Source organism: Elaeis guineensis, chromosome 8 (assembly GCF_000442705.2).
Source record: "Elaeis guineensis isolate ETL-2024a chromosome 8, EG11, whole genome shotgun sequence".
NCBI classification, from domain to species: domain Eukaryota; kingdom Viridiplantae; phylum Streptophyta; class Magnoliopsida; order Arecales; family Arecaceae; genus Elaeis; species Elaeis guineensis.
The window spans coordinates 10914765-11180328 of record NC_026000.2 but is presented as its reverse complement, the minus strand read 5'-3'; the positions used below and the strand labels follow the sequence as shown (position 1 = coordinate 11180328).

Genomic DNA, 265564 nt, shown 5'->3' with positions numbered 1-265564 from the left:
TTGGTTCGCTGCCAAGAAATGCTATCAAATGTCAATACTATGTTATATAAGACAGATTATTTGATTTAAGTGGAATATATTGTATATATATATATATAATATATATATAGAGAGAGAAGAGGAGAGAGAGAGAGAGAAGCTAGCTATTCTTATGTCACAGCTAACACCATATTTGATTAATCTAGGATGCTGTCTGAGATAGTTTAAATTCTTCCTTGGCTGATTTATTTGGTTTAGTTGTTTAATGATTGATATTTTTCATCGATCCTTCTCTCAATGGAAGTTTTGACCATCCTTAGGAAGTAGAGAGGAAATTGAGCTATAAAGATAGCAGGAAAAAAAAAGAAAGAATAATTTAAAATGAATCAAGGATTGTGATAGTATTTTTCAATTTTTTCACCATTCTCTTGCTATCATGGAGTGTTTACTGGTGGTCTCTAGTGCTTTGAAAGTGACCTTTGAAGAGCCTTCCTAGCATTAGATGTTTTGGATAAAGTGACATTAGTGTTGAAATGAAGATTAACAAAATGGAAATTAGGTGGAACACAGTAGGCTTTATGTACATTGTGATATGGTCTGCTACCTTCTTATGTAAAGTGTGTGTGTAGATATCCTAGCATTTTTTTTGTGTTGTATTGGTTCCAGTGATGATAGTTGATAAGATTACCTGCTCCGCAATTTTCATATAAGCTTGTATTATTAAATGGAATTGTGGGTTCAAGAATTTTTCTGTCTGCAAAGAGTTGCCTGGTGTCGATAATGCTAATCGACGTTTAGGTGATGACAGCAAGGTGTGACCAGTAATGTGATATGACCCTTTTTTGTTCATACTTGCAGTCAGTGAGCATAAATGAGTTCCTGAAGCCTGTGGAGGGCGAGAGGTATGCGGGGTCTCCATCTGCTCTCGTGGACGTGGTGGTGGTAGAGGCCGTGGTCGTGGAGAACGTGGTGGATTTAAAGGTGGTTTTGGAGGTCGTGGACGTGTCACTCCTGCACCTTCCATTGAAGATCCTGGCCAGTTTCCAATTTGGGGGCTGTTGCTAAGGCGTGATTTTGTTAGTGGTTAGATTTTTTTATTTCATCTTCCTTTTCCTACTCTTTTTTGGGTTATGGATCTACTCAATATACTTTATATCAATCTTATAGAGGTGTCATGGGCTTCAGGTAATGCTGACATTATCGTCTCTATCTCGGGGAACACCTTCATATATGGCGATATTATTTTATTTTTTGACATTCAACCTAGCAAATATCGTTGTTATATTGGTGTTTGTGGCATGCGAATTATCGTTGGATGCACTCTGAATTGAATTTGGATTTGTTGGCCCTGGTATTCTTTTTCAGATTGATGTTGTGTGCCTGAAGCCATTTGGAGCTACAAAGCATTTTCTAGGAACACAAATTGTGTTGTTGGTTTTTTTTTGTATCCTGTTTTTAGTTTGAATTCTCAATTTCTTAGCATTTTCTAGAAACCGGGCTGGGCGTGACAACCTGTGCTGTTGATTTGCTGTATCGCGTTTTGGTTTATAATTCTCAATTGATTTTGATAATAAACTGGTGTTACTGGAAAGATTGAGATTGTGTTTGCTGGAACACTTTGTTTGAAACCAGATATTCTCTACTCATGGATTCCTCGTTCACCTCCCCGTCTCATGACATATCGGATCATCAGGCTTGGTTTCATCCATTTTTAACCCCTCAGACGTAACCAACCGTCCACAATTATATTTTTGCAACACTGAAAAAGCTTTTATATAAACTGATTAATAATCTAGTTGCGTGCTATGTTTTGTACGTGCCAAAACACGCGAAAGTTGTTACGTGTCTTTTGTGTCAGAAAGCATATTGCTAGCATTGCATCTGAACAAACGCCAAAAACTAGCCCGTGTCTTTACTGGGTCTGGCTTTATTGGTGGTAGCCCTTTTTGCTAGGTCTGGGTTCAGCTATTGGGTGGTGCACTTCCAAAAGCCTGGAGTTGTTCAGAAGGTCTCTCCCCCTTTTCTATGAGAAAAGCTTTGTTTCTATTCTGCATGATCCTAAGGGAGGCCCATTGATTCTGAAACTTCTGAATCTGTGTCTTTGCCTACTCGCTCTTATTTGCAAGCTATGCATGTAACTTCAACAAGCACGGTCTTAACCTAGATTTGATCCCCATTACAGAGGCTCACGGTACTCGTATTCGAGAGTGCGAACTACTACAATGATTTTATCGATGACAATGCCGACAAACTATGTCGGCAGTTGCCATTTTTTTTTTTTTTTTTTTTTGGTAAAACAAAAAGGGGTTGGAGTGGGGCGTCCCGGTGTGGTTATCTTTGTTGGGCGTGACCATAGAATTTTCGATTCAGAGAGTAATTTGGGGAAGGACCCGCAGTTGCCACCTTTTTAGCGACTGAGTCTCTGATAAGAAAGAAGAACTCGTATGCCGCTTACCATCAAAGTATGGAAAAAATCACCCTAGGAGGAAGCGGGGGAAAGAGCCAGGACTCTCTGCCCATAGCAGCTCCAATTCCCGTTTCATCTCCCCGAAATCCTAATGATTCTCCTTTTTTTTTTGGTTATCGCTAATCTCTGTTCACCTCCCAAACAGGGCCACCTCGTCTCAATTACTTCTCTCAGCTCCAGAATGTTAAAACTGGTCCTTTTGTTGGTTGCAAAAAGGAATGACTCTCCAAGTCTCCATCTGTCTTGTGTTGAGATGGTTGACGCCTGAGCAGTTGACAACCAACAAAACAGTTGTCCAAGGATCTGAGTTTATATGGAGACATAGAGATGGCTGTTTCTGGAATTGTGTTTGTGTCATGGGATGTTATCCATGCCAAACACAGATGACCTGCAAGGCTCATGCCAAGCTAATGATCCGCGAGGCTCTTCTATGGAGATGGAGGGGTACAAAAACACCACTTGCCCTCTTTACACTTCGACATATTAAAAGGTGTCTTCAGATAACCATGCAACTTACATTAGGAAGGCCTGGGATTAGATGATGTTAGAGCACTACTACCCAAGTCGTACCAACCCATCGCCCCTCACCAATCGTGAGGTATTGTCCGCTCTGGAACGGGGCCCAGGCCTTTGACCCGGTTAACACCCCGCCCCTCACGGTTTTGCCCCGCAAAAGGCGCCTCACGTGGGAGAGGGAGGCTGGCAATACTTAAGCAGTAGCCTCTTTTGTAAACTTCCGGTATGGGACTTTCGGGCTCGAAGCCCCCGATGCCCGCCCACAACAGAAGCCCCCCTGCAAAGGAGGCTACTGCGCGGACGGGGGACGGGTTCCCACAGACGGCGCCACTGTTAGAGCACTACTACCCAAGTCGTACCAACCCATCGCCCCTCACCAATCGTGAGGTATTGTCCGCTCTGGAACGGGGCCCAGGCCTTTGACCCGGTTAACACCCCGCCCCTCACGGTTTGCCCCGCAAAAGGCGCCTCACGTGGGAGAGGGAGGCTGGCAATACTTAAGCAGTAGCCTCTTTTGTAAACTTCCGGTATGGGACTTTCGGGCTCGAAGCCCCCGATGCCGACTTGACCGTCGGAGGGTCCCCGCCGGAGCCGCCTCCGGTCAGTGCGGACTTCCTTTTGCAGGTGCACGCTTCCCGGCGATCGGGCGACGAGGCGATTGGCCGCAACAGATTGGCGCGCCAGGTAGGGGACAGCATGACAAAGACAAGAGCTCAACGATCGAGAATCACTGGGTCGGCAAGGCGTTCTTCCCGCCGGGAAGAAGCCTCCCCGCCCCACCGGCGGCGGAGCCTAGCTCTCCGCACCCCGCAGTAACCACGGAGGCCCAGATTGCGGCCATCGTAGCGGCAGATGACCGTGCTGACCGACGCAGTCAAAAAGCCTCCAGCAACAACCGGCGGCCCGACCTATGCCTTCCAGGAGTAGCCGCCGACGGTCGCGCCGACCCCTGCCGCCTCCAGGCGAGCACTTCCAACAGCGCTCCCATGGGGAGGAGGAGGGTCGACCTCGGCGCGACGACCGACGGTCCCAGCGGCCCTCTCCTTCCCCGTTGGAACGGGCGAGGAAGGAAAAGCGGCCGCGCACGCCGTCGGCCTCTCCTTCAGAGTCTTCCGGAGGCTCCACACCTGGGGTCTCCCAGCATCGACGAGCGGACGACTACGAGCGACGGTTCGAGGAGATCGACCGCCGACTCGCCCAATTGCAGATGGACGGCCAGAAGTCTTCGAATGACGTCGACTTCCAGACCACCCAACCTCTCTCCCGACTGGTCCTCGACGAGCCGATTCCCAGTCGGTTCAAGATGCCGCACGTGGAGCCCTACGACGGCTCCACCGACCCAGTCGACCACCTCGAGAGCTATAAAGCTCTCATGACAATTCAAGGGGCAACCGACGCTCTTTTTTGCATCGGTTTCCCCGCCACACTTCGCAAGCTGCCAGGGCTTGGTACTCCGGTCTTCGATCGGGCAGTATCCATTCCTTCGCGCAGCTCGAGCACTCGTTCGTGGCCCATTTCAGCACCAGCCGAAAGCCGCCGCGAACGTCGGATAGCCTTTTCTCCCTCAAGCAGGGGGAAAACGAGACGCTCCGACACTTCGTGGCGCGATTCAACGCTGCCACGCTCGAGGTCCGGGACCTCAACGAAGACATGGCGGTTTCAGCCATGAAGAGGGGCCTGAGGTCGTCCCGATTTACCTATTCTCTGGACAAGACCCTCCCCGAACATACGCCGAGCTATTGGAGCGCGCATACAAGTATATGCGCGCGGACGAAGGAGCGTCCGACCGACGCTTGGTCGAGCCCAGGGGTCCGAAGGAGAAACGAAGAAAAGGTCGGGAGCCCGCCGAACCAAGCCGGCCCCCGGCCGGTAGTCGGCTTTCTCCACCCCGACAGATCCAAAAATCACCCCGCCGACAGACTCCAAGGTCGGTGCGTCCCAGGTATGACTCCTACACTCCTCTCTCCGCTCCCCGTGCGCAGATCTTGATGGAGATCGAGGGGAAGGAATACCTGCGACGGCCTCCGCCTCTGAAGGCAAAGGGCCTCGACCATCGGAAGTACTGCCGGTTCCATCGGAGCCACGGCCACGACACCGAGCGATGCATCCAGTTGAAGGACGAGATCGAAAATCTCATCCGCCGAGGGTATCTCGGCAAGTTTCGAAAGGGTCCGCCGACCCGACCGACTGCCGATCGATGCCCCCAGCCGACTGAAGAGGCACCGACTAACCAGCCGACGGCCGGAGTCATCAACATGATTTCCAAGCGGCTGGGATCGGGGACGTCTACAGGGGGGGAGCCGACAAAAAGCCACGACCGAACGACGTAATCACCTTCGCGGAAGACGACGTTCGGGGCATCCAGACTCCCCACGACGATGCTGTTGTTGTGTCGGCGACAATAGCCAATTACGATGTAAAACGAATTTTTGTTGATAATGGAAGTTCGACAAATGTTTTGTTTTACTCGACCTTCTCCCGAATGCGACTGCCGACGGATCGACTTAGTGGGGTCTCCACGCCCTTGATCGGCTTTGCCGGAGACACCGTCACGACAGAAGGAGAAATCACCCTACCCGTGACGGTCGGTACCGAACCACGGCAAAGCACGGTCTCCCTCATCTTCGCGGTCGTCCAAGTCCCTTCGGCCTACAATGCCATACTCGGGCGACCCGGACTGAACGCCCTCAGGGCGATCGTCTCGACGTACCATCTCCTTGTTCGATTCCCGACCAGAAACGGAGTCGGGGAGATGCGCGGAGATCAACAGCTCGCCCGACGATGCTTTCAAATCTCCGCCCAAAGCAACGAGACAAAGGATCCCTGACAATCGACAAACTGGATCAGCGGGAGGAGGAAGAGCGGGGTTCGCCGGCCGAGCAGCTCGAGGCGATCCCGATAGGAGAAAATCCCGACAGAAAAGTTTGGGTCGGGTCTCAATTGCCCGACGCCGAACGCCACCGACTGGCGGAGCTCCTGACGGCCAACGCCGACATATTCGCATGGTCGGCAGCTGATATGTCGGGCATCCCTCCGGAAACAATGACTCACCGACTCAACATCGATCCGACGATGAAACCGGTGAGGCAGAAGAAAAGGTCCTTCGCCCCAGAAAGGCAGAAGGCCATCGACGAGGAAGTGGACAAGCTGCTCGAAGCGGGCTTCATTCGGGAATCCACGTATCCCGATTGGCTCGCCAATGTCGTCATGGTCAAGAAAGCCAACGGGAAGTGGAGGATCTGTATCGACTACACCGACCTCAACCGAGCATGCCCGAAGGATAGCTTTCCACTCCCAAAGATCGACCAGCTGGTGGATGCGACGTCCGGATTTCGACTGCTCAGCTTCATGGACGCCTTCGCCGGGTACAATCAGATCCGGATGGCGCCTGAAGACGAGGAGCACACCGCGTTCGTGACCCCCAAGGGCCTCTACTGCTACAGGGTGATGCCCTTCGGATTGAAGAACGCCGGTGCCACCTACCAGCGACTCGTCAATAAGGTCTTCAAAGACCAGATCGGCCGCAACATGGAAGTGTATGTGGACGACATGCTGGTGAAGAGCACGCAGATCCCGGACCATGTTCAGGATCTCGACGAGACCTTCCGCACCCTTCGACGACACCGAATGAAGCTCAACCGACCAAATGTGCCTTCGGGGTGACCTCGGGGAAGTTCCTCGGATTCCTCGTTTCTCAGAGAGGGATCGAGGCCAACCCTGAGAAGATAAAGGCGATCCTCGACATGCGTCATCCGAACACCAAGAAGGAGGTCCAGCAGCTGAACGGGAGAATCGTCGCTCTTAGCCGATTCATTTCCCGATCAGCTGAAAGGTGCCTCCCGTTCTTCAAGACCTGCGCCGGGCGAACGGTTTTCTTGGTCGGATGAGTGCGAACAGGCCTTTGAAGACCTGAAGAGTACTTGGCTTCCCCGCCGCTGCTCGTAAAGCCGCAGATCGGGGAGACCTTGTACTCTACTTGGCACATCTTCTGAGGCGATCAGTTCGGTGCTCGTTCGGGAAAACGAATGCCGAACCCATCAGCCCATCTACTACATCAGCAAAGTGCTCCACGGCGCCGAAGCCAGATACTCGGAGACGGAAAAGATGGTCTTCGCCCTGACCGTCTCCGCGCAACGGCTCCACCCATACTTCCAGGCCCACGCCATCGTGGTACTCACCAACCAACCCCTGAGGGCCGTACTGCGCCGACCCGACACATCCGAACGACTCGCTAAGTGGGCAATGAAGCTCAGCGAGTTCGACATTCAGTACCGACCGAGGCCTGCCTTGAAGGCTCAGGTCTTGGCCGACTTCATCGCCGAATGCCCGACGACCGACAAAAGGTCGGGAGCGGAAGGCCCGGGACGAGATTCGGTCTCTGAGCGGGACCCGATCTCCACCTGGGTACTTCACATCGACGGAGCCTCCAACGCTCAGGGAAGCGGGGCCGGGCTCCTGCTCACGAACTCGGACGGGGTAGTCACCGAATACGCCCTCCGGTTCGACTTCAAGGCCTCCAACAATCAAGCCGAATACGAGGCACTCCTCGCGGGCTTGAGGATGGCGAAGGAATTGGGCGTCGACAGCCTCCGGGCATTCTCCGACTCTCAGCTGATCGTGGGGCAGGTCAAGGGCGACTTCGAGGCGCGAGATCCGACCATGATCCAGTATCTTCAGAAGGTAAAGGATCTCGTGGCCCGCCTCGGGTATTTCGAGATCTCCCACATCCCCAGGACGGAGAACGCTCGTGCCGATGCTCTCTCCAGATTGGCAACGTCGGCCTATGATTCTTTAGGTCGGACGTTTGTCGAAAACCTCCAACAGCCGAGCATTGATCGGGTCGAAGAAGTGCAGCAGCTAACGTCCGAACCAAGTTGGATGGACCCGATCGTCCGGTACTTGTCCGACGGGATCAGTCCCAAAGATCCCGCGGAGGCCAAGCGACTCCGATGGTCGGCGTCACAATATGTGATCATGGACGGCCGACTCTACAAGAGGTCGTTCTCCCTCCCTCTGCTCAAGTGTTTGGGACCGACCGACGCCGACTACGCTCTCCGAGAGGTTCACGAAGGAATTTGTGGGAATCACTTGGGGGGCAAGTCCTTAGCCTTCAAGGTCTTGCGACGGGGCTACTACTGGCCGACCATGCGAAAGGATGCGGCGGAGTTGGTCCGAAGGTGCGAGCCATGCCAGAAGTATGCCAATATTCAGCGCCAACCGGCCAGCCAAATCGCTCCCCTTGTCGCTCCGTGGCCCTTCGCTCAGTGGGGAGTCGATATTCTCGGCCCCTTCCCACCGGCGTCGGGCCAAAGGAAGTTCATCGTTGTCGCCATCGACTACTTCACGAAGTGGGTCGAGGCTGAGCCCTTGGCGCAGATCACCGAGCGGAAGATGGAGGACTTCGTCCAAAAGTCCATCATCTTCAGGTTCGGATTGCCGCACACCATCATCACCGACAACGGGCGGCAATTCGACAACCAAGACTTCAAGGACTTCTGCGCCAGGTTCCACATCCGTCATCGACTAACTTCAGTCGGGCACCCACAGTCCAATGGCGAGGTCGAGGTGACGAACCGAACCTTGCTCCATGGACTCAAGACCCGACTGAACGAAGCCAAAGGTCTCTGGGTCGACGAGCTGGGCTCCGTTCTATGGGCTTACCGAACGACCCCCCGTATCCCGACCGGGGAGTCGCCGTTCAGTTTGGCCTACGGGACAGAAGCTATGATCCCGCTCGAGATTGGCCTGCCATCTTCAAGGGTCGAGCAGTACCGCGAGCCGGACAACTCCGAAAGCCGGAGGGCCGACCTAGACCTCCTCCCCGAACTGCGAGATGAGGCTCAAATCCGAATGGCCTCATACCGACAGAGGGTCGCCCGGTACTACAACGCCAAGGTCAGACCAAAGCTCTTTAAACCTGGCGACCTAGTCTTGAGGAAGGCGGAGGTGTCGAAGCCCTTGGACCAAGGGAAGATGGCTCCCAACTGGGAAGGACCCTACAAGGTTGCTGACACCTTCGGGCCGAGAGCCTATCGGCTGGAAACCCTTGAGGGAAAAACCATTCCCCGGACTTGGAACGCCGACAACTTGAAGCTGTATTACCAGTGAATTCTGTGATTCAATCATCGGAATACAAGTTCAGTTTGAAAAATCGGAGTTCTAACTCTTCGACTACTGATCGGCGCTCAGCCCCGACGCATCGACGCGGACCTAGAACCGGCGACACATCGGCCCCTTACTCGGACCGATGCATCTACGATGACGGGAGTTTGTACTCCTTCTACGGTCGAATTTTCGGGCAGAATCCATCGGCCGACTGATCGATCGGGCCCCGACCGAAGAAAGGCTAAAAGCCCACGCGGCTGTTGCCGCGACATTCCGACCAGGCTACGGCCGGTCGAGGGATATTCGGCTTACCACCGTCTATCACATGACACGACCTGCGGCCGGCTGAACGACACTCGGTCCGCCACCGTCTGTCGAAGGACATGAGAACCCGACGCAAGTGCTTGGGGATCCGACTTACTATCGCTCCCCCGACACTGCGCCGGTCGATGTTCGAGTGAACGCATCTACGGAAGTCCGACTACCGAACCTTACCAGGTTCGATCGGATCCCGACTTAACAGATGCGCCCGAATAGCGACTACAATTATTGAAAACCGACCTAAAGTCGGGACACAAGCTACTTCGGAGCTGTGCAAGCCGGTTGAGTCCTACCGACTTACCCGAGTTGGCGACTTCTTTAAGTTGGCGACTAGGGTTCGACATTACAGCGATAAGAAACATTACAAACAAGAAGCAAAAGAGAATACAATTTCATTCATTGATTAAAAGAAATTACAAAGTCGGGCCGAAGCCGATTACATGTGTTCTCAAAAAGAAACAAAAGGAAGACAGTCGGCTGGACCGATCATTCGTCCTGGATAATCTCTTCGACCGACGGAGGATCGGGAAGAATCGGCGTCTCGACCATAAGCGGCGCTGGGTCGGTGGCGGAAGGATGTCCTTCAGTCGGCAAGGGACCTCCGGTCGGCTCCTGCTCCGGGACGGCTTCCTCCGTTGGGATGATGTCTCCCGACTGATGGTCGGCCTCCTCTTCGGTTCCGTCCTCTTCGGCGAGTAGCGGCGCGACTCGGCTGACGTCCACCTCCGGGTACAAGGCATGGACGGCATCCCGACCATCTTCGAACCCGACCCGGTAGGAGGCGAAGCCCGATTCGAGCATCTCCTCCTTGAACCGGTCGGAGGCCCGGAAGTCCTCAACCGCACGATCGGCCGACTCCCTCGCCGACCGTGCCTCGTCCTCAACGTGGGCCAGCTCCTCCTTCGCCAACTCCGCCTCGGCCCTGGCAATTTCGGCATCGATTTGGGCGATGGACAAATCCTCTTCGGTTTCCGCGAGCTTCCCCAGGCTGACCCGAAGTTGCTCGCGTTCCCCTTGGAGTTCGGAGGTGGCACTGTCCCGTTCGCGTCGAAGACGACGCACGACCCGGCCTTTGTGCTTGGCCTCCTTCTTGGCCGACTTCAGTTCGGCCATAAGCCGGGAGACCTCGTCCGTCAACTTGGCCTCCCGGTCGACCGACTCCTGTAGCTGGTCGACTAGCATCGTTCTTTCGGCCTCGGCCGCCGCCGACCTTTCCTTGAAGGCTGCCCGAACGTCGCCGAACCTTCGGTATCCGGCCTCCAACTCGGACATGGTGAAGATCAGCTGCCGACGGAAAAAAGCTTTGTCAGAATTATGTGGCAAGCAAAAATTTTTAAGGGAAAAGGGGACGCGAAGCTTACCTCCACCATCGACGGGTAGAACCGCGACAGCATCTCGGTCACCTGCCGAGATCGCAACTTCTGAACGTCGGTAGGGAGGAGGATCCCCTGGCACAACCTCCTCGCAAGGTTGTGATCGGCCAAGGCCGATGCACCTTCGGGGTAGTATGCGCTTTGGGGCATTGATCTCTCCTCCTCCGAGGGCTCCATCGGGGCTTTCCCCCGATCAGCTGCCCCGACCGACGGGCCTGGCAGCGATGGGATGCTGGAGTTCGACCCGGCGCCCCCCGTTGCGCCAGCGGACGCCTCCGGACGATGTTCGGCTTCCCGAACAACATCCGGCTCCACCCGCGGCGGCGAAACCGCCGACACCCCTTCGGCCACTTCCTCGGTCGGCCTCTCCTCGACTCGGACGGTCGGAGCCGCAAGGGCTATGATTGGCTCCGACCCCTCGGTCGCCGACGCTTCCACGGTTGGCGGGACTGGGGCTGGTCTCTTGGAAGAACGCGAAGGACCTGCCCCCGACGCTGGCCTCTTCCTCGCGGCGGCAAACTGACGAATTTCGGCGTCGGTCGGCCTCATCCTCGGCGGTGTCCCTGCAAAACCGACCACTGTTAAAAACCGGACCGGAACTACCCTAAAGCCGAACAAAAAGAAAAATCTGGGGAATCGGACGATACCTATTCGGGGGACCAGACTCAGGCCGGCATCATAGAGAGCTTGCTCGGTAACAAGCTCCCTCTGCTTCGGGACCAACATGTCTTTGAGTCGGTGGAAGTCCTCCCGGTCGTCCACGTCGACCCGACTGTTGTCGTTGGCCTCAGTTCGGGGTACACCCCAGCGAGAAGGAAAGCCCCAAGAGGAGGAAGAGGAAACAAAGAAAAACTGGTTCTTCCATCCATGAATGGACGATGGAAGACCGGTTATGAAGGCAAGACCCTTCCGGGGGTTGAAGAGCCACCACCCTCGGGCCTTAGGGTGGGGTCGGAGCACGAAGAAGGCCCGGAAGAGGGAAACGCGGGGGTTGGTCGGCAAGAGCTGACACAACAGCGCAAAAGAAATGATTAGCCGGACAGAGTTCGGCGCCAGTTGCGCCGGACAGAGTCCGTAGTAATCAAGCAGATTCCGGACGAACTCCGGAATCGGAAGTCGAAGACCCGCACGAAGGTCCTCAACGTACAGCCCCAGGTCGCCGGGCGGAGGGTTGTTGACCCGACCGCCGGCCCCTGGAGCATAGAGCCGAAACTGCTCCGGGATGCGATAGTGCTCCCGAAGCTGATCGACGTTCGGCCCCGAAAGCGAGGAGGCCTCATCTTCCGGAGCCGATCGGGTGTCGTCGGTCGGGTTCCCCGACCGAGCTCCCTGAGTCGGTTTCCTGGTCATTGTGCAGGAACCGAAAGAAAGGAAAGGAGGGAAGAAAGCAAGAAGGGGAAGGAGGACCACGAACCCGATGGACCCTCCGGAAGTAGAGAAGAGCTCTGCCCGCGACGACCGAAAAATCGCCCGGACAGAGTTTCCCCAGCAAATGGCAAATGTGGGTCAGGGTCCGGGAGGTCCTATATATATAGGGCCGACCGACGGCCGAGATGCTCCCGCGCCGACCAAGGTCCCCCAGATGCGCGACGCGTGGCGCCCGCCGGTTGGCTAAGGATTCGGCGCGCTTCGCCCCGGGACGCCCGCACCGCCTGCATTAAATGCCGGAGCGGGCGCCGGCCAACCACCTTGACACGCGGCGCGCGGGGGTTGGCTCCGCCGTCGGCCGCCCGCGCCGGTCCGCGTTCCCGATGGGACGCCTCATCCACGATCGGCGCCGAATATCCGATCGACTGATGCGGTATCGTCCGGCACCCGATCTTCTGGCACCGACGTGACGGCTGACAACGACAAGACGTGGCGTCTGACACCTGACGCCGGCGCGACTTCCGGCATCGACTAGACGTTCGGATCACTGGGATTCGTGAGATGTCTGACAACGGATCAGCCGGCGGTACGGTCGGATCTGCACATGCGACAAATCCACTCCCAGTCGTCCGGCCTTGCTACCCGAACGAAGGCATCGACCAGCTCTCCACCCGACTTGGGAGTGGAGGGGGGCAACTGTTGGGGGATACCCACCGACCGACCGACCGTCTGTCGGAGGGCCCGACCGTCTGGCAGCCCGACCGACCAACTATCGGAGGGCCCGACCTGGCAGCCCGGCCAACTAACCGACGACCCGACGGACGACTCTGCCTGGCCGATCATAAGTCGGGCGACAGGCCGACGGACGCCATCAGCGGCTAACTGCGGCCATTCCACGGTCCATTCCCGACCGACTAAACCCAGAGGTCCGTTAGCCGACCCACATGAAGCTCGCCGACCGACGGAGGAGTCCGACGCCACTCTGCTGGCCACCGACCCTGGGTCGGCCGACTCCACCAACCGCCGTACGGCCGCCAGACGTTGTCAGCTCTGACACGGACATGCGGCACGGTCACCTAGGGGCGTTGTCCCGCCGAGAACCGGGTCAACCCTGGTGATTAGACGGCTACACGGCGACGTGACATTTTCACGGCGGCTCTGACAGCCTACAGTGAGTTGACAGTTCCTCACTTGTCCGCGTCATTAATGATGGCGCCATACCGTGCTCCACTATATATACCGGGGAAGGCAACAGTGCAAGGGGTCGATCCGCCCGTCTCTCCCACATACGCAGGCTCGCTCCTCTCTCTCTCTCTCCCACTCTCTTTCTCAGAGCTCTCTGTCTGCATTTCACTGTTGCCCAGTCACCTCTCTGACTTGACCGTCGGAGGGTCCCCGTCGGAGCCGCCTCCGGTCAGTGCGGACTTCCTTTTGCAGGTGCACGCTTCCCGGCGATCGGGCGACGAGGCGATTGGCCGCAACAAGTTTCTATTTCTTGCAAGTGCCATTTTGTTTGCTTACGATAGGTGCACTCATAATTGATATTTCTTCTTTGGGCTGATTCCATTTTTCTTCATCAAATGAGATCATGAGGGTTATGTTTGAAAATCCAGTTCGGATGACCTACAATGATGCTTCATGGCGTTTGCTTTGCCAACAGTAGCGAATTATTCACAGCCCAAGCAGTAGACAAGATACGCTGTGCTTTGATCTGGTAGTCTATCCACTACCACCTCACTCTGAGCCCCTTCCCTCTGTTCTTTGATACTCATGCTCTCCTAATGGTAGGACACTCTCTGGTAGACATGCTCTCCTAGTGGAGTACTGCAATTGTCGGTCCATCTTTTGTGCCAAATACCACTCAATTTCCGCTGGGAGGAGTGGCCCTCTGCCTTCTACCACAAATGATGGAATGCTTTGCCCACTTTACTTGGGGAACACCCTGGCCTTCAGAAAATGGGGTCAGAAGACTCAGAACTAACTTCAGAAGCAAGGTCACACTTGAAGTAACTTTGGAAGGTCCAGTTTTAAACCATCCCAATCCTAGTAATCAACGGTAGGTTATTGAATAGCGAACAGATAGTAGAACCCAACCCACCTTAAGTACATGTTCTTCCTTATTTTGTCATCACCTAATAAGTTTCAGAATTTATCGATGGCAGTAGGTGAATAACTGGATTCCCACCTAGCTATTTCAGAAGCCTGAAAGGATTAACTCCTGCATGATGTTGCTACCAAACCCCACGCAGCTGTTGTTGACAATTGCAATGGTTATAGTAACCACTATTTAGGTAGATTTGGCTGGACTAAGATTGTTTGAATTAAGATACACGTCGGCCCTGATCACTGGACACAGAACAAAAACAGGTTGTTTAAAAGTTGTATAAAGATTTGAATTCGAAATATTATTTTATTGAATAGAACAAGTATTAAATAACAAGAATTATAACAAAATATTGATTAGATAAGCAGCTTAATTTTATTTTATTTCTTGTTATTAATGCATATATAATATAATGAATCTTTTTTGAAAGTTATTATTTGAAGCCTTATGGCCTTGCAGGTTGCTAGCCATCAGTCAATCACCGGCATGTGAAAGCGCACAGGATGCCTCGCACACCACACCAGGATTCTGTCTGGGAAATTCATTGAAATTGGGTTGAGTTTTCTATCGGAACGAGGCCGGTTAATCTGCACAACCTTTTTTTTTTTCTTTTTTTCGAAGGCTCGTTCTAGTCCTGATCTAAACCTCATCTATAGGTCTATCGAACTACAGGATTTTAAAAAAAAAACTGTGCTGATTTTTTTTTTTTCCTCTTATAGAATTTGGATGGAAGAGGAATTGGATTAAATAAATTTAATCTAATCTTACTGGATTTTCCAAATAGACCCTAAGACTTGCAAATAACCTACAGCTATCAATACATGCAGTCATACAAATAGGATCCGAGTTTGTATAATATAAGAGATTATTGGTTGGATCAAGTCTACCAGCTCAGCGATAGATCAATTCAACCACAAAAGGATAAGGAATACTGAAAGAAAACAATAAATGCTGCGGTTATATGCTTCTTCTTCGTAGTTGGACCGGTCTACTGTTGAGTTGGTGGATCTGATCCAACCAATAATCTCACCTCAGACTGTATCAACTTGACGCCATCAAGCGTCCGATCGCCCTGGTCCAACCAATCTCTCGATGGGTGGAAGAATCTACGTGCTGGAAAGTGGAAATGAAAGGACCGGGCGAGTGAGAGAAAAGGCCAGGCACCCCGCACCAAAATGTGGATGCTACTGACAAAAGTAAAGTTGTTGGTAGGGACGGTAATAGATTCGCATTCTTGCGGTCGCTGTAGCTGTTGGATACTTGAGTGGAATGGTCGCTTGAAGCCATCTTTAGGAAAAGACTGGCACCTGAATTATTCATTGTTAATGTTTCGTGATTGGAGGTTAATAACTTTGCTATGAGCAGTTAGTCAAGCTCAAGCAGGTATCAAATTCAGAAAGTTTACAGGAAGCTTTTACAGACGGCAGCGTCACTCAGTCAAATTAGAACGTGTTTTACAAGCAAGATCGTACATCCACCTCGGGTTAACATCATGGTACTGCTGTAATTGGAGTCACAGTTAATCCATTACCTTTCACATTTATTTCAGCCTCTAGTGGCAAAATTAGTGACACCAACCAAGACTTGCAACAGGTATGTTATATGATCTCTCATGTCCACTTTCAAACATATGAAAGATATACAATATATAATTGAGGGCACATTTGGTTTTCAATTGAAATTAGGATCGGAATAGATTGGAATGAAAATTAAAATAAATATATCCTCTAATATATATATTTGGTTTATGATAGGAATAGAAGTAGCTTGGAATATTGAGATGGAGTGGGGATTGGATTTTAGAGAATTGGAGCAATTCCTATTTTATCCTGAAATTGGAATAGAAATGAAGAATGAGAATCATACATCTTCATTTTAGAGCCCAACCCATCCCAACTAAATATGCTATGCATTGGATGATAAATTTGCACCTTGAACAAGTGCAATTAATATCATAGATACTCATGACATTGGTGTAGAGTGGGCCTTGGGCCTCCAGAATGAACATATAAACTGTTTGGATGATGACCTGCATGAAGCCATAGATCTATGCTCTAAATTATGCGAACAAGTAACCATACCTCTTGTCCCTTGTGGACTTAGACACTAAGTTAGAAATTGTCTTCTTGACAACCACCATGAACTTAATTATTTTCGTACATCAACCATACATATGTTGTTAATTAATAATCAAGTGGCTTAATTGTGATTAAGATATAAATACGAGCAAGCTATGTATGTGAGGGTTCGTACAAATATGTATTTAATTTAATATTGATTATTTATAAAAATTTTTTTGATATTTTTATAAGATCAAAGAATTCAATAATATCTTTTGACTAATCTTTTGAATTTGATCCTAAATTATTATAATGGTATCAAAGCTGATCCAGTTTATAGTCCATGTTAACTAAGAGATATTATAGTATGGATTTATTGGGATTGATCATGAGCTGATTGTAGTGATTCTTAACTTGATGGTAAGGATGTTCAGATTTAAATGAAAATATGTGAGAATCGATGCGGGCAACGTCAATAAATTTAAATTAATCTAAATAATATCTTTTAATCAGTTTTTTTTTTTTTTTGGATGAGATCCCATGCTGCTAGAATCTATATCGTGAACAATTTCAGATAACCTTTGACTAATTTTCAAGATAGATGTGATTTACAGAGATTGTTCTCGCATCAAGTGTCAGCTTATCTACTTGCTGCATCCTTTCCGGTTGCACATAGGCACGGACACACTGGTCTCCTTGCAACCAGGTGGGATAACAAACTTCCAGAAGTCTGACCTAACCCACTCCTGTCCTCTTTGCAGTACTACAGCGTTCATTATCTAGAAGCAAAGAAAAAATGCATTCGCTTTTTTCCCTGCCCCATATAACCAGAGATACCTTTCTTCCTCCTGCACCTCTCTCTCTCTCTCTCTCTCGCTCTCATGGGCATAACACCTCCTTGTTCCATGGCTTATATCGCAGACGAAAACAATGAATCCAGCCAGGTCCTCTCTAATTCCGTATTCTTCTCCTCCCAACCAAGCCTCCCCTCCCTTAATTTCCGCGACCACCTCCCACCCCCATCCCTCCATCAATGCATCACCACCTTAAAAGGCCACTCCTCCTACATCTCATCTCTCACCGTCCACGACAAGTCCCTCTACAGCGGCTCCTCCGACCAAGACATCAGACTATGGACCTCCATCCCCTCAGACCCACCGTCCCACCAAAGTATTCCTCCAAGTTTCATCGTCGCCGCCACCAAAAGCCCAGTAAAATCCTTAGCGATCTCAGGTGACAATCTATTTAGCTCCCACCAAGACCATAAGATCCGTGTATGGCAAATTAACCACCACCAAGAGCACCCCCGTTACAAGCTCCGTGCCGTACTGCCGACTCCCAAGGACCGCTTCCTAAGCCTCCTCTTGCCCAGGAACTACGTTCAAGTCCGCCGCCACAAGAAATGCACCTGGGTGCACCACGTCGACGCCATCTCCGGCCTGGCTCTCTCCCACGACGGCGCCCTCCTCTACTCCGTCTCGTGGGACCGCACCCTTAAAGTCTGGCGCACCTCCGATTTTAAGTGCATGGAGTCCCTCGCCGCTGCCCACCACGACGCCATCAATGCGATAACCGTGTCGTGGGACGGCTACATCTACACCGGCTCGGCCGATACTACGATCAAGGCGTGGAGGCGGCACGCCGAGGAGAAGAAGCATTCACTAGTAGCAACATTGAAGCGGCACAAATCGGCGGTGAACGCGCTGGCTTTGAGCGCCGATGGGTCGGTTCTGTACTCAGGGGCGTGCGATCGGTCGGTCGTGGTTTGGGAAGGCGGTGGTGGGCTCATGGCGGCGACCGGTGCACTCAGAGGCCACACGAGGGCGATCTTGAGCTTGGCCGCGACGGCGGAGTTGGTGTGCAGCGGCTCCGCCGATGGAACGGTGAGGGTGTGGAGGAGAGGGGAGGATAAGCGGTACTCATGTTTGTCTGTGTTGGAAGGGCATGGAAGACCCGTCAAGAGCTTGGCAATGGTGGGGGTTGAGAGCCATATTGAAAGCAACAGTTCATATCTGGTTTTTAGTGGGGGCATGGACTGCGATATAAAGGTGTGGAAACTTTTGGTCCCTCCTTTGGAGGGAATTATGTGACAACTTTTTTTGCTTCGGACGGTAGTCCTGCAGCAAGAAGCTGCTGTTCAATTTGAGTTGTTAATTAGGGTGAGGGGTCTTGTCTTGAGCCAGAGCGGGCTTTGGACAATCAGTTAGGACTCAGGGTCCTCCATGATGGATTATTTGCACCGCAGAATGCTGTATAATATTCGATGGCTGCCATGAAAAAATGAATGACCATAAAATATATTATGTATGCCATACAAGATAGCCTTGTTTGATGGCCATCCATTGCCGATGACAATTATCAAATATTATATAGCACTCTACAGTACAAATCATGCACTATAGAGAATCCATGCTCATTAGTCGGAGAGGGCCCAGCAAGTACCTTATTTTGTATATTTAATGGGTTGAAAAGTAGGCCTACCAACCTACCATATTCCTTTTATATTTAGTCCTATCTAGAGCAACTCGATCCCACCCTTACCAATTTGTACACCCCTTTCCAATAAAGTGAAGCCAAAATGGGAACACTATCTATTTTACTTTCGAAAGATTTTTTTTTTAAAAAAAAACAAATCTATCAAGTGAACTCCCTAGTTTTTAATCTCCACAGTGAATGGCAGGAAAAAGAGTGTTGAGGTTGATAACCTGCTACCCAGATCCAAAGTTTACGTATGGAAAATAAATCCAATAAGATATGACATTAGTTTCGAGTTCAGATTTTTATATTGAACCTAAGATTTCTTGGGTCATGTTTGGATTTAGATAGACCCATACTCAAAAACCTGACATCCAACTTACATGCAAATATTTGTATATGCATACCTGCACTCAAAGACATATCAATGCATATTTATTTATATGTCTTTATATACATCTACTATTTTTTATGATCATAAAAAAAAATAAAATAAAGTTGAGAATAGTCAAACTGTAACCCATTTTGTTTTATTAAATCATTTTCCATGTAATTCGTTGTTGTCTCTATATCATACATTTGTTGTGGCTCCATTTGTATACTTAGCTTGATTATCATGATAGGATTTTTTGCATGCTCCATATCTTTGGATTTTTTGCATGCTTCATATCTTTTGATGGTATAAAGTGGCAGAGCCAATGGCTTGATGAGGCGCTCACAAAAATATATACCCGTCGAATCTTCAGTTATATCTGCTACCTGTGCCCCCCGCATCCCATCACCCTGATGCACTGCTTTTTGAGTCCCTTGCTCCTTCCCATCGACACTTACCTGACTTTCCACTTTCTAGAGTAAGAAAAATATTGTTTATTCCGATGCCTCTGCTGGTTAATTGCGATGTGTCTGGTGAATATACGCAAGACAAATGGAATAAATAAGATGACGGTGATCACCTTACTATCTAGGATACAATACATCCAATGGTTGTAAATGTTGGAACTAGATTCGGCCAAATCGGGTTTTTCTACTGCCCTAGAGTAGTCTCTTCTTCTTCTTCTTCTTCTTCTACTTCTTCTTCTTCTTTTCTACTACCCTAGAGTACATTCGACCCATTTAACCTATTTATTAAATAGATCAAATTAGGTTAAACGGGTTAAACAGGTTAAACAGATCAAGTTAAATGGGTCAGAAACATGTTAAACAGATTTTGAATAGATTAAATGGGTCTTAAATGGATTAAACAAGTTAAATAGATTGGGTTAAATGGGTCAAAAATAGATTAAACAAGTTAAATAGATTATCTGATTCAACCCGACTTGAATATTAAACGGGTTAAATGGATCATATATCTAAAATTCAAATTCAATCCAATTATTAAACAGGTTAAATAGGTTGATCCATTTATGACCCAAATCCGTTTAGTCTAAATTCAAATATGTTTATGATGGATTGAACACGGATCAGATTGACGGATCGGATCATATTTTGCGAGCCTTATCATAAACCCTTCTCCTTATTAAACTAGATATTCACTCATAAGATTGATCCAATTGCTTAGGTTTTTAGCACTTTAGTAGTTTCATGACAGATCTAAATCAAACCCTGGATTTAGGAGAGTCTTCAATGATAGGTCAACCTCTATGGCTCAATTTGACCTAGTTTGATCCATAATATGGATTAAGTTCCAGGACTTGGTGCTTGAACTATCCAATCTTTTTTGTCCAAGTTTTTATGGCTCTTTATTATGCATTTTCAAGATAGATTCAACAACTAGAACTAAAAAAACCGATCACCCATGAGATTTTATCCAATATCATGACTCAATTTGAACTAAATTGTATCAACCTAGCTAGAATATATATATATAACTAAAAAAACCGATCAGCCATGAGATTTTATCCAGTATCATGACTCAATTTGAACTAAATTTTATCAACCTAGCTAGAATATATATATATATATATATATATATATATATATATATATATATATATATATATATATATATATATATATATATATATATATATATATATATATATATATATATATCCCTAGTTCCTGTTTAGTTGCTTGTAATTGGGTATTCAAACTTAGTTTGGTAGAAGATGAGTTCACTTCATGCTTTTCTTTCTATAACAATGTTTACTTGAGGCTTTGGTTCGTCTGACTTGAGCTGAATTTACATATGAACCAATTTAAAGATAAATGGCCTACAAGCCGAAACCACTTCCGCAAAGTGGGCTCTCGCCCAACCTACTTACATCAAACAAAACATGTGCTATGTTAATGTTTTGACCATAACTGATGTAGCTTGGATTTGTCGGCCTGTGTTTGTTGTCAACTAGATCAACTAAACAGTGCTATCGATCAGACCAGCCAACCAAAGTGGCTAATTGAACAATAATGACGGAATTAGCCAACTGATAATTGCGAGTTACATATCCCTAGTTTAAAGCATATTAGAGATGGTTAAAGTCCATTAAGGAAGGTGATTATAGCCCACACACTTATAAGGTATATTGTGGGGTGATTATAGCTCGTCCTGTATGTTTGGCTAGTTATTGTATGTCCGATAATTATAACATGCCCTCTCTTTTTGAACAACGCTCTATACATAAACTCCTATATATATAAGACCCAAGGGATCTTCAAGTACATTGATTCTATGCTCGTTCCCCTTTCTGCTATACTTTACATTGCTCAAATTCTTAGATCTATGCTATTCCACCAAAATTTGATTTGACTTAAACAGTGGAGGGTCCTCCATCGGATCAGATCTGATAATTTTTGTTGTTTCTCTGTTTTAAGGCCGGGCCTCCCGATCTATATGGGCAGTCTGAGCAAACCGTCCAAGCAAATCTATCACTATTTACCAGTTCATCTACTTCTGCTAGCCTAGATTTTGGCAGCAATAATATCTGATTCATTTCAACTCGGTTGATCCATCTTGACTCAAACCGAGATAGCCTAGGCCTACTTGGGTTTCCGGGTCACATCAATTTTTGCCAGCCCAACATGCAGATATAGCCATAGATGACGGTAGCAGGCCGTAGTGCAAAATAAGGGCTCAGGAAAACATTTGCTTAGTTTTTGACCCAAATCCCAGCCGGGCACTGGCTCGCATATAACAATCGGGTTTCTTGGAGACCGGCAGAGTCCAGCCTTCGGGTTACAGAGGCCAATCCGAGTCGGATTTTCAAGTGAAGGAGGTGGCCATTGCCAGTCGGATTAGAAAGTCCTGATACTATAAACGAGGGCGGCGGGAACCTTATCCTTCCCATGGATGCCAAGTAAAAAGCTCCCGTCTGCTTCCTTCGTTCTCCTCCTATTTGTTCTTCTTAGATGTATCTCTCCCTCTCTCACCCTTTCCCCTTTCTCTCCCCCAAAACCCCATCGGACTCCCCATCGCTGCCATTTCTCCCACGCTCTTCTCCCAAACCATCCCTACGCTTCCAAAACCCTAATCCCCCCACATTCCATCTCCGAACCGCCTCCGCTTCCGCGCCTGCCAACGAAACCCTTGCCAAATCCGCCATCCAGAGGATCTCCGAGAAGCTCCGGAGCCTCGGCTACCTCGCTGACGACCCCACCAAGTCCGCCGACCGCCCCCCGACCGGCCCTGGCTCTGCCGGCGAGATCTTCATCCCCACCCCTCAGGAGCTCCCTAAGCGCCGCGTCGGCCACACCATCGATTCGAGCTGGAGCACCCCCGAGCACCCGGTCCCCGAACCCGGATCCGGGGCCACCATCACGAGGTTCCATTATCTGTGGAGCAGAGAGAAGGAGCAGGAGAAGGAGAAAAAGGCTTCAAAGGAAGTGGTGCCGATGGTCGCGGAGCTGATGATTCCGGCAGAGGAGCTGAAGAGGCTAAGGAGTGAGGGGATACGGCTGCAGAAGAGGCTGAAGGTGGGCAAGGCGGGTATAACGGAGGGGATTGTGAATGGGATCCATGAGCGATGGCGGAGGTCGGAGCTCGTGAAGATTAAGTGCGAGGACTTGTGCCGGATGAATATGAAGAGGACCCATGAAATATTGGAGGTAACTTTCGGTACAAATTTGTCATTTTTTAGGCTTTTGTAATAGATATGTAGAAAAAATAAAAAAAAAATTGATAACTCCACATATTAATGGATTTATGGAAATTTGATGAAAAAAACCTTGGAATTCATCTTGTTCAGTTATGAAAATTCTCTGACATTGAAACTATCGAAAGGCATTGAACCACAAATTATGTTGTAGATCTTAACTTGCTACCTCCTAGGAACTACTGATCGAACCCAAACTATCAGTTTAGTCGTACTTAATTTCATTGCAAGCTTTCAAATTGTTTTGACACTTGACTTCTGAAGTAACGCCAGCAAAGGTTTATCTATATTTCATGTAAATGGGTTACTAAGACAATCTTTGAATTTCCTTTCCAATTTGTTTTTTGGCACTAGGGTTCGTGTAATGTATGATGGGGCTGTTGGTTGTCTTTATGCTGCACAACATATACTGCATTGTTGCTAAGTTTGTAGATTCATGCAATACTGTCTCTGAGTGGCAGTTATATGTCTATATCGGTTTATAAAGTTTGCCATTCTGTTCCAAATTGATAATTACAATGTGCACATTCTCTAATTTGCTCTTACTCCCAGAGAAAAACTGGAGGTTTAGTTGTTTGGAGATCTGGGAGTATCATTATTTTATATAGAGGGACCAACTACAAATATCCTTACTTCCACTGTGGAGATGAAATGAAAACGAATGCTGACGGAGAATCTCTGGAGTCTAGCATGGAGGACGGAGCATTGGATAAACAAGGGGTGAATTCCGTGCCCTCAAGTATTGTCAATTCATCGGCTGGATCTTTTGCTACTTCAGCTCGATCCTCTTTAGTTATTGGTATTGGATCTCTGAATAAGGTGCGACTCCAGCAACCTGGGGAAGCTCAACTTGAAGAAGAAGCCAATCGATTGTTAGATGGATTGGGCCCACGATTTACGGATTGGTGGGGATATGACCCTTTGCCTGTTGATGCTGATTTATTACCAGCCATTATTCCTGGATTCCGCAAACCTTTTCGTCTTCTTCCATTTGGCATAAAACCCAAGCTAACAGACAGGGAAATGACTACATTACGGAGGCTAAGTAGGCACCTACCATGTCATTTTGCATTAGGTGAAATTCAAGTGCCCCTCTTCTTTGGTTATTCACTGTATGCTTTGCTAGCTTTTTTTATGTTACATTCACATATTTGTGATTTGCAGGGAGAAATCGGAACCATCAAGGTTTGGCTGTTTCCATGATCAAGCTATGGGAAAAATGTGAGGTAGTTAAGATTGCAATTAAGAGAGGTGTGCAGAACACAAACAGTGAGTTAATGGCCGAGGAGTTAAAGGTAGGTATATTCTGCCACCTAATAATCTGCATTGAAATATAGTTGAACTGCCTATGCTTTTTATCCATCTATACGATCAATAATTTCTTCTTCCTAAGAATACTAATGTGTAGGCAATGATTATTTGAGGCCCAAATAGGATTGTTTGGTGAAACAGAATTCATGCAATAGATGTCATATAAATAGCTGGGACATGTCAATTGTAAAGGGAAATTAATTGGTATAAATATGTATATGCATATGTATTGTGCATACTTATTGCTTGTGTACATAATTTATTCATGGACCTCTCTTTTTGAAACTCTTGCAGCAATTGACCGGAGGAACTCTTCTATCAAGGGATAAAGAATACATCATCTTTTATAGAGGGAAAGATTTTCTGCCTCCTGCTGTCTCTCTTGCAATAGAAGAGCGGAGGAATGGTGGAATTGGTATACAAAAGCAGATGACTGATGGAAGTGGCCGGGTTGCCACTATAGATGCTCCTGAACCAGAGTTTGTTAGAGCTGCTTCTGTAGACGAATCCCATGGAAAAGCTGAAGAAAAAAGAGCCCTTTCCGCTGAAAGGAGGTTAAAGACATCTCTTGAAAGAGTAGAGACAAAGTTATTCCAGGTGAAATAGGATAATCAGTAATTGAATTCAGTGAACTTCTGAGTTTACAGTAAGCCTAACGGGCTGAAATCTTATCTGGCATAGCCCTTTATATTATTCCATTTCAGGTCATGGAAAAGAAGGAAAAGGCAGAAAAGCTTTTGAAAGAGTTGGAAAAACCAGTTGAGCCTCTGAAAGTAGAATCAGATAAGGAGGGAATATCAGAAGAAGAGAGGCACATGCTGCGGAAAGTAGGTCTAAGGATGAAACCATTTTTACTGCTAGGTGAGTTATCCAATTAAGTTTTTTGAATGTGTTTTGTAACCTAAGATTCTCGTAGCCATGGCTGATTGATGAAATTATATATGGCCAAAATGATTCCTTAAAGGAATTTGATGCTATCTCATACTTTAATTTAGATTAAATGAGAGAATCAACTTAAGAAGTCCTTTATAGTGGTCTTTTAGTGGGACATGAACTTGATATATGCATAATATTAGGCTACTCTGCTGGGCACAGTCATCACTTCTACTCTCCTTTTTTTTTGATTAATGTGTGGGATGTGTTCTCTGTTTGGCCAGCTCATATCAATGTCATCCTTTTTTTTATAAACTGATCTTGGTTATTGACTTAATCAGATGGGGAATGTTGACTTGATCCATGCCATTTCTGAATGGTTATGCATTGTTGGATGATGAACATGATGTCTTTACCTTTTAAAGTTATCTAAGCATCTTTCTGTAAATGTTCAGGCAGGAGAGGAGTTTTTGCTGGAACAGTTGAAAATATGCACCTTCACTGGAAGTATAGGGAACTTGTTAAGATAACATCCAAAGACCGTTGCATCGAAAATGTTGAATGTGCAGCTCGGATCTTGGAGGCTGAAAGTGGTGGTATCCTTGTAGCTGTGGAGAGAGTGAGCAAAGGTCATGCGATTATCGTATATCGAGGAAAGAACTACAGGAGGCCTTCAAACTTGAGGCCTCAGACATTGTTGAGTAAAAGGGAAGCAATGAAGTGTTCCTTGGAGGCTCAGCGCAGTGAGGTGAACCTATTTTTCTTTGCGAGTTATTAATTTTTTGTGGCTTTTTCTTGAATGATCTCTCAATTTTTTTTCTTTTGTTATCTAGTCATTGAAGCTTCATGTCCTGAACCTTTCCAGAAATATAGATCAGTTAAAGCATCAGATGGTGAGCTTTCCAGCCGTAGAATTTTTTTATTCCTAACTTTTGCAGTCTTATTTTAGTTGGAATATATATGTAACTCCTGTTTTTCTCATTAGTCTCAAGTTAAGGCTGGCTCATTGGAAGATTCAGTGCAATTGACTGAGCATGAAAGAATAAGTTCTGCTGCTGAAACAAATGATCAGAGTGGGTCCACATTAGAGGATAGAAATGGTTTTGTTGATTTTACTTGTCAGCGAGAGAGCGCCGAGGTATGCTTGCACATGAAGCTAAACAGCAAATAACACCTTTATGCATTAAATGGTGCTTATGATATTTAATATCCCAAGGCATGAGGTTTGATTATAAGTTGATGGTAAGGATAGATAATGTATGATGAATATTTATAACCAGAGTTTTAGTTGATCTCAACCATTTAGATTGCCATCATTGATTACAAAACCTAATCTCCAAGTTTTCAAACAAAGTTGATGATAAGGTAGCCTATAAAATAAATGTCTTATTGAATTTTCTTTTGTAAATTAGCATCAGTTGGTAGGCAAGTTGATGTTAGTGGTGTTATCCATAAGCTCTTGTTTAACCATGTTGATTGTGCCTATTAGTTCGTACTAGTCCGGTTTATATTATATGCCATATGGACTTTTTTGTTATGGTTATTAAGACTTTTTTTTTTAATAGAAAAGCATGTGGAGCTCATTTATGATATCAACAATGTCTATCTAAGAAAAATCCTAAATCATCTGTATTGCTGTACAGTATGCTATGTGATGTTCTGTTTATCTGTATTGTTATTGCAGATTATTATAGTGCTGCCTTTAGACAGTTAGGAAAAGGCCTCGGGGATATAATTATCATAGCCCATCATAACCATACTCAATAGGCCATAAATTTATGGTTGGAATCTTACACCAAAATTATTTACTATAGCCCCAGAACTGCAGCTATTAATTATTAATATTCAAATATGACCTAAATAGATATGAGATCAGTATCTGCTTTAGCAGATATCTCCTGCCTTTGTTCCATTATACACATGCACATTCAAGCTACTTGGGGCTCACCTACCATTTCATATCCGCTAAATATCTCTATATACAAAGAAAACTCTCAAGTTAGGACACGCTGAATGGGGACATCCAACAAATGAAATCGCCATATATATTTATGGAATGGGTCCCATACCATTTATGAGCTACATCTTTTGTCAGCCCATCTCTCTTCTTTCTTTTCTTGAAATCTGCATGCATGACACGTGCAAAAAAATACTAGTTTATCAATGGTGCTTATCCTCTTTTCTACATTTCTTATGGTACTGGGTGTTTGGTATGGTAGTCATGTATATTGACTATATTCTCCTTCTTTCAATCTACTATGGTCAAGGAAGTTCATGAAATCCATTCGGAGTCCATGCATTCAGAGGACCATGGTCATAACTCGAGGGAAAATGGAGAAATTGTCAATGCACCATCTAATATGGTTGGATCTGCATTACCTTTGAATTCTCTAGAGGTACATTCTTTTGCATTGGCCCCTTAAATATGCCATTCCATTCTTCTCATGATAGGGTTTATTGGAACAGCATAAGTTGATGATATCCAAGCATGAACACGGGAATTCTGAGACTGAAGTTGTGCGGTCTTTATCTGATACAAGGAATAACACAAATACACCCAATGATGAATCAGGATGCACTTCTGATGGCCCTGCTTTTCATCCAGGAATTTTTCCGGTATACATCATGATCGTCCCTCCCACTTGTTGCTAACACAAAGACAAGCCTGCCGCCCTTCCCCTTTTTCTCCCTTTGTTGCTTTATTAATTACCGTTTCTCTTGTGGTGGTTTTTGAACCTCTGATTTGCAGCAAGAAGCTCAGGCCTCATGTTCTACTACCAATAATATTTTTCATGATTCTAGCAAAGGTTTTGATTCATTATTGGTGGCAACACGGAGGGAACCTGACTCAATGGTCCATGGAGATGAATTGGAACAGGAATCTAGTGTTGAAATGCCTTTCAAAGCTTCTCCTCTTTCAAATCGAGAAAGGCTTATTTTACGGAAACAAGCCCTCAAGATGAGAAAACGTCCAGTACTGGCTGTTGGTAATTTTTAAAATCATTCATCATCCATTTTCTGATGTTAAGAAGGCGATGACTCAATCACCCTCCATAGTTTGCTTGAGGAATCTGTTCTCCGAACAAGGAAATTGTTGTTAATTACATTTGCATTTCATCTATATTTTCGACACACTTGAATAATTTGATTTTAGTATTACATGTGTCCATTGAGTATAACTAAAGATGCCATTTTCATCTTGCATAAGTCTCAAAATCAGTGAATATATCATGCATTTAGATATGGTATTGATATAAGTGGGGCTAGGTAGTTGCTAGATTTTCATGTACATTGGTCAAAGAATCATACTTCTAAGAAACCAAGCTTTCAGAACCCTGCGCATTATTCTTTGGATAATGGGTCTAGCATACTGGAAGCAGATACTTTAATGAATGCCTGTTCTCTCCAGGGAGGAACAATGTCATTTCGGGTGTTGCAAAAACAATCAAAACACACTTCAAGAAGCATCCTCTTGCCATAGTAAATATAAAGCACAGGGCCAAAGGGACTCCGGTACAGGAGCTCATATTTGAACTAGAGGTATGTGCATCCTCTTTAAACTTTGGCTAAACACGTCACTTGCCATCAAAACTCATTTATTAATCTCTCTACATCTAATTTCTTTTATGAACTCAGCAAGCAACTGGGGCAGTGCTGGTGTCACGAGAACCAAACAAGGTGATTTTGTACAGGGGTTGGGGAGAGAGAGAGACTCCTGGAGGGGTGAAGGAAGTAAAACCATTTAAAGGGGGCAGCAAGTGTGCAGTTTCTTCTCAGCTCATGGCAGCCATCAGACTTGAATGTGGTTTACAAAGCAATGACTTGAAATAGGTTATCTCTAGCGGTATGCTTCATCGTTACTCTCCTTTTCCAGCACAACTTCATTGGTGATGTAATTTGCCTACTTCTGAATGGATTCACTTGCCCCAGGCTCTGTTGCAGGATTTTTTAAGATATCTGCATATAGTTGTGGGTAGCCCTGTTGTCAGATATATCCTTTTGTTTTCTTCATCTGTAAATTAGTCTATATAAATTGTTTTTTGTCATACCAAAGTTTGGTCAAGTATCCATATTGTTTGTTATGGAATTTTGATTAAGGTTTCTACAATATTCACTATGGAATTAATGTTCAAAAAGACTCAAACTGAGTGGCACGAGTTTGTTTCAAATGGCTATGCATGGTGAAGACGTGTTGAGAGTAAGTTTCGACACTGTCGCCAGCCACGAGACTGGAAGGTTGTCTTACGGGTCTTTTCACAGCTTCATTCTTGTCTCAATTGACCAAGCATAACACAAATTATTAGCATTCGCTCTCAACATTCAATCTCCGAAAATAATGTAACGCAAACAAATGTTGGACCTGCTGGTATTACTTCTTGTTAAGGAGCTAACCAGTTTATATTTTGCAAGCCTAAATGGTTTAGCCTGTTTTGGTTCTCTAGATGAAGACGACCCATTGTTTCCAGGCCACTTGGAAGGTCTTCGTTACAACAACTTGCAAGCAAAAACCGCATAAGAAAGTAAGCAGTCGGGGGGACTGGATTGGGAGGCGAACCTGAGATTTGTTGATATATTTTACAAAAAAAAATAAATAATGCCATGAGAGGAAATTATATGATCTATGATATTTCGAGTAGATCATTATGTCCAAGTATGGTCAAATATGTTTCCACTAAACCTGGACTTGAACTTCAAATTTTGGCACCCATACCCGGTCCACAATCCGATGGCTGTAAAAAAAAGGCTTGAACTTGTATGGATCAGGTTTCAGGTTTGACTGGCAACGTTGGACCGGCCCAGGCCTGTACCCCTTGTGCCACATCTCATGGCTGAAGAGGGGTCAATCCAATAATTCTTATAGGGTCCATTTGGTTGGGGTTATTCTAGTATAGAAAATGAATTTCATATCATGTGATATATGAAAATTGGAAGAGAGAGTTGGTAAAAAAATTAATGGGTCTCATGTTTATTTTTTGAAAGGAAGGTGAAGTGAATATTATGGGAAGTTGATATTTAGTAAATTTCAAAATATTGATAATCTATATTTTTAAAAATACTCTTAATAAAGCTGCATCTATAATCATCGAATTTATTTTGATATCTTCTCGAATTTATTTAATAAAGAGTTTTTGTAAAAAAATTAAGATGTAGATGACATTATAAAAATGGCTATGTCATTAAAATCATTACATTTGGTTGGAGATGACAATGCTATCTTCGTATTAAAAAATTATTTTATGTTGAAGGACATATCTATAAATTTCATCATATTTTTATATAGAATTACCTCCAACCAAATGTAGTATTTTTTTTTCAGATTACAAGCCTGTAATTTGACACATCCCAACCAACCGAACCTTTCGAGTTACTTGAAACCTGATAGAATATCTTTTTTTTTTTTGGCCTACAATTGGGTATGGGTGTGAAGTTTTGAATTAGGTTTTCATCTAGTTTCAGGTTCTACACATGCAATTAGATTTGGTTGTGGATGGAGCCTGATTTGACCTAAGCCCAATTTGTTGCCGCATGAAAAAGCACACTTGAATTTCATTTTCTTTCTTTATTTTTTTTTTAATTGAAGTGAACATGGATAATCCGATTTTTAGCTTGTGATGGATTAGTAGACTGAGAAATCAAGATGGCTAACTTTAGGAGTATCGATTCTTCACGGTACATAGGCTGCACTGTAAAGTGCTATGCAGCCTTTGATGGCCAAGTTGGATAACCACCAAGCAAAGTGGTCCACTGTCATATACTTTGTCATATATGTGTTGTTTGATGGCCATATCTATCTCTCAATGATAGATACAGTTCGTATACTGCAAAGGATGCTAATTGGACTTTCAAGCCCTATGAAGCTTTTTTTTTTTTTTTTTGATGCAAAGCTCACGCTATGAACTTGAATGAAATGAAAGCTACATTGGTGAACCAAAAGAAATTTAATGGCATCAAACCACGAGGGAATCACGTATAAAACTGTAGGGACCCGTGCTTTTGCACGATGATTCCTGCATATAATGTACATACATTTAAGTTCTATCTTATTTGGTGGTTAGTGAAAGCTACATCGGTGAAAAAATTTAACAGCCTCTGACAAGAGAGAATCAACTCCAATACTGCATGGAACCCTCTGCATGGAACCCTGGATAATCATTGAAATAACATGGATCCGTCAACAAAGGCTAGTAAGACAACCTCCCAATCTCAGTGGCTGGAGAATTGTTTTACTTAGTATTTATCACCAATTTATTTTCATTTCTCTTATTTATTCTTTCTTTACCTTCCTACCTGTTGAATATTGGGTGCTGACACCGCACATCTAAATTAATATACATCTATTAAAATAGTTTTTGATCAATAATCGAAATGGTTGGATATCACTTTGTTATTCAGTTTCATCTAATATCTACATGAATTTAAATACCTGTAATCTTTAACTACATCATTGTTATTTCTTTGTATCTATTTCCCTCTACATAACTAAATAGTCTCACATACTCAAATTTAACTCATTATTTCTAGCTCATATTATCATGTTTATGCTGTGATTGGGACTTTGCAATAAGACACGACGGCAATATCCTTGTTTATACTGTGATTGGGTTGGGCCTTGATCAGGCTCGAACTGTTTAAGTTAAGGTTGGGCTTAAATGTAGGCTTCGAACAAATTTCAGGCTTGGTTCGGGCCGGCGCCTGGCTCAGCCTAGGCCTAGCCTGTGACCGTCAATAGGGCGACATAAACTTTTTTTGTCAATTGTTCTTTAGGATTCTAAGTAACATGATCTATTTGGGTATCCGCAAGCTGTATACTTCCAAAAAAGTTAGGTATTTCAGAGTTGTCACATCTGCTGATTCTGATGAATTCCGTCTCGTGCTGAAACAGTTAAAATTCTGGCCATATTCTTCTGCGCACCACAAAACCTGGTGGTCCTTAGAACGTGGGGCTGAGATGAGTGCAGTTTTGCGTTCCTTTTGATTAGAATCTTCATATAATTTTCCATGCCCCCATCATGAATGGTTTATCATCTACATCACCTTTTTCAGGTTATATGAGCCTCGTGCTTGCAGCATGGATTCCCAGGTTCAGCCTTGTTAGAACCCAGTAGTACTTCGCGAAAGCTTGGCATCTCCGTGGTTGATTTCTTCTGGCCCCCATTGTGCCATGTGGTGATGGACTTGCACAATGCGCGCATGCTGGAAAGTCACGGGCAAAACAAAAAAGAAAAATCTTACGGTATGTCCCCCCAAAATTAACCCAAAGAGACCGTATGTACCTGGATGTTCTATCTGATTCACGGGTGATTTTTTGTTTTTCTAATTAATGCTCTGAGTTCCAAGTCGCATTCCGCAGTACTCTCATTATTAAAAAAAAAAAAAAAAAGAAAAAAAAAAGGAGGTATTTTAAAGCCTTTGTGGATACAATATAGAGTACATATATCCCATCAAATCTTGGAGAAAGGATATATCCCATCAAATCAGTGCAAAGCTTTGGAAAAGAGTGATTGCTTTTTAGGATCAAATGGCCAGTATTCTCAGACAACAGCGGAAGCAAGGCGTGCTCTTTCCTACAGTGCTCGGCATGCGGTTGCTGGGCCTGGGGGCAATACACGGCGCACCGATAAAAGACTGGGGGAAGGCTGTGTTTGATTGCCGGCTCCTATTCATGCTGACGCCGATGCTACGTTTCGTTTCCATCTCATTTCATTTTCCATCGGTTGTTGTTTGGGCCAACACGATGGGGACCGGCCGAATAGCGCTCGTCCTCACGGGAACAAAGGGGAATTGAAAGGCCGAAAAAGGATCCAAAGGAGGACAGAGTATATTTCTTTTCTCTGCTCGCTTTCCACCGCGAATTATGAGCGGTCGGCGTCTGGCTTGGGCTCCACCTGCTCCCCTTCCCCTTAATTCCGTAGCCTCAAAATTTCGCCTTTTCACAGGAGCTGAGTCAGGAGAAATTAAGTAAATTCTGAATAAAGACAAATGGTAAAGATGGCAGAAGAATTGAGTCAAATAAAGATGTTATTAGGTTCGGACAGAGCCACAGCTAGGCCTGAATTCGTGTAGCTTTAGATTAGGTCGGCAGATCAAATGAAACTACGTGCACTTGGAGAGAGAACCGGAAAGATCATCATTGGTGTCTATGAGTTCCAGTATAATTATAGTATTGGGTGTAGAACATTAAACCATGTCAGTTCTAGTGCAATTTGACTATCCATCCATATCGTTTTAATCTATTTAGTGTGGAATGAGGGTGAAAAAAAGCTTTGTAGCTTTTCTGTAATTTCAAATTATTTTTTATTATTGTGTTATTCAAGCATAGAGAAAAATTATTTGGCTAAATAAGGCTAAGTATGTAGACTTTATCCAGATTTATTTATGACGTTAAAATAACTGAAATATGGTAAATGTATTGAGAGTGGTTTATTCCAGGTGATTCCATTTAGGGCATGTTTAGCTATAAGAAATTGAATTGTATAATGGAAATGGAAATAAATGACATCTATTTCGGTTGTTTGGTTATAATAGTTTCCTTTCTATTTTTGTTTTACGGGGACTGAAAGTTTTAGTCCCCTAAAAATCCAAACATTCGTATTTTTTTATATTAAAATTTATTTTATTTTATTTTTAATTTTGATTCCAACGACAAACCAAATACCTGACTACTCTATTCACATTCCAATCTATTTTGATTTAGATTCTGAACCCAACTACAAACTTAATGCACCATTAATCTTGATGAACTTATTCCACTACCAGATAAGATCTTAAAGTTATATATGCCTTGGGCATAAACAGGAAAGAAGGCCTGGAATGTCTTAAATAGCTATAACATGAGTTTCTCTATTCTATGCTAAAACCTTCTCAATCTTTCGTACTTGTCCTACAGTTTTGTGATGCCAATTCAAAATTTGCTCTCCTTGATCTCCACATTACTGTTTCAGTGGAGATGCAAAATCAAATTTTTATTTTGTTTATTTATTTCGTTTCTCTCTCTTTTCTCCACTTTCTCCAATAGTTGCACATATATATTGTACATGGGCTCAATGGTACCATCCAACGTGGGTCCTCTCCCAAGGGTAGACTACTACCCGTGCTCGGACAAGAGCCCACGTCTCTGTACGATGATGGTTGTAGTTGGTGTTGAAAAATATACGAAAAGGGGAGGCTTTGTCTTTCCCCGCACCTTCACCTCTACTTTACGCAGCTACTTTTTACTTGCTCATGTGAAGGAATTGGCATTGGATGTGGACGAGGGTAAAGGAGAAGAAAAAGCTGGCCGGTGTGTGGAAGTCTGTTTCTCTCACTCAGGTAGTCAACTATTACTCATCTGGAATGATCCTGAGGCATGGGTAGTCCATTTGATGCCAAAAATAATTTGATGCATATCCTTAGTGTCCATATATGATTCTTGTACGTGGTGCCAAGATTCTCAGCAAAACCTAAACAATGCAACATTCATATAACTAGTCAAAGATACGTACGTTGCATGAAATCGGATGCCCGAAAATAATTTTTTTAGATGTTATTATTTTATTTTTCAGATATTATTATATTCTTATTATTATTCAAATTATTATTAATAATAAATTAATATTTTAAAAATAATAATATTATAATAATTTTTAAAAATAATATTTTATTAATTAATTTTTAAAATTAATTTTTAAAAAATAATATGTTATTATACAAATAGTATTTTTAAATTAATAACAAAAATATTATTTTTTAAAATAATATTTTTATTATTATTTTAAAATTAATATTTTTATTTTTAAAAATATTATTAATAATAAAATAATAATATTTTTTTCTTTTTTTCTTTCTCTCCCTAAATATGTTTTTTTTTCTTTTTCCTTCCTTTTGCCGCCCCTGCCCTCATAGCATGAGATCCAGGTCACGACCATTCGCCCCGCCCCCACTGTGGCTCTGCCCCACCGCCGTTCACACTGGATGCACGAAAATAATTTTTCTGATGTTGCTGTATTTTTTTTATTATTCAAATTATTATTAATAATAAATAAATATTTTAAAAATAATATATTTATTATTATTTTAAAATAATATTTTGTTATTAATTTTTTAAAATAATTTTTTTAAAAATAATATGTTATTATTATTAATAGTATTTTTTAAATAGTATTTTTAAAAAATAATATTTTTATTATTATTTTAAAATTAATATTTTTTTCTGCTTCAAATTATTATTAATAATAAAATAATAATATTTTTTATTTTTTTCTCTCTCAAATATTTTTTTAAAATTAATATATTAAAAATAATATTTTAATTTATTATTAGTAATAAAATAATAACATTTTTTTTCTTTTTTCTTCTCCTTCTCCAAATATTTGTTTTTCTTTCTTTTTTTTCTTCTTTCCCCTTTCCTTCCTCTCGTCGTCTCCCCTCCCACCTCCCGCCCCCGCCGCATTCCCCAACTCTGGTGCCACCAACCCCCTCCCCTCCCCTCTGCGGCCCTGCATTGTCACTATCCCCTTCTGTTCCTTCCCTCGACCTCGACGAACCTGAGCCCCCACGGTTCCGCACGAGCACCGACGACCGCCCCTCGCCTCTCCCGGCTCTGGCGCCACCAACCTAGCCCCGCCCCACTGCCGTCCACGTCGCACCCACCGTTCGTGCCGCAGTCGGCTCCGCACGACCACCAAACCCCCTCTCCTCTCCTCCTCTAGCTCCGATGCTACCAACTCCCTTCTCTCCCCTCCCCTCCGTGGCTTCGTCCTACTGCCGTCCCCTCCTCTTCGCTCCCTCGGCTCCGTGAGCCCAAGCCCCTGCGCTCCATGCAAGCACCGACGACTGTCCCTCTCCTTCCTCAACTCCGGCACCACTAACTCCCCTCCTCTCCCCCAGCTCTGGCACTACCAATCCCCTCGCCTCCCCTCCTCGGCCCTGACCGCAGGCGGTCGCTGGTGCTTGCACGGCCATCGATTTGGAGTGGCCGAATAGGGAAGCTTGGATAGTGACTGGGGTTCGCCGGTGCTCGTGTGGAGCCGCGGGGACTCAAGTCGCGACGTTTCGTAGGGAGCTTCATTAAATCGATGGAGGTTTTTAATGCTTTTCTGTCTAGGTGGTACAACTAAACTCATTTGAGGAGCTGAGTTGGCAACACCCCAATATTCTTCCATAGAGCATTGTTATATATATATATATATATATATATATATATATATATATATATATATATATATATATATATATATATATATATATATATATATATATATATATATAGATGATTGCATGAGGATTGTACTTTTTATATAAAAGTAGGATTTATTTTTCTTTGCATGTATTAATAATTGGATCATACAATGATCAATTTGAAATATGTGTGGAGTATGATCCAATGATTGACGTCATGAAAGGAGATCATTCATTCTTTTGTGCGAAAGATACACAATCCGAACCTGTTTAATTTGACAAAGAAAGAGATTGATAATTATGAGCTAATGACCTGAGATCAAAACTATAAGCATTTCCCAGTAAAGCCATAATAAAGATGTTTGTGAATGGAAAGAAATCCAAAGATCAAAAAGGATCACTCTATAATGATTTTTATTTTCGATTTAGAGACTGTTTGAATAATTCCTTTATTAGATCCCTGGAGCTGGAAACAGGGTTTCCAGCAGTAAGAAATACTAGGCTCAACCTGCTTTATCTGTCTCTCTCCTAACCTATTCTCATAGGAAGGGGGAAAAAAATGAAAAGAAAAGAAAAGTTTCTAGGTTTTTTTTCCCCCTCTGGTGGTGTTTGGTCTTTTTCTTGATCGTCTTGTCTCCCCAATCCATCGCCCTACAATTTCGAACCTCTTCTTCTACCGACCCCTCTCCCGCTTTCTCTCATCAATGGGTCCATCTACTTGAGGTTTGCTACGATCATAATCGAGGTAATTAGAATTTTTTTTTTTTGATACCTGTGCTTATCAAGATATGTTTGATAGAGAAAATGAGAATGAATAATTGATGAAATACTAAACACATTTTTGGATACAGGTAACAACATTTTTATCTACTCATGTTGTTCGTGTTTCTTCCCTAAGATAGCTATTCGTGTGGTATATATGAAAAGGCCAGGATTTATCTTTTCGATATCACCTTTTTCTTCTATAGACCATAATAATAGATTTTGAAAATAAGAATTTTGGGTATGTTTCCTTGATTCAATTGTAGATTCCTCCTAGGACTGAGCTCATGCAGGGTTGATAGGATTTGATCGGAGTAGTGCACACTTGTTAGGAGTTTGATAAGCTAATATCTTGCAGATTTGGCTAACTTTATTACTTTCCATTTTCCAACTCCCTTTCAGCTTGTTGCGGTTTGTTTCTGATTGACATCGGAAGACAAAGAGGCGCAGCGCTGGAGCAACCTACAAAAAATTTTGGATCGAAAGATTGTGCTCCGACGAGGACTCTCCGACGCTCAAGTCAGAATGCGCAAATAGAAAAACAGAGTTTTTAGCTCTCTGAGATAGATTACTTATTTGGATCCTCGAGGTTTGAGTATTTATAGAGGAGATGGTCGTATAATCATTCTTGAAAGATAGGCTGGCCGAATCTGATGCAATTATTTGGTTGTGATTCTCAAAATCAAGTGATTGCGCCTGCAAGATTCTCAGGACTAGACGGTTACACCCAGATAGGATTGACAGCTGTGGTTAGTTGGTGCCTGCCTTTTGAACCAGAGCCTGATCAATCTGCTTTCGAGGAGAGATCAGAGAGTGTGGTATGTCGATTAGGGCTCGGAGCTAGTTGTCGGTCAACTAGGAGTTGGGACTGATAGTTTTCCGACCAAAGCTTGGTTAGATGGATTGATCGGAAGACTAACTGACTCGCAGTTGTTATGCTTACCAGAGATTGTTTCGATATGCAAGCCGAGTAGGGATCGGATGCGACTGAAGATCGACCAGCAAGTTCTCCGACCAAAGGTCGGACCAAACTTTTTTCGTCAAGGATTCAAACAAAGAACCATCCGACTAGGGGTCGGATCAAAGACTGACCGACTAGGGGTCAGACCAGGCACACGCCGACTAGAGGTCGGACGAGTCATTATCAATCATATGGATGCACTGCTTAAGGTGTACACTCCGACTAGCTCTTTTAGATCAAAAGTTCGATCAAGAACATACCAACGAGGGGTCGGACAGAATAGCCTCCGACCGAGGGTCGGGACAGACATTTGTCGATCAGGGGTTGGGCAAACCACAATAATTAGACTGCTTGAGAGATGTTGATATGGACCCAATAGATCATAAGGGGCTTGAATCTTCATACATCATCGGTCCATTCCAAATTACTCCTAACACATATCCCCTACTCCCAAGTCCGACCTTTGGTCGGACTATGGGAGTATTTATTTTGGTATTCTGAATGATCAGAGATGTAAAGAGCTCTTTTTAAATCAAATATTTACATATAATTTTTTAGATAAAAAAATTATCGAACTAATGATGAAATTTTTGAAATCAGCGCAGATGCCACTTTTCTTAGCTGAGATGCATTAAATGTGGAGACTGTCGGCCAGTTTTGAGCTAATAAAAGCTTGATGCATGGTCCATTTTAGAAATTCATTCTAACTTGATGTCCTTTGAGAGACGTGTGTCCTTCTATTTAAAGGGATGACTTCTTTTATTTTTTTTCCCTTACCCTACTGACTCCTGCAAAAGTCTTTCTCCCTTTGCCACTTTTCTTACTTCAAAGCTCCCACAGTTAGTTTTTCTTCTTTCTCAACCATGTGAAGGACTTGTTTCCCATCATCTCTCTCCTCTATTGCGTGAAGGGCTCTCGAAAGATAGTCATTTCCTCTTGATCCTTTACTCGAAGGTAAGTCCCTCTTAACTTCTTCTAGGTTTTTCTTCTTTTCGTTTCTTCTTAAGTTTCTGTCTCCATGATGGGTTCCAAAAGCTCTGTGAGTGAGAGACCCATGCGAGAGAAAGTGAAGGATTCAAAAAATCCTAAGTTCAAAATCAGCCTTTTGGTCGGACCTGGTGGGATCCAATTCCAATTGACCTTAAGTGATTTGGAGTTGCTTCGAACCCAATATTCTATTCCAGACGAATTCTATCTTAAACTTTTTGATTTCGTTGCTCGAGTTCACAGTCCACCTTCGGGCCGATTAGCGGTGTATGAGAAAAATCTTCAGGCAGGTCTTAGATTTTTTTTTTCTTCATCTTTGAGCTTTTTAGGCTTTATGGGATTGCTTTCTGTGTTGTATCCCCAAATTTTTTTAGATATATCATAGAATTTTTTGTTCTTTATTCTCAGATGGAAGTCCAACCTTCGATTCTTCTTTTTCAAGCTCTCTTTATATTGAAGAAATATCCATACGCCGACTGACTGTATGTTTTCTCTCAGAGGGGTGTTACTTTTTTGATCTCTGGCGCTCTCTCATCCATTCATGGATGGAAGAGCCATTTTTTTTTTATTTCTTGTACTTTGATAGATGATTGGGAGCTTTCGGACTGGGGTTGGATCGAAGCTTTATCCTTGAAGTCTGTAGAGTTGAGTGCCAAGGAACAAAAAGAACTTAGGGATCTCTTGGATCACAACACTCCTCATCTGGATGAGCTTTTGTCCGATGAATCTTTTTTCTCGACAGAGCTTTCCTCTAGCGAATCTAGGAGTGAGTGGGATCGTTTATGCTTTATATATATATATATATATATATATATATATATATATATATATATATATATATATATATATATATATATATATATATATATATAGCTTTCTAACCCGATATTTATTGAACAACTGTAGAAATGTAATCTTTGGCAAAGGATATTGCAAAATTGAAGGCCTCTCTTCCACAGAAGAGAAAGACTTGGGCCGTCAAAATCGAGAGAAAGAAAAAATTGAAATTTGTCGAGCTCGGCCAAAAGCCTGTCACCACCGACCAAGCACTTTCTTCCAAGATCAGAGTAGTTTTGACAACACCTGCATCTACTCCGACCCTAACCGTCGACTCTCGAGAAGGGATCGTCGAGCGACCTCAGCCTTTCAAGTCTTCTGCTCGGACAAAATCTTTTAAGAAGATCGACGATGATGAGGCCCTTCTCGATGATATTTCGGAGGGTCAATTTTTTCAAGATTGGAAGGCAGTCTGAAAAACTGTCAAAAATTTTATTATTCTGGTAGAATTAGAGCAGATAGACAAGATGAGCGTTTCCAGTCTGAGAAAACTATCCTTGATCGTTGGCCACCAGGTATAGTATTTATCCTGTCATCCCTCTTTTCTTTTTTAATCATCATATTTTTTCTAACTTAGTCGATTTGAATTGCAGCTGCTCCATGTTCTTGTCAACCTGTCGGACTGCTCGGTCAGGGAGGCATAGACGCGAGAGGTTGAGAAGAAAGTCGAGATGGATGCTCAGATAGTTCGGATGAAAATTAAGAAACTAGAGGCTGAGATCAAGCATCTGTAGGGGGCCCTCGAGCAGGTGGAGTTCGATCTCGCCATCACCCTGAAGAGGGAGAAAGAGGTGGAGAGAAGGACTGAGGAGCACATTCAAGATGCGAAGCGCTCCTCCGTCGAGAAATTCAAGGCATCACTTGCCTTTGCTGAGGAGATGGCTTGAGCAGTTGAGATATTTAAGATGTTTGAAGAATACCACGACAGCTATGTGGCCTTCAGCAAGAAGATTTTTTATCAGACTCACAAAGAAGACTGGATCGATTGCTGAAAGTTGATAGAGGATGAGCATCCGGAGCTTGATCTCGCTTTCTTGGACTATGAAGATGAAGATGGCGAGGAAGTTCACACTGCCTCTGAGCTTTCCATTTTTGAGAAGGAGAACTTGCCGAGCCGCCCTCCTTTTCAACTAATGATGCAGGTATCTCTGATCTTTTTTCAAATATAACTCTCCAAGAGAAGGTCAGAGATTAAATACTTGTATTTTTTGTCCCCCTTTTGTTTCTTTATTTTATCTATCTCTGTAAGAAACTTTCATTTAATGAAATAAAATTACGAGCTTTTTGAATTTATTATTTTTAATTATTTGCATAGTTGATGAATGATGTTTGTAACATTGGTCCGATAGCTGCTGCTTTTTTACTAGCCACTCCTCTTCCTCCAGCGATGGCGGTCAAGATTAAAGCTCACATTAAGAGCCTGAGAAGAAACTTAAATTTTTTGAAGAAAAAGCTATCGATTGGGGAAAGAGACTGTGAAAGGCTTAAAAGAACTTGGTGAGGCCGAGAAAGAAGCCAGTAGACTTCAACAAAAAGTTCGGTGAGGAGTTGTAGCATGTAGCGCTGAGAAGGCATAATTAACTGAAGAGATGCAGAGGATATTCGATGCAGCAAAAAAAAAGTTTTGAGGCGTGACGATGAAATTGACCGTATATCATCGTCAGCTTGACTCTGCTCATGGAGAAATCCATAACTTGGAGTCTCTGATTAAGTGTAGGGAGTTTGGATGGATGAGGTCCGAGTGGATATTGCAAATTCAAGATGAAGTCCGCAATACCAGAGAAGAAATTTTAAAGTTGCAAAAGACATTGGATAGCAAGAAGATCGTCGCCGTTCCCAAGGATATACAATAGGGAGGCATCCAAGCAACTGCTCCCATCACCGACGTTGCTCAAATGTCTTTTTCGATCACCCATGGCGAAAGATCTCGGTCGGGAGAACGGGAGCCAAAAGGTTGATCTTCGATGGGAGGAGAAAGAGTTTCTTCTTCCCAATCTTATGAGCAGCTAATGAATAGTTTTTAGTAACGATCCACATGATTTTTGCTGGCGGACGTCATTCCAGCTACAGCTTTTGTCAGAATACAATTCAAATTTTGTACCCATAACTTGATCTGTTCAAGTTGCCCAATCCCAAGATGGACATGGATGATGTTTTGATGCAGCTATGTGAGAAGCGAGGGAATACTTATATATTTTTCAAATTCATAATTTTTATAGAGCGCAGCGCGTCGAAGATTTTGATCATGGGATAATTTTCAAGGTCGACGAAGTGCAACCAATCGACGATGCCCCACTAGTCGAGTAGTCAACTTTTTTCTTTTCTTCGTTTTGTCTTTTCTTCATTTTGTAATGTCAGACAAAAAGCTGACTAGACTCTTATAAATACATTTTGTTGGAACAAAGTAATAACTTTTTCAACCATGCATTCATTTTTTTTTCTTTCATGTTGTTATTTTCTGAATCACACTGACTCTACATGGTCATCGTAAAAGTTTTAACTTAACAAAATTTTAATTTTCGTAATGCTACTCCTTTACTTCTGAGTCTGAAAATCAGGTTGAGGGAGTAGCTATATGACGCAAGTCCTCAAGTTATGCATTGGTACCTTTCTTTTGCCTTTAATGCTAGAATAGGGATAGTTATAGCCGATCTCAGACTTTTAGAATTTTTAGGTTGATTAAAGATCGAGTTTAAATATAAGTCGATCAAAAACTTTTAGCATCTCAAGGTCGATCAAAGATCGAGTTTCAATATAAGCCAATCAAAGATTTTTAGCATCTCAAGATCGATCAAAGATTGAGTTTAAATATAAACCGATCAAAGACCTTTAGTATCTCAAGACCAATCAAAGCTGAGTTTAAATATAAGCCGATCAAAAACTTTTTACATCTCAAGATCGATCAAAGATCAAATTTCAATATAAACTGATTAAAGACTTTTAACATCTCAAGACTGATCAAAGGTCTAGTTTAAAAATAAGTACATCAAAGGTCTTTAACATCTCAAGGCTGATCAAAGATCGAGTTTCAATATAAACCGATCAAAGACTTTTAACATCTCAAGATCGATCAAAGGTCGAGTTTAAATATAAGCCAATCAAAAAATTTTAACATCTCAAGGTCGATCAAATATCGAGTTTAAATATAAGCCCTTCATTGGTATTACTCTCACTTATATGTGGAAGTACCGATTTTGATAAATTGGAGCGTTCATTCATGCATATACTTCAGTAAAATTACAATATCACTAGCAATACATATGGAGATTAGTTGAGTTTCATGTTCTTTGGAGTGGAGTTCCAACAAGCTACCTCAGTTTATAAGTTCTAGGGCATACCATCTCATCCACTTGGTAAGGACCTTTTCAATTAGGTGATAGCTTTTTTCGCTCCATAGGCTATGAGACATCGATGCGCCATAGCATCAGATCGCCGACTCAAAATTTCTTAGACTTGACTTAAAAATTATAGTATTTGGCCACCCTTTATCGGTAGGAGGCCATTCGCACGACAGCTCGTTCCCTACTCTCCTCAACTAGATCAAAGTTAGTTCGCAACCATTCCAAGTTGGTGTCCTCGTTGTACTCCTTGATCCTGAGAAGAGAAAGTCCGATCTCAATCGGTATAACTACTTCAGTTCCAAATGCAAGGTTAAATGGAGTTTCTTCGATCGAAATTCTCTGAGTTGTTTGGTATGCCCACAACACATGATACAGTTCGTCCATCCGAAACCCTCCAGTCTGATTAAGTCTAGCTTTCAGGCCTTGCAAGAGAGTCCTGTTCGTCACTTCAGCCTCTCTATTTGCTTGTGGGTGTCCAACTGAAGTGCAGCGTTGTTTAATTCTAAGATCTTCACAGAATTTTCGGAGTCGCAAGCCACTAAATTGCCTGCAGTTGTCAGTTACCAGCATTCTCAGGAGACCATAATGGCAAATAATGAATTTTTAGATGAAGTTTTTAACCTTAGTCTCTATTATATGGGCTAGGGGCTCGACCTCCATCCACTTTATGAAGTAATCAATGACCATCAAGAAGAATTTGTGTTGTCCTGAGGCTTGAGAAAAGGGATCCAAAATGTCCATTCTCCACTGAGCGAAAGGTGATAGAGCGGCGATAGGATCAAGGGGCATCGCTGGTTGATGCTGAACATTGAAAATCCTCTGACAGCGATCGCATCTTCTGACAAAATTGGAAGCATCCTTTTGCATTGAAGGCTAATAATAGCCTTGTCGAAGGATTTTGTAAGAAAGAGTCTTTGCGCTCAAATGATTTCCATAAATCATTTCATGGACCTCTCTTAGTGTATAGCCTGCTTCGGATGGTCACAGACACCTTTGAAGTAGAAGAGAGAATGATCGCTTATATAGCTTATCGTCATGAAGCACATAGCAGGCAGCCTACTTACGAATTTTTTAAGCTTTCTGGCTGTCAGATAGTAATTCATCTGACCTGAGGTACTTTAGCAAGGGGTCGATCCAGCAAGGTTCTTCATCAATCTGCTGGACAGCAAGAGATTCTTCTAGGTTTGAGGTTTCCAATATCTTGATGTAAGTTTCTTTTTGAATTTAGATGGTAGAGAGACTGCTAGCTTTGATAGTGCATCCGTCTGTATATTTTGTGTCCGAGGTACCTATTGGATATTAAAACTTAGAAAAGATGTGGTCAGTTTTTTTATCTTTTTGAGGTACCTCTTTATGTTTTTCTTTCGAGCTTCGTATTCATCCTTGACTTATCCCATTATCAGTTAAGAGTCACTGAAGACCTTCAAGTGTTTGGCTCTCATATTCTTTGCAAGTTTGAGCCTGAAAATTAAAGCCTCATACTTTGCTTCGTTGTTGGTGGCTGAAAATTTAAACCATAGAGCATACTCCACCACATTACCTTTCGATCCGGTTAAGATGATCCCAGCTCCTGATCTCGATGAATTGGAAGATCCATTCATATGAAGAATCCACTGATCTTCAGGATTATGGTTCATTTTTATTTATTCCTCTAGCACTATTGAGCTATCCTCTGAAGCCTCCGAGCCCTCCTCATCAGGGATGGTGCACTTAAAGATGAAGTCCACCAAGACCTGAGATTTAATTGAAGATCATGGATGGAACTTAATGTCGAACTCGAAAAGCTGTAAGGCCCATTTTGCAACCCATCCCGACGTGTTCGGACGATGGAGGACTGCTTTGATCGATTGAGCCGTGAGTAATACTATTGTATAAGCTTGAAAATAGGAACAAAATTTTTTTACCATGACGATCAGAGCGAATATTAATTTTTTCAACTTTATGTACTTAGTCTCTACATCTTGAAGGATCTTACTTGAGTAATACACTGATTTTTGGATTCATCCTTCTTCCTGGATAAGAACCGAACTAATTACTGCTGGAGATACGACAAGGTAGAGTAGCAATTCTTCTCCAGATTGGGGCTTTGTAAGTAAGGGTGTTGAGCTAAGGTACTGCTTCAACTCCTCAAATACTTTCGGACACTCAATTATCCATTGAAAGTCCCTCGGTTGCTTGAGGGTTTAGAAGAAAAACAAACATCTCTCAACTGATCTGAAGACGAAATGATTGAGTAAGGTGATCCTTTCGGTGAGGCACTGGACTTTCTTTACATTTCTTGATGGGGATATCTCTAGAATCACCTTAATCTTCTCTGGATTCACCTCAATTCCTCGTTGGAAGATCATAAATTCGAAAAACTTTCTAAAGCTAACTCTGAAGACACATTTTGTGGGATTCAACAGTATCTGAAATTAGTGCAGGATGCTGAAAGTTTCTTGGAGATCGGTTATGTGATCTGGGGTGGCTCAACTTGTTACCAAGATATCATCAACATAGATTTCTATGTTGCGATCAATTTGATCTTTGAATATCTTATTCACTAGTCCCTGGTATGTTGCCCAGCATTCTTTAGCCCAAAGGGCATCACTCTATAATAGTAGATCCCAGAGTCAGTAATAAAGGCTATTTTCTCCTCATCCTCAAGTGCCATTCGAATTTGGTTATAACCGAGGAAGGCATCCATGAAGGTGAGTAGCTCATGCCCAGAAGTGGGATCCACTAATTGATCTATTTGAGAGAGTGGATAGCTGTCTTTGAGACAAACTTTATTCAGATCAGTGAAGTCAATACATATACATCATTTTTCGTTCGTCTTCTTGACTAGCGCCACATTGATGAGCCAGTCAGGGTATATTGCTTCTCGGATGAAGCTGGCCTGGACCAGCTAGTCCACTTCCTCAACAATTACTTTTTGATGCTCTGGGGCAAAACTTCTCTTCTTCTGCTTTATAGGACGGAAGGTCGGATCTACTTCCAAGTGACGGGTCATCATCTTTGGATCTATGTTAGGTATATCTGTCGCCATCCAAGCGAACAGGTCTGTATTTTTCTACAAAAGAGCAGTTAGTCGAGCTTTAGTTATCTGATCTATAGATGATCTGATTTTCATAATTTGATGAAATTTTTTTTTTCTCAGAGGGATCTTTATTAGATCCTCGGACGGTCGAGCATGCTTCTCAGCTAGATAATTGTGGGCGTCTAAATCTATTGGGAGTTCAGGTTGGGGCACCACCGATTATTCCTTTGCCTGCAGCTTAGCAGCGAAACACTATCAGGCCATGGCTTGATTGCCTCAAACTTGCTCCACTCCAACTTTCGTCGGAAACTTCATCATCAAGTGGTAGCTCGACACTATTGCCTTCAGCACCTCTAGACTTGGTCGGTCAAGTATTGCATTGTAGGCTAACGGTAGGTTAAGCACAAGAAAATCAACGTGGATGGTCACCTGTTTGGGTTTGGTTCCCACCGTAAGGGATAATTTGATGGTTTCCTCCAAAATTATCGAACTCTCGAAGAAACCTTGAATCAGAGTACTGAATTTATTTAACTGTTCTGGAATAAACTCTATTGCATTGAAAGCAGCAAAGTATAAAATATCGACAAAACTTTCATTATTAATAAAAATACGGTGTACATTATAGTCAGCGATATTAACAGTAATAACCACCACATCATTGTACGGGATTTGTACACCTTCAGCATCTTGTTCGGTGAAGATTATTGGCTTCTCGAGCCGAGATCTCTTTGCTGCATGCGGCTTGATTTAGACAATCCCCCAGTTATCATTTGAATTTCACCCTACAGGGGTCAATCTTCTGCTATCCCTACCCCTCCGCCTGTGGTTGCGCTGGTGTCAGTTTAGGTTGAGGCTGAGAGGGCTGGCACTATCGCTACCGAAGCGTAGGACGTCTCGACTGCTGCTGTCCAGCCCTTGGAGGATATCGACGTGGAGGACCTTATCATCGGATGAACCGATCCATCCTCCCTTCTCGGATCAAACGCTCAATTTTCTCTTTGAGGTGGTAACAATCTTTGATATCATAATCGTGGTCACGATGATAGAGGCAATACTTGTCTGGATCACGGTGTTTGGGCTTGTCCGCATCTTTGGAGGCGGAGGCAGATCGGTTCGCACTTGCATCAAAATCTCTCTTCTAAAAATATTCAAAAGAGTGAGATCGTCGAATCGCTTCGAAGGTGAATGATTCCTCTTCGATGAAATATTCCTTCTCTTCATTGGGGATCTTGATCGACAGTGATTTTCATCATTTCGTTTGGGTGAACGAGCTCCTCTCTGCTCTTGATTCTCCACAGTTGGGGTTATTCAGATGGTTTCTTCCATCAGAGAATCTTTTAATCGGACATATTTCTCTGTCCGAGCCAGCATTTTCGAAAAATTTTGGAGAAAAATCTTCAACAATGATTTTTTAAAGTCGTCCATTAACAATCACCATTTAGGATGGACATTACAATCGAGTGATCTAGATCGCGGACTTCCAATATATTTCTGTTGAACCGAGCTACGTAAGATCGAATGGACTCACCCTCTTTCTATTTGATGGTCTGAAGGTAGTTCGAGTGTTTCTGTTATCATCGGCTGGTGATAAAATGGATAGCAAATGCTTAGCTCAGCTGTCAGAAAGAGTGAATAGAAGCTGGCTTCAGACTAGAATACCAATGTCGGGCTATCTCCTTCAAAATAGAGGGGAAAGCTCGGCACAAGATAGCGTCGGAGGCTTCCTGAAGGAGCATGACTGTTCGAAAGCTGTTGACATGATCGGCGAGGTTTGTAGTCCCGTCATAGCTCTCCAGCTGAGGAACCTTGAAGTTTGGTGGGATAGGTTCCTAAAAAATACTTGCCACAAAAGGTGGTTTGGAATCGAACCCATCGGATGGTGTTGACGAGTTGTTGCAAATCTATTGGATCTTTCGATCCATTTCTCGAAGTCTTCGCTCGACTTTCACATCTTGGTTGGTATGCGTTTCAGAGTGCGGAGGATATCGTCGGTCGGAGATTGAATCATGCTCCAATTGAGGACTCGGAGACCGCCATCTCCTTGGTTCTTGGTCTGATCCGCCGTCAGTTGCTGGGTCGGAAGGATTTGGGTTTGATTCACTGTTATGGTGCCAGTGGAGGTTGAATTACTGTCTAAACGACAGCCATGAGTTGTTGCACCTACTGAAAAAGTAGGTTGAATTGCTCCACAGTCACCGCCGTGGGTTGCTGTACCGGTGCAGAAACTTCCACCATTGCTGGAGGTGCAAGAGCAGAGTGGTTTACTTCATTCTGCACCTGTTGGGAGGTGGAGGCGTTGGTTCGTCATGAGGAAGTCCTGCATGAAGCCATCATTAAGATTTATAACTTATCTGCTTTTTTTATAGGACCTGAGATTCGGCCCTTCCTCTATCTGTTGCAGCTTATTTCTGATTGACGTCGGAAGATGCAAAAAAATTCGAGCCGGAGGATTGTGTTGCGACGAGGACCCTCCGATGCTCAAGTCAGAATGCATAAATAGAGAAGCAAAGTTTTTAGCTCTCTGAGATGGATTACTTATCTGGGTCTTCAGAGCTTGAGTATTTATAGAGGAGACAATTGTGTAACCATTCTTAGAAGACAAGCTGGCTGAATTTGGTGTGGTTATTTGGTTGTGATTCTCAGAATCAAGTGGTTGCACCTGCAAGATTTTCAGGATCAGACGGTTGCATCCAGATAGGATTGACAGCTATGATCAATTGGTGCCTGTCTTTTGAACTTGAATCTGATCAATCTACTTCCGAGAAGAGATCAAAGAGTGTGGTGTGTCGACTAGAGCTTGGAGCCAGTTGCCGGTCGACTAGGAGTTTGGACTAATAGTTTTCCGACCATGACTCGATTAGATGGATTGATTAGAAGACTAGCCGACTTGCAGTTGTTATGCTGACCAGAGATTATTCCAATATGCAAGCCGAGTAGGGATTGGATGCGACTGAAGATCGACCAACAAGTTCTCCGACCAAGAATCGGATCAAACCTTTTTCACTTAGGATTCGGATAAAGAACCATCCGACTTGGGGTCGAATCAGGCACACACCGACTAGGGGTCAGACGAGTCATAATCAATCATGCGACTGTATTGCTTAAGATGTGCACTCCGACTAGCTTTTTTAGATCAGAAGTCGGATCAAAAACATGCTGACGAGGGGTCGGACAGAATAGCCTCCGATCAAGAGTAGAGACAGACATTTGTCGATCAGGGGTCGGACAGACATTTATCGATAATTACAATAATTAGACCGCTTGAGAGGCGACAGATATTTGCTGACTAGGAGTCGGGCAAACCACAACAATTAGGCCGCTTGAGAGGCGCTGATATAAATCTGATGAATCATAATGGGCTTGAATCTTCATACATCATCGGTCCATTCCAAATTACTTCTAATATAGCTCTTTAAGATGCCCCCACCCCAAATTAGACTAACTCGAAATGAAGTCCTATGGAGATACTATTGGACGAGCCAAGATTTTGATTAAGGAATAATTGATGCAATAAGCAATCACCTAAATGTTTTCATAATGTTGAATACAGTATTGCAACTCGACTAATGACATGACTTACCAACCGTGGGTTCCAGTTTTGGCAATTTGGTACCTTTGCACCGAAAATAAAATTCATGGCTAATGAACATTGGCACAAATTAGGACCATCAAATTCAGAAGTGATTAGATTTTTCCCCTCTCACATGATGAACAAGGGTCGGCAACATTTTCCGCAGTTGTCCAATGTATATAGTGGGCATATGGGAGTGTTTATAAAGTTAACTAGTTACATTTCCGGCCTTTTCTAATCTACATATGATGCACATGATCAAAAAAAAAAAATAAATAAAAAATGCACGGCGAGCTATCATGCTTTGTATGATCAATCTTATGTTTTTTACAACATATGTATGCTTTAATGTTTGGTTTTATGAATCTGGGTTCAAATCCCAGCCCGTCTTCTGCTTAGATTCCTTATCCCATAGAAGAGAGACATATCCAGGCCAATGACACTGGCTTATTTTTGTTGATTAGAGGTGCATACAAGCAATTTTTATGATAATATAATCATTATCATAAATGCAGACTACAATCCATCTGCAAACAATTTCTATACTTCTGGCTCGTCATAAATTTTGATAGGCAAGCAAAAGGTGTGGACAAGACAACGTTCCCTTTTTATTTGAATTTGGCCTGGAAGTGGCCTGAACTACACAATTAATCAATGTAAATTTGTCAGAAAGCTTATCACAAGAATTTTGCAATTAAGGTTGGAAGAGATTTCTTCTCCAACCACCAGTCTTCCAACACCTGTGCGCCAAAGCAAATAGACCTCGATTAGTACCGATGGGTCAGGCGCGTGTCTGACTTCAGAAACTCTAAGCTAAAGTGGCTGAGGTCCGAGAGTGCCAGGTTATAACAAACCCATTATCTATCCCCACAAATCTGCACCTAAACAGCAGGCAAGCAGAGCTAATCTAATCTAATAAACATGCACTGTATTGAAAAAAAGCTAGCTGGGCAATAAGCTTCTCAGGTCTACTTCTGGTTACTATCATTTGTCAACCTTGAGCCGGAGATCAAAATGATCACAGTTTGTTGGATCTCTCTCTAGTATAATATTGAAGAAGGCTTTAAGAACCGTGACAGCCTAAACCAAGTATTGGCACGCACCCCTCAAGTCTAAAGTAATAGCAACATACTCTCGCTTTCCCTTTCCCTTTCTCAGCCTGTTTAGCTTAGCCACCATAATAGCAACTCACCTGCCTGTGTCTTTTTAGACCACCAACCTACTCACTTTAGTCTACGCACAGGGGGGTAACTTTGCCTGCCCCCTTTTTTTTTTTAACCGATCCCGAGACAGAAGTAGCATACCTAGGCTTAGGGATTGGCCAAAGCCTAGGGGGGAATAATATCACCACATATCTCATAGGCTTCTATCATCAAAAAAATCTTTCATAGGCTTCAGCAACATGAAAAAAAAAAAAGAAAGAAGAAAGAAAGAAAAAGGATAAGAGAAAGGAGAGAGAGCGGAGAGTCATGGTTTCATGATAATACTCCGCGTGATAAGTAGCAGCAGTACTGCCAACACCGCCTTGGGGTCTCCCTTTCCCCCTCAACCTCCCCTTCCTCCGAAGGCCCAACAAGCAACATCAATCATGGCCCTCCTACCACCATCATTACCCATCTCTTCTGTACCCTTGGGTCACATCATTTCCTTCCCATCAACTCATTGGAAGCAGTGGGAAGGAAGGGAAAAGTTGAAGGAAGAAAAGGAGAACAGGGAGGAGAAGAAGAAGATGGTGGCCTTGTGGGGAGCTCATGAGTAGCCGTTGCTCACGCAGCAACAGTCTGCTGCAAGTCAAGGGAGGCATCACTTTCTCCTCTTCTTGGCTTCCTTTGGGGAATCAAGCGTCTTGGTCCGATACCTTGCTACATAAATGGATAAACAAACAACTATAGTAGTGTGTTCCTTTCGATATGGTTTGTGTCTCGTTTCCCTTTCCTTTTTGATCTTTTTCTCCATGTTTTTTTATGTATTGAAAGAACAGTCATGGTGCCGATGCTTTTTGCCAATTTAATGTTGGATATTATGTAATTTGGTGATCCAAGAAATGTCTGGGATCGCTTTATTTCTATTTTTAGTTCTTTGGCTTGCATGATTTTCTTGCCTTACTTTTTTTTTTTTTTTTTTTGGAGCGTGTGTGTGTGTGAGGGGGGGAGAGAGAGAGAGCTCTTTTGGTGTTGCACCCTTTGGGAGGAGATCTTATAACATCTTCGATTCTTTCATCTGCCCTAGAACTGTTGAGACAAAATTACATGTTTAATGATTAAGGAACTGCTTTCTCTTCGAAGCATGATTAAGAAATTGCTGATAAGATATCCTATTTTGATATATATGTTCAGATTTCTGGGATATTGAGTGCGAAAAGTTTGTATAATGAACCTACTACTATAACGATGAATGGGTCATGGATTATTGAGCAGCTCTCTTCTCTTTCTTTTTCTCCTCTTCTACATTCTGATTCAAATACAAAATATCAGGAGGGAGATCATGAAATACTTCTTTTCAGCTGCAGGTCCCTTTGATAAACCCTCCGATATAGTTTTAATTGATCTTTATATGAGAAGGTAGATACTATTTAGAATTATCATCATTCAATCAGTTAGTGAATCCGAAGCCATAAGGTCAATCTTTGATCATCTGTATTGCTTTACAAAAACTCGATATAAAGTACATGCACAGAAAATTAAGAAAATTTATGCAAGCATATGTTTTACATTGCATTTGAAGGCATGATGAGCACTAATTGATTTTGTTTGTTTGATCTTTCAGGCACGTCTATATATATGCATATATACTGTGCACTCTTATTCTTGTCTGTACCTATGCTTACTAGTGTAGAGATGCAAAATTCATGGATCCATCCATGTATGTTGTCAGAGCTTCCTGGTACAAGAGAATATTTTTATACTTGTATCTTGGAGAAATGGGATGTGCCTTGTTTTTAATGTGCTGAGATGGACATTAAGGTGTATATATGTTGGCACCTTTACTTTTTCCTCATTAAGGTTAAACCCAATGAACCAACTGGAGGTAATATGTATCATATCATGATGCTTATGAGGTCTCTAACAGCTTAAGTTTGCATTTTGTCTTTATGTAGTGCGACTTCTGTTCAGCTAAAAAGAAGTCTCTCAAGGTTCTACCCCACCTTGTGAAATCTTCCCAATAAATCTAGTTTGCATTATGAGTGGTGCTTGAACAATTAATTGGATAACTAGTTGTTTTTAGGGTGCCATTACCATCGATCGGGCACACAAATGTACAATAATTTGTGGTTAGACAAATCATTAATTCCAACCCCACCTTCCCACCCCCACAGCCAGTACCTCCCAAAGGGTGTTCATCAGTACACACTGTTCTTTCTTGCAACTTGTAATGACCTATTTTATGTCATGCAAGTATTAACCTACAACATGCACGCTCATCCAAGTTTGTTTAATTTCTTTGCATGGACAAAATGATGTCACATCGATCGACAAAATTCTATCAGCCCTTGTAACATGAACATGATGATGTGGCATGCGTGTCATTTCACACCTACCAGTAGTCCATGGCCCAAGTGTATTATTGATGATTGAGAATCGCCAATTTGCAGCATGTTGTTCTTTTACTATGGAGAATTTCTCTATGTTGCCAATGTTTTGGATGAAGGCAAGGTACATATTTCATTTTCTTCTATTGTCACTATGTATGTATGGTTTGTTATTGAACATTAGAACATTTGATAGTGAATTCTAAATGGATGCATGTCACTGTCACTGTGGATTTATTTTCAATTCTTAAGCAACAGATATAGATATAAAATATCAGTATCAATGGTGGATGCTGCTCTATCTACTCCCCCAACATTGGCTTCTCCTCCAACTCTATTTATCTTCCCCAACTATTAACCAACTAATTGCTGCAAGATTTTAACATGCCTTGGAACTCTACATGTGCATTTTTGGGTTTCAAACTACCAGTGCTGCTTCTCTTTGTTATTTTTTTCTCTTATACTCATGAAAGCTTAATGCGAATCCTCTACAATCTCATTAGCAGGTGATTCCTACAATTGCGTTATGTTGTGGGTTTCTATTGGCACTGCAAATTTTGGGTTTCCAGGCCAATTCACTTGGGGTGGTTGACAAAGAGGAAAGGAAATCCACCCATCTTTTCTTAGCCTCTCATTCTGTCATACACCCAAGTTATTGGAATTCTCAACTTGGGTTGTAGAGCATCCGTTGCCACTAACATTTAATAGGCTTTAAACAATTATGCCATCTTCGGTTCTTTAACCATTTTAAGGTATGATTACTGTCCACATCTTGTTTTATGTTTCTTTAAAGAAATATTAAGACATACTTAACAGCAAAATCTTTTCATCATCTCAAAATGTCATGAAAATTATTTATGACGACTGCCCATTTTTATACGAAAAGACTTCAGTTATATTGTAACATCTTTATTTAATGTTAACATTTCGAAATCAGTGATGCAAATATGTAAAATAGACATCTTATCGAAGATAAATTTTGGTATTATTTTACCAAGCATTTGGATCAAACTTGTTATAATTGCTTGTGAATCCTCTCTCATCTTTCCAAATGAGTTCAGTCATCTCCTTGATGACAAGTTAGGCGCCAGACTGATGAACAGCGACCGATGATAGCTTTTTCCAATGGAGTAAATGACTGGTCGTCAACGAGGCCGTATGGTTCATCATTGAAGTCCAAAAAGAATAAAAAAAAAAACACAGCAGCAGCTGCAGAACTCGAAGATGTCAAATCAATCAAAGAATGAGGACGGGGAAAATCTAAACTTTTTGACAGCAGGAGTAGAGCCTTCGAGATGAAGTACTGTTGGTACGAAAAACCAAATGACTTGGTTAAATTAATCAACAAAATTTCCTAAACTTTTGTGAAACTGGATCCAGTGAGGAGGAGGAGGAGGAGAAGAAGAATATACACTCAAGACGGTCCAAGGAAATTAAATATACTCGATCAAACAACGGAAAGGAATGAGAAAAACCCATAGTTTTGAGCCACCACGTTAAGAAAAAGTAATACGAGTGGGAGGGATCACCTCCACTCCTAGGCCACCTGAGTGTGTCTATATATTCTCGAGCCGCCTGAAGCCTTTCTCAGGGGACTGCTTCACGTTTCCCTCCACGGCGTAGGGCTCATAGTTTCTCGGTGGATCCACCTTGCCGTCCTCAGGCTTGAGGGATTCGGTGTTTTGTGAAGTGGGGGACGAGAGGAGGAAGGAGGGGAAGGGAGGAGGGTTGGGGCCGGCAGAGGGATCTCATGTGCTGAAAATATAATTGAAGGACCTAACTGTAAAGTATGTTAAAGGCATGGACTGTGGTGTAAGTTTTTCCTAGGTTCCGATGGGTGTTCGCGAGACGGGAAATTTAATGTAGGACCACTTGCTTTCTACTTTTTAGATTCAGGTCCCTAACTAATCCCCTTTATTGTATGCGGTCCCGTCACACGGTGTCAGGACTAGTTCAAGTCTTGCGCCGTTATCTTTCATATGCGTAGCTATTTTTGATGGATTTTTAAGCTCTCGATTCTTTTTTAAATTTATGATACGGGATTCAAATCCATATTACGGATAACAGCTTTCACATAACTTTATCAATTAAGTCACTCCGTGCCCACCTTCTCCTCCGCACAAAGAATTAATAACGTTACAATCCCTTTATAACCGCTCTCCAAAATTATTATTATTATTATTGATCATAATAATAGAAGTCATGGATGTTATTTGCCGGAACTACATTGAATGAAATAAATTAATAACTTTTATAACAATAATTATTTATCATTTGAATGAGAAGTAATGGTCAACGATGGTAAAATAATGATACTACTTGCGCACGATGATGCCTTTTTCTCTCTTTTAAAGACAAAGGATTGGACCTAGTAGTTTACTCCAATTCCTTTATGCATGTCAATATTTATTAAAATATTTTTCTAGTTGCTGCAAAAATTTGACTTCTAAAAGAGATGATCTTATTTAGATGACTAATAAAAACATCAAATAATGGATGTAGTCTTTTATTGTATGGTAACTTTTTTCTTTTGATGTAATATTGTATTGTATGATAACTTTACAATAGAATAATGGCCGTCCAATTATTATAACTTAAATTCTTGTTGTTATTACACATAAAATAACAAGCTCCATTCCAAGCTGTTATAGTGACTATTATATTATAATAACCATTATTTTAAACCATATTCAGAAAGGGAAAAAGAATAAAAGTTTATAACCATCTAACCTAAAGCTCAATGGGCATAAAATATGTTTTGTGACATGATTTGTAACTACCTCCTTAAAGTATTGCAACAATAAATATCTTTCACTTCAAAGGCATGAATTTATGGTGCTATCTCCTGATTCAAAATTCTCAGACTCACAAATACCTTATTTTACAAGATCACCAAAAATAGAAAAGAAAAACTCATTTTAGACCACTTACGTTATAAGACTTCTTAAAATAAGATCTAACTAAATAGAATTGATAAAAATATTTAAATATTTATATTTAAATTTTTTAAATAAAAATAAATCTAAAACATTGAAAAATTTATCTTATAAAATAATTTATCTAATTTTGATCAATATGCCTCGTAACTAAAAGATACCATTTTAATTTGCAAATCTGATATCTAATTTATATCCAACTTATGACCATCCATGAGCCATTAATAAATAAGTTCGGTATGAGTCGAAGGTGAGATGGATCTGCTTTGAGATTTTTTTTTGAATCAATCTGTCTCAATTCCTACTAATTATCTAATATATATATATATATAGTATCAAAGAGATATTTGGTTAGGGAGAATAGGGGTCTTATTCCAATCATTTGGTTAGGAAGAATTTCATTCTGATTTCAATTTTAAAGTGAAATGAAAATGACTTAATTTATATAGAATTTATTTTTATTTTTTTTTAAATTTAAATTTTAATTTTAATTTCGATTGCGATCAGGAATCAAATCTTTTAAAAAATTTGATCGATTTTAATTTTAATTTATTTTTATTTTTATTTTCATTTCAATTTCAAATACAAATCAAATACTTCTTAATTTTACCCGTATTTTTATTACCGGATCCACCTTATTTATAACCCAAAGAATTTTGCTTCTTTCTTTCAAAAAGAGAGAAGCTGATATCGTCTCTTTTCAAGATTTGGCCGCGATGAGTACCCAAACCGCCCTCCACGGCATCCCTCTCCCAATCTTTAACCTCGCCTCGTCGCCCTCACGTTCTCACCGCCTTGTAGTCCGAGCTAAAGGTCGCGTTTCTTTATCTCGTCTTCTTGTTTAATTTCACCGCCCATTTACCTTTTTTCTTCCTGCCCCAAAACCTTGAGATCGGCAAGGGTTTAACTAGAAAAGCTTTTGAAATCGTCAAGAATTCGGATTGCATTTCACTTGCATTGCAAGGGTTGGAATGTGAGGATGAATATTTTGGAATTTTTAAGGATTTGTGTGCGTTCTTGAAGGGTTTTGTTTCCCGGAGAGGAATATTTTGGAATCGTTGAAAGGAGAATATGAAGAGATATCGATGCTCATGTATAGAGGATTGTGAAGATAAATTTGTGTTTTATTTCCTGTTTTGGGTGTATCGTCAATGTGATTGTGAGGTATATAAACAAGGGAATATCGTTTGGAAAATTAGCATTTTTTTTTCATAGGTTGTGTTGCCAATTGCGATCTATTGTGGTGGATAAAATGAGGACGGATTCATGTGGCAGCAAGTGTGTGGTTTTTACTGAATTTGTCGGGGTGATGCTATAATAGGATATCTTTAAGTCACGTACTCAATCATGTACGCTGTGAATTTTTTTGGGGCATTCTCATTTTTGTCTGATTTGAGGATAGTGATTATGTTACCAGGTTTTATCATAAATCATAAGTTTAGAGCTCAATAGAAGAACAGCAGGAATCAAGAACATCTCTTGTGTATTTATGAGGTTTTGCCTCATCAATACTTATGCAACATGGTTGCGTATGGTCATTCACAAAATAGTAATCTGTAACAGGAGACGCATTAGTTGTTGTTGGTTGCAAGAGAACACAATGGAACTAATATGGTTGTAAGTGGTAGCAAATGTATTTACCATATTTATGGAGAGAGAGAGAGATAGAGGGTCACGGGTTGCCCGCCTTAGAGCATTGGAGAAATGAGATGCTGCAGCTAGTGGGAGGAGGTGGGATGAAATGTAAAGATCCAGATTGTACATTCGTTTGTCTTTGCTTTTTTCTTTTTTCATTTCTTCCTTAAATTAAAGCTGGCTGTGGTATCAAACAGGGTGACCAAAAGAGCAATACACTAGCCACCTAAGATGGAGCTCCAATAAAGGCACCCAAGGCAGTAGAAGATTGGGAATTATGGCTTTGGCTTGATATCATTCAACCAGACTGTAAGTGGGGTGTTTGTTCTCAGGCATTTCTAGATGGGCTGGCGGGGAGCTCAGTGGGTGATCCCATGAGTTGAAGGGTAGTGGGGCATGAGTGTGACTTGGTAGGGAAGGCAAAAATATGGATCTAGTGGGGAGGCAGGGGGGATGTGCCTCTTCTCAGGCCCCACTTCACTTGGCACCTGTATTAGAAGGGTATGTCGCACGGTGTTATGGTCCATCTTATCATTATCTTTACTAATGCAGCTATGAGTCCCTTAATGAAAAAGAATCCAATTCTATACTACAAAGAACTTGCAGTGCTAATTACTAAATTCTTGTGCCTAGAAAAAAAATGTGGTTGATTACCTAAAAGTTATAATTGAGGTTTTTTAATGACCTAGATCCCTGCATTTGTTTCCTATTTTGGTTTTTTAATAACCTAGATCCCTGCATTTGTTTCCTATTTTGGTACTTCTTAAAACATGCTTATTGATGTTTATAAATGTACCCTAAGGACAGTTCATGTCTTTTATTGAGTTGATTGGATATATGCTTTAATGTATGATAGATGTGCAATGCTAGAACAAAAGATACTTCTTTATTCAGGTTCAGCTTATTTATGATATATTTGCATATCAAAAGAGTTCAGACTTATTACCAGTGTTTATAACTTGAAGATTTGGTCTAAGCATGATAAAACACATAGTCAGACAAATGAAGAACATGATATCATTGATATTATTTTCATGTGCAATACATGAGACAAAGTTGGAAAATAATACTAATGAAATTTGTATTAACCTTTCCAATGATTCTCTTTCATGCTGAATATTTGGTATATAAAAAGATGCTACAGAGTTTTGACACTGTGATATATGCAGTTGAGCCTTCTGAGAAGTCTGTTGAAATAATGAGGAAGTTCTCAGAGAAGTATGCTCGGCAATCTGGAACATATTTCTGTGTTGATAAGGGAGTGACCTCTGTTGTCATCAAGGTACATTTAAACACTGGGTGGGGTATATTTTTTAGTAACTTTTAGGCCTCACATGAATGTAGTACTAAATCCTTTTTTTTGCCATATATATGAGCCATATAGTTAATGTTTGTCTAGATGTCTGATCTATAAATATAGATTGGGGATACTGTAGAATGTACAGCCTTGGTATAGTATGTTTGCTATAACATGTTAACTGACATCTAGTTTGTTGTGGAGAAATCCATTTGTTTTTAGATATTGAAAATCCATTGTTAATTCTAGTTGAACTAGGGAACATTCTTAAACTTGCGTAATTTGTGTTTTCTGTGTAAGTAAGTTTTGTTTTTGGCACATGATATACAATGTAGGCAATACAAGGGTCTGCTATAAAACAACTGCTAGCAAGAAAGTGCATCTTCAATCACTTTTGTCTCCTGGAGGCTTTCATCCAATTGAACTTTCCATGATTTGAAATTCATTTTGGATTTTTCTGATTCTGATTATAATGAAGATACACTTGCTTTTTGTCGGAAACTTAAGCCCTCAAAAAGGGGCAAGCTATATAAAGTGTTAGTTGCTTCTGCCATATTTTTCAGAAAGTCGCATTACAAGAAAGGGGGGCTTTAAGGTGAGACTTATTGGTCCACCATTGCCCATGATTAAGGGGAAAGGTAACACAGCACAGAGAGACATAGAAGGTCTTTAAGATCTTGAGGAGTACAAAAACACTGGGATAGAAGAAGAGAGGAGAAGTAATAGAAGGGATTTTAGGGAAGTATAGAATCCACTATGATGAATCAATAATCCATAATACTCAAATTATGAAAGTTGCATTTACAGCTCTTTTCAAGCTATGTAAGTAGACTCTTAGTAAATCTAACTTTAGATGTCTTTCAGTCAGACCCAAATTCTAAATAAAGGACTCCTAATTTGACTAAAATTCCAAAAATCTGAATAAATTGTCATTCAATTACAGCTATAGCTTTCTGCTACTTTTTGATGATGAAACATTAGAATTTGGCTGAGAGCCATGAAATATCAGTTGTAGTATTTAAAGAGGCCTTTCTAAGTCCTATATACGTGGAACTTGTGCCTTCCAGAAGCTTGCTACTTCCATATAGACAGTGGCAAGCTTTGTCTGCCTGATATCTATATTCATCCTGCATCATGATGTTATTAACTATATCTGCATTGGTGTTGGAAAATGACCACCTGTCAATATGAATTTAGTGGTGCATGTGTTGAACCACTATAGTATTTGACTGTTAATGAGTATTATTATTATTGGTGGTTTGTAGTAATTTATAGGCCATTGTTCAAGAACAGTTTTGTTTAGCCATTGCAAAAAAATCTTTTGCATTTTTTTACATGCAGCTAGAGCCTACTACCAACGCTGCCCAAATTCCTGGCTCCTTTTCTCTGAACTCCATAATTGCCTTCACAACATGTCCCTAACTCAATCCAGCCCTTTAGCCCATTCCCTTCTTAAAAATAGAAAAGAACTTCTTCACCTCATTCCCTTTTCCTGCTGTTGTTTGCCTTCTGTCCTTGATCACCTCCCAGCCCCTCAGGCCCTTTAGCCTCAAATCCGCCTCCACCAACCTCTTCTCCCCCTTTCTGAAGTGTAGTTTCCTCCAATATCATGTACCAATTTCAGGACTGTTAGTCAAGTTTTAATAATAAAATTTGTCAAAGAGGAGATTTTAACACCTTTTAGTAGAGGCAGTAAAGTCTACTATATATTTTCAAAGAAAGCTGTGTATAGGACCTGAGGTATTACTATTATTCTTGGAATATTTTTGTAAATTTTTTCTTGATAGGCAACTTCAGATACTTATGATACAGTCATCAGATCACCGCCATGTCCCACCCCCCAAGAGCCACACGCACACACATCTCACACAAAAGGACGAAGGGAAAAAGCAAAAAAAAAAAAAAAAGAGAGAAAAGAAAAGAACTATCATGGTTCTCCTGGTACGGCCCCTAACAGAGCCATCAACACTAACCTTTCCTCCTTCAACCTCTTATTGTGTGGCAAATATTTGACTAAATCTCATGTTTTTTCCTTTCTCTCTCTATCTTTCTTCTTTCCTTTTTTTTTTTTTCTTTTTTTGAGGGTGAGGTTGAAATTTGCAGCATAGAATACTTTCAAATTCTTTATGTTGCAGCATTTTGTCAACTGCAAAATCTCCTGTCACACCTTTTGCATAATGCATTGAACTGCAGGATGCGCATGGCAAATTTGGTTAATGCAATCGGTCAAGATGTGAAAGTTTTGCTATATGATGTTTATAGTTGTTTTGAGAAAGCATTTTGTTGGTCTAAGAAATACTGTCTCAAACAGGGGCTTGCTGATCATAAAGATTCTCTTGGAGCACCACTCTGTCCTTGTAGGTAACTATTTTATTCATCTCTGAAGCTCTTGTTTTACTTGTTTTATTTACTTCTTGCTATTTGAGTTAATTGGTTAATTATATCCCCGAGATTCGTTTCCTTGTGACTTATATATCAGGCATTATGATGACAAAGCTGCTGAAGTAGGACAGGGATTTTGGAACTGTCCATGTGTACCTATGCGAGAGAGGTGTGGTCTCTTCTTTAAACAGAGTCTGATTCCCTGTATGCCAATTTCTCTAGAATTCTATATGTCCTGAAAATTCTGTGTGTGTGTGTTGTGGGGGGGGGGGGGGTCGGTGGTTGTGTGTGTTGTGCATGCGCATATGCTTATGTGTGCGGTTGACATTTTTGAGAAAGACTGAAGAACATTAAAATACTATGATGCAGTTGGGGATATTTTAAGAGAGGATTTTCAATAATGCAAGTTACAATTTAAGTGTTCCATCTTCTAAGTCCACTGCAGAAGAAATTAATGCACCAACTTGCATGCTTAATTTTTTCTGTATGTTGTTTTGTAGTTTCCTGGGCTTCTCATTATATTTACTGTTTTTATTGGCTTTGCAGGGGTTATATTTGTTTTGCCCATTTACATTGAATTTTGTAACATAAGAAATTTATTAGCTATCATGATTCAGCCACCCCAGGTGGTTGCCTGAAGTACCAGAGAATTTGATCATTCCCTTCATGTAGTTATCTTCTTTCTAACCTACTTCAGCCTCTTCTTTTCATCCTGGCTCTTCCTTTTACTCTCATCTCTTCTTCCACGTAGTCTTTGACATGTGTCCTGTTTGCTTTTCATTTGGTTTGGTAGTATTTTTAAAGGGATATTTTTATCATTGATGAAGACTGATTATATGTCCGATTTAACCAAAAATCAGATCGACTTCTTTTTGAATTTATGAGATCTTAGACCCAAATTTTAGGACTTTGAGGAGGCCTAGGAAATCCCCTCTACAGATGCCACCATCAAGCATGGATTTGCAGATATTATTACTTATGCTGTTGTTCAGGAGTGGAGTAGGACCTTACAGGATTTTGCCCATGGCTAAATTAGAGATTTTGAGTTGGAGAGGAGTTGGACGTGCTCTTAGTTCTGCTGGCAACTTGCCAAATTAATTAGCATCAAAAAGAACAAGGGAGAAATCGCTTATTGATTTGGTGTAAGACATTGTCTTCTGCTATTATTATGACATTGTTTTTTGTCTTTTGGCCTGATTTAACATAATTTTCTTATCAAATTAGTAAAAATACTGAATACACAAATTCTGTATGTACAGACTGGCAAGTGGCAATTTTTGTTGGGTATATTCTGTATATTTCCTTGCAATTCTCACAGCTATGAATAGCTTAACCTCTAATATGGTTATTTTATGCTAGGACACTGTTTGAAGGTGAAGTACCGTCCAAAAAAAAAAAAAAACTGCACTGCTTTTATGTCATTATGTTACCATATCTCGTGCGAAGAATTACTTATGTAGGCTAATGTTTATTGGTAGGTATTAATTTTAATTAGCTTGGATTCTGAAATAATACTGCATCTATTTAAAAGATTTGCGATATGGTCTTATTACCAAATTGATTCTTTTTTTTAATATATAGAAGGGAAAGAAAGTTAAATATCAATTTGAACTTGGTGTGCATTGTATAATTTACTTATTTTTTGATGATATGCAGCAATCTTTTGGGTTTTCTATTGATATCTGCAATTTTTTTCTTTTTCTTTTTTTGCAGGAAGGAGTGCCATTGTATGCTTTTTCTCAACCCTGATAATGATTTTGCTGGGACAGAACAGGCATGTGATTTGCAATTGCTATTCTTTTATTTTCTAAATAATTTTTTTAGAGTAATTCTTTAGTGATACAAAGGGCATTAACCACGAAAAGGCCATAGTGTAATTCACGTGCTTAACATATACCATAGGTGACACCTTCAATAAGCATTGTGTATGGTAGGCCATGCATCTACTCCGGAAACTTGCCTCTGCTTTTGCTTTTATTTCTAGCTAAACTAATAATGTAGTCATTTCCAACTCATCAGATATTTTACTTATTTAATTTTTACTCATGATCTCTTTTTAATAGATACAGTATTTTGAAGATTTATATAGGATGATAATATTATGCAAATGGTTCTCTTTAGGTACCTGCTTCCTGTCTTTGTATAGGAGTGTTATCTTTGAGACTCGGAATACTATGCAAACTTTCTAGGCCATCTTTATTCATATGAATAAAAACATGGGCTGCAAGTAGACCCCATGAACAAAAGTTATATGTTTTTATTGTGCTGAATCAGCAGAATAACCAATAAGGATAGAGTTACAACTAAGTGTGTTAGAATAAATTTACAAGTAGAAGTTATAAAAGGTAGAATAGGTAGTATATATGATGATTTGGTCATGTGTATTATGGACCAGCTTGATCTAGTGAGGAGCGCATCTTCAATACAAGTTGCAGGGTTAGAAAAGAGGGAAGACCCAGAATATCTGAATGAAAATATTGTAAATGGCAAAACTTTCTATTTCAAAGGGCTTGGCGTTGAATATGAAATGAGAAACCCACACAGTCTACCTAGATTGATGAATGAGGCTTGTTCAGTATGTTATTATTTATATGATGTATAAAAAAAATATAGCATGGTGGTTTCCTGGCTCTATGGCTTTCTAGTGTAGTTGTTTCTTACTCTATCCTTCATAATTTTACGTCTATCTCAACATTTTTATTTCTGCATGATTATCTTATTTGCCTTGACATTTTCCTACTTGCCAACTGGTTGAGTTGTGAAGGTCATGTTGATAGGACAGACCGGTTTGATTCTGCCCTCATGTCCATTCAGTCAGAATTCATCCCAGCCCTGTTCTTCAAAGAAAGTTGCCAAGACATTTGTCAGTCACTAATTATAAGAGAAGCACCTTTTTACATTGCGCACCCTTCTCATACAGATGAAGTGGAGAAAAGAATCTGTGATGTTTTTGTGACCATGCAGATTCCTTGGCAGTGAAGATCCAATTTTGGATGATCAAACACACATGTAGTCGGAGAACTGAGTTTAGTCAGATATGGGGGCAAATGCCTACACATGAATCTATTTCAGATTTTTATGCAAGAAAACTGCAATGGATCAATATCTCAATTTGAGGGTGACTGCATAAGCCCTAGACATGTGGAAAAGAGAATGCAAGAGTTTATAACTTTTGGGCCTTAACCATAATTTTATGACCACCAGAGTAATTTTGGTCCTTCAGGACTCTTTCTTTATCCATTTTAAATGATGTAGGCCATCACTTTAAACATTGAAAAAAAAATAATTATAGTGTGCCTAGAACAACAAGGGCAAGTGGTTTATGTGAGTCAGAATGTTAGTTAAAAAGATTGTGCATACAATAATATACAAAGATCAAATGGCTTGTCTCAGATGTCCTCTGAAAATGGAATTATAGTCATTGTGCAATAATTCTGCCTGAAACAAGTAGTGAAAAGTTTTTTTTTTTTTAACTTTATATATTTTCAATTACTAATCTGTAAAGTGCGGATGTTTTTTAGTGGGATTCTCCTTTTTGTCGGACAGTCGGTTTCTCTTCCTTGATTCTCTATCAGGTTTAATGGAACTGGTAGTGCTGCCATAAATTATTTTTCAAAAAAAAAATCATCAAAAATGCCTTATCCAAGATCTTTGTGGGGTTGAAGCAAAACAATTTTTCTTAAGCTTTTAGCCTTGGGGACTAATATATCATCATGCTTCTGATTTCTCATTGAATGCAAGAATTTGTTAGAAAATTAGGATGTATTCCTATTTCCATGCAGACTCTTTGCTCTTTTCAAAATTAGCTTAGGTAGTCTTCATCTGAAATATTTGTTCATTGTTTTTGAAATTGTATAACCAAGATGACAAATACTAATATAAAATTAGTTATTTTTCTTTGTCAACATTTATGCTAAGCAAGGATTTAAGTCTCGACGGGACAGGGGCCATCTCGGCTGTCCCATCCTGTTCCTTTGGCATTTCGACACCAAGGGCGGGTGCGAGATCCTGAAACACACTTCCGACCTTGGTCCCGGCTGTCTCGGTCACGTCCTTTTTTTTTTTTTTTTGGGTGATGATGCTTCGAACGGGGAGAAGAATGAAGGAGAAGTCGAGAGGGGTACCAACCTCTTTTTTTTCTGCTGGCGAGTCGGCGTCGGCATCATTGCTGGAGGGAGCACTGTCTTCTCCTTCTACTCTGTTTTTTCGAGAGGAGAGCACGTCGGGAGGCCAGGAGAGGAGAGCACGTCGGGAGAGAGCCAATTGAGAGGCTGGAGAGGGAGGAGGGAAGAGAGAGGACCGGAGGCAGCGGCGGAAGGGAAGGAATTAGGGCTCAGAGACATGGAGCCTTCAGGCTCTCATGCGGCCGCTCCAGATGCAGCCACTCAGGGCAAATCCCGAAGGATATGCACGATGGATGGTGTACAATCCGGAATCGGTGAAATACAAAGGGTAGCGTGGCGTGTTATCCACCGTAGGATTTGCATGGGACATGGTGGAGAGTGTGCAATCTGGAATCGGTGAAATACAAGGGGTAGCATGGCGCCGTGGAATTTGTGCGGTCCAATTGCACCTGTGCATGCAATATGGAGGTGGGATATCATGCGAAGCACAGCCTCGTCCTTATCTTAAAAAGAAAAAAAAATCTACGCCCGTGACTTCATTTTGCGCCAGGACAGCCATCAGGATGCCCGATCGAGACGGCCATCAGGATGCCCGACGGGGCGGGATGCAGGGCATCCTGTTCCGGGCAAAAACTGAGACGCCCCCATTCCACGAGATTTGAAACCTTGATGCTCAGCATAAAGTTCATCCTTTTTGAGAGGTTCCCATTTTGGGAAAAGTGATTAGCTTCCCAAAGGCAAGTCTTTACATAGTTAGTTGTCTAACCAAGAACTAGTTCAAATTGTGGTGATTCCGGATATGCTTGGATGAATCTATAAAGGTTTAAAAAGGAATTGTAGGATGATATTGTCAAGAAAGAGTGAGACTAGAGAATCCATCCTCCATTACTTCACTAAACTTGTATCAATCGTTAACAAGCTCTTTTGAGGTAAAGATTAGTCAATCTAGAAAACAAAATGGAAGGTCCAAGGGAAGGCAGTCGGTCATCAAAATGTAGTTAAATTGATCCATCCATTTATAGCAGTCAGACACAAATCCTGGCTTTCTCTACTGTTTGGAACTTAGATGCATTTGGATTACTTCCTTTTTTGATTGGGTATGGCTTCGACCGTTCCTGGAGCTAGGCAATTAGTTAACCGTAGACATATTTTAGTTAATGGTTGTATAGTGGATATTATCAGGTTATCGTTGCTCTCGCATAATTGTTTTCAACATTTTTTTGGCTTTGTTTTCATAGATCTGATCCAAGATTTTAGGTCGTCCAGGTGCACTGCTATGAAGCTGGTCCTTTTAATAAAATAAAATCTACATTTGCTTTTCTGTCTAAATGCATCCAAAGCTACTTGCTTTCTAGATGATCCCTCTAGAAGAGTGGGAATCTACTAAATCTGTCTAGTGACTTCATTCCCTATTTCTACTCGCCGAATCCTGAGGCAATGAAATAGTTTATGCCAAGCTAGAAGAATATGTTGATAGCTCTAGTAAATCACAGGTTATCCTTTTCTAGCTATTTGGCTTCATTCTCTCCCTGTGTGAAAGTTTTCCCCTTTCTTCTATATATATATATATATATATATATATATATATTTTTTTTTTTTTTTTTTTTTTTTTTTTTTTTTTTCCATTTCAATGGTGACCAAAAAGAATTTGATGCATTGGTGTAGACTTTCATTGGAGAGACCATTTTTCTTTCATTCAAACTACTATCCAAGTACAGTGGTGGTGTGTGTGTGTGTGTGTGTATTATCTGTCTGTGCGCGTGCATACCTGTGTGTGTGCATGCAGGTTTGTGTGTGCGTGTGTCAATCTTTTTTGCTCATCCTGTTTTTTGCTTCTCTTGTAGACCATCAGCTTGGAAGAGATCAAAGAAGCAACATCAAAAATTTAACCAGTACTGTTTTCTTCCCTGTACTTTTATCTGTTGAGCGGGCAACCTACATGTATGCCTTTGCTGTAGCCAAATAATAATCATGGACAGACATTCTCATTTCTCTGTCTCAAGTGCATAGCAGTATGTAAATTATCTCAAGGTTATGGTGGTGCAGCACTGATTCATTTGCACATGGGGAAAGCAAGTACAAAATTTCCCCCGTTCACAATTTAAATTCATGCTGATGTGATGACGTACAGGGTGAACAATGCAGCATCCACGTTCTGCATCTCCTAGAATGACAGTCCATTTGCCACATCAGCTATGGTACTTGTGGCAGTGTCCAGTATAAACACAATTGTCTACCAATTTTTTGTGTTCAACGCTGGAAATATTTCAGACAATATAATGAAATTTACTTGCAGAACTCTTCGGGTGTAAATAGTTTTGAATTGTTCAGGGCTAAGAAGCAACATTCTATTTGCATGACTTCTTCACCATTTGTAAATTAATCATGTCTGACAGGTGACACTGCTAGACTGACTCATTCTTCACTTGTTTGAGTGCTCATCTGAAAAATTTTGATATAACATGGAAAACTATAATTTGCACTATTGATGACATATTCTTTGTTAGAGTAGGATAGAGAATCAGAATCCCTATTAAACAGAGACTTGTGATGTGAAACGAAGGGCCATCAAAAAGGGCTCCTAAATTCCTCTCTCTGCTTCTGCTACGAAATGTATTGAGTCTATGAATCTTCCTATTATAGGGGGAGGGAGGGCACAAAATTGCCTACCTTTTTTAGGGTAACAGGACTCTTGCCTCTTGATTACCTGTAAATCATGCTTTAGCTTTGACTATGAGCTATGGTAAATTACCGGCCATCACTTGGTACATTTAATTGTGCAAGGTAATATATTGTAACTTGTCAAGTTTTGGCATTGTTGCTTGATCATGGGATGATGCTATGATGCCAAGTGCTTTCCCTCCAGATGGGAGAATTAAAGAAGATTGTAGTCCAATCAGGAGAAGGAATTTCTACATTGGATGTACTCTCCTTGGATGTACTCTCCAAGCAATCAAAAATCATATATATATAAATGATGTTGGGTTTCGGGGGTATGTTTTCTTTTTAAACTTCCACAGACCTGTACATAGCTAGGCTCCAATTAAGTTTAAATGATTCAGTAGTTAAATTCTCCCGGTGGAGTTGTATCATATGTATCTTGTAGCCAAAAGGGAATGGCTTATTTTAATTAGTGCAATCACCAGTTTTGTCAGAAAAATCAACTAGGTCGCCATAAATGTATCCTACTTCCATTGTTGCTTTCGGTGCAATCTTGAATCAGGGAGTTTGCTACTCTGGATGAGCTCAAATTGTAAGGGAGACGTCCTTGAAAGCACCAGAAAAAAGCATGGTCCAAAAATAGTTGTGGCCTCTGGATATTAAAAAGCAGAATTGAGGATTGACCTTGCCATATCCTACTCCAACAGCTCAATTTAATCCAACTTAAAACTGCTCTAGTTGCTTTATCAGTGCCGCCAAGGCGCCAATGAATCAATTGGTTGTTACAAAATGGCTGCAGGTCTATCATATTCACATGCTACCTGCAACCTAGCTCCAGTGAAAATTAATAATGATGTATAATAATATATATCAACATATTATTATGTATTAAAATATTATAATAAAATATAATATTAATATAATATATTATATTATATTTATAGTATTATAATATGATATGATATGATATAATAAATATAATTATCAGATTTATTCGTGAGTATTTTGATCACCATAAAAATTTTATTACAGCTTCTGCTAGAAACAAAATTAAAATATTTTTTTATCATATATTAGTGTACCGTCCTACATTGTTATTGGAGGGTGGGAACACATGTTCTGGCTTTCCAAAAACGGCCTAATTGACACGATGATTGGGAAGTCCTCGCACATCTTGATGGATGTCTTTTTTGTAAAGTCGAGCATAACGCATGTAACATATAAACGGATGAGAAAAAAAGGATCCACCGTTTGCACGGTCCACAACGACTGATCGGAAATTTATATCACATTCAGGAGACGTACCGCTCGCCTTGTTACTGGCAAGCCGGTCCCGGATCCAAGCACCTTTTAGGAGCGAAATAAAAGAACAGGGGTAAGCAAAACCGATTTGAGGAAAACAAGTCTTTTTGAACGGGTCCCTGGATCTTCCTCGTTCGGAGAAGAACCACCACCTTGCTTTCCCTCCTCTACTTGGGGAGACGATCCTTTACGCCCTCGCCCTCTACCGGCTCTACCGCGCGATGAGGTGAATCCCCTGTTCCTATCCCTAATTCCTTCTGTTCTTCTTCGCATCCTCTCGCTAGGGTTTTGCGCTTGAACTTATGGGAAACCCTTGATCTGTTCTTTCTTTTCTTTTTTTAGGGTTTGCGAGCCCCTTCTTGAAGCCGTTTGATTCAACTGAGGGCAGGAGGAAGGGAAAGAGGCAAACAAAGAAAAGAAAATGTCTGCTCGGTCCCAGGTCACCATTACTCTGGGCCGAAGCGGTCAGGTGATCAACCTCTCTTTCTCTTTCTCCATCTCCATGTAGTTTGAGTTTCTTTGACGTCCAAATGTTCGTGGGGGCATTCTGATTTTTCTTTTGTCTTGTCTCGCATCATTTGTAGTTGACTAGTATTACCAGGTATTTGAACATAAGGAAGAATTTAATCTCCAGCGAGTGGGTTGTAATCTGAAGTTTCTGGAAGGTAAATTTGGTTGTTGTGATACAGTTGTTTCGAGGTTGAGTATTAATAGGAATGACTTGCAAGTAGAATCCATGTTCTGAAGATCATGGAGAAACTCTCCGATTAAACTAGAAGGCTGAGGCTTTCACTCAAAGGGAAGGTGGGAGGGTGGGTGAGGTGTTCTAAAAGTCATGGTTTTTGTAGACTCTAAGCAAGGCTTCATTGTAGATAAGCTTCACATGGGCTGTGCAGTCATTGTCTCTATTGCTCAATAGAAGTCCAATGTCTAGCAACAAATGTATGCTTCAACTAAAGCAAGATATCATGGCTTTTGAAATGCCCAAAAGAATTTCATGGCTGATACCAAACAGTATTTCTCTCAATTTTTGTATATGAGGAGTAAATATGAGTTCATTTTTCCAATATGCTTACTCCATGCCTCATCGGAGCCGAAGGAATTTAGTGAGACATCTCGATGGACTTTTTTGATGGCTTTCCTACATTTGTGATAAGATTTAGTGCTCATTGTGTCTAATTAATTTTTCACAGTTCGAACATTTAAGCCTTGCATTCAGCCTTAAAGAGAACTTCGAATACTCTACAGTTAAAATTGTCAAATTAAGCATGCCAATGTGCAAATTTATGCCTGTGATTGCTTAAAGGTTCTATTTTGACTTAATTGGTTTCACCACTTGCCCATCACAAAATCTCCAGGTGAGGAAGTCCTAGTAAGTACCACAATCCAGAATCTCTAATGCATTTACCATGGTTGGCAACACGAATACTATATATCATGGCTTCATGGATTGCTCAGTATTATAAATTTCTACTTGGAGTCCATACAAGTTTCTCCACATGAGTCTGTTTGAGGGCATAACCTGTCAATATGTGGGCATCCTTGTAAGTTCAGGTCACTTCTTGTTGCTCAAATACAATATTTGTCTTCCCAAGCTCAGCGGAAGCTTTGTGCCGGAAAATGGTTATTAAGGAAATTTTAATGTTGGCGGTCAGATTGCACCTGCATAGACAACCGTCAGAGGTGATTTGAGGATCTCTTTAGGTATCAACTTATTATAAGCTTCTCTTTGTTTGCTGGAAAAATTGGAAGTATCTGCTGGTCTAAGTTGAACTTAAGTCGAAGTCTACAAAATCAGATTGTTAAAGGGTTACAATGAGAGCTGTTAAGCAGGTGCTTGTTTGGTAGAACTTTATGCCTTGATGGAAGTTATGGTCTCTTGAATCATCAACTTCTCCATGGATGTTTTCTGTTGGCTTTCTTAAGTAGAACATATAACATGCTACTTAGAGTTTCCAGGATCATTATCATCATTACTGTTCATGCTTAATCAAATGTCTGAGCTGGTGCATGAATTGGCTCAATTAAAAAAACTACTCAAAGTCATATTTTCAAGTGTCAGAATGAAAATTGTTAAACAGGTGGCTGCTTGAGCAGATGCTTTTGTCATCGATTGATGTTACACGGTACGCTTTGTAGAAGTTCTAGTTATCACCAAACTTGAGGAGAGGTTATAGATAAGTAGGCTAGTTATTACCAAATTTTCTTTTGAATTTGAGAAAAGGAGTTGGATTCTATAAATACTTTCAGCATAGAGGTAGTGGAATTTAAGTGGTTCTAATTTTCCTGCTCCTTTTGTGTCTGTGTTTTTTTTTTTTTTAAAAAAAAGAAAAATTGGGTGGTGTTGATGGTTAGACACTTCTAAACCATGTGTTGAAAGGAGTAACTTCATCTTATGATCGATTTTTTTCTATTCTGTAACTATTCAGTGCATGATAAAAAAAAAATCATAATTTGGCATTTCTAGTGTGGTTGTCATTTTTAATCTTATGGATTATGATTGATGGTGTGGTTTCGCAATTTCATGGTTCATCATCTAAAATGCAGATTAAAAAAAAGAAGGTTCAATCCTCTTGATAGGACTATTGGTTCAGTTTATATAGGAACCATCTGCGTGTGTGTGTGAGAGAGTGAGAGAGAGAGAGAGAGAGAGAGAGAGCAATATAATCTGTGCATGATAAGATTTAGGTTTTTGCCAGTCCATATGCAGACACAACATGATGCAACATGCATGACATGTAGGACATTTTATAGATACAGTTCGCTTTGTGGTTCACTGAATTCATGATCATGGTTCCCTCGGTTCAAGTTTTGTGTTTCCTCTATCTCACTTTTGCTGACAAAGGAAAGGGACAAACACATAAAGGGAACGCAGGAAAGAAAGAGCAGATAGAGAAAGAGATTAGAATTGGGGCATGGCATATCTCTTTTCTACGTGCAAGTCTTCCTCCTTTAGTTGTGGTAATTGATCAGCTGTTCCTCCAAGTCTCTGTCCCTTCTTCTTGGAGGCAGAGGGGTGGGAAATCATCTGATGACTTCTCCATTGCAGGATTTTAGTTATGACAGTGACCTAGGGTTTTGACAGGCATGTCTATCATGAAACCAGTGGGAGGTGCTAGTCTGACTGAGGTTGATGCTCTTTAGGGATCAGGGATGGACGAGAGGTTTTAGAGTCGTCTTGATCAGATGGGGGAAAGCAAGGTTCTGGGGTTGGATGAGTCCTATATGCAGTCAAGAACTCAAGTGACTTTCATGAACAAAGTGCCAGTGCTACTTTCACGAGTATATAATAAATTGATGACCAAGACAATCCTGGAAGGAAAGTAAGGCCCATTATTGACAGTGGCATTGTATTTATGTACATGTGCTTATGTGTATGTGTCTGTAAATAGTACTATTGTTGTGTCTCCATGATATGAGGTTTTTGACGTTGCTGCACCTCATTCTTCAGGATACCTGGATGCTAGATGCCCCTGTTCCGTCTAAGTAAACTAGTGGTGAGAAGTGATAGGTGATGGGAAGGGCTGACTGAAAATCAAGTATGAGGCTATATTCATGGGTATTGGATTGAAGGCTCAAAAAGAAGCATATATAGAGATCTTTTTTGAGTATAGAGACCTTGTTAAGAAATATGAATTGATAATTGATAACAGAAGGTAATTTGAACAATTTTCTTCTTTTTCCTCAAGTTGATGGTGGAATGCTATCTTGGAAGCCTGTATGACGTGAGGTTAGAGGTTGTTAACATTTCCTATACATGCACATGGGTTTCTAATGAGATAGTGGACTTCCCATTCAACAAGATGCACAGAAAATGCTTTGCATGTTGGCAGTGCTTTATGATAATTGTGTCCTTTTTGATATATTGAATTCTTCTCTAAGATCCTTGACAATATGATTGACGGCTTGCAAAATGTACACCCACATATATACCATGAGTTTTGTTGGTTTTATGGCTATAATAATTTTAAATTTATGTAATTGTTAGTGTTTAATAAAATTAATCGGTTGCCTATTATAGAACTGCACAATGCATAGACATGTATTTAGTCAGCTATGCCATATCTTATGTTGCTCCATGCTCTTGTACCTATTTAACATGAATCCGTTACTATCATGCTGTATAAAAAGGAAGTTGTATAAGATCATTTAAACCAGCTGAGATTGTTCCATGCAAAACTGTATTTTAAACTGCCTTCTTGTTGTAGGTTGTCAAGAGAGAAAGGCCTACATCTGATGTTAGTCATCCTGATGACATGCCATCCTCAGGTGGTAAGCGGCCCATACGGGAGAGGTTGGGAAGCAACATGGACAATTCAGATTTGTATGGCGGTCGGTACAAGAATAAACGGTATGCCCTTCCTTATAGTTATTTGAGCTGCTTCAAAATTCAATCCTGGCAACAATTAGCTATTTAACCGGTATGTTAAGTATGCAGTTTCGTTAATTTAGAAACAAATGTATTTGTTTTTTAGAGAAAATACTTGATATTTTACTCGTATCACCCTTTTTCAAAAGAAAAAAGTAGAAATAACAACATTCAATCATGTATTGTAATTTATAACTGTCAAATGTTTAGCTGCTAATATCGGAATTCTTATTAAGTTGTTACTTCATGTTTTTAAGTGCCTCATTGTTAAGATTTGATTGCACCCTCTAGAGTATCAAGTGCAAAAATATGAGGACTTATTATTTATCAGGAAGATTTTATATTTTTATTTATAATATGAGTAGGAGTTGTGAAATCAGATATGATGTGTCCAAACATGTGGCAGACATATTAAAGGGGAATCCACCCAAAGAGATCCATAGTGACTCATTTTTTTTTATATTGAAGGACATTGATCTTGCCCTTTTATCTCCATTTGAATCATCAGTAGGGTTGATTGGATTACAATTCACAACCGAAGGATGACCTTCCATTTGCAGATTGGTGGTTAACAAGGCTGGAAGTGTAGGAATATGTTAAATAGACATGAGCCTTGGTATGCATGTGTCTGGATCCACTGGTCGTGATGAAGACAAACATGATGGCCTTTTTTGTCTCTGGTTGTTGTGATCAGTGGTGACAGTGGGTTGCTTCAGGTCAGGTCAAACTGAGGTTGATTTAAAAAAACCTTAACAAATACCCAAGCTATTTATAATTAAGTTGAGAAGAGTAAACCCATGCCTAACCTTCCTACCCAGTTATGTCTTCACTTATTAGTTATGTATACCATACAAAATGAAGGAGATAGGACCAAGAAGAGAATATCTAGAATACGGTATTAAAAAATAAAGTGAGAAAGGAATATAGAACATGAGGAATGTATCCTTCTTTATGCTATTGATGTGGCGGTCCTGAAGAAGTACCCAAAGCTGCCTTTGTTTGACTCGTAGGTTTGCTGGTTGTTACTATACAGTATGTATATGGTAGAAAAGGATAATTTCTTGGTTTGTATGTATTGATCTTCTTCATGTTTCTGAAGAATAGGTCCTAAAGTATTTTGGGTGAATGACTTTGGTATTGTCCAATAAATGGGATTATCACAGCACTTTTGGACAACCTCTAGCCAAGAATGGAAATATCTCATGCATTGTGTTTTTTAGAGAAGTCAGTTGATATTTACCAAAATTAGGTAAACTTTATTGTAATCATTTGTTGGATAATTGGGATTTAGTTATATATCGTACATTTTGATTTCCTTTGGGTTTGTTCAGATATTTCTCCATCCCTTTCTAATATTTAAGTGTCATTGTAAAAGAAATTACAAGAAAATATCTTTTGTGCTATATACATGTGTTTGTCTATTTATATACATGTATGCTTGATAGATTGTTCATATGCCTTCAGAACATATAAATTTTGGTTTTTCGGACATTTTTGAAGCTATAAGATTGTGATCAACAGTGTGGATCTTCAATTTAAATGGTCCATTATTGATTTTTGAATCTTGATATTATTCATCAGAATTTGAACCAAGGATTTAAATACATTGGTGGGTGTGGTACCGCCACTACATATTTATTCGACAGAAAATGTTACAGGCATGGGTGCGGGACACCTGTCCCCTGTTGAACCGGTCTACCCCGACTATGCTAGTACCATACCATGCTGGGACAAAAGCAGTATGGGTCTTGGTACCAGAATTTCAATTCTTGATTTGAACATTCAATGTGTAGTCCACACACACATCCATATGAATACATATATACATACATACATTACTTATAATGTCTGTACATACATTTTTGTGCATGCATGCGTGTGCTCGTGCGTGCATTCCAATCTTGGGCTTTTTTAAGTAAATGAGGAGAAAAGGACAGCTTTGCTATCATTCTGAACATTATATAATTGCATATGTACGTGCCATGGTTCTTAGAACCATCCCGAACCGAATGGTTCGGGGCGTGCTGAACCGGACCGGCGGAGAATCGGGACGGTTCCGGTGGAGAAAACGGCACACATTAATGCCCGGGAAGAAAGAGAGAGAAACAGAGGTAGAGAGAGAGAGGAGGAGAGGGAGAGGCCGCCAGAAGCCAGCGGTGGCCCTCTGCGGCCGCCGAAGGGTGGCGGAAGCCACCGTGGCTTGGTTCGCCCGATGGGGCTGCCTCAACGAGTGAGAAAGAGCGAGAGAGGGGGGAGACCATCGGAGATGGGAGGATGGGACGACAGAGAGGCTGTCGGAGATCTCTGGGTGGTCGTCATGGCCATCAGACGACGGAAGCGGTGCGGACGGAGTTGCGGAAGTGGCAGGCGTCGGCCCTTTTTTAAAGGGGAAGAAGAGCAGGGAAGCCGGCACTTTATTTGCCAGCTTCACTTTTTAGGATTTTTTTTTAAAAAATAAAAAATAGTGAAGTCGGCAATTGATTTGCCTGCTTCACTATTTTAAATTTTTAAAAAAAAGACTAGAAACAGTGAAGCCGGCAATGAGTTTGCCGGCTTTACTGTTATCGGGCTTTTTTAAAAAAGCCTGTGAAACAAGGATGATCGTCTCTGTTTCACATCGCGAAGCCACAGGCGGCATTTACGCCGCCTGATGGCCATGGAGGCCAGCCACAAGTCCTCCGGCAAACCTCCCCTCTCTCCTTCTCTTCCTCTCTTTTTCTCTTCCTCGGAACGTCCCTCCTTTTGTCGGTTTGCCCCGGTCCGATCTGGTATGGAACCGGACTGGACCGTGCTGCCGGCCGACTAGAACGACCACCGTTACCGTAATTGAGAACCTTGGTACATACGCATCTATATTTTGTGGATCTAATTCTTCAGAAATATATATATTACATATATGCCTGCATGTATATCTATTTATCTATATATGTATGGTGCTCAAAAAGAGGTTTGTCTAGGCATTTTAAGGTCTGTCTACTATGGGGTGGTTGTTAAGGGACTGCAAGGCTTAAACTACAATGCTAGTAGGAAATGCATCTATAACATAAATGTACGTATGTAATCTGCATGCTTACATCCATGAACAGAATTTCTCTGTGCTCCAAACTCTGTTTTGTTCCTCTCCTGACGGTCAGCTCCTTGCAAGTTTATTGGTTACTTCTTTTCTTGTTTAGTTTTTTTTTTTTTAAATTGCTACAAATTCGAAACTTCAACTCTTTATCCGTTTGCATTGTTGGTTTTTTTTGGTTTATGGTACTGAAAATTGATAAACGCTTTGCTTTTGTAAGAGGTTACAGAATGAATGACCAACTATCTGGCTCATCCATACTTGTGCTTTGATCACATACTTGTTTACTGTGTATCATGTGTCCCTGATATTTGGCTTTAGTGATATGACCTACACCACATGCATTCGGATATTAAGTAATCCAATCTTGAACTAGAGCTTTTGGCAATGATTTTGCAAAAACCTGCATCCTATTCATCTATCAGTTTCCTGATACATAATTTGCTTTTTTTTTCTTTCGTTAGATGGCTTGGTGGTTAAGCGATACTAATCATGTTTAATTGTATTTTATTTTATTTTTTATGATAATGAGAAGTCTTATTTATTGCAGCCAACGAACAGATAATCATAGTCTGAGCTTGGGTAATGGTGATCTGAATGATGGCAAGCAAATTAGATTCAGTATCCATTTCAATCATTTTGTCAAACAGATTTTTATCTGACTTGTTTTCTTTTTCTTATGTTGGTACCTTAATCATATAAAGATCATCGGGTTGGCCAAGATGATCTGCGATTCAAACTTCTGAATAAAAGTTTATTGCACAGCAGAGATGTTGACCTTCGTGAAAAGCTTTCACGGAACACCCAGAATTCATTGAGATATGATGCATATCAACGTGTACCAGATTCAAGGGCGTCTGACCCAGCAAGACGAATTCCTCCTACAAGAAGTGCTGATGATTTGCTCCATTTGGATTCAGTGAGAAATTCCTATTCTTTGGAAGGGCTAAGACATAGATCTCCAGATAGACTTATAGGTGCTTCTAGGGGCATGTCCACTCCCAGGAATTATGATAAATTACGTCCTGTTCCACCAGTAAGATCTGTTGATGCTTCAAGACCTTCAAGTTTCATGACAAAAAATGTAATTGATGCTCCAAGACCCATGCCTTATACGAGCAAAGCTACAGTTCCGGTAGATGCTGCAAAACCTGTTGTTCGAGCTCCTCCACCAGGGGCCATCGTACAGAGAAGCCCTTCTGTAGTATGTCTTTTAAATTCTTATAAGTTCTTTCTTTCTTCTGCACTAGAATTGCTAAACAAGCTTAAATATTAATTCAAGATTGTAAAATGAGATAGAACACTCAGCTGATATTTTGATATCATACTGACTGATGTATTTGGGGATACTCAGCTGAGATGATAAGGGCTGAGTCCCCAAGATTTTGGATGTATCATATTAGTATTGATAAGAGTCTGATATTATTAAAATATTGGCTGAGATGAAACTTGCTCTGGACTGCTCCAATTAAGTTTACTTCCCTTGATAAAATAAATTAGAAATTGATAGACATGGGTAACTTTATCTATAACAACTGGGAGTTTATTAGTAATCCGTATTCTAGAATATCATACATAAAGTCTCTCTCTCTCTCTCTCTTTATATATATATATATATATATATATATATATAATGAGAGAGAGAGAGAGAGCATTGGCATGTTTTCCACCAATGGGATTTGGGCCACCAGTTTGCACTGCTTTCAGTGCATAAGTTGGGAAGTGGTCCCAGGTTTGAACCTGGAACATAGCACTTGCACCGCATGTCTTCAGAAAACACATATTTTCCAATATCTAAACAGAGTCTGATTTTCCAGGACTTTGACTTGCAAAAGTTGAAGAAGAAAGTAGTCTGCTTTCCTTCCAACTTCATACAGATGAAATTATGAATCTTCAATTGGATAATTTAAAATTTCTGAGCACTTTTCTATGCATGCATGCTAACTAACTATAGTTTTTCCCCATTGGTGCGAACATGTATAGAAAACATGTTAATGGACTGTTTGTGTGCCTCTAATAGTTATTAATGAAATGGATGTCTTTAAATAGTGGATATACTTGCTTTTCTCCTATAAGAATTATGTGTAATAGTTTTAGTTGTTTATAAGCTGCATGTCCTAAATTTGTCTGTAATATTACTGCTTTTTGCCTTTTGTAGCCTGAAGAACCTCTTACTGTTTCAAGCTTGTTGCATTCATTGGGTCTGGAGAAATATGCTATCCTCTTTCAGGTGGAGGAGGTAATTCTTTTTTACCGTTGAACCTTTTGTCAACGTTCATCACCCCATAAAATTTCTGGAAAAAATCGTAGTTAACAGCAGTCTTTAAGTTGGTCAATAATGAACTTGTACTATATCTCCAAGTTATTTAACTGGTGGTTTTAGTTAAATTCACTTGCACTCCTGACCTTTAGCACATCTTATGATCAGAGTCTTATCATAGTTTGTTCTGCTATTGCATTTCTTCTTGCATGGTGTTAGTGTCTTGATTTGTGTAGCTGTGCTTGAAATCAGATAGTTCGTATGAAGTCTGAGGCATTTTTCTACTTTGTTTCTTACCGTGCAAGTGACTTAGTTTATAATATTAAAAACTAGTGGCAGCAAAACATTATGTAGTGGAAGCCACTAGAATTGAAGAATAATAAAGAACATCTGTGCATTCATGTTTCATAGATAGTTTACTTCTTTTTTATATTTTCCTTTCCATATTTTCTATAGGTCTCTTTATATAACTACGAGGCAAACTAAGAATATTATAATTGACACGATCTGATTCATGAACAATTATGATGCTCCCATTTGTGTCCCAATGTTTGTTGCAAAGTCGAATACAAAATAATGTGGCTATTCATGATGTTTGGTTTGGATAATCATATCTATGTCCATTATGCATAATAAGTAGTTGATATGGCTATGGATAAGAACTGGAGGCAGACACAACCACCAAGATTGAAAGCCAGAAGGAAAGATAGATCCACAACCAAACCAAAGTGAACAAGCACAATGCCCTACGGTAGTGCTGGTACCTGACCCAGTCTCTGATTCTTAGCCAGGACCAGTAGCAAGGGACAGAGGAAGTACATGTGAAAGTGCCAATTCAAATTGACATTCCAGAGTAAGGAGCAAGCAATGAAGCAGGAGAGAGACCCATGGTCGTCTTGATGGATTCATCTAGGTGATAGAACAGCACTTCGTATATGGATGGGAGAGGCCTAAAAAGGTGGATATTATTGATGAGCTCCTAAAATTTAGTGTGGTTTGTCTTAAGCTTCTAGGCTACATAATCGATTTTGATTTTTGTTCCTTGGTCTGCTATAATTATTACCATATTTTACTAAACTCGAATATAGGATCTGCAAAAACTGAATCTTGTATGGATGGATAAAACCTTAATACAGAATTGGGGATCCTATGGTGATCTGAAATTGATTTATGTGATGTAAATTTTGGGGGGAGCGCCCCAATGATGAATTGTATTTTATTTAGGTTCTTGGCTTAGAAACTATGACTCACCAAAAAAAAAAAAAAGTAATTTGCCTGGATGAAGCCTTGTCTTCTCTCTCTAAAATCCTTCCAGTCTATGGTATTTTGAAGTTTGTTACCAAATGGCATTAGCTTAAACAAACCAATGAAAGTTAAGTGTTGACCCTTCCCACCAACTAGGTTTTCCAATCTATAGCGTTCCAACTAGGAATTTGGCGGTACAGCAAGTGTTGACATCAAGTTGAAAGCTGGTTGTGGAACATTTTGGAACTTTGGCGGATCATTTTTCTAAAAAAGCTGACTTCATGCAGGTGGTATATGGGCATGTTGGTTAAGGTTGCATGGTTTTACATGGGACACATGCAGAACAAGTAGGGTCCACCTAAGGTTCGCGAATTCTATATCGAAACTCATGCCGGCTGGCCGGCAGTACGGATCTGTACCGCACTGGACTGGCGCAAACCGACACAGAGCAAAGAAAGCGAATCGGGAGGAGGAAAAGAGAGAGAGGGACATAGAGAGAGGGGGGAAGAAAGAAAAGGAGGGAAGGCAAGCTGTCAGAGAGGCCGTCGGAGGGCCTCCGGTTGGCCGTCGTGACCGTCGGACAGTATACTCGACACCTGTGGTACCACGGGTGTGATTGCCCCTGTTTCATGATTTTTTTTAAAAAATCCGGATTACGGTGAAGCCAGTCAATCTTAAAAAGTGAAGCCGGCAATGGGTTTGTCGGTTTCACTATTCATCGGTGTTTTAAAAAAAATACAATGAAGGAATAGAGGCGGTTGCCCCTATTCTATGGCTGCAGCTCTGTCCGTGTGTTTTTCGCTGTCCGGTGGCCACAACGACCACTTGGTGCCCTCCGACAGCCTCTCCACTAGCTGCAGGACCGTTTCTCTCTCTCTCTCTCTCTCTCTCGCGTTTAATAGCCCTATTGGGCGACACCAAGCTGCAGAGGTCTCTGCGGCCCTCCGACGGCCGTAGCGGGCCACCGCCGACCTCCGGCGGTGTCATGATCTCTCTCCTTCCTCTATTTCTCTCTCTTTCTCTCTTCCTCTTCCGGTGTATCATTTTTCTCGGCTAAACCGTCCTAGTTTGCCACCGGTCTGGCTCAGTGCGAGGTGCATCGGCCGGTTCGGGCCGGTATGGAATTCCATGGGCCCACCATAATCAAGCAAAATTGTACTAAAATTTGAATGTTTTCATCCTCTTTCCTTGTAAGTCCTTGGGTAATGTTCTTTCCTTATGCAGTTCCACAATTATTATTAGCCGTAAACTCAGAAAGGGTTTACTGTAATCAGATATTTCAGTGTCACCGGCCAAAAAGACCAGTGATCATTTCCTGGTTAATGGTTATCTGGATGAATGATTGAACTGAGATATGAGGTAAACCTTCTTTACTGGACATTGTTATAATCCTTTCTTCTAAGTCAAAATATCTCGTAGTTTCTTGGGCTGCCATAAACCTTAAATGGATCTGAACGTGACCTGATCTTTTGCTGGGCGCTGGGAAGATCTGCACGGAGACTGTTGCTCAGGTTCAAATCTTTGTAGGTTATTGATTGTGGGGTAGCCCATAGTATAACCATAATGGAGATGACCTTTATTGTATTTGTGCTTGGATTGCTCAGCTACCTTCATTTGAGATTTAATTTGTTTCATCTAAAGGGACTTGTCAAGGTTCGGAACTTACTTTTTGTCTATAATCGGTTGCTGATCCAGTAGAACCTGATTCATAAATGGATACTGTATGTGCTAAAATCCTAGAATAAGCTAGTAACTGAATTAGATCTATTGTGCCAAGGTAGGATCAGGCCACAACTATTTTGAAGCTTCTCTAATGAGGAAAAAGCAACCTGTTCCATGAAGCGTATTTTATTCAACTGGTGACTGAAACATGGCTGGCTATGATAATTTATGGTTCTCTCTGCTTTCAGTCAGTTCTATGAGTTTCCTTTCTTTAGCCAAGCTCATGTTCTAGTCCTTCTTTCTGCACTATTGCCACTTAATTCCTTTTATATATGCCTACATTTAAATTCAAGCGGTGCTGTGGATTGTTTTGGAACTTTCTGGTGCATGAATGAGACCTGACAAATGTTTTGTCATGCTCTTTATCCCTTGATTCAGATTATTCCTTGTTAAACCAAAAAACTACAAGGAGTTATGTTACTCTCTGATTTCTTCGAGCAACTTATGCCAGACTTGGTATGGTCATGTTAAACCTAAGGCGAACATGCCTTGGATTCTGTTATATGCACACTCTTAATATCACCATCTTAGAATTTTCAATTGTCTCACAATCATGCAGCTGTAACAACTAATATTCACATTTCTATATAATCCACCCTGCATTAACACAGGCATTTGGTTCGCGACTGAACTTGGAATCGGAAAGGATTGGAATGGGAATTGGAATGGCCTTATCCCCCAGTGCATTTGATTCGTGATCAAAATCAGAATTAGAATGGGATTTCAATACTAAAGGAGAATAGGGATTGAATTTTGGGGGATTGAGTCATATTCCCATCTATCCCTGGAATCCGAATGGGAATGGGGTTTTTCTCAACCAAATGGTTGGAATGAGAGTCACACATTCTCATTCTAGAGTCAACTTTCTCCAACCAAACATGATGTAGTGTATTCTCTTACTGTTTTATTTTTATTCAGAGACTAAGCTGAGGTAATAGCATTAGGGCATACAGCAACCATCAGTCTTGATTGAAGCCTCTTCTTGCATGGTATTCACACTAATATTTGGGTTACGAAAATTTAGTTCAACCTATTTCTTAGGCTTTAACAAGTTTCTCTGTAACCATAGATTGCAAGTAGAGCTGGGAAATAACATTGACTGAAGTTTGTTGTAATAATTACCTAAGATGTGGTTATCTATTTACAGGTGGACATGACTGCACTGAGGCAGATGGGAGATAGTGACCTTAAAGAACTGGGAATACCAATGGTAATTCTGTTTCCTGCAATTTGTTGCTATAAATTTTATCTTTGATATGCATATTAATGACAGTTTCATCTTTTAGATTTTAATCTTGAAAATAAATACATAGAAACCCAAACCCACAGTGATAAGGCTTGTTGTTTAGAGTATGAAATATTCAAGTGGTCACAGAAGCTGGTAGTGCAACGGTATCTCTGTCCAAATCGAAGCCAAAGGCTCTCAAAAAAATTATGATTTAGTCTTACATTGGTTAAGATGTGTGGCGTGTAGGACCACAATATGAACTTGTGGTAGTTGTTGATAGAGAACCTGGTCGATGACGTATAAACAGGTATTGATGCTGAAAAAACAGATTATGCCTTGCATTAACTATGAATGGCTAGAGTTCCACAATCAAATTTACAAGAAAAAGCTATTCAGTTTCATATCTCAGAATTGTATGTGTGCAGACCATTTTAGTGCTGCCTGCTCAAATGTGAGGAATGCGACTTTCAGTAAATATCATATGAAAATGCTGCTAAGAAGAAACTCCATGCTTTTTACATGGTCTGTTTGCATCAATACGTTGGAGTGTATCCTTTTAGTTGCATCATCTTGAGTGCATGTCCTGTCAAAGCTACCAATCCATAATTTGTTTCCCTCATTTCTTTATTAAGGAAGTGCTTTATTTTCTATGATAAAGTAAAAAAAACTGACTAGTTGAACTTATCTTTTGCAACGTGATTCTTACGAGGTGCAATTCCACTTACAGGGACCTAGGAAGAAGATCCTCCTTGCTGTTTTAGCTCATTCAAAACAACGGCATCGATAAAAGGGATGGATTTTGGATTTTTACTTACTGCAAAATTTTAATGATTTGTAAGCATATTAAACTGTGGGATCTTGTATATCTTGAAAAACAATGCTTATTCTTAAGCTTACCCTTTTGAATCCAAGGTTGACACTTATTTAGTTTACATTTTTGTTTCAATGAAATTAAGAGCCATGTTACAGGAAACTCATCACATTCATCCTTGTAGAACAAATTATGAAGGACTTCTGCAGTAGAGAAAGAAACTAGAAAATTTGTCGACAGCCGTTGCTGGATGGAGGAGGCCGGCTGCTACGTTTTCTGCCTCTGCAATCTGGGATTGTCCTTGTTGCTGGCATCGCACAGCCTCCTGACGTCATGCCACTCCAGTACGGCTTCATCTCGTTGTCTGCCTCCTTCTCTACGGACATGGAGCGAACTTGGCACACCACCACCGTTCTGCTGTTGTACTCCCCTTTTGGGTAGCTGTGTGCCTTGTATGTTCGATGTTCCAAGCAAAACACCTGTAGGGAAAATAAATATAGATCAAGAAAAACGACATTGTTAAACCATCTGTGGCATAACAGTCTCTTCTGGTTTTGCTTGGCTCTCTCATTCTTTCCTGATGTTACCTTATTTCCAAGAAATGTAGCAGTCCCGACCATTCCTCCGCTCCTTTCTCCGAGTCTCTTTATCATCGTAATGCAAGAGAGTTTGGGAAAATGCTATAGGAGTGGTTGTGGGTTGTACGGATGCCTATTCCCTAGAATCTGTCAGAGTCCAGAGCCGCCTGAGCTGGACGGTCTGGTTCCGCCATCACAGTACGGTTGTATGACTGCATGGTCTTGATTGCCGTCAAGTTTAGTTTTTTTGTTTTTTGGTAAGAGTCAAGTTTAGTCGTTTCGTATGACTGCATGGTCTTGATTGCCGTCAAGTTTAGTTTTTTTGTTTTTTGGTAAGAGTCAAGTTTAGTCGTTGAACTCGAAAAAATCCAACGGGGAAACGTGTTCGTATAATTTTTTAAAAAAAATTACCTCCTCAAAGCACTTGGTAACTGTTCCTACATTCCCCTCTCTCTTCTTCCTTTTTGCCTATCTATCTGTCTAGGCACGTGATTATTATTATTATTATTTTATTTTTTATTATTTTGTTATTGTTCGAATGGGCAGGAAGAACAGGAACAGGGTTGGTTGCCAAAGAAACGGCACCACGCTAGGCTACCAACCGGTGACGTAACGGAACCGAAGACCTGCCGCCCGTGTTTCTTTTTTTTCCATATAAATATTTTCTAGGTTATTATGGTCTCCTGGGACCGAGCATATTTCTAGTTAGGATTTGTTTACGGTGCTTCAAAAATATTTTAATTATTTTAATTATTTTTTATTATTAAATTAAATATAAATTATATAGATTTTAATCAGATGAACGATCATATATACGGTTGATACGATAAATATTTTAAAATTTAAAATTATTTCAGTATTATTATTATTATTTTTTTGACTGCTATCCTGAAAGTCAGAAGAAATGGGAGAGGTGGTGGCGGAGATGGAGGATCTAGCAAGTGGAGGTATATCGGTACCGCTGTAAGTGATGGAGCATTGATGGATGAAGAACTCACTGGGGGTGGTGGGGGCATCGTAGGTGAGGGAGGGGGGCGCAGTAGTGGAGCTGCATGGGTGGGGGAGCACCAATCGGATGGAAATGGGGGGGCGTGGCACGAACAGGGAGGCGTGGTCGCGGCACGAGCACACAGGGGTCGGGGGGTGGGGCACGAGCGCCAGTGGGGTGGGAGAGAGGGGAGGGAAGACTGCACAGGGGGTGGGGAGGGTGTGTGCCGTGGGGTGGGTGTGGCGGAAAAGAAAAAAGAAGACCACTTTAGGGGGGGGCGCTGCGGTGGAGAAGAAGAAAAAAGATCGTTGGAGGAGGGAGGTGGCTGCGGTGGAGAAGAAGAAGGAACAATAGGTGCAAGGAGAAGGGCCACGAGCAGCGTTGCAGGAGGGGGGTTGGCGACATGAGCACTGATGGTGGGGGGGCGGGCATGAGCACCAGTTTGGGGGGAAGACCATCGAAGAGGGAACGGGGTGGAAGTGGCTCGATCGTAGGAAGGGGGGCGGCATGAGCACATAGGGGGTACGAGCACCGATTGGGAGGAAGATTGTCGGGGAGGGGACGGAGGAAGTGGCATAGTCGCAGGAAAGGGGGACGGCATGAGCACGCACGGTGGCAGGCACAAGCATCGGTGAGGAAGAAAATCGTTGGGGAGAGAGGGAGTGGTGTAGTCGTAAGAAGGGGAGCGGTGCGAGTATGCGGGGAGTGGCTGGCCGGCACGAATGTCGGTGGGAGGAGACCACCAAGGAGGGGAGGGGGGCAAGCGGTGCAGGAGGTGAGGTGGGTGGAAGAGAAAAAAAAAAATTTAAAATATTTTTTATAATAAAATATTATTAAAAAAAGTACATAGTAATTGCCTTTTAGTTATTATTGCTATCTCATTAGCGTCGGTAGTTTTATACGTGGGGCCCGATCAAATTCTTCTAGATAAGGTGTTTTTTAGTCTAGCAGATCAGCAGGAGTGGTAAATCAAATGCCAACCCACTGATGGAAAACAAACGGCATGATAGAGCTTTGAAATAATCATTTTCAGCATAACAACATTTAAACCAGAATAAACACTATAGTTGATGTAACACATCAATTTAGAGAATATGAGTATATCGTCCAACATGCAAATGCCAAGTTGATCCAGCAACTTGCTTTTCTTAGTTGACAGTAAACTAAACATGTAGGAGTAGGAGTCATCCGTGGAAATATAATTTATCGCATCTAAATTATATATATATATATATATTAGAAGTTTTCACTTTTTTTTTTTTTTTGAGAAAATCTGTCCAATATTATTGACAATTAGTTATACATTGTTTCCCCCTGAGCCAAACTGCTAATAGGTATTTGGGTTAAATGCATTTCTTCAAGTTTGGTTTTGACCAATTAGAGCGCCAACCTGGTTATCTGGCATCCTCATAATCCTTTTTTTTTTTTTTTTGAGAAAAGACATCCTTATAATCCAACTTTAAAGAATTGCTAAACTGTACTGTGACTTCCTTGTAAAATTATAAACTATACATAGAGAACCGTATTAAAAAAACCCAGTGTCCTCGTAACAAGCGTAGAGAACCAGTTACAAAAACAATCAGAGAAAACAGAAATAAAAATATACAACTCTAACTTGTAAGCCATGATAATAACAGCAACCCATGTCTCGACTCAATAAGAATAAAAATAAGATACCATCAGAACTCGGCCGAGTTGGCACCCGATCCGTTCCCAAAATCCTTATACCGCCTTCGAAACGACACCAGCCCGTCCGACACGACGCTGCCGTCCTCGTCCGCCGCTGCCACCACGGCCTCCTCCTCCTCTTCCTCCTCTCCCCTCATCGCCCTCAGCGTCCGCCTCGCCATCCTCCTCCTGACCTCGCCGGCGCTCCCGGCCTCCGCCACCCTCATCAGCACCTTCTCCGCCCCCGCCGCCCGCGCTAGCCCCCGGAACCTCAGGCTCCCACGGCTCATCCCATACAGCGCCGCCACGCAGTACTCCTCCTCCGCGGCCGCTGCCTCCCCCCTCATCAGCCCCACCACCCCCGCCACCGCCCCGGCGTCCATCAGCGCCCCCCGCCCCTCCGCGCTCCCGGCCAGATTGCACACCACCATCAGCGCCAGCCTCCCCAAAGGCAGCCCCTTAACCTCCACTGGAACCCCCTCCTCCTCAGCCGCCACCGCTAGCAGCGCGGGAACGGCCCCCGGGGTCCTGGCGATCTTGGATCGGTTCGTTCCAGCTAAAGAGAGGTGGTAGAGCGCCATCCCGGCGTCCCGGCGGGCTCGGTGGCTCTCGGAGGAGCGGGAAAAGAGGTGGACCAGCGGGGGGATGGCACCGAGCACCCCGATTGCCACCCGGTTCGCGTCTTCCAAGGCCAGGCTAAAGATGGCCCCCGCCGCGTGGTCCCGCGCCTCCGGATGGCCGCCCTTGAGGGCGTCCACCAGCGGCGGCACCAACCCGGACCGAACGATCCGGACCTTGTTGGTCGCCTCCAGGGTCAAATTCACCAGCGCCGCGGCGGCGTTGACCTGGACGCCGGGGCACCAGGACATCAGCATCCGCCGGAGCGCCGCCAGAAGCCTCGGAGTACACAGCGCGATCCGCCGCTCCCTGCTCTCCCTGCTGGCCCGGCGAAGCGCGGCCAGCGCCGACTCCTGTTCGGAATCCTCGGAATCCATCAGCTTGACCAAAATCTCCTCTTCCAAACAATCAATCTCAGCACCAGCAGTAGATTTGGCAACATTAAACTCCTCCGAACCCAGCACCATGATGTCGGAAGAGGAATACGACGAACAGGAACGACAAGAAGACGAAGAAGTAGGCGGGGAGAACGAAGAAGAATTCTTCTGGGAGGAGCGCACGGACTGAGGTGGAGTATCCGGAGTCAACATCTCCTTCGATCCCCTTTCCAAGATTGGAGCCTTCTCACCATTCGAGACAGCCTCACCCACCGGTGGAGGCGGCGCCTCCGGCATGAGGCGGCGGACGAGGGCACGAGCGGCGTCGGGGGAGACGGGGAGGGGTGGGGGGAGCCCGGCGCGATCGCACCAGTGAATGATGGCGGAGCGGAGGGCGACGTTGGGGATGAGGAGGAAAGGGGCGTCTGGGGAGAGGTCGACGGCGGCTGCGAGGAAGTGAGGGATGAAGGCGAGGTCACGGCAAGCCTGGATGCAGCTCCGCTCGAAGGTCTGGCCCGAGGGGACGATGACGGGGTCCGCCATGATCGAGCGCGAGATGGGGCAGACGAACTCCATAGGCGTCTCCGTCGTCATGGACGACGACAACGAGGACGCTGGCGACCGGCGGAACGATAGTTTCCACCGAGGTTTCTTGCTTCCCATGCTCCCTCTCACACTCTTCAAACGACGCGCATTTATTCTCCGTTCCGCTCTCTCTTTTTGACATCAATTATGAGCCACATGAACCTGGGCCTTGGGAGAGATAAAGAGGAGAAGAGTGATAGAAATGAAGGAGGGTTCCGGAGGCACAAGGAGGTCTCTTCGGAACTTTTCCCCCTACGAGGATGATTAGGATATTGCAACAAACGAGATCACGATCGAAACAAACCTGGCCAGTAGTCCTTGCATCTCATCAACTACTTGTTCCCTTCTCTCTCTCTTCGATTTTATCATCTTTTGATATAAATTGATTCATTATTTAATCAGGGTAATTTCATATAATCATGGTGGTTGTTGATTAGAATAAGGGGTTCGGATGGTATCTTTCATGCAAAAGAATGGTTGATTTTCTTTGCAATGTTGTCCGGTGGATTATCATCTGCACAGGTCTCAAAGCACTATTCATCCATCTGCATTAGATGTCGAAGTAATAATTGCATGATCCAACGGCGGTTTCACACGAAGGAAGGTGATTCTTTCTTTCCCGCAAAAGATACGATTGCTGTTCTATAATACTAGCGCTGGGATTGAGACATTTGTTTTGAATGTTCAAAGGATCGAGTACGCTCGTGCCCAGCTAGTCAACAGCTCATGTTATGGGAAGACTTGGAAGCACTAAGAACAAAATGGTTGACTTGAGATGACCTGCCAATTTGGAAGTGGGTGTAATTTTGGCCCCTGCCTATATACTAGATTTTAAGATTTATAGTTCAATCATTTGTGCTTGCAAGAGTGCTCATATTGGAAACCGAGTTTCCCCTTTAAACTATGAGATGTGAAAAAACCATTAGAGATTTGTTTGCAAGTGTGCTCATACCGGATACCAGCCTTTCTTACTTATCTATAACCCTTGTTATTGTAGTACGTTGTTATTTAGGAACTCAAGATGACTTCTCAAATAAATGCCAAAGAGTTAAGGAGGTCGAAAAACTAAACAAGATCAGCAGAAGCACGAAAAATGATTTACACCTTATTTTTCATTCTTGGTAGATAATAGTTTTGCAAGGCTTTTTTAAAATAAATAAATAAATAAATAATCCTAGTGTGATAATTTTGCTTTAAAAATATGACATGATATGATTCCAACTATCTTTTGCACATAGGGAAAGAGTGATCTATTTTATAATCATGGCAAAACCTAAAGCAGCCATGTCACTGTTGAAAATTGCATAACTTAACAATTCAGCAAGTCTTGTTTTATTTAAACCTACATTGCTCACTGCAAGCAATTGAGTTTCATAGACTTAAGAGTTTTTTTTTTATAGATTAGTTCCTGAAATTTTTCATATTTGTATATTAATCCGTCTGTTTTCGTATTTATGTGAAAATCCTTGTAAAGTTCTCCAATTGTATGGTTTGGTCTTTCGTCTATTTTTCGTTAATCAAATCCTAGTTAAGTCTAACTAGAATTGTGGAAGGATAGATATTTCCTAGTTGGGACTTGGTTGCTAGGGGGACCAATGGTAGATGGGCATGAACTAAGGGATTGATTTGGTGTGAGAACTAAGGCTAGAAATATCTCGCATATATGAAATTAACTCCATCAAGAGAATAGGGGCAAAATATTGTGTTATTATCTAGTTGACTTGAGGAAGGCATAAGCAATATTTACAAGATTTCATGATTAAAATACAAATACAAAAAGATAAGGATTAATAAGAAAATATAGAAAATCTAGGGACTAATTTGTAAAGAACCCTAGACTAACACAAGAATTGAGTTTGAGAATATTGTTGTTCATTCTACAACCATTATGTCGGCTGCTCACTATTACTTTTGAATAATGCTCATAATAATTCATATTTCATGATGGTCATCTACCCTAATCGTTAAAGTGGGACATTAAGGCCACATGTTATCATTCATTCGAATTTTGGAGTCATATTTTTGCTTCTTACTATTAATCATCTAGATATTGAATATTTTGGAAAAAAATGTGTCTTTTTTCTTTTTTTTGGTGGAGGTGGGGTGGGGTGGGGTGGGGGGGTGGATGGGGGAGGGGGTGTTCTTAAATAGTGATATGTGCTATAAGTTCATTTCTTCAAAAATGGTTGCTCCTTGTCATAGGATTTCCAAGAATTGTTTGACTAGCAAGCAACACCACAAAAATAATGATGATGGTTGTTCATTAATGTGCAGATACAAACATCCAGAGTGCATTTTGAGCACTCAAAGAATCCATTGGTCCTAAGCAATTTAAATTGCTGGCATCTCTGCTAGTAGATGGCATAAGTTAGCTTTACATTAATGTGTTTGACAAATTAAATGATGGTATTACTTTACTATTTTTCCCCCCTTTTTGGATGGTGGGACAAGAAAGGAGAAAGGATGAAAAGAATAGGTAACCTACAATCATGCATGAAATAAGAAATGCTAAATAGCTACCAAATGGTGGAGACTCATGTCACATCCAATTTTGTGGACAACAATGTGGATGGTCGGTAAGATTATTTTAAGCTTGAATTTTTCAATGACATTCCATATTACTTATCCATGAAAGGATGTATTTAATAGTGTCTTAAATTGTTTATAATGAGTCAAAACAACTTGTCCAAAGCAGAGGTCGAATGGGTAGATGAGGAGTTTAAAAAGCACCAAGTGAATACATAGAAGGGATTGAGAATGATTTACATCCACTTTTTATTTTTTGAAAAACAGTGGATATTTATCATCAAAATTAATGCTTCTTAAGTTTCAATGTATTGACATAAACATGATCATTTCACCTTTACATAAGGACATGATCTTTGTGATTCCTAATATCCATCTTAAAGTAATTGCCAAGCAACCACATGCATGCATCATTGCTGACAATAGCATCTCAACATGTCATCAATTAATTGAATAACTGCAAGCAATTAAGCTATCTAGGCTACAAAATAATTATTGTAGCTCACAGCTTTTCTCTCTTTGTTTTGTGAGGAAGGGGGTGATGCGACCAATATGAGGGAGTCTGATTTTAATTTTTGCAGCTTGACGATAGAAGTTTCCTACCTTGTGATAATTATTAATTCTAAATGCTTAAATTTCATACACATGAAATAAAACTTCATCCATCACTATACTTTGCTGGAACAGATAGATCTTTTCACCATTGTCTTCATTGCCCCACGCTTTTGCCTTGATACCTACACTTGTACCTTGATCCAAAAGCACAATAATGAGAAAGCCCCAATAAATCATCATTAAGAACTCATGCGATGATTTCTCTTTTTCAATTTTCTAATCATCATTTCCACTTGTTGGTTAGATATGCAATTAGTTCATATGTTCAACCATGGCATTTGCCCGTCAAGAATTATTTGACCAATGGAAACACATGATGTCCAACCATTATGTTCTCCTTCTCATAAATGAATTCTTTGATACTAAAAAAGAAAGGCCTGTATATGCTCTTCACTTCTCCTTAGGTTATCAATGGTCTAGATTCATCTGCTCCTTTTTTTTTTAATTAATAGCTCCAAAATAATCAAATTCCATGATGGCATTCTAATTCCAACTATGGAAAGAGTCTCCCTGTCAGTGTCATCTTAAGTATTTGGTATGCAATGCCCCTACCAATGTCCCTGTCAGTTTGATTGAAGGGTGCTGGAGTTTGAAATCAGAATAGGAATAGATGATTTCGATTCTAATTTTTTAGTTGGAAGGAATCACATTCTAATTCTGATTCTGAGATGGAATAGAAATAACTTAATCTATCTAAAACTCCATCCTTACTCTTTCACAAGAATTCAAAGTTTTATTCTAATTCTGATTCTGATTCAACGAAATGGTTCAAGAGATTTAACCATTCCGATTCTGATTTCAATCCATTTTCAATTCTAATTTTGATCGCTAACCAAACACCTCCTTAGATGCTTTCACCATCCCAATTATTTGCTCTTACTGTTCTTTGCAGGGCTGCAGATAAATAATTTACGAAGAAACTCCCTTTTCCTCGTTACCTACCAACTTTCTACAATGACGAGTTGTTCCGCATTCTCCATCATTCAAAAGTAGTCATTCTTCCTATAACCAACTATTGTTGACCAGATCCAGTCAGCCTGGCATATCTTTCTTGCCCCCTATGCCGCCTCTGAACAATGGGAAACGGGTTTGTTTCTTTCCTCCAATGATCTCAGCTTGCTATCACAGTTTAGCCTTGAACGCTGCTCCGTGTGCTGAAGGATGTCAGCGTTTGCAAATTGCAACAACTTGTCAGGTGAATGGACTGCTATGAAGCAGACCCTCAACTATGTGCCGGATTTCAAAACATTAGGTCAATTCATCTTTTTCTTTATCCCATGACAAACAGAAAGTAGTTAAAATGCGTGAGCTTTATAGAGATCGTGCATCCAGGCTAGTTGACCAAGTCTTGTTCAAGCTCTACCTACCAACGTACTAATATATTATATAAGCTCTCCTTTTAGTTATCAAAACTAATTATTTGTCGGGTTTAATAATATACCTTAAATTCTCTCCAATCAAACTCAGTTTTTGAATTCAAATTATTTTTGTAATCTTCTCCTTATTTTTCTCTTAGTTTTTCTCTACTTAAATTCAAATTCAAATTTTAAATTTGAAATGTTGACGTGATCTTATTAAGGAAGATGATCTATCCAAATCAAAGATGATATAGATGAAGGTGATAAAATTACTGTATTGATAATCCTACATGATGACAGTGATCTCAAATCATCCTCCACTGTTCAAATTATCATCCAATTCAATGATGTAATACTCATTCTTGAGGTCGGAAATTCAAGATCACCTTTTTAAAGATAAAAATATCCTTTAGTTTAACAAAAAAATCTCGATATATCAATGTACCATTAATATATTATATTAATATTATATATCTAATATTATATTATATGATATTATATATTATATTTATGATATATATTATATTATATTTACATAATAAAAATATTTAATATATTACTTCTATTTATCTAATTTTTCTAATCAAAATAAACATTCATATTAATAAATAATATTTTATAAGTGTAAATAAAAATATAAATTTTACAATAATAATAAATATATTTTTATGAAATATATTAATAAATATATTTAATATTTTATTATAATATATTTTATATGATTAATAAATATATTTGTATGGAATATATCATAAGTAATTTTAGTATTATATGATCAGTGATCTTATATTTCTATAGAATGCCAAATAAGCTATTCATAGATATCTAGAGATATTTAATCACTGGATCATGATCTACCAAATACAGATCTTCGATCACTGAGGATCAAATCATCACGGTATTTGGATCATCAATGATTTTAGATCACCATGATCATCCCACTTCGGTCATCAAATACCCTTTATTTTTTATCTACAATCACCCTTTTATATATATATATATATATACTTAAAAGAAATTTCAACCTGAATCTTAGCCATCACAGTGTCTCTTTCAAAATTATTGTAGCCATTTGTTAATGAGGTGTTGTGGATGGTCTCGAAAGGCACGGGCGCGAGGAATTGAGCTGTGTGAAAGGGTCAGGCCTCCATCTTAGGCTGTCAATGCCAAGTGCTTTCTCCTTTGCTTTTGGGTCCCAAAGGGGTTGGGAAGCCAGCCAGCCACTAGCAAAAGATGCATGTTTTCTGTAGTAAAAGTTAGCTCCTCATTCCTATGAGGATGATCCCCTTTTCTTTTGTCTCTGATTGAGTGGCTTTTCCACTTTAGCTCTCGACTTTGTAATGCTCGCTTTCCTTGTATATATCTTCTTTCTTTTCTCGGATTCTAATAATGATGCCTGCTGATAAATCTTTTAAAGTGTGACCTTCTATGTTTATAATAGTAGGATAATTAAATCTTTTCTGGTAGAAATATAGTGGAATATATTTAAAGTCAGGTGGAGAATATATGAGCTACATGCTTTTTGTGATAAGATCGGTAGAAAGGGACAGATTGAATCGCCATAGTCAGAGAAGGATTTGTGGTGGCTGTTATCGGGAGAGAGGTCTTTAGGTTGCATGGCGCCAGCTGGTGATGGAGAGAGAGAGAGAGAGGTATATTATGTTCTCATGACTTGTCCCTTCCGCTTTGCTTGGCATTATCCTTGTGGATGGGCTGGAAATGTCCAAAAAGGCTATCAGAATAAAAATATCTATTATGATGAGAAAGTCTATTTGACATTATTTATTTTAATTATTATTTATAAATAAAAATTTAGTTGTATTTTAAAGACTGACATAATTTGCATAAAGAAATTGTATTTCGATAAAAAGATTAAGATATAATTGGGAAGATTAATTCAAACTAAATATATTGATATGAAAGGCATTGAGGGATCTTGAGCTCTAATCAAATCTCTCAAACAAGTCGGTCATGAAGAGCTAAAATTGAGCTTGAAATTAATCTTGAAGTTTGCTCGATCCCGAAATGAGCCAGGCTAGAGATAGAGCTTGCTTTCTAGGTATTGCTTGTTTGTATCCCTATTTCTTATGCTTGTTTGATGAAGGTGGTGGCTTATGGAGATGACATGTTTGAGAATTCACACAAGTGAAGCATGATTACAAGGATTGCTTACATGGTAATTAGTCTGATCTAGTTGTTGGAGAGCAGAAATCTTTATGATAGATTTGCTTTCCAGATTGGAAATAACACATCACATACATGAACAGGAGCCTATTAAATCATTTCCATCTCCAAACTTGTAATAAAAGTGGACTTCTATGGTTTATAGGACACTTTTCCAATGCATTTCAGAAAAACAAGGGACCTATTCCCATAAGCACTAAGCAGTTTCTTTTAAGAAGCTGCAAACACAAAGCTTTCTACTCTTCGATAAATTTAAATCGTATACATTCATTAAACTTAGATGAGTGTCTAAAGCTTTCTTTTCTATGAATATTTTGAAATTCCATAAGTAGTTTTTTTTTTTTTCTTGTGTGGTTGCTTTAAATTCCAGTTGCCTGAAGTGGGATGACCAAGCATTACTTTGGGAGTATGGAGCTGCAGGGCCTAAACTCACTGGTAAACTCATTAATCACCAGGATTTGGGTACCAGAGATCAAGTCTTTATCATAATTGATGATCTTAATGGGTCTTCAGACTGCCAGTTTTTATTTCTTAAAAATCAAATATATTTCTTAACTGTCAAAAGAATCATAAACCCAAAACTTCTTCTCTTGCTTCCATCTTATCCTCTTCTATCTCCTTTGTCTAAGCTGTTGCCTTCTCCTTCTCTATGTTGAGCTCCTCTAACCTTGCCCTACCCTTCTCTAGTTCTGTTCTTCCTCTTAAGACTCAAGTCCAACATCCTCTAATCCCCTACAATTGAAAAGCTTGGTTTTGATGGGACTAGAGTGTATATCTACTGATATCCAAAACTTACCTTTGCTCTAGTTCATCTAACGTGTCTAAAATCTTTTACGTGGGTCTAATCTGGTCCAATCCAATAAGCAATTGGATCGGAAATGCTAGGCCAAGTTTGAACAAGATCAGGCCCAGATCACTCAACAAAGTTGGCTGGGCCTGTTCGTACTAAAGCGAGTTGTTAAAGAACTAAAACATAATACTAATAGTACCATGGCAGTGTAAAATATAGCATCAAGTCAGACGGGAATCATATGGTCAAGGGCAGACATTTAGAATTCCAAAAAAAATATGGACAATTTTACAAGAGAATGTTATCCATGATTTTCTTTGGAATATGCTGTGAATTATTTGTTCAGCAAGATTATTAGTGACTTATTTAATGGAATAGTTTGAAGAGTTTTTTTTTTTTAAATATAGTTCAAGACAATTATTAGTTATTTCTTTGTACCAAAGAACATACATGGCATATCTTAATCTTCTTTTAGTTTGAAATCATGGATAGTCATAAAATCCATATCAATTATTAGATAAAACTGAAAAACTTTTAAATATTGTTCCTCCATGAATGCAATGGTCAACATCCCCTATGCTGAGTGTTTTTTGCAGTGCCAAGATGATGCATGCTTAGATGGGAGATACATCACCTATGTCAGAGGTAGATAGCTATTTCTCATCTCTCTTCTCCTATCTTATGTGGCTCCCGCCTTGTATTGCATGCCATCCTGTTTGGCATAGTTGAGAGATGGAGGATAGCCATCGATCTTTGAGATGGGTGACGTATTGCACTTGCCCATCCAAGTATGCAACACAATCTGGCAGAGGATGAAAACTCTAAATTTAATTATTTTATTATAAATATTTTTTTAGTATTGAAAACGGTTCTCACATTGAACATAACTGTTTTAAAAAACCTTTCACTTGAAAAAAAAAAAAAAATTAGTGCTTAGTTCTCGAAGTGCAAGTACTACTTTTGATCGGATGCAAAATCGAACGTAGGCCTGATTATGGATTGGATTTGAATCTAAAAATATCAAATTTTACATAAATTTGATCTAAATTTTGATTAAAAATAAATAAAATTTAGATTCGAATCCGGCTCGGATCAGCTCTAATCAGATGGACCCAAAATCATGTGCTATCGCTTTCCATATGTTCATTATAGAAGTGTCAACCAATAAAAGCAACTGAGAAATGCTCATTTAAAAGAACTAACATTTTTTTTCTTCCAACAAACCCATCAATAACTGCTAGAAGCATGAGAATTGTTGGGTGGATGTCTGGCCAGGACACCACCTCCCAAGATCCTTTCAGTACCACGCGATGCAGCAGGAAGAAAGAAGAAACAAAACAAAAGGAAAAACAATCAAAATACGTGGATCAGCCACAAAAAAGGGCTCGCCTCCATGGGGCATGCAAACTTCACTATGAAAAGAAAATTTTACAAGAGGAGACCTCACCCTCAACCCTTGTACACCCAATTCTCTCTCACCTGAAGTTCCCCTCACAAAAGCTCTATCTCTCTTGGAGACCCCCCTGAACCCCTGAAGAGCCTGGCGACCGTTGTCCAGGAGCCTCCTGCTCCTTCTCTCACAGCACACCCGCGCCTCTCTCTCTCTTCACGCTGGTTCGTACGGCTGTACGATGAAAACCCGAGCCCCTAACCTCTTCTGTTCGTTCTCAGGCTTTTTAAAGCCTTAAACATAGATTAGAGAGTGATTAGGAATCCTAAACATAGCCAAAAAACCCTCCTGACCGTCGGATCAAGACCGGGAGCGTCCTCGACCCTTAGATCGCGCTCCGATCCACGAAATAGAACTGTGGACCGCGAGAAACGCGTGGGAAACGCCCACGCGGTCCACAGGCCGGGCCGTGGACCACCCGGTCCACGGTGGACCGGGGATGGGCCAGCAGGCCGCTGGGTCGCGCGTCCCGCGCGGGCCTGGGCCTAGGTCGCGCGTCCCGCGCGGGCCTGGGACGCGCATCCCGCGCAGGCCCGGGTCGCGCATCCCGCGCGGGCCTGGGTCCCGCATCCCACGCGGGCCTGGGACGCGCGTCCCGCGCGCCGCCGCCTGCGGCCGTGCCGCTGCCGCCCGCCGCCGGTCGTTGGCGGTCCTCCGCTGCCTCGATTCTCGTGCCGACTTCAAAAGCTCGTATCTCCTCCATCCGAGCTCCGATTCAGGTGATCTTGATCTCGTTGGACTCCGTTTTTCACCGCGAACCTCGCTGTGGGCTCAATGTGGGCTGAATCTCGAGGCGTCAAATCTTAACAAGAATAATAGACTAAAAAGGATTGGGGAGATTTCACAATCACCAATCAATCCAAGGATTATTTTCAAAAGAGGCTTGGGGGTGTAACACTCGGATAAAATAGCAAAATCCTTTCCAAATGGTTGAGAAGAAAGGACAAGTTGATCCACCATTTCTTGTGTTGCTTGGTCACATAATGCACAGCGTCCAAGATTTTTTTCAATCATGCTTCCAAGTAATTCTTTAGTATTTAATTCTTTTTTCCAATAAAGCCATGGAAACCATTTAACTTTTAGAGGCAGATGAAGATTCCATATAGAGGAAGCAAAACTACCTCTTGTCCCCCTTGCATTAAGAAACTAATAAAGAGCAGCAGTAGAGAAAGATCCTTTATCTCCAAGATTCCAAACCATCCTATCTTCTTGTTGGTTTAGAGAATATTGGACGAGAAGGCGTGACAGCTGAATGAATTGGGAGCATATCTAAAAGGAATGATGAGATGTGGGTATGACCTTCCAGGACGTATTTCTAGAGTTGAAATAGCCAGGCACCATTGTCAACACAATTTCAAGACAGGTCTGGTGCGGGTCAAAGGCTTGCTTATCCAACATAATCTAGATGTCTATGGTGCAGCCTATAACTAACACCAATCTAAGATTATGATATGTTAAATAATTTCAAACAAAATATAATTTTCTGTTTTCTTTTTCGTTTTTTCGGAGAGGAGAAAGAAAAGGAAGATGGGCAGTGTCTATCATAATTTATTGAGATTATGACTTATAGTGGAGGCAAGATTTTAATCATGTCCTTTGGGTCAACACCCTTGCGAAACCCAATACAATTTATTATGTAAAGCTTAAATCCTACTTAGATCAACCTAATCCAATCTAATTTGATCTTATCTAAATTGAATTTAAGTTAAAAATTTTTATCCACATTAACTTTGATTTTACTCTTTCATGTCAATGTCTATCATCCATTTGAATTGAGAATTGTTTGGTTGTGTTACATGCGAGCTGACTCTCAGCCCACTCCATCCTTGCTCATTTGGATGCTTAGCTACTTTTGTTATATCTTACATGATTTGCTCTTTTATAAGATCCACTCTATATGGTATCAATATAGTGGAAAACTAGAAAAGAGCACTTCTATGAAGTAAAACTTAATTTATTGGTTCTTCATGTCATTACTTATTGATGCCAAAATAAATATATCAAAGTTTTGAGAAGATAAAAAAGAAAAATTAGGAATCAGTGGTACTATCAATTTTATTATGAATTATCTTTTTTGAGAAAAAAATATAGGCAACTCAAAAGTGCTATATCGTGTACCAACAATTGTATTTTCAATACATGTCTAAACTAACATCAGTGGCCAGGACAAATGCATGTGATGCTTTAATTTCTTTAAATATTTATATGTTTAAAGGGTCTACGCATGCATTTCCTTATCAAGAGTGGAACGCACAGTGTATCTTGTGGACCAAGAGTGCTTTTATGAACAATGGTTCTTTCACACAGGCACACACACACATAAAAAAAATAAAAATTAAAAAAAATCAAGTCAAATGAAATATATATATATATATATATATATATATATATGATCCAGTAGTGGTTATTCAGATGCTAGCTATTCTAATGTAAATATTACATGTTTGAGCTTCATTATTTTGTTTTCCCTTTCAAATACAAAATAATCAGTGTTAAACAACACAATTATGGAAAATAAGAATGAAATATATTTAAATCAAAGAGATCATGCAATTCCTGCTATCCCTAAATAGTTGAGATAATAAATAAAACCTTCTTATGAAAATATTTCATATTGTTATTGCCATTAGCTAGATCACATTAGGTCAGACATATTGGAGTTCCACATGAAATTTATGATAGAATTCTAAGAAAAGCTGGCTTTGTCTATTAAATATGGGAGCGAGGAAGGTCCCAAAGTTTTGTTCAAACCCAAGTTCTACGCAAAATAAAGTCTCTCATGCAACTAATAGCGTGCATAAAAGAGCAGCACAGAAAAAGGTCACCGTCAACTAGGCAACTATTTTCATCACCAAAAAAAACTTAGGCACCTATTTCATGCGAGATCTACCATCACTAGATTTCTTTAGAACCGGATCAGCACAAAGAGCTCAAGAAGAAAGTGAGTAAAGAGCCAACCAATTCTCGACACGTACATGACATTCCGAACGCATCAGTATTAGGAAAAGACAAAAAGAAGAACCAGTCAATCAACCGTCCTCCATTTCAACAAGCGTCCAATCTTGCACGGCCCGGATGTTTCCAAGTTGGTGAGCTGTCGGACGAACCGACATTAATTTCCCCCGTATGGGCCTTCGAATCCAGCCAGGCCAGACATAACCTACGGGGCAAGCGATACGAAACTGTCTCTCAGTTAAACCAAGTACATGTAAACAACTTTCTATGCTCAGTAATAAATCCACCGTCAAATACGCAGCCGGGAAGCATTTGACGGCAGATCTGTCATCACGCATATACGTTATATGCGCACTCGAAGATCTAATAATTATGCTTTCGTGGAGCGGCTCGATCACGGAGAGGGACCGTTTAACAGCACCACTGTTCCTGGGGATCAGGACAAGCGCAACTCTCTTCCCCCTTCTCCCCTCCAAATTCTCGCTGTCTTCTTGGTTTCGCCCCGCTCCCCCCCCCCCCCCCAACTCGTCCTCCCCGTTTCCTTGTATTCCTTGGCTCGAGCTCGAAGGCCGTCGAGGTGGTGCTTCTTCCCCCCTTTCTCTCGTCGGCGGCATCGCGGAAGCCTGCGTTCCCTCTCCTCGCTTCGAGATTGGTTTCGAGATGAGAGATCGGGAGGCCGCGAATTGCCCTCTTTAGATCCGTGCTCTCCGGTGGGAATCATCGGTGTCGGGTAGCTCTGTGGGATCTGAGTCCGTTAGGGTTAGGGTTGTTTGCTTGGTTTCTCGAGGGAAAGGGAGGGAAAGGGAGGGGGAGGAAGGGAGGGAAAGGGAGGGGGAGGAAGGGAGGGAGTATGCCGGCGCGGGGATTCTCTTCGTCGAAGTCGGAGAAGAAGGGGAATGCCGCCGCGAAGCAGCAGGAGAGGAAGGACCCGTATGAGGTTCTTGGGGTGGGTCGCAATGCCACGGATCAGGAAATCAAGAGCGCGTACCGAAAATTGGCTCTCAAGTAGGCTCCCGTAATTTATCCTCTCCCACTTAGGTTTTCTTCATTTTTTGGTTCTAATCCAGTAAGTGAAAATATTAGAACATCGTACATGCAGGGTTTACGGCATTGGAAACACAGGCAAGTGTTTGCGTAGTAAATAAGAGACAAATTATTAGTCTGGACTATGTTTGTTCACTTTATGGTGAAGGTCAGGAATAGCACCACTAACAAATAATATAAGAGCAAACCAATTGAGAGATGATGTACGAATTGTTTACAGCATTCTTGTCACACAATTCTATGTTGTTTGAATGGTCTGATGCTTATGGTTCATAATATATGCACAAATGACTATGGAACTTTCTTTTAAATCATCGTTATTAGCAAATGATGATTTGAATAGCCAAACCCTAATGCTTTAAAGAGGCTTAATGATTGTGATGATGATTAAAATTTTATATCAAAATAAATATTTTTTTTGATGATTAATCATCGTCTGGTGTTCAAAATTGCCTTGTTATTGTTTGTTGCTTGCTTTTCAGGTACCATCCTGACAAAAATGCTAACGATCCTGTAGCAGCTGATGTATTCAAGGAAGTCACGTATTCATACAATATCTTGTCAGATCCAGACAAACGGCGTCAGTACGACACATCTGGTTTTGAGGTAATTTATGTAGGTGTATGCAGAATATGTTTAGATTGTATTTAGTCCAAAAGATTAGTCATTTCTCTCCAGACGTTAGGCTGCTTATTAAATTTTCCTAGACATCCACTGTGGTTCTTTATCGTGTTTATCAGAATTTCTTGTACTTCTGACTCCTCCGATGAATATCATGTTCAGCATTCTAGCCATTTTCTTATATGAAATTATGGCACTGTAAGTTTCCTTCATCCAGGCTCTTGAATCAGATGGTCAAGAAATGGAACTTGATCTGTCAAGTCTAGGTACTGTGAACACAATGTTTGCTGCACTTTTTAGGTAAAAGTGGCTTCAGCAGAAGTTAGTTGCTTAATGTTCTGTATCTTCTCATATTTCTATGCATTACGCTGTGATCTTCTATTATCATATCTGTTTCATGTGTATTACATGTCAGTAAACTTGGCGTGCCAATTAAGACTACGGTATCAGCAACCATATTAGAGGAAGCACTGAATGGCGCCGTAACCATTAATCCACTTCAGTTGGGGCAATCTCTGTTCAGAAAGGTGAGGCATTGCTCTGTTCTTCTTGTTTTTGCAATTATTACATCTAAGTCAAGGGGATCTCTGAATGTTTCAATACTGCACAGGTAGAAAAGCAGTCTGCTCATTTTTATTCTGTAGAAATAACAGAGCAGGAGGCAAGGATGGGGTTTGTGTGCCGAGTGCATTCAGCTGATAAAAGCAAATTCAAGGTCATATAACAACGTTCAACTATATTCTAGTATAACAGCTGTCAATCTGTTGTTTTTTAACCACATTAAGGTTCTGCATGTGATTGTTTAAAGTTTGGTGAAACATAATTATCCTTTTAAGCATTATAACAATATTTAGAGTGAAATTAGCTATAACTCTACTTCAGTACACTAAAATACCATATACTGATCCAGTAAAGTTTGGATGAGTTCTATAAATGAGGTGTCATTGTAATGTCAGGTGCTTTAGTGTTTTGTTTTGTCAGATATTTTAACTATGTAGAGGGTCCTTTCTGTTTTTTTGTTCTTATTTTACTATAATTTGTGAACAAAAGGGTAAGTTCAGGGAGTTGAATATTTACATAAAGAAATTATATGAAAGTTTAGTCTCTTATATGAGGAGCAAGTTGTTGAGTTTGCCTTAAGGTAAGAGTTCATGACTTTTATTCAAGTATAAAATGGATGAAAATGTGAAAAGGTGAAGAACAAAAATGGGGAATGAATAGAAACGGAGGGATAATAGAGAGGCTCCCAGAAGATATTTTGTTTCTTTCAAAAATTGATTATCTATTAAAGTATTTGGATCTTCCCTTGTTTCTAACATAAAAACACAATTAAATGGCACCAAGGGCGGTCTTGTAGATCCAAAACCTTTCTAATGCAACCTTTCATGAAAGAAGAAATCCTGTAACAAAAATTTACTATAAATATGACCCAATGATCAGTAGCTTTCTTCAATAAATCAGGTGGCTAGCTTTCTAGCCTCCAAAACTGTTTAAAAAAAAAAAAGACTCAGTGTGAACTGAAATATAGACCTTGCTAGAAGGATTCCTAAGATCCAAAACTAATTTTATGGATTTTAAGGTAACACTCTACAAGCACTTCCTTACTTTCATCCCCTAAATAAATTTGGAAATGTATAACAATTATATTTCATCATACACTTTTTGAATCTCCTTCAAGCTCTACACAAAGAAGCACCACATGACACCAAAAGACAATTTTGATAAATCCAAAACCTTCTTAATCCAACTATCGCAAAAATAGGACTCTTTTTTGACATAAACATTTTAAAATTAGGACTCCAAATTAAGGAAAACTTCAACTATTCTAATCAAAAGGGTTTCCCAATTAACCAATATTTAGACTCCCTAGTTTGGGGACTTTCACACTAGATTCTTTAAGCATTTTTGTGATACATGACCCTTTCAAATCAGCTATACATAATGAAATAAAAGAAACAACCTAATTTATAATTTACAACAGTTTTGGATGTGGAAGCATGGCTTTCATCAATTTTGGAATTTGAGTTGCCTAGGTGGATTGATATAAATTTATCTTGTATTGTAAATTATGAAAACTTAATCATCTAGTTGCTGCATTTCATAGTGATACATGGTATAGGGATTTAAAAGGCATGAAGGTTATATATGATAAACTTGTGGCAGAACTAAGATTGACTCTGAAAAACTGTAAACAGTAGAGGATGCATGATTGAAAGCGAGGATTGAAAATGCAAGGAAGTGAATGCTGGATGTAGGCTACAACTCCGGAAGGTTGAGTCGGGTTGAGGGCAAACCTAACCCAACCTTGCCTCCATATCTCCCAACCCTAGCCCAAATCAACCAGGGTTCGGTGAGGATATCTCTAACCCAACCCTATTTTAAGTTAAATCTGGTTGGATCATGTTAGTCAGGTTAGTCAAGTTAGATCCGATTGAATAGGAATTTTAAGATAGAGGAAATATTTGAGGCATTCTTGTTGGATTAATATTTACTGGATTTAGGTCTCAACTAATCATCAATTTCAATAGCACACTTATCCATAATTTAACAAGACAAAGGATATAACTATATAAACATATAAATAATATATAAAAAATATAAATATGAATTGTCTACTTATTTGTATATTGGGTTGGGTCTAGTCAAGTCGGGTTAGGTCAGGTTGGTTAGTTTCATGTGGGTTGGGTTGGTAGGGTTGAAGGCCAACCCTAATCCAACACTACTTGAGGCTGGGTTGGGATTTTTGAACCCAAGCTGAACTCATATATGGAACATCAATACAATCCTACCAAAGAAGTGGGTTGGGTGGCTGGGTTGAGGTTGTCTCCAGCCCAAGTTGCACCCCTAGCTTGGAGTGGAAGAAGATTTAAAAGCAGATGTGGCACCCTAGTTGAACAATTCCTGCTATTAAGGATTAATGGTCATTAAGAATGTCCGAGTAAAGCAGCAGAATTTCATGATGCCTTAGTAGGCATTTTTAAATTCTTTATATGCATTGTCTGAATGTGAAACTTGGATTGGAGCCGTTATAATAGGTGTAATATATTTTTTACAACTAACCAGACCACCAGGGGAATTTATCTTTTGCCTGTCAAATGTGGCTGTTCTATTGTTAGAAATAGAGGAAATAGGGTTTATTCTGAACTAAGCTTGCCAAGTGCGCCTTTCTTTTTCTTATTATGGATTCTTCCAACAATATTCTCCTCCATTTCTAGCATCAATTGTCATTACTTCTTCACTCCATTCATTGCTTCTGATGTCTTCAAAGTCAAACACATCTTCAGCTTAGCTATGTATGTGGTAAGGCCAGATTGCTCAAGTATATACTTACCTAATGACTTAGACTCAATTTTCAAAAAAAAAAGAAATTTAAAAATGAGTCATCTCATGCATTTGATTCTGGCTGTGTGGATGTAGTTAAAGGAGAATTTATTTCCACATGCAAACTGTACTATTCGTCTGTGCTTTTTAAGTTGCGTCTGAAGAATTTAATTTGTCAGAAATCAGATAATGGCCATTAGCTCTAGTGGTTCCATTGCACTTCCAGATTGTTTTTTACTCAGATGTGCTATATTTGCTTGCAGCTGTTGTACTTTGAGCAGGAAGAGAATGGTGGATTGAGCCTCGCATTACAGGTAGGGAATCCTGTTGTCATGCAAAAACTCGTGTCAGAGCTACTGTTGACAAATGCTTAACCTTTTTCCTTTTTTTTTTCTCCTTTTGGTCTTTTCCTTTACTCTATGTGGCTTAATTTGACATTAGTTGTGTAAAACTATGTCGAATTTTGCAGTTGGCTCATTCTAGGTAGATATAATTTGTGCTAGGATGTTCCAGTTGTTGTGAGGTTCTAACTCATCATGTGAAATTTGAAACAAGAAGGTTGGAAAATGGATAGTTTCTTTCCTTCAGTGGAATAAAGGATTTTGGATAACGTGTTTCAAAACATACCGATCTCAGTTACAAAATGCATTTGCAATTCTGTCTACAAAATGCTGCAAAATTTTGAGAGCCCGTGGACATGTCTCAACATTTCCAAAGTGTTTATTATGGTCTTTACATCTGAAGACCATGGATCCAAATGCCAGCTGACACTTCCCATGCCATTTTAGTAGGGGCATCTAGCCTTTTGGTTATATTTTCCATTTCTCATGGTAGGCCAATCCTGCTAAAGTCTAATTCCATTTCTCAGTGGAGCTGTAATTAAGAAATCAAATAAAAGACAAGATTATATGTTAATAGATATATCAATAAATCGTATTTATTTCTAAAAAAAGTAAATTGGATTTTGTGTATTTTATTTTTATTGATTTCATAATTTTTAAGATTATGTTGATAGATAGGCTAGTTTAAAATTCATTTGATGTGCCATTGCATCAAATAGCATAATGATCCTCTTAACACTCCCCCCCCCCCTCCAACAAAAAAAATAAATTAAAAAAATCCTGGTTCCATCCTTGACTACACTGTTTTCTTCTACATCTGCATTTTCTGAATTTTCTTATTTTGGCCATCTCTTGTTCTTACCTCCAAGTCATTATTTGGGACTCACCACTGATCCCTTTATCATTTCTATGATGCTGGTAGAGATTTGTAGAACCTTGTAAGACCCCAATCTTCTTTGCTCTTCTTTTAAACTCATTTAGAATCACAAGATTAGCCTTGTTTCTCTTACCAAGTGGGTGAAACTTGGTTTTAACCCTATGGCCCTTCTTTGACTATCGGTGTTCTAGTTCTTGGTTTAACCTACAGGGGTTTCAGTACCTCCTAACCACAGACAATCAGCATCTGCTGTAAGTGACCAAAGCATCTAGTCAATCGGCATTGGGGCAAATATCTGGAGTTTCACCGACAAGTCCATCTTGATGACTAATATGTACCCTATTATTTCTGCAGCTCAACTAGGTCTCTCACTTTGTTATTGTCCTACTTCAGTTCTCACCAACTCATCATATTGATTAGGATATAAATTTTGCATCATGACATTTATGGTGCTCTCTGTTCATCTTAAGACACCAATTGATAGAAAAGTTGTTGATGTATTGGTACTGACAAAATGGTAATTCATCTATATGGATCTTTCTTGCTGTAACAAGTTATACTGTGGAATAGGAAATGCCTGTACGGAGTTTTTGAAAGATGTTTGTCAACTATTTCTTCATTGATATTTTTCAAGTACAAGCTTACTTGATATCCATTTGCAACAGCACATGTTTGTCATCATCATCATCATTCTGACTAGCTGCAACCTTTTATCAAGCAGAACCACCTTTTATGGAATGTTGCAGACAAATACACAGAATAGTAGATATGATCCAGCATGTCCCATATTCTGATTGAAAGGACTGATAATATTTGTGGATTAGATTTAGTTGGTAGGATGCACATATCTGACATACAGTCTGGTGCAGGAAGACAGTATAAAGACAGGAAAGGTTACTTCTGCAGGAATGTTCTTTCTCTGTTTTCCTGTTTACCGATTTGATCATAGTAACTCGGTGAGAGGATATCTTCTGAAAACTTTACAAGCAAATTTTAGTCTTCCAAAGCCCTGTGATTTTTTTTCCCCTCTTAACTTGAATATTTCATTCTCCTAGATGGCAATTGCGAAGGATCCTGATGCTGCCTTCTTCAAGAAATTGGATGGATTCCAACCATGTGAAATAAATGAGCTGAAAGCTGGCACCCACATATTTGCTGTCTATGGTATGCTGCTTATATCATGCTCTGCAGGCATGCTGGTTTGCCGTCATGGAATTCTATAGCTTTTGATGGTAAGCTTTATATTTTGTCTTCAACAATCTTTTGCAGGTGATAACTTCTTTAGAAATGCAAACTACACCATAGAGGCCATGTCTGCTGAACCATTTTCAGCTGAAAAGGAAGAACTCCGAGATGTGGAGGCAAAAATTCTAACCAAAAGGGCAGAAATATCTAAGTTTGAGACTGAGTACAGAGAGGTTTATTGTTTCTACTGAGTGCATTTTAACTTGTATGATTTTTCTTTTTTCCCCAACATTTACCTTTTAATGGTGGCATTTCTGCATTCTGTGTTTGACAGGTATTGGCGAAGTTCACTGAGATGACAAGCAGATACACAGAGGAAATGCAAGCAGTGAGTTCAGCCTATTGTAATTCTGGTTCAGTTGCTCCATTTGTTTTAATCCCCATTGACCGTACAATGTCATATTTCTTGTTGGTTGCTGCTCTAGATAGATGAGCTCCTAAAGGAACGGAACACCATCCATGCCTCCTACACGACCATTTCACCTCTAAAGCGGAATTCTAGTAGTAGCAAGATCAGAGCTTCATTTAGGGGGTCTAAAAGTGAAGATGACCGCCAAACAAGAGAAAAGAAGCCGAGGGATCGTCCAAAAAGGCGGAAATGGTTCAATATTCACTTAAAGGTGGACAAGCGGAAACCCTGTTGAAAAAGGTGAGAGGTGTACATGAAAAAAAAAAGAGGTGAGAGATTGTTCAGCTATTTTGTCCTGCTTTAGTTTCCTCGCCTTTGCTTACTATGTTTTCGTTTACAGTATCTGAATACTCACGTTTATGCTCAGTAGTTACCTGAGTGAAATCTGTTGATCCTGTCTTTCTTTTGTTCTTTCCTTACATTCCTTGCCATTATTTGTTTCTATTCAAGGGTTCTGAATTTATGTTGGCAAAGAGAAGATTTGGAAGACCTTTTGCTGGCTTAGTTTTTTTTCCATTTGGTCTCTGCTCTGGCTTTAGGTTGAAGTGGGATTGATGATGTATCAAATGCTAGAACTTCCGAGATCCGCCTACATGTTCAAATTTTTTATCGTTTCCAGCTCTCGAGCATGGGCAGATTAATCGTACTCGGATGGCATGTCTTTTTTTCCTTTTCAGTTTTTATCTCTAGGCAGTTCTAAACGTGAATTGTCCTTCCCGTCGTGTTACTTCGTGAATGCCTTGGCCGGTCTTATAGGAGACTATCAATCAATCAGATTCTCCCCTCCTCTCTGACGAGAGAGGCATTGTGCTTATCTACAGAGCAGCCAGGTCGAGGCTACTGGGCATCACCGATTTGAGCAGTTTCTTTTGCTGAGGCTCTTGACCATTCTTTAGCTAAGTAGACCTGGAAGTATAATTAGGTTTTCAGGACCTGACATGGTATGCGTTTTCTTCAAGACAAATCGAGTTTTAGCCAAGACTTGAGGCCTCAACGGCCGGACGCAAACCTGTAAGCCGTTCCGGGAAGGTCAAATCGTCTAGATCCGCTATGAAGCTGGACTCAGATCCATGAGAGAACGAATAGATCAAGGTCCGAACAATGGAGCACAGGCCACAAACCTGGTCTCGCAAATCTGTTTGTCGAAATGGGGGAGTCTCCCAACCAGGCAATGTATGTTTACGCAACTCTATCTGATGTGCCAATGCGAAGCATTTTTGTATTTCTAGTTGTTGTCAGGCGAAAGCGGCGAGAACAGCCTGCATTGACTTCGCGCAGCTAGGCTTAAGGGAATCTCGTGTTCTGGAATTAATGGGTTTGGATAAGGCTTGTTGATCGATTTTTGATCCCCCGGAAGTATGGGGGAACTCTGTCATTCCCATTTTCCTTGATCGATGTGACCATGGCCCCTGTTCTCTGTCTTGTCTCTGTTTCATTCCACGCGAGTTTTTTGTGCCCAATAAAATCCGAACAAAATAACAAAATCCAGCGAGGATGGCGTACAAAATGGCGTATATTTTGCCCAAATACAAAGGCAATATTGCCTTCCAGTTATCAGTGTGGAAGACTACTTTCGTGAACTAGTTTGGAGACTAGCGGATTCCCTTTATGTTCGGCACCGTCACCTAGATTTCAAACTAGAGAATCTTAAGCCTCTTCATCTGCCATCTTCACTGATGCGATCCACTATTCTAATCGGCAACAGAGTCCTATTCACAGAGAGTGAGAACCTGTCCGCCATCAGCTCTGCTCGACGTGCTTGTTTACGAGGAAATGTAGTATTCCAAGTTGCAACGGAATGAATGACTGTGTCTTTGGGCATCTTACAAACACTGGCAAGGACGGACTGAAAATGACAACCTTTTTTTAACAGAAAAAAAAAAACGGTGCCATTCTTTCCCGGCGATCGTGCAACATGGCATGCCCTACCCTGCAAAACGCCAAATAACAACGCAGACTTTAAAATGCAACTGATTTCGTTATCTAACCGAATGAAGGGAAAATTATTAAATAAAACTAGAGATGTTCCAACAATTGCCTGAATTCTCCATCTACGGATACCATTGCATGACAAGATGACCTCGTAGCTCAGCACCGTAAAAGTCCACTCCGGAAGAAAGCCAAAGATCTTGAACATTGGTGACATTTTCATATAATTTCCATCTCTGCGCGTAATAAGAAAGAAAATCTCCCTTTCACTGTGCAAGATTCAAAGAACGGGGAGAAAGGGGGGGGGGGGGGGCAGAGGAATTAAGCACCAAACCTTTTATAAATTAGGCTAGACTAGATGAACAGGTTGGCATATACCTCACACCATAATCATCACCAGAGGTTATATCGCCAAAAGAATTGATATACAAAGAGAATACATATATATAACACTTATATTAGTAACAACATATCTTCATCAGAATGAAAAAGAATTTTGATCTCCCCCATTCTCATCATATCCGTTGATCACAACAACAGATGAATGCCAACTTCAAATCCACAATCCCTTCCCGCTCAACTCTCCAGGAGCAATAAATAATTAATCTATTCCAATCCAAACAAAACGGCAACAAGGATCAAGGAGGACGTCTCCTCATCTCAGATCAATCAATTGTTGAAGTTGTCGCACCTCCGCCGGACCTCCCCCTTCCTCCCGGTCTTCACCCCGTACACGCTGAGCTTCACCATGGCGTGCGCGAAGTCGTTGAAGAAGGCGGTGTTGTTGGCGGCGTAGAGCTGGACGAAGGGCTTCGTCCTCGGATCCGACATAAGAAGCTGGTCGGACGCCAAGAGCCCCAGGCCCCTGGCCAGGTTCTTGAAGTACATGTTGTCGAACTTGCCCGGCGTCATGATGTCGTTGAAGGTGGCGATGGTCTCGTCCTTGATGTAGTTGGCGCAGGCCTTCTGGAGCGCCTCCGCGAACTTGGGGTTCATCGAGGGGTCGAAGGCGTTCTGGCCGCCGTTGTTGTGGTTGTAGATCCGGTGGGCGAACTCCTTGCAGTGAGAGAAGCCGACGGTGTGGGCGCCGGAGAGGGCGACCATCTCCTGGACGGTGAAGCCCTTGGCGGCGAAGATGGAGATCATCTGGGAGACGGTCATGTTGGGGCGGGGGAGGTTGCCCTCGACGGTGTCGGCCTTGGAGGCGAGGGCGTCCTTGCGGCCGAGGAGGACGGGGTAGAAGGGCCCGCCGAGCATGGTGACGAGGTCGCGGGTGGCGAGGGCGAGGACGTCGGAGCAGGAGACGATGCCGGGGCACTCGATCTCCAGCTGGGTCTTGGCGCGGACCACGACGTCGAAGCCGTCGCCGGGGAGGGAGAGGTTGATGTCGGCGTCGCGCTCGGCGCGGTTGAAGGCGTTGGTGGAGATGAGGACGGAGGCGTCGCAGCCCCCGACGAAGCAGTCGTGGAAGAAGAGGCGGAGGGTGCCCGCGGCGGTGGTGGGGTTGGCGATCTGCTTGCCGGTCACGACCTGCGTCACGATCTCCGCCGCCCGGGGGCACGTCTTTCGGTAGTAGTTGGGCGTCAGCTTCGCAGCCGACGGCGCTGGGAGGGACAGGGCCACCGCCACCGCGAGCACCGCCGCGAGGAGGGCCGAGGAGAAGGAATGGGCCCGGTGCTGGAGATGGCTCGCCATCCTCTCGAACACTCACTTCTTTTCCTCCCTTCCTTCTTTCCTTCTCCTTCAATTTGGGTTTGGGTCTCGGGAGGGTCTTTAATTATTCGAGCTTTTATCCTAATGAATGGATCTGCCTCCTCTCGAGATTAGGGGAGTGGGGGGCGGTCCGAGGGGAAGCAGATCGGTTCCGTTTTGGGAAAAGAGGGGAGTAAGAAAGAGAGAACGGGGAGGGGAGGAGAGGAAATGGGGGGTGAAGGGAAATTGTGGCGGGGAGAGATTTCGGGGGGGGAGAGATTGGGAGCTGGGGAGTGGTTTTAATTGGATATATTTGTAAGATGGGTGATGAGGAGAGATACCGGATAGCAGAGGAAGACACAGGGCGTGGATCACGGTATGACAGTAAGTGGGTAACGGCTCGTGGAATGCTGGAGGGGAGAGAAGAGGGCCAAAAGCAAATTACCTTTAATTGCTTGAAGGATCCGCTCTTATGCGGATAGAAGATTTATTCAAAAAATTATATTTTTTTAATAAATATTTTTAAATAATATTTAAATAAAAAATAATTTATTTATATTTTTTATATATATTATAAAATAGTTTAAAAATTTGTTATCTATGTTCTTTTGTACTATTATTTTTTTGAATAAATTGCTATGATCCACCTATATTTCTCATAATATTTTTTATTATATTATATTATATTATATTATATTATTATAATATATTATATTATAATAATATCTTATATTTGTATAATATAATATAATATTATATTCTTACATTATAATATATTATAATATAATATATTATATTATTATAATATAATATAATATATTACATTGTATTATATTAATATATACTGATATGCAAGAATATATTATATTATTATTTATAATATTATAGTAGTTAAATACTTTAGTTGTTTTTTGGTCACACGGAAATCCTTTCTATTATGCTTAGTTGAGATACGGAAGAATCGTCGATTCCCCATGGGCTTAATAATTCCTAGCATCATAAAATATTAATATATTATATTATTTTATTATTATATATTATTATAATATAATATATATTATATTATATTATATTATTATATATTATAATATAGTATAATATATTAAAAATATTAATATATTATATATTATATTATTATCTTGCTGTATATTATTATATTATTATAATATATTATAATATTATTATAGTATTATATAAATATATAATATAATATATTTTATTATTATATATTATTATATTATATTATATTATTATTTATTATAATATAAAATATTAATATTTTATTTTATTTTATTGTTATACATTATTATATTATAATATGCTATAATATTATATTATATTATAATATTATAAGATATTAATATAATATATTATATATTATATAATATTATTATATATAATAATATAGTATAATATATTATAAATATTAATATATAATATATTATAGTATTATATTATTATATATTATTATATTATATTATATTATATAAATATTATATTATATTCTTATAAGGTTAAGAGTATATTAGGAATGAATTAAAAGGGTTACTTTTCTAGTTGATGGAAAAATGATTTAGCCATCCCTTAGATGGATAAGATTTTTCTCATTTCATGTGTAAATGCTATTCATAAGAAAGAAACTTACCTATCTTAAAAATTATAAAAATATAAATAAATTGGTAAATGAAAAAGTTGACAAATTTTGCTATAATATTTATCCATCAAAGAATAGATCCTAAATAAAATTATATATATATATATATATATAAAAGAGGCAAACAGGGGGCAGAATTTGCAGACCATAATGGCCTCAGTTTGAGTCTCCAATGTAAACATTGCATCATCTATAAGGAGAATATATCGCTTGCATGAGTACCTATGATAGCCGGAAAAATTTTTTTTGAATGGGCTTAACCTACCACATATCCTATAGATAAAATCAATAAAATGATGTCATATTAGTATTTTGATTTTAAAAATTTTATAATCATTCCACGATGCTACTATTTAATCTTGTAACTACCTCAACATACCGTTGTTTAACTACTCAATATATCTCTGTATATTGTTGTGGCATTGTTTCATTGGGTTTGTTTATGAAGCATGCGGTAGACTAAATCTATCCAAATATTTTCCATACACATGTAAAGATGAGTTTGGATGCTAAATAGAAATAGATTCGGGTCACATAGGATTGCACAATAATACCAGAGAAGTTGCATAGATGGTTAAAGCATGCATATGTCACCGCATTCATCAATCTTTCATGCAAAAGAACGGTTTATTTTTTCTTCATGATGTGCATCATTGGATTACGTAACAGTCATTATAAAATTTATGTAGATATATAAAATAGAGTTCAGTGTGCTTTAACAGCTGTACAAGAATGATCCAATGGTTAATATGGTGAAGAAAGATCGATGATTCTAGTAAGTATACAATGTTTTATTTGGAAGGAGAGGAACGGAAGGTGGATGGACAGAAATATCACATGGATGTGGGGCTCTTTGGATCTATCGAAACGATGGAAGCTCTGTTATGGTTTTCTGCGTATTGTTTTATTTATTGTTACCAAGCTTAAGCTAATGATACATTGCAGGATGCAGCCGAGACTCACGTGAATGGAAAACAGCTGTCTGTGGGCCGACGGCATGTGGCGCGTTACGCCCGTTCAGCTAACTGGGCTCGCGCTATAGTATTTTTGGGTGCGCGTTCTGCACCCTTTCTTTTACCGACTCTATCCTTATCTAAACTGGACCAGGCCTCAAAGCATACACTGGGCACCTTCTTTTTCCGAAAAATTCTTGGTGCGCCACAGACAGTATAGAAAATCCGATGTAGAATAAATTATTTTATGTGATTTATCTATATAGTTATCACTTTTAACATATTTTATTTAAAAATTTTTTATATAACAAAAATATCATTATTCTTTGAAAAAAATTATGACATCCTATGATATATTATGACTTTCTATATGCTGGATGTCATAATATGGTCTAAAAAATTATGATATCATGTGACATATTATGATATCTTGCGTCAAATTATAATTTTATGCATACAGGATGTTATGCATTTATTGCCTGCAGTTCTATTTTATCATTTGAAATTTTTGAATGACGAAAATATTCCTACTCTTTAAAAAAAATTATGACATCCTATGACATATTATGACATTCTGCGTCAATATTATGACTTTCTGCACATAGAATATCATAATATGAACATAAGATGTCAATTTTTTTTAAAAAAAATAGAAGCATTTTCATCATTCAAAAGAAGGAAATGATAACTACGTAGACCAATCACAAAAATAGCATACTCTTCATCGAATTTTTTACACTCCTGTGGTGCATAAAAAATTTTTCTTTTTTTTCTCCTCCTATGGTCAGCCCGAGCGCCTCTCATCTCGACCCGACCAAATTAACAGCTCCTTCTTGGATGATTGGACCACTTTCTCCGGCCCTTTTCTCCTTTTACGCCACCCTTCCTTTTCTCCTCCACCCCTTCTTTTGCCGGTCACCACCCTTCTCTCCGCTGCCATCTTCCATGGCCACGACAAAATGGTGTTAGTGGATCAGGTTTAACCATATCCACAGCCAAATCCAAAATATATTTGGTAGATCTAAACTCACACCTTAAACCAGTTAAAACTCTATATCCATGTTGGATCCAAAAAGATTGATTACCGATAAGTTATTTTGCTATATTTTTGGACTATTTTTTAAGATTATTTTTGATATAACCAAAATGCTACGAGACATAAAGAATAACTTAAAAAATATAGCAAATTATTGAAAGAGGGTAGATATTCAGCAGTTACTTTTATTACCTAAATATCCATATAACTAAAAATCATGGAAAAATTTTAAAATATATATATATTCTAAATAATCAAGCTCAGCATAAATATTAAATCATAACAAACATATGAAAAAAAGACTGCCCCAAATTACATGGCGTCTGCTTGATTATTTTTTCTTTTATGATAAAAAAATTGATAGCCACATACATAGAAATGTATATATATTTGTATATATGCGTGTAATCAAGTCAGATTTTGGGTTCTTGGCATGGATATATATCTAACTTAAGCCCCATCCAAAAATATTTCGGATCTAATTTGAGAAGCCAAACCTGACCAAATAACTTATTGGGTTTATTTTTTTCTTCCCTAAACTTCATGCTTTGGGTCAGTTTCCGACGTCTGGCTCGTCCAATGTACTCGTCCCATATTTGGGTCCAAGAAGCATTTCCATGTGGGAACGTAACTCGACGAAAAAGCAACGTAGCTCTCTTCCCGTGTATGCCAAGTTTGGAAAAGAAGATCACTTAAAAGATCAATTTTGCACGAAAAGTCCGCATTGTTCAAATATGCCCAATTTTCCCTCCCTCGACCCATCTCGGTCAAACGCACCCTTTTTATGCCGCCTCGTCCTCGCAAGGATATCGTGGTCCCCATGTTTCCGGTATCTATCGGCGTCATCCATACCATTTCCACCAAATTAAACATTTAACCTCTCGTAATGACGGTGTTTTGGGTCCCATATTTTATTGTCCAAAGTACCCAAAAAAATTTGCTGACGCACATTCCAGAAACGCACCAAACCTTCAACTCCATTAGCTTTCGGACAGATCTGTTATAGCTGCTGACTCGTTGTTTAAGTTGGTCATATTTAATGGGGTCTCATAAGATTGATTCCTTCCACTTGTGCATTACATTCCTTTGATGCTCTTTTGGTACTCATTCAGAAAGGATGGGTCTTGGCTTAAATCCAGCAAGGTCTCAAAGAAGCTTTACGATCGCGTTTGACGGTATGCAACACTGAGATGAACCATTCTGAGTTCTCTAAAATTAAGCTTTCGCAAGATCCACAAACCACCAAAATACACATTCAGCAAAGTCTCCAAACTTCATTAATGCTTTATTTGCCCGTAAGAGCTCTGTATGGCAGGAGTACGGGAAAGAAGCCCATAAAGCAAGCTTGTAGGACAACGTCCCACCAACCATTCCCCAAATAGCAATTCACGCAGATCATATGCACCACATTGCAGTGGAATCAAATGCTAACGGAACCGTGTGGTCCACGACTGGAAGCATAATCTCACTTTTAAAACAAAAAAATTGGGACCATACTTCCCCGCCCCGCGCTGATCCAGCGCACCGGCGGGACCGAAACACCGTGCCACTGTAGCCGTCAATTTGAAGCGGAGCCCCACGTGAATGAGAAATTATACCGGCACCGCAAAAAATTGTTGGTGGGACCAGATCCCTGAGCTCGATGGTAAATCAATCTATCCACAAACCAATGCGCGCGCACGGAAAAAAACAGAAACTGAAAACTAGAGCAATACATGCATGCGTGTTGATTTGTGGTTGGATTGGTTGACCGCTATCTTTTTTTTTTTTTTTTTTAAAGAATGTTAGTTTTTTTTTTTTTTTCTTTTTTGTGATAACTCGGAACCCTTCCTATCTTTTTCGAGTCACTTTCAAGCGTGCTGTAGAGACGTGTTCAATTTTGTGTTTATGTACATGGCAATAGATGAGAGATATATATTTTTTTTTTCCAGACCAATCATCTCGCTTCCGTGACAATGGACAATCTGAGATGATCGGCCCCTATGATGACGTGGAGGCCTTCCCACACGCATATAACTGTGATAATATCGTTAAAAAAAGAAAAAGAAGAGAAAAGAAGGTAGGACTTTTGGTTGTATCTGGTCATCTCCACGGCACCCACTTTTGAAACGAGGGAGAGCTACCGTGCCAAAAAGAACCGAAAGGAGAAAATCCAAGCAACCCTCTGCTGCATTGCTTTGCTCACTAGTTCACTGTAGCATGGAGCAGTCCATGAGCTACTTCAACATCGCTGTGATCTTCCTCTCAATTGCATCCTTGGCCGTGAGCACGGAATCCTTATTGTTAGATACTGAAGCCTCGGGCTCCGTTGGCAGCAACCATTCATCAATTAATCGCAAAACACCTTCGAATGGTCGTCATTTTGTGAGAGATGGCTCCTTGATAGATGAGATTGTCAGGCTGGGTAATCTTCAACAGACTGTGGACTGGCTCAGGAAGGTGAGGAGGGAGATCCATGAGTACCCAGAGCTGGCACATGAGGAGTTGCAGACAAGTGAGCTCATCAGACGAGAGCTTGACCTCATGGGCGTCAAGTATAGGTGGCCGATCGCAGGCACCGGCGTAGTGGCCACCATAGGGACCGGACTTCCACCTTCTGTGGCTCTCAGAGCAGACATGGATGCTTTGCCAATTCAGGTAGGTTCTTTTTCTGCTTTCTTTCCGTGGATAGATAAAAAACAGAGGTCTCATGAAAAAGACTCCAGAATAAAAGTTCTCATTCCAGTTAGTGTTATGTGGGACAAAATATATTTACTGTACCTTAATAATTACTGGGCATTGCTGATGGAGATGGAACAGGCATGCAGTCAAGAAATTAAGAAGCCATTAAAGAAAAAGATATTGGTGTCCATAGTTGAAAGCAATAGTCACGTTGCCCACAGACATATAGATATCTATAATATGCTGCTGTCATTATTTATTTTTGATTGAAACATCACACGCAAAAACTTGCCCGGTCTCATCTTACATTCTAGGACTACTGTTCAGGTTGCTTATGGTTGAAATAATCCAGCTCAGTGATCCAAAATCCAAATGCAACGAGGTGAAAGACCACTATCTCCTATATGCTTCGTATTTGGATAAATTACATTTTCAGGTTCAGGATTATGCTATGTTCTTAATGAAGAATATCATGTTGAATAAGCTTTTCAAGACTGCAGAATTACTTTCAGACTGCATAATCAAAAAAGGTGATGAATATATGTATGTATGGATGTATAGGTACATACATACGTACGTACATATGTATGTATGCATGTATGTGTGTACGTATGTATGTATGTATGTATGTGTGATTCACAATGAAGTCTTCTCACAGTCTACATTATTTTGGATCATCACTGTGTGAAAGAATATCCATGATGTACCATCCTAGTCCCTGTTGTAAACACTTACTAGATGCTTTTTTCAAGTTAATATCCTCGACTAATCGGTCTACAGATACCTGGTTCTAGCTTGTTCTTATTGAAGCTTCAAGATATCGAAATGTAACACAGATCAGTTGTGACTTGCAATAAACTAGTGATATATATTGAACTTTGATTTCATAACACATCATGAACAAAAATTTTAATAGTTTATGTGCAATGTCCTAAAAAAATTATTCTGAAACTACAGGTTTAATATTTCTGTGCAGGAACTGGTTGAATGGGAGCACAAAAGCAAAATAGATGGAAAAATGCATGCATGTGGACATGATGCACATGTCAGTATGCTTCTGGGGGCAGCAAAAATACTGCAGGATATCAAGGAAACATTGCAGGTAAAATCGTAAGATCCTTTACCAAATTGTAATGCTGATTTGCTTGCTTCAATATCTAACATGTAACCAATAGGAGATGGTGTATAATTGTCTAATAAATATTTCTTCAAGCCTTGATAATCTTCAATTCTCTACAATTATACAGTAGCCAAGAGGTGGTGTATCATCCACTTTGTCCTCCCCCATTTGGTTACATGTGAGCCAAACTAATCTATCTGTGTGTTTCTCTATATGTAAGTTCTGATCTTTTGGCAAGATCTGATGTCCATTAATCTAACTGCATCTCCAACTCCACAATAAAGAATGCATATATTCTACAGTTCAAAAATGCTTTAGGAATGTTCTTTTATATGGATTTATTCAGCCGTCGCTTGTACTGTCTCAAAAGTTAATCTTAGTAGATAACTAACTATGAGGGTGAGCATTCTAAGGACAAGCTTTGGTGCGACAGTAAGATTGCTTGATTGTGATCTGAAGGTCATAGGTTTCAAACATGAAAACAGCTTCCCTATGTGTGGGGGTAAGGCTGCATACTCTAACCCTCCTCAGACCCATCAACAACAGGAGTCGCATGCATTGGACTGTCCTTTTTGGATCACTAATTCTTCTGTGTGACACAAATACCATATAATGGGAACAAATGTGCAGTCACAATTAATATAACACCAAATTGTTTTAACCAAAAAGGATTTCACATATTACAACTCGAAATTGTCTTCTTGGATTCATTAATAAATCAGCTTTATGGCTCATTTTGGAACAATGATGAACTCCCTGTTATACTCCTTTAACAATATGTCATTTTCATTTCATTGCTACACCAGGGAACAGTGGTTCTTATATTTCAACCAGCTGAGGAAAGAGGTGTGGGAGCAGTACAGATGATCGAAGAAGGAGCACTGAAAGATGTAGAGGCCATATTTAGCATGCATGTATCTTATGCATATCCTACAGGGGTTGTTGCTTCCAGGCCTGGTGAATTTCTAACAGGATGTGGAATCTTTAAAGCACATATTAGTGGAGGAGGAGGTCATGCTGCAGCATCACACGACTCAGTTGATCCTATCTTGGCAGCATCTGCATCAATAATTAGCTTACAAAATCTTATTTCAAGGGAAGCAGATCCTCTGGATTCTCAGGTATGTCTTTTATCTGCTTAATCCTCAAATAAACAACGCGAGTCCGAAATGCATGATACCGAGCAGAATGTCACTGCACTAGAAATACAGTAATAGCTTTACGTGGATGACAGTTCTAGGGGTCAAGGAAAAGAGGAATTCTCCTTGTTGAGATTATGGCCTCCTCTGCTGCTTTTGAATCCTTGAGATTTATATGAATACTGAGGTTCCAGCATCTTTCAAGACATGCACTAAACGAAGAAGCACTATCCATACGTGGGCTAATCTTTCACAATACAAATAGAAGGTTACTGCATAATCATCGAGTTGAAAACAAAAATCTTTAGGGGCCTATTTGAATATTTCTATAGGATTGAGCTGAAAATTCTATAGGAATAGGGCATGTTGGCCCATCTAGCCCATGTTCTCTAAGAGCCTATCCAGACTCAACCCAAATCCTAGCCTTTGGGCTGCAGGAAGGGAACAAGGACCTATGGAGGTCTTTTTTTCTTCCTACAGGATTTGTGCTGGGTGGCGTTTGGTTGATACAGGGACATGCTTAAATGAACTGCCCAATCCATAAATCCTATAAGTTTTTCAGTCCAATCATATAGGAATAGCCAAATATGCCCTAAATCTGTTTTTATAAATCATTTGCGGTCTCTTATAAATCATTTGTCATGAAGAGCCTCTATCCTATCTCAAGTTCACTTTAAGAACTATGTCATCCACATAACAATCAGCACACCAATCCCATATCTATTTTAAAATCGAGAAACTATTGTCATGTTATTGTTGGAGACCTCTAGTCTAGTGAAGCAGTGTTGAATTTCTTTAAACAGTATAAAGTTCCACTTTCATTAGAAACAGCAAGATAAACATGGGCTTCCTGTACATCTCCAATTTAAAAAGCACTTCAGCATTGATCTGAAGCAGTGACCATGAAAGAATTCAAACTATCTCCAATTTAAAAAGCACTTCAGCATTGATCTGAAGCAGTGGCCATGAAAGAATTCAAACCAGTCCACAAGCCAGAATCCACCAGTTTGAAATAAGGAGAAGCTCGTATATGCTAATGATGAGAAAATTGTGCCTAAAATGAGCATTTAAGAATTAGGAGCAATTTCCTCACCTAATGCAGGGTTTTTGAGGAATGTGGAATTAGGAGCAATTTCCTCACCTAATGCTGAGTTTTTGAGGAATGTGGATTTCGGAGCAATTTCCTAACCACCAATGCTGAGTTTTGAGGAATGCTTGCACGTAAGTTTTTACATGTAATCACTTTATCATGTATCAGTACAGCAGAAATTTAAGACCAAACTGTAATCATTCTTTACAGTAAATGAATTTTCAAAATAAGTACTACTTTATTTTACTATGACCCGAAACATTCAAAGCACTTCATCAAGACTTTTTATAGCATAAAGATGAGTGATTCAAGAATAGTCCGTACCAGAAAAAAGAATAGTCATCAATTATCTAAAACCATGATTTCTAATTGTATGAGAAGAATAAATATCACAATGAAATAAAGGGATTAAAACTGATTAACAAGACAACATGGAGAGCAGTCGATGACCCACAAAGAATTTCAGAAAAATAAAAAATGGATGATGCTAAACAAACAAATAATCTCACCCTCTGATAAAACAGAGCAGTAACACCATCCACTCCAACAATTCTTTTAATCAAAAAATGCAACTTTTTCTGACATATAGAAAACATAAATCCACCATTTTGTTCAGGGTCGCTCCGAGAATATCTCATATATGGATACAAAAAAGAAGCGCCTTTTTACCAACCAGAGTGTAGTATGTATGGTGCAGGCCAATGTCTATTTTTGGTCCTTCAACATGACAAATAATTACTATAAAATATTTAGCAAATATTTTATCAGTCATATGAATTCAAGGAGCATTAGGTTTAGTTCATCATTCATCAAATACATGCATCTTTACACAATGAAGATACTGACATGTCCTTCTTGCAGTTTTTAAAAGTTCTCCATGTTGGATTCATCTAAATATCTGGGCACTTGATCCCTGCATGATTGCGCAAGTAAAACTGATGCCAGCCTTTCACCAGTAAAGTAGCTGCCCTTAACATTTGGTGGCAGTATTGGCTTGTATCAACCTGAACTGCATAAGCTATGATGCAGTTGGCAAAAGTCAATACAATCCCTCCAGCCACTTATAAAACACTATAACCTAAGCCAAGTTGGATTACTCAACTCAAGGTGGAAATGCATAGATTCAAATAAAAAAATGACAAATTAATGAGGCATGTCATCCATCTGTGGTTTAGATGATGTCAAGGAAACATTGTTGCACAACTGTCACTCTCTGTTTGTCTTTCCCTTTTGCAAATCACAAATCAATCTTGAATATCCATCAACTAAGGGACTATTCAACAAATCCATTGGTCTGCCTGAAGAAAACAAGGATCGATCATATTTAGGATAAAATTAGGTTTCCTTAATTTCCGATCAATAGTTAAGAATTTGGAAATACCCACAAAATCCTGCCATAGGCTTTTTTTCATGTCATCGCATATGGATGATCAATAAAACCCATATGACCATTAAATTTCAGCAAGAAGTTACATATGATAATCGGTTGACTAATAAATTAATTATTCCCTCAACAAAACTAATAGTTTTTTTTTTAACAAAAATTGGATGGCATACCATTTAAGAAGAAAAAGAGACTAATTTCAAAATTATTATGGAATACCAACAAAAAGGGTATCATTTGAACATAATTGAACATTTCTACAAAACAAAATTTTATATTTTCAATACTTAATGAAACCTATATTATTTAAAAATAATTTGGTAACTGAGGTTTTAAATTTCTTAGGATGGGACTGTTCCGATTTTTTTATGGAACGGGATACATCGCCGTCCTGCTCCGTCCCGACACTTGGGACAGAGGATGTCTCAAAACGTCCCGATCGGGATGTCGGGATGCTAGCAGGACAGTCTATCCCAATACAAGAGATGGTACCCCATTTCGGTGTCCCACGGAACATCCTGCTGAGACCTAAATTTCTATTGGTAACAATATATATATATATATATATATATATATATATATATATATATATATATATATATATATATATATTCTAAAATATATCTATATTTTGAGTGCTAATGAAGGATCACAATATGTTCTTTTGATAACAATTAATTTTATTCATAAGTACTTGCAAGGTTAATAAAATTGAACTCATTACAGCAAAATTAACTCTTATGCAATGGATTACTATTCCTAAGCTATTATCAAATCTCTCTTTATGACTAAGAGACTTTTATAAAGTTGGACTGTGTACTTTGCAGATAGCCAGTTATCGGGCATAAAGCATGGTTTAACATACCACCTCATACCACTACATATGGACCATACCATACTGCACCATACAACTAAAGTATTGGTACAGTACCAAGGTTCGGTTTTGGTACACGAGCCAAACCAATCTATACCAATCTAAACTGAGTGAAATCAACTACTACCGACTCATATCGTCCAGCTTTGGGCAGTACCATTGCTAGGACTAAGAAAAGTGTTGGGACGTTGCATAGGTCTGGGATGCTTACTATACCATATGACCATACCATGCCAAATCAACAGGCACCAGTACGTACTAGTTTTGCAAATCTTAGCGTAAAACAATTATATTTTCTCATTAACTAGTTCTCAATCATTTATGTTAGGATTTCCCACCACTAATCAAGCTGTTCGGCACTGTTTATTCATTTGTGAGTTTCATTGGTCATAATCTACAAAATGATGTTTATGTTCATTATAAAGATTTATAATCCACAAAATGACAAATCTTTTCCTGAGTTTCCTTTTTCCCTTTTCTTTTGACATTATTTTAATTGTGCATTACCTGATCAATAGGTTTCAAAACCCTACAGACAATTATATTTTTCAACCAATCTTTAATATACTAGCAGCTCCTTCGCTGCAGATACATAAACTAAAGTTGCTTCAACACTGTAAAGTGTAAACAATAGAAAGTATAGTTTTCTATGTACTTTCTTACAGAGGCTGAGCTGATACTTTAGCATTTGAAAGAGCACAATCATGTTGATACTGCAGGTGATCTCAGTATCCAGCTTTCATGGGGGTAGCTCATACAGTACTATTCCAGATTCAGTCACAGTAGGTGGGACTTTTAGGGCCTTTACAAAAAGAAGTTTTGATGTACTCAAACAAAGAATTGAGGAGGTATGCCTTGCGGTCCTTTCAACTTCAATTCTGTCACATCTTCATCATGAAATGAGAAAAGAAATCATTCTTTTAAGCCTTCTCATGTATTAGGTTATCAAAGGACAGGTAGCAGTATATCGATGCACAGCAAGGCTCGAATTCTTTGAGTCTCAGCACCCTCCAATTCCACCTACCGTAAACGACGATAGAATTTATGAATATGTGCGACAAGTATCCAAAGAAGTTGTAGGTAACACAAATACACAGATGAGTCCACGCGTGATGGGCAGCGAGGACTTTGCTTTCTATTTAGAGCAGATACCTGGGTCCCTGCTACTCATTGGGACTAGAAATGAGAAGATTGGATCCATACACCCACAACATAGCCCCTATTATACTATTGATGAGGATGCACTTCCTATTGGAGCAGCAATACATGCAGCTTTTGCACATGTTTATCTTCTTCAATCTACAAACAGCAATGCACAATCACCTAACTTTTCTTCTAATTCTAACATGTGATATATCTTCAATTGATATTGTATTTGCATCAGGTAATATGCAACAGTTGTACACCCAAAAAGGCATTACTAAATATCCTTCTCATGTCTTTGTTTTGCAGAGAAGCTCACTAAGCAAAAATATAGAAGCCTACTAAAAAACAAAATATTGCAAGTAAGAAAGCCCAATGATGGCATTAAACATACTCCTTATACGGCTTCATGAGAGAAGTGCAAAAATTTTGCTGTTAATAATTTCAGAAGTCATGATTACATCCAGATACTGGTTATAATATACAATTTCAGAACTAACTCGTGAATCAATTTAACATTATTTATCTTTAATGCAGGCATGGTCTCCTGCATAAAGAAAATGGTAATAACTTTGCATATTACCACAACAATATTGTTAGAGCATTTACATAAAATAGAGCTGCTTATACACCAGAAATCGTTCTTTTCCAGTGCTCAATATGTACAACAGGGATATGTTTGTCAATTCAATTTCACAACTTTGGGAACAAATGTATTCGGGTCTTTACTGGAAACAATATATCTACTGCTAGATGAACTGGACGATGAAATTGAACAAGTGAAAGGAAACGAGTGTTAATTCAACAAAGGTCTTTTGATGCTTTTGATTTTTTTTTTATTTCTTATTTTACTTTACGCTCATGAAACTTTTTAGTGGTAACCAAGCTTGTAGAAGCCTCGATGAAAGATGACAGAACTGCATAATGCTGGCCAACCATGAGAAGTAACATTAGAGGTATATTGGAGGCAAGGGTTGAAATACTGGTTCATACCTGTCCGCACCAGGCATTTAAGATTTTGTGCCACTAGGGACTTGGTACTTGATACATCCCTTGGTATTTTGCTGTACCAGCACACAGCAGTTGGTATCACCTTTCTGGGCCAGCACCAAATATCAGACCATGTCTTGACATGGTACAGTATGTATCAATACCCTATGCACCAGTCCCCAATTAGAACCACCAATTCAAACCTTTACTACACAAGTAGCCATAAAGTTCAGCATGCTAAGAAGTTACACATGAAACAAAGCTATTAACATCTTTTGTGCATCCTAATAATCAGTATAAACATCGTCAAAGAAGGAGGGTAATATCTTGTACAATATGATGAATCAATGAAAACAGAATCAAGTGCATGGCACTATCAAATAGGATTGAGTAATAAATGATTACTTTAGGCTTCTGAAATGGGCAAGTGGAAAAACAAGGGAAAAAACTGCAAAAATATAGTTACAGAGAACAATTATCCTGATATCCAAGCTAATGTGCATCTAAATATACATAGACAACAATGGAGGTGGTTTGATGTAAAAATTGCATCCAAGATTAATGTAAATAATATCACAAGATTCTTGCCCTCATCAAGAAAAGAAGACATCTAAAAGAATGAATATGTTGGCAGACCAGATTAATTGTTTATGTGATTCAATCATGAGAATGATAGTGTAGAGCTCCAACCATGCTACAGTACATGAATCGATATGAAAACAGTTTGCAGTCAAAAGACAAAAGTACCATCAGTGGAAAGATTATAGAAATCTTATAAATTGGTATTATTATGAGACTTTGAAGCACACATTCGAGCTGAGTAAGTATTAATCAACTTGGGGAATTGCCTCAACCTGAAGTTAATTAACGCAGATCCTGAGCACCAGCATGGTCATATTTTTAGTCCCACATCACGTGCGTTTTGGGGAGGTCTTGGGTATCTAAGTAGGGCCAAAGATCCTAAATAATACCTTTTGTCTAGGCTTTTCCAGTAAGTCCTGGATTATTACACAGATCCCCTGGGTCTCTCATCTCAAATAGGCAACGAATCATTGCCTTGAGAGATGGCAACAGTGGGCGGCCCAATCACTTCTGGTTATAATTAGCTGTGATGATATATCATCCACACAGAAAACAGCTGAAAGCGTAGAGGACGATCAATGAATGTGCACAGTGAACATAAACCATAACCCAGGAAAGCAATAATACAGAAACAATTAAGCAAGCCTTAAGAATTTGTTGAGCTAGCCTACTAAAGTTGTTGCATTGTTCTTATCAAAGTCAGAGTGCCACACAAAGAATATCAAAGAAAGGTGCTGCATTAATCAAATTATAAGTGAAGCGGAGAAGCTAGACCAAGATAAGTTGTAGATTTTATTTCAAGTATCAAGGAATTACATGTTGTATAACAGCAAGAGATCTCAATGTTAAAAGCACTTTGCTGAATCACCTGTAAAGGCAAAATGATACAACATGAGATCATCCAGCCTTGAGGCCATCAGTATCTACCGTACCTTCTCAGCTAGATAAAATGCTGAGAAATGAATCCTTTAAAATAGTCAATAAAGAAGTATCGTAAAAGAGTTTCCCTCCTGGCTCTAACGAGAGCAATCCTTAATTTATTGCTCATTAAATAAATTATGAGGATCTACCTCAGTCCGCTTATAGCAGCTCAATTAGCCTTGTAAGAAAGTCTAAGACAAAATGTTTTTCTACTTTCAAAATATTTTGGGATGGGAAGCATCATAAATTGAGGATAAGATGGGAGCAAACTCTCAAATCAAAATATTAGAGTCCTTTTTCCATTCATACCGGACATGTGGTGCCTATACTAAAAATCAATAACAAAGGGAAGGTGGCAAAAAACGAAACTAGCATCATGAGATATGCCAATTCCAAACCCAATCTGCACATCTACGATGGCAAGCTGTTTTGATGTATGTTGATGGACCTAACCTGTTGCGAAGTCTTGAAAATGAGAGCTGTGTGAACTCCAGATGCTTGGAGGTAAATTACTGCAGAATATGAGAATTATTCTATGAAAGAATCTCCCCCAACTCATCCCTCCAGCCCCGCCAAGCGCCTCGTCCACTTCCTCGGTCTGTTCCCCTCTCCTTTATTTCTTGATTATTTTTTTCATAAATTTTTTACATGTATTTAAATTTATATAAATACTCTTCCAAAATTAATATCTACATCTATATATATATATATATATATATATATATATATATATATATATATATATATATATATATATATATATATATATTCTCATAAAATATTTTTTTTACATATATACCCATATCATTTAACATCATTAAAAATTAACAGTTTAAAATTAAAATAATTAAAATATTTTTATGAACAGATATGCAAAAAAAAATTTATAAAGATATATATATAAATAACAATTTTATGAGGATATTCACACAAATTTGAAAATTTAGAAGCATATACATACAAAAAATCCTTAACATAAATACATCTCTCTCGGTTCGTTAATTCTTTCCTTATTCTAAAAGAGAAAAATTAATAGATACTATTAAAATAATAAATTTATTTAATTTATTAATTTATATATATATAATAATTTTTTTATCAAATGATAGATCAAAATTACTTATCTAGAAGATAAACAGATCGTAACCATCTATATTTTTTCTAATGTATAGTAATATACCTCTAAAAAAAATATCTAAATCTGATGTTAGATAAATATATAGTTTGTTCATTTACATAGAATGGATATAGTTGTAGAATTGGACATTATGTAACAATAAAAATTTATAATCTTATTTATTTTATTTTAAATTTTTTTATCAAAAATATCTTTGTGAAGTGTATAAGGTATATTATGTTATTATAAGATGGACATAATCGTTCCATCTTGCACAAAAATAAAATATAATATAGTATTCTAATATATAAAATATTATATAATATCGTCATCATGTTATTATATTATGTAATATGTTACTACATTATAGAGTAAGAGGGTCTAAATCTAACTAAATGAAATAGATAAAAATTAAATTAGAATTTTTTGTGTGTATATTCTTTGAAACATTCAAATTTGCTTGGATACCCTATGAAATTGCTATTTATATATATATCCTTATAAATTTTTTTTTTGCACATCTATCGAAAGAATATTTTAGTTATTTAAATTTTAAAATATTAATTTTTAACGACGTTAAATGATGTGGGCACATATGTAAAAAAATAAGAAAAAAGAAGGATGTATGTGCAAAATAAATATTTTATGAGGGTATACATATAATTTTGAAAGGATATTTCTGTAAATTTGAATATTTAGGAGGGGTATACGTACAAAAAACTCTTTCTTGAGTCTTCTACGCATTTTAGATCGACTTTTTCCAATAATATGGGTTTGGATCTGAAACTGTTTGCAGCCGGCGACCTACGAGCGGACAAATTCTTCGAGCAAGAATTCAAGGAGCAGTCCAGAGCACCGCTCTTGAGGAACAATCCGACTTTTTCTTGTTCCCTTCTGGCAACACTGCTTATGGACCCGAACTTGGGTGATCTATCCATGACCAGGATGAAGCTTGGGTGAAACTAAGTGGAGGTCCAAACCGACTGATGTTGAAGAATCAGCGGATGAGTTGTGGTTAGGGGTAAAATGCCACTAAAACCCAGAGCTAGCTGATTCTCCCCGAAATGCGTTGAGGCGCAGCAGTTAACTGAACATCTAGGGGTAAAGCACTGTTTCGATGCGAACCGCGAGAGCGGTACCAAATTGAGGCAAACTCTAAATACTAGATATGACCCCAAAATAACAGGGGTCAAGGTCGGCCAGTGAGACGATGGGAGATAAGCTTCATCGTCGAGAGGGAAACAGTCTGGATCACCAGCTAAGGCCCCTAAATGACCGCTCAATGATAAAGGAGGTAGGGGTGCAGAGACAGCCAGGAGGTTTGCCTAGAAGCAGCCACTCTTGAAAGAGTGCGTAATAGCTCACTGATCGAGCGTTTTTGCACCAAAGGGATAGAGCACCCTTAACCTTAAGTCCATCTAACCAATCAAGAAGCATCCTTATTTGAGTTGTAGAACAGCAAGTTTTGGGCTTTATTCCATTCTTCTTCTGTGAAGGGCAAGACAACATCCACTATTGCATCTCAAACAGAGTCGTAAATAGAGTCTGCATTCCAAGATAGATATTCACATGGTAGGTGGTACAATCGATCATACAAAGAGATGCTTTTACATATACCTCTCACTACATGAAAGAGACGCCACATCAACTTTACATGCACTAACAAAATACACTACAAACAAACACAAACAACATACGGACAAAACAAAGCATGAAAATGAATGCTAACTTCTTCGGGTGAGATATTACCCTCGCTTGGATAAGAAAAATTATAGCAGTGAGCTCCTTATTTGACGGATCTCTTTCTATTACTTTTGAATAAAAATTATATATATATAATATAAAATTTTATGTATATAGTGAGTTCTTCATGAGAAAGGGTATATTTGTTCTGGATAATAAAAAAAATCACAACATTAAATAGTATATATATTAATAAAAAATAATATATTTATCAAAAGATATATAAAAATCTACTCCTCACTTTACCCCTCTATTCAAACAAAAATAACGTATATACTCTTCTCTATTCTTTCTCTCTCTATCCAAATAAAGATTCATTAATTTTCTTATTCTCTCCTCCCCTCTCCTCTCCTCCCCTTATAAACCCCCTCTACCTCGCAGATTGTAAATATATGTGCTCGGCAACACATATACAGATCTGTTGGCCTGGGAAGGGTTGAATATGTATCTCCAAACCTTCCCTTGATGAAGAGTCCAGATAGCAAATTCAAATCCAGCCTCTGTCAGGTGGACTAGATCCCGTTAACGGATTGGCGAGCATTCCAGACATAGAGGGGGAAGGAAAAATTATTGAAATAATGAGTACTGTAAGCACGTACATATATTGTTAGGGAACGATATTTTTGCTTCTGACTTAGTCGAGTATAAGTTTGGATATCAATACTCGGCTGATCTTGAGTCGATTTTCAAATCTTAATATTTCGAATCAAGTAGGATTTCAACCTCGAAATATTTGATTCGGCTCATCGTCACTTCACCTCTACATTAGAAGATACAAAAATATTTATGATCTGTATGGATGATTGGATCTAAAATTTTATGAGATTTGTTTGTTCAGACATCAAAAATATAGAATTATAGGCTATATTTAGCCTATTTTATAACTGTACGGAATCATCGTAGACTGATCTAAATTTTTTAAGAAGGAAAAAAAAAGATCTATTGTATTCAACCACTAATTTTGTTGGTAGAAAATGCTTCACAACCAAATAGAAAAGATTCATCCCTAGAAGGCATCGTTGAGCATCTCCCTCGATTCTTCATAAACCAGGTTGAAACAAAGACTAATCTTACATTTTGAGCTTGTCAGCGGAGCAGGCGAGCCTGAGTCCCTGACTCGAGCTTGGTTGTGCTTGCTGAGTTAAGCCAGCTCGACTAAATCGCCGTATGAGTTGATTTGACCAGAATTGAGCCCTAAAGGTAGGCGTCGGTCCGACCTGATCCATTCCCCACTCGATGTTTCCATCCTTCGTTCTCACTCCCCTCTCTCTTTTTTTTTTTCTTTCCTTCCTGTACACCGCAGCAAAAGCCATATTAGAACCCTTCTAGGCTTCTACCCTCTCCGCCTGCTATTAGCCATCTGGTTCAAGAAAAACGTCGTTTCTCCAATGGAACCCTCCGCCCTCTTCTCCTATTCCTCCAAACCGGGTCTGCGCGCTGGAGCCTTCGCCCCGGCCTCTTACTCTCGCTTAACTCACCAGCTCCAGCGACAGAAGCCTCTCTTCTTTCCCCTTCCGAACCCGTTTCCTACCAGGACTAGGGAGCGTCGCTTCGCGGCCCTCGTTCCGAGGGCCGCCTCGGAGGTGCTCGACGGTGGGCCGAGCCGAAGTGGAGGAGGAGGGAGGAGAGTCTACCGGCAGTCTCAGGCCGTGAAGGGTTTGCCCTCCGTGCCCGTAAAGGAGATCGCCTCCTTCGTTGCGCCGGCTGGAGCTTTTCTTGCTGTTACCTTCGGTATGCAATCCTTTGATCCTCCCAAGACCTTCCTTTCCCAGTCTTCCTGCTGCCCATCTTGCCGATATCGTCTTCAAGGGTGGGGAGACCGCGCACAAAGTTCTTTATTAGCATAAAACTAGAAATATTATTGCTAATAGCATCAGTTTCTTTCCTTAGAAATCTGGAGCATAAAACTAGAAATATTAGATCTAATAGCATCAGTTTTCTCTCCTTAGAAATCTGTAGTCAGTTTTCTGGGTGTTTCTTAAGTAGTTTTTAGTATGTCTGAAACTTGGAAGAATCTTGCAGTGGAGCTTCTTCACTTGATGCCTTTATGTTGCCATTCCTAATATTTGTGATATAAGAGTGAGGTAGTTGAAAATTTTAATCTTCCAGTCTTATTGTTTTATTGTTTTTGATTCTTTCTTGTGGATCTTACATACCGTGATGTCTCTGCTTATGATTTGTTTATCTTCCTAGCCTCCTGCACCAAAGTGAGTGGAGTTAGTACTTTAGAATATTCTTCAAATGCCAACTAGCAGGTTAGGGCTTCAAGGTAGGCCGCTTACTTGCCCAGAGTTGCCTTTGCTAGGAAGGTATCACCCCATCATAAAGGATTTGTTTTGGATTGAGTGCCAGTTACAAAACATTCTTAACTGTAGCACCATGCCTAAATTCACAGAGCCAATCCTGTATACATGGGAGAAGGCTTGTTGGTTAAGGTTATTCGATACTAGAATAATCATCTTGCTTGGTATTGCAAATTTTTGAAGTCCTTCATTTTATGTGGTGTTTAGGATGCCTGGTTTTGGAACAATTAAACTCATGCTGAATCACGCACATGTGTGCATACAGATACATCCATCATATTGTTTAAAAATCAATCACCATATATTTCTTTAATAATTTGGACTGGCTACTGATTTGCTCATTCAGCTGACAGTCTTATGGAAGGTGGTTGAAAGAATACTTGTGCCAAAACCGAAGTATCCAACTTCTGCGGAGACAGGATCCTCCTTACCTGGAATGAAGTGGTCATTCGCGCCGGGCACCAATTTGCCATCTGGTAATAATTTCAAAGTTGAAAGGGAAACCAGACAGAAGCTCAATGAATTTGCCAAAGAATTGAGGTCATTTAGAAGTGTTGACATGTCAGGTAGTTGCCTAGACTTTTGCTACTTATATCATTAATTATTGATTTATTGTGTACTACTTTCATATGTTTCCAGTCAAAGTGTAGGATGATTGTTTTGGATTGATAGCATGACCCATTTGTGATGATTGTTTAGTTATTTTGCATGCTACATTAGTTAATATGATAAAACTTACTCTATTTTACATTGAACCTACCATGATCTTTGTGTAATTTATTTCTCCTCCTCTACAGAAAGAAATTATTCATTTTCTTTTTCACAAAGAGGTTAGTGGAACTTTACCAAGTTCGTATTTTTGATAGGTCGTAACTTTGGGGATGATGGGCTATTCTTCCTTGCTGAAAGCTTAGGCTACAATCAGGTTGGAGCTTCTGTTTCTTGGTTATAGTCTTAAATTCTGTTTGGCTATTGTAAGTTACATCTTATAAGCTTAAAGAATAGAGAAGTATTTGAAACTGATATGGAGACACTGTTAAATGGGTTATTTGTAACTTGTATGTATCATGCCACCAAATTTCAGAATGCAGAGGAAGTGAACTTTTCTGGCAATGGGATAACAGCAGTTGGATTAAAAGCTTTAGATGGTATTCTTCAAGCAAATACTGTATTAAAAACTTTGAACCTTTCTGGAAATGCCATTGGTGATGAAGGAGCTAAGGTCATTTCTTCCACAAATTTTACTACCTATCATTATTAATATGCATTTTGAAATGTGTACTAGCTTGCTGAATTGCATGAGATTGTCCAAACAGTTTTCATCATCCTTTAACATTGTACTTTTTTGTGGTTATCTCTGTTGTAGAATTATTTTATGGTTTAATTCAATTTTTTAAAAAGTAACTCAAAAAATACCAAATGTACATAAATCTTTATTTCTCCGAGTTCAACATGAATGTCATGATTCAAGTAATGATCAGTAGTAAAAAGTTATTTGCTTGTTTTATCAAGCAGAACCAATCAGACTCAATTTGCAGCCTCTTAATGTGAAATTAGCCGAACATTACCGGCGAAGCAAGGATACATATAGAGAAATAATGGCAGGTAGATATGATTCAGAACAGTTGACTGCCTGCCTCTTCCTTTTATTTTTATGATTTAGACAACCATACTTTCAAATGTCTAAGATACTCTGACGGCTAACGGTGGCATTCATGTTGGCTGATAAAGACAGCCCCGGTCATATTCAGAAACAAAAATAATAACCTGCACAACAAGATATATGATCAATGGTTAATCAACCATCATTTCTTGCACACTTGCACTCGAACTCCAGATAAAACATGGATATTGCAATTGTAATGCATGGAACTATACCTATATAATTGCTTTCTTCATGATGCTTTTGTAGGATATCTTCACTGATTCTTGAACTTAATGAACGTTGTGATTTTTCTTTGCTTTAAATTTCTTCACATGTAAAATAGCAATTCAAATCAATCTGTTCATTTCTCTCTTAGAAAACTAGAAAGCTAGCAACATGCAATTGATACCTACTTATCATCTTGCATCTTTAAAGGTTATCATTACAAATACTTCGTTTCACAAGAACTGAATTTCAGTCAGAAATTTAACACATTGCATGAATGTTTAGCTAATATTCTGCTTTAGCACTAAACTTAGCTCCAGAATTTGCTTTTCAGCTTTCCATGCCACCATTTTTTCTTGACAAAGGCATAATATCCTATGGCATACTCAAAATCAATCAATGCACAAGCCCAGTCAGCACAAGTAACCTTCAATTATAGGGCTTTCCCTTGAGTGAAGATCTGCATAGAAGCTCAAATCTGTCAAATGGAGAACTATGTTCTCTTTGCCACTTTTCTAGGTAATGCAACTAATTTTGTAACCCTGTGCTCTCTATGCCCAATGTCTATTTCGAGGATTTGCAGAGCATGTAGCTAATATTGCAACTAAACTCTAAGCTCATGGTCTAGTCGAATTCTTTAAACAACTCTCTAGGGGAGTCTCTAGCTAGAAATTTGACAGCTAAATGATAATGCTGAAATCTGGATTAACCTTTCTCAAATTAATTCAATAAAAAACATACAGAAATTAGAAGGAAATCTGCATCTAGCTTTCAATTTGTGGCAAGCTTTTTTGCATGGTGCTAATTTGCAATGCACTTGCTGGTGATAATTAACAAAGAAGAGCTCTAGATGAGATAAACATGCATATGATGATAGATCAGCCCCTATATAATTGTAAATAAGTTAGTATGTCAATTTAATGATCAGTCTAATCTTCTACTTATGTAATGGGAAAGCCGCAAGTTCGACAAGCATGTTGGACTCCCATCCGTTCCCAATGTGGTGCTTGTTGCCTGAGAAAGCTAGTAGTCCGGCATGTGCTGGATTCCAGAGCTTCACCTTCAAGGCCTTTCTTACATCATTCCCCACATGAAGCGTGCCGCACTAAAAATGAAATAGAGAAAAAAATCTCTCCCTTGATGTAGCATGCACATAATACATGCCAAACTCTAGTATTTTTAAGGGGTGAGGTAGCACAACTTTTATAAAGCTTTGCAGCTGTTATATGTAATTTTTCAGTAACTATTTTCAAGATATCTTGTTAATGAAGCACTAAAAAGATTATCAAAAATGAAATTTTGTGGAATAATCCAAAGGAATACCTCCTTATGGTCTCTTATAGAACAAAGTTTCCTTAAAACAATTGAAACAGAAAATCAAGGTTTGCAAAACTAGTATCACGACCTATACCGGTTAGGTACAGGATCCTTATGGTACCATACTATATTGCATCAAATATGGTATGTGTAACATTGCCGATCAGCAGACGATACAAGAGGCAAGGGATAAGTAGGCGAAGAGAGAAGGGGAGGAAGGATCTAATGAAGGGGAGGTGAGTCAAGGGGAGGTCGTTGATCGAGGGCAGAAGGTCATCGGTTAGGGGCTGGACGTCGTCGATCGAGGGCCGGAGCTTGTTAATTAGGGATGATCGTTGTCGATCAGGGTCGAGGCTCATTGATCAGGATCGAAGGTCGTCAATGTTGGGCCCAATGTCATTGATCGAGGTCAGAGCTGTTGGCGAGGTTTTCCCTGGTGTTGTTGCTAGAAGATTTTGGGTGAGGGGAGGGGAGAAAAGAGAGCATGGCCGGGAGACATCAAACATCAAGGTGTGGGAAGGGGGGCTTAGGGTTTTATAAATAGGCTAGTTGCAACCTATGCGACCTGGGTCGGAACCATCCATAATCAGGTGGAATCGATCAATCCAGCCCGATTTGGTCTGATTCTGGTCAGTTTCTAACTATGTTTCATTTCTGGTATCCAAATCGTCCTAGTTCCTGGCTATTTTGGTTCAGTAGGCCCCCAAATGCCTGGTTCGGGGTGGTTCAACAGACCTTGCCTAAGACTAATTAGGGAGACTTCAAATTTTGGAGACATGTGAAAACATCGGTTCCTATGGAAGCCACTTGAGATCATATTATTGAAATTGCTTGTAGAAAGGATTGCATCTGTCAATGTATCAAGGAAAGCTGCTACTATATATAATTGAAGGCAACACTAGCTGCTGCTTGGTGCAAGAGAATATTTTAGAGCTGCATCATGCTTGTCTTTAAAGAATTTATGCTGGAAGCTTCTATGATGGAGGTGGAAAGGGACTTGTTGACTAAAATCAAGTGGATACCTTGTTCTGGCATCATCCTGAGTTTCCTTTAGATGGTATAGAGAGAAATTTTGGATACTATTAGCTGGTGGAGTTATTGTCAAGCACGTCAAAAGGGAAATGGTTCCCTTGTAGCTGGATTTATTTAGTGAGAGGTGCGATGAAACTTTTGAGCCTGTTAATGTATTCTTTGTGTGCCTCGGATATGAGCATTTAATTTACATTCTTGTTAGGCTATCTTGGCTGTGACATTTATTGTAAATACTTCATCATATTTCCTTCTCCTTTTTGAAGGTCATCTGCTTCTTCTTCAAGAATTAAATTATTTTGATTCCTTTGATGTAAATCTGTCATTATGTAAAAGATAAGCTATAGAACCAATGAGGTATTTTGACGTTGTTGCATTGTTTGTCTTTTTATCATGCATTAATGATTACCAGTTTTTTTGTCAATTCATTAATCAATCAGGAGGGACTTTAAAGTCTGTACTTGGACCAGCTCTTGCAGCAGTTTATCTTTCAATTCTTATTATTACTTTTTTACCCGTATATGTAGTTTCCAGTTACAGACAATTGTATAAGAGTTGTCAATATTTCTCTGAACTAAATTATTTATATATCATTTTCTTCCGATATTGTTTGCTTAACGTATTCTTTACAATAGTTGCACAATATATGATGTTGCCCAACTTATCCATGGTTTTTTGTTTTGAGAACTATGCTGCTAGCAATAGGTTATTTGCAGAAACTTTTGGTTTGTTGCTTGGCATCTGAGTAATCATTTTAATTACTGAGATTGATTGGATGATGTTTGCAGTGCCTTTCAGACATTTTAATGGGGAATGCAGGTATTCAAAAACTCCAGCTGAACAGCACTGGTCTAGGAGATGAGGTTACTTTGATTCAAGTTTTATAATTTATAGTCATTCATCTTGATTAATGCTGCTTGTTGGTAAAATAATGGTTAATGAATAGTGAAATTTTTGTATGCTTGATACATTTTCTATGCAGGGAGCAAAGGCTATTGCAGAGATGCTGAAAAAGAACTCAACCTTACGTGTTTTAGAACTTAACAACAACATGATTGACTACACTGTAAGGCATTGTTTCCGCCATTTTTTTGAAGATTTTTACTATGACCATGTCCAGCTGCAAACACATGTTTTGTTCTTATATTCTCTTTTATTTGTGAAACTGGAATAGGGATTTGCAAGTATTGCTGGAGCACTCCTTGAAAATAATGCAATTCGGTCAATACATCTCAAGTTAGTGATGTTATACACATATTTCTTATTTCTGTTCATTCAGTGCTTGCTTTATTGCATGTCAGCATCATTGTTGATCAGATTTCAACATGTTTATGGTAGTTCTTTTTAAATGTTTCTGGTACTGCATACCTGTGTTCATTTGCTAACACTTGCATATGACTTTTAACTAGCGGCAACTATGGAGGTGCACTTGGTGCAGCAAGTCTAGCTAAAGGTATTGAAGGGAACAAGTCTTTAAGGGTATATTTTTGTCTTAAACTTTATGCGTCTTCCTCACCTTTGTCCCAAACTTATTCATCTTGCTCACTTCTGTCTCAAACTTTATGCATCTTCCTTTTTTGTAAATTATTTGAAAATCCCATTTTAATTTCTAGATGGACTACAAAGATCCAACAAAATTTCTTGAAATGCTTATGCAATATATGTCATCTGCCGATAGGTAGTTCTGCAAAATGCAAATCCATTAAAGGAGGCAATAATTCGTAAAGCAGATCCTATATAGCATGGTCAAGACTTGATGGTTATAGTTTTGTTTACACTCATTATTGAATTAACAATTTTTTGAATCAGTGAATGCTGCAAAAACTACTATCTACTTCATGCACAATGGACAAGTGAAACTATCTTTTTTGGGTTTAGAGCTTTTCTCTTGGACATCTTACCCTCATGGTGCATATCTTGCACAAAAGCATACTCTTGTTCAAATTTCAACTTCACCATCCTCTCTTTTACACAATACAACCTATATTGTTTGATTTGTTTCCTTTAGTTCTTAGAACCATGCATTCCAAACATTATCCTTTTATTTTCTTCTGATAACACTTTTTAGATTCTATTTTACTGGAGTTTGAATATGATGAACGACTCTAAATATCTGTAGTCAATTATTTTATGAAATACAATGAAATAGTAGTTCTGTAAATATGTGATGACTGACCATTCACACACAATATAGGTATACTCCCTAGATCAAGTTCTGGTTTCAAGCCTAGATGTGGAAGTAGGGACATAACATTGGATTTGGTGATTGATATTTAATAAATCCCTATTATAATTTTGTTGGCGGCAAAGGTCTAGATAACTGATTTGTGGAAGAAGAAATACAAGAAAGCTCCACCAAGACCATCTTAAAGAGTGAGGATACAATTGCAAGGAATTTGCGAGGAACTATGCTTTTTTTTTTTTTTTGTATGCGTGTGTCATACAACCTTAGATAGGAATCACATATGAGCGATTCAACTGGCTATGGCCTATGGTCATCTGTGATCTTCAACATGGTTGATGGGAATTCAGTGATAACTTTGAAATTCTATGGTTGATTTGGAAGTTATCTCACGGACTTATTTGAATTACTAAGCAGGATATCGAAGGAGCCTTTGCTGAAAGCTCAAACAATTGTTGAATGAACTATGCTTAGTAATCTGGTATTGATACAAGAACAGAAACGAACAAATAATATGTTAAACTCTTGTGCATGTGCAGGTTTATAAACTCAGCTGGGCAAAAGTGTGGGTTCTTTATCTGAGACTGTATCTAAAACTATTCTAAATTTCTAATAGTTTATCCAAAGGAAGAATGCAAAAATGTGGGTGATGACATTGTACAGAATCTGAAGGTCGTCCAGTAAGTTTTTACAAGTCTAGGAGGTTAAATTTTGATCAAGTTGGTAGATGTTGATCCTAGAATTTCTAAATTTAATTCAACTGTTCACTGGGTAATGCCTAGTGATGGAAGTCTTATCCAGATGTCCAGGAAAATGCTCGTGGTCCTACGTGTTTGGTCAATTTAGAAAAGTTGAAGTTTGATATCCCATGATTTCAGAATCTTAATGTCAAATTTTCATCAAGTCACTGCCACCATTTGCTGCTTATTCAACATACCATCCATGTTGTTTTTGTTCTTCTTCCCCTAAAATGTTGGCTGGAATCTGATATTTAATCTTTACAAGAGTGTTTATGGATTTTGTCACACAAGTTGATCCCATCTTAATCAGTTTTCCCTTAGTGCATTCTTAGATGGTGTATCTCATATTTCTAGCCTTGTTTCCATATGCATTCATATCCATACTCTCAAATCTACCACAATGATATGCACTTAAGCCCTTTAGAAGACTTTTAAGTTTTAATATGCAATAATGTTATCCATTAAGCATCTCGGGAATTCTGAATTGTGAAAAATGTTTCCTAAAGTCACAAATGCATGGAATTATCACATAATAATGTAGAGGAGCCTTTGGTCAACTGGGTTGGTGCTTTACTTCCTTTTCTGTCGGGTCATCTTTGGCTTTAATTTTTTGGTTGGTGCTTGGCTTCCATTTCTAATTCCACTGTATTCCATATATGCCTTTTCAATTCTTGAGATCATTGTTTTGCATAATTTTCTACCTTAAACAGTTTTTGTGTTCAAACCTATTCCTGTCTCATCAACTTGGTGTAAAACCGATCATTGATTGTGGTAGGAATATCACATATGACTTGGAAAATCTCCTGGTTCTAAAGGTGGACTCACAAACAAAAGCGACATGATCTTCGAAGCAGGATCAAGAAGAGACACTGGATTATTAGGGATTTATGAGGAAGTTGGATGGATGTTATTTTACCAAGCCGAAGACCTAAACTTTAGCTGTCACTAGCTGCAGTTGTGTAATGGGATGAGATGAAAGTAAAAAAAAAAGAAGACATTGTCATTTGCACTAGCTTGAGTAATATTTTGATGTCGCCTTCTAAATGATAGGATGGAATGTTAATCAAAATATGGTGTGGAATGTAAGCTTCAGGAGTTTCTTCCAAAACTACTCCTCTTGGACGTTCTGTCACAGAAAAAGAGAAGATATTCAGTGACCATTTAGATATGAAAGGAAAGACTACTAGGAATTGACAAAGCTAATCATGTAGCAGATGGGACATGTCTTTCGGGCTACAGTTGTTTAAATACCAACCAGTGAAAGTGCACCAGCATGTTTGCTATTTGAGGAAAAGGGAGTGTTATCAATTAAGAAAATGCAGATGCTGCTACGATGAGGATTATTATTAAGTGATCATTTTGTGATCTTTTTTGTTTTTAAAGTTTTCTAGATTCATTGAACGATATTTCTGTGCTTTACAAGATATTAGTTTTTTTACTTGGACTTTTTTTTTTCTTCTTCATCTCCACTCAATTAAGGAGGAGATCTGCAATCTTATTAATTAGCTATAGGAGCATAGCCACAAACAATTTATTTGATCAATGAAAATGAGCCATTTCTGCAATGATTTACTTTAAGCTTATTGTTTCTTTTAGTTTGAAAAGGAAATGTAATTTGCTCTTTTGTTTAATTGATGACTTGCATCACAGAACATATGGCTGAAAATGCTCTTCTTCTTTTCTTTTGTTTTCTTTTCTTCTTTTTCTTCTTCTTCTTCTTCTTCTTCTTTTTTGGCTACCAGGAACTTCACTTGCATGGGAATGATATTGGGAATGAGGGCATACGTGCATTGATGTCGGGTTTATCTGCCCATAGAGGTCTGCCTCCTCCATTTTTACGTGTCAGGATTATTTGATATTTTTGAACCTCTTACTCTATAGGTCTCTCCTGACCTTCATTGTTTTGCAGGAAAAATAACACTTTTAGATATTGGCAACAATGACATTGGTTCCAAAGGTGCTTTCCATGCTGCCGAGTTTATCAAGAAAACCAAATCCTTGCTATGGTTGAACCTTTATATGAATGACATAAGTGACGAGGTACTGTTACATGAGTTGATTTAGTAGCACCTTGTTACCTGCAATAAAGCACTGATTATGTATAGCCTGAGGGATTTGGATGCATTTCATTTTGAGGAAACTAAATTATGTACATATGTACATATATGCTATAACCTGTTCATTTTAGAAGTTGGTTCCTACTGGTGAAAGAGAGCTGCTTCAATGTTTACATGGGTATTTTTTTTTAAGAATTTGATCAGAGCAGTCACAGCATTGCATTTTCAATGATATTCCAAATGCTTCAATGTATATCAGCGTGCACCAATGAAAAATGTTGGATGTTTAGTCCTTTCACTGGCAGGAATCAACTTAAAATGCTTCAGCCTTGAGGCACTCCTCATTGACATCACAATCTACATGATCCAAAATGACTAAAACCATATTTTCAAGTGTTATTATAACTTGTTGCCTATACATCAAATGCTTACAAGATGTATGATTTTTCCACTTATGACAAATCATTTATTTTGGTCTGTGGTTGGGAAAATTGCAGCCACCAGGATTTTGGCTCACGTCTTTTAACATTTAGAACTTGATGAATGGTGTTGATCTTTGGTTTGGATCACCTACTGTGCATTTGGACTTCTGTGTAATGCTTAATGTAGTAAAATGGGAGAACTGGTAGCAAACTGTACATTTTTCACTCTTTTTTAGTAGAAAAACTGAACCAAAAATCCACCTTCAAAGTCATGGCATGCTATATTCAGTTTATGTTTATTTGAAATATATATTAGACATCAAAATTGTCTTTCTTATTTGTGATGCATAACACATATCTTCAACAGGGAGCCGAAAGAATTGCAGATGCTTTGAAGCTGAACCGAACAATAAGTACCATAGATTTGGTGAGATTGCAAAGCATCCTCTAATCAGTCTCATGTTCCTTACTTTATCATAAACTTCTCATACATTGGTAAAATGAATTGGTTTGCTTAGTATTACAGATTGCTGTATCAGCTGTTGGATCCATCTCAAATTACTGATATGTTATCCTTTCTTTTCCTTTCCACCTTTAAGCTGCCACAATCATGAGTGTGCTTCTCTACATCATTTTGCTGCAATTTAATCAAATTATACTCATGCCCAGATGGTGTTCAAATTTTTGTTTGTTTATACGATGGTTTGTTAATTTCTCCAAATACTTTAGTATTTTTTTTGTAACTATTTTTATTTACCACATATTATACTGATCGAACTTAAAAACTTCTACTTGACAAGTTTATAGTGCTTGGGGTGTTTGTTCTTCTTTTTCCACAATACACTATTTTGAGGACCAGTACAAGATAGAAGTTAAAGCACTCTTATATTGCAAAATACCTTTAGGGGGTGTTTGGTTGGGGGGAGTGGAGGTCTGGAATCGGAATAGATGACTCTCATTCTAACCATTTGGTTGGGAGGAGTCCCATTCCGATTTCGATTCCGGGGTGGAATGGGAATGGCTCAGTCTATATAGAACTCAATCTCTACTCTTCTCTATGGATTCAAATTTTCATTCCAATTTCGATTCCGATTCTGATTCCGATTCCGATCACGAACCAAACGCTTCGGGGGATTTGACTATTCCGATTCCGATTTCAAGCCATTCCGATTCCCATTCCCATTCTAATTTCAGTTGCGAACTAAACACCCCCCTAATATATTCAAGCATATAAGTGTTTATGGACAGTCTTTTGTGCTTTCTTTTATCCTTGATTTCGTGGGCACCAATGCTGTTTATGGAGTTTCACTGTTTCATGTTAATATACTTTAAAACAGAGGAGAATATGGTGCCTACAATTTCTATTTCTAAAGGCATCTTTTAGTTCTCTCAGCAAGTCCAAAAATAAAACATTTTGAAATGATTCATGATATGATTTATCTTCATGCTTGGGTAGTCCTCATAAGCTAAGCACTCTGCTTCATATGATTTTTGTGAGACATGGACAGGTGTTGACATCACTGACAAGCGAAGTGAGATGATACTTAATTATTGTGGAAAAAATAGACAGTAGTTTTCCAGTTTATGGGTTCATGTCTCATTGGTAAAGTTGACCAAAATTGGTAATTTGGTATAATACTTGCGTACTGCACAGTTTTGAAGCAGAGTTTGAGATATCTAGCCTTCTGAAAATGAGCATGTTTTTTGTTGATATAAGAACCACTTGCATTTTTTATTCCCATAATGCAGATTGTCCTATGTATTTGCATGTGCAAAGAACAAACTGGAATCAAATGTTATCCTGGAAGAAAGTTATGAAAATAATTTTACAGAAAAAATTTTAGGGAAGTGCTACATGCCCTTGTAGGTGAATAACACCTACTGGCTTGTACAGCATATTCACCAAAATATTGTATGAGTCTCACATGGTTTTCTTGGTGGATCCATGCATCGTAATTTTGAGGCACATGGCACCCATGCATTGTCAACCTATAGTTGCATATAGCTTTAGCATGACTCTTCATGAATGTGTACGTCTCCAGTCAGCTTATAGTTCTGCAGGTGGTTGTGTGGAGGAGATTGGATGAGAATACTTGGTTTACTTGTATATCATGTTTATTCCCATACTCAGTTTTCTTGTTTATCATGTTTATTCCCATATCTTCATTTTTTGACTTCATTATTGTTTCTGTTAAAAAATAGGAATTTAATTGGTATTCTTGAATTACATACCTACTTGTTTCTTTCTCTGAAGTTTTCACACTTTCAGGGTGGTAACAACATTCATGCAAGTGGTGCAAGTGCGATAGCTAGTGTTCTGAAAGATAATTCAACCATCACAACAGTGAGCCATTTATCATGCGGATGTTTTTGTAACTAAGCTCCTTATTTAATGGCCAAATCTGATGCTATTTATTTTCTCAGTTGGAATTAGGCTATAACCCAATAGGACCTGATGGGGCAAAGGCCCTATGTGAAGTTCTCAAGTTCCATGGGAAGATAGAGACACTAAAGCTTGGTTGGTGTCAGGTAACATGTACTTTTAAGGCTCTCTTATTTTATTCAAGTTTTTCTCCTACATGACTCCCTGGATTGTTTTGCAGATAGGACCAAAGGGTGCTGAGTATATTGCCGATTGTTTGAAGTACAATACCACGCTATCTACTTTGGACCTGCGGGCAAATGGACTTGGAGATGATGTACTGATCAATGCTTAATTCTGGTGTAAGTAAATGTGTTTATACATTGTGTGCTTGTCTCATGGATTTTGCTTTGTTTTCCTTCTACAGGGTGCAATATGCTTGGCTCGCAGCTTGAAGATTGTGAACGAAGCTCTGACATCACTTGATTTAGGTTTCAATGAGATAAGAGTATGTTAATTGGCTACCACGCTTTTGAAACTTGCAGCCAGGCTTGCTCACATCACTAGCATCTCTACAATATGAAAATCTTCTGCATGTGGAAACAGGACAAAGGAGCATTTGCTCTCGCACAAGCACTCAAGGCAAATGAAGATCTTGCTGTTACATCCTTGAACCTTGCAAGCAATTTCCTTACCAAATATGGACAGGTTATATTTGTTTCTTTTCTCTAGCCTTGTGAATCTTTAGAACTTGTAGTCATGTATTATATGAATCGATACAGGTTGCTTTGACGGAGGCTCGAGACCATGTTTATGAAATGAGCGAGAAGGAGATCAACATTTACTTTTAGCCGTCATTTACTTGGCATGGCCAATTTGACTGCCTCCAATTTTTTCTTCCTGCGCCACATGGATGCATAATATATGTAGGGCTTATTGCGTTACTAGTTTATTGGGTTTCACTCCTAGTAAATGCATCTGATGAGGTATATGTCAGATCAATTTAATTCTTTAGAGAAGCAAGCGGGAGGGTTCAACGGAGCATGCAGCATGATAGCTGAAGAAAATTTTGATTTGTTTAGCTTCTATTAGATCTGCCTGTAGACAGTGCCAATGCGTGTGCACTACATCTTTCTGAAATTTTAGTTTCATAATGCTGTAAAAGTTACATTTTTGAATTGTTTGAACAATTAATAGTAAATCATTCTTTTGTAGTTTATTACTTAATAGGATTGTTCCTATTCTTGGGCTGAGTGATCTATTCTTAAGCCATAGGTTTATCTTGAATCCCTGTCTCTAATGGTGCTTATCCCTTAATCTGCTTATGAAAAATTTATAGTTAAATCTTATTTAAAAATTGTAAAAACTTTGTCGGCCTGGAATGTCGGGAGATTTTTATGTACCATATCATTGGAAGTGAAATTCTTTGTGCATCATAGGCGACGTAGAAAATTTAATGTGGAGTGTACCGTTTTATTCGATTTGTCCACATAGTTATCATTTTTCAACATGTATTTAATATTTGTAGGTTGATTTTTTGGTTTAAAAATTGTATGATGAAAATATTTTTGTTTTTTAAAAAAATTATGATATCTTATGTTCATATTATGGTATCCTGTGTTTATAATATGTATAGGGTGTTGTAATTTTTTTTTAAAGAATTGAGATATTTTTGTCATTTAAAATTTTCAAACAAAAAAATCGATTTGGAGGTATTAAATACATATTGAAAAATAATTAAACAAAAATATCCCTCATATTATTATAATATCTTAGATTATATTATGATATTATGTTACAGAATATCATAATTTTTTTTAAAAAATAAAAATATTTTTGTTATATAAAATTTTTAAACAAAAAAATTAATCAGCAGGTATTAAATGTAGATTGGAAAGTGATAATTGTATGGACCAATCGGATGAAATGAAATGCATTTTATGTTGGATTTGCTATGTCGTTGGTGGTACACAAAAAATTTTTCATCGTTGAAATTCCTGAGGTGCTCCCCCCGTGTTTTAATCCTATCCGACGAATTGGTTTGAAATCAGGGCAACAGGTATCTGGGTGTCGTTGAAAGCCCTTCCATATCGTGTCTTAAATTTATAAAGTTAGATATGGGACAAAACTTTGACCTAGCAGCCTCACTGTTGACCAAACAACATGAAATCATCACAGCGGGTATCTGTGACAAACGCACGATCTCTCTCATGGAAAGCCTCTCTCTATTCTGTCCTTGGTTTGTCAGTGGATCGGGTTTTGTCCCAGAAGAACAAAATTATGAGATTTTGATCTGGTACTAGGATGCACATATATTTGGCCGCTTTTAGAGGTGGAATTAAAAATGTTGGAATAGTTGGTTGAGTAATTTTGAGGAAAAATGATGGGGTAAATTATTCCACTACTTTATAGAAGTATTTACTCCTGGATTAAGTGGGGGTAAATAGATTAGAAGAACCAATAAGAACTCGTGACATTTGGTTTGAATACGTTACATGCTAGCATCATGAAGGCCCCAAACCTCCACCTGAGAAAATCCTTTATTCCCAGAAAATTTGCAGCATGATTCACACCCATAATTACCTTCTTCCACCAACCAATGGAGATCCAGCCAGTTGATAAGCCAATAGTAGGGGGATTAAATAAACACAAAAATACTGAGATTCACATGACTGTGCCGACGCCTGAAGTTCCAAACATATATGATGAGAGAGCTGCTTCCACTATGGTTCTACTTGTAGCTTGCTAATTTTATCGTCTGATTGAAATGCGAGGACGCCCGGTCTCAGGAGTAAAGAGAGGTTGGCAGCTCGTCCCAACCCTCGAGCAGTCCTCCACTTGATATAATCCATAAAAATTCCCAAAATATTAATTTGCTCAAAAGGAAAAGAATAAAGAATTAAGAAGGAAAACAACAAGGATTGGTTTTTCCGCAATTCTCTACGGGGGCACGGGCGTTTCATCCACCTGCGACGGGGTTAATAGCTATTAAAACAGAACACAATACAGTGGAAGCAAGCTCTGCCTTCAATATCAAGAAAAGGGAAAGAAAAAACAAGGGGTTTTGCTATCGTGCTTTCTAATATTTTGGGGGGAATTTCTGCGTAAAATGAATGGTGCTGATTTCTCTCATTTTAAGCATCATCAACGACAATTGTATAACGACTCCACAATCACAGTATGCTGTCCTATAACCTCATGTGCCCGGATCATGGTTCAAACTGGCACAAACATACCAGATCACACTCTGCACCAAGTTTGTGCTCCTTGTCAAATTGTATTGGGTTCAGAATTGGGACTTCGTCTTTCAATCCTGTGACCAAACCTCGCCCTGGTCGACTAGGTTTCGACTTCTTAGCCTATGGTTGACCACAGGCACCTACTTATGAGTCCAAGTCTCCAAGCCTGGACTTTCTCAGGTCTAATATGGAGCCAGTCGAGCCAAACCAACCCACCGAAAAGCCCTAACCATCAAAAATTTCAACAACAACAATGGTTCAACCAAGTTTGAGAGTGATAATGATTTTTAGAGAGTTTCCACCCTTCTCTGATTTGGGTTGTCTACGTTATCTTTCCTCAATACCCAACTCTTTGCGCAGTCTTTTAGCCACTGATTCAGTGGCATCAACTGTACTTGTCAAGTCCATTGTTCGACTTGCACCAGCATCAGAATCTTGGAGTTCCTCGCAGCATCTACCCGTCCATCACCTGTAACTTCTGTCCACTTTATCGAGTGGAGATGAACGACTGTGGAACTTGGTGCTTCACCCATAAAAAGATTCTAGGGTGTGGGAGACTGAGTTTAGCTAAAACATGTCTCATGCGCTACACGTCGCGGAGATGGTTGATGTCTTTCAAGTGGTCATTTACACCACTCGAGAATTTGGTTTTAATAGCAAATATACAAAATAACATATTCCTTCCTCATTGTGATCATAAAATAAATAACAAAGGATATTCGATGAAAAATATCTATGAAGTCTTGACGACAATGGGTTCGGATTGTTTCTTATGTGCAAAAGAATAATTCATCTTCTTTCATGACGTCAGCCCTTGGATCATGCAATGTTTACTTTGGGATTTGTTTAGGCAAATGAAGATAGAGATTAGAGTGCTCTGAAATGTGTGCAAAGTGCAATCCAATAGTTGAGATTGTGAAAGGTACAACCCGAACCCAACTATGATATAAATTGATTTGTCGCTCATTAGACAATAAAACATCCTGCTGAATCTAGAGATAAACATTGAGCTGGATCAGCCCATGGGCCACTCGGCCGAACCCATATTACGAGAAGGTTGGGCCAATACTTTACTTATGTGGATTGGGCTGATTTCAAGTCATTAAAGTTTGATGACCAAATCCTAACCGAACCAATACTTATACAGGATGTCACAAATATAGTAAAAACATATTATTAAAAATTGTTTGTTATGTAGATAAAAATACTATGCCTAAGAAATTATTCTTCTAATTATCGAACATGAATTACTGATAAAGATTCGCAATGATAGAAAGGGAATTAGAGTACTCTTTTTCGAATTTTGATTATGGTATTAATTTGGGTCGCTCCTCTTTCAACTTCAGGCTCACTTATCATTTATCGAGCTGAGCTCGGGCCTATGCACATTGGGTTGAGTACGGACCGGATTGAGATTGGGTCATATCTGCGTGTCTAACCCAACCCGCTCCAGCTTGTCACAAGATCAGAGGGCAAACCTTAACAGGGAGAAAAAGGAAAACCAAAAAATTGTCGGTGGCATTAGAATTAAGAAAGCCACCTTTTTGGATTCAAATTAAGAGGATTTTTTACTATTTTATCGTTAATATTAAAATAATTTATAAAAATAATATTTTTTAAAAAATATTTATAAAAATACTGTCAAAAATTTTTTTTTATAGTAAGATAATTTTAGATACCAACTGGTCCACTCCCACGCCGTATAGGATGGGTGAGTCAGTCCATAAGACGATTATGAAAGTTGCCTATTTAAAGATTAATTTTTTTGATGATGACCCGTCCTTCTATATGATATGAAAAGGAATTTAGGTAGCACTTAAATCGTTCTGTGGGGCGTTGTGTCAGGCCGAATTTTTTTTGAACAATATTTTGATAAATATTTTTTAAAAAATATTATTTTAATAAATTATTTAAAAAATAATATTAAATGGATAGAAAATTAAAATTAAGAAGGCGGTAAAATGTCAGCGATTTTTTTTTTTTTTTTTGGGTTCAAGGAAAAACGTCGGGCGCCCGAGCGCAAGAAAAGGGCCCCACTTTGACCGCACGTAACGGTCCATTAGCGCATTCTCGGCATTTCAGATAAAAAAATTAAAGCGAAACTAGAGTACGGAGAGTACCAGTAATATTCTGCATTTGTTCCATACGACGCCGGAGATCTCCGCATGACTGCGGGCGCCGACGAGCCCTACCGCGAAGAACAAGAAGGCGGAGCGATGGCGATGCAAGAAATCTTCCAATCGGTCCGCAGCTCTCTGGTCTTTCGACCAAACACTAATGGGGACGATGGTGGCGGTGGAGTCGGCGGCATCGCGGGAAAGATCGGTTTTTGTCTCAGAAAATCGAGAGGGTTAGGTTTTGGGCCAGGGTTCCTCCACAAGGCCCCACCCTTACCTCCGGGGCCTCCTATCGTCGCCGAGGACAGCTCCCCTCCGATCCGGTGGAGGAAGGGCGAACTCATTGGCTACGGTGCCTTTGGCCAGGTGTACATGGGTATGAATCTCGATTCTGGAGAGCTACTCGCCGTGAAACAGGTCTTCTTTTTGTTTTAAATCTTTTTTCTGGGGTTAGGGTTAGGGTTAAATATTTGATCTTTGTCGTTCCGGGTTGCTAACTATGGTTTGGTTTTTTGTTTGTAGGTTCTGATCGGGAATAACGGTGCTTCCAGGGCGAAAGCTCAAGTTAGGATCTTTACACTTGTTTCTTTACTGCAACGATGTTCTATTTTGATTTTGCTTATTTATTTAATTTTTGGATCACATCATAAGTTGTTCTTTCGTATATAGAAGTGCTGGTTTATACTTGCTTTCGTAATGCGATACTTTAAATATATGGGTAGGCTCATATAAGGGAGCTTGAGGAAGAAGTTAAGCTTTTAAAGAAGCTTTCTCACCCTAATATTGTTGTAAGTGGAGCAGATCGCCTTTTTCTTGTTAAATATTTGATTTGTTCGCTTAGTCTTAGCTGATTTCATCTAAATTTTTATCTGGGGTTTTGCGCAGAGATACTTGGGAACTGTTAGGGAGGAGGAGACCTTAAATATTCTCTTGGAATTCGTGTCAGGTGGATCAATTTCATCACTGCTTGGGAAATTTGGGTCCTTTCCCGAAGCTGTAAGTGACCTTTTTTTGTTCATGCTTTAATTGCCATATATAGAATGTTGGTTATATAGTAACTCTCTCTTTTGAGCAGGTTATTAGAATGTATACAAAGCAGCTGTTGCAGGGCCTCGAGTATCTTCATCGTAATGGAATCATACATAGGGACATAAAGGCATACCCTTTTACCAGCATAGTTCCTTATGGCTTTATTGTTCTGTTTATTTTGCTCACTGAAAATAGAAATTTGCTTGGATTTTGTCTGATTTCAGGGTGCAAATATACTTGTTGATAACAAGGGGTGCATTAAACTTGCAGACTTTGGGGCATCTAAGCAAGTTGCTAAGCTGGTATGGGAGCCAAAAAAATTATTGCCTTTTTGCCGATTCTAATATTTCACTAGACCATACTGACCTCTGAGAAGTTTACCGCGGTAGGTTCAATGCATAAGCCTGTTTCTTAGGAATGATGTGAATTCCTGAATATCGATCCAAATTGCTAGCACAACCAATCACCATTGACTTGCCAAATGATCTCCTTCAACTTTCTCTATCCAGATAGTTGAATTTGATCATCTCATGTGGCACTAAATAAGAGTATATGTAATTTATTCATAGCATTGATCAATTTTGTGTGCTAAGAGACTAATACAATGTGTGTATTTGTCATCATATATGGTCCAGCATGATCAAAGTTTATTAGAATTGGTCTTATATGTGAGATTTATACCAGACATATGTTATTTTACTGGATGAGTTCTAGGGTTTGAATCATATGTATGTTTGTCCTACTTGGTCTAGACTAGGCAATTTGAACTAAGTGACGGTTCTGCTAGATATACTCGGTTGCAATTGTGCCAAAGTGCTATCTGGCTGAAACAGTTCTCCATGGGCCCAGAATTTAGGTCTTGACAAACTCCAAATTGAATAAGGCTCTTGCTGGCTACAATGTCTAACTACTCAATCACACTCTTAGAGTTGTACCCTTTCAAGAACATGTGAAAGAAAAAGAGGGAGGAAGTACACACCTTTGTTTTGCCAAAAAGTGCTGATTCTTTCTTCGTTTACCTTTTCCCCAGGTGCATAGGAACTTTATGATGGCTTTGAGTGTTACATTCAGTAGTTGGTAACATATATAATTTACAAGTTAAAGTTATTTTATGAAAACTAGTCAATAATAATAAATAAGCTACCTGGCAGACTGATGCTTATTCTGCTGTATATTCACTCAATTCTAGTGGACAAAATCAAATCCTGCTCAACACACAATGTAACTCAGGAGCTTTGCCTGCTCTTTTTTGAGGTAAAGTAGTTCCTGGAAGTTTGCTACTCTAATTAATATATCCTCAGTCAGTGTTCTTTGTTTTATTGGAATCAGCAATTTTGTTGTGGAGATGTGTAGAAACTTTAATACTGCTAAGTTTAATTTTAGAGGATGTATTCGTATTCTTAAAGTTTGAATGGGTTTTATATGTTAAGATCCTTTGCATATATTCCTGTCTCTTGATGGTGCTGTATGAAAAAATACAAATTCTTTATGAAGAAGGGTTAAGTTTAGGATAATGGCCATGCTGTCCATATGAGCCTTTCATGTCTACTTCTAATAGAGATGGGCCTAATGGTCGTATGATGCAGAAGCAAATAATGTTGTAACTGGGTTTTTTCAATCATTGTCACCCTATATGGATCTTTATTATTAAGACATTTAATGCTTAAAAAAGAATCTGTTTTACCACCTATGTCCTATTTCTTTTTTATTTTTTCCCAATCATTCTTTTCTTTTTTGAAGCATCTGTAAGTATATATGCCTTTGAACTTGTTAGGCAACTATCACAGCTGCCAAGTCAATGAAAGGTACTCCTTACTGGATGGCACCAGAAGTGATTGTTCAAAGTGGGCATAGCTTGTAAGCACCCAAATCCTTTCTGTATTTTTAACTGCTTATGGAACATTACATTCTCTCTTTCTATTTAATGATGTAATCTTGAATTTTGAACTTGCAACTTATCTTTTTCCTATCATTCATATTTTATTGTTCGCATCTCGCTTTGCCAATTGAATGTTATGCTTCCATTCATTTTTTGAAATATTTTTTCATGCTTCTGTGAAATGGTAGAGATCTGCAAAGTGAAAAAGACATAAAATGGAATATCTATACTTCGATGTCATTCTACCTTCTTGTTTTCTGATGTTTCCATAAAGAAGTATGTTGTGACTCCATAATGGTTATATGATTGTTCCTTTATTGTTCCAGTAAATGTTTCTCTTTGATTACAATCTGAGAGTGAAGATTGATCCTGTTTGGAATAACAAGAAAGGGAGATCATTACTCATAGATTATTCCTCCTGCAGCGCAAGAAGAGTTGTTTGATGTTGATATTCCCTAATAATTCTATTACATGATTCAAAAGCTATGACAATGTTGCCTAAGAGATGTTGAACTTTCCTGTGCATTTACGCTATCCTGAAGTTTGTTAGAGGAACTTTGGATGTCTAGTACATAGTTATACTTCTAGACACATTAAATTGCATTTTGGCTATTGATCCTTATAGATTTCTTTCCCATGCAGACAGTTTTAGTAACAACCTTCCTGTGTCTGTAACTTATTTTGTTGCAATTCTGTGATAATTCTTCCAGCTCTGCTGACATTTGGAGCGTTGGTTGTACCATTATTGAGATGGCCACTGGCAAACCTCCTTGGAGCCAGCAATACCAGGAGGTTAATCTCTCTCTCTCTCTCTCTCTCTCTCACCCCTTCTCATCTCCCTCCTTTGTAGAATTTTGTCAGGTCTGCAATAAATTTCTTAATAAATATTCGGTTGCCAAACATTCAAATTTTGTGCAGGTTGCTGCTTTATTTCATGTTGGCACAACAAAGTCACACCCACCAATTCCAGAGCATCTTTCTTTAGAGGCCAAGGATTTTCTTTTGAAGTGCTTACAAGAGTATGTACTGATGTTTCTTTTTTATTTGGTTTGTTTATGCCAAAGTGCACCAATCTGATGGTAGGCATGTCACGTAGGCAGTTAATTTACCGTTCACTTTTGACAAGCACTGCTTGAAATATTCTAGTAATTATAAATATCTATTGGCAGATCATATTAAATAATGTTCAAGTGGATATATGCTCTTTCTTCTCATTGGTTATGTCCTGTGACTGGGAAAGCTTGCACCCAGAAGCCAGTCTAATGGCTAATATCCTGATAGACAGACATCCAGACCTAGCTACTGTTGTTGTTTATTTTTCCTTTGCACCAGACATGTTTGGAGAAAATTGTTTTTTATCTGTCTCTTCTTAGATCCTGAGTGACCAGATCTGATGGTAGCCATCTATTTTCACTGTAGATTTGGTTCAAGCCAGTGCTTGTCACAAAATCAATATCATAGAGAGAGCCTATTTAGAAAGTTTGAAGACTAATAACTCAGTAGATTACACAGACACACACAGACACAAATGTAGATGCTTGAGATTTCTTAAGCTTCTGTATTGTGTTCCACCTCTCTCATTTTCCCAGTCCCAGTTGACCATATCAGGTGGTGAGCACCTGTTCTCACTATGAAGTTGAGCATACTGGAGACTGTTCCAGATCAGCTTTGTGCCCTAGGACCTGATACATCCTGCACCTTTTAGACCTTTAATATGCTGACCTGATAACTGCTGCTGTTTTTTTTTCTTCCTGCAATTTGTCATTGACAAAGTTCAATGAATATTTCTGAAATTGCTATTTAAAAAGCTTGAAAGGGAAAATATTTCAGTATGCTGCCTTTTGGGATATACTTTATTTTTCTCATGCCTTCTCCAAAATCTGAGCACAAGTATTGCATTGTTTTCAGGGAACCAAACTTGAGGCCAGGTGCTTTTGATTTGCTGCAGGTAATACTGACTTTTGTTTCAAATTAACAGATCATGGAATGATATTTTAATGATATTTACTCATCATCCCGATGACCTGATATCACCATTGTGGAAGAAAGTTTGACTCATGTCTTGTATTTATTCCTTGAAATTTCCTTTTTAGCATCCCTTTGTTACAGGGGAATTTAAGGATCCGCATCCATTGTATCATTCTCCGGTTAAGGTCAGCCTACCCACTACAAATTGGTTATGTTTCATCAATTGGTTCATATAGGTATTCCTCCCCTGATAATGGTCTCATGGCAGGAACCCTCCAAAACTGTGGTTACATCATCGAAAGTGCAGATGAACAACTTGTAAGGAATATTTTTATGATATTTGTATTTTTTAAATTGTCTCTGTTATGCAGTAGTGACTTGAGAAAGCTCTTCTGGTGCATTCTTAATCTGACAACTACGCATCATATACAGAGGCTTGAATGATATGAAGCATGCATATGGCAGTGGCTTCACCATTAATTCTGAGAAGGCCTCAACAGTAAGACCTATCTGGGAGGTGAGTCCTGATGATGAGGTGTGCCGGTTTAGTGACACAGATGATTTTCCAGTGGTTGGATCGGTAAGATTTTCATTTCTCTATGAGTAACTTATACTGTCTTAAAAGAGATTGCATTAATGTACATTATACTGCTTGCTGAAGTTAAGCGGTCATGTATCTGCACTCACTAATTTCAGAGCTTTAATCCAATGTCGGAGCCATTTGATGACTGGCCATGCAAGTTTGACTTCAGTGCAGAACAAAGAATCATGAACTCAGATGACTTGGGCATGCCAACTAATGGTGCTTCTGGTGGTGGTCAGGAAGGGGAAAATGACTTTACGTTCCCTTGTGGGCAAGTATGTGAAGATGATGAAGTTACAGAGACAAAAATTAAGGCTTTCCTGGATGAGAAGGTTTGTATTAACAATTTTTTGCTTAAACATGACTAATTATTTGATTTATCCATATAATGCATGAACAAAGACTAGCAAGCAGTTATGTTATCAAAGACTTAAAATAATGTGCTTTCGTTAAGTATAACTCGCAAATGACATGTAACCAGAACATCCATCCATCTCAGGCCCTTGATCTGAAGAAGCTGCAGACCCCTTTATATGAAGAGTTCTACAACACCATGAATGCTACAAGTTCTCATGGAGTTGAGAGTACGTGCAAGGAAACCATCACAAATATTTCAAGATTACCACCCAAAGGCAAGTCATCACCCAACAAGGTGGTAAGTGGGTCATCTTCCCCATGTTCTGATACCACAAAGAACATTAGCCCTGGGAACCGCAGTAGGCAAGTCTCAAGCACTGATGAGGAGAATAATCAGATTCTGAGAGAAATACCTTCTCCTCAGCTTAATGAGTGGGGAGATCCTCTTCAAGATGTTCAACAAGAACCAACCAGCCTAAGGTTTGTTAAACAATATTTATATTCCTATGTGATTCTATATGTACCTGTCGCACATTATATTGCTAACCCGTTGGGAGGAGAACTTGCAGGAAAGCAAGTATATTTATTTTTGAGATGCTCTTTAGGTTGTTGTAAATCATTGGAGAAAGTCTTTCACCTTTTCTTTTTCCCCCTAGCATGTACATATTGTTTTCCTTTCTCATCTGATAACAATAGCATATTGGGAACAGCACAAGCTTTTCTGAGAGACGGAGGAAGTGGAAAGAAGAGTTGGATCAGGAGCTTGAGAGGGAAAGAGGTAATTTAAGCTTCACAAACCAATCTTGGTATTTGGATTATCGTCTTTTCTTATTTGATCAATGACTATACTCGCAGAGATGATGCGCCAAGCAGGGCTCGTTGGGAAGATATCTCCAAAGGACAGAGGCCTAAATCGCAAGAAAGACCACTTGCCATCCACATCTCCAGCCAAATAGGTGTACAGACTTACCTAGCCTTATTGGTTATCTTACTGTGTGCTTCATCTGGTTATCGATGAATAAAAACACACTGGCAAAAGTGCAGATCCTATTACCATGATTTGCCACCCTACCATCATTGGCATATGAAAGCAAGACAGCCAGCGGTTTTTGCTGGTTTAGCACAAAGAGAAAAAGGTAATCTATCACTCTGATATCTTATGTGCAGCAGCCAGCCAGTGCTCGGTGTGCTATGTTTGTTTTGCAAAGCAATTGTTGATGCTATTCCAGCGGTATGTTAGCAAATTGATGTTGTATCATGTTTGCCTTGTGGTAATGCATCTGAGAAGCTTGTTATAGATTCTAATTGAAGATTGAATTTTTTTTTTTTTCTTGAAAAAACTGTAGGAGCATTCTATAAAATAAATACATTAGAAATTTATTACAAAAAAAAAAAAAAATTCAGGTAATATTTAAAACAAAATTAGCAGTACTCACCTGAGCATCAGCTTAATGGTGGTACCCCTCTGCTTATAAACGGGTGGAGGTGGACTCTCTATTAGCTTCAACTTTACGAGCATTCCGGCATATCAAAAACCCCAAAAGAACTCTTCTCTGCTCGAGTGGCGTCGATTCCGATTGGGTCTTATGATGTGACCATGCAATGATGCTGATGGTTGCCATGGTGGCACACTTGAATTCGTATTCTCCCTGAAGTGTCTCATGCAATGTTTGATAGCCGAAAAAGCTGTGCGGTTCACGCCATCCATCTTGGCCATTGCTAACCTTCCGAACACTTCGTTTTGGTTGGGTTGAGATGAATGAATATTCTAGCTGAAGAGTTTCTAAGCCTGGACATCTGGGTGCGTTCAAGTAGCCGATGGTTTATCCTCATCTATACTCATTTCTTCGGCGAAAGATCGACTTTCATGTAGGTTGCGCTGGAGCAAGCTTAGTCCTGCTTCACTCTGTGAAGCTGGATTTTTGCTGATTGTAGTTTCCCCTCAACGTGTTTCTATTCTAGTAGGCGAACTGGCTGGAGCTGTGGTGGTTTACAGCCTGCAGTTGACCATTATAATTGAACTTCATGACTGGTAAGGCAACTTCCCCTAACTAATTGGATGCATGTAAAAGATACTAGCAGGCATCCATGTACAAGAGGAATCAAGTGATAGATGAGATGGCTAATATTTCTTATTCCATGGATCATTCTGTTGTCTTTTGACATCTTTAATCCTCAGGCATGCTCGGGTTATTTCTTTTTTAAGTCTAATTTTGTGGAGGCTTTGCCTCTCTTCTTCAAGCAAAAAGAAAGAATTCAGATGGATTATTTATAGCCCACAGCTAAAATATTTGCACCAAACATGAAGAAAGCAAAGGTGAGCCAGGACATGGCACAAATGGGTCTGCAACAAGTTTAGCCACAGGAGTAGCTCCATCATTTCAGATTTGGTCGTTGGGAGTAGGCTGGGTCGAGGCTATGGAACACCTGTCACATGCACCATTTCTACGTGCTAGAGCCAGAAGGCGTGTGCATCGCACGTGCCACCAGGGCAAGGGGCTCTTGGATCAAGCAGTGAAGCCTTGCCTTCTTTCTTTCCCCTGCGCTTTTAGCACCTCCCTGTGAAGCAGCCCATCGTAGTCTGGAGCTGCGCTGCGAAGCAAATAGCAATGGCTGGCTCTCTCTCCAAGTCCTCCCTCTTCTCAGGCTTACGCTTCCACTCCCAGGTCTATCCTCTCCCCACGATCTTTTTTCTCTTTTTTATTTCTTTCGGATCGACCCCATCTCTCTCATCTCCGATCCCTCTCTTGCCGCAGAAGGGGGAGCCAGGGCTCCATCTCCCGCGCCGCGGATACCACATCGAGCTCGGAGCTCGCGAGAAGGCGGTGAGCCCTCTTCCCGTTCTTGTATTCGATTATCTTTCATCATTACTGAAGTTAGCGAAAATTTGGTGGTTAGGGTTTCGGTCTTCTTAACTGTAAGATTTGTAGATCACAATCATTGCTTTCTTGTGGCTTATGATTGGGGATTAACGATTACTTTGGGATGAGGGGAAAGAAGATCAGAATGTTGGTTTGATGAGTTTCTTCTTGGTGGGTGCTAGCGATGACGTGATCGTTTTAATTTTTGAGCTTTGATCAATTTGTGGTGACAGTCGATGATGATGATGATGATGATCATCGTCATCATCATCATCATCATCATCATCATTATTATTATTATTATTTATTTTTTATTTTTTTTAAGTTCTTCTCCATGATCACGTCATCATCATATTCTTGTGCTTGCTTGCTCATCTTATAATTCTTGTTGTGCAATGGATGATGCCGCAGCTCCTGGAAGAAGATCCCGCGCTAAAGAAGTTCAAATCGTACAAGAATACTGTGAAGCGTGTATCGAAAGTTGGGGATGCCCTTACCGTGATTGTTGTAGCTGGTATGATTTATTAGCAATCATGATTGATTTTGTTGTTAATCTTTGACTTAATTGCAATTCTTACTGTGAAATAATTTTGTCATCCAAGATTCATATGATCGTTATGCTAGCAGAAACTTGAGTTGCTGTGGAATGTGTTCTGTTCAGTGATTTTATATTCATTGTTGAAAAAGAGAATGCTTCTAGTAAATTGTTCACATAAGTGCCATGCTAGTTACTTGTGGACACAGAATGGTTTTTATTTGTTTTTGTTTTTCTTGTGTCTGTGCATGTGTGTGCTTGCATGTGCATGCATTTTTCAGGGGAGTTCATGTGAACTGTGAAGAATATATATATATATTTTCAAGTCATTTAACACTAGTGGAAATGCATACGTCCTTTAAATAATTTAGATAAAACACGTGCTTTTGACTGATGTGAGTCGAGGAAGTGAGGAGAGTTATGGGTGGTCAACAGAGAAAAGTCCACTATTTTAATATGGCATAATCCTTCAACTGTTGGAGTCTACTGATAATTAAGGGTGCGTTTGGTTACACTTTTTGATTTTTGATTTTTAAAAAGTATTTTTTATTTTTTTTGATTTTTGCTATTGAGTAAAAGAAAAAAAGTAAAAAGTATGTTTGGTAACTACGTTGCAATAAAGCAAAAAGCAACGATTGGGGACGGCAGGTGAACAGTCCGACGAGAGAAAAGGATTCAGGAAGGGAGGGAGAAGGAGGTGGGGAGGTGACGAGCTCAACGAGGGAGAAGGATTCGGGCTCTTTACTTTTTGGTTTGGTGTTTTAGATGTGCGGAAGCAAAAAAAACAGAAAAGTAAGTTTTGAAAAGCAAAAAATTTTTGCTTTGTATATAAAGCAGTTATTTTGATTTTTTTGATTTTTGCTTTTTGCTTTTCATGATGTCACCAAACATTGCTTTTGATTTTTGTTTTTTAAAAATCAAAAAGCAAAAAAAGTACTTTTTTAATGTCGAACCAAACGCACCCTAAGTTTTACATGAGATGGGAGAGTTGTTAGCTGTTTTATCACAACTCAAAACTCTTAACTTATTGACTTTATCTCAAAAAAGAATCTTCACTCGGAGAATTGGGGTGTGCGAGGGCCATGCGTAGCATCCATCCCATGATGAGGGGAAAGAGGGCAAGGATTGGGATTCAAGGAGGTCCAAAGTGATTTCAAAGTTATTTTGTTGAAAATAGTGGGGACAAGTCAATCATGCTATAGACTTGCCCCTGCTTCTCCCTTGTTGCCTAGGATCCCTATTAATCTACCCCTTTATTTATTGAATAGGGCTTAATCTTTAAAAGGTGTGAGACTTTCCAGTGCTTTAAAAAAAAAAAAGAGCTCAAATTGGTACTAAGAAGAACCAATGTCTTCAACCTGGACAGAACTGCTGACCCCTCTTAAATACATACGCCAGCCTGCCATAGATTTGGATGTCACTCTAGGCTGCGAAGGTCATGGAGTATTGGCATGGCAATAGAGGCTCAAAATTGTCATCTTGGCAGCTACAACCTTTTTCTAAACAATAAGTGTAAGTTGACTAGTTAATAGCACTTCTAATTAAATAATACTTGAATGTGACACTTCACTAGAAGAGTTTGTCTTAACTATTGATGGCATTATAGTTGAAAATTCAAGTGCAATCAATTGCATTAAAATGTTTTTTAGGAGAGCGCTTAAAGAAAAGGGGCCAAGTGAAGACTGTTCCAGTTGACATAAACAGGGCAGTACATTTTTGGAGTGCCATATGGTGTTGTGCCATGTTGTGCCTAGGTGTCCAAAAGTGTGGACACTCTACGCAACTCCTAAAAATTGAAGTGACGAGGTAACACAGCTAGCTACACAAGACAAGGCCTTCCTAAAATCTCTTGGGTTTCATCAGCAAGGCTATATAGATTTCACAAACTACATTATTTGGTCATTTTCAAATTCGCTAGACCTAGTGTGAACTATATCACCGCTGTCAAAAGCATGCTTAGGCATAGCACTGGTCCCTCCCCCTCCTCAAAGCGAAGCGACTTCATTTGGGTGCACAAAATGTCCACCTTATGTGCGTTTCTACGAGGCACGAATGCACAAAATGGCATGCCTTTTTTGTGCTGTCAGTTGTGCACATCTACTGTTTTTCCTGTTGACTGTTTGTATTGGTCTCTTATGTATTTGTATTTGCATTTTTTTGACCATTTGTGGGTATAGTTGAAATTATTTATTGTGTTTGTATATGGATTTACATGTTGTGTATGCTCGTCTTATCTTTATTATCAAATAACCGATTTCATTGTAAGGATGCATTCATGTATATAGATACATATATACACGTTCATATATTCTGCACACACATGTATTTATGTATATGTTTTTGCTTAATATTTATATACATACATGCATTCATATGTGCATAGACAATAGATGGGAGTAAATATACATAAAATGAATTCATGTTGTTAAACATTCTTTAATGAAAATGATATGAACAAACGCAACACAAAGCAAGCACAAATCTATATACGTATATTTGTGTGTATCTATGTGTAGCCTTACTACATGCCTTGCTTTGCACCTTGTGACTTTAATGGCTTTGTGTTCTATAGGTTAACATCAAAATCACAAAATTTAGAATTATTCATCCACCAAACCCATCCTTAAAAAGGTTAATATTCATATAGAAGAAGAAAGAAAGAGAAAACTCTTATCCTTAAAACCCATTCGCTAAGTATGTTGGAGCTATTTGTGAAGTGTAAAGAGTCTCTTTTTATTTTTTATTATTTTTTTTAAAAGTATGGTCTAAAATAAGTATCCAATATGTATTCTAATTTATCCACTGGGATTGGTATATCATTCATATTGGATATAGTTATTGCATGCAATTCAAATTCTTCATGGATCCTATAATGGAAGAGATGGATTTTTTGTATCCCTTATTCTTATGTAATGTTGTTTATGTGGATGCAGGTGGCAAGTGTAAGATGGTAAGATAATTTACCATGATAACAACTAAATTTTTTGCATTTCTATTATGGTGTTTTTTTTCGTTTTAAGTTCATAATGGAGTCAAGGGTGAAAACCAAGGTGGTTGACTTGTCAATAGGTGGGGTTGGGTCCTAAGCTGACTTGACGCAACCTGAAATTGGACCTCACTTAACTAGCCCAAGAAATTGATCTTAGCCACAAAATCAAACAGATCTCTAGATTACAATAATTCGTCAAGAGAGAGAAAGGGAGATGCTTGCGACATCTTATCTTCTTCTTCTAAGACCCTCTTTGCGTTGCCCTGTTCTTCACCTCCTTTGCTGCCCACAAAGGTCATACACTGCCCTCTTGCTGCTGTGGACATAGGCATGGGCTCCTTCAAACACATCCTTGCTTGTGCCCTCCCCTCTAGTTGCCTCCTTGACCCCAGCCGGCTCAAGGAGCTCGTGCTCCACCATGCTCCCTCCTAGAAAGATCCCTCCCCTTGTTACCCTCCGCACCCTCATCGCCCTCCGCCCCTCCACAGCCCTTTGCCCTCTCCCCCTCCACCACCATGCCTAGAAGCCACCTCTGTGGTCCCCGATGCCTCTAATTACATTGACCTCCTCTCCACTTCAACCTTGACCTCAAAGTTAAAAGCGTGGTCCCCCCAGTTGTGTCAACTCCTAATCCAATGATTCCATCTTTTCATTTGATCTTCATAGAGGAGGAGAGGAGATTAAAATCAGGTTAGATTGGGTTGAAGTTTGTGTTGTTGAGTCGGGTAATGGGACTTGTTATGGGTCGGGTTGGCTTAGACCCGACAGATCTGCAAGGGTGGGCTGATGAGGGGGCACATACCCCACTCACTTCAAAAAACTCCCTATATGCCCCTTTGCTATGCCCATCCTTCTCTTATTCGAATTCCCCAGGACCCTTCATCTAGGCCCAAGGTCCATGTTGGCCCAATCAACAAAAAAATTAAATAAAATAGAATTATGATATTCTTGTATCTTTGGAGATCTTGTTTTGTCTTGTGGAGTCTGTCCTATCCTGGTTTGTGCGCCATGCTTCCTCTCTAACCTGCGCTAGGAGGCTCTCCCCCCACTTTGCTTGCTCACTCTCAAAAGGCTAGCACCCACACGCCTTGCTCCTCTAGCCTCTTCAACCGCTCTTAATGCTAGATCTCTCTCCCATGTGTGCGCATATTTCCTATTGGCCAAGCTCCAATGTCCTCTTGTCATCCCAACGTATTGCCAAGCACCATCTGTCTTACTGTCTCTCTTGTCTTTCTAGTTGACCATCAAGCACTTGTCTAGGCTCGCCCCTCTTCCATCCTCTCTCATGATTTAGTTTGGTAATCAAGATTTTTTCACTTATTCATAGTATAATATTGTGTAATATTGTATGTAAGGTATCTATTATATTTAAGTCATGCACCTTGCTTATTAGTGACTTGAGATACAATATTTTCTTTAGTTAGATTTATTAATTACTAATATCTCATGTTTTGCTTTTTAAAATGATTTGGCTCTTCTTTTTATTAATTATTTATTTGTTTATATCTCTCAGAGTGGCTCATATAATTATCCTAAGCCTTTTAAAAAAATATAAGTTATTAGCAATTTATGTTAGATCAGGAGATTCTATTAAAAAAAAATTCTCTAATGACGTTAGTTTTTGTATAAGTTCTTATTGGACTTAACAGTTGTATCCATATATTCAAACAATTAATAAAAAGATGAATGCTTGATTGTTAATAGTACAATACAAACTAATGTTGGCGGACTCGATATCGAAAGCTGTGCCGACCGACCGACGATACAACTCGGTATGGGTCCATATTGGATCGGATCGGCACGAACCGACACAGAGGAGAAGGAAACTGGGAGGAGGAAAAAAGAGAGAGGGGAGGAGGGAAGGAAGGAATGGGATGGAGAAAAGGGGTTGGGAGGGAGAGGGTGGCTGGAGGAGATGTCGATGGTGGCCAAAGGTAGGCCGTCGGCATGCTCGGAAGGCCGCCAAGGCCTCCACTTCCTCTACCAATTCTCGGCTGAGAAAGAGATAGAGAGAGACGTGAGGGGAAGAAAAGGAAAGAGGGCAAGCCATCGGAGAGGTTGTTGGGGGGCCTCCAATGCAAGAGTGAAACAAGAGCGATTGTCCCTGTTTCACTATTTTTTTTTTAAAAAAAAATTTGATTACAATGAAGCTGGCACATCCATTGCCAGCTTCACTATTTCTAAGTGAAGCTAGCAATTGGTTTGTCGACTTCACTATTTCTGAAATAGTGAAGCCGACAATGGGTTTGTTGGCTTCATTGATCTTAGGATTTTAAAAATAAAATCTTGAAATAGTGAAGCCGCAATGAACAGGGACAGTTGCTCCAGTTCCACTGTTTGGGCCGTGCCCGCGCATTTTCCACTATCCAATGGCCACGGCGGCCATCCGGTGCCCTCCGGTAGCTTCTCCATCGGCTGCACCTTCCTCAAGTACCATCACATCTCTTCTCTCTCTCTCTCGATTAAAAGTCCTATCGGACAACATCGAGCCGCGGAGGCCTCTACGGCCCTCCGACAGCATCGTAACCTCTCTCCCTCCCCTGCTCTCTCTCTCTCTTTTTCTCTCCCTCTGATGTGCTGTATTGCTTGACCAAACCATCTTGGTTTGCCGTCAGGATGGCTCGGAATGTCCTAAACCATCCGGTTCGGGACGGTTCGGCGAACCTTGATATAAACCATCTTTTCGTAGCATACTATATACTTCTATATTTTTGTTGATATTCTTTTCGACTAATTTAACTTTATTCACATTGATGATCAAATGATAGGTAGAATTGAAAATTTTATGAATAAAAGTTGGAATCCCCCCCCCCCCCCGAAAGAAAAAAAATATTTTTGAATAATGTCAAGAAGTTTCACTGGTATAGATTTCATAGTATTTATATCTTTCAATTTTCAATTCATGAAGAAAATGAGTAAGGTTTGGGAGATTCCTTGGGACAGTCAAAAAATAAAAGCACTAATCTGTCATCTCATGATTTCTTAAAATTCCTTTTTTTTTTCTCCCAAATCGCACTAATTCAGATTGAAATCATAACTTGGATTTGTCTCAAAATTTGCAGATTCTCCCCAGAAAAGATTCTTGAAATACCAACATACCAAGTCCAAGGTTTCCTTTATTTGTGATGTTACAACAAACACATTTATTTATATTGGAAACCTTTAATTGAATAGGACATCACATGTTCAGTGCTGGTTGCTGAAGTATCTTAGAACATGACTGGTGGTGCATTTTTGCTTAATTCATTTCAGATCTCTATTGTGGTGTTGCTGCGCGTTAATGGCCTGTCATGTCATTGTAATTCAAATTCAAAGCTGTATTTGTTAGGCATTTCTGCATTAAAGGATATTGACTGTATCATCTATAGCTAATACCAGCCATATACCGTGGGCATATGACAGATTGACAGTTGATTCGATATTTTACGACACGCATAAAACCACGGTTGTCTGGGTCACTGTTGAAGAAATATCTTTTAGATATTGTCTCCGTGAGCATGTGTTTCTTATATGTTCTGTTCCTTCCATTTCTGGGAAAGTATATTTGGGCCTTTATTAGCACTCTGGGGGATTATCATAATCTGTATCATTGTTCTGATTAATATGAAATGTTTAATCACTGCAATAAGCAAAAGGTGTCAAGCTGTCATCACTGAATACACATTAACTCTTAAAATAATAGTTTGACCAATTCCACAAAATTTATGGGTAGAAAATTGTTAAATATCATATTCTTGTTTTCATAACTGCATGCACGAGCGCTCAGAAGATATAGTTATTTTGCTTCCTGGTTTCAGCGTGCAGCTATGAGATTTATGCAGTGGCGGCAACAAGAAGGGAGCAAAGGCAGCCCTGATGATGTCCAGTTTGCCTAATAAAATGGTTTTCCGTTCATCTTATGTGCTTTTTCGGACTGCCTTTAGCATTGCTTTGTCAGACAGCATCAGAAATCATTATAAAACATCAGCCATGGTTGGAAAAAAATGATACTTGAAATGGTTTTATTTTTCATATTGCAGTCAGTTTTTGTTTGGAAAAGAATCATATGTTCTAAATTGAGGATCTAGTTTCCCAGATTGTTAAACGAGTTTCTGATCATTTGCTGATAAGTTATGCTTCGACAGGCACTGCACACTCAAAGACTGTATGAGAGGAATGAGACAGTGCTTTAGATATTATCACCGGCATTACATTTAGATTCATTTGACCATATATTCTTATCAGATTTCCTTTTTTTTTTTTTTGGAAAAATCCCTGAGGTTCTACAAACCGGTGGTCCAAGCAACTCTTGATAGGGAATGTTCAACCTAGGTTGTGATATGTGCATTGAAATCTCTGTTATGCAGGCCATGTTAACATGCCTTTTGGCACTTGATCTTGTGGTGGTTAAACGTTTGGTGGATGCTGCATTTTTTGTTTTCAAAATTTCCAAATGTTTGCTCTCAAATAATCCTTGCAGGCTGAAGCCATGATTCCGCTGCAGGGTATTAGCCATTTGGGCACAATAATAATTATAGGACGTGTGGGTTTTTTATCCTAAGCGAAGTCATTAAATTTTGTGCCTGAAACTCTGGGTTTAGTGGACGATTCCACATCTGCAATGTCAAATCTGATTTTACTAAATTTAATTCATCATTTTTAAAATTTCGATCAAAAACTTATGTTGCTTCTAGACAGCTACAATGCAAATCACAACCAGCCATTGTATGCGCGCGTGCAGAATCAGGACTTTTTAAATGGGGGCTTGAATGAGAGTCGATGTCTCGCAATTGGCCTCTCGTCCAATAGCTAGGATATTTGCTCGGATGAATATTTTCCAGGCCTTCTGTAGCTATATTCGTTTGAAACAAATAGGGATATGGATTTTAACATCCAGATAATATTCGTATTCATATTTATATTCACCTTTTTTTCACCCTACGATACGAGCGAACAAACTCAACACATGGGACCCTCTCCTTGCTTCTTTCAGTTTTGACCCCTGGGACCTGAGCACCTTTATTTGAGTAAGGTGATGATTGATGATCATTTCCTCTACAGCTGGGCATGCAAAATCTGGCTATCAAGAGCAGTCGCAAACAGCCAGCACTCCCCCATGAATATATAGGGAAGCTTAGACAAATTTTGTATGTACATGCATATATATATATGGTACTCTATTTTTCCATATACATCCCTACGTTCAAGCCCTCCCTAAAAGAGGGGTGTTAAGCAGCAAATGCAAATAGAAGAATAATATTGCCGAGGAAATAAGTAGACCTAGGTAATTATACAACTTGCTTGCTTCATATACAAATAAAGAAAAATGAAAATCTTTTGCAGTACTTCGTAAACCTCTTGAAAGGCCTGTTGCAGCAAAGACACCACCGGTTCGAAGCACATTATGCAGTACCGGCGCTGGAGCATGATGGAGTCAGCGTAGTCATCAAGCAAGACAAAACATCTAGGATAGGTCCCTCAAATCTCATCTTCTGACGCAATCATGAGCCTCCATCCAAATAATCTGAAGAAAAACAGTGGCATCAACACCACTAGAACCCTGAAATTACAAAAGCTTCAAGGTGCTACAGAGCACATAGGACGATGACATCAGTGCTAGTTTGGGACATCAATTTTTCTCCAGTAAGCATTGAATCAAATGATATGAGTGTTATGATTCGGCAAAATTTACCAGGCATGGCATTAACATTGACCCAAGATTATAACAAAGTGCTTCAAAGAAGCAGAACCAAGAGCAATAAATATGGACCGCAACATTCATCTTAGCAACTTATAAATTAAACCACTGCTCCACCAAACCAATGCATGTCTGGAGCAAAACCAAATTTACAAGTGCAGCAAATTTAAATGAAACGTCTAGGGGCTTATTAATTGCCCATCAATCAAACTTGTTCTCTATCACCAAATGCCGACCCACGTCCCCCTCGGCCACCTCGTGATCCCCCTCTGCCATCTCTCTGTAAAAACAAAATATGATTTGTTATTAACTCATGTAAATGAAGAAATCCCAATAATCAGTTGTCATGTGTGATAAAGCCATAAGAAAAATGGTAACTTCAAACTGATGCACAGATTAAGGGACAAAAAACTACGTACCCTGTAAACTCTGCCTCGGCCTCTTGAGGGTGGTTGAGCTGTCATTCTAGCTTGTTGTCTCAAAATGGCATTCTGTCTAGCTCTCTCAGATATGGTTATTGTTCTGTGGCCCCGTGATTCTTCCGCATCTGTAACAGTATTGGCACTCTGCTGTTCTGAAACTGCACTTTGTAGAGGAGTGCTTGGTGGAACCTCAGATATGCCTGCAGACGTCTGTGGACTTTGCACAGTATCAGTAGCACCATGATCACTGTTATCATTGCCTTCAGCAACCTCTTCCATCGCATCAACACTTTCACTCACAACTTCAGGTGAGGGAACCTCAACAACCTCCCCAGTCTCATCCCCAATCCGATCTCCATCACCAGGTGCAGGCTCATGCTGGCATTCTATTGATGTACCATCCTCTTGCTGCTGTTCTGGTTCATCAGGCAACAATTCCCCCTCTTCCCTCTCATCTTCCCCATCTGCAGCTAAAGACTGTGGCATTTCTTTTCCATCTTCGTTCTTTAAGCATTCATCAAGCAACTCCAATGGTGCTTTAGACTTACCAGCATCCTCTTCTGCAAATGCATCCCCCTCATACTGAATGTCATCTTCTTGATTTGCACCATCCGTTGGGACCTTTTGATGTTCCTCTATTTCTTCATTTGTAGTATCATCTTTTGCTGTGTCCACAATATCCTCGCTTGACAAGACTGGAGCTTGATCAGATTCCATGTCTTCCCCAGATGGTTGTGTATCAGAAATATCAATAGATGGAACAGATGACTGTGGTAGTGTGTCAGGATTCTCAGAAGATGATGGGATAGTTTTTGCTTCATAGGCCTCTTGGACATCAGAGTCCTTAGATTTCTTCAGTGGAGGTGCAACATCAGGTCCGGTCTCATCTTGTGAGACAGATTCTTCTCTTAGCTCTGATGCTGATGATGAAGCCAGGCGTTTGCGAACGGAAGATGGAGGTAGAGAATAAATGTCACCTAAAAGTTCTGGTTCATGAGATGTACCAACTTTTCCCTCTTCTGCTACAGCAGAACCTTCCATTCCTGACATTTCTATGTCAACTTGAGGTTCTTCAGGCCTCTCAAGACGAGGACGTACAAGCCGCCTCCCTGCCTTACGGGCTTCACTAACTGGTTTAATCCCAGCAGAACCTTTCTCCTTTTCCTGTGCTGCTTTCACATGAGGTGTAGAAAGTCTCACCTGCTGAGAGGGAACCTGCCGACCTGTAGAAATCATTAGAAAGACAACTTATAATTGTGAAGCTTCTTGAAGATACACAAATGCGAATCACACTGAACAGAACCTGTAGCGGCAATGGATGTATCCATGGTTGATGTGTCTGAAGGGAGGGGATGACTTCCCTGTCCATCACCTAAAAGGGAATTCACTGTTTCTCCCAAGTAAGAAGTGGAAAAGAAGTATTTATGAGTTTCTTCATCCAAGCTAAACCCAGAAGGAAGTTGAGTATCAGTTATTCCAGTTCCCTGCACACATTCACAAACCAGAGGAAAATATAAATCCCATAAGGATATAAACACAACCAAAAAGAAATGTGCACCGCCCGCCTCCACCCCCCCCCCCCCCCCACAAAAGAAGAAGAAGAAGAAGAAGAAAAAGAAAAAAATTGTGCTGTTATATATTTGAAAAGAATGAAATTAAGACTCGAAATTCCATCGCAGAACAAGAGCTGAAAACATTTGCAAATAAGAGGAAAAAATAAATCCAACAAGGGTAGAATGCACAACCATATGTGGACTTCCTTTAGTAAGAAAACATATGTATGAATGCATGGTTTCTCGTTCTACAAAAGCATGCGAGTTGCAAACTGGATGGTTTGGAAAATAGTAGTTTCTTTACCATGTTATGTTGGCAAGAAAGGCATCCAATGATATTTTGATACAATTTTAGTTGGTGTCATTGCAAATGTAAGAGCTAATCCAACCACATTCCAATTTGTGGTAGTTCTTGGGGTGCAGTAGGGCTCATAAGCCATCAGAAACTAATTAGACTGGCAGTATCACAAACTCTAGGAATGAAAGTTTGACCTACTAACATTTTTGCTAGGCTATTGGCAACCCAAGGACCAACCTGAAACTCAGCCGTACTCAATAGGGAAAAAGATACTTATAGTAAACAAATTCTTAGATGTAAACTTTTGACAGAAACCAAGTTGATCCTCAATATAGATTGTGATGATGTCATTATCACCACACCACATATGAACCCAACAAACTCCATCAGCCAGCAACATTGATCCATGATTATTGCTTCCTCATTTATTTCACTACTTCCCAGCTTCTCTCTTTGCTCCAAGGACCATAAGTTTCATTTATGCTTGTTGAACGTGCCAGCCACCACCGCACAAACAAGAAACAGCTGTCACATTGAAGTACATAGATGGAAGATGCCCAGATCCATTCTATAATTCAAATTCACTAAAGATGGTAAGAGTTTCCCTTAGAAAGGTGGTCCGGTCTCTCTCTCTTCATCCACATGCATGTGCATGTACACGAACATATATATTCATGTATATCTCTCTATCGTCAGCTTTCACAGCCATGCTCAACACTTGGATTGCAAACCCACCATGCCACCATGCAAGGAACATATAGTATTGGCCAATGCTCATAGGTCCAATAACTCTACTACTGGAGGACTACGTATGATCTAACATCTGGAGGTTATGACCCACCAAAATAAAGAATATTTCTCAACACCTACACATTATTTGAAAGAATTTCCAGGGTATGGATGAACAAATGTGAACATTCCTACAAATAGGTGAGATAAATCAATCAACATGGAAAAAGAATGATGTGCAATCACTAGAAACCACTGAGCCCGCAACAAAAATAATATCAGAACTCAGAAGACTATATTTCAGGTTTGAAAAGAATCTCTTAACCTGCTGATCTTGTTTAGCAATGTGTCAGATTAGAAAGAGACTTTCATGGTTCAAAAAGGATGCACATCCATGAAAAACGTTCCTTCAAATACACAGCATGATAACTATAACCTTCAATGAGAGAGAATAGTCAACATTGAGCCACAGTCATTTCACATGTCGGAGGCAACTGTATACTTCATCCATTAGCTCACATACCATCAGTTATGTCTGATAAATCTCTGCATTCTATTGCACAATGAATCCAAGATAATCGAAATAATCAAATGCAGGTATCTTGTTGCCATCAATTTTGATGAAGACATCTTTTTTAAAATTATCAAAATCAAGAGTCGAGTAAAAGAAATTTTAAAGAAGTACCACAATTAGCAAGTCAGCCGTGTGGATCATTGTGAACAAGCAAAGCAGATGTAACACTCAAAAAGATGCAAAATCTAGGACCTCACAAAATGCAAACTAAATGGAAAGTCATGGTCCTGTGAACAAAAGAAAACAACACAGAAGTCACATGAAAGATATATACCTCCAGCACAGCACGTATGGCAAGTTTGTGCTTTGAAATTTCCTCTTCAAGCTTTTTCTTATCCTACAAATGACACAGAAATAAGTTAGCCATGGTTTCTTTATATGTGTAATTTATTTGGTCAGTTATCCTACTGGATGGATTACAATATGGCACATTGAAAGTTCACAACAATTTTGCTCATGCATTCACATAAGGGAGGGGCAAAACAAAAGCTTCTAAATAATTCGTTGCTTTCATGAAAGACTACACCTCAATTTCTGTTTGATGCTTTTGTTCTGCTTCTGATTTCTTTCTCAAATACTGCACTCTGTTTGGATTTAGAATTGATTGATTAAAATTAAAACATTTTGTTATTGTGAGATTCACTTGACAAGCAGAGAGTTCATATTTACCAGGCTGTTACTTCAATTTTTTTTTCCTATACTTCGCTATCAGGCTACTGTTGTCGTGTAAATTGTCATGATTCTCTGTTACGTCTCAAAGCAGGCATTTTAAACAAGACAATGAATTTGTGCAGACTATGCATTCTGGCTTTGCATAAATTACCGCAATTATTTCCTAGTTGGACAGATTATGAGATATGGATACACTTTCATGGTAAAAATGTTAGAACAATCTGAGCAAGTTTCCAGTCCTGCCAGAAACTCCAGAAATATGAAACTGAAACAGGAAAGTTTTGGTTTTCCCCAGAACAAATCCGCAATAAAATTGATTTGATGTTTTAAGCGAAACTGGCATGAGGCCAACTTCACTTACATATGAGCTATCCATGCCATCTATCACCATTTCTTCGTTTCTTTCTATTTTTTAATCATTTTCTCCAACTCAAACTTGTGTATGGGTTTTGAGAAGATTTAGAATTAATGGAAAACTGTGTTTCAAATAAAGTTCTTGCCATGGTTCGCTATTTAAAACTCAAATCCAAAGTCACTCAGATAGTTTTTATCTTTAACTGCAATCAGTAAGCAACGTTATCTGCATTACATTTTAGTTTTAAATTACTTTTTCACCAACATAAAATGAAATCAGGAAAATGGTACTTAAAGAGGTCCCAAAATGCTGTAATTTCTTTGCCGGACACAGTTTATTTTCTTTATTTTTTTTTCTCTGTTTCTTAACTTTGATGCATTTTCTTAAAATTTTTCGACAGAAATTTCCCAGCCAAAAGCTGACTGTGGAATAGAAGCCCATTTCCTCTAACCCAAACCAATACCAGGTGAATAAAATTTGGTTGAATATAAAGGCACAGATTCGAGAAAAATAACAATTAAATGGACATTTAGGTAACTTCTATGGTGAAGTAGAACAAATAAGAATCTCAGAAGCTATGTTCACATCAATCTAAGTTGAAGAACACAAGCATCATGATCTAATATGCACTTTGCTCCTAATTTTGTTTTGGAGAATATCATATATCAGCTAATTTTCCCATCAAATATGGCGTAGCCTTGAATCAACCATACATAGATTGTTTTAATGAGAGAGAAGTAAAAGTGGCATATTGGCTAATTGGGTGGGGCATATCCATGTCCACGTTATTTGGAAAAGATAAGTCATTTTATGTTATTTAGGACTTGTAGGCCCTGTCCTTCTATATAAACAAGGCAGAAACCACATGATTAGAACATCGAGTTCCAAGTTCGTATAACACTAAGAAGCATCATTCACAAAGATTTAATTTGAAATCATGTATTGCAGACATGAGTTGATAAGCTTGTAGTTGAAAATTTGTTTCAATTTTTAAGGAGCACTCAAAAAATATAGGAGAAGCATGCTTTTTTTTATATACAGAAATAGAACAAAAATGCTAGCCATAGAGAAAAACCTTGTTTACTGTCTGCATAAGCTCAAGTACTGCCTTCTCATTCTTTTGCCTTTTTGCTTTCTCTTTCTTGTTGTCATCCCTCTCTCTCTCTAGAGTTTTCTCCAGTATCTGGTTTCTTATATGTTAGTGAAACATCAACAAGAACAAAAAAACTAAATTTTCAGTATGGAATATCGACCTGTATTCTGGTGTCCTTCTCCTTTGCAGCCTGGTCCACCGAGTCAGCTGTGGTCTTCTTGGCTGTCAAAAGTTTGACCAGATTAGGAAAAGCAAACAATACATGTAACAGTATACAGATGCACTAGGTCCTTATTACTTGATTTTGAATCTTCGATCTGTTTCACAAGGGCATTAGTACTTGATTTTAAATCTTCGATCTGTTTCGAAAGTGCTTGGTTTTCCCTGTTCAGTTCTTCCTTCTCTTTTGTCAAGGTCTCATTCTTTTTCTGAAGCACAAAAAAATAAGCAAAAAAAAAAAAAATACTGCATTTCATCCAACAGCACAAGTTTATAGTAATTAAGATATCAATTTATGCTCAGGCATGAGTTCTACAGAAAAACTACAACCTTCAAAAGAGAAAGAATCTTCTTTTGTTTCTCATTTTCCTGTCTCAGATTTGCCTGTGTTTACAGTAAAATATGTGGTCATTACTAAGTCCAGCGAATGCATAAGTATATCATCTGAATGCATTTAGAGTAAATTACCTCAGTTTGAAGAGCATCATTTAACCTTTTTGCTTGTTCTGCTAATTCTGACTGGCATTTCGCAAGGGCTTGTTCCAAGTTTGATATAGTTTCTTGTTTCTCAGAAAGAAGATCTTTTGTCAACTGAACCTCCATCTCATTTTCTTTCAGCAGGATCTATGCCGCCACAAACAAAATTAAAATACTAATAAGTATCAAAGTAAAATTCAAAGTGATATGCCAAATACAATGCCCATGGCTGACGAAAAACCTGTGCTAAGATTAGCAATCAATGCAACTTTCAAGATGCTGAAATGACCAAAAACTGACAAGCGGACTTTGCCATTAGCTTTAACACATAAACATGCAAGAATATGCCCAGTAATCAACTAAAAAAATTTATTTAAAATAAAGCAAGGCATCAAACAGCAGCATGACTCCAAAAACAGGGAAAATTCACCAAATAAAGAGGGTGGAATGTTTACAAAGACGATCTGCTGTTACTCAACCTTTCATGGCCTCAAAATCCACCATTTGTTAAAATGGTACAAAAGTGACACTCCAACAAAAGATCTTAGCCAAAATAAGAAGCAATAATGATCTATAAGTTTTGAGGTCACCTATATGATCTTACTTTGCTGCTTGTCTCTTTCTAATATCAGTTAAAGCCTACCCTAGATATTAGATCATGTCTACCAAAATTTGTCCCTCCAGACAAGGTGCAACCTAGGTATACCAATGTAAGACACAAGTTTTGGTTCATTCATGAAGAAAACAGAGATACTAATTTCTGATGAATTTTGATTATGAACCAAGCTGAAGTAGGGAAGAAGCTAGCACGAAGTAATTGGTGAATCTGTCCAAGGTTTGAATGCATAAGCAGATGAACAGTAAATAGGAGAAAGGAATCTTGAAATGAATGCGCTTATGGTAAAGCAGGCATTGAAGGCAAGGTTTTAAATCCCATGGGACAAAGGTATACCGGTTTCTCTATAGAATGGGAAGACCCGTTGTTCGGTCCCATGCTGGCAGCAGTTCTAGTCATACATCCTAGTGGATATCCTCCATCTTTCTCCCCTTCTTCTTTCTTTTTTTTTCCTTCTTTTTTTTTTCTTTTCTTTCTTTCTTCCTTTTCCTTTATCTTCCTTTCTTCCCTTTCCCTTTTTCATTCTTTTTCTTCTCCCTTCCTTTCATTTTTTTCTTCTTTCTTTTCATTTTTTTCTTTCCTTCCTTTCCTTCTTTCTTCTTCTCTCCCTACATGGATGGTTTCGGAGTCCCGAGCCGTCCTAGTCCCCCTTTTTCACAAGAAAAGAATGGACGGTCGGGACACCCTCCATTGCGCTGGACGTAAAAACTTGATTGAGAATTAAGAGCCAAAGAGCTAAAGAATCTACAAGGTCATGTAAAATTAAGATATAGAGCCATGGCGAGAGAAATGATTTGTACTTCTAAGGATCAATAATGAGAAAGAGTGAGCCTTAACCAGCATCAGTAGAATAATGATGAGGAATTTGGAAAAGCCAGCAATGATTTATACCATATTATCATATAGATGGATTCATAATGTTGGCACTTTGGGCTCAAATGAGAGTTTACGAGAAAACATGTGGTACATAACATTATTACATAAACAGCAACATATTGCTTTGATATGCTGTGATATAGGATGATGAGAAATGATACTAGTCAACTAAGCTAAACAAATACCATATTCCTTACAAATATATTACTTTCCTGCACAACAAAATACAATCAATCACATGGTCCCTTTTATACTTTTACTCAAAAAAATTTAAACTGCTTTTTATCCTGAAATTGGCTTCACCTAATGAAAAACTAGGTCATGTAGTAGACCCCTCTTTATATAGTTAACGAGCAAGTCTATACATCCCTTATATCAGCCATCGAAGCACAACACAGTAAAATCCAAGACATTCTGGCATTCAAGTTAAGAGTGTTCAGAATAATTACAATTCAAATGCAATTACATGTAACTAGGATGAGCAAGAAAATCAATCTTAGCGTCAGCACTTCATTTTGACAACAATGTCAGGTATCTTCCCATACAAGTCTGGGCCTCTACTACATGATAGCACAGTACGATGCCTCTGAGCAACATGGATGCAGTACAAAGTACAAACTACATAACTCATTTATTGGAATGAGATTTTTGGAATTTCAAAAGAATCCAGCAGTGAAGTAAGATTGTTTTTAGAAACTAAAACACAGTATGTTTTTGTTTTAAATAATTAACGGTAGGACAGTACATAAGGTTACAACTTACAACACATTTAAACTTTTGTTTCCTTCACTATTTTGGCATGCTTAAAAACTCCCAAATGTGCTTGAGTGTGTTAACAATGACTATCTGCTGCACTCAATATCCTAACAGGTGTCCATCACATGCATCATAGCTCCATCATCTACTGGATGGTTACCTGCATTAGCCTAGAGTGAAGCTAGCAAATCCAAAGTCGGCGTGTAGACCGCTAAAGATGACTGAAGAATATTGGATGATCGATCCTAATTACAATATATTAAAAGCCATGCTTACATAAAGGCCATTATAATGTTACACTGACTACCATAATGGTTTTGAAGAGATCCATTATTGACAAATCATAATTAGATTGACAGGTTGGGGTATGGATCATAAAAACAAAGGGGTTCCTGTGGCTTTATTCTTTTCCAAACAAATATAAATATGTGGGGCATGGGTTGAAGATTATTTTGATCAAATCTAGATCAACTCATCACTGCCCCTATCTAAAAAAGGGTGTCTTGACGCATTAGGCTCCCGCCATTGTAGAATTTGGGGAGGGTTAGATGTACACAACCTTACCCCCGCATACAAAGACGCTATTTCCATGTTTCGAACCCAAGATATCCAATCCAAGTCACAATGGAGCAACCTTTCTGTTGCACTAAGTCCCACCCTCTACTGCCACCCTATTTGCAATCTAAAAGTACATATTTCTCTTAGAAGCTCCTAGATTAATAGTTCTGTCCAGAATTTTGTTCTGAAGTTTCGAGCTGACAGTTCATTCGAGGATCATAGCTCCAGGTAGTAATAATGATTTTAAGCAAGTTAGTTCTGCTCCCAACACCCACGAAAGGAAAATTTTACCATTTCAAATAATAAGCACCATTGTGAGAAGTACAAATGTTTAGAAAAGCATGCCTAATACCAAGGACGAAGTCTAGAATTCAATGTATATATATATATATATATGTGTATATATATATATATATATATATATATATATAAAGGTTGGTTTGAACACTAGATTTCCATTTCGAACAAAAAAGAAAAATATAAGAATGTTTCTCAAGTCAGAATACTTGGCATATCCCTTCTGAAAAAAAAATCAAGGATATGTTACACATTACTTAACAGAAGTTCGTGCCTCCCAGAAATAATATAAAACAAATAGAAACCAAGGCCCATGAATCAATCTATCAAGCTACAACTATCAAATAAAGATCAATACCAAAAAGTGGGGCTATAATTGATATCAGACTATGTTTCAAGATGGATGTGCAAGAATTTCTACAGTAACACTTTAAGAAACCAGCTGTCAGGATAAGAACTCGGGAAAAAAAAAAAAAAGAAAATAAATGACCAAACATAAAAGGTATTGGATGATTATAAATAACCACACAATGCCGTCAAAGCTCCCTAAAGTATAACAAAACAAAGGATAAGAGCCATAATCTACCTTAATCTGTTGGAGCTCGTCCTTCATTCGCTCATGCTCTGCAGGATCAATATTTTTACAACTTTCAACTAACTGCAATACAATCAATATCAACTTGATGAGAGTTCACATTGTGAATACCATTTTGCTCTTTTGTATTAAGTATAAAGATACCTCAACAATCCTATTGTTCAGATGCCCGATCTCCATGTTGTGCATCTCAACCTCTTTCTGGCAAGCATCAAACTCTATTTGCTTCGCTTTTAGCAGATTTTCAAATTTTTCAGCTTCCATTTTAGCCTTCTGCACTTCATCACGAAGTTTCTAGGTACACATCGATAATCAAACTTTGATTAGCGAACATTCTCGGTTGGAAAAATTACATTTGAATAGTAATTATCATGGCATAAAATTTATGTAATTCAATTTAAAAAAAAAAAAAAAAGCTAACACAAATCTAGAAACTGGAAGGGCAACAGACGCACATCGGAGCAGATGAAATTTGGATTTGCATAGGGATCCAAATAAAACCTCACGTGAACTCAAAACTTGGTAAGCAATAAGTTATCTAATTCTTGATTAAATCATATTTAGCCCATATTTTGTATCAACAAAACTTGCAGAGCCTTCAATATTCTCTAGTTCATCTCTAGAGCAGCCTAACAAGAATGAGAGCGAGAAAGGAGAAAGGCTTGTTTGATTCCTCCTCTTTCCCTACCAGGAAGCTCAAAGGTGCTATGGTTTTGAGGGGAGTTTGGGGAGGAGAATAGGGAATGTGAGTGATTTGAGAGGTGGAAAGCATTGTGAAGGGTGGATTGAAAATAGCAATATGGGCACGTGTTACAAAAGTAGATAATAAATGGGGTTTAGGTGGCCATGAGCATGGGGAGGAAAGCAAGTTGCACTATTGCAGCAAGCACTGGTGGGGATAAGAAGTAAAAATGGAAAAGAGGTAATGGGGGAGATAGTGATCAGCTAGGTAATGGATGGCACAGAAAGCTGATGTAAACAGAAGAGGTGAGGACTGATGCGGGTTGCAGAAGAAGGAACAACGGGAAGGAGGGGAGAGGATAAAATAAGAGGGAGTTTGAACATTACATGGGTTTAGCACTTTACCTTGAAATGCAAATAATATGATGCAATTTTTAACAATAATCCAGATAATATGATCACTAGCCTAGCTTGGGGTTGGCTAAATGTAGCTCAAACAGAACCAAAATTTATTTCAAGCCTGTCCTGAATCCTACACCTACTCAGCCTCAAGCATAGACTGAGTGAGTTCCGGTGTAAGCTTATTTTCAGATGAAGCTTAGGGTTAAGAGATTGTGAAGAGAAAATTTGGCAGGTTCGGCATGGGCAGGTGAGAAGTGGAGGGGGATGAAGGGTTGTGAAAGAGAGTGAGGAATTGCTATGGGATGGGAGAGGTGCACAATGGCCTGGGCAAGCTGAGAACTGGAGATGAGGGGAGGGAATGCGGCTACAGCTCAAAGGAGGACGGGATCAAAAAGTGGAAGATAAGGATTGTCAGAAACATTAAAAAAAAGGGAAGGAAGTGATCTTTGAGTTCTCAGGTTTGGATCTATTTTATACGTAATAGCAAGCAGGATAAAGGAATTGGATTTTGTTTCAACATCCAACCCAAAGCATAATCTATCATGTCTTTTCAAAAACATATTTCATTTGGATCAGATTATCGGGCAATTGATTTCTCACACTCCCATCTCAAGGATATGCAAATGCAACTCAAAGATCATAGAAATGATCATTCTAAATTTATGTTTGTCCAAACCTGACATTCTTCAAAATTATGCTTGTTCTCCTCTCTAAGCTGCATGTTGCTTTCGCGAAGCAAATTAATTTCTCTCACCTGAAAAAATAATATTGGGGAGGTGCATTATGCTTGTACACTTTCAAGTATTATTTCAATCGAATGTTCTGAAACTCCGAAAGAAAATGAGAAGGTCACCTGAAGCTGTAGGGACTTGAATTCTTCATCTTTGAATAATATTGCTCTAGAATTCTCTTGTTGAGAATGTAGCAAGGCTTGAGCTCTTTCAGAGGCCTTCATAGCATTCTCAAGCTGCAAGCACAAAGAAACATCAAGTTGTCAATGCAACAACACATGCAAGCAATGAGCCATCAGAATCATGAGATATATTACAAGTTACTACATCATTAAGTACCAACTTATACTAGGGAAAATTGTTAATAAAAATTGATTCATTTATATAAGAAGCACAAAGCAATTAGGCATACCAAAACAGACATTTACAATACAGTCAGCATAATAAAATATTTTTTCTACCAAAAAAAAAAAACTCCTCCTTGAAGGTAGATTAGAATTCTAGTGTAATATATCATTTGGTGATCTACAAAGATTAACTCAAAAGAACCTAGAGGTTTAATCACAACTCATTATAATAGTACGAGAGCAAACTGGAAACTTAAAACTGATCAAATCATTTCCCAGAATGTTTTATGGCATATACTCTCTAATGGAATGAGAAGATAATAATACTTAATGTCCATTTTAAGTTTTATAACTTTGTTATCCAAAAAACTTGTGTTATACTTTGTATGTAGCAAATGCCAAAAAAAAAAAAAGAAGGAAGCAAATATCAACAACAAGACAAATTTGAGGGCAAAAAATTCTAAGGGTCTATTCTTTTGTAGGTAAAAAATTTGCTTGGGCATCTATATTTTCGTAGGTCAATATTTCCCATGCAACATTTATACAGAAAAATAATTTACCCATGTTCTTTTATGCATAGGAAAGTGGCTTCAAAATCCGTTATCCATGTTCATTTGCATTACTACTTTCCTGGATGAGTTGCTAAAGTTTATCTATACTTTCTATAATATTCTTTATGCTTTTTTAGATTTAGAAAAAGTAAATGACTGAGTTATTGGGCATTGAAAATGAAGATGGGGCATTTTAGGAATAAAATTAAATACCTATTTTACTAGCTAATGAGAAAATAATTTAGCCACCTCCTAGGTAGATAAGATTTTCCTCCCATTTCATGGGTAAATGCTACCCATGAAAAATAACTTATCCATCTTAAAAAGCGTAAGAATATAGGTAAATTGGTCAATAGGAAAGTAGACCAAGTTTCCCATGATATTTACCCACAAAAGAACGGGCCCTAAATGGTATGACAAACTCAAATTCGGCAAGACACAACAAGATTAAAATATTATTGCGAAACAAATGGTACAATAAACTGAAAATCCTGGCTCATCAAAACGATACTAGAGGAGTGCATCATGTGCTACACCATATTGTGCACTATGGCATAGTAATATGCCATAGCCTCGGTAATTGAGCCGAGGTTCCTTACTTTCACTCGCTCTAGCTTCAACAAATGCCACCATAGTGAATTAACATGGTGCACTATATCGTATCAATCTGGCATGCTGCTTATACACAGATTTCATTTGGATATTGTGTGAGTTGCTTACAAAACATTTCTCAGCATCATTACCGGTGCTCTAAATTTAAAAGCACCAACTACCCACCTCTTTTCCACAACATAATTTCAACTGATTTTAAGTCAGAATTTGAGGCAACAAAATCATCAGTTAACCAGTTAAATGAATAAGTGCCGATGGGTTTTGATGCAACAGGCCAGGAAAAAAATCAATTTTCCTTGTATTTATTAATACACAACCTATTTGAAAAATTATTAGATGGAAACATAACCACCAATAAGCTTATTGTGCTATTTCATATCAGCCTCCTAACTACCTATACCACTTCAACAGATCTAAAAATGCATATAGGTCCATCTCCAACAAGGAGATATGTTGCGTTCCAAGTATTTAGACCATATCCTATTGCATCACATCAGCGGTACCAACAGATCTAAAAATGCATATAGGTTCATCTCCAACAAAAAGATATGTTGCATTCCGAGTATTTAGACCATATCCTATAGCATCACATCAGCAGTACCATCTTACAATAATGGACGGTGTGTCATATGTCAGACAGTGTCAGACCATATTTCCATATACAGGCTTATAACAGAACATGTAACTCTTAGATGCTACAGCAAAAACTGACATAAAGTTGGCTAAGCAAAGAAAAATCCTTAACAAATTTCTTTCTAGTATAGAAAATTCCACATGGCGACCCCGCGTCCCCAGGTGGGGATACCCTTTTCCCCTACTTTGATCATCCAGCCAAGCATGCAAAGGAGCAAATGATTGTGAAAATTGGTTCATAATGTACAAAGAAGTACCAATAACTAGGGACAAGTGCTTCAACTAAGGATTCCTTTTTTTTTTTTTTGAACTCTGTTTTTTTTTTATTACTAACATTTGATAAATGAAGCAAGAAAACAAGGCATAGAATTGATAAATGGATGCCAAAAATTCGTTTACATGTGATGTATCTAAGTGAAAGAAGTATTTGAAGTAGGTCAACACAGCCAATATAAACATATACAACCTAAAACAAAGTACTCTGTAAATACAAGTTTTTCTGAAGAAGAGAGCTTTGCATAGTATGTACGGTAAGAATACTATATTCATTTTAAAATTAGGTCATTAGCAAATGGAAAGGAAACCTTCTTGGGTACATACTTGTGATTGTAGCCGCAACTTTTCTTGTTTCAGCAAGGATATTTCAGTTTCAGCCTGCATTATTAGATAGGCCAATTTCATGGCACTAGAAACAAAAACAGTATTTGCCCAAACTCCAAAGTGATTCAGAAAAATCTACTTACAATTTCTTTTGTCCTACGAAGATAGCCGATAACATTTTGCAAGTCACTCTCAGTTTTTGAATCTACATTTTGGGAAGAAAGTCCCGCATAACTCTGTTCCCTTTCAGCTAATCTAATGTGCAAAGATTCCAGTCGACTGTGCAATATTTTATTCTGACAGAGATGATGCATCAGACATTAAAAAAAAAAATAAAAATAAACTACAAATAGCAGCAAAAGTGTCATAATATTGCAATCGTACAGAGATGCTACGATTTTCATCAGAACAGCACAGTAAAAATACAGCCAATATAAAGTACTTTAACATTTAGGAAGTTGATTGGCAAGGGAAGAGATGTCAGTGAGATAGTCTTGTTGAAATTCAAACTATAAATTTTTTGGAGCACAACCAGCAGATTTGAGCAGCAGCACATTCATATAACATGCAACAGAAACACCATACATGCACACATACAGAACAGGAGTCAAGCATTTAATATACTGGACCTAGTTAAAAGAAATAAGAAGAAAGAAAAAGACTCCTCATTGGACTTTCACATAAAATGGAACCTGCAAATCACTGCTTGTCTTCTTATTCTTCTTCTTTTTTGTGTGTGTGGGTGTGGGTGGGGATGGAGGGGGGGGGGGGGGGGGGGGGTGTTGTGGGGGGCCGTGTGGTACCAGATAAGAGGTTAAGGAGCTAATAAGTTATGGGGTTACAAATATCTGAATATCATGCAGCATTTTATAACCTCAACATCTCTTTTAGGTCGAACTGCTTTTTTGAAGTTGATGAACTGTATTTGTTTGATTGGTCATAAGGCTGCTATATTCTCAAGATTGTCTTAGAAAGCAGGCCAATTGTGCACTCATAAATACATATCCAAAAAAAAATCACAGAACTTAGCATATTTATTTTTGTGATATGAGATGAATTCCATCATCTCAAATAGTTAAATAAAGACTTGAGCTTCTGTGTAAAGAGTGCTGCAATGAATTATAAGACATGACATGACCATTTGCCACCATGTTACAGCATCAAATTAACTATATCATTGTTGCAATATGATTTATTGTCGTTTCTTATTTCAGCAGACAAGGTTATTAACCAAGGATATGGCTTTACAATTAGTAATTAAACAGTTTCAATTGCAACTTTTGAGATCTTCACAATTAGTAACTTAAGTGGTTTAAACTGGCATTTTCGAATTCCGTGCAGGTGGCATTTAAAACAAAAAGTTTTCAAAATCAAGGAAATGTTGCTTAATTGTAAATTGAAATTTTCTAAGGACATGTATTCTGGAGAAGTGAAAGGTATTGGTTGTAGTTGTGGCACAGGTGAATTTCTAGTCAGTTGGCACAAGCGAATTTCTAGTTAGTGGTCTTGCACCAAGGATCAGCAATAAGAACTCGTCTGGAGCAGTGAAAAAGTACTGGTCATAGTTATGGCACAAGTGAATTTCTAGTCACAGTGATCTTGCACTAAGGACCAGAAGTAATGGGTTTTCTTCTTTTTCTTTTAAGAAAATGAGTTTCATAAAAAACTGCCAATGAAATACCAAAAGAAACCATCTCTTTGTTTGCTTGGTAATCGTTATTTAGTCCAGGGCTGCTTCTAGGATGTCATAATGCTGGCAACACAGCGTTGCACAAAATCCAGGCCAACAAAAAGAATCCAAGCAAACAATATGGATGCAGCAGAGAGAAGACTGATGAGATTGGTGTGTGGTAAGACAAAAATGAACGGAATGAGGAATGGGGCACATAGAGACTGTTTTAAAATGTGGTGCATACTGCTGCATATGCGGTCTTTGTCCACAGCAAATTGCCTATATGCAATAGTATATACATACAGTCATTCCACATACAGACCAAAAAGACAACTTGGCACTGTGCAGCTTCATGTGGCCTCGTTAGCATCATATAGCAATATGTGCAAGCTCGCTTAGCATTCTAGAACCATGTATATAGCCCCATGAGAAATTCTTTGTGCACCACGGGCGGTGCAGAACCGCGCGCACCGCCCGCGGTGATTGGCTCACGCATAGGGGTGGAAAAAAAAAAAAAATTCGCACGCCATGCTCCGGCCCCGTGCGTGAGCCAATCACCATGGGCGGTGCGCGCATTTTGCACCGCTGGCGGTGCGTGCGTTCTGCACCGCCCGCAGTGCACAAAGAATTTCTCTAGCCCCATTCTCCGTGGGCCCATGTAAGTGAAGCAGGTTAAAGTTGATGAGATTGACACAGGTTTCAGATGGCCCGATACAGGTATCAATAGTACTAAAATATTGAATATATTATAATCATTGCCATCAGCATGCTAAGTAATAAGCACTAATTATTAGCTGTCATTTTTATTAATATTGCTACTATTATTCTCCATAAAAAATAATTAGTATCATTATTATTGTTTTTATTGTGTTAAAAATATTGTATTTATTTTCAAATACTAAAAATAGAAACTGTATATGCATCCGCATATGCAGCGTGCATATCGTACATGCACTATATGATCCCTTGACAACCCCGCATACTACATCCACTTTTTAAAACACAGCATAGAAAAGGAGGTATTGCATTGCATCTGGAACAATGGACGTGTGAAAAAAAAGAATGAAGACGTCTCAGAGGAGAAGAAAAGCCTACAACAACACAAAAACAAATGGAAATTATGATTAGATGTTGGTGGATGAGCTAAGGCATACAGGTTTACCCTTGGGGGATAAGGTTTTTAAAGTTGCCAGGGAGGCCGAGGGCCTTGGTCAGGTGGGTGGAGGAGGGGTGGGTTTTTAGGAAGTTTAGCTGATTCAGAAGGTCCACTAAATACCAGAACCATATGTGACAAAGCCCTTGACACAGCAAGTTTAGCTAATCGAGTCATGGTAGCCGAGAGCACAATTCTGGAATACAGAATTACTACCTCAGATGTCAGAATGTCGATGGAATCATCTATATTTGATATGTTTAAGAAAAGAAACCATTCATATTATGTGTCTCTGATGAATGTTGCAGCTTCATAAAACTAACTCACATGACAATGTCTACATCAGTGAAAAAACATTGCCATCTCGTAGAAACTGAACAGGTAATGAACAAAGAGGACTGAAAACACAAGATATTGACCCAGGAATTGTTCAAAGTTATATCATTATCACTTTCGAGAAATAAGCTAGAGAAGCCACCACCATGGTTTCAACCAAGGACCACTTTCAAGTAGAAAGGGATACCAACCAGCTGAGCTAAGGCTGGTTATTGTTTCCCATTGTACCACTATTTTAAAACCATTTTGAACCAAGTAATTTAAGGAAAAAGGGGCCTTCAGTTTCAGATATCTTTGAAGATCACGATAAATGGAAGATCAACTCATCAAAGACACAAATGAGAAAAACTCAAAAAATCGGGAACAAGAAAATGCTCAAACAGGCATATGATGATGATTCTTCGTAAGTTCTGCTTCTGTTTAGAAATCATGGACAGTTTAAATGAAAGCAAACCTAACTGTGGCACAAATTAATATTAAAAACTTAAAATATTTGAAAATTCAAAAGCATTTCACAAGTGAAGCCATAGTCCACTTTATGTGCTTAAACAAATAAAATAGAAACACAACATGATGCTCAAAATGATGATTAATTAACAACTGTACAAGCATGCAGCTACCTGCAACCAAGAAGCAGCAGGATTAATTGAAATATTACAATATCGATGAAATTCTCACATTTGAGCTTTAAAAATTTATATCTATTTTAGGATCCTCCCCACACAATTTTTCAGAGATGACAAACTTAGCTCCAATTAAATTTTCTTCTGATAAATGAAATTCAAATTTTCTCCAGTTCTGATTGACAATAAACGAACACAACATTGTATTACACTCTCCTCAAGTCAGGAAAACCTCATTGCTGATGTCCCATGAAGCTTAAGAATTACTCTACAGAACCACCATCACAGTTACCATTCAGAATATTGCTTGAAAATTTATTAAAATGAAAAACATTATATGCAAATTTCTGGCACCTGCTGTCACAATTCACATAAAATAGGACTGCTTTAGCTGAAACAAACCAGGCCACTGGACTAAATTTCTAACAAATAACAACTGCACATAAAGCAACCCCTCGTGCTTATTTATATACCCTTTTGGTGAACATGAATAAATTAAACATATATAGGAAATATATGAGATCTATGGATAAGTGAATCATGAATGCTTAACCATAATTTTTTTTTTTTTGACTACGAAAGGGGGGTTTAGACATAATATACATTGATTTGCATACAAAATTACACATAAGACTATACCTGCTCATTTATTTCATTATACTTCCTCTCAGCTTCATCCTTTTGTGCCTGCAGCTCTGATTTTTCATTTTCCCATAATGCTTTCAGAGAATCCTGCAAATTGTCCAGTAAGATATGTGCTACATGGTAATATAGGAATATATGAAATTATGAATTACATGCCGAACGAGCTAAAAAAACACCTAAACAGATTCTTCAAACCTCAAAATTCAATTTGAGTATCTGATATTATAAATGGACATTTCTCACAAATATATATGTGTGAATGTGTGTGTGTGTGTGTGTAATGACCAAAAAAACACAAAATACCTGTTACTCTGAAAAGGAAAGAAGCATCTAATATTAAATGTTCACCTACAAAACCATAAAAGCATACCCCACAAAGAACTAACTATCATTGTGGCCCCTCCAACTATGAGAGAAAAAACAGCATCCTCAATTTTTCCAATGTTTAACTTAAAATTAGAAAACCATGCAAAATGGTCAGCGGACATTGAAAATGATAAAAAAATGACGATGAATTTATCTCATGAAACAGAATTCCTCTAAGCATAAGAATATTCATAGGTTTAAAAAGAAATTCTAGCATAAACAGACAATAAAGGAAACTCCAATCTAGCGTGTCCAAATTGATGCCACGTTATCCATGACAGCACAAGTTGAGACTGATTAACTCTCCAGCCGGACCACATTAATGGTATACAGACAGAAAATTTGACCTTGACAAAAACAAGTGCAATCAAGATACTAATAAGATTGATAGTTTCATGGGTGCACAAAAGTTGATGATTTCTTAACCAAACCAGCACACAGCTTGTCAACATGAGAGATTACATCAAATGAGGAACAGATGGGACAGTCAATTGAGAATGAGCAGTCATTGTTCTGCACTTATCAGCCTCACCTAGAACTTCATCATTATGAAGTTTAATAATCCATTAAGATGGGCACAATTCTGACCATTACGGAAAGGGGAGTACTTAAGGCAGGCCACCAATTAAGTGGCCTCAAAAGGAGGAAAACAGCAAGTTAAAGTGCACATAGTTAAGAGAAACCTAAAGCATACATTAACAGCCTTGATGTTATTGGATATAGGCTGAAAATGGGCCGGGCTAGGCTGGGCCATACCCCTACCTGAGTCCGGCCCGAAATTTTTTCAGGCTTCAGTCTAGGCTTTGGCCCAAATTTTTGGCCCGAACCTGATTGGGCCAGCCTTGTACATCTCCTTCACCACCACCATCTCTGCCATCAACCGCCAAAAGTCCACCTGTAGGTCCTCCGACCGCTTCACCACCATGAAGCTCTCCCTTACCTTCCCCTCCGCCACCGCCACCGCCCCTCATAACACCAGCCTTCGTAGCACCGCTGTTGCCACCCCCTCTGGCAATGATAAGCATATCACCACCTGCCCCATCAATCACCTGCCTCATCCTTCTCCACCGAAGCACATTATCTAACAAGTTGTCCGTCGACGAGATCATGTCTCCATCTCGTCATTGTTGTCCTCCTCGTCAAAATAATAGTCGCCCTCCCGCTTGTTGTTCTCCTCATCCCCCTCACTACTGAACCACCAATTGTCCGCCAATGAGGTGCTCACCCACGCTTAGTATCGTGACAATCTTCTCGCCTCCACTCGCTGCCTCCACCTCACCCGCGCCATTGCCATTGGCAGGAAGATGTCCCCATCATCGTCAAAATCGATCTTCCGATAGGGGAAGGAAAATCATCACCAATGTCACCACCGCAAAAGGCGACAATGTGCCATTTCTCCTTCTGCTATAGGTACACCAAGGTTTCTAGGGCGAGTGGGAGGCCATCAGTCTCAGCGTTGGAGTAGAGAACTAGAGAGGGGCGATTAGTTTGTCGATCTCTGCAATGATCGATTATAGTTGGATGGGGGTCAAGCTGCATCACATCAGACCCATATTTTAATTGAACTAGGTTGGGTCCAAGCTTTCAATCATGATCCATGTTGGGCTTTGCATGGGCTCGGGTTCGGGCCAAGCCAGGACAATGATATACTCAAGCATGGCCCGAAAAGCAAATGGGCTCTACATTTAAGCCCAAACTTGATCCAAACTTTCTCAAGCCTAGCCGCAAGCCCAACCTAAAGTCGGCCTGGCTTGATAGGCCTCTGGCCAACTCAAGCCCAATTCCATCCCTAATTAGACCAAAAGAGTTTTGACAACTGAGCAACTAAAAAATTATGACAGCTTAGAAAAGTAGTTTAGCAGATCCCATCGAGTATGGCAATGTTTTGATGCATATGAACTAGAACCATAGTTTCCATTCTCATTTCAATCGATTGGTAAAGCAACTTCTCATTTAGCCTTCTAATATAGAGCAAAGTCTGAGAGGAGGACAAGTTGGTGAACTTGCTAACTTAAATCAAGAAGAAAAACCATTGACAGCATTAAGGTTTGCATATTTGAGCACCGATAGATTAGCATGATAAGCTCTAGTCGACTAGTTAATAAACCATAAAGACTATTTCCATCATCAACTCAGCAATTTAATGAAAGCAATTTACTTAATTTTACTTGCAATAAATACAATCATGCACACAAGATATAATTATAGATGTGCCAAGAAAGAAAGACATAGCATGACAGCACATAGGCAAACAAATGTGCCCACATAATGAATTGTCCTAGAAGTAGTGGAATTCACCAGCAAATTATAAAATCCATCAGAACGTCACTAATAATAAACTAGATAAAGTGTAACCTGCGTAGTCAAAGATATTAGTGCTTGGGAAGAGCGAGGAAAGATTACATTTTCAGCCTTTTGTGCATCTGAAATTTCCCGCAGCTTTGCTAGTTCACTTTGCAATGAAGACAGTTCCTTAGAAGTATTAGTCAACTCTTGAATCGCCTCAGCTTGGAGAATAACCTGTAAAAGAAAAAACTGCCTGTTAACCTCCAAAGTAGATTATTTTGGGGGATAAACAAACACTAGTATTGATGATTAACTGAATCATACTCGCATTAAAAGAACTCATAAAAATAAAGTTCATTAAAAAAATCATTGAACCCAAATTAAAGCATGGACCATAAATACAGAGCCAAACACTCCAATATTTAGAAATAACAATAGTAAACCCAAGAACATAAGCATACCTATGAAATTTACCAGCTAAATATCACAAGAAATTCATAATAATGGAGATCAAAATCCAACTAATAATGTACATGGCCCTTAAACCCTTTCTTCTTGGTCATTCTCTGAAACAAAAGATTCTGGTGGCATCATATCCCTTCCATTGTCAACTATGAAAAAGTTCCTTGGAAAAGTCTCTTTTCAGCTAATCTTTTGTCAAAAAACACAAATACACTAAACAATCATGACTTTGGATTACTATTATAATTCTTTAAAATGTTATCTCCATGAATCTCCAGGTTTTAACCACCTTTCATCCCTCCAACAAAATCAATAGAAAACCCTACAATCATGTATTTGAAAGCATAGCAAGCAAGGTTTTAAATACCGCTACCGGACCCCGCGTCGGTTGCCGTTTGGTATGGTACCATACCGTACCATACCGACAATAAAAAAATCAAAAAAAAACAAAACCAAGCCATACCGGATCAAACCGATGCCGTACCGTACCGTACTGTACCGGATCAAACCGCACGGTATCGAACGGTTCAGGCCGATACCATACCGAACCGACCGGTTCGGTCCGGTCAGATCAATTTTCGAAAAATTGATCTGAACCGAACTGGTTTTCCGTCGGTACAGTACGGTACAATATAGGATGTACCGGCCAGTTCGGGCCAGTACGGAACACTATGATATCAAGAATCTTTCGAAAGACTTGTACATGTATTTGGATTACTATTATAATTCTTTAATATGTGATTTCCATGTATCCCCAGGTTTTAACCACAATTCACCCCTCCAACAAAATCAATCGAAAACCATACAATCACGATAATTTGAAAGCATAACAAGAATCTTTCAAAAGATTTGTACAAGTATATAAAAAATTTTCACAAGCAGGTATGACAAAAGGCGCACACCACTTTCCAAAGAAAATGAGCATATCTATTCGGCACCATAACGATCAAGTTATGCAAAACCATGAAAAGTACGCAAAATACTTAGAGCAGAATCCTACAATCAGATAACTCAGATAGTTAACCAGGTACCCTATTTTTGAAGATGGGAATTTCTCAAGTTCTTTTAGGGTGAGAGTTTCTTACAAATGATTCAGGCTTGGGCTTGCCATGACCAACAATGATAATAAATTGGTCAGCTCTGACTTTACAAGGGGCACAGGAAGCAGGTGCACATTCAAGATTCTAGGGAGTATCCAACATGGGTACGTTACCCTAAGTAGAAGTTTGCTGCTACTAAGGGTTGAACAAGATCTTAAAACCCAGTCCTAGGTATAGCAATGAACCAGTGATAGCACAGTTGGCCATTGGCTATAAGAGTCTTGGCTCAGGTGAATGGGAAGGTCTGCAGTTAATGGTTAAAAGAAGGAACAAAAAAATTTCAAACAGAAGTGGAGCAGACAAGATGAGTCACATTTTTCTCCATTTAGTTCTGTCCTCTCTCACACACATGCACTCTCTTTCACTTTCTTTGGACATGGAATCCTATTCTGGACCCTATCTCATCTTCAATTCTGAAACTGATAAGTGAAGCTCTATATGGGTTCTCTTGTTGGGCAAACTCCAGAAAAAAAGGGGTCATGTATGGGTTTTATTCTTCCCAACTCTATCATAAATGCATCAAACATGAGTTGAGGAAATTTTTTGTTCGACCTGAAGTTGATGCAACAAGAATCAGAAAATTTGCTACTCCTCAGACCAAATGAAGCAGGGAGAATAACATTGTAGCTAAAAGTGGAAACAGTATATGACCACATTCAACTTAAAAAAGATGCCACAAAGATGGAGAAAATTCCTTCTAAACACTTGAAAGAGAACTCAAAATTTCAAAAATAATTGTGAATCACAAAGGGGCCATACCTGTCTCTCAAAGTTGCCTTGGGCAGTTCGCCAACGAATGTGTTCCCTATCAAGATCATCCTTCAAAGAGGATATCTGAAATTCCAACACTTCTATTTGTGTCCTACAACAAGATAAATGCAAACTAGTAAGAGTTAATGAAATCTAGGACAATAACATAGTTCAAGAAGTAACCAAAAGCAAAGTAAATTACATCTTTTTAGCGACTTCATCCCTTAAGCCTGAAGTCTCGGCCGAGACAGAAGAAAGTTCTCTTTCTTTAGATTCCATGGCTGAAGCCACTTCTTCACACTTCAATACATAATTTCTCTCCAGCTCAGACACCTTATTCCTCAGAGAAAGAACTTCATCTTCCAATGACTTTCTCAATTTCTCTGCCTGGATTAAACACATGATTCATGAGCATTGCTAAATATACATGATCAGTAAGTAGATGAAAGCCACACCGTTATAAGCTCATGGAAAGCCCTATAGAAGTTAGTAAGTTACATACCTCAGCCTTGTATTCCTCATGTGCAGATTCAATTTGCTTCAATGCAGCTTCATTCGTGCATGCTATTTCTTTGTACTACAACAGAAGATCATAACAAGACCTTAAAAAATCAAAAGAGGGAAATTTTTTTTTTTAGCAGAAGGATGAAAATAATCAAGGCACCTGTAGCATAAAATCCTTGTTGGCCTGTGCTTCCTCCTTCAGTTTTTCCATCTCCTCATTCACTTTCCATGACTCTCCAGACACCTAGTAGTATCATCTCGCACGGTGAAAAACAGATACAGGAACAAATTAACAAACTAATAAAAGCTAGTAGGCAAGAAATTTGATTAGCAACATTTCATATGCATATATAAAACAAATAACTTATGATGGATGAAATTCAAAGTTAAGGGTAACTGCAGAAGAATTCATAAAGTAGCCACGAATGACAACCATATTGAAGTTCATATTTGGTTCACTAAAATTTCAAACCATCATATCCATGCATCTGCCAGTAGTAATATATAAGCTCAATGCAAATGCCCTGCTGTAACTGTAAAACTATATGTAGCATATCCTTTCTATATAACTCTATATGATAGCTGAATGTTTAAAAATAAAAATAAAAAATAAAAATAGTCACTATCAAATATAAAACCACAACAAAATAGTAGTTACAAGAGAGGAGTTCCACAAATCATCACGTATATGTTTTGGCTCTTCTACCTTGATGAGGGAGCACCCATTCACTCTTAGGTTCCAAAAATAACTTAAAATCTTCTGTGGCAGTTGAAAGTCACTTAACCAACAAAAATCTAACCAACAAGAAGAATAGAGATTGATTTGATAGTCAAATGACCAGCAGGCAGAAGACATAAACTAGGAAGACCAGTCCAGTCAATAGATGGTCACATAGTATGAATTTTCTTAAAGCGAAGGATGGGATTAAACAACAAGAAGATACACAAGGAAGACGAGTCCAGTCAATAGATGGTCACATACTATGACTTTTGTTAAGCAAAGAGAGATTAAACGACAAGAAGATACACTAGGCACCCCCTCCCCCTCAGAAGGGAGGAAGAAGAAGAAGAAGAAACGAACAGTCAAAGAAAGGAAAATAACAAATGAAATAATTATACAAAAAAGTATAGAGACAAATGCATTCAGCTGACACTAAAAGCAGCTATTTCCCATGCAACGTGATGAAAGGAACTAAAACAAATATAATCATAGGCACTTCGATCAGTGATAACCATGGCAAACATACATTTCATCATACGGACTGTATAAAGTACTAAATTTCCTTGCTTCCCATAAATTCTTCGAATAACCCCAGGTTAAACCTACTAAATAATCGCTATCATTTTTACTTATTGTAGATCAAACTATGAAAGCTATTAAGTTGGCTTTATCAAGGTTTTACATCCCGGTGGAACGGGAGGCATCCCGGCTGTTTTGTCCCATTCTTATAAGAGAATGGTATCAAGATGGGGTTGGAACTCCGAAACCCATCTATGTGAGGAGAGGAAGAAAGAGGAAAGAAAGAATAGAAGAAAAAATGAAGAAAAGTTAAAAATGAAAGGAAAGCAAAAGAAGAAAAATGAAAGAAATGAAGAGAGAAGAAAAAGAAAGGAAGGAAAGAAAGAAGGAAAGAGAAAGAAAAAGGGAAAAAGAAATAAAGGATGGGATAAGAAAAGAAAGAAAAAGGAAAGGAATGAAAGGAGTGTATAAGAAAAGAAAGGAAATGGAAAGGAAAGAAAGGATGGTAGAAGAAAAGGAAAGAAAAGAAAAAGAAATAAAACAAGGAGGGAGAGGAGGATATCTACCACGACCAGCATTCTATTTCAAGAAGAAACCTAGACACCTCCGTCCCACGGGATTTAAGACCTTGGGTTTAATGATTCAACTTGACAAGATGGCATACAGTATCAGGATTTCAGACAAGTGCTTGAGAAGAATCACAACACCAATAAATTTGAGAAATGAAGATATGCTGTTACATGACATTAAGTCAACTCCCTACTGAAAGATTTCCAGCTTAGATTAATGGATGAATTGTCCATAGAGATTCAAAAAATTGGTCCGTTTTTGTATGTTGTATGCAAGCAACATAAAATCAGTTGAAAAAACTGGGCCAGAAAATAAATCAATTGGAATATATCAGCCTCTGAGGACTGAGAACAAAGGTTTAAAAATCAAAGGCCAGACCACCAATTACATGGGGCACAATATTAGTGTTTCTGAAGTCAAAGAAGCTGCAGAAATTAACCACATTGGTATCCAAAACAAATCAACATTGCCACCCTCATTCTATCATAAGAAAAAATGACATGAAAAAATTCAAGTCAGATCCACTAGAGATGTGATCACCAGACATACATTTTCCACCCTTACTCTTTCTAAAAGACAGTTATAAACTCTTCATTCTTCAATAAATATAATCTTTCAAAGACAATGTTTAACCTAACAAATTAAAACTTAAAAACCTAAGAGTCAAAACAAGGGTAGAGAACAAAAACAATTATACTAGAAGAAAGTGAAAAATATTAACAATAAAAAAATATTAAGGTGAAAAATCATTTAAGATGTTCTAAAGCATGCATAGGTCTATGCAAAATGGTTCAACAGATACAAGAAATATCAATCACACACTGGTAATTGCTTATTTAAGTGGTATTACACATAAAGGGCAATGGCTTGTGAAGTCTATAACATGGTGAAACACGACGGTATGAGTGGTATCATACTGCTCTGGTCCGAAATCAGCAAGTCTACAGGTTCCATGACCCCAAAATAGCTGTACCAGTCTATACTGGCCATATCGGTTTGTACCAGCCGTATGAGTACATACCAGCCATACTGGTATGTACAGGTCCATACCAATGAATACCAGCAATATCGTACAGGCCATACTGATGATATCAATGGTTTTCAATTTTGTGGAATCTATCAGTCTTGATAGATATGCCAGTACAGCAGTACCAATATCGTACCAAGTTACCAACACTATACTATTGCAGTGGAAAATAGTATGGAGTTCAGTACTGGTATTTAAAATCTTGGTCTATAATCTATATAGTAATGCTTTGAAGACCCAGTACACCGCACAATTCTATAATTCTAATACAAGCTGCCAGTTTGCAGCCATCAGAATTACAAATCACAAACATCCTTCAAAACCTATCATTTTACTTTGGACAAGAAATTTTCAATCACCTTAAAAAAAATTTATGCCTGATAATCGTGAACAAAATGATAAACAATAGCAGACCAACTAAGAACTAGAATAATAAAAAATGGTAGTTATAGAACAAGAGTAGGGACATTGCAGAAGCACAAGGTTGGAATCCATATGATAATTTAGTATACCCCACACTGTAATGTAGTAGTAATGCCTAACTTTTAGATGTAAACTATAAGCAATGAGCAATGGCAACAATGACCAGTGACCATGCTATAGTCAACAATGCTCTCCTAGTTTTATACACAAGTAACCAAACCAGCACATGTCAATACACGTCCACATAGATGGACGCTAATCAGCACGCCCCTGCACCATGGACTGGGGTCACAAGGTATATCCAGAGGCCAACATCAAAGAAAATCGGGATTAAAGAAAAGGGAAACTATAACTATAGGAAGTTTAGTTTACCTCAATAAAGCGCAAGATGATTTACAACAATGTTTATTAGACCTTCACACAAACATAAATGCAAACTTCCATGCCATAAAATTGATTGATGCCAAATTCATACAAGATGCATAGTCCATGCATGATGCATTATCAACCTACCAAAATGTGAACTAGAAAACTGGATATCCAGACATGGGAAACTAGCTCAATAGATGATATCCATACCTCATCTGTAGAAAATGCTGAATGATCATTTCCACCAGACTTCTTAATCACCTGCACATGCAACAAATAATGACATGAACAACAATAACAAGAATAAATCGATAAGCACCAAAACCTCAAGATAAAGTTGGATACCAATGAAAATCTATACCCTCATTTTTGGAGAATGATTTGTTACCATCTTTTAACTTCATGTCAAGCCTTTATAAGATTGTACCAAATTACAGCAGAATAAGGCAACAGATCATAATCCAAGAAGGGAAGCTATCTAGCATAGCCCAATGGAAATTATATGATCTCTTAGTATAAATAAGCTTGTGTTGTCAATACACACTTTATAAACCATAATCAAAGGAAAAAAGAACAAGAATGAAGCTATCCAACATGAAAAATATTATTTTTTTCGAATTTGCATAAAAGCAGAAATTAGTAATGCCTCCTTAAGGTTAAAACAAGCAGCATCATTTACTCTCATGTAGTTGAACAATCAAATACATGTAGAAACCCAGAAAACACTTCAAAGAAGCAAGCCTTCAGATGACTGCAGATGGAATCCTGATGGTTCAAGCAGCTCAACACCCAAGGCTCCTGCCAACATAAGGACTCAAAAGGGTCCATGTTTTGAACCCAATGACACCCAAGTTGCAAAGCAGCAACCTTACGATTGCTCCAGGGTTCGCCTTCATGGAATTCGATGGTTACATCCGACAAATACTTCATGTATTTTCATCAGAGGATATTAATTTTCATCATAATTTTGGACATGATTTTTTTTTCTTTTCTTACTTCATTGTGGAACATGTAAAGAAGCACTCACGCATAGGCAAGGACAGCGGTAATGGTACAAGGATCCATACCAGTTGCCTGGTAGTATGGTACTGTGCCATGATGACTAGCTGTGTACCAAGAAAGGGGAGCCAGAGAGAGAAGGGGAGAAGGAGAAGGAAAGAGAGGAAGGAGAGAGAGAGGGAGACAGAGATACGGAGAGAAGGAGAGAGAGAAGGGGCTTGAAAGCCCTCCTCCGCTCGTCCGTAGGCCCAACTGGGCAGAGCCACTATTTTGAACAATACATGGGCCTTGGCCCCAAATATTTTTGCCCTTCTTTAACTGAAGTCGGCACATTGTAGCCTGCAAATGAGTGCAGGAGGAGAGGAGGCCCTCCGAGCCCCAGTATCTCTATCTATCCCTCTCCTGGCATCTCTCTCTCCCCCCCTCCCCTCCCTCCCTCTCACTTTTCCTCTCTTTCCTTCTCCCTCTCCCCTCCCCTGCCAGTTTCTCAAAAAGAAGGGCCAAACCATGCCAATCCACCCCCCCAGTATGGCGAACCTTGGTATTGAATCCTAGGACTTGCACAACACACAACAATGTAAGGGTCTGCAACTGCACATATTTGCCATACATAAGAATTGATTATCACTCATTCTTTTACAAAACCAGCCTTCAGCACAGTCAAACTAACTAGAGAATTAGGTGTAGAGAAGACAGTCCTTTCAGCAAAAATCTGGAAGCTTCCTTCAGTTACAAGCGAAGCATAAAAAGGTGATTAAAAATGGCTGCATAAAAACAATGGTAGCGGGATATGGTCCCTTGCCACTTAAGTGGACCAAAAGTAAGCCAAAAAAAAGTTCAGATATTTCCCTTGATGTAGTTTTCAGCTGTTTTTGCCTTATATTTTCTTCCACTGTTCTACCCATTGACAAGGAAGTTAAAAATAAATTAGTCAAAGAATTGTTATTAACAGTTTAAGATTTTAGTATTTCTACTACATCAAAGGTGGTTTCTTTTGAACCATCTAATCTAACCAATATGACTGCTTGAAAATTCAGTTGATCACATAGAAAGTGGGCACATGTACCCAATAGAGAGTATTGATGGCTTTTTGACCATTTTGACAACCTTTCAAGAAAAACTAATAGAAATCATCTTGTCATGAGAAACGTTCAAGACAGTATTCAATTTTCAAACACCAAAAATATACATTGAATCACCTTAAGTCGGTTTGCTAAAACAAGACACTCCAATAATGCTAATGATAAAAGATATGGATATTTTGCTGCTCAATCAGTTCACACGATCAAACAATTAATCAAATCAACATTGAAGCACATTTAGCACTCAATCAATCGAATGAATACACATCATAGTTGGACCATCGCCAATGAACAGTTAAAATGCCTTCCAAGTGAACAACCTTAACCATTTGTTCAGTGTTTTAAATTGATGGAAATACCTCCGACGGAGGCCATCTAAATTTCCAGTACCATTCAGATGAACACTCACTAACTAGTTATATTTTGCACCCCCACAACCACCCACACCCCCCCCCCCACCCCCACAAAAAAAAAAAGGGAAAAAAACATCCTCTGAATGCACTTATTAAGAAACAGATTTGGATTCTAAGCAAATTTGGATACCAATGATTAATGAACTTTCAAGGCATTAATAAACATGTATTGTTGCTTCCTCTCATTCAATTGTTTACAACAGAATATTACATTCTCCTTTTGTATGTCTTCACATCCACAATGCATTGTGCAGCTTAATTTTTTAAAAACTATTTCAAAAACAGTTATTTTCTATGCAACTGTATTAATTAAGTTGTTAGAATGCTCTCAGAGACTCCTCAGCCTCAACCTTACTAAACTATGAAGTAAGGTTTTAAATATTATGGGACAGGACCATCCCAGTTTTCCCACGGAATGGCACACAACATCCCGGCACTTCAGAAGGTGGATGCCCCATCATATGGCAATCCACTTCATGACTCATCCTATCCCAACACTTGGGACGGTAGGATGCCCCACCATATTTAAAACCTTGCAATGAAATGGTATTTTAAGTGCAAAATAATGAACACAATAATGTAGATACTTACTACAAGAATATTTTCTATGCCCTCTCATGTACTCATGCATCAGTAAAACCACATAATAATGATACTCAGTTGAATAATAAGATAAAATACATTGTAAAATAAACATCGTATATGAAATATCCTGAGAGGTTGAAGACAAATAAACAATAGCATAACATCAAGCTGCAACATAGTCAATAACATGTAAAAGCAAAAATAATTATTAGGAAAAAAATAAAAGTAATTAAAGAAAACAAGTAACTAAACAGCCACCTTTTTCTCTGTAGAGCCAATTTTGGCTTCCAGATCAGAGCACCGAGCCTAGACACAAACATTAAACTTAGTTACAACAAAGGCATAAGAAATTTGTTATTTTAAAGTGCTTTTATCATTCCAAAATCACAAGAAAAACCTCTGCCACAGCAGCCCTTGATTCAGCTGAAGCAACAGCTCGCCAAGCATCAGCTAATTCTTTTCTCATTTCATCCACCTGCTTCATGGAATTGTCCATTGCCTTTTCCTTATCAAGCATTAGGGCACGAACATGATCTCGCTCCTCCTGAAGTTCCTTCTTAGCTTCTGCCCAATCTCTCTGAACAGAAGAAAATTAAAATAAAGCACTCATGTAAGGACAACATGATATGCAATATAAATTTAAAAAAGAAAAGATTGTTAAGCATAAATGCAAGAAAAGCATCACATGATCAAACCTCACAAAAGATCACAAATAATGATGAAGAAAAGTAGGAACATAGTAATCATAATTTCAAGTCATATCATAGTGCATCCAGTAAGGTACCAGCATTGGCACACCCCACGTTACCATACTGTACTACATGGTATGACATTTCAATTCTGAGAGCCCCAGGACATTGCAATTCTGAGGGTCCCAGCAAGTTTCAATTCTAAAGGTCCCAGCACTAGCAGACATACCATGTCTCCTTACAGTATCATAACCAACAAGGAAATGGCAGGGACACCAGCATTGTAAACCTCTATAAACCTCTATTAGGACAAACAAAAAAGAGAAAGAACAGACGCACGACAATGGTCAAGAAGGTATCATACTGTGCCAGTAAGGTACTGATTAGGGTTTTGGGCACCAATTCTTAAAACCTCAATTACGACAAACATGAGAGAGAGAGAGAGAGAGAGAGAGAGAGATGTGTAACGATGGTCAAAAGAAAAGACAATAAAGGTTGAAAAAGAAATACTTGTCCTCAGAATATACAAGAACATGGAAGGTAGGTAGTTTTAAAATAATATCACATCAGATGATCACGTCATTGAATTAAATTTCTAGAAAACGTGACCACCACCAAGGGAAATGGATTCAGGAAAGTATTATTAATAAAACAAATGATGTTTAAAGTGGTCCTCAAAGTAGGACATAAGAAACAGAACAAACATATGAAGGATAAAACAGCAACATTGGAAAAGGTAGCCTAAGGATATGCGATCCTCCAGCTGTCCTGCCTCAGACCTGACCAGCTGGGCAAACCCAGTATTTGACGTAGCCACCTTGCGCAGGAAACCTGCCCTTACCTGCACAGCTTAGGAGAGACAGGTTTTGACCATTCTTCAAAGATCAGGTATTAGGTGAGGAAGGCAGGGATATATAGCAAATCGCACATCAAATTATAAACACTATGTTTCCCAGCAGTGCCAAGAAAGTGTACTTGAAGCTTAGAAGCTTCACTAAGTTTATATTAGCTGCTTACTTCCAACCTTTGCTTTAAAAAAGGATTGTTTAAGGTTTGTCACTTCACAGCTCAAGGCAAGGCTCTCCAAAAATTGGCTCAAATCCCACTGGTAAGGTATCAGGATGCAAAGGGTATCACAATGGAAGACCCATGTCAATTGCATGATTTTCATAATAACCCCAAATGAAAAAGGTGCACATTTGAAGCATAGAATTTAAAATTGTATTCCATACCAAATTCCAAAACCAAGTCCAAGAACTTTCCTGGGGTATTTGTAATCTTACGAATCAAAAATTAACACTATTGTGCAGTTAAACAGGTACATTTTTAATCTTACAAATTAATGTCAACTTCAATTATCTAGGTCTTAGAATGAAAAAGAAGGTGCCTTCATAATTTCCCTTTTCTACAGTTTAATATTTTTTGATACAATTTCTAATTTCTTGTTATTATAATATATCATCTGAGTGTAACTTTTATAGAAAGTATTTTAACACAATCTACCCAAGTATCTGCACAAGCCCCACCTTCCGACTAAGTGCCACATTGTCCCTTGTATGCCCAAGCAGAGGAGGAAAAAGGAGAAAGACGTAGAAAGTTGCACAGCAACAATGAGATGGTCTGGTTAATGGTTTCCTCAAAGTTAATGTGGGCAGCAACTGCTCATCAAGAAAAGGAATGGTCTGGCTGATGATTCCTTCTAGGAAATAAGAGAAATTACAGTCTCTTTTTCTAAAAAACATTTTAATATTTCTTTCATGAAACCAGGAGTAATTGCTAGTAACATAATACTGGAATATTACAAAATTCCCTTTTTTTGCAACTATTTCAAAATCCCTATCAAGTAATGTTCTTAGAACCTTCAGATGCTTTTAGTATCTACACCACACATAAAGGAAGAAAAAGTATCCTGACAAGGGAAATTGAGGTCAGCACAGCCCCAAATTATAGAAAAAGACCAAACTACCTTGGGGCAAGCATGTCCAGTTGTTTGGTGAGATTGGGGGCTCATGTTTAAACAAGGAAGCAAGTAATTGACTATATAAAGATTGATTGCTATACAACCATATGGATGCGAAATGGTAGCCTTACTTCGACTTGTTTTAGATGCTCTTCATGTTTTCTTCTTTCTGCAGCTCTTGCAGTCTGCATTATCCACGCACAGATGTTGTAAATATATGACTAAAGACATGAAGTCAAATAAAATATTATAAAAGAAAATGAATTGTGAGAAATATACCTCCTGAACCTCTGCGGCGCTTTGAATGGTGTCCAGGCTTGACTGCAATAACAACAACAAATCACAAAGGAGCAAAACACCATCTCAATATCATATAAAGTCAACCGCACCGAAAGCAGACATGACAACCAAGTAGGAAAACATATGCAAGCCACAAACTCACATAAGTATATAGAGACACATGAGCAATAACACACTGAAAATGCACACATAGAAATACACACCTAGAAATGCACAAGAAATAATCATATACATTACCAGAATCACAAGAACACATGCAACGGAAATAAAAATAGCAAGAATTTTCATGAAAACAAGCCAAAACATAGCTAGGTTATGATAATAAAAATAAGTTGCTAAAACCTGCAGACGGTGCACTCTCTCAGACAGACTGCGAACTTCATCAGAAGCTCTTTTCTCCGAGTTTATAAGGATTTCCTTTTCATGCTTCAAAATAGACACCTGTTGAGATATATATGCTATGATGACCCTCATCATCACCTATGCTTTTTGATGTACAAAAATGGAAACTTCCCTACCTCCATAGATAGCTTTCGTAAATTCTCCTCAGAGGATTGTAAAGAATCAGAACTTTCTCGGAGACGCTTTTGATAATCAACCAACAAGTGTGTCAGCTCCACATTTCTAGCTGAAACTGCATTTGCCTCCTTTCTCTGCAGTAAATTAAAAAGACAATGAATTGACCAAATATAACAGATAAAATAATCTTAAATGAACAGAACAAATTTTTTAAAATGGATTACTCTTGGTTAACAGTGAATATTCAATACCTGCCTTGCATATTAATGAAAAGCATCCAATTAGGTAAAGTACAGTGCAAACATAAAAGCCAATGAAATGAAAATGAGAAATGATGACAAAGATGCCATAGGACAACCAACAAAGTGTGCAACGAAAAAAAGGGGAAGCATATGTAAAGCTACCTGGTGTTCAAATTCCTTCTTGAAACTTTCAAGTCTTTCCCTAGCAAAACTGGCTTCCAGGGTCATCTTATCACGCTCTGAACGTAATGATGTAAGCTCACCCCTAATTGAAACATGAGAATATTACCCAATCAAGATTTAAAACTGGGCATAGAGGGAAGGAGGCAAATATAAATATTAACATTGGAGAACTAAAAGTACAGGAGCTAGCATTTACTGATTCACAACACAGAAAGACGAGAGGAAAAGAAAGAATAAACATGTTCTTCCACAAGCAGATGACTGCTCTGTTAACCTATGCACTGATAAACATCTTTCCAGCAAATCTGAACAATATCAAAATCACATAGCAAAAAGATTTCAAGTGCAGGCATGTACACATAATGGGCCAGTACCAGGACCAGCATTGGATCCACATGGCACTCATTAGATCTGTTTTTGATATTTTCTTAAAAAGATGTTTTAAATTTTTCCAGTCATTCTATAAATTTTCTTGTTATGCAACCCACGCCATCCACTGTATACTTGTATAATACAGTCAGTGATCACCTATCATCCAAGAATGACAGACAACCACAGAGAAACAGTACACGAACCACATTAAGATATAGAAGATGGTTACATAACTCCAACTTGTCCTAAAACCACAAAAGAAATATTAGGAAAAAATTATACATTTTCACAATAATTTACCCTTCCAATAAAACAAACAAACACAATAGTCTAAAACTAGATAATGATTCCAATCTACAAGGTATTAAAAGAAATAATGATAGTCAAAATACCAAAGTAATGTGCTCTTTGATTTGTTAGCATTTAAACAAATATGTCTAAACAGGTGAGAAAACTGCAAGCAGTCATAAATAAAAGGGCATATCTACCCTAAGGCTGAGCTGATTTGTATAAAATTGTGACTGCAAAATGATAAACATCTAATCACAATATCTTTGACTATTGATATAATCATCTTGAGTCAATATGTAGTTTTAAGTCAGAACCGATTTGTGTAGTTCATTGAGTTCCTATGATAGATGAAATTACTATGGCTCATATATAATAAATTCTCACAACTAAGTCGCCAATTAAAAAAGAGGCATTATCTCAAATATTTATTATTGCCATTGCAGCTGCTGAAGCAACTATTGAGCTAGCTAAAGTTTCATCGATCGATCTCAAATGTTGGAACTTAATATGTTATTATATTTTATATTAATAAAATATACTAATTTATTTAACATATTTGTTACCATATTAATAGATATTTATTGTTGTATTACTTATATTAAACTATAAGACAAACCAAAAATAATAAACAATAAAATAATAGTCAATAAAAAAATATACTATTTAAACTTTAATATCTATAATCATGTTCATAATAAAATATTGACCAATCTATGGGCCAAAATGAATTCACACAGACTACTGATTTGAACATGCTTGCAAAACAGAACTGCATTACCACATCTGGTGTCTACAATATAAATATAAGAATCATTTACCACTAGTCTTACTCCAGGATAACCAGGTATATTTTTTTAAAGTTATTTTTTTAATTTCTTTGAAACACAATACCACAAATTAATGCCTCCAGAAATTCAGGAAACTCGTAAATTTCAATTTCTCTCTGGGAAATGCTTCTATCAGTTGAACTTTGAAGAAATGAAAACAGACCATAAAAACAATAAATATAGCCAATAAACAAGTTTCAGAAGAAAACTCCAAAACTACCCACGTTGTGGATCTGGTAAGATTCAGTTTCAGTTTCATGCTTTCTGTCAAAAATTTACCAGGACTGGAAATGTGGAAAACATTACACATTTTCTGCCTGAAAATTTAGTTGATTTAACTAAGCAAATAACAGATAAAAGCCATCCAATCATAAACAGCTACCTCAATTTAGCCAAATCCTCTTCAAGATTTCTAGCACGTTCAGTTAGCTGCTCATATGCTTTCTTTGAAACTTCCTGTTGTTTGAAAAAACAGTAATAATAATAACATTGAGAAGAGCATGGCAGAAATTTAATGTTGATAGGCAAGACCATGATCAACAAATATCTTTCAGAAAATTACCTGAGAACCTTCAAAGAGAAGCATAAGTTCCTTCCTTCCATCTTCTGCAAAAATTCATTTTTAACTATTAGCACTAAATGTAAAAGTCGTCTTACATTATCATAGTAGTCTCAAAATGAGAACTACAGAGGGTTATATTTCACAGTAGCCATCAACACCTGCAACTTAATTTTACACAATAATGTTGATAAAACGTATGATTAGCAACATTTGCTAAAGATTTAAGGAGATAGCCATAGCTGCCATACACACAAGTAATGCACTTTAGAAGAGGATAAAACAGAGAAAGGCCTGCATGATATAGTTACCAGGAACAGATTCCGTGTAAACATGGCTAGAAGCACGCAGCCTATGTTCTTCTTCATATAACCTCTTATACATTGCAACCTGATCAAAGATACAGGCAGGATATTCTGAGAATGTAGAAACATGTTTAGCCAACAGGAAAAATAATTTTTTTGGGGAATGCTAGACCTACACCAACATGCAGGTCACTTCCGTCTACATTGTGTATAGATCCAAAACTTGGCCAGTCAATAAATAAAGTAAATTAACAGCCAGTGGAATGGGCTCCAGTCAATTAAATTAGTCTGTTCTTTCCAATGTCCAGACTCCTCACTCTCACCATCTCTCCATTCTCCTTTCCTCCTATGGCTAACGACTCCTCAAAGCCAGTCTGCCTGGATCTCCATCATACCCATGGATATGGCGATGGGCACAGATCTGGTCAGATAGGTGCTCCAATCCATTATGCCATTTCATACATTTAGTGAAGACCACTAAACCTAGATTTGGCATAAGCCCAGCATGAGCTCAATGCCTCACTGATGGCCACCATCCTTGACCATGCCAGATAGTGATTGCCGAACCGAGCAGTTCAGCATGTATGGAACCACACTGGCCGACCTAGGATGGTTTAGCCACTCGGGTCAGTTCACACCCCCCCCCCACACACGCACTTATAAAATCCCTCCCCCTAATCCCCTCTGTTCAGCTTTGAGGACTCCATTTCCTCGCCTCTCTCATTCGCCCACACTCGTGTCGCCCTCGCCCGCTGACATCATCACTCCTAGTTAAGCCACCCCATGGGGTCCCTCTTCCCTCCATTCATCTTTTTCCCTCTCCTCCTCCTCTTCCCTCTCTCCATGGGTCCTCCTGCCATACACCTCTGTTGCTCCCAGGTAAGCCCTTCCCCTAGTCTCTCCCTCTCTCTTCCCCTCCCTCCCTCCATGTCTCTCTCTCCCCCTCCCTCCCTCCCTCTCCCATGAGGCTTCTCACCAACCAGTACGAGCTCCAGTGCTGGCTCAGCAAACCTTGATGCTGGCTTTGTGAACCTCTCAAGCATCAGTCAGAACCTTCTTAGCACACCTCAAAAACCATGGTTCTTATATGTAGTTATAATGGTGGAACTGGAGATGGAGGTCCAAGAAGATGTGATGATGGAGAGAAGAGAAGGAAGGCGGAAACAGAGTTGATGGTGAAAATGGCAGGAGAAAGAAGGAAAGAACAATGAGAGAACAAAGTTTTACATTTGTAACAAAATAAGAAGAAGAGCTTCATCGGTCAAGAAACTCATTCCATCCTGTTATCCTTTCCCATTTAAAAAATAAAATGATGAATGTGACAGATTTGGACCAACATAAGAATGCAGGCAAAAGAGCCTTATATGAGCACGTAGGTCTTCAGTCAAATTTTATCCAGACACCAAAGTGAACAATGTACCATAGTAAAACTTACAGAGCTGTGAAGAGATTCTATCATGTGCCCTTGTTCCTCGGATCTTTTCAGCACAGCTTCAATCTTAGCAGTTGCCTCATCATTGACCTTCTGAAGCTCAAGCTGGAAACTCTCCTGAAAAGTTCAGAGGAGAAAATACAGGGTTCTATAGCAGAAACAATACCCTCTATAAGTTACAGAGTAAATTAAAATGAAATAACAAAGTTCAAATTAACAAACCAAATTCCATGTTAAGCTGATTCATGAAAGGAAAATGGACTTGCAGTAATCTAAAGAATCTATAGTGGAACAAGAAATAAGCTGCCAACTGTCATGCAATAGTTTTGATATTCACCCTTAGCTCAAAGTCTCTTTTTTCATCTTCACTTGTAAGCCTATGCACAAGGCTTCGAAGCTGGCCATTCTGCTCCACTAATCCATGTATGTCCTTATACGACATCTGGTTCAGTTAATTGATATGTAGCATCAAAACACATAGCTATATTGACAAGAGACAAGATAAGAAAGATGGAGGTTTGAAAGCTGAAGTTGCTCACAATGGACTCAGAGATCTTGTTCCTAGCATCAATGCCATCATCAATATCAACTGGAATCATGGTCAGAGATTTATCCGCAGGAACCTGAGGGGTGGCACCACAGCGAAGTTGAATATCTTGGCATTCCTTCAAAAGAACTGTTACCTGTAACAGACAGACAGACCACAAAATGGACTTAATAACATGATTTGTTAATGCAAAGAGAAAACTCCAATACATAAACTCAAAGTAACCATAGAAACGGAATTTAAACAAAAAGAATTAAACCATTTTAACCTATCAGCTTTCACAAATGGTTACTTTCACATACTAAAGCTTGCACAAACTACCCTACTAAACAATTAAACTAAGAGTAATCAAGCAACCATACATGTCAGTTCATATGCTACAGTTAGAGATGTATTTAACAAACGCTTACCTGCTTCTGAAGATCACTTATCTCCTTTTGTGCAATAGCATGATCACGTTCACGCTGCTTCAACTCAGACTGAAAAAAGATTTTAAGCATAACTCATAAGATTAAAATTATAACAGAATGACATAAAGGCCATATACCTTTAAGTTCCGAATAGTATTCTCAAAATTATCATGCTCCAATAGTGCCTGCTGCAATTTTTGATTCATCAAAGAGTATGCTTCCACCATTCTCTCATGTTCAGCTGAGATAATAGACATAAAGCATTTCAGTAGACAAGGAAAAAGCTCGTGCACTCATTATGCATTATATAATAACAAAAAAAAATAATATTTTAAAAATCAAGTCAAAACATAAATAAACATTAAGAACTTTTAAATATAGTTTAAAATAAATTCACTGAAAGCCTTATGATTTAGGAATAGCGAATTGTGAGAAATATTGTTGCATAAAAATAAGGTTGTGCATTAACTAATTTTTTTATTTTAAATCACTAAGGGGTACAAATTTGTTAAGATAGCATTATAGTGGCTTCAAAATGCCAATAGGACAACCCTCTGCAAAAGTTAAAATTCAGAAAACCTCCTTGTGGAAATTAATCACACTCATATAGTCATATTGCAAAACCGGCAATAAACTGAATATTTAACAATAGTGATTATCTAGCATCCTAGACCCCCTATAGCATATTTCATGTAGAAAAATGAAGTGGTTGAGCAAGTAGGTGTCAAATAAGAGAAGTCACCTCGTTCATCCAAAATTATCTCCGCCTTCGCTTCTATTTCATGCAGTACCTGCAGGACCAAAGTAGAATTACTTTAGCATCACAGGTGAACAAATAAAATAACCTAACATCATCTTTCTCAAAAATCATGTGAAATTCATCATTAAAAATAGTTAGTGGGACAAACAGTCTCTAAGCATGTATCTTTGAGTCAAAAGAGTGTCATATTTAAGTACAACATCTGTTAGGCAAAATTCTTATGGGACAGAGTCATTAGAAGATGCAGAAATAGATGTCAACTCAAGTACCTATTTCACCTCTGTATTTATCTACCTGTAATCCATATCAAGGCACTACACCAAAGCAAATTACTAGCATCTATAATTGTGACAATTATTGGGTGTTCATACCTAGCACACCAAAAATAGTAGCCACCAATAAGTTAAAAATATAAGGGGTTACCTTTATTATGACCAACATCATTTGACAAAAACACTCGAAGACCCTTCACTTTAATTACAATATGCCTCCTAACCCAAGTTTTAAAATAATATAAAAATACACATGGCTGCATCTAAATGTAAAAATACACATGGCTGCAACCAAATTGTTAGATGCCTACAATACCAACTCTTCTATCTTCAAATGTAACATGAGACCTATCCATAAAAATGGGCAAATGGAGTCTGAAAGATGTAACACAACGAGGAAAAATTTATAAAAGCTAATAAAGTCAACACAAAGAAACAGGATTGGTAGACACAAAAGGGATCCATAATGTCATTATTGGAATCCTCAAAAACTTGCAGCAGGTAAAAAAACAAACTTGCAGCTAACAAAGTAATAAGCACCATTTCAGCTAAAACATTTGTTTCAGGAACTTTATATCAGTTTTAAAGATGTCTAACCTTTTAATGCAACTGCAAAGATTGCTTGAACAACCTTTTAAGTCCATCCTAGGTCTTTGCAGTAGATGAACAGGATGAACTTAGAACTAGAGCGACAAAAATCTTCACGAACATTAATGACCCAAAAAAGCAGTGCTTTTAAATAAGAGTATAGGACCCATCAGGCCAACCCAGCCAATGGGATGCCCACACTAAGAATCTCGATCACCTATCTCTCCTCTGCACCAAGTTCACATCTTCAAATGCAAAATTTATCAACCTCTCACAACCTCACAGAAGGTTAACCACCAGACACCTTTATACAAAGACAAAGTCAGAGGCCTTTGGACCAGCTTCTAAATTATCATCACAAAACAAATCATATCAAACTTGGGAGCTGACATATTACAAACAGATGACTGATGCATATATAACACTCTGAACTTTATATACAACAGTCCTATTGTAGACCTTGAAGTTAGCAGCAGTACTAGCCATTTTGAACATCAACGTGGCTGCAACCAAGAGGAGCATACCATAATACTTTACAAAATCGTGCATAATTGCCAACATTATACCTCTAATACAGGAGTATCCGCCTTCCTAAAATATCCATATCCTAAACATTTTTCAGTTTTCACATGGCTTGCCTCACAAAGCAGTTCTTCATCAGGTTCTCGCTAGGGTAACCAAGCATGAAGGCAGCAACAGAGGATGCAGTGAGAGAAGCCTGGGAGCAGGGGAGGGGAAAGAGGCAAGGAGATCAAAGAGGCTGATGAAGCAGTGTCCACCCTATGGTGATGGAAACTCGAAGTCTCCACCAATGTTACAAGCCAAGTGCAGGTCGAGCACCAACCAAATCACGATGGCACTTGGTTATAGGAATGCTTGGCAACCACATGTCGATGGAGCTTCTAATTACCATTTCGATGGTGAAGGCATCAGTTATGATAGCAGAGAGCAAAAGAAAGCAAGAGACACGGTGAAGGGAGCGGCAGGTTCTTCTCTATGTTCATGATAACTAGGATTGGAACAAGGCATGGGCTGGCCCAAGACCCGTCAGGTCGAGCCGCCTCTATGTCAAACTTTGGTTCTAGCCCGAAAGCATTTGGGCATTAGATTGTAAGCCCAAACAAAAACAAGGCCCTACACTAACCCAACTCAGCCCAGGCAAGCCACCCCCCACCCTAACCCACTAAAACCCCCACCTACCCCCTACCACCAATCCCACACTACCTCTCTCTTTCTCCTCCCCCCCCCCCCCTTCTAGGCGCCATCCTACTCCCACACCACCTCCCGATGTCTCTCTCTCGAGCTCTCCCCATTCCATCACCTTGTTGCCCAAAATCGATCATGCCTTGCGCTACTGCACGCCATCCACACCCTTGTCACCATTAAGGAACCCAAAAAAGCGAAAGATGGAGGAGAAGATTGGGCTTAATTTGGGCCTGGACTGCGGCTTAATTTCAAGTCGCCAGCCCGTTTGGGCTTTGGTCAGACTTAGTTTCTGACTCAGGCCGAGACTTTCGAAAAGATTCCATGGCTGGCTCAAGCTGAAGCTTGGAAAAATTCCGTTTCAGGCCTGGGCTATATGAAAAACTGACTCAGGCCAGTTCCAATCGCAATCACTATGGTGTACCAATTAAGCTTTTGGATTAAGGTAGGAGTTCAAATGATTTGGGACTAGAAGGGCACTAGAATTTTGGAATGCTGGATAGGAAGAGGGTGGAGATGCAGCTGCAGTGATAACAACAAGGAGCAGCATGCAAAGGAAACCAGTCAAAGACTGGGGGAGTAGCGCATGTCTGCTCAAGAATTTTACGCTTTCACCTTTTTAGAAGTCACAAAACAGAAATAAGAAGGAAAAATATGAACTATATTTACAAACAAAACTTTTGCCTTGATATTCTTTTTTTGCTTTTGAAAACATAAACCTAGGAAACAAAAATAATACCAAGCATGCCCTAAATATATTTAAAATTATAGAGTTTAAAACTATATGAAACTTCAAAGTTTTGCAACAAAAATGACATTAGTTATTGCAAGGAAATGTTCAAAAGTCAAAACTCTTCTAAAATGTCTCCAATTGATTAATCAAACATAAATCCAAAAAGGGATGTAGTAATAATTAACATGTTAGAGATTTCATGCATAAGTTTTTGACCTTTCAAAAATAAGTTTCTATTTGATAAATTAGACATGTAAATTTGGACAAAAAGTAAGTTCAATTCCAGAAAAAGTAACTATTGAGGTCAAAAGAGAGCAATAAAGATACCAACAAATATCGAATATAAAGGCTTAAACAAACAGCTTATTTATTGCACCAGATAAATCCAATTTCTGTTTCAAGTGCAACACAACATGTCCATATGCCTTACAGAACACTTGCACATTATATACTCAGCACAAATTCATAGACATCCAAACATATAAAAATTTAAATATAGAGAAACATGCTATAAAACAATATGACATATCCAGTGACCATAGCAAAAAATGTCGTAGTTAATGTAGGAGTTTACAGACTACAATTTTATAAATAAATTGTAACATGCATATAAGAATCAAATATTGTGACAAGCGAAAGCTTTCAACCTTAACCAATAAAGTAGGTTCAACTTTAGGGATCCTCACACAGAAAGGTTAGAAAAAAGAATAATTTGAGTCAATGATATCTTTAGGATAATTGTTAAAATTAATACCCGTTCCAAAATGGCCTCTGCATGCTTCCGACCCCACTTCTCATGTCGCAGAGCATCAGCAGCTTCTTGATATTTTTCATACATTTTAGCAAGCTACACTCAAAAGAACTAAATCAACACAAACAGGTATAAAGAGGAAGAAAAGCATTCACACAGGATACGAGAGAGTGACAGTCAAACATATAAGAGGAGGCGATAAATCTTACACTCCAACCATCTCGGAGAAGGGAAGCAGCTAATGCTGTCCCCGAAATACCTAATGGAATCTTGGGGACAACCAACTGACCATCCTCATGTGTGCTATCACTGCCAGTTTCACCAGATGATGTTAGGTTATATTTAAAAAAAGAAAAGAAGGGAAAAATGTATGAATGGCTCCTCAGGTAAGATGAAACGGAGCATAATACAGCAAACAAGTTAACAATTCAGTTTGGATGCATATTAGAAAGTACAGATAGAATGGAAAAAAAAAAAGTTTGGTGAAAATGACAGGACCGGTTATAATAAACATACTTAGAATCTGATTATATCATGAGATATACTAGAATAGTAGCTTGTTCAGATGGTAATGTGATCAAGTTCAGATTAGTTAAATTTTAATAGACATTAACATATGCTTCTATTATTTTCTAGACATTAAATTTCAACAAGAGGTTCTATAGTAGAGAATGTTGCCATGCTCAGGCCCATTGAACCATTAATGACAAGCCAAAGTTGAGAGAATCATGTCATATTCATTAACCATCTGCTAAGGGATCGATTAACTCGGCTACCCCTTCAAAATTGAAAATCCAATCCAAAAAACCCCATAATACAAGCAATTAAATCTAAAAAATGTATGCATAACAAGATAGAAATCTGTTTGCCTAAGCAAATAAATGGACCTTCAACCAGGACAGAAGTTCCAATGCTAGCACAACATAGAAACCTTCAAAAAAAGATACTTGGAAACGACGAACAAGTAGTCAGTTACAATTTCTTTTAACCCAGGTTTGTTATAGACATTCCAGGCACAGTATGAATGGCATGGTACGATATACATCATACCAGGTGGTACAGCACTGTACAACAAACCTTGCATCTAATCATTTGGATAAGCTTCAATCAGGGCTGGATCATAAGAGGCAGAATCCACATTTATTAATTCTTTCAGTTAGTTGCATAGTCACATTGTTGTTACAAATATTGATTTGGACTTCTAACTGGTGACAAGACAAAAGTTTCGAAGTTTGGGACCTTTGTTTTTTATGCAAACTGTTTATCAAAACTGCCAAATCAGTAAGTATGGCATATAACCAATGGGAGAGAAAAGAACAAGAAGGCAATTGGAGGGGAAAAACAAAGGAAAGGGTTCATAAAATAGAAAGAGAAAATGAAAACCAAAGAAGATGAAAAGAAAGATAAACAAAATAAAAGAAAATATCAAAGCCAAAGAAGATGAAAAGAAAGATGAACAAAATACTATTGCTCAAGAGAAAATAAAGAAATAAGGGATGAAGACTCGACCAAGATGGCGATGCAATAATTACAGTGGCAAAGATAGATAGAAGGAAATAGAAAAAACATGACATCTTTTTGTTGCCTTGTGTCCTTAGTCAACATTCCACTCTTTTGCCATAGGCATGGTTGAAACACTTAACACTCACATGTATGAAGTTGATCCAAAAAAATCTACATATGATAAACTTGTATAAGAGTTAATAACATACGCATTTGGACATTGAATTGTTCCCAAATCCATAAAATAAGCTTAATTAAAAAAAGTTTGTATACTTATTAAATGTGCAAGTGTCATATAGATATATTCTATATGTGACCATAAGACATGCTATATGCTAGCAATCCACAATCATTTACAAATAATTATAAAACTTACAAAACCATATCATTTTTTTGTGTTATTATTCCTATCTTCTTCTTTTTTTTCAGTTTCATTTTCAGGAGTCCACAACATGGATGGGCATCTTCTTAGTTGACTACCATACTGAAGTCCAAGAAGCATTGATCCTGATGAAATTTTGGTGAAGTCTTGTTTGCTATTAAATAAGCTATCCCACATGCAAATGAAAAACAACTTAATGAAAGACGGCTACAATGTCCTGATCTAAGTGCAAAGCCTATTGGTTACAACCTTCAAATCCAATATGCTTTTTCATTATTACAAATAAAAGTAAGCACAAGCCCTTAGCAAATACTAAATTATGTAATGTTGTATTTCTCATGTGAATATACTTCCAATTAACAGTTGAAACCAAAACCTTCCCTGTTTGGTAAGATTTAAAACACGCAAACTCAAGCTAGAATTGCTTGAGATTAGCATCAAGATAAAGGAATATTTGCCACAACTTATTTGCAACACAAGTCAGACTCAAGCCATGATGCTTTAGTTCAGGAATGAGGCAAGCATAATCCAATGTGATTTTACTCATGGCTCATGCCTTGTAGGAAGAGTACTTACTACTGTAGCGTGATAGTTCTGGATGGGAGCATCAATGAAGCATTTTTTTAGGCTAAGGAAAAACCTTTTGATAGATCAAGATTTGAAAGATGAGATTCAAGCACTTGATTTTGTTTGGATCACATTGGAAGATTTTTATATTAAAAAAAATTTCTTTGTTATTGTAGATGACTATGAACGTCAATATGGTTAATCATCCCCATAGATATAAAGTTTGCCTCAACATGCTGCATGGGCATGCGCACAAGAATCAGTTTCAGACACCAGCCCAACATGCCTAACTCAACCAGATGGGGGAAATAGATGGGGCATACATGAAAAAATAATATTTAAGTAAAATATTGTATATTTAAATATTAAACAAAAGAAAAAATTGAAATATATCATTGGTTAGTTAAGGTCTTCCAACATTTTCCACATTCAAACTTCTTATTCAGGGCCTTAAGGCTTTAGCGGGCTTGGTGGGCCATCTGGCCCACGAATGGGTCTGCTACCAATACACATACTAAAGTTTCTATTGTTAAGGCTGTGTGCCCGGACACTTGCATCTAGCTTCTAGAATCCATGTCATATGTATATCTGAATAGAACGTGCGTCGTATGGTTGGATACTTATTTAATTTTCCTTTGCTTGTATCTTTTAGAAATTGGTAGACAATTTGACCTTTTTGATCCTGAATTCAACCCACTATGATAAGGTTAAAGTGAGGTTTTGTTCTTTTCAGAGACTAGTCAAAAATATACATATTAGAATAACTTTGCAAAACGCTAAAGCCTGAAGGCCCACCACCAGATTAGGTCTGGCCCAAGCCCAGCGTAGCCCAAAACTTAAATAATAGGTAACCACCTGAATCTTAAATAGGTAACTTCAGGTAATTGCCTCCCCCCCCAACCCCTCCTCCATCCTCCTCCTCCTCCTCCTCCTCCATTCTCCTCTCCTCCCTCCTCCTTTCTCCTCCTCCCCCCTCTCCCCTTCAAGCCACAGATTTCTTCCTCCACCCCCCAACCCCAAACCACCCTCCAACCTGGATGCTGTCTTCAAGTGTCTCCTGCCGCTCCCACCCAAACAAATTTCTCCCCTCTTTCCTTCATTTCTTTAAATTAAAAAGAAGGAAGGAAGCTTGATCCAGCCTGAAGCCCAACTAAGTATCGGGTTCAGACCTAGGAAATAGGCCCAAAGGCTGACTTGGGCCCAGGCCTGACTAATTTTTGTGACACATTGGGTTGAGCCCAGCCCAAACATGGACCGACCCATCCAATGAACAGGTTAAATTGGCAGGTACTCTATTGATAAGTTACAAATTAACCTAAAGTTCATGAAGCCTTCATCAATCCACTACTTAGAGGATACTTGATCATAAAAGGCAAGGATGGATAACTGCCCTTGGAGGTGGGAACAAAATGTTGGCTTTTAGAAACCTTCTACAAGGCATTCCAACTATAAGTTGATTTAATTGGGGTAAAGGCATGTATATCACTAGCACTAATTGTTCAAATCAGGATTCACAGGACCATCCTAAACCTGATTGTTCGAGACGTGCCGAACCGTACCAACAGCAAACAGATATGGTTCAAATGTTCAATTTGGAACGCCGGTGAATATGGAGTGAGGGAGAAGGAAAGAAAGGAATAGAGAGGGGAGAGAATAAGAAAGAAAGGCCAGCGGTGGCCCATCGAGGCCTCCGAGGCTTTACGGTCCTCTGCGAGATGCAAGAAGAGAGAGAGAGATAGAGAGAGGGGAAGGGAGAAAAGAGTGAGACAAAGACGGCAAGGAGGCCACTAGAGGGCTGTCGGGTGGCCATCATGGCCCTCCGAACGGCCCAAAACCGTCTTGTGGCGATGGCCACGGGTTTGAAACTGGGGCAAAGACCCTGTTTCATTAATTTTTTCAAATGCGATAAATACTGAAGCCGGTCCAAAACCCATTGTTGGCTTCAATGTTTAGCACGTTTTATAAAAAATTCTACGAAACAAGGGGCTTTGCCCCTATTTCGAACCCACGACGACCGCGAGGCGGTGTTGGGCCATCCTACGACCACGACGGCCACCCGACGACCCTTCGGCAGCCTCTCCGCCACCTTTTCCTCACTCCTCTTCTCTCCCTTCCCTCTCTCTATCTCTCTCTTCTCGTTTCCTCTCACAGAGGACCATGGAGCCCAGAAGGCCTCGGCGGCCCTCCGAGGGCCTCAACCCACCAGTGGCTACCGTCGACATCTCCGCCAGCCTCCCTTCCCTTCCCTCCCACCTACCCTCTCTCTTTCTCTCTCTTTTCCTCCCGGGTTCATCACTCATTTCCATATCGGTTTGGGCCCGATACGATCAGATACAGAGGCATACCGACTTGTACCACCGACCAACCGACATAGGATCCAATTCTAAGTCGGCAATCCTTGGTTCAAATTGTAATACATAAAACCTATAATACAACAATATCTCGACTCTTCCTAATACTCGATTGGTCCTACCTGGCAACCAAAAGATCATAATGAATTGATCTTCAAGGGCCTACTAGGGTCATAAATAAAGCCCACTTATCTGGCTTTATTCAAACAAATAACCTTTCTAACACCAAAATAGAGCAGGTTTAAGGGCAAAAGGTACATTGTAGTAAAGCTGACAAGCAACTTTTCTAGTCACGTATTTCTCTTAACTTATATAAAATTATTTCACCACAATATTTGAATAATTCTAAATATTAAGTCTCCATTTCTGCCGTGGACTCATTTCTCTTATTCTGGAACTAAACATTGACCCAAGGTGACCACTAAATCATGATTTGTTGTACCAAACTATATCGACTCATGCCAGGCATACCATACTATACCGGAAGCGAGTCAATATGCAGTGTACAGGAAGCATACTAAGTCAGTACCATGGACCAGCCCGTACTAACATGTACCAAAATGGTACCAGACTAGCAGTACAAGAACCAAAAAAGGTACCAACCATGCATTGAATTCTTGTAGATATATAGATGCTAATTCCAAAACCACAGCAACCAGTCATTTCAGTAACATGTTCTCAAATTTCAGGTTAATAGACATAGAAAATGTAAACAAACAACAAGAAAACAACTAGTTGAAATCCCTTCAATTTCAAGATTACATTTACTAATATTAATAAATTGATAAAGTTGAACAAACCTATAACTATATAATGTACTACAGTTGCCAAACATGAGTTCAAACATTTTGGTACATCTGCAAATAAATGATGCAAACTTGATCTTTGGCATGTAATAAAATAAACAAAGTGTAAAAATATGAAACTTCCTATCTGCTTCTGCTTGTCCAATACAGAGGCTAAACAAGAGTGCAAACGTAATATGCAGGGGTGCAATCAGTACAAAAGCATACAGTTCTTCCAAGGTTCGATCAGCACGAAAACTGGATAATGGAAGAATACTCGACTCATTAGCCTTCCTTGCATTCTCAATTTCAGCTTCGCACTTTTCTAACTTCTCCTTCATGTCTGCAGCTTCCTACAAATGAAGAAATAAACTATTGCCAGAACAGAAATATAACAGAAGATATAGGCTTTATAAGCAACTTAATTCTGACAGAAATTTGTGAGATGGGCCCCATGGCAAAGTATATAAAGATCAGAGAACCAAAAAAAGATAAAGAGAGAATGCATACATTTTTTCAACATTCCAACGATAGACGTAGACAATCAATAACAAGCACTGAATTTTAGCTACACTAACATCAACATATGGTACAACAATACCTTTTCAAGATTTTTCCTAAGTGATAGTTCCTTTTCAAGTTTCTCTTTGTACTCATTTTCAACTTGAGTCAGATGTGTCTGCATTAGCAGAAGAAAAGCAGATCAGTAGATAACCTGGCATGAAAAGCCTCTTTCAATCTATGTAATATTAACCAAAAAAAGGCCAGATGACTGACACCCCCCGCCCCCCCCCCACCGGGGGCTCCCCCCCAACCCTCCCCAAAAACAAAAAAAAGAAGAAGAAGAAGAAGAAGAAGAAAAACCACAAGGGTAAACTATCTTGAGCTTTGAAGCACCAATCCCACCTCCAATGCTTTGATAACACCCTCAAGCTCCCCCGCCTTTTTGGACCATTCCTCTGAGCTTGCTTTGTAAAGTTCAGCAAGCTTTGTGACCTGTTACAAGTAAAGAAAAACTACTGCATTACTCAGAATTAAAAAAAAAAAAAAAAGAGCCTGGACTTTGTTTGAGAGAGAGAGAGAGAGAGAGAGAACCTAAAATCAATTCCTCCCACTAAATAAATAAAGTGAGAAACAACTATAAAAAGCATGCTTCTGCTTTCTTTCAATGCTTGTTAGCGATTAAATTAGCAATATCGGAACACCAGCCACAGAAATATAAACACTTCAAAGAAACAGCCATAGAAGAGAAAAGTCTTGCTTTCACTTTTCATCCAAATGATGGCATAGGCAACTATAGAATAACCAGGGCAAGAAACTTAATCTATAGCAATGTCATTGTGTAATAGAATTACTAAAAAGAGTAGTAACATTGGTTAACCTCTGACGTAATTTTTTTTGGGTTGAATTATAAATAAAATTATGCACGTGCATGCACGCACGCGAGAGAGAGAGTAAAACCACCATCAAAATATGGTCAACATCAATGCAACCGAAATAGTCGTACCTTTATATACACCATGAAGCATCCAATTTTTTTCCTATCAAACCAGTCTCTTCTTTAGCACAATCAAAATTTCTCTAATAATGCCAAACAGCACATGAAACTACTTTTCCAAATCATGATCAAAATGATTTGGGTACGAACCAATGAAACTCAAAGACTTGTGAAGAGAACCAGGCCACATTAAAGAATTAAAAACTAAAATTCAAGTTGCTTGCCTCTTCTTACACATTACAAAAAAAATACTATAATTGGGTAATACTTTCGCCAGCATGAAAGCTGATTTTAAAACAAAATGAATTTTGAAGAATGATTGGATATAACGTGACCAAAGTCACATGTTAAATGAAATTGGGTACAGATCAAAGTGCACAAGTTTGTCTAGGAGTCAAGTTCATCCAACCACCAAAATAAAAGAGATGGGCACAGCAAGAAAGGACCAAAAATGGCATACAGTACAATAACTCCAAAGGGTGAAGACCTGATTCACTAATTTGTTTTGACTGTTAGCTAAAATTCAAGGGCAGAGTATTAACTTGGACATTTTTATGTTCAATGAATAAATAAATAAACCTCTGTTCTAATTGTAGTACTCGTAATGAGGGTAAACCACATCAGGGAAAGAGATAAAACTTAGTGCAAAATCTCAAAGTGCATATAGCCATGAGGATCCCACTATAAATATACTTCCTTTCTAATTAAAGAAGAGAAACTTATTACTTCATAGGACTAATTATTAGGAAAAAAAATGCCAAGAATGTAATCCAACATTTCCTTGATTAGGAGAATTATCATCCATTTCAAATTCACAAGCATAGAGCCTGACTGGCACTATGGCCGAAGTACGAATATCAAGTCCACTGACTCTGCATAACCCCAAAATGGAAACAAAGATTTTAGCGGACCTATGAACCAAGCATGTGCCTTGATTAAATACCCCTATCCCCAATAACTGCCCACTACCATCATGGCACTCTTCTCCAAGCGAAAAACAAATGCCAAGTCAAGATATCAAGGAGAAAATATGCATGAAGAAGACAGCAATTTGTTCGGGGACCTTGTTGAACACCTGCAAGTCAGCATATATTGATATGAATGTGTATTTCCACATATTCAATTTATACAAAAGAGCCCCAATGTCAGGATTTATGCTGGCCAACCATTATATATGTTAGGGCATCTTGATACCTTGATACCAATGCCAACTTCATTTAGATTACCGCAATAAACAGATGTTAATATTTGTGCAAGTAACCCCATCTTTATGAATTGGCAAAGGATATCATAATCAACTACCTATACGTCCAACAAGTTCATCCCTCCAACCATGACATCCTCGTATCCAGTTTCCTCGGCAGTTCCTTAACTTTATCATCAAGACTCATATCAGCTGGACAATTCTTGCACTATGATCCACCATGACTTTGGGGTGAAGTACCACAGAAACAATTGGTATTGTTATAAATATGCATATATTGTATTTACATTATCCTCTTGTGGTTCATACCAGCATGCGAACGAAAGACCATGTTCTTCTGTAATTTGCATATATTGGCCTATTGTACCTCATAGTACATTCATTGTAAGAAGTCTTCCAACAAATCCAACTAAAGGCACTCCCCCATAGAATTGGCCAAGTAAAAGGACTTGATCTCATATCAACCTACTAAGACAAGTTAGTGATCCTAGTTACCATCAGAACAATGGTTACACCCAGCAAAAGAAAAAAGGAGAGAGGGGGGGGGGGGGGGGGGGACGGGGTATTTATTATGCAGCCCTTCCATGGACGCTATAACAAAAAGTCTCTGTTGATTAGGACTTGTATTTTCGGTCCACAGATGGACCATTTTATAACTTGTGGCCCCTAAGGTGAAAATTTAAGCATGAAAAAGCCAAGAACACCCCTGTAGAGCACCCTGTCCACTTAGACTTATAAACAACATCAAATTGCTCAATCAAATGTCAATCATGATTAAATCTAAGCTGGTTGAATGTTTCACTCCGCCGTCTCCTCCACCGCCACAAGCCTCACCTCCCTTGACATCTCCCTCATCTTCTCCCCCAACTCCCCCCATTTCTCCATCTGCTTTCTCGCCGTCCTCTCCCTCAACACTGTCGCCATTGCCATCAACTCAATCTCTATAGTTGCTAAGACTTCCAAGCGAGTTAATGACTCCAATTTCAAGCTCGTCATCAGCATCCTCATGCTATGGCCCAACGTCGCCCCCCCTTGACCTCCCCGCCGTCATCCTCAACCCCAAAGGCTTGCGTTCAACCCCCTCCACCCACCTTCCCATCACCTACTCCAAAATGATCTCTAGGTAAAGCTAGGTGGGAAACTCATGCCTTCTCAATCTTCATTAGGAAAGAACTATGTCTCCTTTATTTATCTTTGCAATTCATGAGGCACAGACCCTTACTTTGGCATGTGGATGTATTGGAGATGGTGCAGAACCTAAGGTGGGTAAAGCTAATATTAAGAAGATAATGGATTGCATATGGGTATACAATGTTTGAGGTTCATTGAGGTTGTAGTTGCTTTACTGGAGGAGGCTTTCTTTTGTTGTCAAGTCATGTATAATAACTTTGATAGTTTGAGCTAACATATATACAATAGGCATTTGCTTTCCCTTTCTTTCTTTGTGACTGCATGGTAACATACTTAAGCAGTTTAATTGGTCAACTTGTCATGACTAGGACAGAATTGATGGACAAACAATATCATCCTCTAGAATTTGGTACACAATTAATCCAACATATACACAATTAATGTATCATGGTATATAGTTATTTTAATCTATTACACAGTTAATCCAATATAATACACAGTTGAGGTATCATGATGCATAGTCAAATATAGTACACAGTTATTTTAGCCTTGCACACAGTCAATTGGATATGGTACATAGTTAAATAAACGTGATACACAGTCATTTTAGCCCTGTACATAGTTAATTCAACGTAGTATACAGTTAATCCAATATGGTACACTGTTAATATATCATGTTATATAGTTAAATAAACATAATACAAAATCATTTTACCTTGGTGCATAATTAAGATATCATGATATACAATTAAATAATTGTATTATACAGTTATTTTAGTTTGCTACATAATTAATTCAACATGGTACATGGTTAATTCAACATGATACATGGTTGATGTATCATAGTATACAATTAAATATAATACATAGTTATTTTACCCTGATACATAGTTAAAGTATCATGGTACACAGTTATTTTAGCCCTGTACATAGCTAATCCAACATATTACACCATTATTATATCATGGTATATAGTTAGATAAACATGGTATATAGTTATTTTGCCCTGGTACACAATTAATTCAACATTGTACACAATTAATCCAATATGATACACCATCAAATACACATGGTGCACAGTTATTTTATCCCAGTACATAGTTAATTCATGTTAAATTAACTGTGTATCATGTTAATTGTGTACCATTTGTATTAGCTGTGCGCCATGCTAAAATAACTATAGACCATGTTAGAATAATTGTATACCATGCAAAATTAACTATGTACTATGTTTGGATTCATTGTATACATTCTAGAATAACTATGTACCATATATTGTGTACATTCTAGAATATCTGTGTATGATCATCAATCAAAATTGGCAAACTTAACCATGCAAAAGTATCCACAAAAAGTTTCAAAAATCTACCTTGTCATAGAGCAAACCAAGGACCACTGAACCAAAACCGGATCCCGTGCCAGCCGACCGGCAATACGATTCGATGCGGGTCCGTATCGATCCATTTCAGACCAAATCGATAGGACAAAGAAGGGAAGAGGAAGAAGAAAGAGAGGAAGAAAGGGGGGATAGAAGGAGAGAGAGAGGAAAAGTGAGTCTCTGAAGGCCGTCAGAGGCCATCCAACCTCTTGCCAAGCTCAATAAGAACGGAGGGAGGAAAGGACGGAGAAAGAAAAAAGCTAACTGAATCACCAAAGGTCCTTAGAGGCCTCTGGATGGACGGCGATGCCACCACGACCTCTCCGATAGCCGACAACCGACAAGCCAGTAGGAAGGCTAAGGGCGCCCTCCTCTAGTTCGAAACAAAGGTTCACCTCTGTTTCGTATTTTTTTTCTATTTATCGGACGAAGTCGACAACATAGGGATGAAACCCTGTTTCGAACTGGAGGAGGGTATAGGCCCTCTTCCAACCTCGATTGCCCTTAACCTCCCTTGGTGCTGGCTTGCCAGCCATCGAAGAGGTCGCGGCAACATCACCGTCCATCCAGAGGCCTCCGAAGGCCTCTCGTGATCCGATAAGTATCTCTCCCTCTCTCTCTCCTTCCCTCCCTCCGCTCTTATCGAGCTCGACAAGAGCTTGGATGGCCTTCGACAACCGCTGAAGACCCTCTCTTCCTCTCCCCTTCTCTCTTCCTCTCTTTCTTCTTCTGCCCTTCGAGATGACCGCTATACCATTTTGTATATCGGAATCGGACTGGTATTCCGCCGGTATGGCTCCGCATAGCCTGAACCATCCGATTCGATACAATTTGATGAATGCTAAAGCAAACTAACTAAAACACCAACACAGTTGATTGTATAAACTACCACATGATTCTTTTTGAACCCTCCATCACCACCTATCCGATCCCACGAAACACTGAGCTGAAAAGATCAAGCATTCTTTGGACTTACACAATCATGAAATGATGACCTACAACTTTAGCATCTCATCCCCACTCATGACCAACCCCCCCCCCCCAAAAACAATCCTTCTCCCCCCTCTAAATACTTTTTCCCCTTCCCACCACCCTTGTATCTACATTACTATTATTATAAAAAACACTAATAAAAAGGCAGTACCAATCCCTCGCCACCCTCACTTGTTTCAAGTCTGGACTAGGTAGAGACAGATAAGAGTGGAGAAACAAAGGAGAAGAGAACTTACCCAACAAAAAACAAAGGAGAAAAAAGTGATAGAGAGTGGAGGCAGTGCATTTCTGAGGTAGCTGAGCTTTGGTGGTGGGAGAGAAGGCTGGAACTACTACTATTCCAAGGGTGGTTCTAAGAGGTGGGGAAAGAAGGAGAATAAAGAAAGGCAAAGGATGGGAGCCATGGGAGTTGCAGGACAAATGATGGTGGCAAAGAAGAGGGTGATGGTGGTGATAGACGAGAGCGCATGAGTGAAGCAAGCCATGATATGGGTGCTCATCTATGTTGCCAATAAGGGCGGCCTCCACATCTTCCCTCCCCATCACCACCATACACCAGAGGCAGTGCTACCGAGGGGGCTGCCCGACCCGCTAACTCCCTCGGCACCTTCTACAAGGCATGTAAGCCCAAGGTTAATAGAGGGTATCATATTTATGGAGGGCATTTTGGTCATCTAGGAACCAGAAGTTAAAGTTTTAAAATTATTCAATAAGGATTAAAAATTAAAGCACGGTCCATAGTTGGACCGTGCCCTTTAAAAACCCCAAAAAAATCCTAATTCCAATAGATAACAACATCTAATATGATACAACGATGGCACATACAGTCACTTCCAATCTAGGAATTAAGGAGTGCATGAAGCACATATACAGTTCTTATAAGTTCACATTAGAACAAGCCCAAAAAAATATTTCATGGAACTATCTATATCAATTACGATGTACAGATAGAAAAGAAAAACAACAAATTTTAGCCTACAAATGGGAAAACCAATAATGATGGACAAAATAAACTTAGATGAAATCCTTCCAACAGAATGCATGAGCAAAGAAGGCAATGGTTTTATGCATGAAGAGAACTGAATTTGTAACAAGATGATGAAAAAGAATATTGATGAACAGGCAGACTACCAGAGATTATACTTACAGTTGATAGCTCAGTAGCAAAGTGCTCTTCATTAGCAGCAGCCACACCCTTAGATGAGCATAACTCCTTGGTTGGGTAGACAATGATCATACATGTTAGATAAAACTATTAGAAGATTGAACCCAAAATTACAATCAAAACAAATGACACAATACCTCTTCCAAGGAGGTGATTCTCATCTCCAGTTCTGTTGCTCTTTCCTTACTCCGTTTTAACAAGCTTGAAGATTCATTCAACTGTCGTTCAAACTGCAAGACAAATCCTCTTAATGATATCATTTCATCCTTATCAACAGAATATTTTTAAAATGACACTTACATCAGCTAGTTTAGCAGACAAATCTGCCTCAACATCCATATGCGTTTTACGTAGTTCAATAAGGCTGTTAACTTTGGCGCTCAACTCCTCATTAAGCCAAGCATTATGCTGTTCAAGAAGTTCCTTCTCCTGCTCATGCCAATATACTAAAGTAAACATCATCCATTCCATTTTCATAATCAAGTCAACAAAGTAATTGGCAAGATATTAACAATGGCTATGTGTTCCTAGGGAGGGGATGATGAAGAGTGATGGAGCAAGAAAAAACCATCCAAAGCTACACAAACCTCTAAATGATTTTAGAATATACAACAATGTAAATGAAATTACCAAAAGATAGGAAAATGCAAATAAATATCGGCTAGTTTGCAGTTTAATTAAAATAAGAAGTGCAACTCATGACTGTTGAACTTATAAATTATCTAGAAGGGAACAAGAGAACAATTTGGATTTTCATCATACCATATCACATACTTGTGCTGATTATAACCATGGATAAAGAAAGAAAATCAAAATAAATTTCCAATAGAAAGGGACAAAAGTGCATCCTATTGTTCACTTTCCGCAGCTGGAATGCAATATAAGAGCATTATGGTCCTATGGAGGGATTGCAAAGTTCGGAGCAGTTGAGAGTTGAGACATCTTTCAAAGCTATGGAGATCAGGTGAGTTTTATCATGTATCTATAGCTATCCATGCTCGTATCATGACAAGCAAAAGAAAGAGTGACATAGGGAGTAACTATTTAATAAGATCTCACAAGGTATGCAACAGGGCATGGGTTGCAATTACCTAGACATCATCTGATAATCACCTTACAGAAACTGAATAATATACAAACTAAGCTACTAGATCAAAAAAAGGTAACTAAAAATATATAAGCAGGCCCACAGATTTCATTACAAAAAAAAGTAACTACATGGAACTTCTATTTCTCCGAACTAGGTACAAAACTGATTAAGAATTAGCCAAGTTTTATAACTGAAATGACGAAAAACTATAATTTTCTTTCAAGAATGGCTTCACAAAACTTGTAGACAAGCTATATAGGTTTCTCAATAAGAAGAAACGGCCATCCATAATTAGGTAAGTTTTCCTGGTGAAGATGTATAAGATCATATGTCCCCTTCTTATTTACCTATGCTCTAGAGAGCTCTAAGCCTTTAGTAGTTTGATTGCATTAATAGCAACAAAATGATAGTTTAGTAATCTTGACATCACAAAAACAGATGCATGAAAAGTGACAAATTAAACTAAAATATGGAACTTAAACCAAAATAATAGATACCAAAGTAATAGATGGTATAGACTTAAAAAAAAAGTTGTTCATAATTAAAGGAAAACCAATGACCTAAAAGGATTTTCTTTGGTGACAAAATATGAGAGTGCAATAGAAAACTATCAAGGAAAAGAAAAAAAAAGAAAGAAAGAAAGCCACGCCAGCAAGTTGGGGCACTGGTCAGTAGATCAGGTTGGGCCTAGACTAATTAAAGCGTATTACATCTACTTTCTACCTAATTGCAATTAGGTTCAGGATACATCCAACAACCATGATAGAAATTCAAGATTGAATTTACCTTTCTGCCAACAACAAGCTAAATATCTTGGCTTCATTGGATCTTTTCGAAGACAGTCCAAGTCAAATTTCATAAAAAAACAACAGACTGATAACCCTAGTAACAGTATCTTAGACAATTTCAAATAAATAATCAACATCCTTCATTTGTATAATTAACTGACAATTAAAGGAAGGAAACCAGCATAAGCCAAACAAATATGAGAAGAATTACAAATTATCCGCATATCCCATACGTAAAACAAGACCCTGTCAAGACTTTAGTCTAACCTGAGTGAGACGATTACATGTCGCATGACAACGTGCCAATTCTGCTTCACTATCATTCAACCTAGCCTCCTTTACAGTGGCATTATCTGTCAAACTAACCTGTTGAGAAAGGAAAAGAAAGAAGTTAACTTGTTTCGAGCAACAAACGAATACCATGGTCAATCCAATTGCATCAAAGATGACATAGCAATGTCTTTTCAGAACAAGCGACCCAAACAAAGATGCAACAGGCAAAAAGTGCCTATAGCATCCCAACATATCATGGCAATCTGATGTTGCAAATCACATCTTGCATTGCTTATATGCGAATATGCAAAATCAATGCCTCTAACAATCACCAAGTTAACTAATAGCACCGACTTAATCTAAAAGTACCCTGTACATTTGCACAAAGATTCTCCCATCTCCGGAAGGCAGTGATATTAGTTCGGCCTTACTATTCCAGCATCAAGGACATCTACTCTTTTCCTTTTAGCACTCAATTGAAGCGCAGAAGAAGTCACTTCAGCTCATAACAAAGTCACATAAACATCATGTATTGTAAAAATTGACATATTTTGTGCTTTCAATAGATTACATCGAATATAACACTAAAGTCATATTATATAAGGCTTTGATAAACTTTAACTCTCTCTAGTAATGAGAAGTGAGGAGATGATACAGGGTTTGCCATACCATACCAATTCAGGTGGCATACCGACACTTGGCACGCTGAACCGGCCCCATACAGCACAATAACAAGTTACCACTGGTATCAGACCCGGTACCAAGATGGCAAACCGTGCATAAAGGAGACAAAAATGCATAAAATAGAAAATTATGCAATAAAATCTAAAGAAAGTAATATACATATACATCTATATACGTGTGTGTGTGTGTGTGTGTGCCGCCTCAATTCATATCCTAGGGTATTCTATCCTATATTTGCAATACGAGCATCAATGAAAACAGAATTAAACTCACGATCTTATCGAGATAGCTCTGGATGGTGGCATTTTTCTCCCTGATTTCCGCATCTTTTTGCTCCACCAATTCCAGAAGCTGGCGCTTGGATTTGTGGAGTTCCACCGTTTCCAATGACAGTCTCTCTATCTCTCCATCCTTTCCAATCTGAGATCAACCAACAATCAAAAAGCATATGAGGAGAACGGTGATCGGCAGGGATAGGGCAAGAAGCCTTGAGAACATTCAGGAATCAAGAATCGAAAAAGCAGGTGAGGGGATCTTACGGCCTTGAGATGGAGCTGGTGCTTCTCGGCCTGGATCTCAGCAATTTCGGAGAGCCTCTGCTCGACGGAGGCAGCAAGCTGGGCGTTCTCGGAACGGAGCCGAGCAAGGTCGTCGGAGAGGGACTCGTACCTCTGCTCCAAAAGAGCGCAGGTCTGCTCGGCGGCAATGGCGGCGGCGTCCTTCTCCGCCTTCGCGGTGTCGACCTGAAGGCGGAGGTCCCGGATGACGGCATCGGCCCTCTCCGCCACCGCCGCGGCGTCGTGGGAGAGGAGCAGGAACTCCTCCTCGGAGAGGAAGAGCGGCATGATCGACGGGCGATGGCTATCGCCCTTGGAAGGAGAGCACTACACCCTAGCGTTTAGAAGCCGGGGAAGGTGGGGGGAATCAAGAATGAAGGGTGGGGGAGGAGGCGAGAGGAGAGGGCAAGAACGAAAGCGAAGAGCTGCTCTCTTAAAGCGGTGCAGGACGGACCAGTGGCATCGTAGGGGACTCGGAGGGCCTCTTTAAGGTGACATTCGATGGTGCGGACCGACTGGGTTTGGGAATTGGGAGATCGTTTTGTGGCGTTGATCGGGTGCGTTGGGACGGGCTAGTGGACGAATGAGATTGGGCGGAAGGATTGATGGAATGGCCGGGCTTGCACGCGCTCACCCGTCCCTCGATGGCTCTAAGTGGGGTGAAAGAGGCTCCGCTCAGACCTAGCCCGACCCATAATAGACCAACAACTTTGATCCGCCATTTGATACGAAAGGATGGATTTTGAAAAAAAGAAAAAAAATGATGGATGAGAAAGAGAAAAAATGGATCTATTCTTTTGTATGATTGATGAAATATGAAAAAATAAATAAAAATAATTTTTTCTCTATTTGATACATGAAGAATAAAATATAGAATGGATGATATTTATATAACATCTAGATAATTTTTTGATAAAAATATTATTATTATCGATTTATAATACTTATTTACATTAAATAAGTAAATAATATATAAACTTATAATCATTATAATCTATAATTTTATAAAAAATATATAAATATTTAATTTTAATTTAACTCAATGTAATAAATGATTTTATAAATTAATTATTGATAAATTGATTATATATACTAATTATATAAATAACTAATTAATTTATAATATAATTTAAATAGTTAATTAATATTATATAAATTTGTATAAATATTTGATTTAAATTTAACTCAAATTAATAAATGATTTTATAAAATAAGTATTTATGAATTAATTATATATATTAATTATATAAATAACTAATTAATTTGTAATCTAATTTAAATAGTTAATTAACATTATATAAATAATTAATTAAAAATAGAGAAATAGAAGATAATTTTAATAATTTAATCATAATTATCAAAATTATGTACTAAAATTAAAATAATTAGTAATAAAATTTAATAGTATATGATTAATAGTATATATAAAAATATATATTATATAATAAAATAAAAAAAATATAGTTTTATCAAAAAAATTAATGAGAGATATTTTTGTTAATACAAAAATTCATCCATCAATACTTCATCTATCCTTTCTTGCATCCTCTTAATTTAGAATGATGCAAATTAGTGGGCTAGAGTGGATGGATAATCTCTCCTTTTTCATCCATCCTTCTTATAATTTTTTGAATCAAACGTGATAGAGATCATCTATTCTTCCAACCTCATCTATCCATGATCTTTGACCCTAACCAAGGTAAACTTGGTTGACCCTAGATTTTTAAAGAAAATAACACTCTATCTATCTAGATTGCTATGGATTAAAGGGATGTTAGGGCTATGAAAACTCTATATCCATGGATCTATTTAAGGATACCATAGCTTTTGGCCAAAACATAGTTTTTGATAAAAACTATATTTTGATGTCAAAACCTAGTAGTTTTTTTTCTATGAAATTATTTAGCCATCAATATTTTAAAGCTGTTATAAACTATATAAATAATTTACCGTATATTTGGTTGACAAGCTTCAAACTGTTTTTGAATGACAAATGATCAAAAAAATAAATATCTAAATAATTCTCAAATTGTTTAGACATAAAATTCTCTCTTTTTTTTTTTATTCTATATATGCAAATGATTGGATGCCAATCATCTTCGTAGATGATGGGGAAAAGATCAACACGTATCTTCATTTTAACTTTGATTAAATAGAAAGTAAGAAGAATTTAAAAGAAGATTCAATGGGTGATAAAGAAAAGATGAACGATATGCCTATTTATCTATGCAGAAGTGGAAATTTGAAATATCTGAAATTGTTCAAAATTTTGTAATATCTTTGAAATCAAATTGATCTCTGATGGTAATATAAATACAAACTCTGCAACTATTTATACACATTGTTTTTTTTGGAGGGTAAGGTAATATTATTTTTCAAGTATATTAATAAGTACTTCTTCACCATAGTTTTTTAAAAAAATGTATTGAAAAATATTGGTCAAATAAGAGTGATGGTTTATGATCCAACTACGATAAGCTTAAAATAAATAGGTTTGGATTTGGCTTAAAGTGGATTTGCACAGTAAACATGTCAATCTAATTTAACATGCTTATAGGATGATTTGGATTTATATTTCGAGTCAGAAAATATTAATTCTTATTTATTAAACAAATTACACAAGATGAGTCAGATTATTTGTCCGTTAAACAAGTCATGTTCGATTTCAAAATTATAATATTTTGATAAATTTGTAAGTTTATGTTGATATTTTTTTTAAGACCCAAATCTATTCATCGCCACCACTATTGCTAGCATCTCAAACATTATTGGTTTATACCAATTAAGATAAAAAAAAATCTATATATATATATATATATTGTCAATGGATGCCATGCACTAATACAAGGTCAAGACAAAAACCTTTTTTTTTTAATCTCATCAAACAGTCATTCTGCATTAAGATGTATATTTTAAGCTTTGATGCTGATTTAGTATTTAAACCCAAAATTCCTTTTAAGCTATAAGTGGAATAATGAAGATCAAAATTGAATCCAACCCAGCCCAACTAAACCTACATATTTGCTTATCCTTGCTGGGCTAAGGACTCGAAAGTGCAAAAGTATATGGTCATTTTGCATCTTTTCGACGCGCCAGTTAACAATGAGATCTAAATGCAATGTGATTTTAGAGATAAGGATTGGCAAGTTTCTACAATAGAGACTGATTTATTTATTCATATGCTAATTACGATGCATGTGTAAATGAACACGGCTAGCAGAGATTTAGGATATGCGGCAGTTGAATTCGGTCATAAATTTTAAACTAGTTCGGGATACATCAACTGCTATCTAAAAAAGAAATGAATGTCTTGAGTGAAAAGTCATAGATTGTCACACTAATAAAGTCAAGGAGTTCTGAAGATGGAAATATTTTGAGAGGCTGGGTATATGCATGTGAAAAATTCATAAGGACCCAATTTACTGAATCAGGAACTCCATAATAACCGATCTATGTGTGGCAACAAATTTCACGAGTCACACAAATCCTTTTTTTTTGCTGTACGGCAAGGGAGCTGCTTGTATACACGTGATGGGAGTCTCACATCATCACTTATTTTAGGACAAAAGCTTGATCAGGGTGGGAAGAGAGAGCGACAAAGGGAAATTATGATTGTTAGGAAAGAAAATATAAATAGAGGTGTTTAGGAAATTGGAAGAATAAAAATATTTGTTGCTTTTATATAGTGTCGAGATATGGATAAATATAATATTTAAAATGAAATTATATTTTAGCTATATAGAAATATAGAAGGGCATGGAAAAGCCAGAGTTTCATTCACTCGAAGGATCCAATTCCATGCAAATTCTGATGGAGGAAAATCAATTATCTCATCATTCTACCTTCCAAAAGATTTGAGTTAATTGCACCAAATTAACGTAAGCAGCAGCAAAAATATCCAATATCATGCTACACTACCGGATGAAGTCTAATTACGTCTGAGCACAATTTAGTAAAGATGTTTTTGATGTGCTATCAATATTAATGTGAACTCAACTTGCTACGTATTTGGATGTAGCAACTTATCCTCAACTCTTAGCACAAACAGATAAAGGAAAATTGTGATTACTCCTATGAAAGCTTGATTAAACCTTAATGTAACTCGATTTCATGCCCATCCATACCTATAGGTTTGTTGTCATTTTTTTCCCAACCAACGATGGATGGAAGACCATTCATAGACAAAAAATTTAGATGAAATTATGTTAGGCGCCAATATAGAAATTAAAATATTTTATTTTATTGATAAATTAGATTTTTTTTTTTTGTATTTGAGAATTAGATAATTTTATTTTTAGATGGATTATAGGACTAAAATTTTGTGGGCTATAGAATTATAATTTTCAAGAACTTCGGCGTGTTAATTGAAAATCTGAGATTCCATTTACCAAAAAAAAAAACCGAGGTTCAAAAATGTAGAATATCAATCTGCCCTCCGTTTCTGTTTTTGTTATTATTATTATTATTATTGTCTCCTTCTCTCTCTCTCTCTCTCTCTCTCCTTTTATGCTGCGCGAGTTGGTATCAGAACTCTATGTCACACGTCACAGTTGGTACAAGACTTGCGTCAATTGTTCTTGCCATCGCAAGTTCCATGCCAGAGAAGGCACTCACCGAAGCTACCACTTTTCCATTGAAGCAAATAATTTGGCGCTGTTCGCATGGGTCCATCATCATTGGACTTTCGGAACGCCGGCAAGATGCTTTATTGCGAGGGGCAGCTCCTCGCACTCACACGTGCGCGCTTAAATCAGGATGGCGCCGTCCATCGCCAAAAGCAAAAGAAAGGAGATAAAGAAAAGCCGTCGGGGGCCGCACAGCAAGCCGGAGGCATTCCTACGCGCCCGTGATGATAATCCTGCAAGGTCAAGTGCGGCGAATATTAGAATAAGAACAAGAATGCTTTGTAAAGGCTAGAGTAGTGGGGCCAGCACCAACTCTCTATGCTGCCGTTAATTTTCTGACCGCGGTGCTGAGCTGTGATCTTTCTTAGAAAAACAAAGAAGAGCCACTATTTTCAAAAAAAAAAAAAAAGGAGAGAAAGAAGAGAGTCCATCTCGCTCTTCGTTTTTTTTCTTTGGAAGAGGGGATTGGGGAACGAGAGAGATGGCGTCGGGGGCGTTTGGAGGGACGACCCAGAAGTGCAAGGCGTGCGAGAAGACGGTGTACTTGGTAGATCAGCTCACCGCTGATGGCAGGGTCTATCATAAGGCCTGCTTCCGTTGCCACCACTGCAAGGGAACCCTCAAGGTAATTGATTTCCCTCCTCTTCCTTTCTGCTACCTTTATTGCCTTCTTTGGTCTTTTCGCCTTTGTTCTGATTTCTTGCCTCCCTGCGACCTGGCTTCGGGTATTCTTGAACTCTTTTCTTTAGTCTAGGTGCAATTTATTTCCTTGTTCTTCCCCCTTTTCCATCTTGTTTGGCTCGATTTTTTTTTTTTTTGTAATATAATCGTCTCCATTTTCCTATTGCTATCCTTCCCCCAAGAAAGGGATATGATAGGCAAGGTATGCTCTGGTGCTATCAGATTGGAATACTCACGGCTTCTGTAATTGATTGTTTTTTTACCTTTTGTTTATTTGGCTCTACTCTTTTTGCTGATTTGTCTAGTATATACTGTGTCTCTTGGTTTCAACATCTAATCATGTCTTGCGTTCTCTTGTTCCGTAGTTGGTGCATGATTTTCTTTGAAAAAATGTTTATTCCTGTGTATTATTTATCATGGATCTGCGCCTCTTATGTGTAATATGTACTGGATATTTTCTTGACAAAATCTGTTCCTTCTCTTATTTCCTGTCATTTTTGTTTTTCCCTTGAATTAAATTCAATGTCAACCTATGAGTGAATTTCTGAAGTTAACGTGTTAAATTGGCAAACATGTTATAAAATTCAAATTGGTTGTATAATGTAGATGTTGCTGTGAGAAGTTTTGTATAATTGCACAGATGACTACAATGGACAAGAAAAAAGCTAACATCCTTATTGGCATCATCATGGACATTTTGTTTTCCATTCTTCTAATCCAAATAGTTGCTTCAAGTAAATAATCAATCACTTATTTAATTGCTTGATTTATGCTATATTAAAATGCGAACCATTCTTGATGAGTCCCTCACTTAGCTGCGATCAATTAATTTCCTCCCTTTCTTGAAAAACATTATAACAAGATTTGCTTAGCAATTATTATTAGGTTATAACAACATTTGCTTAGCAATTATTAATAGGTTATAACAACATTTGCTTAGCAATTATTAATAGGTAATGAGTACGGGGACTTTTATCCATGATCAAGAGATTATAAAATTTTGGTGTAGGAACAAATCCTCAAAGAATGAAAATTCAGGTCTTTGATACCTCTTTTAGTCTGCAACCTAGTCTCAAGTCCTATGGACAGAGGCATCCGAGGAAAACAGATTATATTACTCCTATAGAAATTATATGTGACATATGAAAGGTATATTTAATGGCCCATGTCTGTCTTACAGAGCCATGATTTTGTTCTACACTAAGTATTTCACAGATTCTTCTTCTTCTGGAAGAGAAGAGTGGGATGGGATTTTTTTTTTCTAACCCCACTTTTTTTGGTGGGCGGGGCAGGGTTTGTTCTCTAATATAAGTCTTAGATAGGCAATTCCAGTCTGATTAGGCTCACTACAAATAATGCCCACCTGAGACCACCTTGGTCCCGATGGCCAAGCAACTGACTTGGGCAGGTCCAAAAGGTCATCTGACCATGCCATAGGCTCATACCAATAATCAACCAACTTTTTCTAGATTGCTCTCCATCTTACTGAATATTTTGTGCTTCATCATTGCATTAAGCATTCCATCACGTCCTCCATCATCTCCTTGACCTTGCATCTGGGCACAGCCCTCATCGTTTTGACCATATTTGTCCCATATCAAGTTTCACTGGTCACCACTGCCACATAAGTCAGAAATTCTGGATACACAGCACAAGTCGAACCTTGGACCTTCTCCATGAGAAAGAGGGGATCAAGCTGCTTGGTTAGGCCCCAATAGTGAATTTTCTCTAGGATTGGATTCTTAAATTATGGCCACCAAACATATAGAAACACTCTGAACTCTGTACGGTAGGGTAATTTAGTGAGTAATCGTTGCATCTTGCTTGCATTAATTTGATCAACATGTAGCTATGAACAGGAAGGACAATTTCAGAGTGATTAAATCCTTTTCCTTCTTATAAAAGAAAGTATTCAACATGTGCACTGGAAGTCATTTCTAGGTATCAATTCGAGCAATGGAAGGAAAAAGAATCAGATTTTCTCAAAACAAATTTGGACCTATATTAGCTTTGTTACATGTATAAGGTGCTAGTATGTTGCAAGTGTAACGCATATGAAATTTCGCCAATCTTGAGTATGTATGTATCTGCATTTGGGAAAGACATCCTTATGGTGCTTTAACTAAAACATGCTGATTTAACTTGGAGACTTTTTTATTTTTATTACACTGTATTAGAGCTTCTTATAATTCTTGTTTGATAAAGATTCACTTTTGAATGGTAGTTGAAAAGTTCAATAGAATATCAAAAGGAAACATATTAAAATTTTAGAAGAAGAGTCTATTCCACAAGGCAACTTATGTTTCCTCCCATTTCTCTTTCCACTTCATGCTATTTGGTGCTTACTTCAAGTAAAAGTTACATCACCAAAAAAAGATATCTGCTGTCCCATAACTTTTACTGTATCGCCTTGAATTACATAATTTCCCATTCTTGTGAAAGAACTACTAAGTGGATTCAAGAACACATGCTTAGCAGATAATATTGGATAGTTTTCTTTGGCAAGGGTAGCATCTAGCTAGCAAATTGGGTAGACTGGCTGGTTGCTGGATTCAGCAATGGGTTGTGCTTGGTTTGCATGAATAATATTAAACAGTAAATTGGCCCTTCAGATAATTAGGTTTCATTTATTTGCTCACAAAGTGCTGTCACTATAATTGCGGAGGCATTTTTCTGATTTTATCAGGAGCTGATATTCTATTATCTGTTTCAGGGAAAAACTTAAGTATGCATAACTACAACATAGTATTTGTAGATGTATTCATGGGTGCCCTTTTCAATCTCATGAGTGACATCACATATGTTTTGAGTACAAAGAAAGCAATACATGATATATATAACTTGCCATCTGGTTATCGTATGCTGTTTGACTAAATGAATCTTTCTGATGTTTAATGATGCAGCTCAGCAATTACAGCTCCATTGATGGTGTTCTGTACTGCAAGCCTCATTATGACCAACTCTTTAAGATGACTGGCAGCTTGGATAAAAGTTTTGAAGGTTGTTTTAGGGCCTGCTTGGCAATGCTTATCTCTTTTTTCTGTTCTGAAAAACAAAAACACAAAAACCTAGACAAATAACATATTTGGCTCTACTTTTTCTATTTTCTATTTTTATAAATTGTTCTCACTATTTCTTAAAGAAGTGAAAACAAGAAAATCTTGCAGTCACGTTAAAATAGGAAACTCAATACCCTGTCCACCACTGTCACTGCTGTTGCCACTGCTCCTGCTTCCGCTGCTATCACTATCGCCACCACTGCTAGTGCCTTGCTGCCTCCGCCACCACCACCGCAACTGCTGCCTCTGCCACTACCACCACATCCACCACCAAAGGTTGGAACTTTTTGTATTCACAGAAATAAAAATAGTTGACTTCTGCAAACATATTTGTGTTTTAGAGAATGTAAAAACAATATCAACAAAGATTTTGCTTTCTATTCTTAAAAATAGTAAAAGTGAAAGTTATGCCTGCAACGTTGTTCTTTATAATAATTTTACCATACAATTGCATGTTTAGAGCTTAAACAGTGCTTTTGCCAATCTAGGTTCTTCGAGATCTGCCAAGGCTGACCGATCCAATGGTCATGAGGTATTCTGCTTCATATATTTTACTCAGGCTTCTTGTCCCCATTTTTGCACTTATACTTTCTTTGTTGGGTTCGTCCAGTCTACTCACTTGAATTAAGTTATGGATTATCTTGTACAGAATACCGCTAATAGGAGATTTTCAAGTATGTTTGTTGGGACACAAGACAAATGTGTGGTTTGCAAGAAAACTGTTTACCCAATTGAGAAGGTATGCATTATTTCATTTTGTTTATATACTATATGGGACATCAGCTTATATTAGATTCATGGGCTTTTCTCTGCTATACTCTTACTGAATTTTAAATTTTGTTAGATTCTTTTCAAAAGAAAAATTGTCAATTAATTTCTTTTAAACATTTTTTCAGTCTTTTGTCTCGATATAATGCACAGTCGAGATGGTTATGGATTATTGTGGATTCCTGCTTTCTCTTTCCATGCTTAGGCTGAGGGCTGTAAAGTAGGGCTGAGCATGGGTCGGGTTCGATCGGGTTGAGAGAAAATTTTTATCCGACCGAATCCAATTATGTTGAAGAAAATTTAATCCACTGCCGATCATTTATTATGTATAAACCATTTGCAACCGAAGTGAATGGTTTGTGGTGGGTTCAGATGGGTTGTGTCGGTTTGAACTTCAATGTTGACCCAATGTTGGCTCACTTAAGCTCATTTGCTTTTTTTTTTATCAATTTAATGCAAAAAAGGTCTAAACTTTATAAGTTACAAATTTTTGGCTTATTTTTGAACCTGTACAAAACAAAACAGAAACAGAAAAAATGTACTGATCTGAAAGCAACTACATCTGAAAGCTTTCACTTTAGAATTATCTCAAATTGATGTGCTTCCATCAACAATTCAACATTAATATTCCCATGAATCCAAATGGGTGATGGAGTGTTTTTTAGAATGAAGTATTGAAGTCTAAATGACGCCGTCCCAAAAATACAAATGAGTTTGTGAAATACTATATCGGATTGGTTCGGTTTCATATGGGTTAAAAGTGTAGGAACCGAATCCGACTGTAAGACTATAAATAACTGATTTTTTACGAACCTCAACCCGATTCCATCCGATTTATGTCTTTCAACCGACCGAAACCGATGTTTATTGGATCGGATTGGGTGAGCTTCTTCGAATTTCAGTTATTTGCTCACCCTACTGTAAAGTATCGAAAATTTATTAGCTTAGTGATTTGTCGAAAGGAATTAACTTTAGCAGTCTTTACATGGAAAGAGGTATAACTAAACTAGGAAATTTTTAATGGTGGTCTTGGTAAATTTGTTTCATAATGACTTACATTTTAAAAAATTCACACCTGAATTATGCATGCAATGATTAATTGCATCGTTAGATTCAGTCCTAGAAGAGTAGAATATATTTGGAAAAGTTACAGATGATTACTGATTCTGTGTACATGTATGAGCCATTCATATTGAAACTCTAGAAGTAGAGATGGTTTGACATGCTTTGTGTGCATCAGAGAGCATATAAGCATGTGTAGCTGCTTAGTTAATTACATTGTCAATATGTGGTATCATAAGTTTGTCTGCAAATCCATTTCTTTGTCCAATGTCTTGTACAGTCCTGCAATAGATACTGGTAACAGTGATAGCAATCTAATATATGTTATTGAATTGTTTGTCATCTTCCAATTGGTGTTCATTTTGTTTGTTCCTTGACCAACAATAAGAGTGTTATTAGTTTGCAATGCAGGAATTTAACTTAAATGCAACATTTTTCTCATGTACTCATAAGTCATAAGTGGCTTTGCTGAGGCTTCCATTTGGAGGCCATTAAAGTTCAATTTGTTGTTTTCCTTTCCCTTGATTTATTTAAATTCTAATATAGATTTTTTGAAGAAGTGTTTGGTTGAGAACAAACCTTTTTTTTTCCTGCTTGGGGTGGGTCTGGGGTGGGGGATCATGAACTTGGAAATTCTGCTTAAAGTGGGGATATCCAGTCTTATGGTCTGTTTGGATTTTACAAGTTTTTCTACACCACCAAACATCCAGTTGTATGGAATCATAACTAATTTTATAAAAGATCCAAAACCACAAATACCATTATTTTGTACCACATCCAAACACATTGCAAACCTAATCCTACCGTGTGCTTATATCCATGTAATTTCTAGTTGTCTACCACAAAGGCCATCTTTGTTTTTCTTTCCCTACACAACATAGTAACCTGCTTCAACTCATGTTCGTTTCCACTTGAGTCTAATTTCTGCCCTTCAAGATCTTGTTGCATTTGACTAAAGTATCACTTTATTACCCATTGATTTTGCTTCCAGGCTTCCTTGAACACATTCAGTTCTAACTTTCCGCTTAACATCATGATAGCTTTGTAATTATCATCACCTGTATGCTCATATAAAATTAACAGTGCCATTTTTCATGTGGACATTTGATTGTAATACTGCCTTGTAATTTAAGCATCACGATTTGACATGGTGCTTTTTATTCCCTAGTTAAATTACAGAGGAACATCATCCATCTTCCAGTGTCATATATTGCCAAGTACTGGTAAAATCTACTCAAATTATCATAGGAAATTGTAATCATGGCGTTCATGTTACATATTTAAAGTAGAGTTTCAATTAACTCTTTTATGCACCAAAGAGATCCTTTCTTAAACTTTTTAGTATTTATTTTCTCTTTTATAAGCCAGGAAATACTAAAGCATCCACAAGTTTTATTGCCCGTGTGGCCTATCTGATCTGTATTTTCCAGTTGAGATAGTATAACCTAAAAGGGAACACCACATATAATGCCCACTGTGAAAATGAAAAAGATAAATTAATAGAAATTTGACAAAATGACAGTGTTATGTATTCTTATAGACACTTTAAAATGCCTCCTCGTGCATCTTAAGGATTCGTTAGCAAATAGATAGTCTTCTAATGTGAATTATGAGTAGTGGGAATAACAAAAGAAGACTGTTTTCATGTGTCATGTTTAACATATTTCTAGAAAAGCATAGGTCTGGGTCACATCATCTTCCATAAACATATAAGAACCATCAACCAAGCAACCTGTTATGAAAGATCATAGCAGGTTGCATGGTTCAAGAGTCTTATTTGAAAAGAAAAAAAAAATCACTATTCAAACCTTGCAGTATGTAGTCCACATCTCTAATCTCAAGTATTGTCACAAATTTGGATAACTTGTACATGTATGATGTATGCCAAATGCTTGTAAAAATAGATAATGCATTCATTTTAGTACTCCACCTAAAACAAAATCCTAATGGTTACTGCCTTCTGTGTCACGACATCCTCTAAGTAAATCAGGATTTCTTCATACCAAAATTTAGTTTGCAATACATTGCTTTATGGCTTCCAAAATTTCTGCAGTAACTGGCCACAGGAGACCAGTTCTTTATGAGTTTTAGTCATGAATCCAACATGACATAACTAAGAACGCCCCCTGCTAGTCCTTTGGCTGTTTGTCCATTAGGTCCATCCACAGATTGTTCCATTTACGAATGGGACTCTGTATAACAGCCAGCCAAGCTTGCCTACATCCCAGTCAACTAGGTTTCACTAGAATCCAAGGGCATTGCAGATGTCATAGGAATATTCCTAAGTAATTAGTTACCAACAGTCTGAGGATCTTTATTAAAAAGGGCATCCCAATGCACAAGGCTCCTCGCAATATCTAGGGAGGGTCTGAAATATACAGCCTTATCTCTGCACACGGAGAGGCTGTTTCTATGTTTTGAACCTATGGCAACTAGGGCGTAGTTGAGCAACCTTATCATTGCACCAAGGCCTGCATACTTGAAGAATCTTTAAGCTAACTCTTATTTAGACTAAAGAAATATCTGAACTGCTCGTTAAATCCAGTCGAAGTATCACCCAAATTTGACCTGAAGAACCACTTTGACCTAGTGGTGTCTGCTTTGACAATCCAAAACTGATATGCTGCAGATCCAGTCCACCCATTGATAATCTTGGTCTCCCTGCTAAATTAACATCTTTAACCTTGAATTGTTAGCGTGAAATGCTACTATGGTCTCTTTATTAGTATACTCACATGGCAGACTCAGAGGTGATAATGAAGTCCCTCAGGTGTCTTTCAATCTAATATCTAAATATTGTGATCCTAACCTTGTACACATTAATGTATATTTTGAGCTATCCAGCATGCACATGGTCTGTCCAATCATCATATTTATCATTCATAAGGTGGATTATTAATATGAGTTCCTACAGCTGGTGCAGGCTTCACACTTCATATCAGTTAAAAACCCCTTGTTTCTTTTGAAGCATCATCAACTTTTCAGGGATAAGCAATTGTAGAGCCCACATAAGGTGATAATTTTCAATTTTGTTTCCCAAACTTGGTAGAAGAGTATTTCTCCTTATCATGCCAGCACTTATCATGCAATAGCATAGGAAATATGGTATGCATACACCAAAAATAGTGGAGGATTCATCTTCTTCATTTTGGAGTATTAGTCATCTTTCGTTGAGAAGAAGCTTCTTCCCTTTTCTTTTTGGGTGCGGGGCTGAGGGTGGGGGTGGGGATTCCAGAAGTGCTTTCAATGTTCAAAACAGGCTTGTATCATAATTCTAGGTTAAACATATTTACCTGCATCAATTAACATTCATAATGAGTTTTAAAATATATTAATTTATTTGGAATTTGCAGCGAGGAAATACATCTTTTTGTTTTATATTCAACACAAGTCCTGCATTTTTATTGTGCAGATGTCTAGGAGATTACAGAGCACTTAGTTGGAAGGGGCATTTAGGCAACCATCTATGAGGAGTATGTTGTAAAATAGTAAAAATACAAATAACTAATAGCCTTTTTGGCATTGTCGTCGTTTTTGTGTTTTTTCCTCCACTAATTGGTAGAATACCACATGGAGATTGATGTTGAAGAGAGCACTTGCCAAAACTTCTGATATTCCTCCTTTCTTTTTCCACCTGTTTTTGAAAGCAATAATTGCTACCAAAAGCTCGAAAGGTTTTACAAACAATTTCGAAAAACAAAAAGGTTTCATCATACATGTTCTTCAGTCTAGTCCATTTTTCTTGGTTCTTGAAAACAAAAACAGAAAACAAAAGCAATACCAAATGGGCCCTGAAAAGTTAAAATACAACAGAATAAATTTAAGGAAAAAAAGGAAAATTAAAAAACCAATTTTATGGTTATCTTAAAACCCATTTTACTATAATGACATGTTAACTAAGTAAAACATCCTTTTTCACTACAAATTACATGTGAGTATCAATCGGTCATCCAAGAAATTTTGTTCAAAAGTCTTAGGTCAATGCAACAAGAAGCTCTACCTAGTGTGTGGACATGCATGTGGATACGTGTGCCTTGACATTTCTGTTAACTTTCAACATACCAGTTGATTTATGTGATGTTTACGTACACTATTACATATACAGCTGAATTCCTGTACTACGAGGTGCTATCTTGCATCAGCATCAACTGCAAATTCATCATCTATTTTGTTTACCTTTTTTTTTGAGTATGTCTCTATGATAAAAACAACTAATATGTGATGTGGAGATCTGCGTCTTCAGGATCTGTGGAAAATTTTACTGGGTATTATTTCCTTCTTTTCAGGTAGCAGTTGATGGCACCTCATACCATAGACCATGCTTCAAGTGTAGCCGTGGAGGTTGCGTGATCAGCCCATCTAACTATATCGCACATGAGGGCAGACTTTACTGCAAGCACCACCACTCTCAGCTCTTCATGGCCAAGGGAAATTTCAGTCAGCTTGAAGACAGACATGAAAGCATTAAAGTGCCTACTGAGAACCTATCACCAGATGACAATGCGGAAAAGCTTGAAGACAGACATGAAGGCATTAAAGTGCCTACTGAGAATCCAGCACCAGATGACAATGCAGAAAGGCTTGAAGACAGACATGAAGGCATTAAAGTGCCCACTGAAAACCCAGCACCAGAAGACAATGCAGAAAGTGCTAGTTGAATTCTCTTGGGTGGAAAATTGTTGTACCTGGCACTCTTTTGGGCAACTGTGAAGTGACATAGTGGCATGAGCTCGTCTGCATATAGCTGCTGAGTTTGGATACCACATTTCGATCTTCAGGGTTCTCATATGTTGGGCAACATCTCTTTATAACACATTCTTTGTGTTGTGAGAGTTGAAGTAATAAATATGGGGTGTTTTTCTTTGTTTCCATTAAGTTGTGTGCTGTATTCCAGAGTTGAAGGTGGTGATGGTTGCATGTCAGGGGTCTACTTAAGGATGCGGGGGTGTGTTTTACTCCGCCTACGTTTTTTTCAGGAGTCCATATTTGCTGTAGAAAGAGTTCTGCTTATCATCTGTTCTTGAACTATTAGTGAATTTGGTGATGATCTTGTAACAGTTTTTTTAGGCCACATATCCACAGCAAATTATTGGATCAGTTACAAGCACTCTAGAAAGCAAGTTGTTGAATTCCTATATCCAATTCTTGAATAGAAGATAGAAGGTATCCTGCAGACTTAGATGTTTAGCTTTGTCTATTGCAGTCTTTTTTGTTTTCTGCCATTAACGTTTTGTATTCTATGTCCTGTGTTGATGGATGTGTTTCTGGAGATATGTCTGGAGTTAATTGAACAAAGTGAATGTATACAATGATGGTGAACCATGGGAAGTAAGAAGTAGGCATGTAATTTGGATTTAAGTTGTTTGAGTCCTCTAATGTTTATAAAGATCTTTTATATGTTTGTTGCATTATGAGTTTTTACAGTATATATGTTTTAATCTTTCAAATTTTTTATTAAACCCCTTAATTTTTCTAATGCAAATTTTTGTGGGGTAATTTTCTGTTTTTCTCAAATTCATGCAAGCTAACTGAGAAGGGTAGCGTCATGCAAGGTATTCATGTGGGCTGAGATTTTTGTTTATATTTCCAGCATTCAAAATGATTCACTGATGTATTTCCAGCATTCAAATAAAACAAACATTTTGAGACATTAGCCAATATACCCAAATTTCAGTTGAGATTTTTATTTTCTTTTTTGTGGCGGGTACAAAGTTGAGATTCTTTACTACATTGAATGAGTGTTTCTGGCAAAGCAATGCCGGCAGAGACGGTCAAATATCTTCTTTTGTTTAGAAAAATCTCTCTCTCTCTCTCTCTCTCTCTGTTTTTTTTGTTTAGAAAAATCTCTCTCTCTCTCTCTCTGTTTTTTTTACCTCCATTGAGATCAATCAAAATTTTGCTTTATCTTTATGTCCATTGCTTATCGAAGTGACTGGCGTCTCATCATGTGAAGACCTTGACGTCACGATAAGAATACCGTCTGGCTGTCCAAGTATCACGTCATCAAATTTTTCTCCCACTTTATGGCAAATACCATGGTACCCCTGCTTTAGCTTAAAATTCAATATTCATGGTGGAAAGAGGCTAGGATGTTAGCTACACTTGTAATTTACAAGGAGAGTGAAGAATGGGTACAAAATCATAGACTATCCGCGACCATGATTTTATTATGAAAATCAGTCAAGATGCAATTATGTCGGTAATTTTTAAATTATATTAAAAATTTTTAAATAATTTTTAAATTATAAAAATATAAATTTTATTCTTCAAACTTTTTTAACCATTTTAATGTTATCTCTTCGATGATTTACGATAATTTTTTTTCGCTGATTTATTTTTTTATTCTGAATTGGTGCTTATGTAGACAATCAAGCTTGATCAACGTTCCGCACGAATTGCCAAGCATAAAAAAAAAGAACGAAGAAGGCTCCTGCATATAGGACTCTTCTCTTTCCTTCGGACCAATCCATCTGCCCGCACCCCCATCCATCCTGCCGCATACCCACACCTCCCCCCCCCCCCACCCTAGCACCCGCCCCACCCTTCGGTCGCACCCTTGCCCACCTCAGCATCGATGGATTGTGTGCTGGTGCCCCTCCGGTCATGCCCCATCCTGCCCCGCCCTAGTGTGCCCCCGCGGTTCCCACCGCCACCTCCTTCGGTGGGTTCTACGCCCCCTCGCCCACAAGCTCAATAGGATGGGAGGGGACTACCTTGCTGCCCTTTGTACCATCATACCCCCCTCCTTCGTCCAATGTGTATGCTCACTTTCTCTCTCTCTCATCTTCTTAAAGAAACCATAGATAGTCCTATGCATGTAATTTCAAAAATTTTATGCAGCAGAAAGGAAAGATTAAACAATTTAATCTAAATCACGTACATAAGATCTAATCTAAACTACCATGCTATGACAAAGTATATGAAATATGATGTACTTTAGATCTGAAAATAAAAACTCACATTAATCTCATCGATGCTGAAATTCTAGATCTAACAATTAGATCTAACGATATAATCAAGACAGTTTAGAAACAATTATCAAATCAATGAGATCTTGATCTTTGCTAATCCAATACTTGGAGAAGATGTTCCTTAGATTGCTCATAGCTATATGAAGTCGTCTGACCTCTACAAAAAAATTCACGCGAAGACTAACGTAGATCAGGAGCTTGGAGGTACTAGCCTGCAAGCAATTTCGACGGCTGATCTCTTTCTTTTTCTTCAAGCACCTTGGATGCTCTAAAGGATGAAAGAATCTGGAAGAGGAAGAGAGGAGGAGGAGAAGATCTCTGAAAAAATAAAAAACAGAAAGGGAATTGATGTATGATGCCTAGAAGAGGGGACCCCTTTTTATAGGCAAGGATTAGGGTTTTAATCCAAAAAAAGGGCACCTAAGAGTCCACGCCCAACACCTTTTGGGCATCCCAAAATTTTCAAAAAAGACTCTACAATGTGGAGAAGGATTCTAGTGTCTCACACGCATAAGAACTCTCAAAGAAAAAAAAAATAAAATCATTATGGTGCCAACAATCTTCCTTATATGAAAAATTCCTTTTCTTGTTTTCATCTTATCTTTAATTCAGATCGCATTCGAATTTGACAAGAGATAGGATTATGAGTCATTAATCATTACCATCCATCCTTATTGGGTCTACTACTTTGACACCAAAAAGGTCAAGCCAAATCCTATTTGACATGGAGATAAGGGCATGGGTCCAAGTATGGTGCAAGAAGATAAGGATAGAGTTCTAATCAACTTGGACTTTTTATTTCTAATCTGATTCTAATCCAAATCAAATTTGGATTGAACTCAATGATAAAAATAAATCTAATTCAATTAGGAATCCAACTATCTCAATAAATTTCTAATCCAATTAGAAATTGATTGATTTCAAATTCTAATCGAATCAGGATTAAATTTTTCTTGTAATCAGAATTGATCATATCAAATCCAGTCTGAGTCAAACTGAATCTAATTCAATTAGACTTGATTCAAAGCTTTTTACTCAATCAAATTGAGTAAATTACTAATTAATTCTCCATTGATAGTCAAGTCCCAATCTCAGTGGGATTCTTCTCTAGAGTCTCAGTCCCAGTAGGACTCTTCACTAGAGTCACAATCCAATTGGACTCTTCAGCCATCAGATCTGATCAAATCTTCTAATGCGTATGACCTCATAGGTTCGAACCTAAGTCGGTAGCATAGAAACAACTTTCTATACCAATCGATATAACTATCTAGCAATGGTGATCCGACGACTGGATAGGTTGAAGTATTGTAAAGCAACATTCTAGAACCTGCTGACGTATGATTACTGTATAATTCATTCCTTTGATCCTAATGCTCAAGATGACCTAGGATTTAACTGTCAATCCTAATTTAGTCGATCACATTATATTTCAACTTTTCAAATTTATTTCATGGATTATCTTAGTCAAGGTTTTGCTAAATTGAAATACACTGATGCATATCTCCTACTAATTCAGAGGGATTAATTCTATCTTGACTCACACACCGACTTGATAAGTACTTGATTGCACCCAATATCCTTCCATTACTGAATTAGAAACTCAAATAGTCTGGTACTAAAGTACAGTGAGTTGTCTACAAGTCACCGTGATGGTCTCAAGTTTGAGGGATACTTATATCCATACCCTTCACAAGCTGCTCTTGACAGCAGAGTGCTTGGCATATGGTCACGTTCGATGCGAATGTACTCCTATATTCTATTTGCATGCTATAACAATGTCTCCATACTCTTTGATTAAGAGGACAATCAACTCATATGGCACACAACGATCTATACTCGATATTGCTATCATCCTATTAATAGCATATCATTTGATCGCGAACACTTTTAAGGACTAAACGACAAATCTTCTTTTATCGATCAATTATAGTCTTAAGGACTTTATTACATACAGGAGTTCAAAAATGAATAATTTGTAATAAAAATATCAAATAATTTTAATTAATAAAAATTTATATATAATTACAAAAATGAGCACAATCGTCAACAAGCTAACTATTGGCTTTGGGACATATTTTCCAATACTTCTATCAATTCTATCCATGTTTCCTCATTTGACGATGTTGTTTTTGGCCGTAGGGAGATCAGGCCTCCATCATCGATGGGGCCATTATCTTCATCAAGGAGCTTGAGCAGCTCCTCTCCCTTTATGCCAAAAAACGGCAGTGCACGTCCACCGACGATTGGAGTGGGCACAGGGGTGTGGCCGGAGGGGTGGGCCAATGGGAGTGGAAACTATGGGGTTGCATGGGTGGTCAGCCGATGTGGGTGGGGGGGGCAGAGAGAAGAAAAAGAACAAAAAAAAAATAGTCCAATCAGTATCGATGCCATCTGTTTAAATGAACGGAGCCATGTAAGCATCGGTGACTGTCACATAGGATTTTCGATGCGAGAAAGATGTTGGAAATTGACGAAAAGCAACATTGAAATTGTTTAAAAAGTTTGAAGACTAAAATTTATATTTTTATAGTTTAAAGATCATTTAAAAAAAATTGATATAGTTTAAAAACTATGGGCATAATTTACTTAAAGAATTTTCAAATCTAGATTCATATTCTATCAAAAAAAAAATGATATTGGTTCATAACAAAAAGAGAGAACTAAAGAAAAATCCCTATTTTACTTTAAAGTTAAAAGAAGCTCTCCATTTGACTTTTAAGTAAAAGCTACTTCCTATTAGGAATATAAGTTAAAAGGGGCTACCTAGAGAAATGCAATTACTCTTATATCCTTTCTATGGGTAATAGTGCATACTTTAGTTCCTTCTCTCCCTCCGTCCAGCCATGTTCTTCCCACCAAAAGCCCCCTTTCCTTCTCTACTCTACAGTTCTTACCCCTCTCTGTCTTCTTCCCATCAAAAGGAGGAGGCAGCTGTGCTCTTGCCCCCCTCCTTTCTCTACTCAGTTTGTGCTCCACTCTCTTCTCTACTCGTCCCTCTCTCTTCTCTACTCTACATTCTGTACTCTTGCCCCCTTCCCACAGTCTGGTTGTGCCACAACTTCAACCAAAGCTCTCCTCCCACGGTGACTCTCTCCACAGCCCCCAACATCTACACCGTGAGGATCCCAAGCTACAGCCTTAAATCCCAAAGATCCTTGACCGACCCTCAACGCCCGTGCCCTGAACTTCAATGGCTTCATCTTCTGTCACTAACACAAGTGCGGATGCTGAACTCTCCATCATTTGCAAATACAACACCACTTGTCATATTTTTGACATAAATAAATTGATGAAGCTCTCGAACATCTACAACATCCTCTCGCACAGTTGGAGCCATATAACATCCAAAAATATCATCGTGAAGTACCTCACACCTTTCATAAAGATGCAAGTGAGTTTAATTGAGAATAGCAATGTGGCTAACATATGTCATATCCACTACATAATGAAAAAGAAGGTCATCGATATGATTTTAGAGAGCAAGATCCAACCAAGAGAGGATCGAGAGATAGGTACATCAAGGTACTCCCACCAGCCCTTCTATGTTATAGTTTCTTGTTACATCATATGGTACTATAGTATAAATTATCTATACAGCAAAAATATGAAATCATACATCACTATGACAAAAATATACTGGACAAGAAATGTGAAGCATATCTAGTTGATTCATTTGATATTGAGAAGATTCTTTTATTTACAAAATTTAGAATGCAAAATTATATCATGCTGTCTGTATTTCATACTAATTTAGTCTTTTCTAATACTAAAAAAGTCAATCTCTATACTACTACTAAGAAAGTCAATCTCTATACATCTAAAATAGAATTTTATACCAGATTACTTATTTATTATACTACATTACATGATTCTAACACCACGCAAGCCTATTTATATATTTCTTAGTTAAGTAACTATACTGCATTACCCCTGTTAATTATGCATTAGTCACTTTTGATACTATGATGTATCTTTTTAGTACTACATTTTTTACTTCTGATATTTTAATTTGCTTTTTTTTTATATTACATTATTTATTTTTGATACTGCGGTAGCTCTTTCTATACTGCAAATCTATCATGAGCTTTTTGTAATCCTCTTGATTAAAAAGATGCAAATTATTTTAGAATGCTAAGAATGAGCACAAGTGGTACTCACAATTGTTATTCTGTCATTTTTTCGATAGGTTGGCATCAATTAGACATGTAGATTATGATAATTTGGACGATCTCAATGATAATGCCATTAGTATTGAGACAATAATTACACGGAGGGAGTTGATCAAAAGAGAGCATCAGCAGTTTTGCAATGCTCAATACTTTGGGACAGCTATTAAAGATTATTGCATTGCACACAATCATGACTATATCTTCAAGAAGAATGATTCTATGAAGATTATAGTTAAGTATCCAATGGAACCTTGTCCTTGACGTGTCTATGCTACTGAATTGAAAAGAGAGGGGATATTCTCCATTAGGAAGTGTAACCTCACACACACATGTGACAATGGTCTCGGTACTAGGAGTCATTCTAAGGGCATATCTTCTTGGGTTACTGAGAAAGTCAAGACAAAGTTAAGATCCATATCTCGCTACCGGCCTATCAAAATTGTGGCTGATATCCATGAAAATTATGGCGTGTTGCTCAAGTACTATCAAGCATGGCACAGGAAGAAAATGACCATGCATGAGATTCATAGTCTTGATCATCTGTCGTATGATAAGCTTGAGCCTTATTGTAGAGCCCTCAAATTAGTGAATCCAGACACCATCGCAGAATATGAGATTTTTGATGATACAAAAAGATTTCGCTGTGTTTTCATCAGCCTTGGAGTGTGCATTACGAGATTTCATGCTAGATGTAGGCCTATGATTTTTATGGATGGCACCCACATCAAACATAAGTACCAAAGATGCCTCTTGAGTGCCACCATAAAAGATGTGAATAATGGTATTTTTACCATCGCCTTCGCCGTCATCCAACAAAAAAATGATGAGAGCTGGTGGTGGTTTTGTTGAAAGCTACGATGTATTTTCTCCTATCCAAATAGCTCATTGATCAAGCAATACATCTTTTACTCTACCGGTAAACTTGGATGTATCAAAGCGGTCGAGGACTGATTTATGAATTGTCACCATACTTATTGCCTACGACATCTTGTGGATAACTTTAGAAAGCTAGTCCTCACTGTTCTATAGTGCACTAGATATCTTTCATACCCTTTAGTACTGTAGAGGAAGAATTGATATCAGAATTTAGTACTGTATAATAGAAAATGGCACACACTATTGGCACATAAGAGATGAATTTAGTACTACAACATAAGTTATTGATACGTCCTTAGGTGTTCTGGATACTTTATTGTGTTCACTTAGTACTGTAATGTAAGTTATTGATATATTCTTAGATATTCTGGATACTTTATTGTATTTACTTAGTACTACAATATAAGTTATTGATACGTCCTTAGGTGTTCTGGATACTTTATTGTATTCACTTAGTACTGTAATGTAAGTTATTGATATATCCTAAGGTATTCTGAATACTTCATTGTATTCATTTAGTACTGCAATGTAAGTTATTGATATATCCTTAGATGTTCTGGATACTTTATTATATTTACTTAGTATTACAATATAAGTTATTGATACGTCCTTAGATATTCTGGATTCTTTATTATATTCACTTAGTACTACAAAAGAAATTATGGATACGTCTTTAGGTGTTCTGAATACTTTATTGTATGCACATAAGAAATGTCACACATCATTAGCACATCAGAAGCATATTTAGTACCACAATATAAGTTTGTGATAAGTCCTTAGAGTGTTCTGAATACTTTATTGGTGCACTTAGTATTGCACGATAGAAAATGGCATGCACCATTGACACGTGAGAGATGTTTCTAATATATGCTTGCTGGTATCACTTTCAGGTGTTGACCAAATATCCAGCATTACACAAGAAATATTGGTGTGCAATTTTCAAGTCTCTCGCATATGCTATAATGCGAATGAAGTTCGAATGACACTTTCATGACATAGTCTCTAAGATGCTATTAGCCAGGGATTGGATCTTAAGTACTCAGCCTACATAATGGGCTAATACATTTTTTCAAGGTTGTAGGTGGGGAGTGATGGATAACAACTTGGCAGAGTCTTTTAACCGATGGATTTTAGCTGCTAGGTTTCTTCCTATCACATCTTTGGTGGACCATATAAGATCACAGATAATGAAAATGCATCATCAAAAGCGTGAGCAAGGAGCAACATGGCACGATCATCTTTGCCCCAGACAATAGAGGAGGCTTCAAAAGAACCATCGAGAGGGCCGCACCTTAAGCCTTCATGTGGCGAGTAAAACAAGGTATGAGGTGTTGGATGGAGAAGAACGACATGCAGTTGATTTGTCGGATAGAACGTGCACTTGCAAGCAATGGCAATTGAAAATGATCCGTTGCAAGCATGCTAGCGCATCTATTGAGGAAAAAGGTGACACTCTCCACTCTTATTGTGATAAATTCTTTACCGTCGAGATGCATCAACTAGCATATAGAGAAATCATCAATCTAGTCCCCATGATTGAGATGCCATCTGCTGCCTTCCCAGTGCAAGTGATCAATATCATGCCACCTGTGATTACGTCGCGAACAGACCATCCTAGAACTAGGAGGTTTCCATATCAAGTTGATATGCGTCCAAATAAGTGCACGTGTTGTCACCAAACTGGCCACAATCGACGCACATGCACGAAGAGAATCTCTTAGGAGCTTGAAGCTTTTGTTTTATTGATGGATCATTTTTTGGGTTATTGATACTGTCCTTAGGTGTTCTGATACTGTGTTACTTTTGAATACTATGTTTTTTTTTAAAGCACTTGAAGCTTCCAAAATACATTTCCTTAATATACTACAATGAAGGCATTTGATATTATGTTGTTGTCTTATTTTATAATATTATGTTGTTGCCTTATTTTATAATATTATGTTGATTTGTCTTAGTGAATTATTTATCAGTTTGTGTCGAGACCTTTAGTTATTACTTTATTTGTCTTATTTGTCTAATATGGTCGATATTTTTTTTTTCAGTACTTCATTGTCCTACAATCACGATAAGCATAATATATTGAAGAGGGGCAAGATGCTAAGAGTGTACAAGGCAACAAAGAGAACTAGGATCATCTTATGAATGCGGCTGTTGCATTATATATCAAATCAATACTTTAATATGATAAAGCAATACTTTATTATGCTAAACTAATACTGTACTGTGATAAAACAATACTGCAATGCACTATGATAAAGTAACTCTCCACTTTAGTTATGTCAGATTTGAGGCTTCAGCTGGTATGAAAGATGAAGAGGTGGATGGAGGGGCTCCGGATACAGTATTGTTATATAGAAGTATGGTATGCTCGTCACAATACTGTACTGGTATTAAATAATACTTTAATATTATTAAGCAATACTTTATTATGCTAAATCAATACTTTAATATTATTAAGCAACACTTTATTATGCTTTGAACAAGTATGTCAAATTGAAAAGATCATTAAGTGAGATAGAGCATACTCGAGCAATATTTGAACTTGTGATTGCTCAACCTATATTGGACATGCCAGTGCTGTTGTGCAAGGCTTACATTGACTGCGAGATATCGGAGGTAAATACGAAAGAACAAGATAACTCTATGAGAGGTTACTTGATCTAACAAAGTACTTAAAGGTATGGATTAGTTATACCAAGTTTGAGGCTTCAGCTGGTATGGAAGATGAAGAGGTAGATGGGAGAGCTCCGCATATATCATTGTTATATAGAAGTATGGTATGCTCGTCACAATACTGCACCGGTATTAAACAATACATTAATATTATTAAGCGATACTTTATTATGCTAAATCAATACTTTAATATTATTAAGCAATATTTTATTATGCTTTGAACAAGTATGTCGAATTGGAAAGATCATTAAGTGAGATAGAGCATGCTCGAGCAATATTTGAACTTGTGATTGCTCAATCTATATTGGACATGTCAGAGCTATTGTGTAAGGCTTACATTGACTACGAGATATCAAGAGGTGAATATGAGAGAACAAGACAATTCTATGAGAGGTTACTTGATCGAACAAAGTACTTGAAGGTATGGATTAGTTATGCCAAGTTTGAGGCTTCAGCTGGTATGAAAGATGAAGAGGTGGGTGGGAGAGCTCCAGATACATCATTGTTATATGGAAGTATGATATACTCATCATAATACCGCATCGATATTAAACAATACTTTAATATTATTAAGCAACACTTTATTATACTAAACCAATACTTTAATATCATTAAGCAACACTTTATTATGCTTTGAACAAGTATGCCGAATTGAAAAGATCATTAAGTGAGATAAAATATGCTCGAGCAATATTTGAACTTGTGATTGCTCAACCTACATTGGACATGCCAGAGCTGTTGTGCAAGGTTTACATTGACTGTGAGATATCAGGAGATAAATACGAGAGAACAAGATAACTCTATGAGAGATTACTTGATCGAACAAAGTACTTGAAGGTATGGATTAGTTATGTCAAGTTTGAGGCTTCAGCTGATATGGAGATGAAGAGGTAGGTGGGGAGCTCCAGATATATTATTGTTATATAGAAGTATGGTATGCTCGCCACAATACCGCACCGGTATTAAACAATACTTTAATATTATTAAGCGATACTTTATTATGTTAGACCAATACTTTAATATTATTAAGCAATACTTTATTATGCTTTGAATAAGTATGTCGAATTGAAAAAATTATTAAGTGAGATAGAGTGTGCTCGAGCAATATTTGAACTTGTGATTGCTCAACCTATATTGGACATGCCAAAGCTGTTGTGCAAGGCTTACATTATCTGCGAGATATCAGGAGGTGAATACGAGAGAACAAGGCAACTCTATGAGAGGTTACTTGATCGAATAAAGCACTTGAAGATATGGATTAGTTATGCCAAGTTTGAGGCTTCAGCTGGTATAGAAGATAAAGAGGTGGGTGGGGGGCTCCAGATACATCATTGTTATATGAAGGTATGGTATGCTCACCACAATACCGTACCGATATTAAATAATACTTTAATATTATTAAGTGATATTTTATTATGCTAAACCAATACTTTAATATTATTAAGCAACACTTTATTATGCTTTAAACAAGTATATCGTATTGGAAAGATCATTAAGTGAGATAGAGCATACTTGAATAATATTTGAACTTACGATTGCTCAATCTATATTGAACATGCCAGAGCTGTTGTGCAAGACTTACATTGACTGCGAGATATCAGGAAGTGAATACGAGAGAACAAGATCACTCTATGAAAGATTACTTGATCGAACAAAGCACTTGAAGGTATGAATTAGTTATACCAAGTTTGAGGCTTCAGCTGGTATGGAAGATGAAGAGATGGGTGGGGGGCTCCAGATACATCATTGTTATATGAAAGAATGGTATGCTCGCCACAATACCATACTGATATTAAATAATATTTTAATATTATTAAATAATATTTTATTATACTAAACTAATATTTTAATATTATTAAGCAATACTTTATTATGCTTCGAATAAGTATGTCAAATTAAAAAGATCATAAAGTGAGATAGAGCGTGCACGAGCAATATTTGAACTTACGATTGCTCAACCTACATTGGACATGCTAGAGCTATTGTGCAAGGCTTACATTGACAGCGAGATATCAGGAGATGAATACGAGAGAATAAGGCAACTCTATGAGAGGTTACTTGATCGAACAAAATATTTGAAGGTATGGATTAGTTATGTCAAATTTGAGGCTTCAGCTGATATCGTTACAATAAAATAGGTTATTAGCGATGAAAAGTTTTCATCACTAATAAGCGATTTTCATCGCTAATACATATTAGCGATAAAATTTTGATCACTAAGTTTTTATCGTAAATAGTTCCATCATTGATAATATTTTATGATGAAAAAAATATTTCATCGCTAATAAAAAATATTTACGATGAATACTTTTTATCGTTAAAAAAATTAGACAAAAAAATTTAATCTAAAAAAAAGGTATTTATGATGAAAAAAATCATCGATGATAAATAAAAAATTAATAACGATGAAATTATTTTCATCGCTATAATTTTTAAAAATTTTAGCAATAAAAAATTTACATCATAAATTTTTTTTTTACAATGAAAATAATTTATCACTATTAATTTAATAAAAAATAAATAATATTAAATAATATTAGTGATAAAAAATTTTATCATAAATAAGATAATTTTTGATAAAAATTTATGTTGCTAATAATTATTTACGACCAAAAAATATTCATCATTGTTAATTATATATTTATTGATAAATTAAGTTGTGTTAGTAAAATATTTTTGACGATGAATATTTCATGAAAAATAATTCTATCGCTAATAATTTAGTCATATTTTTTAAAAAAATTTTATGAATATATATTTTAAATTTATATGTATAATATTTTTTATAAATAAAAAAATTAAATAAAAAATTTATATAATAAAATGATAAATAAATTTTATTATTTTATTATATTAAATTAAAATTATAAAATATTTAAAATAAAAAAATTACATTAATAAGCCATCAAAAATCGGTATTTGAAGAACGAGCTGGAGATAGAGAGCGCTCGATGGAGCTTGGACCGATAATGGAGCTCGAATCGGCCTGCTGCTACCTTATCAACTGTAGCGTCTATTCCATTTACGTCATCTGTTCCATCATCTAGATCTAGAAGCACTGATAGTCATCGATGCATGTAGCCAACTCCTGAGCTCGTTGTCGATCCTCGGCAGCCTGCCTCTGCACCTCCGTCAGTTGAGCCTGGTATGCAGAATGGATCTCAGTCCTAGATGATCGTGAGGATGAGGGAGCAGTGATCCCATGTCCTAGATCTCTAACATAACAGGATCTTGTACCGAGCATCCGATCACAAATCTCATCATCTGTGGGTGCAATCGAGCCTTCAGAGGTAGGCTAGGATCTTATGTCGGTTATATGATCCTAAAAAAAATTAGAGTTATTTTAATTTTTTAATAAAAATTAAATTATGAATAAAAAAATAATTAAAAAAACTTACAAAGAGCTCCTGGCTCTCCGTCGTCCACTCCTCCGACCGTCGCTGGTGGGTCCGCTGGTAGATATCGATCCTATCAGGAAGTTTGCTACTCTTAATATCTCTCTGTAATTTGAGAATTAATTAAAAAAATTTTAAATAATTAAAAAAATATATCCTAATTAGAAATTAAAAAAATATCTATCATGTGCTCCATGTGGTGAGCAAACGATCTCAAACCCCCACAATACGGCACGATCTGTCTCATCCGGTTCATCGCATTCTGGGTACATCGTCTCTATAAAATTAGTAGTAAAATTAATAGATAATAAATTTAATTTAAAAATAAATGATTAAGTTATTAAAGTCTAAAAAAAAGTTTAGATGTGTAACCTAATATGCCAGATCCTCATAACGCCAGTATATGGTAGTCCAATCGTCGATGGTGATGCTGTCATAGGGCCGTAGCTGTGCTGCCTCCTGCCCATGAGCCTGTACCACTCGGTACCAATGCTGATGCATGTGATGGCGATAATCCCTGAAATGCAAGGATAGATGGATGTCGACCGCTCGCCTCACACGATCATCCTCAAAATTGACGATGTCAAATACACCCTACAAATAACAAATATTAGAAGAATACTATGCAAATTAAATATTCATAATATAATTTATTTTACCTATAAGTGGATGTAGAAAATCTCTCTCTGAGCCGGGACAATGTGACGCCAATTAAAGGACGTCACGGGGGCATAGCTGCGGCATATGATAACCAGAGCCATGGCTCACACCATCCCCTAATGGGTCCGATGTAGCCGGCTGGTATCTTGATCTGGAGATGCTGTCCCAGGTGCTCGCATCTTCAATGCTCTAAAGTGAGGTTCTTCGATGGATCTCGCTCTCGTCTGACTACTGATGGAGACTGATCTGAAACAACAATAAATAAATCGTTAGTATGATCCAAATTAAAGAATCAAATTTCATTATATATAAAGTGTAATAATTAATACCATTGGGACCAGTCTCACTGAGACCCGTCTCACTCATACTCGGCTTACTGGGACCTGCCAGTGCAAGACCCTCTGACACTGAAGCCGGTGAGGCAACAGAGATCGGTGAAGGTGCCTCAACCTCCGAGCTATTTGCAGGTAACTATGAATGTGATCGTCGTCGTCTGTCTCCTAATATCATATCTGCAGGAATTGAGATGTAAATAAATATAATATTAAATAATAATAGTAAAAATTAAATAATATTTTAATGAATACAATTATATCGCATACCATTATTGCAATACAAAATTGAATGAAGACTAAAGATCTACTCATCAATATTCGTATCTTCCTCGATGTGTAGATCCTCATCCGGATCACAGTAATCGATATATGTATCATCTTCTATCTCATCGTCATTTATGAACTGATCGTCGTCCTCTGACTCATCTAGATTAAATACAAAATCAGCTTCAACTTTGTTGGATGGGAGATCAGCCTATTCAAAGGTGTCGTTACAAGTTCTTCATTAACCAAAAACTCGGCTAATGTTTGTTCTTCTTGCTGAAATTTTTTTTTTTCATGTAAATCCAAAATTTCATCCATCTCTAATCGAATTGGTATGTCATATACGCCTCTAAGTATTATTTTTTGTATGACATACTAATTATCTTGATACTTTAGATCCTTCAAATATATTACTTGTTTCGCTTTAATTGCTAATATATACGGCTCATTTTGGTACCATATTCGTACAAGATTTACACTGATAAATTATGAATCAATACGAATCCTGATCTTTTTATTACTAATATCCCACCATTCACACTGAAATAAAAATACAGAATTACTGGACCCATACTTCAGTTCTATGATATCTACAAGTACACTATAATAATCAATCTCTTCTTCTCCTTCATATCATGTTGTAGTAATTTCACTATTCTGGATCCGTCGTTGCATCTCAAGCTTTCTTATATGAAATCTCATTCTTCTAATGATACAGGATGTGTAGTGATTAACCCTTCGATCGAGATCACATGCTAAATCGTGCAACTCATCGGTTGCACCCGCTTCTTTATTGAAATACTTATGTTTCATCTGCATCATAAGATAAAAAATTATGTTGGTTGAAATAATAATATTTATAAGTAAATAAATAATGTATCACTAATGCAACTTATAAGATCATCAAATTATTTTATAATTTTTTTTCTATATCGATCATCGGCATCTGTATTATTCTTTCTACATAATATACTCTCGTGCTCACTGCAAGAAGTTATAATTTTTAATTTTATACAGACATAAAATTTTTTTTTGATCATTAAACAGTATCGTAAGATGATACTTACTTAATAAAATCTTTAATTTTTTTATAATTATTTAGAACATAAAAATATACTTTGGATAGCTCGTTCACATCCATAAATTCATATTTTCTTACACCAATAAGTCGAACCATTTATTTAAATATAGACAACGTTGGCTCATTGTCATCCCATTCATGGTCTGTATTATGATCTGCATGATTGAATCTTGTTTCGATATCATCAAGATACATCGAGCAGAATGTGAGACACTTGATAGCTACATATGCTTCCGCTATAGACCCTTCAGGCTTTGTTTTATTATGCACATACTTTTTTAAGGTACATAAAAATCTATAAATAAAAATAAATTTAAATTTTAAAAATATATTTATATCTTATAATTGATATGATAAAATACGTATAATTTTTTTATCTTTCAATATGATACATCCATCGATAATATATCGGTCCGGTCAAAAGAGTTTTCTTTGGAAGATGGATAGTCAGATGTACCATAACATCAAAAAATGATGGTGAAAATTTTTTTTCTAACTTACCAAGAATGAGTACGATATCTTTTTCTAATTTTTTAAGTAAGTTAATCTTCAATTTTTGATAATATAGTTCTCGAAAGATACTCCCAGCTCAATCAATGTAGTTTGAACATTATCATCCAAATAGCCACGTATGACCATAAGAAGCAAACGTTGCATCATTATATGGGAGTCATGACTTTTCATACCAGAGATATTGTCATTATTGTTCCCAACACACCACGATACGTTTGAAGCGTATGCTTCAGAAAACTTTATGATTTTGAACCATCCATAGAAATTCTTCTTTTCCTCTTCAAACAGCGAATAACATGCGGATGGCATAAAAAATCCTCGTCTCGATGAACTAAATACAACTCTGATTGAATTCTCATTTTCTGCAAATAAAGACGAGCTTTTGTATCATCTTTTATTTTTTCTGAAATATTTAATACAGTACCAATGATATTATCATAAATATTCTTTTCAATGTACATTACATCCAGATTATGATGAAGTAGTAGCTGCTTCCAATACGATAGTTTGAAAAAGATGCTCAGCTTTGTCCAATTCAGCTCAGCTTTAGTATGCTTCCACTTGCGAGTACCCGATATTTTTTTCAAATCAGAGATTTTCAATGACTTCGAGTTGTTCTAAAATTTTTGCTCCACTTAACTCTTTGGGTGACAGATGTCGGTCGGACTTACCACCAAAGAATTGGTTATAACGAGTCCTCCAAGAATGATTAACAGAAAAAAATCGTCGATGACCCATGAAACATATTTTTCGTTCGTGCTTTAAATGTAAGGAAGATGCATCCCTATTGCATATTAGGCATGCCAGATATCCTTTGGTGCTCCATCCAGATAAGTTTTCATATGCTGAAAATTTATTTATGGTCCATAAAATCGAAGCATACAACTTAAAATTATTTTGACACATAAAATATGTCTGTATCCTATTTTCTCATAACTCCTTCAGATCATCAATTAAAGGTTGTAGATATACATCAATTTTATTACCTAGTACTTTCGGATCCGAAATCAACAGTGATATAAAAATAAATGATTTTTTCATACACTTTCAAGATGACACGTTGTATACAACTAATATCACAGATCACATACTGTAAGAGATACTCATATTGTCAAAGGAATTAAATCCATTTATCGCTAGACCAAGCCTGATATTGCGCGGATCACTCTAAAAGTGTAGATACTTTGCATCGAAGTTTTTCCACACTAAAAAGTCGGTCGGGTGGCTAAGTATGTTCTCCTTCGAAATTCGCTACTCATAATACCATCTCATTTTTTCAGTTATTTTTGTGGATATATACAACCTTTGAAGTCTTAGAATCAGTGAAAAATATCTCAAAATCTTTTGAGGTATCTTTTTTTTTTTATTATTATCGATTTTGTATCTAGGTTCACCGTAATTCGGACATTCAGTTGCTTGTTCATTATCCTTATAAAATAATATGCAGCCATTTTTGCAGGCATGTATAGGAGTATAGCCAAGTCCCATTTCTCGCATGTATATTTTTGCTTCAAAATATGATTTCAGCAGTCTCTCTCCATCGGGCAGAGCGACTTTAATCAATATTAAAATTTGATCAAATAACTTCTAACTCCATCAGTTCACGATTTTAATGCGAAATAATTTTATCAAAAACTCTAACTTGAAAAATTTTATACAATTTGGATAAAGTGGCTCTCGTGCATCCCTTACAAGCTTTGCAAACTGTTTAGAAGTTCCTTCTACCTCAAGCTGGATATTATATTCATGATCAGAATTGCTTTCAGATGCAGCAGTTTTCATGCGTATATTCAAACATGCACCTTGATGTAAATCATCTAACAATTCTCCTATACTACTATGTTTGACAAGTCCATCAGCATCACTATCATCTTCAGTATCGTCATCATCGCGCACCATCTCATTCGGATCACCCTTCCGATGTCATATTCAATAAGTATACTTCTTATTCATAACATATTGTAGCAAACACTCCTCAACAAGTGTTATGCGATGATATACCATATTGACACATCTCTTACATGGATACTTTATCCGACTAGCACTGTCAGTCTTATGCCATGCAAAGTCAATGAAATCTCGAACTCCTTTTCGATATTCAGGAAAAAAAATACCTCTAGCATTCATCTAACTTTTGTTGATATTCATCTAACAATAAATACAAAATCATTAACAACCAAAAAAAATTCTGTGGTATTCAAGATCCCGATCCGAATTTCGGACTGAATCGCATTTCGAATTTCAACCAAAATCCTGACCCAGATCCAGATATGCAGACTGAACATGCAAAATAACACATATTAAAAAAGACATGCAGACTGAACATTAACACAGAAAATGTGTGACCTTATCTCTTTATGAGGTAAAAATGCATGATCCTATCTTTTTCAAATCATTACTAACAGGTGTGGCCCTATCCCTTTCAGAAAAGTAATAATCTTATTATTGTTATTAGTAGATATTTTATCTTATTTTTATAAAAATTTTGACAGCATCTCTCCATAGTTTTCCAAGTATATGATGTGGATATGGTGCCCACGCACCCTATCCACCATATATCTGGAGAACAATAGACAGATAACTACTGAATACCACATAATGAAATAAAATATCAACTATTAATAATAATAATATTATTATTTTTAAAAAAAAATTGAATATGGGATATCCAAGTTTTGATCTCGATGAAGATCGAAACTTGAACAGGAATGTATGGCTCAATATAATTTAAGTACCATCTTTGAACGTGCATTCGAAGATGGATTTCTAATTTATCAAAAAGGAATAACTTTGTATTAAAATTTCTTGATCAAAAATTTGAATAGAGTTTTCACTAAAATAAAAATATCTTTTTTATTTATAATTTCAGCAGCATACAAAACAGCATATAAAATAATTTAATTGTAACAAGTAACAGCAATGTGCATTGTGCTAGTGAAAAAATAATTAATCAAATAATTAACTAATTTTAGTAGTAATACTAAAATATAATATATAATAATTATAATAATTTTAGCATCATATTTCATCCTCATGAAGATCTGACCTGATCCGCCCCATCCCGACCGCACCTGCCCTAGCCAGGCCCGGTGCGGATCGGACCGGACCCGACCCGCCTTGGCTCCACCCGACCCGACTCGGCTCCACCCGACTCGCCCCATCTCAACCCGACCCATCCCATCCCGACCTGAATCAGAATCGACCCGGCCCGGAGCCTACCATCCCCGACCCACCCCAGTCCGACCTGACCCTGCTCCATCCGACCAGCCCCAGCCCGACCCAACTCGGCTCCACCTGACCCGCGCCAGCCCGACCAGACCTGGCTCGACCGCCCCATCCAGGCCCGACCTACCCCAACCCATGCGTGCCCAGCCCGTAGGCCCGCGGCCATGCGTGCCCAACCTGCCGTCCCCAGCATAGCCGTGCCCTAGCTTGCCGTTGCCGGCTCCGACCCCAGCCCCTCCCCGACTCACCATCGCCGGCCCATCCCGTAAGCCCTGGCACAGCTGCGACTCGACCCCATCCCGGCTCACCATCGCCGGCCCCTCCCCAACTCGGCCTGCAGGCCCCGGCACGCAGGCCCCATGTGACCGCGGCCCGTCGTCCCGGCCCAGGCGCGCCATCCCCGGCACGTCGGCCTCGTGCCACTCCCCATCCCCGTCCCCATCCCCGGCTCGAACCCACCCAAAAAAAATGAAGAGTCGATGTCGTCGGCTCCAGCTCGCCGACCCCTGCCCCTTCCCGACCCACCGTCGTTGGCCCGACCCGCAGGCCCAACATGGCTGCAGCCCGCAGGCCCCACATGGCTATGGCCTGCTGTCCCGACCCAAGTGCACCATCCCTGGCATGCCGGCCCCGGCACACCGGCCTCGGGCCGTTCCCTGTCCCCGTCCCCGGCCCAAACCCACCCCCCCCAAAAAAAAGATGAAGTCGACTCACCTCGACGGCGACAGCGGTGGCGGAGGAAACTGGGACGATGGAGGAAACTGGAGGCACGGCACGCTGGACGTCGGGGGGGAGCAAGCTCGCCGGAGGGGGAGAAGAAGCCGGACTACCGTGGGGGGGGGACGAGGAAGCTTGCGGGAGGGGGAGAGGAAGCCGCACTGCCGCCGAGGGGGGAACGAGGAAGAAAAATGGGTTTCTGATGGGAGTTGATGGGACGCGGGGTATTAGTGACGCAACTTTTAGTTGCTAATAATAACTTTTCATCGCAAATAATCTTAACAAAAAAAATATTTGCGATGATCTATAAGTTTCCGTCGCTAATAATCTTATTAGCGATGAAAAAATTATTCATTGCTAATAGTTTTTGTCAAAAAAAGATTTTACTGAAAAAATTCATCCCTCAAAAAAATATTATTTATGACAAAAATATATAATTTCATCGCTAATTACATAATTGGTGTTGAAATTTTTTTTCATTGCTAGTAATCAATAAAAAATAATTTTTCATTTAATTTTTTTTTTCTGACCAAGTTTTGTTCCCTATATTATTTTCTTCCATTCATTTTTCATTCATCTCTTAGCTACAATAATGCAATAATATATGTATATATGTGTGTATATATATATATGTATATATATATATATGTATATGTATATATGTATATATATACACATATCTTTTTCAAAGTGATTTTAGGTTCAAAGTAATTTTACTAAAGAAAAAGGAGTAGCAGTTCTGACCGAATGTAGATTAGATCATGCAGGAAGCATGAACTTCGGTACCTAATGGGCTATCATGGAAAAAGTACAAAAAACTTAGCCAACGAGGCCTTATGCATCCCATTAATATGTTCAATATCATTTACTTGTATGCAATGCACTCTACATAAATACTTAAAGAGGATAAAAAGTATAGAGGATAATTGAACAATACTGTAACAAAATACATAAAAGAATCAAAATCTAATTGTCAACCTATGAGTGTACTCCTCTTCCTCCTGCATGCTGCCATCTCTGGGTCCGAGACAGACTCAGATTTACCATGATGTATATATATATAATAATACAGACATCCAAGGGTGCAACTCTACCATCCTCTAGATTTACCATCATTTTTAGGACCACCTTTCGACCTTCTCATGTCCCAATATTTACGACAATATAATCTTCATAGGCCATGACTTTTCACATGCCTTTTATATACACGTATCTTAATATTCTACATAACTTTATTTTGCACATATTATTTTTTAAAACTATCTTATAATTTTTTATAAATATAAAAAAAATTATTATAATAATATATAACTTTCAATATGAAAGTTTTTTTAAATTTTTAAAATATTAGCGATAAAATTTTTTATCATTAAAAATCTTTTAATGACGGAAAGCTACATATTCGCCACTAATAGTTTAGTTTTTTGAAATTTAAAATTTTTTATTTTTTAAATATTAGTGATAAAAAATTTACATCATAAATAATTAATGATTTGCGATCATAAAATGATTTATCATCGTAAATAGTTCATTGTTTACGACGAATAATTTTCATCATAAATTATCTTTTATTTTTAAATTTTTAAAATATACTTATTGACGATGGAAA

At 38.7% G+C, this 265564-nt stretch overlaps 13 protein-coding genes, 2 long non-coding RNA genes and 1 pseudogene across 27 annotated transcripts; 11 read left to right on the top strand and 5 right to left on the bottom strand.

Moving 5' to 3' along the window:
• The first annotated feature begins 630 nt into the window (after nucleotides 1–630).
• LOC140851085 (uncharacterized) lies at nucleotides 631–1343 on the top strand. The gene is made up of 2 exons (XR_012133895.1): nucleotides 631–1062; nucleotides 1165–1343. It is a non-coding gene; the product is annotated as an uncharacterized lncRNA (long non-coding RNA).
• A 15797-nt stretch (nucleotides 1344–17140) lies between these two features.
• LOC105050573 (protein JINGUBANG) lies at nucleotides 17141–18557 on the top strand. Its single transcript, XM_010930659.2, has one exon. It carries the CDS (start codon nucleotides 17175–17177, stop codon nucleotides 18381–18383), a length of 1209 nt encoding a protein of 402 aa, XP_010928961.1. The 5' UTR covers nucleotides 17141–17174; the 3' UTR covers nucleotides 18384–18557.
• A 3414-nt stretch (nucleotides 18558–21971) lies between these two features.
• Nucleotides 21972–29162, top strand: LOC105050283 (CRM-domain containing factor CFM2, chloroplastic). Of its 2 annotated transcripts, none has more exons than XM_073261644.1 (13): nucleotides 21972–22809; nucleotides 23409–23931; nucleotides 24021–24151; nucleotides 24462–24764; nucleotides 24872–25028; nucleotides 25496–25788; nucleotides 25874–25933; nucleotides 26026–26178; nucleotides 27308–27403; nucleotides 27492–27656; nucleotides 27790–28027; nucleotides 28450–28580; nucleotides 28677–29162. In XM_073261644.1, the coding sequence occupies exons 1-13, from the start codon at nucleotides 22114–22116 to the stop codon at nucleotides 28869–28871; spliced, it is 3141 nt and encodes a 1046-aa protein (XP_073117745.1). In that variant the 5' UTR covers nucleotides 21972–22113; the 3' UTR covers nucleotides 28872–29162. The 2 variants fall into 2 exon arrangements, with proteins under 2 accessions (XP_073117745.1, XP_019708093.1); XM_019852534.3 differs by having other exon boundaries at nucleotides 21974–22809; nucleotides 27308–27436; nucleotides 27507–27656.
• A 27630-nt stretch (nucleotides 29163–56792) lies between these two features.
• On the top strand, nucleotides 56793–68063 carry LOC105050284 (ferredoxin-thioredoxin reductase catalytic chain, chloroplastic). The gene is made up of 6 exons (XM_010930235.4): nucleotides 56793–56953; nucleotides 58945–59057; nucleotides 61384–61433; nucleotides 61552–61623; nucleotides 63168–63228; nucleotides 67423–68063. The coding sequence occupies exons 1-6, from the start codon at nucleotides 56857–56859 to the stop codon at nucleotides 67465–67467; spliced, it is 438 nt and encodes a 145-aa protein (XP_010928537.1). The 5' UTR covers nucleotides 56793–56856; the 3' UTR covers nucleotides 67468–68063.
• Nucleotides 68064–69552: 1489 nt separating this feature from the next.
• On the top strand, nucleotides 69553–84770 carry LOC105050285 (uncharacterized). 6 transcript variants are annotated; one of them, XM_010930239.4, is made up of 9 exons: nucleotides 69554–69767; nucleotides 69884–70010; nucleotides 73750–73892; nucleotides 77528–77598; nucleotides 77682–78181; nucleotides 79136–79216; nucleotides 83352–83414; nucleotides 84160–84266; nucleotides 84428–84770. In XM_010930239.4, the coding sequence occupies exons 2-8, from the start codon at nucleotides 69963–69965 to the stop codon at nucleotides 84217–84219; spliced, it is 966 nt and encodes a 321-aa protein (XP_010928541.1). In that variant the 5' UTR covers nucleotides 69554–69767; nucleotides 69884–69962; the 3' UTR covers nucleotides 84220–84266; nucleotides 84428–84770. The 6 variants fall into 6 exon arrangements, with proteins under 6 accessions (XP_010928543.1, XP_010928546.1, XP_010928541.1 ...); XM_010930238.4 differs by having other exon boundaries at nucleotides 84389–84770; XM_010930241.4 differs by lacking the exon at nucleotides 84428–84770 and having other exon boundaries at nucleotides 69553–69767; nucleotides 77528–77559; nucleotides 84160–84364.
• Nucleotides 84771–87276: 2506 nt separating this feature from the next.
• Nucleotides 87277–89408, bottom strand: LOC105050287 (U-box domain-containing protein 38). Its single transcript, XM_010930246.4, has one exon. The coding sequence runs from the start codon at nucleotides 89133–89135 to the stop codon at nucleotides 87489–87491; it is 1647 nt and encodes a 548-aa protein (XP_010928548.1). The 5' UTR covers nucleotides 89136–89408; the 3' UTR covers nucleotides 87277–87488.
• A 12063-nt stretch (nucleotides 89409–101471) lies between these two features.
• On the top strand, nucleotides 101472–109212 carry LOC105050288 (chaperone protein dnaJ 16). Of its 3 annotated transcripts, none has more exons than XM_010930247.4 (11): nucleotides 101472–101940; nucleotides 102462–102585; nucleotides 102818–102900; nucleotides 103016–103127; nucleotides 103211–103315; nucleotides 106185–106235; nucleotides 108009–108095; nucleotides 108195–108303; nucleotides 108409–108557; nucleotides 108659–108712; nucleotides 108810–109212. In XM_010930247.4, exons 1-11 carry the CDS (start codon nucleotides 101786–101788, stop codon nucleotides 109026–109028), a joined length of 1248 nt encoding a protein of 415 aa, XP_010928549.1. In that variant the 5' UTR covers nucleotides 101472–101785; the 3' UTR covers nucleotides 109029–109212. The 3 variants fall into 3 exon arrangements, with proteins under 3 accessions (XP_010928549.1, XP_073098460.1, XP_010928550.1); XM_073242359.1 differs by having other exon boundaries at nucleotides 101727–101950; XM_010930248.4 differs by lacking the exon at nucleotides 103211–103315 and having other exon boundaries at nucleotides 101728–101940.
• A 1831-nt stretch (nucleotides 109213–111043) lies between these two features.
• LOC105050289 (peroxidase 31) lies at nucleotides 111044–112815 on the bottom strand. The gene has a single exon (XM_010930249.4). The coding sequence runs from the start codon at nucleotides 112415–112417 to the stop codon at nucleotides 111392–111394; it is 1026 nt and encodes a 341-aa protein (XP_010928551.1). The 5' UTR covers nucleotides 112418–112815; the 3' UTR covers nucleotides 111044–111391.
• A 5311-nt stretch (nucleotides 112816–118126) lies between these two features.
• LOC105050290 (IAA-amino acid hydrolase ILR1-like 1) lies at nucleotides 118127–125781 on the top strand. The gene is made up of 5 exons (XM_010930250.4): nucleotides 118127–118694; nucleotides 119695–119820; nucleotides 120645–120959; nucleotides 125045–125173; nucleotides 125267–125781. The coding sequence occupies exons 1-5, from the start codon at nucleotides 118257–118259 to the stop codon at nucleotides 125675–125677; spliced, it is 1419 nt and encodes a 472-aa protein (XP_010928552.1). The 5' UTR covers nucleotides 118127–118256; the 3' UTR covers nucleotides 125678–125781.
• Nucleotides 125496–128562, bottom strand: LOC140851028 (uncharacterized). The gene is made up of 3 exons (XR_012133813.1): nucleotides 128415–128562; nucleotides 126462–126623; nucleotides 125496–125624 (listed from the first exon to the last, which is right to left on the bottom strand). It is a non-coding gene; the product is annotated as an uncharacterized lncRNA (long non-coding RNA).
• Nucleotides 128563–132086: 3524 nt separating this feature from the next.
• On the top strand, nucleotides 132087–146330 carry LOC105050291 (uncharacterized). Its single transcript, XM_010930251.4, has 17 exons — nucleotides 132087–132552; nucleotides 133478–133690; nucleotides 133991–134049; nucleotides 134209–134346; nucleotides 138129–138203; nucleotides 138323–138406; nucleotides 138515–138576; nucleotides 138750–138819; nucleotides 142005–142080; nucleotides 142172–142302; nucleotides 143109–143168; nucleotides 145011–145085; nucleotides 145166–145270; nucleotides 145345–145440; nucleotides 145531–145611; nucleotides 145710–145811; nucleotides 145886–146330. The coding sequence occupies exons 1-17, from the start codon at nucleotides 132210–132212 to the stop codon at nucleotides 145952–145954; spliced, it is 1839 nt and encodes a 612-aa protein (XP_010928553.1). The 5' UTR covers nucleotides 132087–132209; the 3' UTR covers nucleotides 145955–146330.
• Nucleotides 146331–150441: 4111 nt separating this feature from the next.
• LOC105050292 (mitogen-activated protein kinase kinase kinase NPK1) lies at nucleotides 150442–157580 on the top strand. Of its 2 annotated transcripts, XM_019852500.3 has the most exons (18): nucleotides 150442–150876; nucleotides 150982–151023; nucleotides 151182–151247; nucleotides 151345–151455; nucleotides 151535–151615; nucleotides 151713–151790; nucleotides 153263–153345; nucleotides 154078–154159; nucleotides 154286–154386; nucleotides 155276–155315; nucleotides 155461–155520; nucleotides 155604–155653; nucleotides 155768–155915; nucleotides 156032–156250; nucleotides 156418–156755; nucleotides 156986–157053; nucleotides 157131–157231; nucleotides 157320–157580. In XM_019852500.3, exons 1-17 carry the CDS (start codon nucleotides 150508–150510, stop codon nucleotides 157229–157231), a joined length of 2037 nt encoding a protein of 678 aa, XP_019708059.1. In that variant the 5' UTR covers nucleotides 150442–150507; the 3' UTR covers nucleotides 157320–157580. The 2 variants fall into 2 exon arrangements, with proteins under 2 accessions (XP_019708059.1, XP_010928554.1); XM_010930252.4 differs by having other exon boundaries at nucleotides 157131–157580.
• A 1127-nt stretch (nucleotides 157581–158707) lies between these two features.
• Nucleotides 158708–166744, top strand: LOC105050293 (succinate dehydrogenase subunit 7, mitochondrial). Of its 4 annotated transcripts, XM_073261847.1 has the most exons (6): nucleotides 158708–158941; nucleotides 159032–159100; nucleotides 159548–159650; nucleotides 162605–162621; nucleotides 165723–165769; nucleotides 165913–166150. In XM_073261847.1, exons 1-5 carry the CDS (start codon nucleotides 158885–158887, stop codon nucleotides 165744–165746), a joined length of 270 nt encoding a protein of 89 aa, XP_073117948.1. In that variant the 5' UTR covers nucleotides 158708–158884; the 3' UTR covers nucleotides 165747–165769; nucleotides 165913–166150. The 4 variants fall into 4 exon arrangements, with proteins under 4 accessions (XP_073117948.1, XP_073117945.1, XP_073117947.1 ...); XM_073261844.1 differs by lacking the exons at nucleotides 165723–165769; nucleotides 165913–166150 and adding an exon at nucleotides 166458–166744; XM_073261846.1 differs by having other exon boundaries at nucleotides 165723–166150.
• Nucleotides 166745–168259: 1515 nt separating this feature from the next.
• LOC105050294 (nuclear-pore anchor) lies at nucleotides 168260–229310 on the bottom strand. The gene is made up of 49 exons (XM_073261872.1): nucleotides 228864–229310; nucleotides 228598–228744; nucleotides 227635–227733; nucleotides 225790–225918; nucleotides 225627–225719; nucleotides 225472–225537; nucleotides 219027–219116; nucleotides 218722–218799; nucleotides 218349–218473; nucleotides 212742–212841; nucleotides 212536–212628; nucleotides 208968–209016; nucleotides 208363–208466; nucleotides 208226–208294; nucleotides 207808–207951; nucleotides 207606–207710; nucleotides 207272–207385; nucleotides 205843–205921; nucleotides 205535–205578; nucleotides 205355–205428; nucleotides 203462–203564; nucleotides 203057–203191; nucleotides 202881–202979; nucleotides 202518–202559; nucleotides 202370–202423; nucleotides 199987–200166; nucleotides 199848–199895; nucleotides 196721–196771; nucleotides 193042–193125; nucleotides 192880–192954; nucleotides 192580–192764; nucleotides 192387–192489; nucleotides 190183–190299; nucleotides 187408–187500; nucleotides 183128–183280; nucleotides 182985–183038; nucleotides 180364–180477; nucleotides 180187–180264; nucleotides 178572–178721; nucleotides 178419–178490; nucleotides 174721–174876; nucleotides 174583–174636; nucleotides 174332–174461; nucleotides 174194–174255; nucleotides 174016–174123; nucleotides 172188–172250; nucleotides 170063–170243; nucleotides 168757–169982; nucleotides 168260–168617 (listed from the first exon to the last, which is right to left on the bottom strand). Exons 1-49 carry the CDS (start codon nucleotides 229167–229169, stop codon nucleotides 168543–168545), a joined length of 6153 nt encoding a protein of 2050 aa, XP_073117973.1. The 5' UTR covers nucleotides 229170–229310; the 3' UTR covers nucleotides 168260–168542.
• On the bottom strand, nucleotides 187572–189318 carry LOC140859668 (uncharacterized; annotated as a pseudogene).
• Nucleotides 229311–233699: 4389 nt separating the features above from the next.
• Nucleotides 233700–244484, top strand: LOC105050295 (LIM domain-containing protein WLIM1). The gene is made up of 5 exons (XM_010930255.4): nucleotides 233700–234131; nucleotides 237091–237187; nucleotides 237735–237778; nucleotides 237896–237985; nucleotides 243363–244484. The coding sequence occupies exons 1-5, from the start codon at nucleotides 233988–233990 to the stop codon at nucleotides 243732–243734; spliced, it is 747 nt and encodes a 248-aa protein (XP_010928557.1). The 5' UTR covers nucleotides 233700–233987; the 3' UTR covers nucleotides 243735–244484.
• Nucleotides 244485–265564: the final 21080 nt, after the last annotated feature.

What these genes read in the sequence shown, in the direction of transcription:
- LOC105050289 (XM_010930249.4), bottom strand. Translation starts at nt 112,417, where the DNA reads ATGGCGAGCCATCTCCAGCACCGGGCCCATTCCTTCTCCTCGGCCCTC.
- LOC105050290 (XM_010930250.4), top strand. Translation starts at nt 118,257, where the DNA reads ATGGAGCAGTCCATGAGCTACTTCAACATCGCTGTGATCTTCCTCTCA. An exon ending in TGGATGCTTTGCCAATTCAG is followed by an intron (nt 118,695 to 119,694) that starts GTAGGTTCTTTT and finishes ATTTCTGTGCAG; the next exon opens with GAACTGGTTGAATGGGAGCA. An exon ending in ATATCAAGGAAACATTGCAG is followed by an intron (nt 119,821 to 120,644) that starts GTAAAATCGTAA and finishes TTGCTACACCAG; the next exon opens with GGAACAGTGGTTCTTATATT.
- LOC105050287 (XM_010930246.4), bottom strand. Translation starts at nt 89,135, where the DNA reads ATGGGAAGCAAGAAACCTCGGTGGAAACTATCGTTCCGCCGGTCGCCA.
- LOC105050288 (XM_010930247.4), top strand. Translation starts at nt 101,786, where the DNA reads ATGCCGGCGCGGGGATTCTCTTCGTCGAAGTCGGAGAAGAAGGGGAAT. An exon ending in TACCGAAAATTGGCTCTCAA is followed by an intron (nt 101,941 to 102,461) that starts GTAGGCTCCCGT and finishes CTTGCTTTTCAG; the next exon opens with GTACCATCCTGACAAAAATG. An exon ending in TTGAGACTGAGTACAGAGAG is followed by an intron (nt 108,558 to 108,658) that starts GTTTATTGTTTC and finishes TGTGTTTGACAG; the next exon opens with GTATTGGCGAAGTTCACTGA.
- LOC105050294 (XM_073261872.1), bottom strand. Translation starts at nt 229,169, where the DNA reads ATGCCGCTCTTCCTCTCCGAGGAGGAGTTCCTGCTCCTCTCCCACGAC. An exon ending in AGAGCTATCTCGATAAGATC is followed by an intron (nt 227,734 to 228,597) that starts GTGAGTTTAATT and finishes CTTTCTCAACAG; the next exon opens with GTTAGTTTGACAGATAATGC. An exon ending in TACGAAAGCTATCTATGGAG is followed by an intron (nt 202,980 to 203,056) that starts GTAGGGAAGTTT and finishes ATATCTCAACAG; the next exon opens with GTGTCTATTTTGAAGCATGA.
- LOC105050293 (XM_073261844.1), top strand. Translation starts at nt 158,885, where the DNA reads ATGGCTGGCTCTCTCTCCAAGTCCTCCCTCTTCTCAGGCTTACGCTTC. An exon ending in GCTTACGCTTCCACTCCCAG is followed by an intron (nt 158,942 to 159,031) that starts GTCTATCCTCTC and finishes CTCTTGCCGCAG; the next exon opens with AAGGGGGAGCCAGGGCTCCA. An exon ending in TCGGAGCTCGCGAGAAGGCG is followed by an intron (nt 159,101 to 159,547) that starts GTGAGCCCTCTT and finishes ATGATGCCGCAG; the next exon opens with CTCCTGGAAGAAGATCCCGC.
- LOC105050284 (XM_010930235.4), top strand. Translation starts at nt 56,857, where the DNA reads ATGAGTACCCAAACCGCCCTCCACGGCATCCCTCTCCCAATCTTTAAC. An exon ending in TGACCTCTGTTGTCATCAAG is followed by an intron (nt 59,058 to 61,383) that starts GTACATTTAAAC and finishes TGTCTCAAACAG; the next exon opens with GGGCTTGCTGATCATAAAGA. An exon ending in GCACCACTCTGTCCTTGTAG is followed by an intron (nt 61,434 to 61,551) that starts GTAACTATTTTA and finishes CTTATATATCAG; the next exon opens with GCATTATGATGACAAAGCTG.
- LOC105050573 (XM_010930659.2), top strand. Translation starts at nt 17,175, where the DNA reads ATGGGCATAACACCTCCTTGTTCCATGGCTTATATCGCAGACGAAAAC.
- LOC105050295 (XM_010930255.4), top strand. Translation starts at nt 233,988, where the DNA reads ATGGCGTCGGGGGCGTTTGGAGGGACGACCCAGAAGTGCAAGGCGTGC. An exon ending in ACTGCAAGGGAACCCTCAAG is followed by an intron (nt 234,132 to 237,090) that starts GTAATTGATTTC and finishes TTAATGATGCAG; the next exon opens with CTCAGCAATTACAGCTCCAT. An exon ending in CTTGGATAAAAGTTTTGAAG is followed by an intron (nt 237,188 to 237,734) that starts GTTGTTTTAGGG and finishes TTGCCAATCTAG; the next exon opens with GTTCTTCGAGATCTGCCAAG.
- LOC105050283 (XM_019852534.3), top strand. Translation starts at nt 22,114, where the DNA reads ATGTATCTCTCCCTCTCTCACCCTTTCCCCTTTCTCTCCCCCAAAACC. An exon ending in ACCATGTCATTTTGCATTAG is followed by an intron (nt 23,932 to 24,020) that starts GTGAAATTCAAG and finishes TGTGATTTGCAG; the next exon opens with GGAGAAATCGGAACCATCAA. An exon ending in TGGAGGCTCAGCGCAGTGAG is followed by an intron (nt 25,789 to 25,873) that starts GTGAACCTATTT and finishes TTTGTTATCTAG; the next exon opens with TCATTGAAGCTTCATGTCCT.
- LOC105050285 (XM_010930239.4), top strand. Translation starts at nt 69,963, where the DNA reads ATGTCTGCTCGGTCCCAGGTCACCATTACTCTGGGCCGAAGCGGTCAG. An exon ending in TGGCAAGCAAATTAGATTCA is followed by an intron (nt 77,599 to 77,681) that starts GTATCCATTTCA and finishes AATCATATAAAG; the next exon opens with ATCATCGGGTTGGCCAAGAT. An exon ending in TCCTCTTTCAGGTGGAGGAG is followed by an intron (nt 79,217 to 83,351) that starts GTAATTCTTTTT and finishes ATCTATTTACAG; the next exon opens with GTGGACATGACTGCACTGAG.
- LOC105050292 (XM_019852500.3), top strand. Translation starts at nt 150,508, where the DNA reads ATGACTGCGGGCGCCGACGAGCCCTACCGCGAAGAACAAGAAGGCGGA. An exon ending in CTTCCAGGGCGAAAGCTCAA is followed by an intron (nt 151,024 to 151,181) that starts GTTAGGATCTTT and finishes ATATATGGGTAG; the next exon opens with GCTCATATAAGGGAGCTTGA. An exon ending in AAAGTGCAGATGAACAACTT is followed by an intron (nt 155,654 to 155,767) that starts GTAAGGAATATT and finishes CATCATATACAG; the next exon opens with AGGCTTGAATGATATGAAGC.
- LOC105050291 (XM_010930251.4), top strand. Translation starts at nt 132,210, where the DNA reads ATGGAACCCTCCGCCCTCTTCTCCTATTCCTCCAAACCGGGTCTGCGC. An exon ending in TGAATGACATAAGTGACGAG is followed by an intron (nt 142,303 to 143,108) that starts GTACTGTTACAT and finishes TATCTTCAACAG; the next exon opens with GGAGCCGAAAGAATTGCAGA. An exon ending in CAATAAGTACCATAGATTTG is followed by an intron (nt 143,169 to 145,010) that starts GTGAGATTGCAA and finishes TCACACTTTCAG; the next exon opens with GGTGGTAACAACATTCATGC.